Here is a 288,358-nt window from a genome sequence, read left to right as displayed (position 1 = left end):
AATCACTGAGAGCTGAAATCACTGAAAGCTGAAATCACTGAGCTGAAAAATCACTGCTCTGCCCGATGCTGAGAAGCCCCTCTACCCAGCTGAGGAGAGCCCTGACCCCCCCAAAGAGCTGTTTCTAGCGAGACATCCTTTGGGGTGGCTGTGGCTCTCTGGGTCCCAAGCGGCGGACCCCATCCACCAGCTGGCATAAGCAGCTGTTAAAATCTTCGCAGTAACAGGTTACTGACAGCACAACTATGAAATATTTATATGTATCTTATAAATGTCAAAATTCAAGCACATTAAATAAATCTCATGTTTTTAATAATGTTCCAAATTAGTGCAAAACATACAAGTGCAAAAAAAAAAAAAGAAAAAAAAATATTTTAAAGGTAGCAGTTATGCAAATATCACTGAAAAGAAGTGTTAGCAAAAGTTTCTAATCAGCTGGGTTTTCTAGGTATTCCCTGCAGAAAAATCTGAAAGTATTGATCTCCATCAGTTAATAGGAACATAATACTCATAGCACTATATCCAGTCATATTTGTCACTTTTTAATCATGTTGGCTCTTTTTTTTCCAGAAAATTTCTGGTTTGTGACTAAAAAAACTTAAAACAAATAAGACAAGGACAAAAATAACCTAAAAATTATGAACCACATCTTTCATATAATTTTAGAGCCAATTCCTGTAAAATTCCTCAAACTTATATTTAACTTTTGAGATTTTGATTTTCTCCGTGTAGCCTAATTTCAGAAGCAGTAATTTTGTTATTGGTGGAAGCTGATTCCCTAAAATACCGTGGAATAGAGTTGAAGACTGCATTGAAATAAAAACCACATATGAACTAAATAGGAACAGAATGCCGTTATCCCCCATACCCCTGAGTCTGGGCATCTTCAAGATTTCCAGATGAAGTTTCCTTCTGTCACCAGCACAAGGCAATAGGAAGAGAATGTCTTTGGAAAATTGAGCCTGAGTAACTTTAGTCAAAAATTTGAGCTTAAGATTCAAACTGCTTGATTTTGACTGAACTGCAACCCCAGAATTAGTTGTTGCTCATTTCATCATCAGCATTTCCAGCTTCTATGTCTATGAACAGCCAACAGTGAAATAAAAACAAAAGCAAAGCAAGAAAACAAATCCCAGCAATACAAAAAAACCCTGATAAAAAATTATGGAGAATTATTAAAGTGCTTGCTTCTATTTAGGAATGATGTATAGATAAAAAACAGTAAATACAGAGATAATAAATTTTAAATTCAGCCCTCTCAATATGCTTTAGCTGTTCTGAGTTCTTGGCAATGGAATAACAGCAGCTGCAAATCAAAAACCAGCAGAAAATGGGTCCTGTCTGCACTGATGCAGCCACAGACACCATCACCAGGAGCAGCCTTTCCTGCCACCACTTCAGAGCTAGGGCTGCAAGCAAAAATGCCAGGTGGGAGGATTACTGACACATTTGTCCAGAGTTTTAATAGCATCCCCTGGGAAGCATCCATCTACATAAATGAATATTTTTCATTTTTTTCCTTAGAATCAATAAAAAGCACAATTAATAAACTATCCTGACAATTGTTACAGTCAAAATATAAATTCCAAGGCAAAAAAACACTGGGATTCAAAAAACAATTCCATTAAAAGGAGTGTTGAAGAGCTCAGTCTATTTTTATAAACAGTTGGAGACAGAACTTAATAATTACAAAGAAATGGGCTGGACCAGACTAAAAGGTGTGAGATTCTGACCTTTGTTGTGGTACAATGATTTGGACAATCAATATTTTTAATTTTGTGATGTGTGGAAGCAAATCTCTGAATGCAGTGCCTGGAACGATTATTTAATTTTCTTCCTTGAACAAAGTATCTTAAAAGCATTCAATTATTTATAGGATTTATCCTGGTTTAGTCTAAGCCAATGCTGTGCAAGAAATCTCACATATGTTGTCATGTACAAGTATTCAAAGGAAAAGTTAATGTTTTGAAGCACCTTCTATGATGATTTTCTTTTCAAAACCCAGAATTCAATTATCTTTGCAGTATTAATGAGATTAGAAAGTATGGATTAAAAACCTGTGGCTCTGGGGATCTGTGGACACATCATGTATTGATGACATCTCTGGGAAATTAAATTTCAGATTCAGTAGCAAATAGGATGGTAAGCACCCTCTTTAATGAGTTGTGTTATGTATCACTCAGAGATAAACCAGCTCAGAAGGAATTATCATTTACAGATCCTGCATTTAGGACACCCATCAAAATTGTTTTGGTGCCTGGGGCACCAAACACACTTGAGAGACTTTTTGGAAAAGAAACCTCCCATCCATCCCACTGTACAAGGACAGTGGGGAAAAGCAAGACCAAAGCAGGAGGAAAGAACTTTCTGGCAAAGTTCCATCAGCAAATTAAGTGAGGCCTTAAGGAGAAAGATGAGCTACTTAAATCTGTTCCCATAAAGTGGAAAGCCAAAACTAATTGGCAGTACTCTACAGGTTTTATGTCTCTGTGAAAATGGCTCTCCTTATACAGTGGGTACATATATTACCTACTATAGCACATTGTGCCCTTGTTTCAAATCTTTCAATCACAAAACATGCAGGGGTTGTATATTCCCTTTGGAAGTGGGTGAAGGCTGATGTTTCAGGAAAGAGAAAATTTATCACCAAAATCTGTGGAGTTTTGGTTGGGGACTTTTTTTATTATTTTTAGTGCTGTATTCAAGCCTGAACTTTCATACTGATCTGAGGAAATAAAATAGGAAATAAAATTTGACTCAGGTTTTAAACTGCAGTGCACCTGATAAACTGGTGTCTTTTAAAGAATCAATATATTTCCATAATTTAATCACTGAAAGCATTAGAGATTGTCAGTCAAATAAGCAAAATAAGTTATTTAGAGTGCATTAAGATTTTAGACCTTTGCAGAAGACATATTTCAAGGTCTCAAGACTTATGCTGCTTTAGCCTGTGATATTTCTCAATTACAAGAAAATTTTTTGACACTTAACTTGAATTAACTTGAGCACTGTGCATGCTCTTGCTGTTAAAATACCCCAGTAACACACCATGACTTCCCCACCCTCACTCTCCTTGAGGAAGGCCAAAAACATTTTTTCCCAGGGGCCTCAAGAAATCCCAGCAAATCAAGCACCACACACAGAAAACTGAGGTAGAAATGGAAAAAACTTAATAAATTTTGTTATGTTATCAGTGGGAGTTTCCTGTAATAATTATATAATTTGGAGTCACTTGGTTTGCATTTTAAATATTCGATGTATTGAATATTGGGACAGACACCTTTAATGCATGAAAGGTGTAGCTAACTATTGGAATCCTCTACATCTGGTCTAATAAAATAGAAACTTTCAAAGCAACAAGGTGAAACTTTGTGTAATAAAAAATGAACTTTTAATTTTCAGACTTACACACCAAGTCTTCCCCCAAATCTACTGCTATTCTAGGTTGATAACACCTAGTTCTTAAGTGATATTCTAGAACTCTCTATCTGAAAGGAGAAAATACCACTGTATATCAAATAAGACCATAGATAGCATATGTCAAAATATCATATAAACACAAAAATTTCAAGCTTTATTCTAAAGTAATATAGAAGTAAGAAACTTCTCTATTCTTCCAGTTTACTGTTCTCTTTCACATTTGTAACTTATTAAAAGAGTTGTTTTGGGGCTAGATGAATGGAACAGAATATATTTATTTTACTAACATTAATAAACTCCATAATTAAGAATAAACATTGCACTAAGTTTTTTCCGAGTGTATCCCATACTGTGGTAGTTTGACCCTGGCTGTATCTCTCTCCTCTTCAATTTTTCAAGAGAAAACAAAATAAAAGGTTTGTGGGTTTATATAAAAGCAGGAAAAGGTCGCTCCCTTGAGCAATTATCACCACAGGGAAAAAAAAATCCACTTGGGGAAATTAATTTATTATCAATCTAATTATCAATCAGATATAAGCAGGGCAATGAGAAGTAACAATGTAAATCTTAAGATACCTTCCCTCCACCCCTCTCTTCTTCCAAGGCTCAAATTAGAATATGTTAAAATAATGACTTTTGCACCTCTAAAATTATGCAAATCTGATTAAATATTCCAGAGGATGTCATACACAATCAGGAAATTGGACCTGAGATTGGGTTATCTAACTTTTCAGTAGTCTTTGATTTTAGAGTAATCCTAAAAAGTTTAGGAAGATATAGAATATTACAAAGATTCTAAATTGTTTTCTTTTTAGCCTATATATTATCCTTAAAAAATGAGGAGGACACAGGGATTAAAATGTTCATCATTTTGAAATGGGACAACTTTCTGCTGAAATAATGAAAAACATAATAGGAAAATTATTGTGTATGCATCTACCTACCCTTATACTTTTCATAAGATTAGTATTATTGTTGAGACAAAAAAGATCAGTAGCTTTCAATGAATTCTGCCAACTCTCTTTCATAATTTTCATTTATTTTTTGTTCTTTTTACACACATATTTTTTGTCCGGCATAATTAGGAAGATACCCCTTTTGTTTACCTCTGGCAAATTACCTTGTCCCAGAAATTATATGGAAATACAAATAAGCAGTATAAATCTTCTTGAAAATCATTTAAGGTAGATTCATAAGGGTCCTCTTTATGTGAATATGAAACAAATGAGAAATATGACGAAGACTACGGAAAAAAAATTCATCAGGGTGAAGTGATATCTCTGTTATTTCATAAGCAATACAAAAATGCTCAGAGTCTTGAAAGTCAGAGATAAATTAATACCTGGGGAGCTTCTGAAGTCCTAAAATTATAAAACACATGACCTTTACACTTCAGCAGAGCCACTGAATCTTCTGACTGAGAGTAAAACAAATTTCGCAAAGGAAAGAAAGCAAAGAGTATAATCTTATGTTTTGATGATATCTGTGCTATCCAGAGACAAGGTTCTGATAAACAAAATCTGTTTTAAGACTGAGATTGTCTTCAATTGCATCAACTGACTTCAAACTGATGACACCAAGATGTATCAAATAAACAACCACTCTTGTTTATTTGTAAAAATGAGTTGCATCTCTTGCTTGCAGAGGAACTGTCATTACAGCCCTTAGTGCACATCCTTGTTTTTTTGGGTTTAATGTTAATTTACATAACACTAAAAGCAGACACTGTTAGCAGCAAGACACAGCTCCACCATCAAGATTATGAAATATCTGAATGGGCTCTAGTGAAAAAGTATTTCAGTTCAAGAAACTGCTGAAGGTTACTGAGTCAAAATACAGTGACAAAAGTGGGCAAGATCGAGGCACAGAAGAAAAGAGCTTTTTCTTTCAGTCCCTTCATTTCGAACTGTCACAATCAGGAAAATATTATTTTTAGAGTTGTGGGGTTTTTTTTATATTTATTAAATTACACAAGAAACAAACCTGTGAAATTTAACTTAGTTTGATTTCCCACTGGGCCAAATTATCACATTAAGTTCAAGACCAGGACGGACCTCCCCTCACAACAGTATGAAAAGTACATTATCCCTGTGTTTATAAGGCTGGATTTTAGGTGGGATCAGATGCCCCTGGGTGCCACAGGATGCCCCTGGGTTGCTGGGGCAACATTTCTGTTTTGTTTCTTACATATCACCTTATGGCTGTGAGGTATGAGCCTATCAATGAGGCACAATGTGAGCAGTGTGAGCATTTCTGCTTTGACCACTGAGAAGATGACATGTCAGGTCTCAAAATACTCAAAACTGCTCCTTGTATCATATCAGTGTGTAATTTTGCAATTGGTATTCACTGTGAAAAGACAAATGGCTTTGTCAAGTTAAGTGGCCTTTACTGCAACCTTGAGAGAGAATTTTCTTTCCTTCCAGAGCAGGAAGAACTAAAGTTTGCAGGTTACAAATCCACGTTACGGTAGGTCCTAGACTTCCTTAGATAGGAGAGGTTGGGTGAATTTAAAAAGTGAATGGAATTCACTAAGCAAAGTACAAAGCTCAGTTAGTCCTTAATGAATACCAGGTGACTACAGCTCTGACCTGCATCACTTTGTCACCTGTCACTTACTTGTCCGGAGGAGCCAAAAACAGGAGCACCTGAAGTGCGCAGGTGTAAGAAAAATTGAATGGATCTACCCTTAAAAAAAAAATCTGGGATATATGGAATGATCAGTATATTTAACAACTAGCTGGAGCTACAGAAGGATTTCTTAACGAGTATATGACTTCATAAAGTACTAAATGTTTAAACTTGAACTTTAAAATTTCTATTCTGGAGTATTCAGAGAAATTATTATAATATTTTTGGGAACAAATTAGTGAAAAGTTTAGTATTTATGCACAAGGCTACACATCCATATCTATACAAATGCACACACCTGTCTGTAGAAGAAGGATATGCCAGCTGCATGGGAATTGATTGAAACCTCACCATTGAAATCCATTTATTTGCATGGATTTTCTCAAGGGCAAGTCCTCATGTACAGAAGAGATACTCTTCCAAAATGACTAACCAGTATTTTGGACATCAGACAAAGAATCTAAAAGTGATGAGTTGAAGGCAGCAGAAAAGTAAAACATTAGAGACTAAGTAAGTAATCGTAGGGAAATATTTGTTTGAAATTAAAAGCATAAAAATGTCAAAGCAGCTTTATTCCTGTTCTTGAACAAAATATGTTTTCTTCTCCCTGATTCTTCTAGTGTTTTACAAGTATGGATTTTTGGGATTAAAATATAATGGAAGGATATTTTCAGAGAATGGCAACATAATTGTAGAAAGCTCTTTACTTACACCACAAGATCTATTTTTTATAAGATTACGAAATTCAGTATATGGTTATTTGTGAAAACAGAAAGCAAAGAGGTTTCCTAGGGATATAGAAGGATTTGGGGATAGAAACTGAAACTTAAGGTAAACCAAGAGTGTATCTTGCTAATGATCCTGCAGTATTTGAGTTCAGTTCTGGGCTCGACAGTTCAGAAGAGACCAGGAGCTGCTGAGGAGGAGAGACCAGGGGAGGCTACAGAGAGGATTTGGGCTTTGGAGCAACTCTGTGCTGGGCAGGGACTGCAGGAGCTGGGCCTGGTCAGGCTGGAGAAGGGAAGGCTGACAGGGGATCCCATCAATCCATACAAACATCTTCAAGAGGTGCCAGAGGAATGGGGCCAGGCTCTGTTCAGTGGTGCCAGTGCCAGGATGAGGAGCAAGGGCCATCAAATAAAGCACAGCAAATTCCACCCCAGCAGGAGGAAGAAGTTCTGTCCATGGAGGGGCAGAGCCCTGGAACAGCTGCCCAGGGAGGGCCTGGATTGACCTTCTCTGGAGACATCCCAGGCCCAGCTGGACACGTTCCTGTGCCTGGCCAGGGGATCCTGCCTGGGCAGGTGTTAAGACAGGGTTAATAATTTCCATGAGCACAAATCTAGGAATAGAACCTCAGCTTCACTGCAACCAGGATGTTCCTTCCATTGTTCCAACCAAATCAAGTATAACTCTGCCTGGGTAATCGGGATGGGGGGAGAAGGAAAAGATTGGGACGGCTTGTACTTGGAAATAAAGCTATCCTTTACTAGGTCGGGTGAAACTGTACCTAATCATCATAAGATAGATGATATAATTGTAACAATTGTTGGTAGCTGAATGTGATTATTATCTCAAACTTGAATCGTGAGAATCACAAGGGTTTGATATTTACCAAAATTCATGCTTGGATGTATACAATAGAACAATGTAGGTTTAATGATTAACATAGAGTTATGTAATTAAATGGTATAATACGGGGCCCCTTTTGGGCCCTTGTTGGAGTTGGATTTGGCTCTGTACCCCAGCTCCCAGAGCTCTCAATAAAGCCCCTCATGATGACCCGTGATTATGTGTTTTCCTTGCTAACACAGGGGCTTGGGCTGAGTGAGCTCCAGTGGAACCTTCCAATCCTAATGACTTTGTGAAAAGCTGTGTAAGACTGTCAAAATAGAGAAAAGAGTAAATAGAGTAAAATATTTCTCCCTTAAACATGCAGAGACATAGTGACCAGTGAAAGACCAGGCAAACTGTAGAAGCAGCATTAATCTCAAGAGAGCCGGGAAGAAAAATCTGTTTCTGAGGTAACTATGAAAATAATATCATAAATTTGCCTCACTTAATACAGATGATTGTTCTTCAGTAGGAAAATACATAAAGGGATTGCTCTAGGATCCATTTAACTCTTGTGAATGCTCTTCTAACTCAAAGACTTTGCAGTACTTGTGGTTTAAAAACAAACCGAGTGAGAGGCTCCAAGTCAGAAATACAATTTAATGAGAAGAAAAGGGGAAAAAAATAAAATAAAATAAATGCAATAATACAAAAAAGGCCACAAACAGAGTCAGAATACAACCTGAGCAGGGTGATGGAAGCAGTCCAGGCAAGATGGTCTTTCTGAAGCAGTGATCCCATAGAAAGGTCTGGTAGTTCCAGTCCTCTGGGAATACAGTGAGTGAGGGATGCCCGTACTGTCCCAAATCCCAGCTTATATCCAGGTGAGAATGCTTGGCTCCTCCCCCTGGGTGGAGCATCTCACAATGGGATGATGAGTCATACAGGAGATCTTTGATGGTCCATTAAAGAGAGATAGCTCCTGGAGAGAGTTATCTATGAGTCATGCATAAGGCATTGATGTGTCATTAACTGAAGATGGTGATAGAATACATCCTATACTACAACCCAGGACAGTACTTCAGAAAATGAAAAAGGTGGTCTGCTGCAGGGCAGTCAAAGAAGTGCATAAATATGCACTTTTACTTTTAAACTGTTAAATCACAGAATCACAGGGCAGTTTGGGATGGAAGATACCTTGAAACTCATCTTGTTCCACCCCCTGCCACTAGTTGGGACATGTTCCACTAGACCAGGCTACTCCATGGCCTATCCAACTTGCAAAAAATTCCTTATTATTGTCTAGCTTAAATTTACCCTTTTTCATTTTAAAATCATTATGCAATAAATTACGTTGTTAATTAACCAGCAGTAACAAATAATTGGAACTACAGAGGAGCTATGTTATAGCAGAGAAGACTTTCTTGGACATAAGGAACATAAAGATATTTTATTTCTGTTTTGTTTATGGGTCAGATTTTGTAGGTTTTCAGTTGCTTAGAAAGTGTCAGGAAGTTGACATTTTTCCTCTGTACCTAGAAGCAGAAAGGATGTAACTTTATGGGATTCATCCAAATCACTGATAAAATGATTCAAAAAGGCACTAGCGCAAATGAAAATACTTTAAAAAAACCCACAAATGACAGATACCGCATTAGTGTTGAAAGATAAGAGAAGTACAATAACAGCCCAAGAAAAGCAAGACATGAGAAGGTGGCTGAGGATATTGCTGGGAAGAGACTTAATATTACATTTTGTCAATTTTCTTTTTAGAGAAATGAGTATAAGATCCTTAGAAACTGAAGGAGAGAAAGAAATGAACTGTCTGAAGTTTGAAATTAATGATGCCACAGAATCTGTTGGGACTGAAGGTGAGGAATTAACCAAAATTTAAAAAGTTGTTCCTTACAAATAGGTGAAGAAGAACCCAAGGGTTGAAAGGACATTTTCTACTACTGAAAGTCAAGCTGGTTGCTGTATTTTTAAGTGAATAATAGCAGAGACCCTGCAGTCAGAGTAAATGGCCTTACAATCAATTAACCTGGTCTAATTAACCTTGAAGAAATGGTTAATTTATTACATTTACTATTCTTAGCTAATTAATGTATTATCTGGAAATTAATTTCTTTATCAATTTTCTTTTATTAGGTCTCAGGATTTGAATTCAAATTTTAATTTGGTGGTGTGGGTGAAAAATGTGGGCATGAAAATGTGAAATAATATGGTCTGATGTTTAAAACAATTTACTTAAGGGATTAGCACAGAAAACATATGTTTATTATTTCACCATTGTAACTGCAGAAAGCTTCTATGAAGAATCTGAAAAGCAACTGAGTATTTTAACATCAGGAAAACACTGCAGTCTCCAGACAATATTTTCTAGTTAAAGTGACGCATTTTTTGGTTTTGGCAAAAATAAATAGAAAAAAAAGAAGAAAAAATAAAAAGATAAAAGAAAAAACAGTATTATAAACTTTTACTCAAGAAATAATGCTGAAAACTTTGTCTTTAGCACTTATCCTTTATTACTCTCACCTCAGGCAGCACAATTAAAGTTGTCAGGCGGCTTTCTGCAGGTTGAAAACCAGGCTGAATTGCTCCCTTCAGCAAACAAAAATCTTTCTCTACATATGCTTAGATGATTGAGTGGCCTGGCCCCTTTGACTTCTTTTTTACCCCTTCCTGTGGTGTTAATGGATTGAGGATTTTTTCACAAAAATGTAGTCATTCAGAAGAAAGCATGGCAAATACCTGCTGTGACAGCCCCCAAATCTGCAGAAGAGGCAATGCCATTCCTTAACTCGCTCTGGGTGGAAGGGTTAAGGGGCCCAGACCTGGAGGGAGCTGGAGCTCCTGGAGCCAGGCCAGAGGAGGCTCCAGGATTGTTAGCGAGGAAAACGCATAATCATCGGAATGATTATGAGGTGCTTTATTGAAGAGCTCTGGGAGCCGGGGTACAAACCCAAATCCAACTCCGACGAGGGTCCAAAATGGGCCCCGTATTATACCATTTCATTACATAACTCTATGTTAATCATTAAACCTACGTTTTTCTATTGTATACATCCAAGCATGAATTTTGTAAATATCTTTCTTTACGATTCTAGTTTGAAATAATAATCATGTTCAGCTACCAACAATCATTACAATTTGATCATCTATTTTATGATGATTAGGTACTCGATGATACTTACGATGATTAGTTTCACTCGACCTACTTCATTTCCAAGTACAAGCCGTCCCAATCTTCTCCTTCACCCCCCATCCCGATTACCCAGACAGAGTTATACCTTGATTTGGTTGGAACAATGGAAGCAACATCCGGGTTGCAGTGAAGCTGAGAGTCTATTCCCAGCTTCTGTGGTAACAGAAATTATTAACCCTATCCTAACAGGATGAGCAGAGGGATGGAGCAGCTCTGCTGGGCGGAAACGCTGGCACAGATGGCATTGTTCAGTCTGGACAGGAGCACTCTTGGGATGACCTCTCTGTGGCCTTGCAGGGCCTGAAGGAGCTTCAGGAAAGATGGAGAGAGACAATTGACAAGGGCTGGAGGGACAGGACACAGAGAATGGCTTCCCAGTGCCAGAGGGCTGGGACGGATGGGATATTGGGAAGGAATTGTTCCCTGGGAGGGTGGGGAGGCCCTGGCACAGGGTATCCATAGAAGCTGTGGCTGCCCCTGGAGCCCTGGCAGTGTCCAAGACCAGGCTGGACATAGGCAGTTGGAGCAGCCTGGGATAGTGGACAGTGTCCCTGCCATGGCAGAGGTGGCGCTGGATGGGCATTGACGTCCCTTCCAACACAAACCATTCTGAGATTCCATGACTCTACAAAGAGGAGAAGTTGCCATCCTCTTATAACTGAAGTTCCATCTTTAGGGAGGCACCAAAGCACAATCCTTGGCTTCTTCATGAGGAAGCAAGAGGTGATGGGCATGGGGAAAACCAGCAGGACTGAAACACAGGCACCACATCTGTGCTGCTGCCATCAAACAAACAAAACACACTTTGCTTCCAGAAACCAGAAGCAAGTGGTTTCCATTGGTAAAAATGGAAACCTGGCATATCTGGCACCTCAAAAAGCACAGGCAGTGGTTTTCCATTGGTAAAAATTTGCCACAAAGAAGTATCCGAAGCTTTTTAAAAAAAAACTTGTTCAGCGCCATGATTAAAATCTACAGTAGGGAAAAAAAAAAAAAAAAAAAAAAAAAAAAAAAAAAAAGCTATGAATTCTTTCCCTGGAAAGGACTTGGAATTTCAAAACTGTTTGTCATGATGTGTGTTTTAGTATTTTTGAAATTAAAATTCGTATTCAAGAATGGCATTATTTTATTTTGAAATATGAATTTAACTGTATTTAAGAATTTTAGGCAAAATGCTAAAATAAATCTAGCTATTCTTATCCGCAAAACAAACCAACCTATCTTCTAGCTAGAAGATACAACACATGACATCAATTTTGATAATCTATAAGGATTATTGGCTAAACACAATTTTCTTTACAATTATCTCTACGCTACTGTCAAAAAACCTTTTCTCAGCTGTTTGTGGTAACAGACCTTACCTAATACAGAGAAAAATGTTTTTTTACAGCCAAATAGAGTTTCACTGTTTCATACATATACATTGCAGATGAATCAACTTTTTTTTCCACTGTTCTTTACACATTATCTTCATGCTCGGGTACTTAAATATATACCTTCTTTTAGAATAATATAGATATTCTTTTAGACAATTACTGTTTTATTTCTTCAGTTAAGAAATGTGTTTTTAGTGGCCCAACAGTACTTGCCTCTTATATTTCAGGTATTTTTAATTGTGCAACCATGACATACAGAGATCTGGAGTATGACCTCCTTTGGGCCATTACTTATGAACATATCTAACTAATTCTTGGCAACCATCACATTTTCAAAGGTCATAGTAAGTATTAAGATTACCTCTTCATACAGTATAATTAGTTAATTTTTAAAGCTATAAATGAAATACACATCTACATGGGCTGTTTTGCAGTAGGCATTAAAAGTCTAGTGATGAGAAACGGTCATAACTCTATGCTCTTACCCAAAGTTAATAATAATTTTCAGAGGGTCTGTCTCAAAGCCTACATACCTTGGATACAACTTTACAACAATATTTCTCCAGGGAAAATGAGTCCAGTTGAATAAAAAGGATTTGTTTGTTATTGTTTTGGTGTTTTTTGGGTTTTGTTTGTTTGTTTGTATGTATGCTTGCTTTCTCGTTTTAATGCAATTACTTAGAGTTATAAGAACTATTCTTCTGGGGAGATATAAATAAACAAACCCACTCTTTACTGGGAATTATTCTCAAGTGCAAATTTTACATACCAAGCAAAGAGCTAGATAAAATGATTTACTGATTTCTTTTCCAGTTTTTGTCTCCATATTCAAACAGATAAATCTGTTTTGCCCCTATTCTGAGTTCTTTTTTCACAGAACTTCTTGAGAAAGGGATGTGAAACTAAAAATGTGTCTTCTGCTTATTCAGTCATGGTATTTGTGCAATGCCTGTGTCACAATCTTCTGCTAATGTGCAATAATGTCTAGACCCAGACATCCTTACTTTTCTGTTTCAGAAGGGGCAGTGCTGCTGTGTTTTCAAATAGCAGAGAAAATTCTGTTTTCTGCAAGAAAACAATATTCTTGGGGAAAAAACCCCAAACCTATGTTCAGTCTTATTCTTTGAATTATATTGCACATTGATTTTCTAATATGGCAGAGGAAAATCTTCAACTTTTTTCTACAAACTTAAATTTCTCCAGATAGTTTTATTTTCAGAATGATTAAACCATAATTTTAGAGCATCATTTGTTTCAGTTTTCTGTTAGTAATTTTAATGATCTTTAAAGAATGCTGAAATTTCATTTTTTCCCCTAGAAAAAAAATTCTCTCATTTTGCTAAGATATTATCCTTTTTTTTTCATGATAGAAGAGTGAACAGTTTCATGGATGATACCCATTTGTGTCACTGTGTGCCACTGTCACATTTAGACTCAAAAATCAATGTTAGCTGGGGCAACAATATGCCTCTAGGCCTTATTTTAGTGGTCCTGTTCCAAAGGCATTTAAAACATTTATGTATCCATACAAACATGTATATCTAGGTTGGAAACAAAATAATTTCTTTTGTTACGAAAAACGATTTCAAGGTCTAGACAGCAATTTTTATTATTAATATTCCTTTCTTACCATTCCCAGGATGCAAGCTAAGGCCTTAGAGAGTTGGAATTTTAGAGTTTTGTCTGAAACATCTCAAACAATTTTTTCCACACAAACTTCTAAGAGGTTGATTTTAATGTCATAAACATGAAAAAAAGTGACAAGCAAAAAAAAATCTGAGTGAACAATTATCTTTCTCAAGTTTCTAATTTTTCAGCAAAGATAAGAAGACAATCAGCAGCTAAATGAGTCAGAGAGAAAAAAAAAATCACTCCTATGAGAAAATCCCAAAGGTCAAGGACAGCTAAGACGTAAGGGTGCATTCACAACCCTAAAACCCAAAACTTCTTCAGAAAAAGATGCATTGAGGACTCAACAGAAAACTGATTGCGGGGGTGCCTGCTGGGGGCGCCAGCCTCTGCAGGGGTGCCTGTGTCGCCTGTCCGGCCAGCCCTGGCACCACAGCAACACAGTGGCTCTTGGCTTGTCGGGAGTGCAGCGTGCCTATGGCAAAGGAAATGAAAGGAGGGACTCTTGAGGGGTAAATCCAACCGAGTTTATTGGAGGCTCCGGACATGGAGTCCTCGCCTTGGGACACCAGCCTCAGAAAGACCATGAGCCCCTTTGTGCTGTTACTTTTAACACGTAACACAGGGGAGGGTTCAGTCAGGAACCAATGGGGTACAGTGAGGGTGTGGCTCTTAACATAATAGACAGGTGCAACAACCATACAAAACACAATAGGAGGGGAAAGTCTGGATCCTGCCCAATCACTCGACGCCTTTCCTGGAACTTTCTGGACACAGGGAGAGGCCCCAGAGTGATAGACAGGACCAGAAGATTATATAACCAATGACTGACATAAAACCGAACATGGGGTAAACCACACAGGGGGAAACACAGGGGGTTACAGAACAAACCATTATGTAAAATCTTATCGAACAAATCATACAGAAACATGAGCAAAATACACCACCACAACTGATGACCAGTACTGGCCTACCATACCTTAAAAATGAGAATAATTTTATAATATAATAAACAAGGTGTAAAATGAGGTCATACTGGTATTCCCTGTAGCAATAAGTGACTCTTGGAAGGAATTTGGTGGCAAACAAGAAATTTCAAATTAGAATTTATCTCCTAAAGAAAACAGAAAAATGCTTTTATATCTGTCAGGAGAGTTAATAAGATATGTTCCCCATGACTATACATCTGTACATCTAACCTTTTATTTTTATCATGAAAACCAGAGGAACACTTTTTTTTTTTTTTTTTATCCAAAGAGTGAGATATTATATTTTGAGCATGAGATGATAATCCAAATCCATGGTCTTCAGAAGGCAATCAAAATTGATCCTCACATTTCCGATAAATTTTCAGATATCCATTTGGACATGAATCTCAATTAGTTTTCTCATTGTTCTTCATGTACGCTAGAAGAAAATCAGCAAAACCCCAAGAAGTGATCACACATGTATATAACAGTCACTCATTAAAAATGAAGTCTGTCTCTTATAGGATAAAACAGATCTCAGAGTAAATGGCCTGGAAATAATTTTTATTATCACTAGATCTCCAAAATCTGAAATATAATCACGTAGGTTTTGTCTTTAGTCAAATGCAAAATTAATGGACTAAAGATTCAGAAAACCGTATCCTTTTCCTATAATACATCTTTACTGAAGGGAAAGAAAAAAAAGAAAAAGAAAGGTGAAAGCCTTTTCTCTTGGAAAAATTTTTTCTCTTGGAAAAGTTTAAGGTATTCTATCTTCTAGTCAAATTTAGGAGCTACAATTTGAATGAGATATCAGTGGAGAATTTTTTCAACTCAGAAATAACATGAAATCCAAAGACTATTTTCTGAATAATGGGTTTATGTTGCTTTATTTAGTATATCATTGGCCAAGAAAATATTAAGTCACACCAGATCATCAGAAATGCTACTGCTAATGAGTCCATTAAAGTAATTCTTCAGTCATATCCTGCTATACAGACTTCAAGAATTAACCATATCTTTTTATAAATAGACTCATTTACAGTGAACCTGGACTCAGTTCAGAAATCCAATGGCACTCACATGAGCAAATTATAAATAGGGAGAAATCAAACCGAAATATGTACAACATATGTCAAATTTAAGACCAAGTAATGAGCAGTAGAGAGTTTAATGTTCTTCAAAAAACTCCTATGTCAAAAATAAAAGCTTTATAAACCAACCAGTCACAAAATCCTGAGGCTTTTCAGTTTTTGGTTTTTTTGGGGGTTTTTTTGTTTGTTTTTTTTTTTTATCACTGAGTCATAGGACTATGAAATTTTGAAGTTAGTTGCCTTCTTTAGGGTTGATAACAATGTAATACCTGATATATAATTTGGAGTTTGGGTTGTTTGTTTGCTTGTTTTCAGATAACTTTCTTGTTTCTCTCTTCATCAAAACCTTGAAAAATCTCTAATTTAATCTTTAAGTCATTGGAAATTAATCCATGCTTCAAAGTTATAATATTGGAAAAAAACTAAATTAGAAAAAAATCTATGATCTCTTTTTCCTTCATTTGAGTGGAAAATTATTAAAGTAGAATAAGAAAATAAAAAACAAATATTGATCTCAGAAATTAATTTTTGTTAAAACGAGAAAAAAACCCTAAAGCGAAACATGAAATATCCTGAGATTTTTTAATGGGACTTTTTAAATTAACCTGTATAATTTATGTACCAGAACACTACTTCTAAAGGTAAGGTGTGTCTAAAGGTACCTAAGTGTACTTCAGTTCTTAGATAATTAGTAGTGACAGTGATTAATTTACTTAAACTCACTAAATCTGGTTAAGAGGATGAAGGAGCAAAAAAATAAATTTGAGCTGTCCTAATAACATTTTTAACTGATGTATTTTTTTATTTTTTGCAACGAGGTTTTCTAAATGATTTAAAAAGTTCTATTCAACAGACATCCAAACAACTGCTATGTAGTGGTAGTAGTGGTAAGTCCCCACATTTCTACAAAACATAGGTCCACTACAAGCAATTTTATCTTCGTTATTAGCTCAATGTGTAATTAAGGGTTGATATTCTCAAGTGGGAGGTGTATTTGAAGAGGATAAAGACTGGGACTTCTCCAGTAAATAAAAATGCAAATCATCCACTTTTCCTGTAGTCATTCAGAAACTGCCTCATTAATGTTATAAATTAAATTGAATTAAACAGATAAATTAAATATGTCATATGGGTAAAAGCAGGAAATTTGCTATTGATTTTTTCATTTATCAGACCCAGTTCTGGGCTTTTTAAATGTCTGATACCAGATTGCAACAACAAACTGTGAATTCAAGTGAAAGTCAAGGATCTTAAAGGCACTGAGCTATTGCTTATCATATGCTTTTTTTTTTTTTTTTTCCTGGTATTATAACAAAGCAAGGTATTTGTTGGCTTAACTACATATTAAGTGTTATGGAAAAACTGTAGGGAAGAGACCTACACCATAGCTGGAAACTTTTGCTGTAGGGAGTCGGAAAAAAAAAATGTTTCTTTCACTGTACCCTTGGCAGAACTCAATAAAGGACTCCTGCTGAGAAAATGTGAGAACAGCACTTTTCCTGTCTAAATGGTTCTGTGATTCTGTAAACAAAAGGAAAAGAGAATCGTAGAATCCCAGAATCACTGAGGATGGAAAAGCCCTCCAAGGCCATCAGGTCCCATCTGTGACCAGTCCTCACCTTGCCCCCAGCCCAGGGCACTGAGTGCCACCTCCAGCCCTTCTTTGGACACCTCCAAGGATGGAGACTCCAAACCTCCCAAGGCAGCTCCTGACCACCCTTTCCATGGGAAAATTCCTTCTGATGTTCAACCTGACCCTCCCCTGGCCCAGCCTGAGGCCGTTCCTTCTCCTACTGTCCCTGTTCCCTGGGAGCAGAGCCCGACCCCCCTGGCTATCCCCTCCTGTCAAGGAGTTGTGCAGAGCCAGAAGGTCTCTCCTGAGAGTCTTTTCTCCAGGATGAGCCCCTTTTCCAGCTCCTTCAGCTGCTCCTGGGGCTCCAGACCCTTCCCCACCTCTGTTCCCTTCTCTGGACAAGCTCCAGTCCCTCAATGCCTTCCTGCAATGAGGGCCCAGAAGTAGACACTCAGGGTTCCTCAGCAGTGCCCAGGAGTGAGGGACAATCACTTCCCTGGTCCTGCTGACGAAGTAGGGATAAATAAGAACAAAGAAACTCTTTTTCCAACCTTTGGGAAAGAGCCAACCCTTCTAATCCTTGAAACTGAACTTGAACAGTCTGTCCTACCTGAACACACCCTGAACCATGACAGGTCTAGATCTTCATCCCACTGGAAGATTCACTGAGCAAGGAGGACCTGTCCTTTTGTTGTGCAGAGGAAATTTCCTTTCTCCAGGTGAACAGGAAAGCAGACAGGTTGTTGAGTCCTTGGAGGGCAAAATCTTTTCTAAATATTGCTTATGTGCTTGATCTAGCTCCACAATGATTCATCTCAAGTCCTTCTGAAGGAAAGTGATATTTTACCTACTTTGGAGATACACTTAAACATTTAGAATTGACTCTAAGTGGCTTTAATATATTTTCTCCTTGAAGGAGCAAAACAAAGTTAGGACTAAATGCATATGATCCATTAAGAGTTCACAAATTGATTCTCTTGTGCATATATATAACTTCTATTAATCATGATTTAAAATTAATCTAAGAGCTTATGATCTTATTAGCTTAAAATTTTGACCATTGACTCAATCAAGCAAGAAATATCAATCAGCAAATTTTGAGAACTGAAAATAGCAGCATACCCTTAAAGGTAGACTCATATAAAGAAATTAAATATTCATTATTCATTATCCATGCATTACTTGGTTGCGTGTATTTTTGATTCATTTGTGCTTTAGAATGTCAGTCTGATTTTGACATTTTTCAGTATCTCTGTTTTTATAATTGAAGAAAAATTCTCGATGAAATTTCAAAACTTCTAGTTCAGAAAAAATATTTTCTACTTCAGAAAAGAAATGATGACTTCTAAACGAGGGCCTACTTGATAAAAGGATTGAAAATCTAAACTAAAAATGGAAGAGCATATCAAACATATCACGATGTGATATGTTTTATGATTAATATGAATTTGATTTAAAAAATTGTCATACTATACTACTGCTAATGGAATAGGGTTAATGAGAAGCCATGCACACTCATGCTAGAAATGCAGCTGTTATTGCTGATGACTCCAGCTCCATCAAAAGTTAACAAGTCCATATATTTATATCTGCTTTCCTGAAAATCACATGTTTTGCCTGCCAAGTGGCATGATTTGTCATACTGTAGACATCCATGGGCTTTCATTTTCCATTTCACAAACTTGTTTTGTCCATCACTCATTGGCTGCTGGCAGTCCATCCTCGCCTCTCCTGATGCAGGCAGCTCTTCAAACCCTACTCATGGAGTTCCATGACTAAAACTTCCAGTAACAGCCACAGTCCAGAAGTATTTGTCAGATCAGAATGGCTGAATTTATGAACCAGTATAATTTAAGTGCAGAATGTTTAATCCCTTCAATGCATTCATCAAGGATCTTGGCTTGACTAATTTTCAGAACTCATTCTGGTTCTTGATTCTGTCCTTAGTCCTCTGACTTAAAATTTCACTTGCAGGTAGGAGGAGGATGGGATCTTCTGTCAGTGTTTTATTTGCTTAAAATATTGAAATCCACAATGGTAAGAAGATTTATTTCATGTTTCTTACATTGTGAAACACATTTTTGGGGATAGTATAATTTACACATGTATATATGAATTTAGTAGTGTACCTTTTTGAGGGGGATTTTGTTGGTTTGGTTTGGTTTGGTTTGGTTTGGTTTGGTTTGGTTTGGTTTGGTTTGGTTTGGTTTGGCTGGGTTGGGTTGGGTTGGGTTGGGTTGGGCTGGGTAGATTTGGGTGAGGTTTGGTTTGATTGGAGTTTTTTTGATCAGATCAAGATAAAAATATTCAAAGTTTAAGTTCTCAGTTTTTAATTCATCCAGGTTTCAATCCTTCTTATATTCAATCCCTTCTTGCCTCTGTTTTCCTGGAAAGCTCAATCATGTAATGTGGATGAACTTGTGCTCAGCTTATTAAGTACAAACCCATAAAACTTTACACAAACATGCTATCCAATTCTGTAGAACAAAAAGTCAAGCTCTTAACATTTCCTACCACCTCAGGGCAAGAAAAAGACCTTTAAAACTTTTTTATATAGCCTAGGTTGTTGAGGCAAAGTCAGACAGTTTAATGGGTTAGCCGGTTTCAAGTTGAGCTGATGTCAGACAGTGTTGGGCTCATTCAGTCAGGATTGGATATCATCCCTCTGCTTCTCCTGCCCTCTAACACTGCCATGCTTTCTTTCCAAATCATGTTTTCATGTATGCTGGTCATAGAAAGCAAGATTTGATGCATTTCTTCTTCTGATGCAGAGTCCAGACAGAGTCACATTTCAGAGTTGAAATGAACTTGTGGAAAACCATGAATTTTACGTACAGATTTAGACACCACTCTCATGATATCTAAAACCCTGAATGTCACCAAAATTAGGAGTTATGTGTATATGTAAATGAGGATATGAACCTAAGTAGAGCAGAGCTAACAAGCAGCAAATCCATTTAATAAGCACTGTGCTGTATGAATAATCCAGCTAAAGAAACCTGATCAACTTTTAAAATAAAGTATTATTCCATTTGAGTAACAGTATTGTAATCTGGACCATTTTAATTTCATCTTATTATCTACTGTAATAGAAACCTAAACAAAATCAGAATGGGAAACAAACAAGCAATTACAAAAGCAATTCCAATAATAAAATAATGCATTTTTCCTTTTTTATTTTGCATTTAATCTATTTTGTATTATTAGTAGCACGCTGTAGTTACAATGACAAAATTTCTTGGCTCAGTTCTGATTTATGTAGAGGTACTACTCAAATGAAAGAGTGAACAAAGTGTGAAATGTAAAAAGCCCTTCTCCCAACACAGGTGACAGCAACCTTAATGTCATTAATTTGCTTTTCATTTGGCTGCAATACTGTGTAGAAAGCATGTCATTAAACCTTAAAGGTAACCATCATCTTGCAGGATCATTTTATAGCCCTCTCTTTGTCTAGACAGTGTTTTCTTTTAAGGCCTTTGAAACTGATCCAATAGCTTAATCATTTTTATACAGCATGCACACCACATATGCAATACAACTTTTTGATAGAACTATAAAAATTAAAGTCAATTAGTAACCCAAATAATTGCTCAGTGACCTTTAGCATGCCGTAAACCTAGATCTCCTTGCCTTGAGATGTGGCCATCCTGTTTTAGAGTTGTAATGAATTATTGAATCACTGGAACTATGACATGGAAATAAAAAAGCCACTAAATTACTATGACGGAGTTACTTATTATAAGAATGAAAAGCATATGTGTGTGTGCAAATAGTTAAATGAAGCAACTAGGGTTTTCCAGTGCATTTTGGTCATAATTTGAGTTCAGAACCATTCATATTCAGAATTTTTTGAATAGTTATTGGTGTGAGAAAGCATAAGGGTTAAAATGCAAGGCACAGAGCTTGGTATCTCATATTTAAGATACTGTAGAGCTGTGATGAAACATGCAATCATCTTTTCAGCATCAAAGCTAGTATAACAACTAGCAGAGGTGGAATTGGAGTTACATTCTTTTCCTTTCAGTTGTTCAGTTTCCTTTCACATGTTGCCTGTCATGGGTGTTGCCTTCTGAGAATAGCTTTATTTTGAAGCACAATGGGCATAATGGAGGTAAAAAAGCTCTTCTGGCAGCTCTGGGAGATTCCAGAATTCACCCTGTGTGTGAGTGACAGTATGAATGCATCTCTGATGGATCTGGGAATGTAGGTGCTGTGTTGTAAATTTATACCCTTTCCCACTCATGTCACCATGAGATTTCTGTGACATTTTGCTGGTTTTCAGTTTGCCAGTTCCTTTCTTTTTAAGAGCTGTGTTTTCCATGAGTAGTCCCTTACATTTTCCCTGACAGAGACACAGAAATATAACTTTACCTGTAATGGCATTACATATTCCAACTCCACAGCCTATTTTCATGATATGAGGTCACATTTCCCTTCCCAGGACATATTTTGTTTCCCCCCACTCCACCAGGTCTCCAGTTCACTATATTAGAATGTCAAAAAAGCAGATTTCTTCCTAGCAAGGGCACAGAGGGGTTTGAAACAGTTACCTTTGCAAAAGGGCAACAGATTTGGGGAGAGGATCCCAGGGTGTTACCCGTGATGAAGAGAGAGCAGGGTTTTGCATCACTGGTGTTTTATGACTGCAGTGAAAGAGGAAAGTGGGAGCTCCTCTTGATGAAAAGAAATGTCATTACATACATGTTATCCTGTCAAATCTGTTTTGTCAGCTTCTTCAGACAGGCAAAGATCTTTTTGAAAACAGGGCTGCAACAAGGCTTTCTTTAAAGTTTGGACCCTTCTTGAAATAGACCTGTTTAATGTGGACAATCTCAAATAATTTCCTACTCCTTCTACCATGTTTAGATCTTCTGTCAACAGATTCCTAACCTGGAAAAAGATTTTCAGATGAATTTTTAGATAAGTTCACTAACACATACTGAAAACCAAATGTATCAAAATTCACCCCATAATGACAACTACTTTTTTGATTTTGAACAGAATTCCTTTGGCAGCTGTTTACCAGGTGCTAACACACAGCACTGTGTACTCTGATAATTTCAAAGCTGTGTTCTAATTCAGACTAATGGCTTTAAAAGTCTTTTGAGAATTCTCTGGTTTTCTTATTTTCCGCATGAATTCAGTGTCCAGAGATAATATTCTTGTCCTTGTTGTTGTCAGACAAGTATTTACAGGAGTTGATGAAATACAGACACAGTTTTGAACACATTTTCCTCTTCTAATCATTCTTCTACCCTTCTTTAGACCCAATAAATAATATATTCTATTATGTTGTTGGCAGATCAGAAAATGTGCACTGCTTTGGTTTTATTTTTCCCTCTTAAAATAAGGCATTCCAAACCAAGGTGACACTTAAATCCCATTAAAAAATGTTTGTAGATCTTTCCAAAATATAAAGTGAATAAACTCTGGCTTGTTTCCTAAACCCTGATTCATCAATATGAAATGGAAAAGTATGAGAATTTTTCTTCAATATTTTGTAGGTAGAGTTTTCAATATAAGTGTAATAATATAAAAAAAAGAATTTTCAGTTAGTGTCTGATCTTTGTGGTAGATGAACAGAAATTTTAGCATCTCAGACATGATAAAAGTATTTTTTTTAATATATTTTGACAAAATATATCTATGATAGTTATATTACTCTTTTATTTGGGACAGACTGAGAGGGAAATTCAGCACATTAACAAGGATAACTTTTGTTGTTGTTATATAACTCTTGAATTTTCATTTAATTGCTCACTTGGATAATTTATTTTGGCTTTTATTTCATATATCCTCTCAGATCAAATAAAGATGTAGAGTATCAAGTGAAACAAATAAATTCTCAACATGTAGGCTCTTCTTTGCCACAATCCTGATAATATGGAAACAATAAAAACTTTAATTGTAAGCTCCTAAGCCCAGCTCAAGAAGACACAGTATTCTCCATATTTCCTGTAACCTCCAGAACCTCTGAATATGACAATTTTACATCGAATGTTCTGATTATTTCAAACTCTTAATTCAACCAAAAGGAGTTGTCTTTAAATTACTATCAATTATTTCCACTATTTCTTGTCTTGCAAAAAGAATATTCAAACTATATTTATATGTTGTTTTTAATAGTTTTGCAACTGAATCAAAATAAAAATTGAAAGTATTTTAACTGAACAGTCAAAATAAATATTTTCAGGATTTGGAGGAGTTCAAGCAATACTGAGGGATGAACATAAAATGTTTCTTTGGTCAGTTGTTAACAAAACTGTATGAAAAATTGGAAATGAAAATATTAAAAACTTGGATTCTGTTCGGTCATTCTTCAATTACTAACAAAGCCAGAAACACTGGATATTTCTCACATTCTTTTATCAAAATGTGCAATACTTTTAAAAACAGCAAGACTGGTACTTGATGAAAATTTGAGTGACTTTCACACCAGGAAAAATCATGCATGGTGGACGGTCCCAGTAATTTAATGAATTCTACTGAAAAACAGGAAGAAATTGAAAACATTTTTCATCATATTTTGAGTCAAAGGTAAGCTTCTATCTACTTCAGAGTAGAATAAGATTGCATTTGTCACTCGAGGTTCTGACAAGTTCTCTTAGCAGGGAATTAAAGTGAATTTTTTCAAGTGTCGTTTATCTGATAAATCTGAAATTAGCTTAAATAATAGATGTACAATTCTTTCTCTAGATTTTTACCTTGATCTTGCCCATGTATGCACCGAATTACATAAAGGGGTAATGATGTTTCTTGACTGTTCTCAGAGAGAAAGTAAGTTTTGTGCACCTGACTCTTGGAAGGAATATATTGATACAGTATGCTCCTTTGATCATGGTGAAGGAAGCCAGGCATATCACAGTATTTGATGATCTTTTAAAGCCCATGGCAGCAGAATTTTTTTACCTTCTGCAGTGGATGAAAAGCAACATTGCCTAACTTTTAGACACTTTTATAAAGTTAAAGAGAAATAATAAAGAAAATCAGTTTTCGTGGTTTCCTGGAAATGCTTTTTTTTTTTTTTTTTTTTTTTTTTTTTTAACTTTCCCAAATGAAGGACCCAAGAGACTTCTGTGGCTTCAGTAGGTTGCAGTGGCCTTTTCCATCCACTGACAGGAAGGCTCAGAAAGTACTTAAGGATTAACATTTTCTGTCCTGTCATGGTTCCATGATCCCCAGCCTCTGTAAGCAATTACTGCTTGTGTCAGCTAAAGACTGAATTAGATTCAGTGCATTCGGGAGGCAAGGATCAGGAATTTGGCTTTTAATGAAAGGGACCAGCCACCTTATTTTTCAACTCAGCTTTGTTCAGAATTATGATGCTCAAACCCCCACAGGAGATGTGCTGGAGCTCAGCTGAGACATCAGCATAATTATGCTGTATAATGTTGTCTTTCATTTTTCACCCAGAAGTACAAATCAATGTTGCTGTGGTGCCATAGTGATCTAAAACATGATTTCAGACAGCCAGAATTTCTCTTTAAATAAAGAACAGGTTACAGATAGGGCCAACACAGTCCCTCGACTCTGAAAGCAATATTGAAACATGAGAGCAGAACTCTTTAATCTACCCAGTGGAAATGCTTTTTTATCACAAACTGAGAAACAGAATCTGCTACATTTACCTTAAACAGCAGTCTTACGTGAGATAGAAAGATAATATCATGAACAGTACGTAGTATTTGTCTTTTGGGAAAAGTAAAGCAGCCTATCTCACAATCCTTCTATTACAAGTAACAGTTCAACTTTGCCCATCACAGTTCTCTTATACAGAATCAGATAGAAATTGTCATTTTATGTATATTTCCCTTCCAAAATTTGTTCAGCTTCTTTTGGGATTAAGGCAGAATATTTGCTTCTTTCACTGCCTTGAGCACCTTTTCCAGTAATATTAATTCAACAACTTAAAGCATCACAAAGGATCAGAGACATCATTGATACAATAAGTTTTTATTTCTGCCTTGCTCCTGACTAGGTCTTTTTAAGGTGTCAAAAAATAAAGTAAAATTTTTTTTAAAAAAAGGGTCCTAATACCTCTCCTCATCCTATAGCCTGAAAGTTTCATATAGACAGTATTATGGCAGGTTTCTTAGACCATGAATAAAACTAATGGTCAAACACAAGATTAAAAAGTTAGATTGAATAATTAATTGAATTATTAATATCAGCATAAGAGTGGTAGAGTGGCAAAAGTTATCACCAAAATGAAATAAGTTTCTTTATTTGGGAATTTTTCTCTCTCTGGAGTATAAAATGGTGGGTTATCAGAATGCTACCCAAGAAGACAGCAAATTTTAAATGTGCTGCTGAAGAACAAGAATAAAGCAAGGACATTTCTTGGTAAGTTAGAAGATAGTGAGAGAAGGGATTATTTTTTGTTTGTTTGTTTGTTTATTTTGACATCAGAACTATTATTTTGAAAGCATGAAAAAATATGGATGCAATAGACCCTGTAAAAACAGATATTTCTAAATGCTAAATTAAGGTGTTCTGACCAATACAATGAAGACAGTGAAGTTATGTAGCTGGTGTTCATTCCTCATTTGGTTGTGAATTTCTTAAGTATTTTTTAAAGTGGTATCAAAGTTTTTAACTTCCTTTGGTTTGCTTCCAGCAATGGAGGATTTCAACACCATAAGTCACAACCACAATATCATAGTAAAGCATAGTCAATAACTTGGAAATTCCTCTGTGGAAAGCAGGTTCTTGTGGATGTTCTGTGTTACTGCAGACTTGAAAGACAGATATAGTCCTTCTTTTGTTTGGGTTTGGATTTTTTTGATTGCAAATGATATGATAAAATTTCTCATTTCCCGTTTCCCATTTATGTAGCAACTGAATTGTATTTAACAATTGCTCTCCTTGCAATCATTATTGTAAGAACTAGTATTAGCAGCAAATATAAAAATATGCATTTTCATTATCATAATCTCAGAGCCCATTACTTTTATCTTTTTAAGCTGTAAATGACAATTTGCATCTGTAGGAAGGCCAGATGCCAAAAACCTTAATGCTTTAAGAAGAGCTTAGAAACTTCACTTCTTTCTACAGGCAATCATCATTGATGCCGTTAGCAATAGATGAGAAATCAAAGCAACTGAATCAATTTAAGGTAATATTGTGAAATAAAAATCCTTCAGAGACATTTTGAAACATAATATAAAACAGAGTCAGTATCAATTTAAAACGAAATTATGTCCAGAAACTAAAATTCCAGAGCAGACTTCCAATGGTTGTTCAGTTATTAAGAAATTTTGATTTCCAGTGGAGACGAACATAATCAAAGAGACTGCATGACAAAAACAGATTACTATCTGGTTTGAATATTTTTATTTGTAAATCCCATGTATTTTGAATGATGTAATTCCTAAGCAGACTTAAGCGATACTAGCTCTCCTTTAAGACTATGTCATTTCAGCTAAAAATGTAAATATTTAAATATATATGAAATATTTTCTAGAAACCACTGAACATCACAAGAGGACTTTCATTTTTTGTTGATATTTTGCTGAAATTTCAGGGTAAAAATGACTTTTCATTTAAGATGAGACAAAACTGATGAAATATCTCAGCAAATACTGGGATTAGTAATAATTTTCACCTATTTGATTAATCTGTATTTCTTTCTTGTGTACCCAGGCCAGAAATACCTGGTGGATTTTTGTGTTACCATTCACATAATAATAGTAGTAGTAGTAATAATAACAATAATAATAATAATAATAATAATAATAATAATAATAATAATAATAGTAATAAACACCAAAGAAACAAAAGCACTTGTCTTAATTTTTCCAAATTTCCTCTCATTTTGCCAATTTGGAAGGTATAACATTTGGAAAAGGAAATAGCATTTAAGAGCAGACAAATAAAATTACAATTAGTCTCAGCACAATGAATTTTATGACATATAAATATGTTCGAGTATTGCGCTCAATGCTGACTTCAGACTTACATATTAGACCTTTAGTTTTACTCCCAGTGAAAAAGAAATATTCAGGATTGCTTATTGAAGAGTATGAAAAATAAAAGTTACTTGAGGAATAAGGCTTTATGATGATTTTCTTTAGATTAGAAAAGTCCCTTATATAAGGCAAACTAATGGAAGCCTTTTAAACAGAATTTTGATTTCTTTATTTTGATTTTTTATTCTTGTGAAACACACGAGCTCTTGACTATTTTTTTGGTGTCAAATATATGGAAAAAAAAAAAAAAAAAGATACTTGTGCAACTTATAATAACCATTGTAAAAAAGTATATTTCCTGTCATCTTAGAAACCAGAGTAATGGGAAATTTCCTAGAACTGAAAAGTCCTGAAATGCAATCAAACAGAGAGGCTCTCACATTAAACATGAAGCAGTCATGGGTAGGATTGCAGCCATACTCTCTGCAAAATCATCTTAACATATTTTCCAACTAATGCAATATTTTTCTTTGACAAGGCACATTACACTGTATTCTTATATTGTCCTTATCACAAGTCTGCTACAATCTAGAGACAAATCTAACTTTATTTGGTCAGGCAGAGAAAAAAATATCATAGGAGATTTAAATTTGTTCATTTTTTCCAACACAGGCTGCTATTTTAAAAAACTGAACGTAATGTCTTACAAAAATATTCCAAAATGTCTCATAATTACCTACATAATTAAGCATACATGACTATACCTTAATAAATTTACGTCTAAAACAAAGTTTTGAAAGTTGTTGTTGAAATAAAGATGTAGCTCATTACGGACCCACTCTAAATTGATATTAAATTATCTATGATTTCAGTTTTGAGAATCATAATAGAAAAAAAAAAAAATGAGATCATATCATACTTTCCCTTACATGTTACAGAATGACAGAATAGCTGGGGTTGAAAGGGGCCTCTAGAGGTCATCCAGCCCAAGCCCCTGCCCAGGCAGAGGAACGTGTCCAGCTGGGCCTGGGATGTCTCCAGAGAGGGACACTCCAGGCCCTCCCTGGGCAGCTGTTCCAGGGCTCTGCCCCTCCATGGACAGAACTTCTTCCTCCTGCTGGGGTGGAATTTGCTGAGCTTTATTTGATGGCCCTTGCTCCTCATCCCGGCACTGGCACCACTGAACAGAGCCTGGCCCCATCCTCTGGCACCCCTTGGAGATGTTTGTATGGATTGATGGGATCCCCTGTCAGCCTTCCCTTCTCCAGCCTGACCAGGCCCAGCTCCTGCAGTCCCTGCCCAGCACAGAGATGCTCCAAAGCCCAAATCCTCTCTGTGGCCTCCCCTGGACCCTCTCCAGCAGCTCCTGGTCTCTCCTGTTCTGAGGAGCCCAGGACTGGAGCCAGCACTGCAGAGGTGCCTCAGCTGGGCAGGGCAGAGGGGCAGGATCACCTCCCTGCCCTGCTGCTCACTCTCTTCCCTGTGCTCCCCAGGCTCCCCCTGGCCCTCCTGGCCCCAAGACACTCTGCCAGCTCATGGTCACTTTGTCCCGTATCAGCACCCCCACGTCCCCCCAGGCTGTGCTGGCCCTGGGGGCTGTTCCTGCCCTGGGACAGGACCTGCCCATGCAGTCTCATTGGTAGATGTAAATACCGTTAAACTCTGTTGTACTGAAACTCCCCACCATATGCAAATTTTAAAATTAAATTGTCTTTTATTAACATTTCCTCTTTTTAACTTCATACACAATGCAGTCTAATGCACAGAAGAGAGGAGTTTTAAATTAAGTCCAAAGGCCTAGTACCTCTGAGGCAGAGCAGATACAATTCTAGACTGGCTTTTTCTTCATATCCGTTCAATTAACCTCTCGGAGCTTTAGAACAAAAGTCAGTCTGATGGATGTCATTTGAATTGAACAAATGCCATCTCTCTGTCAAAGTATTGACTCACATCAGCCATTTTTAGCAAAGATCGGGACTTTAAATGAGATGGACAAACTGAGCTAATTGTTGATGTTTCAGAAACCTTACCTCACAGGCTACTCAAAGCTTGACATTTGACAAGCTCTTTCCGCTCATCTGAAGCTATAACTCTTAAAACAATCAATGTTGTGTGCAAAGTCAGTATTTTGACACTTGATGGGGTTAGATCTTGATGTAGGAGCTTCCCAGGTTGCCCATAGAAGCTGTGGCTGCTCCTGGATCCTTGGAATTGTCCAAGGCCAGCTTCTGTAGAACTTGAAGCAAATCAATTTTATTTCTGCCATGCACCATTTACTCCTGAAACTGAGAGCTCTTCAGCAAAAGTTGGGCAAAACCTTTTGCATTTTTTTCACTGACAGAATCTCATGTTTCTTACCTGCTTCTTAGAGGGTAGAACGTGATTGAATACGAACTGTTAGGATTGCCTTCTTCCAAAAAATCTGTGATAATCAGCAATGAATTTGGACATGCTGGAAATCCATGATAACATTTGGTCCAAGATGACCAGAATTTCAGGTTTTCTATTTTAACCCTTAAGTAATAGATCATTTTATGTGGTATTTCATTTTTTATTTTTTTTATGGCTCCTAGGATGCATGACAATTCTCAGGATTCACTAATTCTTAGGAACTTTTAAATAAGTTTTCTGGAATATTGAGGGTCTTTTCATTTTATTAGATTGGCCAACCAAGGTGAGGTGAATGGAATTATCTATTACTTTGATTTCTTTTAATCTGTGACCTGTAGTATTAAAGCTGTTATAAAAAACGAAAGTTTTAATTAAAATCTATCATTTGCTAACTCAGGTAGAAAATGTGCATAGTTCAAAATTTAACAACTCTTGCTGGGCTGGAGAGTTAGGTGGAGAGAAGCCCAATGAGGTTCTTCTCTCAAGGGCATGCTTATCTCTTAAAAAGAGATATTAACAGAAAAAGTGCTGAGATTAATTGAGGGTTAATGTCTTAAGTAATTTAGAAACTGACCTCAAAATCGATTTGTTTGACTTTATATTATTATCATCTAGGGATTTAAGTTGCATTTCTTTCCACAGGAATGAAAATTGATAATCCCCTTCATTGCCTCTAATTTTGAAAATACCAATGTTTTGTATATGTATTTTGAACAAGTATTTTTTGGTACAAATATTCATATGTACAAAATTCATATTTGTACAAATATGCATATGAGAACAGAATAGCACCAGAAATGCACTTTTGTTTCAAACTATAATTAATTAATCTGCTGGGTAAATGCACAGTCATTTATAAGCAGAGAGACGAATAAATTTTGTGCCCTGTCTTTACAGAGAAATCCCTGAAGAGATTACTTGTTAACACAGAGTGCTCCACCTGTGTAAACAGGCAAATAGAGCTCGAGAGTCTGACATTTAATTACAAAAAAACCCCAAACAAGCAGATCTATACCCAGGGAGTGAGAAATAAAAACGTATGTTTAAACTGTGAAATCTTGCTTCAAAGTGAGATACGAACCCCAGCATTAGGAACAGTTTGTTCACAGGCATTATAATCCCTAATATTGTTCATTTCCAGCCCGTTTAGAATTAAAGGACAGGTTCCAGGATTTTCAAGAGCAAGGATCACTGTCTGGATTTTGTCACAAGTCTCAGTCCTGGGCAAATGTGCCCAGCACGCTGAGAGAAGTGCAAACAGATTTGTGACAGCAAACTCTGTTTCCATGCCAACCTAGCTTTCTTTACACATGTCTAATAATTAAAATCCATATTGATAGAATCAAGCAAATCAGAACATATTTCAGTTTTATCCACATATTAGTTAATATGTCGTATTTTTCATTATCCCCTTCTATTGGGTGTTTTTTTTGTTTGTTTGTTTGTTTTTCCTCCATTTAAACCTCACTTTTTTGAAACTTGGCCTTCAAATAGGGATGAGATCCCACAAAGACCCACTGGGAGAATGACACGTTATAGATTAAGCAAGATTCCTGACTATAACCTGAGACAATAACTATGTTTGGGTTCTTGCAATCATGATTCTGAAGGAAAAACTGGCACTGAACCTGATTAGCAGATTACTGATAAAGAGAATGGATGACGGTGGTGCTCTCCACAGAGACAGATGGAGATTTGGACTCCAAAAAGCCTCGTGATGCTTATTGGGCTTTGTGCATGATGCTGATCCAACACAGATGCTTTTCAATGAAAGTAAAACCAAAACCAACAAAATATCTATGTCTGAAATTGGGTATTTCATGAAAACCTTTCCTATAACTCATTGAAGTTTCATCCTGTAGCTGAGATACAAGCCAGCATAGGAGGAGAGAAAATAACACTCTGGATAGAAATTAAAGATTGGACCTATATGTAAACATTTGTTTAATTTTATTTATTTTTTTTGTCAAAAAAAAGATGGGGAAGAAAATATTAGAACATGAGCAAAAAACCAAAGAAGCTTGAATTTTGAAAACTGACTGCTAATTTTATGCTTTCTGAAAGTTTTTTCTATTTGCTTCAGTATTTCTGTAGTTTCACAACTGAACTACTTTAGTTATTTGTTTGCTTGATGGATTCTTTTCCAAAGAGAAGCTATTGCAAAATCAATAGAAAATTTTTGGCTGCATGAAAGGTTTGCATAACTATAGAAATCTACAAAATGTAGGATAATGGAAAAAACCAAATAGCAGGTTTCTAACAGTAAAATTAGATTAATAGTTCCCATATCTGCGGTGCAGCATTTTACAATCAATAATCATAATTTTATTACAGAAGTAAAGAATAGTAAGGTTATAAAATTTCTAAGTAAGATTGAAATTAGCATCTTTGCATCAAGTGGGAAAGAGGATGAAAGTGTGTAGAAACTTTTGACGTCACTTTTGTTATTTATGACTCCAGTGATTTTTCAATGCAGTCTCTCTTTTCTTGTACCTCCTGTTCACTTGAAGGTAAAGAGATGTCTAAATTTTTTTTTTGCACTGGACTCTGGTGACTTTTAAAAAAGGGAGAAGACAGATCCTATAATAAGATAGCATATTTTACCTCTCTTTAAATTGTCTGCTGCAGTCCCCAAAATAAACCCCCTGTGTATACCAGAAAGGAGATCATCCAAAAAACACACTTCTCTATCTACTTAATATGAAATTTTTACAATCTCATAAATTCTTTATTAGGACAGTTGTGTCTGTTTAATGGTTCTTTAAGGGAGGCAGTTATGATTTTTAGTAATTTTTAGTTAGCTAGATGACTCCTGTTTAAGGACGGTGTGGTGGGGCCTTGTTGACAGGCTTGGTTGAACCTGAAAAGTCATCTCACACTTAGTATTTTATCTCCCAGACAGAATGAAAACTTCTAAGAAAAATATGAGGAAAAGCCTATGGAAAAAGGATATGCAACACTGTTACAGTGTTTTAGGAGAACATTTGGGGTTGTGTAGCATAGATGAGCAGTTTTGGAATATAACACTTTTTGTCTATTTGTTTGTTCGTGAAAAATATGAACACTTATTGACAATTTCTTAAATCCTTGGAAGGCAAGCCTTCAGCCTAGGTACCTCTCATGGAGTACAATCTGCTTGTGCAATTTCAGAATGCGTGTACTTATTCTATTGGATTCTTGTTTTACCTTTCCCTTGGATAATGACAATGATAGAAAAACTTGCATAACAAGGACTTGTAAAACTCAGCTTTTCTTCCCCCCAAAATAAGAGAAGGCAGAACACAAGGGTTGCCAAACATTCCCACAGCCTAAAAAACACCACATTTTCAGTCAATTCCAAATGAAGTGCCGATGCAAGTTAATTCCTGATTCATTTGTAAGACAGGGATGGAGTGGGGACTGTAGTTAAATTCTTCCTCCAGATGAGTGCAGCTCCATTTTAGAGCTGATTCTGCCGCACAGGAAATAATGTGTTCTGTGTAAACTGTCAGGGAGAAAAAGAAATCTGGAATTATAAATTATAAATTATAAAATAATAAAAGTGTACATGGAGTAAAAAAATAATATTTGAATATAATCACTTAATTTAATGGTATTTCTCATATTTTCTGGGTCCAGGAGGCTAAACCTGTTCATTTAAATCTAAGACACATATTTGTTGTAAACATCTGCATAATTACTGAAATATAATGTTGATGTATATTTACCCTTAAACTTTAATATCACATCCCCTATTATATAAGCTTTTAATCACTTTATTACTAGTTGTTTACAATATGACTATTGAAAATATAGGTGAGCATGTTATTATTCTTGCTCATTTTTCTGCACATTTTAACTCAGCCATTTCTACAGCACTTGGGAGATTCCAAGCAGGAAAATTTAGAGAAGCCCTGTTCCTTGGTTCACAATGTCACAGTAAAATGGCAAGATCTGGCTGCAAAATGACACTTTGTCAAAATCATGTTGTCTAACATGCTGTTAAATTATCCTATTTTTTTTAATGTTATCTTAAAGAGAATGCATTTAGTGATAATTATCTTTTATTAGACAAGATACATATATATCCATAAAAATAGTTACAATAACCTCCAGGCTGCTATTCATTTTTAGATATTAAACTGCAATTTATTACCAACATCGACTTGGAAACACTTTTTAGGCAACACCCACTATTCTAACCCCTGTAGTGTAATTATAGCTGAACAACTCTGCAACCATATCTATAATAAAAAAGCTTTTGTCCTTGTCTGGAAAAAGAGCTGGGAAAATGGAAAAATGTCTTGATCCCTTTGGTCAGCTTATTCTGTTAAATTCATTCAATAAAGGTACTCTCTGAGGTGGGACTGAAGGAGGATGAGATCTCATTTTAATGCTGAACATCCTTCAGGTTAACAGTCTTAGTCGTAACTTTAGAAACTGAAATTATGACTTAATGGAACACCTAATGAACTCTAAAAACATACTTTTTTTGCAACATCTTGAATGTTTCTTCTGGTTTACCTTCCCTTTCTGAATATATAGAAGTGTGATGTGGAGATAACTTTGTGACCTCAGCATGACTGGGTAAAAGACTCTTTGGTGGTGCCACATGTTTAGGATAGGTATGGGTCACAGAGCTTGAAGACACTTGCACGGACCATACTTCTATTATTCCTACAATACCTAAATGCTGCAACTTTTTAATAAGCCTCTATGTGATTATGCGAGAAACCAGGTACATATGATCTGAACATTTAAAACCTTGATTTGCTTGCACGTTGACCAATGTGCTTTATCTTCAAATTTATTCCCTCAAATCCCAACACATTTCAATTTCAGACAATTGAATATTTTTATTTCTGTGTTTTCAAATTTATCCCTGAAGACATGGCTGGTTAGAAACCTTTCTATTTTACTTGAATCTCCAATATTTTCCTGCTCTTTGCCCAGATGTGATGATAACTGCAGTGATGAATTGCATTGCAAAAGTTTTCCTGTTTTTAGCAGTTTCTGAAGCTGTTCTCACTCTTCATCTTTATCTAAGCAGCATTTCTTGAGCTCCGAAGTAATGTGTATCAAAGGTACACGGCAACTTCTGGAGTCATCATCTAGAAATGAAGCTGTGAAAGAAAAGGAAATTGTCTTTTCTAGTCTCTCTGATCTCAATCTGCCAAGACAAGTCTGGGATAAAGTATTTTATTTTACTGTGCTTCAATAAGACCTTTGTAAATAAAGAACATTTAATAGCATCCAAGCTGTATTTAGAACTAGACACAAGTAGCAAAGTCCTAGAAATATGATTTGCTTGCTATATGTTTTAAATACTTTCTTATTTTCCCAGAAATGTGCAGAAAACTCCATTTCCTTACCTGAAAATGCAGCTGAGTGTATTAAATTCTGCATCCATTCCTGGTCAAAAAGGGTTCTTCAGTCTTTGACGTTTGAGAGTTTTGGTTACAGATTAAGAAAAAGCAGCATTCTAATTGTCTGTAACTTAGCCAGGAGAATCTAACGCACCTCGATCCAGTTCTACATCCCTTAAACTTGACTTGAGCTTTGTGTCTTTTTGTGAATTCCATTGCCTGTATTAAGCATCTGAGTGTTTTTCAGCCACAGACACAAGCACATCTGGTGTCATCTCCAAATTTACACTAATTGAGTTTTTCTGCACCCAAAAAGCCTTGCATGAAAACAGAGACAAAGCTGAACAAAGTACCCCAGTGGAGTTTGTGATTATCAGCACATCACACATTATAATATTGCATGTTGTGGTGGTGATACCACATCTGGGATTTGCCTGCAGTAACTGCTAAATCTTATCCTCCAGGAAAAATCTTGGGTAATATCCGAAGATTTCATATTCGACTCGGAGACTTATGATGACAATGAGGACTTCTCTATCCACAAAAAAACCCCAAAAACCCCCCAAAACTCCCAAGCCAAACCAACCAAACAAAAAACTCCAACTGTGGTAAATATATACTATACAAAATTCGTGTATTAAATATTGTATCAAAAGTTTGGACTATTAAAAGCCACTCGAGGGTGTCTCCAGGATTCCAAAGCCTATTGTGCAAGTTGTGAGACCTCAAAAATTTGCAACATAATGGCAGGGCCAGACTGGAGATGGCCCATTCATCAAGGATGGGCTCGCCCCACTTCACGGCTGCTCAACATCTGATATCAATCTTGGTGGAGGATCCTGAGGATGATGAAATCAGCACCCCAAAGAAGAAATCCAGGAAAACTATTGAATCGTCTTTTCATGCTTACAGGAATTCTTTCAAAGCCTTGCTTGGAAATAAAGAAATACATAAATATCTGGACTTTCAATGGACTTAGCCTCAGAACAAATAATCTGTATAAAAATTGCAAGTTGAAACCCAGCATTTGTGGCAGGGTTGGAAGGCACCTTTGCTGCTATTACCCAGTCCACTCAGCATTCGATCAATGTTGTCCGATTTTATTGTGGTTCAATTCGATTTTGGAAAAATTGCTAAATAAATTATTTTTAGTTTGAATTGGCTTCTAATCATTTATAACACAACCAAACAAAAATCTTAAACAAACAAACAAACAAAACCCCAAACCAAAACAACCCCCCACCAAACCCCATCCCTCCCCCCAAAATGCAAAAAGCCCAAACTACCCTCCCCCCCCACAAAAAAAAGGCCCTGTAATAACTCTATGTGCACAGGAAATCAAACAATAAAACAAAATGGATATTTCATCTCATTTCCACCTGTGAATACACAGGTTTTTAGCAGAAATTGCTGACTCCACTTATACCATGGTGGTGATAGTGAGAAGAAAGAGAGGAGAATTTGTTTTCTCATTGTTCAAACCATCTAAGAAAGGTTAAAATCTTAGTCAATGTATTTTGAAATGAGAATAAGGATTAAAAACTTCAAAAAACAAGAAGAGTCAGTTCATACTAATTTTGAAGTTGTTTACCAACCTAGTCTTAATTCATAGTATCACACTAAAAAAGGAGATTGGGTCCTCAAAGGCTGAATGAAGGGAATAGAACAAAATGGCTGCTAAAATTTACATGTGAGTGACTAACAGTGACAAATGCAAATTCAAAGTTCCTTTTTATTTTTCTCAAAGGTCTGAAAATGTGTTAAGAACTTATAATGATTTCCTGAGTGAGCTAATGAGAAAATGCTTTTTAAACCTTTTCATTTGGTGTACTGACTTCAAATTTTCAATCATCTATGAGCTACTGACTTCAATAATTACAGCTGGAAGAAACTATGATCTGTGTTTGCCATGTAACAAGCAGACAAAAGTAGACTGTGGGTCACATTCCTTATTTTGTGAATGAGCCACCTTGGCTTTTACAGGAATTTTAATGTCCAATTTCTTGCACTTAAAAATCTTGTCTGCTGAGATTGTTTCCTGTTTGCACTCTGCACAGAACAAAATGTACCCATAATTCATTATCAGTTCTGTCAAAGCATCATCAGATCTGGGGTAAGGTGCAAGGTGCCCTGACCCGGAGCAACCCCAGGGATGGATCCCGGCTGGGGATGAGAAGCCCAAGAGCATCTCTGGACAAGAATTTGGGGCTGCTGATGGGTTAGATGAGATATTAAGAAAGGGTTGTCCTCTGGGAGGGTGGGGAGGCCCTGGCACAGGGCACCCAGAGCTGTGGCTGTCCCTGGATCCCTGGCAGTGCCCATAGTCAGGTTATGTGGCTTAAACTCTACTCTTTGGTAATACAAAATTGACTTTTCCTGTTTAATGCTTACTTATGTCAATACCCATAAAATTACTATTAGTAATATACCAATAATATGTTACTGAATTTTGAAATTTTAACTTCAGCCATAGTTTTAAGAGAAAATGCAACTATATAAGATGCAATTTTTATAAATAATTGTTTAGAAGTTATGGGTTATAGCTGGTAAGAAAAATTGGGAATCAGAAACTAATTAAGTTCCTTGAGGATACAACTGTGATACTTTTTTTCTCCAGGAAAGCTGTTTTCTAGTGCTACTACTCTATGTTTTTATTCCAATGCTGATATACAAAATTCTTGAAGTTCTACAGGGTTTCCCTTGCCTGAATTATTTTTAAATGGTTAAGCTGTTAAAGCAATACCATGGGATATATAATGCATGAGTTTCATCTTTCTTTATTGAAGTCCCAGAACAAAAAGTGTTGTAGTGTATGGCAAAGGAGAAAAGGAACTTGAGGAATATAGATGTTGAAAAAAAGGGGACAGGATGTTTTCTGTCATCACAAAATAAAGAACAATAATTCCCTACACCCTTAAAGTCTGGGTTAAGGTTTTTATCTATGCATTTTATTGAAGTAAAGATGCTTGTAAATTTCATTATGCTGCTACCCAGAATAATAGAGTAATATAACACTGCTGTTATTAAACATTATTATTCCCAAGAACTTTGTGAAATAAATTCCAGTTTATTTGAAAATTCACTATGTGTAAAACATTTCCCAAACCTTTTTAATATGAATTCCATCTGCATAGGCTTTAAGGTTTGTCAGCATTAAATTCTTCCAGCAGATCATCAAAGCACATGAAGCTTTTCTTCACAATGAGCTTTCCTTTCACTAGAATAATTTAGGCATTTTAAAAAAGTTTATCTCCTGTTAAAGTTTAAAATGTATGATCACTAGAAATATCTGAGAACCTCAGGAAACAATTCAGGGGAGGAAATATTTAATGGCTACTTTAATTTTTCAGATTTTCAGATTTTCAGATCAATAAATATCAAACTGGTCCGATTTATGTATTTATCCAAAGACAATTATTCATGGCATCAGCAAATTAGTCTTCAGAGTTCAGTAGTGGAGAGTTTGTGTTGATTTGGACACAAGGTCTGTGGATTTTTCCTTTGAATACAAGTTTCCTATTCAGATCTCTTTCTCAGAGTTTGAGCCTTTAGATTTATTAATGTCAATAGAGAAAAGACTTTTTACAAAATCAATAATTTGTGGTAAGCAAAGACATCCAGAAAGCAATGGATTCAAGAAACTTGTTTTGGTTTTTTGTGCTTTTTTGATTTTGTTTTCTTTTTCCACTTCTCAATCAATTCAAGATGAGAACGAGATAATAAAATTGCCAGCAACAATTTCAAAAATTCAGGCAATCAGTTTATGATTCCATGTAACACACATAAAGCATCTTCTAACTTCCATAAGAACACCATGAGGGTATTTATAATTCTACTAGCAGATGTTTCGGAAGAGAAGGGCTATCTCAAAACCACAAATTTTTGCAAGGCTTTGCACCAAGTTCTAAATTGAAGAGAAAATTATGGAGATAAGGACTTAAATATTGTGTTTAAGTTTTCTAAGCCTAAATTCATATTTTCTAATGTTACATCACCAGCTTTCAATAAAATAAGCAGTTTGTCAATAAGATTTTATCACTTTTCCAGTTTGCTACTTTTCTTAACACATCTTGCATGAGAGGTATTTGTCTCTGTGTTGTATATTTCTTCATTTCTGTTTGCTATATACTCACAGAAATGGGAAGAGTGCTTGGAAAATTTAAGATCAACACTAGGAAAGGAATAATCTTGTTATCATGTCCTCTCATATGCCTTATGAAAGGATTAAAACATTTGGCTTTGCTTGGCTGTTTTTTAAATTGCTTTTTCCTAACCTCTTATTCAAGTAATATCTCCATGAGTGGATGTTGCTAACATCTTTAAATCTCAAATATATTTCTTAATGTATATACAGATATTTCTAAATGTCCTTGCTAATGTTTCAAGAAACCATCACAGCTTTTTAGATATAACTTCCACTTCTTTTTCAAGCAATCTCCTGAAATTTTCCAGGCCTTCCATCTTCTCAGATGAACCTGGAGCTAAAATAAGTTTTGAATGAGTCCGAGAAAAGTTAATTCAATATTTAAACTGGTGTTATTTCTTTGGAATTGGCTGTTTGGATACTAAAGAGCTAACTCTTTATATAATTACCTTTTCCTGCTTCAAGCTGGTGCTGCACTGAGCAATACCAGGTGTGTGACTGAGGGGAACAGCAATGTTGAAACAATAATTTTGTACACCTCTTTAAACATTCCAGCCTGTGCTCTGCCTTTATGGCTCCATTTCACATATGTATAATGAAAAGGCTGTTATTCCTAGATGTGAGCAGAGCATATCTTAATTAATGGGTTTAATATGCTGCTTCTTTCCTTCAGGAAATCTGTTATTATCTAACTGCTCAGCCTGCTGAAGCAACTGGGTCCAGGCATCAGCATGTATAATGAAATAAAAGAGCAAATAAAGCTCTTGCTGTTTAAAAGCAGCCTCTCAAATAAACATGACTCCTCCCCTGCTTGCTTGGAGTGAGGTGACTATAATTTCAAACAATTTCAACATTTAGAATGCATTTAAGCCTTAGTTTTATGCTGAATACTTGGCTGAGTGCTGCAAGAGTTTTGTTCCAACTCAGAGTACAAAACAGATGCATCAATGCAATTAATCTTAAAGTAATTGAAAGGGCAGAGCAGAGCCACAAACATGAACAGAGCATTGCTTTCCTAACTGCATAATAATGAAACAAATCTGCGTGTGTACCATTTTGGGTCCTGATGAGACTGGTAATTCCTGATTTTCCATGGGCAGTGAGTGACTCTCTGCAAATGGAAGCCCATGCTGACAATGTCTACAGTTCAGGATTTTTATGTTACATTAAGCAGCACTATGCTCTTGTGCCTTATTAATTATGAGACCTCTCACTGATCCTGTGATAGTTTTTTCCTCTCACTTTGTCAAAACACAGCTTCTCTCGAAGGCGCTCGTCATGCTGAAGCAGCTCATTAACTCCAGTCTTCCTCTGTTTGAAATGACAGGCTTTGCTAACTAACTTTAGATGTAAGGTAATAAAGTTTTATCTCTTTTCACAATGATCCAAGATAGTTCATCATGGACTTCACTTGCAGACAGAAAGCTAAACAAATTTGAGCACATCAAGAATCTTCTGTAAATCACATGCCCTCAAAAATATAATTTGAATGAGGGAAATTGCTTAGATCAAAACTCACAAGACCTCATGTTCCACAAAGATAACAGAGCTTTTCTTCTTCATCTCTCCAATCTTCTCAATTTCGAAGCCATCTCATCTTCTAAATTCTTTTCTTGGATTATTTTTTACCTCACAGCACACTAATTTCATATGAGGCTGGACTTTTCTGTAGGAGTCATGTGAGGCAGACAGAAGGTCATGATGCATTCCCATAACTTGAAGGACACAGTCCCCAAGTGTGTAATGCAGTGAATAACAGATGAATGAAGTGAGGAAATAAATTTTGTATACCTCAACAGAAAAAAAAAATGCAGGTTGCAATAACATCAGTCTTTTTTGTTGGTTTCTACCACTGAGTTTTATTTCAGAGTGGAGTGCACCTTCAAACCAGTCACCTCACTGAGGTGTTTTTGACCTCAGTGTTTAATGCACAGTTCATTTTTGGAAAGCATTCAGTGTAGAGATCTGATTATTAGAGAGAGATGCCACTGCCTGTATTAAAGTGCAAATGAAACCATATGTTTAACTCAGTTGTACAGATTTTATTTAACTGCAAATGTGAGGTAGAGAGAGGGAATAGAAATAGAAAAGAGAGGGGAGGGAGAGTTGGAGAGGAAGAGAGAGACATACCACAGTTGAAAGGTGCTCATTACCTCTGTGATCCAGCAGCAGAATAAAGTTAAAATCTGAGCTATGGCCTCCACCCACTGGACCCAGCCTTCTTTATTCCTCCTTAGCTCTCATCTGGAAATGCTATCACCTTTAACTTGTTTCAAGTTCCTGTCAGCTGGCTGAACAGGAGGCACATTGGTTGGAGGGTAGGCTTTGGTGGTTGTAGCTTCTTTATACCAGAGTGGGCAAAATCCTTCAGTGACCTTTACAGGACAACTATCATCTTTTATGTTTTTTACTTTCAGTCTAGTCAGCTTTGCTACAGAAGCTCATCAAGTGCTTGGTGGAGATGCTGCTTGCAGCTTGTGTGACATGTTGGTCAAAAGCCAGCTCTGCCCTCCAGCCTGTACCACAGAGGTGGTACAGGCTGTCATACCCTGAAGTATTTCTCATGCAAAGTGAAGGGCCATGTGTTCTGTACATATCTCTTGTTTTTAGATACTGAGGGCACTTAAACTGCTCTTTCAGCTTTCTCCTGCTTCTTCATATTCCATTTAATCTTCTGCTCTTCCCTTCTTATTCTACCTCTATGGCTACCCTGCTTTTCAGAAGTCCTTACATCCCTTAGTGAAAGATAAGTGAGTTATTTTTTATTCTTTATTTTTCCTTTATGTCCCCCTAAACTTACTCTTGAGCCCTGACATTAGCTTTCCCCACATTAAGAAAAGCAAGATACAAAGATGTTGCTGTAAGGCCAAACAATTCAATCTCTGCTGATAGAACCAGAAGGTTTTAAGCAGAGGGCTTTGTCTTGAGAGCAGCATTTTAAGCCTTATATTTCATGTATAAAACCGGATGTGATGGAGGCAGTGACCCTGAGCCAGAGCAAATACAGTCTCAGCCATGCCATCTTTGGTGGAAGTAACCAAAGGAGGTGGAAATTCAGCTCCTGCTTCTAAGGGAGAGCTCAGGATCCTCAGGAACATACACAGCCCTAGCAGGCATCATCACCATCGATGTGGTAAAGCCCCAGGATTGCAGGAGTTGTGCCTAACACTTCATCTTGGTCTTTTCAGCCCAGATACTCCCAATGGAGCTCATTTAAAGTCTTTAAAGCCTTTCTGTTCATCTGTGTGGATCACTCCTAAGCCTCTTGTAAGATTTTGAGCACTGGTTCAGCTTAAGTTTTGGACTAAAGCTTAGAAACATCCCACTGCCAGATTTGTGCACAGTATTAGTTTCAGTTCAGATATCTGAGATTGCATGGACTACATTCCTTTGGCTGCAAATTGTTCAAGGCAAGGTGTCCATCTCAACATTTGTGTACATTTGGAAATGCCCTCAGACATTGGTTGGATATTCTGGGCTGGGCCAGGAGTCAGAGTAGATGATGTCTGTGACTCTCTTCTGACTCTGGATTTTCACTGGTGTGTTGACAGCAGTTTCATCAATTGCTCTACACCTTTCATAAAGACCACAGCTCCAAACAGAGGACTCTGTTGGTTTCACAAATTGATTTAGGGTCTAGAAGGGAACCATTCCTACCCCACACTTTTCACTCAGCACTTTGTAGAACATGGGCCCCACTGACCCTGTAAAGCCCCACAAATTTCTATTGTGACCCATTTTTGTTCTATTATTCTAGAACCCTTTCTGTTCCTGTTGGGCATTGCCTGAAAAGGAAAATTTCAAGAATCAGAAGAGAAGGAAATTAAAGAGTTCATAGGTTGTTACAGCCCTGCATAAGGCTCTGTTTATTTCCCAAATAACACTTTTTTTTAGGAAATAGATTAACAGCCAGAGCTCACCCTCTTGAGCTCTGCAGGTGTGGGAGAACAAAGGCAGTTTCTCTGGTGGTAGGAACCTTCTCTGGTGCCAAAGACATGTCTGTGATCAGGCTGCAGGTTCCTGCCAGCTCTAAAATAACCCACTTGACCTCAGGATGAGGACAAATGGGTGTCTTATCATGTCAATGGAAAAGCAGAAAGTTGCACATAAAGCCATCAATGATTTGGACAATGAATGCAGAGAGATTTCTTGCTATGATCAGGGGTGTACATGCAACCAAAAAAAAAAAAAAAAAAAAAAAAAAAGCTTTTCTGCAAAGAGAAAGAGGAAAAAAGAGGATAAGAGGCACTGACTAAAGATCAATATTATTAGCATGTGCTTGATGTGTCAGCTCTTTTCCCAATAACCAAAATACATCATGTCAAACAACTCACAGGACATAGAGAGTAGGCAGGTCTTTTTCATTTATAAAGAACATTTCTCTCTGAAGTTTTTTACATAGGCACAATGAAGTTATTTAGTTTATTTTCCTGAGGTGCTAAACCTTGTTCAGAAAAGAACTGAGGCATAGCTGGAATTATTTTTGTAAATAACACTTGGTGCAATTTTTTCTTTTTCCTACAAAATTGGCATCATTACAAACTGCTGTGAGCTTTCCAAATTATGTGACAACTTTTCTGGTGCTTGGAAACAAGAACCCTCTTTTCTCTGGAAATATAAAATTGTCTGTATTAAGGAGTAAATTTGAGAGTTTGTATACTGGATTAACACTCCCAGTACCTTGGTTACAGGTGTGTATGCCAGGTGATGAAATGTATGACATGCTATTTTCAAATTACTGTTTGTGATCCCATTTAGTTTGGAATAAGCTATACCTGTGTGAAATGATCTTTATTTTCAATCTGTTCCATTTAAAAAATTGGCACACTATAGGAATGGTAGTTTGATCATTCCTTACATGATCTTAATTTGCATAAATAGGAAACGTCCCTTTGTATGTCTTTTGAAGCGTGTTTGTTTTGTTATCTGTTCATTGCTAGAACATTGTCAAGGATAATGATAATAATAATGGATAATAATCCTGGTCCACATTATCTTTCTGGACTTTTATTGCCTTTCCTTTCTGTTTGGAGGATGTTTCCTTCTGCTATGAGGAAAGCAAGCCATAAAGTAATGAATGGTCTTAATAAAACTTGTGAGATTTTTCATTTTTTAAAGTGTATACAGCTGCCATAAACTGAATAGGAATTTAAGTATCTTGAAAACAAAACAACTGTTCTTACCAATAACACAAAATTTTTATCACTTCCCCAAAATTTTGCAGTCTGTAATCCTGCAACAATATGAGAATTCTTGCTCTTGAAGACTGAATTAATTCTGCTTCAATCTTGTCAAACTAAACTCAGATTGGGTAGCCTTTGAGCAGCAGTAAATACCGTCTCAGACACTGAGGGGAATTAAGTCTGGAAAAAATGAAAGCCAAATGTTTTTTCTATGACATAAGCTCTCTGAGAGAGAAGATATTCTGCAGAGAAATAAATTATTTGGAAATTGGGCAGTAGATTGAATACAACATTTAATTAGCTGATTGGGCAGACAACTACAAGAGGAAGAAATGGCCCAGGAGTCAGGTTCTGTGATACAGAAAATGGCTACAAATATGGATTCAGAAAAAATTTGGGTTTCTGACTCTGCATAAAAAGCCTTAGCAAGGTGGATATCTATAGTGGCATCTCCTAGTGATCATCTGCTGAAATCTAAGCAATTTTTATGTCTGTCTTGTAAAACTGGTGCCTACACATGCTAGACATCCTCTTAACTCACATAAAGTAGGTCTCAGTCCCAGTGTTACTGGCAACCGTATGCCATGGTGAAGTCTTTTATGTCCTTGCCTAAAATTAGGCAGGGAGAAACCCAACTTTCCACATGCTCTGCCATACTGTTTGACACCTCCTCAGGAGATTAAACCTGGAACACATTGATTGTGCCCAGTTTTCAGCAGAGCAGAAAGATGGGTGACATAGTCACATCTAGGATTTACAAGATCATGGAAATCTTGGGTAAGGAGGGATCTTAAAAATCCTCTATTGCCACCCCATTCCAGTTGCCACACCTTCCACTATCCTAGGTTGGTGATGCTCCAAAACCCATCCAACCTCCCCTTGGACACTTCCAGGGATACAGGGGCAGTCACAGCATCTCTGCGCAGCCTGTGCCAAGGCCTCCCCACCATCACAGCCAAAAATTTTTTCCTATATTTAATTGTCACTTAAGTAGTAAGAAGTAGATTCTTAGTAGTAGTTAGAAGTAGATTGTCCTTATTAATTCTGAAAATTTACAAAGAGTTCTATAGGGAGCTTAAAGAGGTGTACTACATCTTTTTCTTTCTTTTAAAGAATTGTACAGAAGATTTGTTCCACAGACTAATATGAGATCAGATTCTTTCAAGAAATAAAATGTCTGGTTTACCCATAATTTGGTGAATTAATTCTTTTCAGCTCAATTGGAAAAAAACTTTTTTAATTCTCAAGCATATCCTCTTCTCTTCCACAGGCACACCATCTTTACAGCAAATGAAATGATTCTGCAGTAGCTAGTTATGTGGCATATTTAGAAAATGTGGTGCTGTAGCATGTCTGTTGAGTTTAAATTTGAGTAGTTAGGTTTCCAGGTGTTTGTGTTCCAAATGATGAACAAAAGTTGTCCAAATATATCCACCTAATGTCCCTTTAATAAAAATAAAAAGTAATTTTCTTTGGTATTGTGCCTTCACTAAAAAAGTAGCATGGACTCTTGCACATATGCCCTACTATAGATTTATATGTCACAGCTTATATTTCATTTGTAGAACACAAAAATCTTGATGTCTGCTTCTTAGCCTTTTTTTCTCAGGACATTCCTGTTTGTCATTTCTGCCCTCTTATCTCTTACAGTAATTATTAGATCTTGAAAAGGCAAGCAGGTATGGCAAAAGGCCATGTATTAAACCTTAAATTAACTTCTAAATTATTATTATCAAGTAGGTCTTGACTAATTTAGAATTTTGAAGTATTAACAATTAAAAGTCAAGCTGTTATTAGGCTCATTAGCCAAAGTCACAAAAGACTGAAACACAAAAGGTTAAAAGAGAGAAAATAAAATTATAGGAAAAAAGATAAAAAAACCCCAAACCAAAACAAATAAAAAATTAGAATAAAAGAGTGAGAACAGAATTTTAAGTCATTCATATGATGATATTTAGGCTCCTGGACTTACTTCTGTCAGTTAACTTAAATTCCAGCTTGACCTGGAGCCATTGAGTAATGAAAATTTCCATAGCAGCTGCAATGTCCATGAAACAGGACTGGGAAGGTAGGATCCATGTGTCAACTTAAAAACGATAAATCTCTACAAGCTTCTTCAAAAATACATACTTTCTTATATGTAAAATTTTGACATTTGTTCATTAGTCCCATGAGCCTGGTTCTTCCAAGAAAAAAAAAATGAGGACCTGAGTATGAAATTCTTAATGCTAAATTTCAGCAGTTAAGTGAAAGGATGGGATAGCCCAGGACAACAAGAAAAAAAGAAAAACAAAACAGGGGAATGATGTGCAAGCACTAAGCAAATTGATTCAATCTAGAAGGTGATGTTAGCCACCTGTTTTTAACAATAATCAAAATTTCAATGTCTAATGTCTTGCTTGATTTTCATTATTATGCATGGCTTTTTATTTCAGTGAGAATCAAAATTGATGTAATTTTTGACAAAGTTTGTTCATATTTCTGATGATACAGAATTGAGGGAGTGTCTGATCCACCTGGGGGCTGAGCTGCCACTCAGAGAGACCTGGGCTGGCTGGAGAGTTGGCTGGAGAGAAGCCCAGTGAGATTCTTCCCACAAGGGCATGGGCAGGTCCTGTCCCAGAGCAGGAACAGCCCCCAGGGCCAGCACAGCCTGGGGGGACTTGGAGAGCTGGTGGGGCACAAAGTGACCATGAGCTGGCAGAGTGTCTTGGGGCCAGGAGGGCCAGGGGGAGCCTGGGGAGCACAGGGAAGAGAGTGGGCAGCAGGGCAGGGAGGTGATCCTGCCCCTCTGCCCTGCCCAGCTGAGGCACCTCTGCAGTGCTGGCTCCAGTCCTGGGCTCCTCAGAACAGGAGAAACCAGGAGCTGCTGGAGAGGGTCCAGGGGAGGCCACAGAGAGGATTTGGGCTTTGGAGCAACTCTGTGCTGGGCAAAAACTATGGGAGCTGGGCCTGGTCAGGCTGGAGAAGGGAAGGCTGACAGGGGATCCCATCAATCCATACAGGTATCTCCAAGGGCTGCCAGAGGATGGGGCAGGCTCTGTTCAGTGTCGCCTGCTCCAGGTCACTCTGCCTGGGACAAGGGTTGGACTGGATCACCTCCAAAGGTTTCTTCCAAACCAACAATTCTGTGATTCTGTGATTTAACTCAGAAGACAATGGTCTTCTTGTACTTCTACTCTCAGCTGCAATGGTCTGTCAATCCAAAAGGTGAAAGCAGCTATTCTGCTACAAAACATGCCTGTGTAAATCAAAGACATCTGAAAAATTCATTGCAGTTCTTCCAGTTTAATAGCCTATATAGCACATAGGCAAATCTTTCCCTCTAAGTTCATACACTCTGTACCCTTTCTTCTTTTTCAAAATTAAAAGTATAGATGCATTTGAAAACTGTGCCGCCATTATTAAGTTTTCCTTTTCTCCAGATGATAGATAAGTCTAAGACTTATAACAGCACAAGTTTCTTCATACTTGCTGTTTTCACATCATCAATCTTATTTCCAGTCGGTGTGATCATACCATACTGTTGTTTTTTAAAAAGCAATACCTATTCCATATTGCACATGACCTTGAGGTGTTTGACAGATTGAAGGATGCCAAGGAGGCTCCATATTGTTATACTGAAGAGAAAAAGGGAGTATTTAGCTGTTTTGATGTATCATAGTTTTTTCTTCCTGTTCAGACTCATTTTTTTTAAATTGAAGAGGCTGCTCCAATATTTTTAACTTGGATCCCTTTTTGCTGATCCCTTATGCCCATTAATACAAATTGATTTGGAACTCCAAAGTTCTATAGATGGATGATGTAACAGGAAGTTACAAATTTTGTCTGACTTCCTAGCATATTAACTTTTGGGGTTTTTTTTCCTTCCTTTGTAATTTTTTAGTCCATGATAATAGAATCTGCTGATTTCATGCATTCGCTTCAGGATACACAAAGGACTTTGGAAAAACCTTCACAGTTCATCAGAATTAGATCATTATCCATAACTGAAATTATTTCTTTAGAAATAGTATCTGAAAAACATCATGACCCTTGATAGGAATCTTCTTCCTTTTTACAAAGTGAAAACATTAAACTTCACTTTGCTCACTCTGCATATTAAACGTGTTCTGCCAACCTGCCGGAGGCACCATTTTCAAGAGGTGAGGTTGGTTGCTAACCCTGGCTGTAATTCAGGGCACTTTGGAGGATGAGAGGAAGTATTGCTACCCTTTACTGTACAGGAAAGGAAGTCTAGTTGTACCTGCAATTACACATAGAATGCATGTATTACTTTTTCACCCTCTTTATCAGGTTGTTAACTTGAATGGATGACATTAACACTCTTCCATCTCATTACTCAGTTGTGCCCAGCAGTACCGAAAATATTTTCTCTGGGGAAGCAGTTGTCTGAACATGGCTCCTCACCCCGCTTTCAGCTGCCAGCAATGTTGAGGTAATGCTGAACATGAGATAAGAAGTCCCAAAGAGCACAAAATACTCAGTCTGAAAGGAAAAATTATTTCTTAGTTCTAAATTCCTAATTTCTTCAAGGTCTTCTTTGCCTTGCTACTCCTATTTAGTTTTTTTCAGCTGTTGCAGGTGTATGAGATGGAAGGCTCTGCTATGCATAGTTTTAGCTTGATGTGCATACCCTTCCTATCCAAAATTAAAAAGACAAAAAATATGTTACTTAACTTCTCTTTCATTTAAAGTAAGTCAAGACTCAGTATTAGAATTTCATCACAGTTTTGGAAGTGATAGCATGACCTCTGACACTGAGCCTGTTGGTTAAACTAGGAAAAAAATAATCTCTGCCACAGCAGCTAAAAAAAATTGTTGAAGATAATCCATTCTCATTTAAATTTACCTTTACTTTTAAAGCTGTTAAGAAAAGATAATTAGATGTTTGGAAACAAATAAGTTTTTCCCAGATTAAATCATAAAACAGGACAGAGTTTTAGCCAATATTCCTCAGCATCATTTTCAGCTTCTTTATATTTGGACTTAGACAGTCCTGGGTTTAGATAGAATCCAAGAGTAATAAGATGCCAAAAAGAAAGGATTTGGTTATTCAGGGATTTGTGTTCCTTTCTGTAGCTTGAAGGAATGTTTTGCAGAGAGATAAAATGAGAATTTTTTCTTATTTCAGCTGGGTAAACTTTTCACCTTTCTCTGCACTCCAAGGGATGCTCGGTTACTGAACATGCCCTAAAGAGTCCTGCATTGTCCTATATCATAGCACCAAAACCTCTACAATAATCTGGGTGAAAAGTTCAGTTTTGTGGTAATTAATCTACTTGGATGAACTTTTCCTGCTGTCCAAAGGCATATCCTGCAGCAGCCTTTGAATTTCCTCAGGTGAATTCAATAACTATTTCTTCAGAGAGATGAACCTATAGCAGCCTTTGGATGAATGATTCATGTCCTCAAAGAATTCCCTAGGCCATTTTCTTCCTGTCTAGATGGGAAACCAATGAGTTGGAAATTATGTGAGCATACCTAATTTTCAAACATTTCAACCTTGTGCTTTTTATTGCTCCAGTAATAATTTGAAGGAATTCATCATTCTCTCCCAGATCAAGATTTCTGGGCACACTTCACAATCAAACTACTCTAATCTTTCAAGCTAACCTTTCAAGTTATGTATTAAAGTTGATTACATTTTGTGTTGAGTCAAGAAAATTAATTCAGTCAAGATAAGAACCTCTTGAATGTTTTTTCATTGCTTTCCTGGACCCAGAGCTGAAGTTTTGCAAAGGGAGGAGGGGAGATCAAGGCTGAGTGATACACTTGTTAAAGTGTCTGCTTCTTGTCACACAAATCTTTCGTAATGGCAGTTCACTCTTTCTTTCTGTTTACCAAGAAAGGCAGGTTATGCTAAAGCTACATTATACTGTGGGTGGCCAAGAGACAAGTCTGAGGAGAATGCTTAAAATATTTAGGCAGGAAAAATAATTTGTATTTAAGAATACCTTTTTTTTTTTTTTTTACTATTATTATTCACCTCAAAGTAAAGTTTTGTGATGTATCTCAACCAGCTGCCACTCCATAACAAATGTTTTTCATCTCTCATTTTCCAGCTTTCCCTCATAATTGTCCCAAAATAAAATTGACCAAAAATATAACAGGGTAATAACGTCCAAAACCTGTAAGTATTAGTAGGAATCGAAAAAACCTCCTTTTACTGAAAGAGGGAATGAAAGTGCACAAAGATAAGGAAAAAAATTAACACAGCAGCAAATAAAGTACTGTAAGAGCACTGAGATTTCTCTTTCAAATGCTCTGTGTGTGCATCAAGTTTTACAGCACAGAAGTATGTGATGTAATTAACATGCTATTCATTGAACATTTAACTAAGTTATTATTTAACTAAGTTACTGCATATTCCGAGTTCTCCTGCAAACACAAGCATTAATGTGGTCATCACAGTTGCCAGCTTCTTTAAAGCATTTGTTTCAGTAATTAACAACAGTAGAAGTTGAGGTCTCCAAACCACTTTAACCTGTCAGGTAAACAGATAAATATTGAATAGCTACAGTTACCTTCTAAAAAAATCATTAAGTGGGGATTATTTAAGGCACAAATGTGGAGGAACTGGCATAGTTTGAAAGCAAATTTTCCATGACTTTCAAGTTCCTATAAAAGAAAACATAAAACCATATTAATTTTTCCGTAGTATTAAATACTAAAAAACTGAGAAGGATCAGCTGTTTTCCAGCAAGACTGAGGACCAGAAAGATCCACCAAAATATAAACCTACTCAAATATTCTATGCATGGCCAAATATTAACATTTATATGCATTTATATAGCGATTACTTTTATCGCTCTTTAGCTTATGGGTTTACTGTATATTCATCACTCATAAATTTAGTTCACTATAAACATAAAGATTGGTTTGGTTGATTTTTTGCATCTCTGTAGTTGTACATACAGTGGGAAAATGTCGTATTCAGTCTTTTTTCTTCAGAGTCATTTTTATGTTGTGGAATGAGGGTCCCAACAGTTTTATTTTGTTTAGAAGTTCCTCCTTCATGGTTAAGAGCATAGGATCACAGACTCACAGAGCCATTTGAATTGGAAAAGCCGCTTAAGATTCTCAGCACTGCTGTTGTCACTTTTCTACACCACTGTTGTTAAAAAAAGCCAGGATCAGAATTGAAAGGAATTGAGAAATATCCTGAGTTGTAGTATAGGATGTATTCTATCACCATCTTCATGAACTGATGAATCCAATTGTTGGAGCAGTGCTCTTCCCAGGCCCCCCTTCCCTCTGGGGTGCCTTCTGTTAATGACCCATCAAATGCCTTGTGCATGACTCAGAGATAACTCTCTCCAGGAGCTACCTCTCTTTAATGGGCCATCAAAGATCTCCTCTATGACTCATCATCCCATTGTGAGATGCTCCACCCAGGAGGAGGAGCCAAGCATTCTCACCTGGATATAAGATTGGATTTGGGACAGTACAGGCAGCTCTCACCCACTGGATTCCCAGAGGACCAGAGCTACCAGACCTTTCTATGGGATCACTGCTTCAGGAAGACCATCTCACCTGGACTGCTTCCATCACCCTGCTCAAGTTATATTCTGACTCTGTCAGTGGTTTTTCTGTATTATTGTTTTTTTGTTTTTTTTTTTTTCCTCCTCTCCCGTTTCTCTCATTAAATTGTATTTCTGACTTGGAGCCTCTCACTCAGTTTACTTTCAAACCACAACAAGAAGTTTGCCACAAAACTAACCTGGGAAATGTTGGGAAGTAGATGAAGTACTAGAGCACAACTATTCATACTTCTTTTTAACATATTTTTTAAAAAGAGTCAGCTGAATATTCAGCTGCTCTAAACACCTGCCTATTTAAACATTGTATGTGCCACATATTTAGACTCTAAAACTAAATAAAAAACTAAAAAAGAAATATAACATCTAAAGCATAAGTTTTTCCAAAGATAAAAAAGTCTATGCCTATTTAAAGGGCATATTTTTTTACAGATAGTAACAATTGCATGTACTGCTTACAGTGACTTGTATAATAATCCATCAATCACCCCAAAAAATTCAAAATTGCTACTGTAATTTGTGCCATCTAGGTTACATCTCTAAGATGATGTCTTCTGTAAATACATCCTTGTCTAACTGAAAACATCAATAAGGTTACAAGAAAATTGCTGTCAGTTGTCATTAAGATAGGGGAAGGGGAAGAGAAGAGAAGAATAATTAACTCAGTTTAAGTTAAAAAAAATAGATGAGTAAAAATAAGAAAAAAATAAAAAAATTATAATAATAATAATTTAAAAGCCTATAAATCTCACTTATTCTCACTTATACTCCCAGTTCCCATCATACAACCGTGAACCAAAATACTTTGATTACTAATTTGAGTCAATCTATCTTGATGCATACCACGATTTTACACCCCTTTAATGGAATGATTGATTGCTATCCACAGGCCAACCTCACACACACAAAAAAAAATCTTGATTTGCTATTGGTTGTCAGTATTTGAGAATCAAGATGGTCACACCCCAGACAGTTCCTAAAAGAAAATGGTGTCACACTCAATGAGTCTGTGGTGGGCACTCTGAAATCCAGCACGAGATTGCAGCTTATTCTTCCCGGTTCAGTTAAAACATATGACATTCCAAAATATTAACATACAGACTGCCTTCTGAAATCCTGAACATTAGCATATTAGGCAATTATTTCTTGTTACAAAGTCTTGTTGTTTAACAGCACAAAAAGGTCTCCTGGAGGGAGGAATGCAAACAGAATATGAGAAACAGGTTTTAGGAAAAACCTTGGAAAATTAAGTGACTCTTTACCAAGTTTGCATATTAACCAGTATCAGATTATTTCAGACTATATAATAAATAAATGACAAAAAAGTCATGATACTGCAGCAGGAGCTTTTTGGTGTTTAATTTGAAGCCACAGCTTTCATCACATACCATGTGATTTCAGCTGTCACCATTTAGAATGGAAAACTTTCAACATTTGTATATATGTATATACTTACTATATTTTCTTTTAAGGTCTGATATTAGTGTGTTTTCATCAGTCCAGTATGGCTTCATGGCATAGTAAAGATAGAAAAAATATTTGACTGGAATGAATTTACATTCCTTTGGCACTTGTTCTTCAAGGCACTTTCATAATTTAAAGGAAATATCTGTGCTTCATGGGTTAACACAAGTAACAGGTAGAAGTAACAGGTTCTTATATTCCCAAATACCTCACACATATATATGAAAATTGCAGTAAAGAAATCATGCTGTGGAGAAGAGTTTTGTGGTGGTTTCAGGATTTTCTTTCTCCCCAGATTCATGCCAAAGAAAGCCACCAGAAAATACTAGCTTTCTGGATTGCTTAACCTTTTACAGTTAAAGAGTGCATTGAATCTCTTCCAAGTGCAAAATCTTTTTATATTTCATTGGAAACTGAAAATTCAATTAAAGAGTTATCTTTAACCTTTGATGTTGAATATTCTGGAGCCAAAGAAATTTAGAGCATTTATAAAAGCAAATTTATTCCCGTTATTATTTACAGAAGAACAAGTAATCTCATTACTCTATTGTATTACATTGTCACAGGAACAAGAAGGACAAACTTTAGACCTACATGTTACTTGAGACAAAATAATGCCAAACATTTTGTGACTGCTGATGATGGCTAGGTGATGACATTATTGTCATTTGAATTGTCTATATGTTTAAAATTTGGAGCCTCAGCTCCTTTTAAATTCCACTTAGCCTTGTTGTCTTTGCTGAGACTAAAAAGGTGACCATAATATTGGAGTAACAGGAGTACAAATCTTTAGGTTTTCCCTTCATATCCAGAGGTGAACAGAGGCATTCAAAGAACAGAACTCGTGAGGAAATGTGACTAAAACCTGGGGGGTAGAGGAGATGGGAAGAGGTATTGAGCTTTGTAGGCATTTAGGTAAAAAAGAGTAATAAAATTGTTACCGTTGTCACATTTAGCCATAGAAATAAAGGCTTGAATCCACTTTATAGAGAAAACTTAGACCACAACTTCAGATGTTCCTATATCCTATGATTGCCTACTGATTTCATGAAGTAAAATGTCCTGGGGGTAAATTAGACTTTGAGATTTTAAGGTGCAGAAAACATTCCACTCTAATTAAAGACAATGGGATGATAACTGCCTTTAACAGATGAATAATCAGGGGTTTACAGCTTTAATAACCACAGCAGATTTTTTTTAAAATTTAATTTGATGAATGAGCACTTAAATTTTTTGGTTGCAAACAACCAAATGCTTAACATCTTAAGAAAAAGCCAGACCACTCAAGTAAATACTTTTAAAAAGAAAGATCTATGTCCTAACATTAGGGTCTCACTTAGAGAGGAAATCTTACATAATGAAATCAGCGTTATATTAATTATATTACTAAACTACAACTTGACGACACACTTGCAGAATATATAGTCTCAAATATTAACAATTGGATTGTTAAACAGCTGAAATAAGCCACACTTCAAAGAAAGAGCTTGTTACTTAATTGTTAAATTGTATAGAGAGCTCTTAGCAGCAAGGCAGACTTGTGGAAAAGGGCAGAAAGGGCACGATCATTTACTGGCCCAGATTGATGGGAAGAGACAAAGAAAGAAACCCAAGTGGGAAATTTAATGCCACCAAAATAGCAAAATAATTAGATTCACATATTTTCAAGTCTTAAGTAATACCTTTCTTTGTATTAAAAGAAGCCTCACTGAATAAAACAGTGAACTTAGTTTTAAAGTTGTGTGGAAGAGTAGATTTTTCAATGATTTTTCAAGGCTAGTGTAACAAACAATTCTTATGTTCTTTCTCCTAAAGGCAGGAGAAAGAACATAAGAATTCTCATTGGAAAAACCTTACTCTCCATCTCGCTGCAATAACTCAGCACACTCTACTAAATTCTCTGGGCACAGTTCACAAAATTACATTAGAAGAGCAGGTTAAATAGGCTAGGACCTTCATTTGCATAATGCTCGACATTCAGAAAGCTCCTCTAATTAGTCAATCACTTATGACTTCTTGCATTGTGAAATGGGCCCCTATAAAATAGAATCCTAGTTGTCAAGTTTTTAGCAAAGTATAATTCAATTTAAAAGTAATGAAGAAACATTATCATATTAAATGAAATATGAGCATTTTTGCCAAGGCTGCAAATTTTCATTCTTGAAAAACTCACTAGGGTATGACTAAATTCTTGTTTTGGTTTGGTTTTGGTTTTGTTCTTTAATCCAGGCAGCATTTTAGTAATTTGTGTCATCTAACAGGAAATATTCTGCCCACTGCCTGATCAGCTGGACAAAGCCTAGCTGTCTACTTAAAACTTCATTTCTTAATGGCCAATTATGACATGGAGAGCCAGCAGAAAAGCTTTTCATGGCTGCCACTCTCAGATACCACCAAAAAAGCAGCACTTCTTGTGGGAAGGAGCTTGTTTTCCATTCTGCTGCCAAAACAGCACATCAGAACTCAGGTGCCAGTGAGTCAATTAACACTGCTTGAAAGCTGGCTGGTTTCATGCTGGGAATGGGACCAGCTCTTTCACATTTTCAGGTTCTAGATCTGCCTCTCTCTCTCTAATTTTGCGCTACCTCTAATTTAGGATGTCCAAATAATTTGCCTGTATTGGGTAGATATTTATGACTCTTACACCCACTGACTATTTAAATAAAACAAAAAAAACCCTATTTAAATAAAATTTAAAAAATAAAGTACACTCCTTTTCAACAGAGTAACAGAACCTATCTCTGCAGACATTTTCATTAGAAATTCAAATTACTTGCTTTTTTTCTATAGGTTTTTCCTGTACTATGGAAAAACTGTTGTTGATGATCCTCTAGATTTTAAATAGTGTCACATGACAATGTAAAATATTCAAATAATTGCAGCAACAGAATGTTCTGGGTGGTGCAGGCTCTAAATTAACATTTTTGTCTCAGAAAGTTCTATCAGAACAATATTTAGAAGATAGAAATAATTTCTTCTTCTGCCTTGTTGCACACAACCTTTTAAAGTACAGGCAGCCTGAACATAGGTCTATGTATGAATTACAAATGACCTTTTAAGACTTTAAGCTGCAGCTTATCAGTGGAGCACCTGCTGAAACATTTCTGCAAACTTTATTACTGTTGAGCATGTTTCATCCACTTTACCTATTTGGTTTTTTTCTTTAACACAAAAGACCTAAAAATCTCTACATTTTAGAATGCATCTCCTGTTCTAGGAAAAAGCTTATTTGAAAAAAACTATGGTGGCTTTATTGATTCCTTTTAAATTTAATTTTGCTATTTTTTATTCAAAAATAAACACTGTTAAAATAAATGGTGCAAGACATAAAATTTAGAGGGAGATTTGTGTAGTGAGAGATTATACAACTGTCATTCCAGATTCACTAGAACCAACAAAGCCAAACAACATAATCCTGAAGAGTTAGTTCTGCTTTTTTAAAAACACTGCTTGTAAAGAACTGACCCTCTGTATTGCTCTTTGTGACTTTGGCTGGTAGCAGTGTTGACCACTTAAGCATTTTTTAAAAACACCAATTTTTCTTCTTAAAATGCAAGTGGAAGTGCTTTAAAGATGGTCACTTGACCATGTAAATAAGGAAATAAATTCTTTCTCTATGGCATGACAAAAAGTCAGGAAAAAGTTGGGGGCAGGAAGTGAAAACCTTGAGGGTTTCAGCTGCTGAGGTTTTGTGGCCTTTGTGTCTCTCCTTCAGGAGTTAAAATTGCACTAAATACACAGCCTAACTCTATCTGTCAACTATTTGTTATAAAATTACCTGCATTTTTTCAGCTCCGTATTTTTAAATAAGTAGCTCCCAACAGAAGCTATTCCTTTTGTGGTGGGCTCCATATAAAGGACCTTACAGACCATCACAAGTGGGAAACGGCTGGCTCTTGGTCATAAATTTCAAGTTGCTTTCATCCCTCTGAAAATGAGAGGCTCTTCAGGGTTAGCACACTTTTGACAACAGCAACAACAACAATAATTGTAATAATAATTGTAATCATAATTGTAACAATAATAATAATAATAATAATTACTCTATTATTTTTAATAAAGACATATCCCAGAGCAGCTCTGTCACTTGCTTTAGACTTTCCCTGGAATGACAAGTATTCATGAGTGCACTTTAATCTTCCTTTCAAAGTATTCTTGAAAATATTTTGGAAATAATGAAGGGAAAGCACCTAGTTACAGAGAAGCTCTGTAATCTTTACAACTAAATAAAATTAAAAGTTTCACCCTCTTTTTTGTTAATGTGGGTACACCTTATAAATCTATAGTGAGACTTTCAATACAGAAGAAACATTCTAAAATGCATAGATTTTTAGGTTTGTTATTGTAAAGAAAAAACAATTATTTTTTAAAAAGTGGATAAAACATGCTAAAAAGCAATACAGTTTGCAGAGATTCTGCAGGTCCAGAAAATATGGATGCAGAAAATATTCTAAGGGAAAAAAATAGAAAATAAAAAGGAGGGAAAGAAATAAATTTGTTTCCTCTTCCATTCTTTAGTTTGTGAAAAATTGTTTTTATCAACTATAGCAAGAAGAAATCAAGGATCTTGAAAGCACAATGTGGATAATCTGCATATAATCTGCATACTGATGAGATTATTTTGAGAGTTGAGGTTGAGAGTGATCCCACAGTGTGGGAGAAAATGTATTTTATCCCTTCAAATATTGAGCTACAACTACTCAATGAAATGACTTAATGAAATTACTCCCCTGCTCACCTTGCTTAGTAAGTGATGTAACAGTCACGTCAGAGATGTTCATCTTAGATTACACAAAGCACCATCTTTTTGTCAGGAAGATACAAAACCAAAATACCTGTGGAATAAAAAGTAAATCACTTATTCAATGAGGAGCCAAACAATTTAGTAGGGCAGACAAAAGAGAATTTGAGTCCAAATTTCTATATATGTAATCCAGTCCATGATAACATTTTCTAGCCAAATATAAAACATTAGAATTCAAATCACCACTAGTGAAAATAAAGATGGGACCTGTAATCATCTTATGGGATGCAGGAAGAATGGTAAAATGGTAATATCCTAGGATTTTGCCAATGAAGTATCATATTCTAGTTAAATTGTCTACCCTAAGAGCCTGAATATCAAGTAGCTCACTAAAGCAAGAATTTTCCTACATTTTCTTTTGTATTTCCAAAAGACAAAATTAATGTCTTTATGATAATTCCTTGTCTTCAGGATATTTAAGTGGAGTGAATTTGTTGCAATATTTGAAGGAAATTACATAATCTGGTTCAAGATGACAGAAAGGCAGACAGGTATTTCTGGTTTTTGATTCCAGAAAGAGCATCAGGTCCTCAGATACTGCATGGGCTATAAACACAGGAGGTAATGATTAGGACAAATATGGCCACATGTTGAATAATTAATGTTAGTAGTGTTTACAAGCACTTGCCCCTGCTTTTTTCTGATACACAGTCAGAGGTATTCTCCTTCAGCTGCTTGGAAAAAGTAATAGAAAAGAGTAAAAACAATGTAAAATAATAAAAGCAAAATGAAAAATAAATCCAGAACTTACACCTTTAAGCATTTTTGTTCATATTTAATAAAAAAAAAATCTCATTTATTTTTCTTCCTTTTCTTTAGTGTTCTAGCTTATTATTCTTAAGGAATTCTTAATTTGTTTTTACCTTCAAATAGAAATGTTTTGGCTTCTATCACAAAATCTACACAACAATCATGTTCATTTGTCTTATATTCTGAATCAACATTTCCCTGTTAAATTCTTTGTTCTCCTTTGAACTTCTTAGACTCTTTTGTCATAATCTCTTGGTGTGTTTCCCAGTGTTTACTAATTCCGTGCCTTTAGGGAATCCCTCTTTCTTTCTTGGCACATGGCACTCAGTTTTAATATAAATATAAAATTTGGGTTATCTGGAGTATGATTTACTTTATTTCAGAACTGAAAAATAAGAGCTGTGAAGAGGAAGAGAATGGAACCGATCACAGAAAAATAAACCTTTTTTCACATTTTAGTGTGTGAAATAAATTTGGAGTTTGTCTTGGGAGTAGAGCAACAGCCATCAGGTATTGCAGTCAACCATATTTTTCTATTCTTGAGTTGAAAAAAGAGGGATAAATTTGTCCAAAGGAAAATTAATAGGATTTAAAAATTCAAATATGATGAGAACAGCAGGGAAGAAGTGTGTATTGTGCAATGGAAAGGTTTTGAGAAAATCAAGGAAACAATATGAAGTAGGCCAATGGCCTAGAAGTAATCCTTTATGAGCAACTTAACAAAAAGCACTTTGTTTCTTCATGGTAGTCTGGTTTATATAAACAGATTTTATGCAAGATTCATTATACCAAGGACTATAAAATTAAATTTTAATTGAAATCTGGCAATATCATTAGAAACATGAAAAAAAGAAGAAAAAAGTTTTATACAAACAAAAGAATACTCATAATCTTCAAAGTGTACATTAAAACAAACTGTGTCTTCAAAATTGATAATATGGAACATTCTCTTTTGAGGATAAATTTGGTTTTAATGATAGTTCTTGTCTTTCAACACAGCAATATGTTGTGACATTTTTAATGAATTGTAAACTGAAAACGTCTCAGATAAGAGAAGGTGGAGAATAAGAATTGGTATCTGGATGTGAGAAATCTTATCTTTCATTACATTAATGGATCATATGTGCATTACTGAGAACAATGGAGGATCTCTCTTGGGTTATACATAATTCAGTTTTTTGAAGTCTGTGAATATTGACTATTTCAGGGAGGTTTCCTCTAAAAACAAGCTCCACCTCCTAAAACTTCAGAAATCAGATAAAACTGTATACATTTTCCCACATTTTCTTTGTTTACATGAACACTAATAGGATAATAGCACGTCTCAGTTTTGTGCACTACTTCTGTTCAAATTTTACGAATAATGAAAGCCTCAAAAGAGACTCATTGGAGGGATTTTTCAGAAATTGCAGCACAGATAGCTTGTGTAAAATAGCTTCTAAGTTTACACCTGAAGGACTGCAGGGGTTGGATGCTGCCTTCAAGAAGCTCGTGCCCCATTTTCCGGCTAGCTCTTACACTGAGCTCACATTAAAAGGTACATTTCACTATGCTGAGATACCTTCCTGATCCAGTGGGTCTTTGCCTCTGGCAGAAGCATGGCCATGGCAAGGGATGAAGAGAGGATCCTTGTGAGCTTCAATAGGTGTTTATTCAGCCCCTGCAGGACCAATGCACACCCAGAAGGACCCATGAAAATGAAAAATTCTGGTACCAAACCTTAAGTATTGGGGGTGGAAAAACAGGATGGGGCATCATGGAGCCAACCTCAGAGAGGGGGGGCGTCACCCAGGACAAAGGGACAATCAGTAAAACAATCTTATATATAAAAAGGGGATGGGAAAATTGAGAACCTGCCAAGTCACATGACATCCCCACTAGAATCTTCCAGGCTTCAGGGCAGTGTTGCAGAGTGATGGACAGGACTCATAATAAGGGAAAGACCAAAAGGAGTTTAACATAAGGTGCATAGGACAAACCACTGTAAAACAAAGAACAAAAGCATGCAGAAACTTGGTAAAACCCAAAATGCACCACAACAAAGAATTAAATCAAAAATCAGGACAGAGTTGAAAATACTGTAGTAGTTCTCTTGTGCATAATAACAGCAAAATTAATAGCAAAATTAAAACCAGTGATCACATAATTTGTTTGTTATTCATAATTTTTTGATTCATCCTGGTACTTCTGTTTGCACCTGGTAGTACTCCTGTGTGCCAATAGAAATTTTGCTTGGATGATTTGGAAAAAACTGCGCATTATTTTAGAGTAGTTCGTGCCTTTTTTCCCCCTCTAAGGCTTTATCACATATGTCCAAAGGCTACCTTTACACTTTCGTATGAAAAAGTATCTTCCAGACAAAATACCAAAAATCGTTGTTCTTTAATGTAAGATTTTTCTTTAAATAAAAATAGTATGACCTGAGTATTGCATCAGCTTTCAGTGATGCTATTTCTCTGAAATGGAAAACTGAAAAAGTAGTGACAACTAGGGTAATTCTGTTTGATCTTGTGACCTGTACTTCTTATGAAAAGTACTGTAATAAACTTTTATTGTATCTCTTGTTGTGTGGTTTTTTTTTGTTTGTTTGGTTGGTTTTTTTGTTTGGTTTTTTTTGTTTTGTTTTGTTTTTTTTTTAATAAACCAGCCATGAGTTCTCAATCTCTCTTCAGAGGTGAGTTTGGGCATTAAGTCACTCTAATCACCTTCCCTTGGAAGGCTCACACTCTTCTGCCGTGTATTTTCAGACCTGGAATATACAAAATGTTATCCCAGATGCTGGAAAGTCACTGGTTTATAATGTGTCATTATGTTTTCTGCTGTTTTCCCCACCTGTTTCTTACACATCATTACATTTTGCTAATTTTCTTTTATTCTTGCTGTGCATTGCTGAGAGGAAGGTGCCACCCCAGGGACATTGGATAGCTCCTTTCACAACATCTATTTATTTCTTTTTGGCATTCCTTCAGGGTGATTTTGGTGGTTTTTCATGGTGATTGTGGTGGTTTTGTCCCTTCCTGTATCTAAAAAATACAGGGTAAATAATATAACTTTATGTAATTATTTGCTTTGTTTACTATATAATTATATAATTACTATATGTAATTAGTTGTAAAACTAGTGCCTCTTTATACTTATTTTTAATTAGTTGTATACAAACAAATAACAAAGCAACGCCTTCAGTTGTTTGGGTTTTTTTCCTTCTGAATTCTTTTTTTTTATGGATATGCTTTACATTTAATTTTCTGTCCCATTGTGCTTAGACCACTAATAATTACAAACTGTACTTTGTCTAAAAAAAATTTATTTTCAAAATAATATATCCTAGAAGTTTATTTTCTATTTGTGTGACCAGCATAAACCTTTTACAGAGCAGCCAAAAAAGAAAAGCTGCAGAGCTTTGTCACCACTTCTCAACAGGGTTAATATATCGACTCCTGACTAATGACCTGCACTTCAAAAATAAAAGATATTTGATCTTTAGCCCATGTCTTATAGCAGAGAAGTCCATCTGGGCCATGCAGTGCAATCAAGACATTGAAATGATTGTTCTGTTATGAAACAATCAGATTAGATTGTCCCTTCCATTTCAGCAGAGAACAAGGCAAAGGCAATTCCTTCTAAAATGAAGTCTGCAAATAGAGTGAGTTGCGTGCAATTTACTGAAAAATTATTACTCCCATTAAGGACAATGGCAAAACTTAGGTGTCATGATTTTGCAAGAAACTTCTTTTATGAAAGTTGCACCAGTATAAATTTAGAAAGAAGGGGGAAACAACCCAACTCTCCAAAAAAAACCCCAATCCTTGATTATAGAGTGGCACATTTCCAAATGGCAACTTATTTTATACAGGAACAGCTGTGCAAACCTCAGATATTTTCTTTTCCTCTCCTCTTTTCCTAAATCTGTCTTCTGAGTGTCTCTTCCTGGACCTCAGAACTTGCTGCTGAAATGTGTCTCTTTCTTGCCATCTGACTGTGAAATTTTGGTTGCTCCATATTGGTTTGACTGTGGAACTAAATTAAATTAGAGAACAACCCAACCACCGAGGCATGGTGGTGCCTGCCTTGTCTCTGCCATCCCTTGGCAGCACCTCAGAATAAGCAAAATAAAAGAAATTGCCTCTTTCTCCTTGGCTGCAGAGGTGGCTGACACTGCTGTCACTGCCACCATCCAGTTTTCCAGTGAAGAGGTGCCAGAACCACTGAGGATTTTGGCCAACCAAAGTGGTTTTGTGCTGCACTCTGCTCATCCCAATGACAGATGCTCAGGCAGTTTTCTGAATCTTTTTCTCCGTGTATTTCCGTCCTTGGCAATCCTTTCAAGAGGAGGAAATCCCAGCTGTTACTCCTGGACAACAGAGCAGCAGCAAGAGCCTTCTCTTCTCGTCATCTCTTAATAAATGACTGAGTCAGGCAACTAAATCTAGGCTTAGAAATGAGTTCCAGGTCTAAATCAGACTTATGAAATTATATTAATTTGACAGAGATCCTGTTGAAAGCAGCAGTAAAAACAAAAAGGATGAAAATGGAAACCAAAAAGGATTAAAATGGTTGCAATTGGGGGGGTTGTCTTTTGTATTTTTTCTCAAAATACTTTTAGCAGATAGCCAATATAGGAGTTTTTGTCCTTCCAACTGTGTATGCTTTATATATTTTTATATCTGCTATATACTTCACACACTCATATAAATTGCTGATGCAATGATACCCCATATCTGTAGAAGAGATAAAAATATATATTTATTCAGGGTCATCCAGAAAGTTCATTGCGCATTCTAAACGTTGCAGTTTCAAAAATCTGAAAATATCTGTGTCCTCTCTGTTTGATGCATCAGCAGAACATGCTTTTTCACCCTCAATCTTCAGTTCTCAGGTTACACATTTTGGCTACATCTCTGCACATCATCATCTGCACATTAATTCTACAAACTGAATTTTAATTAAATGAAAAAGACACCTTACAAAGTCAGCCACAGCCATAAATGGAGGCAAAAGAGTTAGTTTCCCTTAGATAGCTGATAGAGAAAATTGAATGGACATAGCCAAACATTCATAATCTAACTCCTCCTTGAAGTGAATGCTTATTTTTACACTGATGTCTTTCACAGAAGCCACTTTCCAGTCAACTGCAATACTAGTTCCAGTTTCTGTACATATATCTCTGGTTCCATAATACTGGTTCCATATTTTTGTACAGATATCCAGATATAGAAAAATATATATTTTTTCTATATCATCTTATAGAAGATATTAATCCTACTGAGATGTTAAAAAGATTGAGGAGATAGTAGGCAAAATTAGTAAGAGTGCATTTTGTTCAGTTAAGCTACCTGCCAGCAGCAGTTTTAAAGTAACAGAACAGGAATCAGCAGAACCCTACCTACGCTGCACTGGTACAAGTGTGTCTTCTAAAGACCCTAAGGGACAAAGGGACAATTTCTTAATTTTAGACCTATCTGCTATCCTTGTAGCTCACTAAAAAAATCAACAACAACAAAACAAACAAACAAAAACAACAAACAACCCCCCCAAAAAACCCATAAAAAACACCACCCCCCCCAAAAAACAACCCACAAAAAACCCCCATACCAAACACCCAGAAAAAACATCATTGAACACACCAGCTGGGCAGCAGGTCTTCTTCAGCTTGCAGTTCTGCAGCTCTTCTGGGATTAGAAACTGGCCCTGAAAATAGAGCGTGTCGGAAGGCTGAACCACCACGCATGAATTAACAGTTCTCCACTTTATTCATCTCCTTTCTGCACAGCCCTGTGCTGTTCAGATCTTGGTGATACCTCCTGGCACTACACCCTTTATGGGTTGCAGTGTTAATGTATTGAATGTTCAAATTGCGGCTGTTTGCTTAGTCTGGACTTTTTCTTCTGTGTTACTTGTCCTCCAGAAAATGCTAATTCTCTCAGAATTTTTTGGGTTGCAGCAGGTGATTTTACATACTGCTGCTGCTGACAATAGAAAATGGAGTATAGTTACCACAATACACTGTAGGAACACATTCACAACATTTCCTTCAGTGCTATCAGTTTGTGTGAGCATCCTATCATGTCCCTGTATGTCTGATAATTCAGCTCTGCTTCCGTCAAAGAACTGAGACATTGCTAAATGTCTTTACTTGTTATCTGCCACACAATGCATATTTCTATACTGTGGGATTAAGCAAACTACAAAAATGAGCCATTTTTCTCATTATTGCAGACTAAGGATGGCTTTATATAATTTACAGATGCAGAGAGGTTTAAAACTACTAATATTTTCGTTTAATCTGAAGAAATAAATTCTGGTTTAAACTATGTGCAACATTTCTGCTTTAGCAAATGCACAATGTTACAGCCAGGGGAAAACAGACATGGAAAAAAAGTAATTTTAGAAAGAGACACAATACATTTTCGTCTATTTTAAGTGGCTTCTTCTAGCATTGCTTGGAAATACATATTCCTGTGTTTCAATTTCATTTCTTTGTAAGACTTTATCTTAAAGCAAGGCTATCTATAAAACCTTGGAGCATAAATAAAGAACATAAATTCACAATCCAGCTCCCAGTTTGTCTGCTATGAATCCTACTACATACATGGTCTTTTCCCTCAGGAGGTGAGCTCCTCTTGCACAGGTATTAATAAGAAACTTCAACAACTTTCAGGGTTTCATTATGCCTATCTGTCTCTTGATGTACAAGCTAGGTGCAATTTGGAGTTAAACCATGAAAAATGCCAGTTGGGTAAAATGCTCTGTCAGTTCAGCCAGGAGCAGGAGGCTGAATTTGAGAGAGAAGCAGCAGCAAATCTTGCAGATAATGTCCTTTCCCAGCTGAGAGGATGATACAGTCAGTATTCAACACACCCAAGCAATGAAAGGATGAAGAAGGATAACCAGCCCTTGCACTATGGAATTGAATGGTTTATACAGAGTAAAACACAGAATTGAGAGCAAGGAAGGTCTGGTGGGCACCTGAAGGTTACTGAGAAATTTGATTCTTGATTTCCATGTGACCACCACAGTTGTTCCAAAGGATGTGGCAAACACTTTGACATATCTAATGTGTCAAAAAGAAAAAAAAAAAAAAAAAAAAGAAAAAAAAAAAAAAAAAAAGAAAAGAAAAAAAGAAAATCCATAATGCTCTTCATTTGTCACTCTATTATGTTTTTGGCCTGTCAGTGAATTCAGTCGGATTGGGGAAGAATTGTTACTGAATTGATGCAACCCTGGGAGATGTCTTCACCTTGGTTGTTGGGTTTCATCTTAGGAAGAAATACAGATATAGGTCTAATAGAGACAAATTTGGCCCACTGTAACTAGAGGGTAACCATAAAGGCTAAAAACCACTCCTGCCAGGATGTATTTATTTGTAGATGTCTATGATACCACAGAACACAGGGGCTGATTCCTGGAAGTAAACTGGAGGCTTTGTAGGGGGATTTTAATACTCCACAAAGAATTAAAAGTATTCAAGTTGTACCAGAGCATGGGTAAGAAGAACAGCTCGTATTTACTACTAAGTTTAACACTTTTAGGCTAGTCAATTAAATCTTCATCTGAGCTTGATTTAACTTCTCTAATCAGGACTCCCAGGTTGCCTCAAGTACAGGGGCAGGAATTTGCACCGACTCCTGCAGTTGCTGTAATGACACAGATTTTGAAACGTGACAATGAAGTTAAGTTTAGAAATGCAGAGTCAAATTGAAGCTAAACTGTAAGCTTAATCAAAAATGGTTGCTCCAGAAAAATGAAGAAAAAGAATCTGACAATAGGGAAAAAAAGAACTGTGGTAATGTATATGTGAATTGGAATATTTTTCTTTCTTACATTTACCAAGTCCATATTATTGTTTTCAAAACTTTGTGATTACACAGCATTTTCACATCTTTAATGCATTTTGGGTGATCTTTGAGTACTGAACTGTAATTTTGAAAACAAAAAAATCAGAACACCTCGTTTTGTTGGATCATCTTTTGAAATAACATCTCAGATCATGAAACATCTCTGAAGTTTCTCTAGTTGGTAGTATTGCTGAAACACTAGGCATTGGATAATTTAGTGTTCTGAAACTACAGATCTTTAAAATATTTGAGTCATTAACTGAATATATTTGGTATATATGGGGCAAAAAATCCCCATATAGGAGATATTTGAATAGAAAGTCCTCCCTCTACTTTTTCTCTTAAAACTGTGATCCAAAAAACGCAAAAAAAAAACAAACGCAAAAAAAAAAAAAAAAAAAAAAAAAAAAAAAAAAAAAAAAAAAAAAAAAAAAAAAAAAAAGCCAGCTATTTGACAATGTTTAGCTCAGCTCATGAAATATTAAAAAAATCTTTCCTTTATTATTAATCACTTTGACTGTGGACACTAGTCCTGAAAGTGTTTTTATTTCTTCTTTCTTTTTGTTTCTCTTTTTCTTTCATAATCAGCTGTAAACACATTTAAGATGACTTCAAAAACTAAAACTATGAGGTTTATAGAAGTCTTAGCTGGTGAGCTCTCACATCTTGAGAAAGAAAATGAAAAGTTGGCAAGGAACAATTAAGCTTAGGGGAGGAGGCTGAATTAGTTGGTGTAATACCTGTGATGTTAGAAAGAAAAAAAGGAATAAAAAACATGAAGCTATTTTATTCCTTTTTTTATTTTTTCACACAAAAATTCAGTATTTTTCTATTTCGCACACTTCAGTATTTCACTTTTCAGTTCTCCTTGCCACTCTGCATTGTTTAGGATGAAATGGACAACTTTTGAGTCTTATCTGTGCAAGAGCAGAGGTGTTTTGTGGTGTTCTGAATTTGGTTTAAGCTGCAACAAGCTTCTCGGCAGTCCTGGACTGGGCAAGAGAAACATATTCCCAAACTTTGGCACTTCTCTTTGCTATTTCTCATGCTGATCCTTGCAGAAAAACACGAATCTATCCAGAGAGAATCTATCTATCTAAAACTTTATTGACTCCTAAATGCTGTGCTGAGCCAGAAGGTCCCTCCTGAGCCCCTTTTCTTCAGGCTGAGCTCCTTTCCCAGCTCCCTCAGCCACTCCTGGGCTCCAGCCCCTTTGCCAGCTCCATTTCCTTCTTTGGACCTGCTTCACAAATATCAGTTACTATTGAGAAGCACAGAAAAGAAACTTTTTTTTTTTTAGTTCATATAAAGGTACTAAAATGTATTTCCTCACTCCTAAATAATGTCTAGTATTTGATGTCCTGTGCCATGAGCCTCTGATGTGAGAAAACATTAACTTAATGTGGATGAAATTTGGTAAAATTTTACTATGAGTTGTGCTTCTGCCTCTAGATAACACAAACAGTGACTGCTCTATAGAAAATTAATGGCTATTACAGAAACAAATTGTTGCTTAACAAATATCAGAGGGCAAAAACCCAAAGCAAACCAAACGCACTAACAGAAACCAAAAAAATCCCCCAGCCAAACAAACAAGGAAACCTCCCAAAAAAACCTGACAAACAAAACCTAAACTAAACACGCTTCCTAAAAAAAAAAAAAACCCAAACATGACAGAGTTCGAGTGCCTCTTTTTATTAAAAAAGTCATAGATCATTTTCTGCCATGTGATTATGTTGCTACAGACTTCTGCTCACCTCAGTCTTAGAACTTCAGGGACATCCCTGACAAATTTATTGCCTCAGTGGTTATATTAGGTTCTATATTTAAATTTATAATTTGAAGTTATTAATATAAATATATCATTATATATTGCACATATGTGTAATATATTGCATTAATACATAATGTACAACACTATATATAATTTAAATAAATATGAATATACTTTGGGGCAGTTTAGATCAATGCAAAGTGACAATAAAAACTGCAAAGGAGCTACATATAATTTAAATAAATATGTTTATATTTTAAAATATAAATAAACATATATTACATACAACCTATGATATATAATAATGTATACATTTACATATTTGGATATAAATGTATATTTAATTATAAGTAAATAAATATATAGTTATTTACTTTATATATAATGTACATGTGTATGTGTATATACATATGTATGTATACATACATGTATTATTTATATATACCTAAGTAGCGATAAATTCATAGTAATGGCATAGTAATTCCACATTCCTAGCTTTTCACATAGGATAATATTTAAGGGGCTTTGGAAAGAGGGAGACTGTTTTGCTGCTAAGCCCTCAGAGTTAAACCCACATCTGATCGATGACGCGTTGGCTGACAGGAAGTCACTTGTTTGGATTTTTTTCAGCTAATTCACTGCCAATGAACACGAGGTTTTGTGGTGTTTGTACAGAAATTACAGGGTATCTTTGCAGAACATCTGGCAGCAACAGACCAGCAGATTACAGCAGCTAATGGTGGAGAGGTACATCTATATTAATCAGTGTGTGCTCTGGACAAAATGTTATCTATATTTCCCAGACCAGGAGTGTGTATTCCTCAGCGGGGCTGTGATTGAGTGCAAGAAGTTTGATAAAAAACTGGGTTTGGCATCCATTCCTCTTATCAGAGAAGGCCTCAAGGATGGGGGAGGTAAAGGAGAAATCTGGCAAAAGTGATCCTCCTGTGTCCTCAGTTAAAGAAAAAAAAAGAGTTATTCAATGTATTTTGTACCTCAGAATCAGGCAAAACTCAAGAAAAACAATTTCTTAATCATCCATTTGATAGGAGGAAAGAAGTAACATGAATCTGAATCTGAAAATTTATAACATGTGTTGTCTTACTTGTAAGAGACACTCCCTTTCTTTATATACAGACAGTTTAGGGCTTTCTGGGGGAAAAAAGGGATCCAGAACTTCTGAGTGTGAATGAGGTTCTCCACTTGGAAAGCTTCCTTATCTCCTCTGAGAACACCGAACAAATTTTAAAAAATTGAATTACATGTTTTGTACAAGACATGATTTCTCAAGGCTTTAGAAAATCTCAGCTGAAGTTATTCATGACAACACTAGAAAGGCTTGTGAGAGCAGAATCAGAACAAAATTTCTTTAACAATTGCTAATTAATATTGTCACTTATTTGCATTATAACTCAGCACTGTCCAGACACAGAATGAAAAGATAATTGTGATTTTATTTACTTATCTCTCTTTGAGTAGGTAGTCTAATTAATTAATGTCTTCTTCTTCCAGGGTGTGCACTCAACAGAATTACTTTTTAATCAGTGTTTTCGCATCCATTTCACCCAGGCCTGCTGTTATGCCTAAAACTGCTGCATTTCTGTTAATCTTAGAGAAGAAAGGGAAAGAAAGAGAGCCACAGGCGTTTATTACCATGGCAAAATAAATATGAGAAAAAACCCTTGTAGATGTATGCTTAGCATTTACTGCATTTACTGCCACAGAATGCCAGAATCTCAGAATCCCCAAATCCCAGAATCACAGAATGTTTGGAGTTGGAAGGGATGTCTGGAGCTCACCCAGCCCAGGCAGGGTCCACTGGAGTAGTGACATGTCTCCAGAGAGGGACACTCCAGGCCCTCCCTGGGCAGCTGTTCCAGGGCTCTGCCCCTCCATGGACAGAACTTCTTCCTCCTGCTGGGGTGGAATTTGCTGTGCTTTATTTGATGGCCCTTGCTCCTCATCCTGGCACTGGCACCACTGAACACAGCCTGGCCCCATCCTCTGGCACCCCTTGGAGATGTTTATATGGATTGATGGAATCCTCTCTCAGCCTTGTCTTCTCTAGATGATTTCAGAATACTTTGGTTGCAATAAAAAGAAAGCATTTAGATTTTTTGGTCATTATTATCTATAGAAGTGAAACGATATGAAAGTGAAAATATCAGTTAAGAATATATATAAGGAAAAGAAAGAAAGAGAAAGAAAAGAAAAAAGCAGATAGTGGAGAGGAAACATCTCAACACCTTGGATACAGAAATGAGACTTGAATTTTTGCAATTTTTAATATTTGTGGTAGAAGTAATTGCCTCAGTTCTGATCCGTCAAAGGTGGGGGCAGCCCATGAGACCACGAGTTCCATGGATACTGTTTCAGGTTTGAGTGGGAATGACCATGCACCTACCCTGAAAGGAGAATTTTTAACATGGGCAGTCCTCTGGTGGATGATCCCAGGAATGAGTCTGGGGATGCTTCAGTCCTCGTTGTGGTGGCCACAGAAGCCATTCCCATAACTCGGGGTGATATGTGTATGAGCAGTGCCTCCCTTTCCCACAGTTTGCCTCAGTGGGAATTCTTGTCTGGATGCATTAACCAGAATGTGCTGAATAAACCTCACCTCCACCAGGAATCAGCACTCTCCAGTCACAAATTCCTCCCTTCTGTGCTTTTCTCAAGTTGCCACTCTGGTGACTTTTCTTATGGGAAGCACTTCCGATGGCTTTGACAGGAAACTCTGCTCTTTATAGTCTTCCAAAGAACAAGATCACCTCCTTCAGCCTGCTGGCTACAATTCCTGATGCACCCCAGGATTCCATTAGATACCACGCTGCAGAAAACACAGCAGCTGAACTGGTGTTTAGGTATTAAAGACGTGAATAACTTTAATTTTGTTGTGAGCTTGGAGGACAAAGAGTTTCATGCTGTGACAGCAACATCATCTGAAGATCTTAGGTCTTCAACTCTTGTTTGGCAGGGCTTGGATGTCTGACAAAAATCTTGACACTGCTGCAAGGAAAAAAATAAACAAAAAGCAAGTGTCTGATAACACAATAATAGGAACTGGGCCACAAGGGCTGGAGATGATGGATGAGCTGAACCTGCAGATGGAAGCACAGGGTTGTGATGTGAAGTGAACCATTTGTCCTCACAACTTACCTGCACCACTCCAAGTGCTGGAATAGTGAAAACTGGTTGTAGCAGCTCTGTTCTGTCATTTCACTTAAGTACAGTCCCAAGTTCAAGCCACCATGGCTTCTCGTCAGTAACAACCTTTTAAGTACTCTATTGTAAAGAAAATTAATGTAATTGATGATGAAAGTTATGTATATCAGGCTCTTTTCTTTCAGGTATTATATTCCCTAATGTTTAGGCACAGTCTTACTCAGAATATTTATCCAGTGATCTATATTTTTATTTTCCTATAAAAATATTTTCTGCCAACAGGTATAGATTCACTTCACTCTGCTCCTTGGGGAATCTCCTTTAGGAGGAAAATTCTGCTTCCAACTCCTTTTGACCTAGATGATGACCCAGCTTTTCAGAAAATGACTTTTTAATTCCTGCAAAGAGTTTAAAGCATCAAATGATGAAAACCATTCATCGCAAAATCACATACACCTATAAGTATAAATAAATACAACATTTTGGACTCTTGCAGCCATTTTTAGTGTTGTGTGTCCTTTTCATCTTATTTTTGAAAAGCATTTTGCTGAAGGAACTTCATGGGCTGAGTACCAAAGGTTATGGCTTTTGATTCAAATAAAGACTTTTCAAAATCCTAAACAGCAGAAAATATCTGCACAGTTTCACAATGCTACGAAAAAAGGTGAAAAAAAGTGAAGTGTGTCAGTGTGAATGAGGACTTCGCAGAGGTGTTTTTGTTTGGTTTGTATGTTTGTTTGGGTTTTTTTTGTTCGGATTTTTTGCGTTTGTTTGTTTGGGGGTTTTTTATGTTTTGTTTTATGTTTTGGTTTTTTGGTTTGGTTTTGTGGTTTGGTTTGTTTTTTGGTTTGGTTTGTTTGTTTGGGTTTTTTTAATATGTAATTATATTGGAGTTACTGCAAAAATATCTGCTGGAAACACAAGTTTGATCTGAATTTGACCCTCATGTATTGATTGATGCTTATGTAATTTGGGAAGCCAAAATTAACTGGGTCTTTTTTAGAGGCACCATGTGTACTTTTTGACAGATAAGAAAACTGTTAAAATATGCAAAATCACGTATCAAGTAGTAATTCTAGACATCACATGAATGCAACAGCAAAAAATAAGAATTAATACCCTGAAAATATTTTTTGATCTGGTAAGAAATCTACCTTTTATATATTGAATGTACTTATTGATAAAGGCCTAGTCTTTGCTAACATGTGAACATAAATGGAAGTAAAATGAAATTAAAAGTTTTAGGAAAAAAATGCAAGAATTAAACATTTTTAGAACTCTGTCCAGGTTGATAGAACTGCAGGGCAATGATCCATCCTGCTGTGGTCACTGTTTAACGTGTTGGTGTCTCAAAGACAGCTCACTTATCATGGAGTATGAACACTGAGACAAATGAAAAGATCATCTATGATTTTGTTGTGTCAGGCAGGAAATGTCTTTACTTGGTCAAATTAATATCAAGGGCTGCAGTTGCTCCAAGAAATTTCTCAAACCAAATCACCTTCCTTGAGGTCATGGAAACATCATGACAAATTCAGGCTTCTGGCTTACAAGCAGAAATTCCTGCTGCCCTCAAGCGCTTTAATGACACGAGGCCTCAGTGACAGAAGAGATATTGGAAGAGAGATTTGGCCAAGAAATTGTATAAATATAAGCAGCAAAACTGTTCATTACGGGTGTCCCGTGTGTGGGGTTAGGCAAGACAGGTACAATCATCTCAGAAAGAAAGTTTTCAAGGGAGGTGTTCTTTGCATTAGAATTCTTAGGATGAATTCTCTGCTTGACAGATCAAGGGGTTCAGTGTTTTTATACAGCATATGCTCAAGAAGGTTTTACTGTCCATGCAAGTGAAGGGCAGAGAGAACAAGGCCCAGCTGAAACCAGCTGAGGGAAATGAAATTCACAGTAGATGACATGCATAATTCCCCACACATTTATGCTGGTGGCAGGGAATCTCAGGTGTGAAAACATTCAACAACACTCCATCTGTTCTGAATGAAGTCCTTTCCTGCCAGGAGGGGAGCAGGAAAGTAAACAGGCCTTTAGCTTCCAGCCCAGCTATACAGTGTCACTTTTGTCTTAAGGTATCTTCTTTTCATTTGTTGGAAATAAGTAAATGTTTGATTTAGAGCAGGAGAAAATTACAATGAGACTCACAGCAGCTTAGGATCCTAATTGTCTCTGAGATAGCATCCTGTACATTTAATTACTTGCAATTTCCAACTCTCCCTGTCATGGGCAGGAGCACCACCCCAAAATGCTCCAAGCCCCAGTGTCCAACCTGGCCTTGGACACTGCCAGGGATCGAGAGGCAGCCACAGCTTCTCGGGGCACCCTGTGCCAGGACCTCCCTACCCTCGCAGGGAGGAATTAAAGCAGAATATACTGATTTTCTAAAAAAACCCTCATAAAATATGGCAACATTGTTTTTGTCCTTTTGCCCAGTAAGATTATATTCAAACTGCAAGTTTTCCATTATTGTGCCATGCTCTGTAATGGATATATATTATATATAATCTACTTTTGGGCAGTTAAGTATATTTGTTTTGATCTGTTTTTCCTCTTTTGGACAAAGACTTGACTACAAACCTTTCTTGGAGGGAGTATTGATGAGGCTTGGAGCAACATGGTCTTGGGGAAGGTGTCCCTGCCCATGGAGGAGGACTGGGACCAGATGAGCTCTGAGGCCCCAGAAAGTTAAGCTGTAATTGAAGATGATATTCTATGAGTGTTTTTTTTGTTTCCAAGATTAATTGAACAGCAATGGATAGGTTTTAGCAACAAACTCAGGGTTGAGAATCTGAAGCTTTAATGATGTTTTTTGTTGGGAATTTGTCCTGATCACAGCTAAATTTCTAGTGACAGCAGTCATAGTCTGCAGCCTAAACATTGCCCTGCTTTCAGTAAATTTGCTTCTTTCAGGTCTTTGAAAAATTCTGGATATTTAAAATGAAAATATGCTACATAGGAAATCCATCATTTCAAACACACACCTACTCTAATTAGTGTTATCTCTCTGCCAAATGTCAGGCTAGAAGAATAGAGAAGAAAATGCATATTAAAAGCCATGAGAGGAATTAGCTTGCTATTTTAAAACGCATTAAGAAGATTCTGTCTGCATCTCCCATTTCAAACATTCACAGAGATCTTATTTCATCTCCTCTTAAAGATGTGTTTCTACAATTCAGCTTTGCAGTTTTCTCAAAGGTGTTTCAGGGGTTATGTGAGAGGATAATAGGATATCATCTCAAATTTGTATTTTTATGGAAAGAAGCACTAACAGGAAATAATTTTTTTATAAACACCCATGGGAAAACTATTCACAATCAGAATTAAAAGTGTCATAAGTTAAATTTGGAAGATCAGAGGAAACATTTTTTAAGTAAATGAGATACAATTGTATTATAATTTCGAGCTTGCTGGAATTGTATTATATCTGGGAAAAAGCCTATCTTTCATCCCCTGAAACCCAGACTATAAACATAAACATTCATTTATCTCCCATTTGTCTCATGCTCCTCTTACACACATACAAAGCAAGAGTCCTCGGAAACAAAAATGTGTCACCAAGTAAGAGAAGGCTGTCTGCCAAGCTGGATGAAAAATGACAAATGTTTTTCAGCAGGACCTCAGAGACATTTTAGTCTCTGAGGTCCTGCTGAAAAACAGGAATCATGAACTGTGGGAAATTAACACCAATGTCTAATGTATTCCTTGTCCCTGACTGTGCAATCTTTCATTTGGACATAAGCACATTTTTAGCAGATTTTACTTTACCTGAAAATCACTCATGATCATCCATGAAACTGCACTCTCCAGAGGCCATTGTAGGTATGAATGTATAGAAATGAAACAGTGCAATTACATATTACATTTTCTGACAGAAAAAACAAAAACAAAACTGTTGATGCTTATGACATAACCAATCTCTGTGAATCTGATCTTAAACACCTAAAATGTCCTTTAAAACTTTATGAACATATCCTGAAACAAATTTAAATGTTAAGTGGTTTGAATCAGATTGTCACAGAGTTTTTCTGCTGGATTGATTTTTGGCTATTTGTATTTTTTCAGAAACATCTAAATGATATCTTTCTAAGGAAAATGAAATAAAATAAAATATCACATGACATCACTTATGTGGTGGTTTAGCATGAATGTGGAAGGTTTTTTTCCTAAGGAAGTTCTAGCATGGATTGACAGATTGGCTGACAAATAAGAGTGCTGTATACACCTTTGGAGACTCAGCCTTAAATCAAAAATCCCAGGTGATCTGGCTCTCTTTCCTTTTCCAGCTGCCAAAGAGCTAACATCGCTTTGTAAGTCAGAAGTTTGGGCTGGGCCCCCCAGGACCAGGCTCCATCTGGCAGTGTCCCCTCCCTTCCCTGGCTCCTCCAATGGGGAGAGGAGGATTGCAGATGGGCAGCACTGGCCCCGCGCCAGGGGCCACAGTGGCCAGGCTCTTAGCTTGGCTGCTGGAGCCTCTGGTCCGAAGGATGAGAGACTTTTGAGAACTTTTCTCCAGAGCTCCAGGGAGCTGATCCAAGTTTGAGTTGCTTTAGATCTGACCAGGGGTGGAGGAGGTTTCATCCATCAGCATTCCTGAGCATGATCCTTCTCCCCCTTCCTCCCTCCCATCACCTGCAGCCTTGAAGTTGCGGGAGTCAGCTGGAGAGGAGGAAAAAAAGACTCTGGGCAAAGACATTAGCCCTTTTTCCCTCCTCCATGGAAGACAGAGTGATTTGAAATGTAGAGAGATAGCATTGAGACCAAGTCAGTGAAAGAACTGAGAAAGACTATTGGAAGATGGGATGGAGGAAATGGACATTTCTGACCAGACTTCTCTGGATGTGAATTATGGGGAAACGGACTCTTTTTGTAATATCCTAATGCTGCTTGGGGAATGCAAGTTCTAGCCAAAGAACATGAGATTTATATATACATGAGATTTAGTTGAGAATTTTGCACAGGATATGTCCCTTACTCCTGGGAAAGAATAAGAAGATCTCTATTTCTTTTGAGATAGAGATGACTTTAGAGATAGAAGAAGAAAATCCATGTTTTGTACTAGAAAAGTGTTATAAATTATTAGAAGCCAATTCAAATTAAAATAATTTATTTACCAATTTTTCCAAAATTAAATTGAAAGGTCACAATAAAGTCGGACAACATTGATCGAATGCTGGGTGGACCGAGTAACAGCAGCAAAGATACCATCCAACCTCGACCACGAATGCTGGGTCTTGGTGTACAAGTTTTATACAGTTTATTTGCCCCCAGGCTAAGTCTATTGAATGTCTGAGTATTCATGTATTACTTTATTCTCGAGTAAGATTTTAAAAGGGTTCTCGTAAGTATGAAAAGATGATTCAGGTGTCTTCCTGGATTCTTTCTTTGGGGTGCTGGTTTGATCATCCTTCAGATCCTTCACCACCAAGATCGATATCAGATGTCGAGCAGCCATGAAGTGGAAGCCTATTCTTGATGAATGGACCATCTGCAGTCCAACCATGTCGTTTCAGTTGCAGATTTTGTGGTTTCACAGCTGCACAATAGGCCTTGGAATCTTGGAGATGCCCTCAAGTAGCCTTTTAATAGTCCAAACTTTTGATACAATATTTTATACATGAATTTATACATCCTATTTATCACAAAAAGCATTCTTAAAATGACACCCCAAACATGGGAGGCCCATAAGCAGCTCGGGAAACTGTTATATGGATGGGACTGCACAGAATCTGCAAAACTTTCCGGCAGTTGCAGATCTGTGGTGTTGAAAGCCACCAGACCTTTTCTTGCCGCATGTTCTCCGTAACTCCAGAGAGACTACTCTCCCCAAGGTGATGTAGGATCATGTTTAAATGGTGGCAACTGACTGAAAAATCATAGTTTTCTCTCTGTTGAGTGGAAAGTGAACAGTTTGAGGTGGGAGAGGGAAGTGTGAATGTCTCATTTTTTTTCTTTCTCTCTTTTTCTTTAGTGTATGTTAATAAAAATCTGTTTTTCCTTTTAAGTTTTGCATGATTAGCCTTTTCTCCCAAAATCCTATCTCCGAGTTGGTAAACAAAATTTGGCAAACGTAAAACCACAACATAAATGGTGCATTGGCTGGGAAACTCAAATTGAAACCACAACAACATGACATCACATGACATCACATGGCAAGTAAATAAAAATCAAAGTTCTGGAATAGACTATACATTTGTTAAGACTAGCAAAAAAACCCCAGAGCAAAAACAGACATAGATTTCCAGGAAACCCCAGCAAAATTTGTATTAAAAAACATCCTTTTTTTGCTCTTGGATAGTGGAGGAAATACTTGAACCTTTTATATTTCATTGATTATTTGCCTGACAATGGTTGACTAATGCATACTGAGCAGGTACAGTCTGCCAAAGTTAATGTGATAAATGGGGTGAAATTAGGTGCACCCTCTACACCTGTCTGCCACCTCTGTGTCTTCACTGATCTGTCTGTGACTTCAGACTATGAGGTGAAATTTTGTTGCAAACAGTTCCTATAAACAGGGATTCATCAATAGGCCTTAAATGCTGATTTAATCATTGCAAATCAGAACCTATGAACATTACTCATGAGTATGTCTATTTAATGCAAAATCACACATGTTTTCGCTTTTTTTTTTTTTCCCCCCACTCCTAATTCTATGAGTATCCTACAAAAATCTTAATAATTTGGGTTTTTGTTCCTTTTATGGAAAATAGTTAATATTCCTAACTTTATATTTTATTAGCAGCCTATTTTAAAAGATCTTATTTACTTACTTTTTATGTGTGTGTGGGTGTGGTTTGTTTTTGGGGTGGTGTTGTTGATTTTTTGGGGTGCTTGGTGTTTTTTGGACAGATTTATGTTTTTTTAACTCTCCTCAAGAAGTAGTTTTTTTCTCAGAGTGCCAGTTCCTTCTGAATACAGGGTGAGTGGACAATTCATGGTTTGTAACTATTACTTGGCAGGAGGCACTACTTTAACAGACATGCTGCTTTACACTAAGGTTTCACCATCTGTTCTGCCCTCTAATTACAAGCACAGATACAACATAATCTTGGAATCCATCACAGATCCATCTTGGAATACAAGTGATTTATATCCACATTTTTTTTCTTACAAAGTAAATAAAATGAGCATCTTGTAACTTTTTTGTTTCTTTATTTCTCTTTCAAAATCAACAGAGAGTTGATTTCTAATGAAATAGACAATACTTTAGGGTCACAAGAACACAGGTTTTGAGCATTTATCCATTATATTTGAAAATCTGTGCTAAAAGTACAAATACCCCAAACTTGAGTTCTATTTTTTATTGAAAAATAAAAATTCCAATGGTCCTTTAAGGGCCTGGAAGAATTAGAGGATGGACTGATAAAATCTGCTTGTTGTGAATTAAAATCTTCAAAATACAAAGAAAGGGAAGGGAAGGGAAGGGAAGGGAAGGGAAGGGAAGGGAAGGGAAGGGAAGGGAAGGGAAGGGAAGGGCAGGGAAGGGAAGGGAAGGTAAGGGAAGGGAAGGGAAGGGAAGGGAAGGGAAGGGAAGGGAAGGGAAGGGAAGGGAAGGGAAGGGAAGGGAAGGGAAGGGAAGGGAAGGGAAGGGAAGGGAAGGGAAGGGAAGGGAAGGGAAGGGAAGGGAAGGGAAGGGAAGGGAAGGGAAGGGAAGGGAAGGGAAGGGAAGGGAAGGGAAGGGAAGGGAAGGGAAGGGAAGGGAAGGGAAGGGAAGGGAAGGGAAGGGAAGGGAAGGGAAGGGAAGGGAAGGGAAGAAATCATAACAAACAGTCGACTACAATCTGGCTGAGTTGAAACTATTTTGGGGTCATCTTCAACCTCCCTCAGCCTCTTCGTACTTTGCTTATCTTCTCTAAATCAAGACAATTACTGAAATGATCAATTTTTGTTGTTCTTCTTCTGTTTGTGCCGTTTATGTTTATTTCATTAACTTTAAAATTCACAGGTTTTATTCACATCCATGCATTTAATCTTATTCATATTGCAACTCTGCAATAACCAGGAATGCACTTTCATTAACCTTCTACAAAATTCAAGCTCCCAAATCATTTATGCCACACAATCCATTTATCTTCTATGCAAATATCAGTTATCTTTGACTTAAGTACTTCCCAGCCTTTGCTTTTTTTTGGTGCATTGAATTAAAATTTACCTTGCTCATAAATGGTTTTGTAGGCATGCATACCAAATCTTTTTTAAAAAACTTAGAGTGATATTTTTCATGACTAGAACTGTCAAATGTTAATTACAAAGCGAAGATCTGCTGTGAAATAGGAAAATGGGTGCGATTATGTACTGGCTGAGGTTGTATTCATAAAATATGTCCATATATATAAGTACATCTAGAAGTTACTGCATAGAATTCAGTACCTACTTATGGGCTCAAGAATATATGTAAACACCAAATAATACATACAAATAAATTAACTTCTAGAGCATTTAAACCAGACTTTCTCTGAGGTTAATGGAAATCAAAATGGCAACACCAGATAATGTACGGTAAATCTTTATTAACTCTTTCAGTTACAGTCAGAGAAATTTTTACTAGAAAAAATACTGCCCTGAGTGCTTCCACATCTTTGTGTCCTGCTCAAGATGATCACTGTGGTGATACAAAATGACAGAGCTTAAAAATGCAAGGTTTTCATGGTTCTGCACAAATTAATTACACCATAAAGGTGAGTTTTGTGGGTAGGAGCAGTATTTATGTACAGCTCATTCAAAATTTGAGTACTACCTCTCTCCGGTATTGTGCAGCCTGTCAAGCTGATTAGGGATGAGGAGGTGTCTCCACTGAAACAAATCCTTTGCAAGCATAACTAGCCTCATAAATAAATCTATACTAATTTCTGTCAGTTAACAGAGCTTTCTAACAATGGAGATCTCAATGAAGCATGATTTTGTAAGGGTTTAAAATATGTCCTTTTTTCAAGAATCAGGCTCTGGGCATTGGAAAAAAGAAAAGATTGAGAAATCAGTGGCCACTTCTGCTAGGCTTAGAACTAAAAAGACTGGAATTGTTCACAGAGGGATAATTACGCTAAGCTGAAATAGAGTAATTCTGAAATTTTTGGCCCGATATTATTTTATTAATGTTCAGCTATCTGTGAAAAGTGCAGCAATTCATTGTGCAGCTGGAAGATCAGCAGTTTCCTCATGGTCTGGGTTATTATATTCATCCTCCCCTATTCCAGCAGAGAGGAATATCCAAACCTGTACAAAAGGGAAAAGAAACTTGGTCTTTTTAAAATAGTGGCATTTTTGCCTAAAATATTCAAAACTTCCTGCCATTGAGTTCTTTGAAAGATCAGTGTCTTTGCTCAGATATTTTAACAGGGAACTGGATCAGTCAAGGTGTAATATGAACACCTGAATCTCAAGTAGAATAGACGGAGAAAAACTGCCTGAAGGAAAACAAAACAAAACAAAAAACCAAACCGAAATTAAAAACCAAACAAAAAACAACAGAAACAAAACCCTAAATAAAAACACAAACAAACAAGCAAACAAACAAAAAACAACCAATAAAACCCAAACATTAAGAAAAGACAATAGATGAAGAAAATACATAAATACAGACAGACATCAAATCAGCAGAAGAGCTTTGCAAAATCTCTTTTTCTTTGATACAGTTTTACTTTTTCAAATGTGACAAACCTAAATTGCTGTAAGTCAATTTTATCAGAATGCAAAAAATACCCCATTGGGTAGAAACAATTTTCTGTATTTACCTAATAGATAAGCAGAGATAGTACAGATAAAGGGAATATTGCATATGCACTTTCCTCTTTTCTGTATTAATTTCATATTAACATAGAACTTTTTATTAATGGTTTTATTAATATTAATAAATTCATATTAACATAGAAAATTTTTCTTTTCAGCTAATATAAAGAAAAATGTTACGCTATTAATATACTTTTTTGCACTTAAATAATATTTCTGATATTTTCTCCTACCAAAAAACCCATTATGTTTCAAAAGAAGCTGATAAAATAGAATTAAAATGCATTTAACAGATTAGGAATTTAAATTACTATATATAGGGCACATATATGAAGCAGACTCAGTGTGTTTCTTCAGATCCCTTATTTAGTTGTTGAGGATTAATAGCAAAGTGGTATCTTTATAAACATCCTTCAGAAAAAGTGCTTCTGCTAAGACAGAAGTTATTATAAAAGTCAAGCTAATTTTCTCATAATAAAATCAAAATTAGTGTAGAATCCTTGGATTGTTTATCCACTCTCTTCAGAAAAAAAAAAAAAAAAAAAAAAAAGCAGATTATTTCCTTTGTAAACAAACAGAAAATAGGATGGAGTATATGGTAAAATGGCAGCAGCAATCTAGTGAAGAGATGGATGGACGGACAGACGGACGGATGGATGGATGGATGGACGGATGGATGGATGGATGGATGGATGGATGGATGGATGGATGGATGGATGTTGAAAGGGGCAGATGCCTGATTTTGCAAAACTAATTTTCCCCCTCCTTGTTCCTCTGTAGTTGTCACAAGTTACCACATTAAAAGAACATTTAAGCATTTTATAACTAAATATTATACCTAAGTGAATATGTGATCACCCTGATACCCACCCTGCCTCTCTACACTTAATTTTAAGAGTTCATCTTGTTGGACGTTGGGCGAATTTTGCTGCAACTTGCTGAGATGTAGCTAACTGAATGAGGCTCTTAAAAAGTTGAATGCTTGTGCCAGAATGCAGATTGCTGCTCATCTTGCAGCAGATGCGACAAAAGCTGCTGCCAGGTGCAGATCAAGCAGTGTGAGAAAGGCACTGTCTGCATGTGCATTGATTCTGTACAAGGAACCCTCCCAAATTTAATTTCCTCAGCCCAAACATCTTCACACTTGCCTCTCAAAAGTGACAGAAAATTAAGCAAACTAACAAACTTGCTCTGCTCAGACCTAAAACACTTTCCCAAATAGGATGCTGTCAAAATGCAGAGTGATGCTGCACACCAGACCTTTCAGCAGAGACTGTTTCATCCCCAAAACTCCAAACTGATGGTCGTAGACAACCCCGTAATTGTTCCCAGCATGTCAATGAGAAAAGCTTTTGATAATTTTATTTTGGCAGCAAAAAATTAGTAAGGAATTAAGTTCATAAAACTTGACTTAATTGTGGATAAACCACTGGCATGATATTTTGTTGCATTTCAGAAGCCAAATAAAGTGTTTACAGATTAGTCAACATCTATCCATCCAACCCGTATCATCAGCATGCACCGAGCAGTGGAAATGCTAAATAGAAATAAACAAATGGCTGTAATTTATAGTAGTGGAAAGTTGTCATCTCCTTTCCTCAGCTTTGTGGTCTGCCAGGATAGCCTTCCCAAACTACCATACTCAGGAAAGTTTGTCTTAAAAATTTGTCCAGTCAAATGTTACTGTAGACATTATGTCCAAGCAGTTTCAAACGTTTTTGTGCAAAACAAAGACCTTCTCACTCATGGCCCATATTTACAATTCAAAGTAGGCATTTTTAAAATCTTTTTTTTTTTTTTTTTTTTTTTTTGAGATTCTCATACAAACCCATTCTGCCCTGATCAGTAATGAGCAATGTTCAAAACGTCAGGTAGGCCTTCCTCTTTGTACCAACACAGCAACAACTCTTTCAGTGAACTTTAAAATACAGGAATACAAAAAGTTTAATAGGAAACAATATCTCTAGGGAAAAAAAAAACCCAAACCACTTACTCTTCCATTAAACGGTAACATTTTCCAGCAACAGTTAAATTCCTGAGACCAGAAATAAAATACATAATACAAATTTTAATTAATTGTTAGTGAAATTATAGATTACAAATTCTAAATAACTTTTTACGTGGTAGTAAAGCAGCTGTCTTGAAGAGTGATTACTTTATCCTTTTAAGAGGAATTAAATTCTTTCATTTCAGTGCACAAATCAACCACTAATGGAAAAATTCTCCCATGGTCATGCCATGAAGTTCAATTTTCAATTTAGGAGACAGAAGACACCATTGTATGATTTGGTCTGGGGTATCCTATAATGGTCCTAAGGCAATAAAATTATGGGAAAATTAAAACAGCAGAGCAGTTTCTCTCATTTGGGGGTGTAGCAAAATATTTTTTACTACATAACACAGTAATAAAAACATTGGGTTTATGTTTTTGGCCTACAATTTAGCTTCTAGAACTATACTAAGACACACAGAAAATCTCAATCTTCACAGCACCAGATTTGGAATTTATGAAGAGAAAAGTGGTTCTGTCTTATGTACATAGTCAAAGCAGCATGAGGATTCATAAGAAGGTGTAACTTCTATTTTCACTTTGCACTGAACTAAAACCCCACACTCATTTACCATATGCTGCTGTTACTGCACAGATAGGCAAAACATCATCTATCAAGGCTTTTCTGCATGGAAAACTGAATGTTCCATGGACCAGCTTCTGAAGGGAACAGAGAGGGCAAGCCCCTCTTTCAGTGAGTATGAATTTCACCCAGAGATGTGGCATGGAAACAGCAACTTCGTCTTTCTGCAAACCTAATGTGAATGTGAGAAAAGACACTTGGGCGTCCTGTGTGCTCCCTCTCCCACACCAGCCAAGCCTCTGGTCCAGTGCCAGGAACAAACAGCACAAGATTTTAACTTTTTATAACCATATTTCAGGTTTTTTGCTGTGTTTACTACAGAAACATCACACTCATGCCTTTTTGGGCTTACCTAAAACAGAGTCCAGACAAAGTTAAGAGAATAAAATACAGTTATATTTATTGAAGGGCCATCAGGTACATTTAGGGCAGAAACCAAAGTTTGGTTCACTTGCATATTGGGGGTTAATGTTCCAATTACAGCTTCAGGTAATGAAGTAATTTACCCCAAGTTTGCTTCCCACAACTCACTTTTCCTTACATTTCTCAGGGCGTGGGACAGTGAGGTGTCCTTAATTCCCAGGCCTAGAGAGGAATTATTCTGTCTGACCAAAATGAGAAAGCAACAGCTGACACTGTATATGGAGTTTAGAGTTATATACCAAAGAATTGCAGGATTACAAATACATGAAAAGTATAAAAGCCAAAATCCTAAAGTATCAACGCTTCCCTGGAACTGAAAAGAGGATTTTTACCAGGATAGCCTGAGCCAAACCTCAGCTGGAGGGTTCAAGGGGAAGGTAAGAGCTGAGGTTTTGACTGCCCTACAACAGAAACTCAGCCCTTTCCCTGCAAGGAGTGGTTCTTAATAATCTGTTGGTTTGCCCCACTCCAGAATTAAGGAGGGTATTCTTTGGGTGCAGTGAAAACTGGGTCCAGCTCAAAAATAAAAATGATAAATCAAATGGAGAGTCAAACCTGACAAGAGTCAATTTCTAGATGGTCTTCCTGAACATCTCAGGGGTTTTATCTGGCCTCACCCATAATTCAGTTCTCTAATATTTAGAAAAAAATATATATATTTCCTGTATTTGCATTCTAAGCACAGAGGTTGATTTATGCTGAGGTTGCACAGCATCCTACACACCGATGCTCTGTTGGTCTGGTGGTGTCATCATTAGGAGAAAAGTAGCAGAGAACAGATGGCTTTTTGGTGGGACTTAATAGATTTGGGCGTTTTCATCTGTCTGGATTGAACTTCTTTTGGCATTCCTGGGAACTTTGTGGGGGTCCTGTAATTGTTTCTGCTGACTAACAGATAGCAGAGTAGCTTTTTTAACTTCACCCTGGGTATTAAGAAGATAAGTGGGGTTGTTTCAGTGGAAAGAAGTAATAGAGTGAGAAACAAGAAATAAAATGCTGGCGGCTTACAATGTATAATAATTTAAAGGGGTCAATATATGGATTTGTTCACATAAATAAGGCTGTAGCCATCCCTGGAATTGACCCCTGGAAGAAATAACACAAAGAAATAACACAATGCCCACAGAGCATTTGTCTTCTGTTTGGCTATAATATATAATTTGGGGAAAAAAAAGAAAGGGTCCTAAAGTGCAAAATATGAGAAAATGTTTCTGGACATGAATAATAATTGGAAAAAGAAGGATCCAAAGAAAACCTCTGAACTGTCAAGGACAAAGTTTTGCTGAACCAAACACAAGTATTTAAAAATGGGAGAGATAAGATGGCTAACTCCAGAGTTCCATACGCAGTGAAAAGTAACCTTTGAATCTAATCAATCTGTTGAAGCCTTTTTTCTGTTCATCCAGCTTTTGAACACATTCTCAGGCTTTTTTATACCAAACAAAGAAATAACCAATGCCACAAAAATATGTAAATATTTTGAAGCTATTTATCAGGAGCACAACATAGTGTCCATCTCTGCAAGAGCAGTGGAGAAAACCCACTATAAAGTGTGATATCTAAGGCAAAAAGAGACCCCAGATAAGCTTGTAATTATAGTTGTGGCTCTTCTGAAATTACCGAAATTTTTAGAGCTGAACTGACCTGGATACATCCGCATGTCTTATTTTTTTTGATGCAAGTATTAAAAAATAAAAACAACCCAAGTGATAACTAAATCATATATATATATATGTACACAGATATAAACATGGAAGAACAAGGGAATTCCTTAATGCCTTATAGGTGAAAAGAAAATATGTTATCATAAAGGTGATTTAATTTCCAAGGCAATTTTTTATCCACCCCAGTCATTTAAAATATTTATCAGAATCATCTCTAAAAATTACTCTGCATTTGAAGATAATTTGCAAATTACTGACTATTACCATGGAAAAAAGCATAGTTTTCCCCTTCAGTCCTTAGAGGATTTAACTCTCTCCTGTGCCAGACTTCTCTGGTTTTTTTTTCCTTAAAATTCTAAATTCAGAATTATTTTCCTGTGAGTTTTCTAATCCTTCCACTAAGAACATTATTCTAAAATAGCTTCTATTCAAAAGATGCCCTTAAAACAACTCTGATAAAAAAAATAAATAAAAAAAAAAAGATACCAGAAACCACACAAAAGAGAATTCCCATGTAAATGTTAAAGGAAAAAATTGTTCTGGTAGGTATATGATTACATACACTATGGTTTTCCTGTTACCATGAAATAGTTGTGAATCAAAGCAAAATGCCACCATTTAAAATTGCTGAAAATCACAGAGTCATAACTGTTACTGCCCTGAATATTTAAATTTCACTAGAAACACTCAGAAGCAGTTCATTGAGCACATTATTTTTGTTTGTACCTTTGGGTCATGATTAGATCAGTTGTCTACAAGAAAAAAAATAAAAGTGAAAATATAGCCCGTTTCTTAAGTTATTATAAAATGCAAAGATGCATTTTATAAGCAGTGCTATGCTTGTATATTCAAAATGAAAATAACAGAGATATTGTGTAGGAAAATGTCACTATTACCCAGATTTGTGTTTTATTGTCACTTAGAAGGCTGTGTTACCATGGCGGTGTGCCTGGCTAAATCACCAGCAAACAGAAATGATGCTTTAAGTTTTTCTGAAGGGTGAGAGAAAAGAGCTGCCTGTAAACTTTTAGGATGAGGAAAAAGGAAAAATAGATTTCATATTAATGCATCATAGCTCATTTTTGGAAGACATCAAAACACTCTGTGCTGTGGTTTATTGGTTGCGATAAGCTGTAAAACATTATTTATAAGGCAGCTTTTATTTATAATTGACTACAAAACAATATATTTCAAGCAAAACTGAGGGATGATAAAGTAAAATAGCAGCTGGAGGCAGGGAGGGTTAAGCTATTCTGCCTAAAATGGGACTTGGTACAGAGATTTTATTCATAAATGATGGTGCAATGTCCTCATGGCAACTTTTTGATGTAGTAGTTCTGTCAACTGGTAGTAGAAGGAAGGGTAAAATGCATAAGGGTAAAATGAGAATGAGTTTATATCCTCCAGCTGAAGGCAGCCACAAGATCCAGCTCCTCTGAGGTGTTTCTTTCGTGTTAAGGGTGCACAAGGCTCTTAAGGGGAGGAGTCTGAAGACACAGGGGTCCTAAAAAGCTGATAAATCTATCATTAACTTGTAAGACTCTATTAGACAATGCTCAGCCCCTCCCCAGCCAGTGCCTCTCCTGATCATTCTCTGTCTGCTCCAAGTGCAGACCCAAAAAAGAGTTTTTCATTTTACACCACCAAGAAGGTTTAAAATGAAAATATCTGTTGTTGATGCCTTTTGGGACTACCTAAAAACAGAGGCCAGACAAGGTTAAGATGATAAAAAGCAGTTATATTTAATGAAAGGCCTTCAGGTACATTTAACATAGACAAAACCCCCCAGGGGCTGCACTCAAAATGGACAATAGGTCACAGGTTTTTATAGTTTTTTAAGTTTGAGCCATTTGCTTATTGGGGGTTAATGTTCCCATTATAGCTTTAGGTAATAAAGTCATTTACCCCAAATTTGCTCCCCCCACCTCACTTTTGTTTACATTTCTCAGGGCCTGGGACAGTGAGGTGCCTCTGATTCCCAGGCCTAGAGAGGAACTGTTCTGTCTGACCAAAATGGGAGAACAGTAGCTGACACGGTATATGGAGTTGAGTTATACGCCAAAGAATTGCAGGATTACAAATGTACGAAAACTGTACAAGCTATAGTCCTGAAGCATCATTACAGCTTGTGATTTTATCACAGGAAAGCAACATTAGGTTTCTTTCATTTGCTTCCTGAACATCTTGGTGCCATGCCTGCTCATTACTTGGCAGATCTTCACGCATGTTTGTGAATACATTAGCATATCATTAAACACAGGTAGAAAGAAGTACTTGACAGATGTCTGTTCTGCCTCATCAGATAAAGCACAAATTTCAGATCACTTTCTATTAAAAGTGTTTTTCTTTCTATTGATATTAATTTATTATTGATATTAATTTATTGATATTAATTAATTGATATCAAGATTACCTTGCACCTGTGGAGGTTTATGTCAGCAGATTCTACCCTCCAATCAGTTAAAATTAAGATTAATTTATTGAATTTGCCAAAATTTTTATTGGTACAAAAGTGAGACATGATACTTATTAATGGTTCCCTCATGTGAAGAAAAAATAAAAAATCATAGTACCAATATTGTATTTCTTCAGACACTTGGTGGAAAACTCTTTTGATGAGGTATGATACGATTATTCAGCCAAAGAAATGAGGTTTTCATCCCAACTAAAAAAAAAAAACAGATCAACGACTATCTACCTACAACTACATGTAGTTGCTATATGAACACAACAGTCACATGACTGAGTCTTGTTAAAAAAAAAAAAATTACAAAAAGGGAAACTCCAAGAAACTGAACAACTTCAAACTAACAGGAAAAACACAACTGGCATTCTTCAAAGATTTAGCAAGAGCACAGAAAATCTTGAGGAAAAAAGAACAGTGGGAAACTTCTGAGGCACATGGCTATTAAAAATCACTAGGCATGAGAACATGGATGAAATTTTGTTTAAACGTAATTCAGCCTGCTCCCAGGAAGAGAACAGTATCCACTGTTTGTCAGATTTGATGAGTAGAAATTGTTAAGATTATCAGTATTTTCTAGAAATTGTCTGCCTCTATTCTTAATGCCTGTCCTAAATCCCCTTTAAATGTACAATAAATACAATCCTGAATTGTGCCATATTTAGAAATAAAGGCTGAACTGCAGAGGTTTGGGCTATTTCATTTTGTAGCTGTCAGTGCAAACGAATCAGCATTTTTTGCATATTTTTGGCATGTAATCCCTCCAGCTATTTTATCTCACAGCTGCAATATTTAATTTGCACCTGTTTGCAAGGATGCAAAATGCAACACACTGGGCATTTGATGCTAGTACTGAGAAAGCACAGAAAAAAAATTCCCTGCATCAAAAAGCTTGCACTCAAAATGTGTGGCAGCAGACTGGATTGAATAAACAACAGAGAATATGAAAAGAAGGATAAAAATGGCATTTAAGAAGCTATGATGAAATAAGTGTTGTGAAAGGACCTGGAACACAACACATGGATTGTGTTGATTTTGTCAGAATCACAGATGTAATTTCAATACATCAGTGTTAAAATATATGTTTTGTCCATGATGGTGTTTGACAACGATTTGGCCATCATCGGGGTAGGAGAAAAGTAATCTCATTGTGTAATAAAACAATCCAGGATATAATATATACATTATAATGGACTAACTGGCATCCAATGCAAAGAAATACTCTGATTGATCTTCTGCCCTGAAGCAAAATAATTTCAGTGCTTCATTTCTTTTCCTTTTTGCATTAACTCTGACACAGTGACTGTTTCTTACTCCTGCAAATGCATGTTTTCCATCATAAACAATTTTCCTTTCCAAGTGGTGTAATTAAGAGGGAAGAAAAAATATTTCGAAGAAGAGGAAAGCAATGTTGAGAAGATAATCTAAATTTTGAGGTAATGTAATATACCTAAACCAGTGGTTATGGTGAAGACCAGGATGAGACTGATCTTAAAGGCGAAGTTAGGCTGAGATGAAGTTGTTTTTTTCATGGCTCTTGTGAAAATAGATGCCAGAAAATGTGTCCTTCATGATTTTAGGGGTTGATTTTCTTGTTTCAAATGAGAATTGTCTTTGTATGTAACATCATGAAGTTACAGGTCCACAATGAGTTCTGTGGCTTCATCCCCTAATCTGTTTGCATCAAAAGATGTCCTGAGAGGGCAGCCTTGAAAATATGCGGTGAAAAAGTTTTAAAAATAGAATTTTTAAAAAAAGGAGTACTTGCTCTAGCCAGAAAACTAGAACACTTCTCCATTCTTGCATACTCAGGAGTTATGGAATCACCATAAATCTACTTACATATTTTTATTACAAACTTCATTATTTATGGAGAGACTGCTATTATCATTGACTTGCATTTCATGTAGTTTTTGCTTTATTCTGTTTACCTCCTGCAAGTGTCTGCAGTCACCCACACTGAGTATCTTTGCAAAGGAGAAATTTTGACAATGGCTTCTTTCCAATCAAGGGTTGTTTTCTAAATGTAACTGAGCATTAAATTTTAAAGTAACATTTCCTTGAATGGTAAAATCATTTGAAGGCCAAAATCCAAAAAGCATTGACTACAGAACAGACACAAATGAAAGTGCTGCTGTGCTTAAGTTAAGCATATGTGTAAATATTTTACAGATTGTGTTCTGATCAAGAAAACAGTGGAAACCACCATCTGTTCAGTGACATTTCACAAGACAGTGACAAAGTTCTGAAGTCAAATCTTCAGTGCAGATGAAGAAGAGATCTGTCTGGAGCAATAAGCTATAATAACATTGATTTACCAACAGAAGCAGGCAATTCCTCCACAGACCCAAACTCTTCTGCTTCCTCACATTCATTTTGCAGATTGTAAGAAAAATAAAATGTAATGCATCCTTGCTGGAGGCTCAGTAAGGGTAAGAAAGAAGTGTCGTTTTGGTTTCTGAGGTAACAGGGATTAAGAAAATCATGTCTGATAAAATTACTGATTCAAAAGAGTCAGCTCCAATCATTATTACTCTGTAGTGAGACTGGTATCACTGAAAGTTACTACTTTTTCTGCTTAGTAACCTTGTTTCTGAAAAACATCCATCCCACAAGTAATCAGGTTTTCCTTAGGAAAAATCTTCTGTAAAATATAAATGATTGAGAGTTGAAAATATCTAGGTATACATACACATGCTGTCAGACAGTTTTCCGGAGCATAATTAGATAAATAAAACAACCAGATACACTGATGAGGCTATTTTTTTTTAAAACACCAATGCTTGAAATTGATAACAATAATATGTGACCTGCGCCTACTCTCATCATGCACAAAAAAATAGGAAAAAGAGTGAACCATAAATCCATTGTGGTGGTCAGATGAAAAATATGCCATGCCAATAAGGATTGATTGGCACACTCAGGTTCAAATCCCTATTTTTTTGGTTAGCCTCTGACCCAAAGACTTAATCTTTTAGCAAAAGTGAGAAGTTTCAGTGGCCACAGAACCATAAATGTACCGTTGAGACTTGGCAGAGAGTTAATTCCTGTGACTCGCTCCATGGCAGCAGGTGAGAAATGTAGAGTGAAAAAAAAAGATGAAAGAGTGTTTTTTTCTGACATTTCTAACCAACCAGACACACTCACAAGCCTTGTGTCATCCAAGGGGAAGCATAATTATCATGAATACAGTGAGCACTGAAGTCTACCGCAGTTTATGACCATTCCTTCCCTAAATGCTCTGAATTCCATTCTCTGAGCTGGGGTGATTCTTCTTTTTCCATACATGCTTGGTCATCAAAGAGAGAGAGCTGCATTTAATAGATCAGCTGAAGTAATTGAGATCCAAAGCTAATGACATTCATAAAAGGAGTGGGATTTTTCACTCCTTGCAGTGATTCTAATCTCTTGCTCAGGCAACACCAATGAACCCTTCTCTTCTTCCATTTTTGATGCATGACATCATGACTGTGATATTGTGACTTCAGTCGCTGTGCTGAGACACCCTTGCTGAAACAGGTGATGGCAAGATTTACTACACTAAGAAATTTGTTTTTCAGTTTTAAACCAGGAATTAGAGTTTAAAATGCAGGTTGTCACAAATCACAGAAGCAAGACTTAATCTTCTCCTGCTCCACTCCAAAATTTAAGGCAGCCCTGGTGAACCCCATCTGACGATCTTCTCAAACAATTAGTGTGCCCTTGTTTCATTGCATTTCCCACCTTATTGTGCCTACATTTGGGCACAGTTAATCTGGAGTGATATGAAAGTAATCCACATCTTCATTCTTTGGCTTATCAGCAGTACCTCACAAATTGTACAGCAGCAGCTAACTCACCCAAAAGCAGGAAAAAAGAAGGATAAATATGATTAAAACATCTCTGCAAGATGAGGTACCTCACTTGTAATTACGACAGCACATCTTTGGCATTTATAAGCTGGGAGAATGCCCGTGTTCAGTGAAGCTCTGTCCCTACTGACTCTGTTATTAAAGATTTGTAACACTTGGCTGATAGAACAAAGTGTCAAGATTGTACCACTTATGACCAATTATTTTGCAGCAGCGCTGATTTGGTGTCTCCCAAATTCCCATGTATTTCATGTTCTGTTGCTGAGGCTGGATTTCAGGAAGTTGGAGCAGGGATGTTCACAGCAGGCTCGTTCATTAAACACAGGCAGATTCTCTTTAATTGAACTGCACACCCCGGAACTACAGCCTCATGTTCTTGTCTCACCCACTTCAGCTACTGAAGTCAAATAGTTTCCTCATCATTGCTCAGAGAACTGCCACCAGATTTTATAACAAGCTAAAAGTCAAGGGTATTTGAATAGAGTGCCCAGATCATCATATACCTGTCAGTAACAAAAGTGTGACTAAATCGAATCCAATTGAAATTAAAAAGCTTTTTAAATAGCCTGACCACCATCATTATGTCTCATCAGCTGTAAGTCTCAGCTGCTTCAAAAATGCTGCAATGTCTATCTCTACTAAAAATATTAAAAAGAATATTAGTATTCTCTCCCCATCTGTATATCTCTAAACCAATGGAGAAGGGGAGAACTTAGAATATCACCTTTTGGTATTTCTGGTTTTCTAAATCACAAACTTAATACAAAGTCTCCTAAGATTTTAGCTGATATTGTAAAAGTTCATATTGGTATTTAGAAAAAGATTTATGGCTATCTCTTCATTTTATAAAGTACCTGTGTTTTTACTGTACACCCCTGACCCAAATATCTCAAATATACAACCCCAGAGATTGTATTATAATGACAGATGGTTTTTTTACACTGAGAGCAACAGTGACAATTTTATCTTCCCCATAACAAACTAAATTTTCCATACGCATGTACTTTCTTGCTATAGCATCCTAAAAGTAGCAAGATTTTTACACAAATTTAGTGACCTCATGCAGAATGATAGTATCTTCTTATATAAAGATATACTGTCAGCAAGTCAGTAAAGAGTTGGAAACAATTATCCATAAGAATTCAGTCATTTAAAATTTTATGGAGAGGATAAAGACTGCATATGTGAGGATGGGAGTGAAATATCTTAATCTTTGTACCAAGTCAGGTAGAAAATTAAGATGATTAATTATTTTGTAACTCTTGAGTCATATTAGTGCTAAAGGTGATGTATCTAATAAATGTGCTATATCATCAGTCAAATCAGAAAAAATGCAAGGGTTTTGGTACTGGCTCCTATATAAAGAGGATATAATAACAATTATGTTAGGGATGTGCATTAAAGCCTCCCTAATTACTGACAAAGTTATATATCAGCAAGTAGCATGTACAAGGATGCACAGACCTTTTCCTTCCTCTGCAGCTGCCCTTATGGAATATAAGGTACCACCTCAGCATGTAGATTTTTAACAATTTGCTGTATTATCTTTCTCCCCCTCAAACTTTTTTCCAGTAGCTTTTCTCTATTTACCAAGATGTCAAAGGTAGAGAAGAGTTCATATCCTCTTCCCAGGCAGCATGGACTCTCATTAAGGGGTGAAAAGAGTGATAGAGTTGTCAGAATATTTTTAATATTATGAAAATATGTGAAGCATGTCTTGCTTTGTATGTATACATTTTAGTTTGCCTTGGGCTGTTTATGGAAATACTCTCAAGTCCTTCAGGCCTTACAAATTATTTCATAAATAATTATCTGTCCAACAGCTTGCACTAAAAGTACAATATTCATTATTTACCATTCACCTCTAGGTTAAAATGTTATAATCTAGTCCTGGGGTGAAGAAAGTGTCAACACAAGGTATAAAATCTGCAGTTTACAGCTCCAGATAACATATGCTTCTAGTGAGCATTTTAAGGACAACATATAATGCAGTGTATTCTTAACAGTGCTAAATAAATGCAGTTTAAATAGACCCAAGACAGTTATTAATTACTTTTCATATTTAATAGCATCATCAAAAGTGTTATTTTAAGATCATTAATAATATTATGGGTATTTCATGCTAGTATCTTATCAAGCAACCTGGAGAGATGTGGGTTTGGAGGGAGAGTATCTTTCAGGTGCTCAATAATAAATAAAAATAAGTCAGCTGTTGAAGAAATCCCTGCATTTACGACCTAACACTGTTGCAGTATTTCAGAGTTTACTTATCCATGTTATCTGCTCAGAGAGGAAGTTGCTGTGATGTTCTCACCAAATGGAAGTGGCTAGCAGGAATTCACTAATTAGCTCTGGCTTCTCTGTTGACATTGTCACATGAAAATTACAGGCACAGATCTTAATCATCATGCTCATTTCAGTCTTTTTGAATTTTTCAATTCAGATATATGGGAAATATGTCACCTACAGATTCAATGAAGAATCTTTCTCACTTCAAAATCTATTATATCCCATTTTTCCCCATAAATTCAGATTGAACTGTGAGGGGAAAAAAAATAAACTCTTTTTACACATGAAACTCTACAACTTTATTAATTAGTAGATATACTTCTATTAAATTTGAATAGTTTATTTTATTTTAATAGTTCTACTGTGTCTGACTGAGATGGAGTTAATTTTACCCAAATAAGACTAAAAAATATATTAGAAATGTGCTTATGAGGTTAGTTTGTTGTTCCTAAATGTAAGAAAGAAAGATGAGAAAAGTACTAGAAGTTACAGCCATGCATTTGCAATCTACGCAACTACAAATATATGAAAAATATATAAAGCTAAGAATCTTAGGCCATTGTAGCATTGCAAAAAAGAAACCATCATGAGGTTAAACATCTTCACTGGACATCTGAAAATTAATTTTGTATGAATATGTTTATAAGAAATATGGTATATAAGGCGTGTATTAAAAAAAAAAGGAAGAAGTTATATTTCCTGATGCTCTCACATGCCATTTTTGACCTTTTTTCTTTAGCTAGAGCACAGGCCTGAATCATGTTGATTAATTGTCTTAATCCTCAAACTTGCCTCAAAAAAATCAATGTTTTTTAATTAACACTATGTACTAACCTGTTGAATCCGTATTAGTTGTGTAGAGGAAAAGGATTTTAACAAAAAAAAGGGCTTTCGTAGGTATATATAGATATTTATATAAGTCAATTCATATGAATATATATATGCATATTTACAGGTGCTTGTGGGTGTAAAATAAAACACAAAACCAAAGAAATTTTCTGAAACATACACATTCAATATTAATATTATAAATATTCACCCCTTTTAAGAACTAATCTGCTATCTGATTTTCTTAACAAGATATAAAATGAGTGATACAATTCTTCTAGAATTCTTCTGGAACTACCACTTTTACATGAGTCTCCAGATGTATTACTGAGATAAGAGAACAATTCCAGAATGTTTTTTAAATACACCTACCTCATTTTCATCAATTCTCCAAGGTTCCATCTTAAAAACAACAACTTTTTCTGATAATTATGTAAATTAAGATAAAGAATTAATTTCTATACTTAGAGAGAGAGAGAACACACATATGCAAAATTTCTCTTAAAATACTCAAGAAGGTAGGGACACTTTCACTACCCCAGGCTGCTCCAAGCCCCAGTGTCCAGCCTGGCCTTGGACACTGTCAGGGATCCAGGGGCAGCAGCAGCTTCTCTGGGCACCCTGTGCCAGGGCCTCCCCACTGTCCCAGGGAATAATTCCTTCCCAAAATCCCAGCCCTGACCCCCAAAGATGCCCCCTCAAATGCCCCCTCAACTCTGGTCCCACAATCTTCCCTTGTAGTTTTTATAGATCAATGCTTAGTGCTGGAATTATTGGTTAATTTCAAATCCCCTCAGATAAAAGCACTTCACAGAGAAAATTTTATTGAAGGTAACTGAGGGTGTTTCACACAATAAAAAGTCGTTAGAAAAAAAATTGCCCAGGTGGCCTAAGGTATTCCACCCTGTCCTTTCTGTGAGTTAGGCATGGTTCCACAGGTCATGACTCTTTTTTACCAAATGGAGTAAAAATAAATTAAGAGCTGGATTTTACCAAATATGAGAAGGATGAAGGTGCAAAATGTTGTGGAAGACTGGGGAAAAGCTGCTTGCTGAAGCAGCCAGCAAGGCCAGCATGGCTTCAAGGGGACAGGTGCCTTTTTGTACTTGGAGAATGCTTCTGGATGAGATTGAGGAGGTTGAATGAGGATTTTTCCTTTAAGTTATCAGTCTATTTTTTAATTAGCAGTCTTTGAATCACTAGTCTTACTGACTTATTTTAAAATATATTTTAATATTTATATTAATTTATGTTATTTATGTTATTTTTAGGTCTACTGTATTTATTTTATTTTGATATAACATGTGTGTTTTGCATAGATACATACACTGTATGCAATATTATTTTCCCAGGAGGAGGAGGCAGGTCTACCAGGAGCCTCTCACCACTTCTCTCCCTCAAAAGCCCTGTGTGCCTGCCCTTGTCCCTTGAATAAGTCAGGTCTATTAAAAAGTCTTTCTAACTACAGAAACAGTCTTCAAATGTAAGTTCAAAGAACCTGGTGCACAAGAGAACTTAAAAAATGCCTTTGAGTGCATAGTAGCATGGCACTAGGTCAGCTACTTTTAAATTGACTGACTTATGGACTGGTAGGAGTACCTGGTGGTCTAGTGAAAGGTGTCCCTGCCCCCTACAGGGGTTGGAATTGGATGATTTTTAAGGTCACTTCAAACCCAAACCATTCTCTGATTCTGTAATTCAATGGTGCCACAGAGTTCAGCACTGCCCTACAGTAATTATCTGTAATAAAAAGTATATACATATGTTATCACACATCAGAATACTATCCTAATATTTCCAGTATATTTATATATATATATAAAAATGAATGTTGGGGGGGGAGGGTGTTGTTCTTTGGGGGTTTTTTGTTGCTTTTGTTGTTGCTGTTGCTGTTGTGGTTTGTTTTGTTTGGGGTTTTTTTGGGGGGGGGGTATTTGTGGGTTTTTGTTTGTTTGTTTGTTTGTTTTATTTTTGTAAAAATAAATACCACTACGTGAATTTATGGAAGCAGTTGAACTCGGCTTGCTGCCATTTCTCCCCTACTAACCCACCCCAAAATTCTTAGAATGAGATTCAGGAATTCATATTTCACTGCTATAAAACAAAAAAAGTTGAGTGAAAAGAAATTAAATTCCTGCTCAACATACTTGTAAATAAGACTGGGTAGGAAATACAAAAGGCTTGCAAATTATAGTAAATTATATGTCAGAAAAAACAGTCTTGATGCTCAGTGCTCTGGAATAACAGCTACTTCTGTCTTTCCAGTTTTTCTCTCCCATCTCTATTTCACAAGGTATAAAGTTTTCATTCTTTTTCTTTTAGTATATGATGAGTGACAAGGTGAATGCCAGTCTCCCAGAAATTTGGCCCACAGAAATTTTTTCCTAGATAAATGTCAATATCTGACTGATTTAAACTCCAGTAAGGCAACATGAAGTGTGTTAAAAATTAATATATAGCTTCATCTGAAATTACACAGGAAATGTAGATCATAGTATTTTTCAAGTGATACAATTAGAAATTACCGTGCTTACCTATCAGAGGTAAGCTTCTCATGTACATGTGGGTGTGTTTTGTTGGCCTGTAGGAGTTTGAAGGCTTTTTTTTCTCAAGATGCTCAAACACCACAAATGCTTTCACTTACTCATTCTGCAGCTCCTCCCAAGGAGCAGCTGTGATCTCTGCTCCTTATGACAGAGGTAGGACCCTAGGTAATGGCTGGAGCTGGGCCAGGGATTTGGGATGAAGATCAGGTGAAGGTTCTTCCTCCAGAAAGTGCTGGGCACTGCTCAGGCTCCCCAGGGAATGGGCACAGCCCCGAGACTGCCAGAGCTCCAGGAGTGTTTGGACACTGCTCCCAGGGGTGCACAGGGGGGATTGTTGGGGTGTCTGCTCAGGGAAAGGGGTGGGACTGCATGGACCTTGTGGGTCCCTTCCAGCTCTGTGATTCTGTATTGATTCTGTCACTTTCGACCTGTCCCACCATCACCTCCATCACTTGGCCTCACTATAGGTGAATGTGGAACCTCAAGAGCATTTCCCTGCTGTAGATGCGCAGCTCAGCCTCTCCCCTTTCATGGTGGGATTTAGATGTTCACTTGTTCCAAGCAGGAAACCTCTGTAGGAGCAAGAAATTTATGGGTCCACTACTTCAGACAATGTGGACCCCAGGAGGAATTTTATTTGGAATTTAATTGTGCAATTTTATAGGCTATTAATAAAAATAAAAAACAAAACCAAGAAAAACCCATCCAAAGAAACCAAATAAAACCTAAACAAACAAACAAAATATAACCTTAATAAAAACATCCACAAAAAAACCCAAATGAAAAAACCAAATCAAAATTCCAATGTAACCAAATCCAAAACCAAACCAAACAAAAAAACCCAACTAAACAAACCAACAAATAAAAAATAAACAAAACAAAAAACCCTCAAAACCTCAAACCAATAATCAAAACCTAAACAAACAAAAAAACAAAAACAAAAGCAGACCAAAACCACCTAAAAACTTATGGCACAGTGAAATTTCAAGGGGCTGTAACCAATATATTTGAAAGGGCACAAAACAGGTTCAGTCTGAGCCCAATACAAGCTTTAATCATTAACTTCTATGCAAATAGCATTAGAGCCTCTTTTACTGTTGATTTTGACAATGATGTCACAGTGAGAAATGCGAAAATCCACTTTCTTGCTGGGGAGGCAACAAAAATAAAATGACTCTCTGAACATGAACATGTCTGAAGAATTACTGTGTTTGTAGAAGTATAAACAGTATGAATGGAACATCTATGCAAGCATATCTCCATAAATTCTTAAAGTATATGGATATAGGATATAAACCTACATGTTTATATAACACCCTTGATGATGGCAACTGAAAATTTAAGAATGGGACTGTAACAAACATGGTAAAGTGTTGTTTCGGGGTTTTTTTTTGGTTTTTTGTTTAACAAGTTTTTTTATTCAGTATAAAAGGTGCTGCACTGTTCAGTAGACCTAAAGTTAGAGTCTCCAAAGCCTCCAAGTTTTGTTAAGCCATTTGTACATCCCAGGTAAATTTGGATCACACTTTCCTATTCATTAAACAAATATAGAAGTCAGAACACATTCACAATCTAAACAGGAAGCACAAAATGTGAAGCATATCCGGGCTTATAGTTTCTTTTCACATACTTGACTCTATATTTTCGACAGGAGAATTAAAGACATTAATTTTATACATTGACTGCTTTTTAGGCCCACTTGCCTCTCTTTAGGCATTCCAGCATGGCCCAGGATATCCAGAGCCCATTGTAGCTTTTGTTTGAGCTGAAATACTGCTCTTTCCAGGGTCTATACCTGCCTCAAATTCAGGACCATTTATTGCCATCATCACCTGGCTGATAATATCCAGACTGGAAGGTTTTGGGGTTGAGACCAACTTGCATTTTTTTGGCATTCTAGGCCTGATTTAAATACTAGCCCAGTTCTGAGCAGAGAAGCACCTACTGATATTTAGGTCTTGTTGGGATTTGTACTAAAGACATCCTTGACTTGTCATAGCTCACACAGTTCACCTTTGTTTCCTTCATATACTTTAATAAAGGTGTAAATTTAAGATTTTGACACTTGTTTAGAGCTGTAATAGAGAATAATTATAATGTTACATTCTAAAGGGAACTGTAGGCATTTTAATCCTTGCTTTATAGCACTATAATTTATAGTAATGGAGAAAAACTAAACAATATATATGACAACACTACAAAGAACGTTTTAATTACAAGTCAGAAATGTACTATTGGATTTTAATAAACTCACAACTAACGTACTGTCTTTTTCAAGGTGAAAGTCTCTTCTCCAACGATATTTTTATAAGTATAGTTATAAACTGAGAGTTCTTCATCAAGCAACTTTCTTAGACATTATATTTTATACACATAGTGTATAAAGTCAGTACATTAGCCAGCAAAATTATCTTGTCAGTTGCTGACTCATTAGTTGAAAATTATATTTCATTGCATTACGTAGGTGAATTAGGTATCATACCTCTACTTAAAAGTACTAAAAGTAGTAAAAGCAGACGTATTGCACTTAGAGCAGACAGTCTGCTTCTGAATAGGCAGTATTCTCACCCAAAAATATTTGGAGCCTTGATGATGATGAAATTCTTTTAGCTTTTGGGCTTTTTGGGGTGTTTTTTTGTATTTTTTTTTTAGTTTGTTTGGTTGGTTGGTTGGTTGTTTTTTCCCCAGAGATCTCTTGTAATTGTTATTTGTGCTTCTAGAGACTTGATGCAAAAAGAAATATTCTCAGACACTAACTGACCTTTTCATAGTCATCTTCCTATGTATCGTATAAAACAAGATGTTTTACAAGAAATTTATTTTTTAAAAAATAGTCACCTTGGGAGTCAATGAAATATAATTGATGGCAGCTGTAAGATAAAAGCACTGTATTTCACAGGACAAAATTCTTGGAAAGAATAATTTAAGAAAATATGTTCATAATGGTTAAAGTTTTAGGGTTTTTCCAAGCAGTGCCACTGTCATTGAAGAAAACAACCTGAAATAACATTCAGTAGTAGTTTTTGCAAAGCTAGGTCAACTAGAAATTGCACACTTTTTTGTTTTACTGTTCCTAATAGTCCTTGATTCTGTGGGAAGACACCTCTTGTTGACATCCAAGTACCTGCTAAATACAGTCATTTTACTTCCTATTACTAAATATCATCCCATTTTATTTCCCCTGTCCCAAAATCATTAAACTCTGCCTGTTTAACTTTGTTATCCTTCCTGCATGGATAGTTCCTCCCAGTTCTGCGCCACTACACAGTTTAGTTATAAAAACTCTAGTTTGTGTGCGAAGCTCTAAATGAGAAAGGAAAATCATGTCCTTTGCAGTTAGAGTTCTTGGGAAATTTTGTATGGTATCCTCAGACATGCTCTCTTTTCAACACACCCAGTTGCCAGCCCTGCTTCAGTTTCTTCTTTAGCCTGCAATTCTTGTAGTAACAGTTTGCTCATCTTCTCTGCTTCAACAAGTAATTGCCCAAGTGGTTTGTAAATGTCGTAGAAGTTTAAATTTCTCGTAAGGCATAACTGACTTCATTGTCTGCTATCACTGAAGGTACTAGATCAAAACTCAGGGAATTAGAATTGGATCCATACATCCCCAAGGAGAAACTCTCCCACAATTCTGCTTGAAGAGTTTGACCAGAAACTTTAAGGTTTTTATTATATTTACTGAACTCATTCATGTATAAGGTATATCACCATTTTTACCTAGATTTGTCCTACATATATTTCAAACCTTACTGATATTTCAATACTTCTCTACTATTTTTTCTCATGCCTTCTACCAGGAACAAAAATATATAAATTTAGCTTATCAGCCTCACACAAATATCAGGGGACAGAGGTAGGAAACTGGTCTTAGTCCAGCCAATAAATCCTCTCCACATTTATAGGTATTGCTTTTATTAGTGTTGCAGAAAAGAAAGGGAAGATGAGGAAATGGGCTGCACTTCTTTCTGCTCTGACGAGTGCAGAGAGTGAACGCTTCTGTAAAATAAAAATTAGATAAATACATATATATCATTTCAAAAGAAAAAAAATGTGTGAAGTCTATTGAAATGTCTCTTTTAACAAATATGTATAACTAGACACATGTTTGAGAAAATTTGCTGAGAAATTCTCCTGATGTATGTGCTGAAAACAGGTCTGCATCTGTTTTTGTTGGCTTTGAGTTTTTTTCTTTAAAATTTTAACAAAATTCCTGGTTGACCAGAGAGTCAGTCTTCATTCCAGCATCAGGCAGGCACTACCATGTGGAAACACTCCTGATGCCAAAGTGGATTTCTAAAACTGGAGCTTAAAATTAAAAATAATACCCAGGTTGAGTCTGTAAGCAACAAACTTATTTTAGGACCAGAAGTTGCCCTTAAAGTTTTGCAAATATAAGATTCATGCTAAATTCTTCATGTCAGCAAGTGGCTATTGTATATAAACAAGTCCTTTATTTCTAAAAAAGAGAATTACTGACATTTGGATTGGGCTAGACAACCTCTAGATTCTAACATTCAATTTCAGTTAAAAAAGTACAACTTTTCAAATTTTGAGTTCTTCACTGCACTGGATAAGATTAAAAACTCTTAGGGAAAAAAAAAAAAAGATAGAAGCAAATTTCATTTTCTTAAAGTCACATGGTGTAAGGAATAATGATTTTAATGGAAAGATATTTTCCTCACATTAAAAAATTAAATTGATTATCAAATATGCAATTTAAATCATGTTGATTAAAGTTCTTTGGTGTTTGGTTTTACTTTCTTTTTTACATTGCTGGCTTAAAGTTTAGGTTTGGCAAGGCAACTTAGGGCTACACACAGGACCTGTGATACTCTTCTAGCATGATTTCCCTCAGCCAGAAAAACACATATAATCTCCAGTCTCCTCTGCTCCAGCAGGGTTGTCTATTGACTGATACCTTTTTAATATCAGATGGAATAAAGCCTGAAGACTCTGCTCTCTGCAAGAGGCTGTAACCTTCCTCAAAATCTTGGACATTGGGAAATAAGGTACAGAATGATGTTTTCCTTCATCAGTTTCATCCACTGAGGTTTTTTTGTTCAGAAGTAGTCACATCCTACAACTCTTACACAAAATTGCTCATCTCAAGTTATCAATCAAGTTGCAGAAACTTCCCCTTTCCTGAGGAAAACTTCTAAGTTATAGGAAAGGATGGCAAACTCTCCAAATGGATTATTAGGAATTATGTAGTGGAAAAAATAAGTCTCTGAAGGCATACTATTCATTAAAAAAGAGGTTTGGCAAAAATTGCAATCTGGAAAGTTGATTTGAGTTCAGAAAGCAGCCATTTCCACATAGGCTTCTCTGATTTCTTTGTCACGTCGCCTGAGAACCACTCATACATGATAGCTCTGGGAGGAACATTCAGTTCTGGGAGGCCAAGGAGAGCCTGCTCTGGCTGCCTTCCACCATGACTCCCTTGGCAATTTGAGCTACAGTGACAGAAAATCCTGTCCTTTCTCTTAATTCTTTCCATTTCTCTAACGTAGATCAGCATCTGATGCGTTACATATGGTCTGGGATATGTGGGGTTTGAACATTTCACCTAGAAAACAGGATGTGTCTGACCCAGGGGGTGGCAGGCTGCTCTCACCTCTCCACTGCTCAGCAGAAAGATGCTGATTTTTTTTGCCAATGTTTGGGACAGGGGAGGATCTTCTCTGTTATGAAATAAAAGAACATTTAAGAAAAGTTTCAAGCTCACCCATCTCAAACAGGCAGAATAACTCAAACTTTGGAGGCAACTGGGGGTTTAAATTATTAATTTCCTTTGCAATTTTTTTTTAACTGTCTAGGACAGTCCTATGTTGCAATGTTGCAGCCTGTTTTTTATGATATCCACTTTGAAGCATCTAACTGTATTTTGTGGAGAAAAAACTCCTAAACCTTTACCCGGAAATTCCCCTGAGGACCTGATTATTGATCAGTTTGCTCAATATCACAAGTTGTGACAGGATCACGGACCTCAGGCAGCACCTCCAAATCCTGTGCTGGCACTTGACCCACTGGCCCTTTATCTGGCTCATGCTCAGCAGAAGTTTTATTCACCCCAACCGCAACCACAGCAATGACACAGTGCAGAACACGAACTGACGTGCACCTGTGGGATGATCAGTGGCTCTCCCTTGACTTCTGTGAGGTACAGAGCACCAGCAGAGGACCAAAGTCATTAGGACATATTTCATGGAGCACCACCAAGAGTCTCACTGTGAATAGCCTCGCTGTAGCTCCCCGTTTGTGTTATGGATGAATTAGGTGGAGGAGCACGGCTGAGTGAGCGGATCCATCACCAAATCCATGCTTCCCCATCAGAGCAGCTTTTACAATTCATCAGCTCTTCCAGCACTTCCTTTCATCTCCATACATCTCTCTTAAACATGCAGAAGGGATGTGATAACCAGCTCCTCTGTGCACAGGCAGGTATTTAATTCTGAAGTCTTGCGGATGTATCTTGTGTGTACAAAGCTTAGTCTCTGCCATCACCTGATGCGTAATTTTTATAGAGTGGAGGAGGAGGAGGAAGTATCCTCACCTTCCTCTGCTACTTTCTACTGCATAACCTCATTCTTTCTTGAGGTGACTTTTTTCCCTCACACTCGGAAAAAGACACAAATCCTGTAATCTTTCAGAACAGCACAGCAAAAATATTTACTGTAATGGAATGAAACTTTCATTTATCGCAGGGTTCTAACTGCAAATTTTTCTGTGGTATGCAGTGTGTTGGGTCTGTACAATGGCACGGGTAACTGAGCCCAGGTGGATCCTGACTTCTCACCTGAGGATCTGGGTTTGCGGCTTTAAAAAAAAATGAGAATTAGTGTAGGTTGAAGAATATTGCCTGATATCATAAAATACTGAATATTTAACGTTCGAAGAGTCCTTTAAAATTATAAAGTTGAACCATTCCCACAGCACTGTCAAATCCGTCACTAAACTACATCTCCAAGAACCATGTCTAGAGAACTCCTAAATATATCCAGAGATATGACTCAGCCACTTTCTCAGAAGCACGTGCCAACACCTGACCCACCCTTTCAGTGAAAAAATTTTCCTTGATATCCAACCCAGACCTCGCCTGGCACATCTTGAGGTAATTTCTTGTTGTCCTGTCCCTTTTTCCTTGGGAACAGAGCATGACATCCTGTCAGGGAGTTGTGCAGAGCTAGAAGGCCCCCCCGAACCTCTTTTTCTTCTGGCTGAGCCCTCCTAGCTCCCTCAGCTGATCCTTTTTAGATTTGTGCTCCAGTGTGGGTTTGTGTCCAGATTGTGTGCCTTTCCTTCCCAAATCAAGTGAACTCTCTCCTCTTCAGTTTCAGTCCTCTAAATTATAAAGAATGACCTTCTTATAGGTGCTTTTTGGAGAGTTGGAACTCTAAAACTGAATTGAAATGTCTTTTTTTTTTTCCAAAACTGCAGTTCTTGTCTCTTTTATGTTTCAGTGCTGATATATAAAATCATAATTTTATCTCTTATTTATAGGAGATATGTAAGTAGTTACAACAGATGGGGGTTTTTTTCCCATCAGAATGTTGCCTCTTTTTTTTTCTAAAAAATTTAATGTTTTTTAGAACATTAAATTAAACTTAGAATTAAATTTTGCTCCATATAAAAAAGGAAAATCTTATTTTACATATACACTTCCAGGTGATAAAAGAGCAGAAAGGCATGTACCATAACACACTGTGATTACTAAAGCAAGCTATAAAATAACTTGATAGTAAGCCCCAGATACCATGTGAAGTGGCACAGCTCGACTTTGTCTTTTTCCTGATAACAAAATGGATACTTTCATACACACAGATCTGAAAGGCTGGGAGCCAGCGCCTTTTTCCAAAATGGCATTTGCACCACAACTCTGTGTCTCAACTGAAATTTAATCTTCCTGTCTCAATAAACCAAGAACCAGAATTTATAGGGAAAGGCATTTCAGATTATTACTTTAAAATCTGTGTATGACTTGAAATTGGTTATAGAAAAGGTATATTTTCTTCAATCTTCACTTGAAGATAAAAAGAATGCGGCTGTGCTCATATGAAGAGAAACAGCACCACAGAAAGAAGTGGCTCTAAAATGACTCAGGTCATGGCAAGCAACATAAAAAGGTTATTCCATTTTACTGCTGGTATTAATTCATATTTTCTCTAAAAGTTGCTTTTTTTTTCCTGGTTCTAGATATCTGATAACTGTCCCAAGCCTCTCAGACTGGACCTAAAATCAGTGCAAGAAACACTGATTTTTGAGGCTATGATAATTTAGTGACAATCTTCATTAGCCCAAAAATTACCTTTACATTTTCTTACCAAAATTATTATAGGTATGGATATTCTAAGATTTGTGCTCAGAGTTTGCATAAAATGGCTGTTGTTCTTCTCAGTGTTCAAGAAGATAAATCCTGCATGACCCATTCGTGGAAGTGTCTGAGGCCAGGTTGGATACTGGGGCTTGGATCAGGCTGGGGTAGTGGAAGGTGTCCCTGCCCATAGCAGGGGTGGCACTGGGGGATCTTTAAGGCCCATTCCATTCCAAACAATTCTGGGATTTTGTGATTCTATGATTATGTGAATCTGTGATTATGGAATTCCATTATATTTGGGGGTTTTGTAGCTTATGTGAAGCTCAGCTTCAAGATGACAATATGCCTGTTTTGTTATCCACTTTCCAAAATCACTTCTAATACTCTGAATGCTGACAGCAACCAAATGCAAAATTCATTATATTTTTAATCTCCTTTATACGGAAGGAAGCCTCTGTATACCTCTGATAGAAAATCAAGATGTAGTTTAACATCATTTTTGCCTCAATTCTAGGCATTCCCTGTGTATAAATTTGTATTTACCAAATTACATAATTTTTTTAGCGCAATACTCATAGTCAGACATCTAGAATTCCATTTGCAAGAGGACTTTATTATTTTCCCATTTGGTTATACTTGGAATTAAATTATCTTCAGAATTCCTCATAAATAGCAGTCTAAAATTTTAGCTTGATATATTTAATAGTAGAATCTTTCAATGCTTGAAATGCCTAATGGTGTGATCAGGTAAAAAAGCAGACAGAGTCAATAGTATCAAGGACAAGAGGCAATGGGCACAAACAGAAAGATAAGAATTTCTACTTAAGTATAAGAAATTTATTTTGAGGCTATTCAAATACCAAAGTTTGGAGACTCTTTGTTCTTGGGGACCAGAGTCCTGGGCAATTCTCTACCTGACGCTTTTTTAATGGGAAGTTGAACTCAACATCTGAAGATATCTCTTCTAACACCAATAACGCTGTGATTCGAAGAATTAACCCTTTGACTCTAGCAAATAATTTGAATTATGCAGGTTTTATTCAGTGAGGAAGATATCTATTCCTGTTTTAAAAAATGTGAGATCTCATTTCACCCTTGGAAAATTCACATTTAATTAGTCTTTCTCTTCTTCATAAAATTATATTTTAGTTTCAACCTACATTTTTGTAGGTTTTAAAAAAGGTACTTGGTATCACAACATCTTTCAAGACATTAAGTTACGCTGTCACTGCGCTTATTGTAGGTTTCATGCAGAGAGAATGCTCTCATATTTTAAAAAATCCTGGATCCACCCATTTCTCCAATTAGAAGACATAAAAAGCCTCCTCTCTCTTAGTACACACAAAATATGAGCATACATGCATCATAAAGTCATACATGACAAAATACTCTGCAGGAAAATGGAGCCAGTTGTTGCCCCAGTCTCCACTAGATTTTGAATTTTCCTCCTTTTCAAGGTACTCTGCTTTGTATGTCAATCCCTCTTCCCTGAAATGCTTTAATATCTGGAATGACAAGAAATTTTACCAGTAAAATGTAAGTTACAGCTTTTTTTCCAGACCTAACATATATCACAATCATTAATTAAAGGCTTTTATTTTCTTAACAATGTAAAGTTGGCTAGACAATACTCCTACATCCAAGCATGTCATTGACTATTTTAATCTCTTTGCGCAGATATTATATAATGCTTTTTGAGGATGTTAACTTACTTTTTCCTATAGTATATTTCTACTTTATTTTTAAAGCTCATTATAAACTTAGAAACGTAATTATCCAAATTCTATTACTATACAAAAATGAGATACAAATTAAAGTTTGCTCTTTTTAGGTCACCACTATGTTTTAACCTCTGGAGAGATTCTAATGGTGCTTATAAAACTCTTCAGGTTTTTTTAAATTACTGTAGAAATAGCAATCAGCTAGCAGAGAAAGAATTTAGAAAGCAACTCCAGGTGGGGCTTTCTTTTAAGGAAAAAAGCCACCCTTCATTCCATAAACAACATTTTAAAAAATCTAGGATGGTTCAGAAATTATTTTAATGAGAAGAATGAAGGACTACAAAATGCAGGGAAAAAAAAAAAAAAACCACAAACAAATAAACAAACAAAAACCACCACTAAAGGAAGCAAACTAAAACACCAAACAAACAAACAAAAAAATCCAAGAAAGCAAGGCACCCAGCCAACCAACCAAAAGACCCCAGAGGCTGTAGTTTTCACTGATACAAATTCTCCTCAGTTTAGTTTAGTTCAGAAATTCTCACCACCATAATTTAGTTCAGCTCAGCTTCAGGAGAACTACACTTCTCTACACAGCAGCTGATAAACTGGGACTGCTTACCATATTATTTTATTTCCTTGTCTCATGTGACTTCTCATTAAATATTATTGTCCTCTTCTGGCACTGAGCTGTGATAACATGAAAGCAATACAGATAAGAAATTCATTTGTTTAGGATGAAAGATTCTCCTAATTGGAAAGGAGTATTCCAAGGAACAATGTTTCTTTGACATGGGTTTAATACCTGACTGGTTTAATAGGGTAAATAAGACTTAGAACAATTTAGACTGCCAAAATGTGGGCTTCAAAAATAATGTAGTTGAATTCAGCAAAGTTAATGAAACTAGTTTTAATTTAAGGAAAAAAAAAACCTTTACTCTTTAGCACATCAGATGTAATTGGCTGTAAACCATTCAGATGAGTAAGTATATTTATGTATACAGTATATTTACCATATGCATAATTCTCCTGGCCTGCAAAATTTTCAGTGTTCTTAAAATACGCTGTTCTACTAACAGCCAAATGGAACATGTCAAATTAAAGAAGCAGGATTTTTATTTTTAATTAAATATTTCCTTAGTTTTGAGTGTAAAATTAAAAAAAAACTGTAAAAAAACTTCATCAAAAGTAAAATTATCTGAGCTATGAGCTACATATTTCTCCTTGTTTCCCCATCATCTCCCTACCATAGCTTTAATGAATGAAAGAAAAAAAAGATGCATTAACTGATTAAGAAAAAGAATTTCTGATGCTCCAAAAAAAGAATTTATTTTTACCAAATGATTGACTGAAATACTTTTTTCTCAAGCTGCCTCCTCTTAATTTTTTTTAATGTGTTTCGGTAAATTAAATTCTTCACACAGCTTATTGCAGTGTGAAGAATACCTGTGGAACTGAAATTTGATAACATAGTATTTTAATTTTCTACCAACATGAAATTATCACGTATTCTTAGCCCTTAAATAGCTTTATATGTGAAATGACAGTTATTGATGGTTCAGATACATAATTTTAAAGTTTAGCTCTATGTTTCTTTTCAAGCCTGACTTATTCACTAGAAAAAAATTACAACTTTGCAATGTTAAGTGATTAAAAATTAAATTATTTTCAAGCTCTTTTTTCTAAAAGTCATTAAGTTAAAAAATCACAGTATTCTAAGTATACTTTTTCTTCTAGCAGTGGAAGGAATTAAGAAAATGAGCTAGAAAATCTAGAAAATGTATTTGTAATAATATTTCTTTTTAAAAAGATCAAGGCTTGCTAAAACAAGAAAGCAGAAGACATAGATCTCCATGCATAAAGACATGATTTTAGATGAGCATTATTACCTGATAAATGCAGAATTATAAAAGCAAATATTTCCATCAGAATATACAGAATCTTCTGACTGTTGGTGAAAATGAGAACTGAGAGAGAAAAACCCCAAACTACTGAATCCAGCAGTGAACAAGAGTATTCCATGAATAAAGAACAAGAAAAATTAGTTTAACCTGTGCTGCTAATTAAGGTGAATGAGCAGGCAGGAGTGTGAGATACACGGCCTGGAGCAATAAAACAATTGCACCTGGGAAGGCTTTCCATGCAAGCAGCAAAGCATTGCCTTGCAAGACAGCAGTCCTCTCCACAGCATGGTTGTTTATCAATATGCTACAGTTCCTGATTCATAAGAAAATTCCTGGTTTAATTCACTGGAGTCATTGTGGAGACCTGTGAAAATGACAAAATAAACACTTATTCATCAGCACACAGAACAGAAACCATCTTTTGATAGGCTGTAAGATTCAGAATTGGTTGCTATGAAGGTTTAACCCTGTGTAAATGGAAAAAGTCTTCTCAAGTAGACTGAAGGGACTTTTTTGTCATAAACCCAGACCTTAAAATAATCAAGGAGTTGATTTTTTTTTTTCAAGAAACAATTTTCCTGTTGGCCTCATGCTTCATTCTATTTTACACAATTTGAGGCAATATTTGAGACAGTGGCAGCATCCTAGACCTTACATATTGAAAAAGGTAAGTCTCTTTGCAGAGGCGTAACAAAACACCTTTTCATGACCTTCAAGAAAATAATATTTTCCCTGGAATATCATTGTGTATAAGTAAACCAATATTTTTAAAAATTCCCTTCACATGTATGACTGAACAAGAAAAAAAAAATAAAAGAAAGGTTGTGTTTGTTTTGAGCTTTTCTATTTTTAACCTAGCTTATACTTATGTCTAGGCCTGTGGTGGGTTGACCCTGCCTGGATGGTGAGTGTCCACTAAAGCTGAAAAATGTGCTTGAAAGCTGCTTCAGGCTGAGGCTATACACAAAAAGTGATTAAAAAGTCATACTAATCCACTGCCAAAATTCAGAACCTTTTTCCCCTCTCGGTTGTTCTCTTTTACACCTGGTGACAGATACCCAGAAGCCTATCTTTTTAAAAATTTAGCAATGAAAACAGAATGTTGCTCCCTGTCTCCAAGACCTGAGGCATCACAGACTGCTGCATGTTTCTTTTGGGCTCAGAGTGATGACTTGGAGTAGGTAGCTGTGCAAATGCTAGAAGAAAGATGAGTGGTTTGGGAAGCTTTAGGTCTATCGAATTACTGGTTTGGGCAAGGAGAGGAGTTATGCTGCTTAACAATGAGAAGAACTCCACTAAATTGTTGCAGGCAAAACTTCCACAAATTTATGAGTGGTGATAAGACCACTGGTTTGAAAATACTTGATATCCTGAAACTCAAAGAAATAGCTACAAAAGTGGTGGGGGGTTTTTTGGTTTTGTTTTTTGGGTGTTTTCCTGCATACTTTAATTCTACATGGCTTCCCAGAGCTGTTCTGTCTGCACCAGTTGTTGATGATTAGCAGGGGTTTTCCCATCTTTTTCAAGAGATTCAACAGTGTTCTCAAAAGAGCTCTGAAATGGAAATACTTTTTATAGGACCAGGAATGTGAAGCAGGCTACTCTTCTCTTTGTGGGAAGAGCAATCCATGACCACGGCTATGGTTCAGCTGTTTTATATCGCAATATGCCCCTAGCAGAGGGAAAAACTTACAACCTATACAGTTTATTAGCTCAATTCTCTTTGTTTCCTATTAGATTAGTGAACAAGGCTTGGAGGAATAATGAAAATTATAAAGATGATTATTAACATGTGAAGAACCACTTGCACATTTATTTTTAAATGAAAAGCCTTTTTCATTCTATACTTGTCTGGATGCAGGTTGTGTTACTGGATTAAAGGAAGTGTGCCTGTTCTGCTGGCTTGTAGTAGTAGTATCAAGATTTTCATTCTACTGGTGCCCACTGGTACTGGTAAAGCTCAATGACCTTCATTTTCCTGCCTTGACTCTAATGTGAGGTTCCTGCTTTTTGCAGCAACACAACACTTACCTGTGAGAGGCTAGTGATAGCAGCAGAGTTCAAGCTAGTCCCCTGAGGTCCACAAGTGTTCAGTGAGGGCAAAGCACCAGAAAATGAACAAGCTGATGTACTTTTAGAGGTCTCTGATGCATAATTATTTCAAATTATGTCATTCTCACAGTTAATACTGGAAGAAGTTAACCAAAGTTAATTAACATGTGCTTTGTCAGTCTGCTCAGTTTAATTATTCTGCTGCATTCTGTTAGGGCAAACTATCCAGATAGCAATGCTGATAAAAATTCCTTATGAAATTGCTATCTTGGCTGAGGGCTCTACACCATGACTGACTGACTGCTCTTATGCCCTGGCTCTTTAGTGGTGGATTTTTTTATGAGTTACCAGCAGACTCTGTTTCTAGAGATAAATCTGCCAAAGAAATGGAAAAAGTGATGCTTTAATGACACAATACTCTGTCTAGAGTTTTAGGAAGTCCTTTGGAACAGCATGCTACTCAGTTAGCATTTTTGCATCACTCAGAAGAGTCTCATTTTTTGAGGGAAAAAAGAAGAGACTACATCTGATGCACTATATGTACACAGGTTAGAGCAAGAGGTGTAACTTTGAGTTGTAAAATGTTGTAACATGGTTGTAAAAGTATGCCAAGCAAATCCCAGTTGGTTTGGTTTGTTTGTTTGTTTTCTTTCATTGTGTTTTGGGATTTTTTTTTTTTTTTGGTTGTTTTTTATTTGGTGTGGCGTTTTTCTTTTCCTAGTTATTTGGTTTGGTTTGGGGTTTTTTTTAATATATAAGCTGAAATATATCCTTTGGGTATGGTTTCTCCATGAAGGTGGAAATTAACAACAATTCAGGCTTTTGCCAGCCTTAGGGGAAAAAAAAATTGCATTTTGTTTTCCCCTGTAAACAGCCCACAAAGAATGCTTTTCAACAGTTAAAAATATGCAAGTATGATTCTTGCAGAAAAAGATCCACAAAATAAAATACAGTTTTTATCTGTTTCTTTTGGGTCTTGAACTGAGTTTCCGGTTTTACTTTCACTGATGTGAATGAAAACCCTTGACATCTTAGCTTTGTTCCTGAAAACTCCTCAGGAAAGTCGTTTCTATACTACATCCCTCCTCAGGGCAGACAATGGGCCTCTGTGACACAATCAAAGACATGCTATCACAAAACCTGCTCTATTTATATCCAAAAATACTACAAGATTTCTGAGAAAATAAAAGTAAACCGTATAATAATAAACTTCACCTGGTTGAATAAACACTTCCAAGCTCTGTGTCTCAGCAATTGGAGATTTTGAAGGTTGGTAAGTCTTGGCTGAGGTCTTCAGCATTGAGCAGTTTTCTGTTTTCCAGTGGGAAATATAGATTTTTTAAAATGAAAAGATGGTATGGCCATGTATGTCAGAATTTTCTTAGTTGCTCCTGACATCCAAGACGAAGTGACAAATTATTTGACTTGCTGATCCTCTCCACACTGCACCACTCCCCATCCAAAAAAAAATGGAAAAAAAAAAAAAAAAAAAAAAAAAAAGAAGATATCTAGGCAGCATGCCTGCATCAGCCAGTGAATTTGCATGCAGAGTTGGGGACAGAATGCCGCATGGTGCTAAGGAAAAGCTGTTCTCTGTTTTACAACAGAATAATGCCAGGGAGAAAATGAACCTTCTACAGTTGTCATGTGACAAACCTTCACAGCTGAAGATCTTGCAAGTTTCAATTGATTTAGGTCAGGACATAGATGGAAGTGGAAGGATATTCACCACTCCATGGATGTGGCTTTGGGAGACAATTTATGGTCTGCAGCCTTGAAGTCTAACAGAGCTTTCATGTCCAAAGTCAGGGAAGTGGTCTCACACCTGGTCAGTTGCTTGTGTCAGTGCTGAGGCAGGGCAGTGGGGGAGCAGAGTTTGCAGCTGCACACAGAACAGATTACAGGAATCTCATGGGTTAAACCCAGCCCTTCTTTCTCCAGTAAAAAATATTCTTTCAAGGCCCTTCTACAAGTGAAAATACATCTTCCTGCTTTATAAATCTCCTTGAAATTCCCTACCAACACAATCTGTCTGCAAAGGACTTCTTCTGGAGCATTTCAGCTCTCTTTCTCACCCACAATGTCCTCAACAACTAAGGTTGTACCTCAAAAACTGAAATGAATTTTCCTTTTCTTCACATTCAGATACCTTTTTCCATCTAGCATCCACTGCAATCTTGTTTTCCGTTTTCTTGTTGCCTGTTAACAGAACACATTAGGAAAACCGCTGGGTACCTTTAGGGAAAAAGTATTGATTTACAAACTTCTGTGAAAGAAAAAAATCGTTTCTTTCTGAGAAAATTATCTCCTCTGAGATATCAGACTGTTTTGACACTGAATTGATGGATAACCTTGTTCTGCTCTAACAATTACATTCTAAAAAGCCTCACTGATTAAAACATGATTCTTCTAATTTGGATTTGAGACTGCCACATGTCTCTTACTCAGTCTTTGAAACAGAGCCATTGAAAGTCAACATAAATACCCTTGTAAGCATGAGAAGAACATAGTTGTAAATTTCCTTTGGGTCAAAAAGATTAATTTGTTCTATTAATTAGCATTCAGGCCACTGAAATTTAAATACAACTTGTGGAATGCTAAGCAAAATAGTCTACAAGGATCTAATATCTACTTTGTTCTACTTGATTAAACACAACACAAGTACCACTGGACCTCTTGGAACTGCATAATATACTTTTATACCCAGATGTCCCAGTTTCTCCTTCATTTGCATTTACTCAGACTTCTAAACAGCAGCACTTGCTATCAAATCTCCAATGCAGAGAGAAAGTCTGAAAGAAATTAGCTTTCTTCAGTCCAGTGCTTTTTTTTCCTTTTTGTTTCCCTTTTTTGTCCTTTTTCTTTCTTTTTCTTTTTCTTCCTTCCTTTCCAACTTTTTCTGTATGCCCTAAACCACAAATTAACATCAGGAAGAACTGATAAGCTATAGACTGGTTTTATTTGTATGAAAATATATCTATATCTAATATATCTATATCTATATATACAAAACATGTATATATATTTATACTTGATTGAATAAGTAGATTGTGTCTGCTAATTCACATCAAGAATCACCCAGTCACTAGCTCTTCTTGCCACGCTCTAAGCATTCTAGCCTCTGGAAAAGTATCACTGAATTACTTATTTTTAAAACTTCTTATTAAACATTAAATAAAGTATTTTTTAGCACTTTTTTCTTGTTTAAAACAAAATGTTTCCTAATATGACAGTCTTTTATTGCTTTCCCTTTCTTCTTGAAAAAAAGAAAAGTAAACATTACACTTTCAGATTCACCATCTTTCCTTAGCATAGAATATCGTCAATCACCTTAATTGTTTTTTAGTTGCAAGCCATAATTAAGATCAGGTAGATCAGCTAAATCCTTCCTGGGGTTTTAGGGGGGGGGGTTGTCTCTCATGTTTCCAGCTGTTCTATCTACATTGCAGCAATATCTGCCCTACTTTATTCAGACTCATAAATCCAATATCATACCTTATTAACAGCTTGTGAATGGATTCCAGGGAACACGCAAAATAGGACAAAGGTGTGGGGTGAGCCTCGGGGTAAGTAACTGAAATAAAAAAGGTCTGAGCTAGGAAGAAAAATCCTCAAACAGAAAGAACCATGCTATGACAAAATAAGTGTAAAGTGTCCAAAATTATTGAATTGTTTGGAGAGTGAAAAAAGATTGTGTGCCTATGAATCCTTGTGAGCTTCTACTGTCAATGCTGTATTTATGTGTTTTCATGGTCATGTGCATCAATCTCCTTTGCAGAAAAAACCCACCTTCTTTCATTAAGAATGTATTTTTAGTTCAGTTTTGTTAATCATAATCTATAACTTTGGAAAGTGTAACTTGAAATTTTACAGAAACAAAACAAAATGAAATTAATGGTTAAATGAAACTGAAGGTGAGCACCTCTTCTACTGAAAACTGCATTTGTCAGTGAAGGGTGTAATCACTTGTAGGTAATCCAGGTTTCACATGGGTTGGAACATTAAAAAAATATTCCCATTTAACTACCAAATCCTTCATTTTAACCTGAGTAGGAAGCAATTCAGAGAAAATTATAATGTGTTTTTTACATAGTTTAGTTTTTAATCTTAAGCAAAAATGTCTTTGAAGATGTACTAAAAAAACCTCAATATCCATGTTTTACTAGTTTCTAGAGCTGAAAGCTAATATGGGCAAGGTATCAGCTGGTCAAAATAGGTACAGCTCTACACTGTCCAGCTTGGAACAAAATATTTATGAAGATCTGAGAGACCAATATGTTGCTATCCATAGACCAGTGCCTAATAATCTGTGTGATCAGGCATGAAAATCTTCTTATTCTCACCAAAAATGATGAATATCCCTTTGGTCTTTTAAAGTCACAGGCGTTGCACAACTGCATTTGTTAGGTGTATGTTCTTCTTTCAAATGAAAAAAAAAAAAAAAAAAAGCACTTAAAGAAGACTTTAATTTTTTTTCAGCTGTACATATTTTGTGAATTTTCATTCCCCTGACAGCAGTGTGATTAGTCTAGTGATCTTTTCATTTCACTTAGAAGAGACAGCAAAACCAGGGAAATGTTGTTTATTGATGTATTGCTATCATTGCTGCAGTGACAGCTTTAGTCATATTCTGTGTGAGAGAGTCATTAGCCAAATGGAAATCTGAGGCCAGAGAGCATTCCTGATGTTAGATGAGATAGCTCAGATATTTGAAAAACAGTGTGTATTTCATCATGAAAGCCTCATTTTCTTTACCAGGATATTTTATTTTTCAGGCTTTAGAATCCAAATTAGTGCCACCAAATCCCTTCCAATTGTTTCTCAAAATTTAAATGGATTGTGGTGGTCTGTTATCTCCATCTAGATCTCTACCACTACAGGAAAACCATTTTGCATCAACACTTTCATATCCGTAGGGGTCCAGTTCCATGTTCTTACATTGGTTTTGTACATGTGCAAAAGCAGGGAACCAAACTGTAAATTTTGCAGCCTGCTGCAAGTGAAGAGTTTGAGTGTTGATCTACAGCAGCCTAAAATTAGTCTGAAACAGAAATAAGCTCTCGATATTCTGTGCTGATACAACCAACACAGAGTACCTCTTCTGAGTGGTACTGATATTAAATTAATTGTATTATTCTATTTTCTAAATATCTGAAAAAGCCTTTTCTATGCCAGTGACCTCATCAGTTCTATCTTCCTTTGCAAAACTGCAGGTTTATATGTCATAAAATCTAATGTGAAAATCCTTGCTTCCTTTTATTCTGGCATTTTAGTGCAAATTATCTTGAACAAAATTGCTTGGCAATGGATTGTATTTAAATAAAAATGAAAAACATTTGTTTAAAAAAACACAAAATATCCCTCATGAACAAACAAAACTTTTATCAAAACAACTCTTTGAAACTCGCCAACTTTTTGATCCAAATGTAATACAGAAATAGTTTTTGATTTTCATTCCCATTTAAAGTTTAATTACTCCTCAACCAATTTCTCCTTTTTTTGTTCCCATATTTTCTGTCAATTTTAGTATCTTTACCAGAAGTTCTCTGCACACGTTCCCTTCTTACTCTAAACATTCACATATGACTTATACATTTGTACTAAAGTGTTGAATACCTTTCCAGCCATCCAATCATTAGAATTTTTGCATTTTCCATCAAGGTTAAAAATAGCAATGTAGAAGAACTGTTACAGACTTTGCATTCTTCTGCATTAGAAATTTATCAAGTTCACTGAACTCATTGCAGATATTAATTAAAACCTGGATTATAAAACTTTCAAGACTTCTGATAGCAGAATGGAAATGGTAATCTATTACAATGCAAAGATTGTGCATGGGAAAATTCCTGTGAATTTTTGAAAATGTTGAAAACAGCATTCTACCTTGTTCAGAAAAATTCAGTAACTTCATTTCAGACATGCTCCTGGGTCTTTTCTCTATTGGGAAGGAATATCATGCTGTAAAATATTACTGTTTGTATTAGAGGTCCTTAGCAAAACAGATTAAACATTAAAGCATCAGCCAGCATAAGGAGCTTAGGGTCTTATCCCACAGAAAGCAGATGTTCTTCTGCAAAACTCAGACTCTCACACTCCCAGGGCCTACTGCTCTTCCAGGCAGAATTAGTGGCTTTGGTATCAACCATAAAACATTGCACTGCTAGAGGCTGGAAAACGTTTTTCCCCCAGGCGGTTCATCCCCATTTCACTCGTGAGGTGCAAAAATTTATTCTTGGTTGTGAATAGGTGTGTACAGGTTAAACACTGGTAGATGGCTGGGCCCAGAGAGAGGCAGGAACTGGTGCTGCAGCCGACTCATGGATGGTTACTTCTGGTGCTGCCCAGGGCTCAGAATTGAGTCCAGTTCTGTTCAATATCTTTATTGATGGTCTGGATGAGGAGATCAAGTCCTCCCTCAGTGAGTTGGTGGATGACGCCAAGCAGGGTGGAAGTATTGATCAGCTGCATGGCAAGAAGGGTCTACAGAGTGACCTGGGCAGTCTGGACCAGGGGCTGAGACCAGTAGTGTGAGGGTCAACAAAGCCCAGTGCCAGGTCCTACCCTTGGGTCACACCAACCTCACGGAACACTCCAAGCTGGGGCAGAGGGGCTGGAAATCTGGAAAAGACCCTGGGGGTGCTGGTAACAGCAGCTAGACATGAGCCCAGGGGTGCACAAATGGCCAAGAAGGCCAATGGCTCCTGGACAGTCCCAGCCATGGTGTGGCAGTAGGAGCAGGGCAGTGACCATGCCTGTGCTGGCACTGCTAAGGCCACACCTTGAGGGCTGTGTCCAGTTCTGGGCCCCTCAGGATGGGGAACTGAGGGGCTGGAGCTTGTCCAGTAAAGGGAATGGAGCTGGGGAAGGGTCTGGAGCCCAAGGACCAGCTGTGGAAGCTGGGAAAGGGGCTCAGCCTGGAGAAAAGGAGGATGAGGAGAGACCTTCGGGCTCTGCAAAGCTCCCTGACAGGAGGAGACAGCCAGGGGGATCGGGCTCTGCTCCCAGGGAACAGGGACAGCAGGAGAGGGAACAGCCTGGGCCAGTGGAGGGTCAGATTGGACACCAGCAAGGATTTCCCCATGGACAGGGTGGTCAGGTCTTGGAACTGCCCAGGGAGGTTTGGAGTCCGCAAGGTTTGACGACACCCCTGGAGGTGCCCAAGGAAGGCCTGAATGTGGTACTCAGTGCTCTGGGCTGGGGACAAGGTGGGGATTGGGCACAGCTTGGACTTGATGTTCTAAACAGGCCTTTCCAACCAGTGTGATTCTGGGATTCTGAGGTAAATAATGTATCGTAACACACCAAGCTGCAGATATATGTTGGACATGTTTCTGTGCTGGTATCACCCATAAGAGTAAAGTATGACTACTGCAGGTTTGCAGACAGAGCTGAGGATAATGAGAATGTGCTACCACCAAACCAGGAGCCTTCTACTACATGTGGACGCAAGTCAGAATCTCTCAAACCAGCCTTAACCAGTCATCCATCAATGCAAATTGCTTTAAGCAGATTTCAAAGATCAGTATCCTAATGGCACACTTCTACACCTTCTATTTTCTTCTTTTTGACCTCAAAATGATTTGTAAGAACCTTCTGGAAAAGCTGACACGGCAGACAGATATCTACCCAATGTGGTAGGGTCCGTCTGCTGTCATACATTATCGATGATTTATTCTTCAGATAAATTTGGCTTGGAACCTAAATTCTATATTAACATATTGATCAATGTTTATATAACCCCATTTCTTAGGTTATTTTTTCTCCGAACTATTTGCCACAAGATAAAAGCTCTCTAGAGTGAGTATTCAAATTTTACTGCTGTCATCCATTTTCAATACTGTCACTTTCAGAAATAATTGAGGGAAAATACTAAAAAGATGTACAGGATATCTTATTTACTGCTTCTGTGTATAAATTTTAATAATTTCACAGGAAAAGACACTTTGCAGGCTACATTTCCAAAACCTAATTTTATTATAGTACATTAAGAACTGGTTATTTTTTTGAAATTCTTACAAATTGTTAATTCATTGCTTTTTGTCAACCTATAAAATTATTATAGAATTATTATTATATTATATATTTGGGGAAAGAAAAATATTGCTCTGAAATTAAAATAATGTCAGGGTAAAATTTTGCTGGCACTTTCTTTGTCCATTAGTGAATTTCCTTTTAACATTCCTTGTAATTGCCTTATTACATTATTTATATTTTCTTATAGTTTCTTATATTTTCTTAATAGTCAATATCCTTTCATTCCCCACAATAACAGAAGACCCATGTATGGTTTATAAAGAGCCAAAATCACCTCCAAAGAGAAGCGTGCAATCCTGTTGATTTCAGAAGTAGCTGGTTATTATGAACATGATTTAACTTTGACATAATAAAAGAAAGAAAATTCCTAGAACCTTGGCAGGAGGGTGCATGAAGTAGTTTCAAAGAAAAACATCAAGACTGTCAAAAGTATGGGCTTCAGCTCATTTTTATTGTAATCTTACAGTGAAGACAAACAAGAGTTTTGTTTCAGACCTAGAAGAGGTTCAGTTGGGGACAGTGGCACATGTAATATCAAATTTATTAGCTTACAGCACTGGTATTTGCCCAAATCTACTTTTTATTGCAGTTTAGGTGACCTATAAGGTTGAAAAGTCTTTATGTGATTAACATATTTGCCTGGGATTCCACAGGAAACCTTGGATTTATGAAAATAAAAATTAATGAGAAAAACCTAATCAAAATATCCCAATCCCTGATGAAGGCTTGACCTAATGAAGAAATGAATATTTTGATTTGGCCAATCAATTTTTTCTCAGCTCTGTAGCACAGTGCTACTGCTTAATCAGTCATCCCCTGACAAAGAGGATTTTGAAATTTCTTTTTAGGACAAAGATACAGAGGCTGTCAAATTAACATGGATCAAAATTTCCTAAAGCAGCAGCACAACACAAAAAGAATTCAGTTTGCGAGTGTGCACACAATGATGGGATGGCATCCAGAGGGACCTGGACATCCCCAGGAGTGGCCCATGGAGCTCTCAGGAGATTTAACCAGGCCAGGGGCTGGTGCTGGCCCTGGGTCAGGGCAGCCCCGGGCTGGATCCAGGCTGGGGCTGAGCAGATGGAGCAGCCCTGGAGGAGCCCTGGGAGTGCTGTGGGGCAGAGCTGAGACCCCAAACCCCTGTGCTGGGCTGAGCCCCAGTGTGGGCAGCAGGGGAGGGGGATTCTGCCCCTCTGCCGCCTCAGCTCTGAGCCCACTGCAGAGCTGCCCCAGCCCTGGGCCCAGCACAGCAAGGAGCTGGAGCTGCTGGAGCCAGAGGAGGCTCCAGGATGAGCAGAGGGATGGAGCAGCTCTGCTGGGAGGAAAGGCTGGCACAGCTGCCATTGTTCAGCCTGGACAGGAGCAGCTTTGGGGTGACCTCACTGTGGCCTCGCAGGGCCTGAAGGAGCTGCAGGAAAGATGGAGAGAGACAATTGACAAGGGCTGGAGGGACAGGACACAGGGAACAGGACACTGGCTTCCCAGTGCCAGAGGGCAGGGATGGATGGGATATTGGGAAGGAATTGTTCCCTGGGAGGGTGGGGACAGGGTGGAAGGATGCCCTGGCACAGGGTGCCCAGAAGAAGCTGTGGCTGCCCCTGGATCCCTAGAATTGTCAAATGCTAGGCCTTGGAGCTTGGAGCATCCTGAGACAATGGAAGATGTCCCTGCCATGACAAGGGGTGGCCCTGGATGGGCTTTGAGGTCCCTTCCAACCTAAACAATTCTGTAATACTGAAGTTAAAAACTGTATTAACTGAACTGCAACACAGCACAGTGGACTCATTTATCCCAATCTTGTTCAGAAAAGCAGATTCCAGCAATTTTCAGTGTTCATCTACACCTCAGTTCTGAGGTCCCAAACTCCTGCTTCCCTCAAGCCATGATACAGTACTGACTCCCTCCCCAGAGGTATATCGAGATGGTAAAATATGATCAGCTACCGGCTTTGCAATGCAAATGACAGAAACAATCTATGGATAATTTACTATATACAATAATACTGATCAATAAAATATTAATAATCTACTAAAGTATTCTGACATTTTTTGTTGTTCAGGTTGGATATCCTAAAGAAATATGAGAGGAAGTCAGAGATTCAAGAGTTACTTTTTAAGAGAAGTGGAAGAATATTCCTGTTAAAGGATGCAATGCAAAATTGTGACACCTCCTGTGCTATCAGCACTTGAGAAAGGTATTACCCTAAAATAACACAGCTGGTTGGTTCTTCTCGAATTTCTCTATCTCCAAATACTTAAAAGAGGCTCCATGGATTTATTGTAAAGCAAAAAATTACAGGAGCAGAAAGGAACCTCTGCCATCCATGTTTCACTTATCCCCTGTCCATAGCCCTTATAATCATTATGAATGAAAATGACATATGAGAGCATCTGTGACAGTATTGCATATTTAAGGACTTGCTACATAGAAGATACTCTTAGGTGCTGGTGTTATAAATCTTCTCTTGGGTGATTATTTCAATATAATTTACAATAATATTGTTGAGTTTTGGCAGATTATTGGGAAGTTCCTTAAGAGAGAAAGAACTAAACCTTTATACCCAGCTAAAAAATGTTTAGCATGGCAGATCCACTTCCCATTTAGTACTCAGTAAAATAATAGCATTTTGAAATATATGAGGAAGAAAGGTTTCAAGGCCATACAGATACTCAGGGGAAGAAATTTATTAAAACATAACTTGAATTAAAATATTTATTTACAATTATATAATTTTGTTATTTATATTTATAAATTCTAGCATTCATTATATATATTTTAGGTAACAGGAACATTAGGTATAAATGTAACGGTACAGAAACTATTTTCATGTTGCATTTGCTGTTAACAGCTCATGATTGCCTGACTGCTTAAACAATTTCAAGGTAATCCAATAAGCACAGATATTTTTTTCTTCAGGAACAGAAAAAAGAGTGAATTGGACTGTGTTCAACAGTTAATTAAAAGCAGTATTTTCATAGGTCTGAGCTCAAACTAGCCAAATCTTCAAAATGGAAATATGCCTTTACCTTGCTATGTGATTTGGGGGAAAAAAAAAATTACTTCCAAAAAAATATAATTTATAGTAGTCACTATCTTAACAGTAAGAAAATTGTCAAAGATTTTTACATAGGAGGTAAAAAAAAACCAAAAACCAAAAACAAAACAAAACAAAAACAAACAAACAAACAAACAAAAACAAACAAAAAAAAAACAAACCACCAAAAAAAAACCACTTTTCTTTTTTTTTTGTTTCTTATCCTAGGTTTGACTTCTTCCCTCTTCTTTCAAGCTGTGTTTTGCAAGGCCCTTTAAAAGGTGCCCCAGAATCCTGAATTCAGTGGGAAGTTCATTACTCTCTTCAGCAGCAAATGCTCAGTAGCTGAATCATTGTGAAAATGTCACTACACTTTAATTATATACAACAAACTGAAAGCTTTTTTTTTTCTTTTTTTGGCCTATGTATCTTTTTAACTTGCATGTGGGAATCATGCACTTGGATTCCACAGGTGGTTGGTTCTCTTGGTGAAACAGAAATAGAAATAAATTCTGCTACAAGACTATGAGAAACATGATAAGAGATTTTTATGTTTTCAGAAAAAAACAAAAACAAAACCAAAAACTTTTCAGATTCATTCTCTTCCTTTTTTTCCTTATCAGTTTTTGCTGTTTAGAACGGCAAGGAGGGCATAAACTCAAATTATCTGAAGTTGAGGAGTAAACTGTTCTTTAAACACAAGTAACGAAAGGAAAAAATATCCAAACCACATCACCATCTAGCCTGAAATCCTTTTTGCAGAATTCAAAATGCTTAGCAAAGAAAGACATTGTTATGTGAGCACTGAATTCTGATTCCTTATTCATGCTTTGAATCTTGATGTCCTTTTGAATGCTCATTTTTACAAAAATGTAAAAAAAATTTAAAGCACATTTCAGATTATTTAATTTAAATGTGTAAATTTTACCTATAGCATATAGTACAAGATTATTCCAAAGCACATCGTACTTTTTAAAATCAAGAAATAAGCCAATTAAGAATTATCACTGTGTGGTTTATTCTGCCAGAATAAAAGCCACTAACCAGTCAAATAACTGATAGATATTTATTTTCTTTAAGATTAACATACTGTAAAGAAACTTAGTGAGATTTGAATCTTGGAATAAAATCTGAAACTGGATCTATAAAGCTTCATGCACATATTTATGTAATTAGTCATGGTTAAAATTTAAAATATTTTTATCTTGCCTTGTTTTCTTAACAGCATGAAGGAAACTGGCACTTTTTCCTACTTTCAAGAATTTTAACAACTTGCAAAAAAGTTTGAAGCCAAATTTCAAAATTATCATACCAGATATGGCAAAGAACCTTTATGCTGGGCATTCAAACTATAGAAACACAGAACAAAAAATTTCTTCTCAATATATATTTCTCAATATTTTCCAAAAGAATAATAGAGAATGAAAATAAAAGTATCCAGCAATGAGTGGATCTTGGTCAAAATTAGCACATTTTTCACTAGGAAATGCTATTACGCATTGGGATTGTGTCGCCTGAGGGGAAGGGATGGGGCAGTTGAGCAAAGACAATGGGAATAGACATCCACAAGGAAAACAGAGGCAGGTGAAATGAAGAAAAAGATGATGCAAAACTGATTCGACTTGACCGAACAAGATATCCCAGAGAACACATTTAAAATTATATGTACAAAAACTAGGTTTTGATTACCTGAGTCTCATCAATATATGACCTACTTATGAAATCTTTCTCTTTTTAAATTATTGGAGGAAAAGTTGTTATTCATATATTTATATGTGAGTGGAGAACAGACGGAGGATTTCTGAGGGTGGGATGATAATGCCTGGAGCACATTAGAAACTTAATTTTTAATTTCATTTCAAGCTATCCAACATTCATTTAAAAGAAGCTATTTTCCATGAAAGAATACTCTGCAAAAGGAAAAATAAAATGTTAGAAAGGTTTCTAAAGCCAAAGAGTTTTAATCCAACACAGAAAAAAAAAAGAATAATGCAAAACTTTTGAGTAAAAGTGATAGATGTTAAATATAGAAAGCATTGTTCTGACAACAAATAATTTCCAAACTTCAGGTTTGATATTCTAACACAATTAGAAAACTAAACCATGAAATCTGATGTGGCCATTAATTCCATTGCAGAGACAAAGAAAAGACTGTGCGAACTATAGATGAGCCTAAAAAAGGTTAATCTAAGAGGGATTTTTAGACTTTATCTTCAAGGTTTTGATTTCTGATTAATTATAAAATCAGGAAGAATTTTGCAATGATGACATGACTTAAACTTAAAAAACTTACACCATTAAGATTTTCTTTCCATCTCCAGAATGGTTGGTTTTGTGGGGCTTTTTTGCTTGCTCATTTTTCCTTTCTCATTTTCTTCTGCTTCTACAGGTATAAATTTTCATATGCATATAAATTTAAAGGGATGGAGGTATTACTTTGAGATTATGACCAAAGATTTCAAAGGAAGATGCATTAAATAACAGTTGAGTCGTATCAGTTCAGAATGACTGGTATTTGTGTTTCAGGGGATATATAAGCAAGAAAGAACATTTTGACTCAAATGGTTGGGGATTTTTTTTTTTTTTTGAGGGGAAGAGGGGTTGTTTGTTTTGGGGTTTTTTGGTTTTTTTAATTGATTGATTTGGTTTCTTTGAGATACTGAATATCTTGGGGGAAGTAATAAATTTTAATGACTCTCAGTGACTGCAGAGCTAGGCCCTGGTTTGTTTTATCCCTTACTATATAGGGCTTGATACCATGAAAGATTTGATATTTGTCTTTTATTCAAATTTTATGATAACCATAAATAATGTTTTCAAAAATTGTTTATATCATTGCACTATTTAAATCCCTGTCACAGTCTGTCATGATCTTTGAAATCACATACTGAGTCCTGTCATTATACAAGTAAGCTTTATCTTGAGAAACAGTATTTCCAAGATGATGTAGATAATGCTAAAATTATATATTTTTGAACTTCTGTTTCATTTCATAATAGCAAAATCAAGGGACTAACTTCAATTATTGGGATAGTTTTATTTATGTGGGTTATTCTTGCAGTTCCCCTGAGCAAACAGAAACTACACAAAAGAAGAGTAATAAAAAGTAAAAGAACTTTTTTTTTTTTGCCCCAGTGATATAATTTCATGAAATAAAAAAAAAAACAAACCTCCAAGTATGGAACATAATAAGTAGGCACAAATATTATGTGTTAGGATTTTCAGGTTGCTAAAATAACAATATTCCACTGCATGTCATAAGGGAAAAAACTTAGAAGTACGATTTTCCTGATGGCATATATTAATTTCAGACTACCTTAAAAAATACAGTATTACATGCCAGTAATTGATTCTGAGTTTACTTATTAAAAAATTGGCTTCTTGTCCAAGAAATTGAATTAAAATTAAGACAGGAGGAAGGTATGTTTAGGTTGACTTAAATTTTAAACCATATGCATCTTCAAGTACCTGCCTGTGCTTAAGTTTTCCAGACATGACACTGACTTTGAGATTTTTCACCTCTTCACTGAAAAGGGGATGCATATGTGCAAAAATCAGTTTCATTCAACATGTGCTCAAACATTTTTCTTCAAGTAGCATCCAATTTTTACAACAAATTAAAGAATTTACTTTAAATATACAATCTGCAATCAATAGCTATTCCTCCAGGAATATCAGCACAATCTGTTTTGCCCCTCTAATACTGTAATTTGATTGAGAAAACATGACAGAGTACACACTACAAAAGTAGCTAAATTTGTTCTAAATTTACTCTATAAACAACTTTCCTTTAAAAAGTCATGTTTAAGAAAAAAATCCCAGCAACTGAGACTGACAGTAGCAGAATAAAGCATCTGTAGGAAAGGCTTAATAGATTTATTTAATATTCTCCTGCAGCTTGGTCGATGAACATCAACTGACAACTGGTTCTTTTGGGTCTTTGAGTATTTTCTGTGGACATGTGTTGCCCCCCCATTCAACAAAAGTTTACAAAATGAACTTATTACATTAATAGGTACAGACAGAATATTGCAATTTGGTTTGCACAGCCAGCAAAGGGCAGATCTGGCTTGCTCATTTCACAGAAAATGATCAATTACATAATTAGTAACGAGGAAGGAAGGAAGGAAGGAAGGAAGGAAGGAAGGAAGGAAGGAAGGAAGGAAGGAAGGAAGGAAGGAAGGAAGGAAGGAAGGAAGGAAGGAAGGAAGGAAGGAAGGAAGGAAGGAAGGAAGGATAAAACTTTGCTCACAACTTGCTCTTAGTCTTTTTAATGGGTTTTAGAATGCTATGAACTTACTCTGTTGGCTAATTAACATTTCCCAGGAAAAGTAATTAGTATCTATTTGTTACCCTTTATTTCTGCAGGCATAGGATGGGCTGGAATGGAAAGGAAGAAAAAAATCCTTTAACAATATATTCACTTTTCTCCAAAGCAATTCACTGGATATTGGAGGGTTCACAATTTCTGCAGCCATAAAAATGATAAAAAAGATACCTGTCTCACACCAGATTTTCCACTTCAAAAAAAAAAAAAAAAAATCTTAAATTACAGCTTTTATGGCTTTTACTACTTAATTCTATCCCTTGATCTGAAGATACCCTTTGATCCCAGGATCAGTGTAAGAACATCTGTGTGTAATCAGTTTGAACAAATTCATCCCTCTCAAGTGTTCATTAGCCCAAAATCATGGTAATAATTTTATTGTCTTGGACGTGTACAACCCATACCCAGGTAGGGTGCAGGGCTGCTTTCAGCTAGGGAACTTCAGTGGCCTCCTCCTGGTTGGGGCAGAGTGGAAAGTTCTGTGTAAAACCCAAAATACAATTGTACCTTCCAATAGAATTTGCATAGTTCCGCCATTAAAAGCCATAAAATGACCATTACGTGGCATAAAATTTAATTGTTGCACATCATTAAAATCCTTCTTGCAAGCTGAATGCAGGACATTCAAGCAGGGATACCTGGAGAGCAGCATCCTTACACTTGAAATTTCTGCAAGACATGAGGTGACAAAATCTTAGGAATCATCTATACCAGAAGCTGTGTGATGAAATACAAAAGAACCTAAATATTGTCTAAATATATAAATATATTCTAAATATTATCTGAGAGGGAAAAAAGAGGGAGGCTTTTTTTTTCTTTTTTCATTTTCTTTTTTTAATTAAAAAGAACTTGCTGCAATAATTTACTTCTAATTATCCAAATATTATTATCCAACTTGGAACAAATGGCAAGCTAAAGCTGGAAGAGACTGCTTATCTTCTGTCTGTTCAATAAGAAGCAGAAAACCAACTTACAGTGCTTCTGTAAAGCATTTAAAGTAAGTAATAACTGTGTTTTGTCACTAATATTATTTTCTATTGTAGCCTGCATCACTGAAAATACAGATATAAATCTTTTACAATGTCTGTCCCAGTGACTCAATTAAGTGTTCTTTAGCTATTGGAGTGGAGAAAACACCTTAAACAGTAAATACTTGTAAAACTGCTCTGTGGAGACTACTTCAGCCTCAAAGAACAAGGAGCTTCTGTTGTTCCTAAGTTCTCCTCCACAGACTAACAAGAGGAAGAAAACATTCTGTTTTACCTCTAGAAACACTACTGCACGCAGTGCTCTTCTCCCAAATATCAGGAACAATGCCAAATTGCCTTTTGAATTATCAAAGTAATGAGTGACTCCTTCACAGGCTTGGATAGGAGCAGAATTTAACATCTTTGATTCATAATATTAGGCATTTACAGCTAACCTGGGACTAAATTAATTGATAACAAGTCCTTCACATACAGAGTGCATCCTTTAACAAGCCTCACCCTCAAATTTTTATTCCCTTTAAAGTTAGCTTAGCAGTATTTCTATGGCCACAGATAGAAATCAGTCTCTTTTCCTGCATGTATAAATACCAGTTTTTGTCTGTATTTGCCTATATAGCAAAAGTAATGCTTCATTAGACACTGATGTCAGAGAAGACAAGATATTTCCTTATCTAAGCTCACTGAATTTTTAGAGGCCTGAGAATTGTTTCCTAGCTTGGGTGATGCAACCATTTTGTTTGGGTTTTTTTTTAAGGTTTTATAAAATATGTGTTGTTCTCAATGAATTATTCAACAATAGGAAAGAGTAGATAAATTTTTCTTCAGATCAGTTTAAGAAAAGTTGGTCGTTTTTTTTTTGTTTCCTTATCAATGGGTCTCAGGTTGCATTAATTAATTTGTATTAAAAGCTTCCATAATCTTTCAATTTCTCCTGAAAAGCCATTATTTCTCCTCTTATTGAAAGGACTTAGAGGTCTGTCTATACTGAGCTGTGGGGGCTGGGGGAAGAGGTGTTTTTATGTCCATTTTGAGACTTTTTGGGGATGCAGGATTACAAAGGCTGAATCTGTCATATGATGTTGAGAGTCATACCTTTCCTAGACTCACATTTTTGGTTAAACCATATCCTTTATAAAAAGTTATAAAAAGTTACAATATAAAAATTTATCTTTCTCTTCCCTTGCTTTTATGGCAAGTATAGGCCCAGTATAAAATCAAGTTAAAAGCTTTAACGTTCCTTCAAGGAATCCATTTTTTTTGTCATCCAGAGGAAACCTGCAAAATAGGACCAAAATTGTACAATAAAATTAATGAAAATCAATGGTGTGAAACAGATCTCTGTACTAAAAATCTGCACATCATCTATTCCAGCGGTTTATATGGTCCATGGGAGCATGGGAGGTCAAAATGTGCATCTCAGGACAGAAGGAGAAAAGGAAGGAGAAGGAGCAACTCCAAATATAAATCCAAAGATTTGAAGTGTCCACTGCTTTTTGTACTAAAACATTGTCAATCTTTGCTGAATCATTTGTCTAAAAGATGAAGAGACAAAGCTTTATGGACTACTTCCATATCCCTAACTGCACATACCCAAAATCTACTATTTATATTTCAGTTTGGTAAATTTTAATAGTTTATAAGAAGTCCAAGAAGCTCTGCTTCAGCCCACAGGAAAAAAAAATTAAAATTTCCTTTATCTGTTAAATTGTTTTCTGTTCGGTTTGGTCTGCATTATGTTTTTCTCCCATGGGAAAGAAAAAAAAATGTTTAACAGGAGAAACACAGAAGGAAAGTCGGAGGATGGAATTCATCACTTGTGTTCACAGGGAAGATTAACAAATGACAATTACTGAATGTCTGAAAGAAAAATGTACAGGCAGTAACTTGTCTTATCTACAATAATAAGGTGTTTATATGAAGCTCTGTGATTTGACTTTATGATTGATGGCAAATTTTAATAATCACAGCCCAGAATAATTTGTCAAATTAAAGAAATATGTAAGGGTTTATCTTTTATCTTTATGTTCATTTATTTGTCTCAGAAGTAGCAAAACTCAGGCAAAACAAGTAAAAAAAACCCCAACCTTCAGAATAAGAAAACCTAGTGAAGAGCTACCTGTCCAAATTTAATGTAATGTCATGATGAATGACCTGTTTATCTAACTCTTTTCTTTCCTTCCATGGTGAATACCAGGATCTAAACAAAAGCCTGAGTACTATCCCCAGATAAACAGCCCACACCTGACACAGAAACAATTTTAGCTCCAGCAGTGCCATCCACTTTAGAACTCAGTATAAAATTTTTGATCTTTATTATTCTTTAATCTTGAAGGAGTTTTGTCCAAAATAAAAAGCAAAAATAATAAAAAAAATCCCCTAAGGCCCCAAGTAAACAAAAAACTCCCGCCAAAACTAACAAGCAAAACTCAAAAAAAACAAACAAAAAGAAAACATTGAAACTTATGCTTGAAAGCACTTTTCTGTGAAAACCATTTTATAACTTCCATCCTCTATTTTTAAAAGTAATGAAAATTTTGTAGATTTTATACTTTACAATATGTTATAAACAAAATTTAGCTAGTGAAGAATTTTTGCACTCTTTTATGCTTTGTGTTCAGTAAATAAAGCACAAAATCCTTAATTACTTGTTTATACATTTCTGCAGATATGTTGGCACTCTGTGTTTGTTCTATTTGGCAAAACATAGCAGAAAATCTTAGAAATCATTCACTGAAAATCCATTAATCAAACATATGGGCAGAGAAAATTACTTTTAAACTGATACATGAAACTGTCACCATTTCTTCTTTGTAGAGAAAAGTTTCTCAAAGAACACAAGATTTAGCAACAAATTTCCTTCATACTTCCAAGCTTCATTTTAAGTAGTGCTAGCACCTAGGTGCTAGAAGTAGCAAAAGATTTTGAGTTTCATTCTAAATTCAGCCTAATAAGTTAATGGTATTTCAAAGAAACCACTGGCTGAAGTTTCACATTATTTAATTTCTCACTGAACAGAAACATAAGTCCTTTTAATGTGGCTTGCTAGATGATGGTTTCAGTTCGGTATTTGACAGTATTTACAAGGTTGTTCCTCTTTTTCCATTGTTCCAGTCCTCCTAATATTTTTGTATAAAAATTACATTCCAGTCGTAATAAATTACCTTCTTTGTAGAAGAAAGTGCTTCTGCATTTCATTTAATGTTACTTCTGAGAGTCTCCCATGTATCTATTACACTACAAAGCTGTTTGCCTGGTCAGGAATCAATAACACCCCGATTTAAAAAAAAAAAATCCATTTATTTTGCCCAGAGCAGGGTGATTTGAGAACATACTGGTAGTTATGACCTTTATTGTGTAATTCTGCAGTTAACAGAGCAGACAAATCTGTGGAAGGTGTCACCTTGGGCTGCACTGTCAGGACATCAAGAGCTAAAAGTAGAACAGGTGAATCAGGTGAGAACTATCACTAGGAATCTATTACAATATATTGCAAGACAAAAATATTAATTTTTTTTAAGATTAATTAAAAGGGAATGGAAAATTATGTAATGTTTTCTTCAAAGATAGGTCTGTCAATAATGGAGGAAATTGTGTGACGGGACTCTGGAAACATAACAGAGAAATTCTGGGACAGGAAGCTAAGTTGCCAAGACCTTTACTTCTCTGACGCGTCTGTGGAGAGGGAATTGTGCCTTAAAAACAATCAATCAATCCCAAGGCCCCAAAATACCCAATGAAAACCTAATTAGTAAATTAAAAAAAAATAACAGTAGTATTAACTTATTTACACTGTCTAAATGATTTCTGTTTAAGAGACATTTAAATTAAGTTAAATGGTAAAACTGTGAGAAAACCTATCTAGAATTTTCCTTCCTGCTTGTTTGAATTCAGAAATGTGCCTGAACACCTGAAAAGGGGTCCTGCAGGCTGAAATTCCTCTATTATCCCTCCTGCAGCAGCTTCCAGCATAGGAACTTCCGTGCCTCAGTATTTCAGGTGTTTCGGGTGCTGTGGAAGTTTACTACAGTTCAGTATAACAATTCCCAAAACACAATATTTGTTTTAGCTACAAGGAAAAAATATTACTCAGTATGTGGAGATCTCTCACAATTTCCAGGCATTTCTCAGCTGCTTATATTCTTCCTATTCTCGACAACTTTTCACACACCTCAAAGCTAAAATATAGGAATGGTAATAATTAAACAATTAGCACTTTTTAATGGGAACAATACAGCTTAAAATTTACAACCTTACAAAAATCACAGTGTGCTTTCTACTTCTGAGAGGGATAACCTGCATTCTTCACTTATGTTTTCACTCTCGGGCAGAGCACCACAACAAATGGGGAACAACTAGGCTTTTATTTGCTCCAGGAGATGGCAAGATGGCATTGTGAATTCTCTCTTTATATGGAACAAACAGAGAGAATCTAAAGATAATCAATGCAGGCTGCCCATAGTTAATCAAACCAACGTACATAAAAAAAAAAAAAAAAAAAAAAAAAAAAAAAAAAAAAAAAAAAAAAAAAAAAAGTAGAAAAATTGCAGTGTAGACCAAGTAGTTCTAAATAAACATTGCCAAGAATGGCTGCTGAGCTAAAGAAACAAAATATTGTGGCATCATTAATTAGGTTTGATTCGATTTTGGAGAAATTCCTGGTGGAGCACTGTTGGATCTTTCAACGTTGCTGGGGAATGAACTCTTCTGTATAATTATTGTTGAAGACAGAGTGTATAAAAGGATAAATAATCTTTGTTTAGGGATTGAGAATTGATGATGCATTGGAATGCAACTGAACTGAATGTAACAAGTTACAGTTTCAGGAAGCATATATCTGATGGTGAAAGATTTATCTGTTCCTCAGTGTATCACACAGTGCCCCTCCCTATTCTGAATAATTCAGAGGTTTTTAAACAATTTTTCTTAATCTTGTTTTGTATAAACTCATTTTCTGTAAATCATTGTTTCGGGGAGAAAGGGAGATAGTGACCATGCAAAACAAATGAGAATAACTGTGAACCTATGGGCATTGTTTTGCAAGTGTAAATCAGGTTTTAAAACAAAGGATAAGATTTCACAATGCTCCGTGAGTTTAGAGTAGGTGGAGAAAAATATGTTTATCCTTTATTAATTAATTAAAAATAAAATCACATATGAACAATATAAACTAATTAAATATTTGATGTATATTATTTATAGTAATATAATTATTATAATGCATAAAATATAAAACCCAATTAATTTATATTGTGTATATGTCATAAGAATACTCAACTTTGTCCGGTGGAAACATACAATGGTTTCCTACATTGTGTGCTTGCAATTTTGGTTAGAATTTGATTAAGTGCTCAGCACCCATAGTTCAACACAATGGGTTAGGGTCATTTGCGAATGAAGAGATGACAAGATATAGGCATGCTAAGGGAACCTATCAGCCAATTATCAGTCAATCAATCGTGATGCCTTTCCAAGAACAGCAGAGACAAACGGCTGAAAAAATATCACAGGTGTTAGTAAATACACATTTTCTAATCAGTGTATTTCTTAGATTTCTGCCTTTAAAATAGTGTATGTAACTAACGTATAATGAGGCTTTTCTTCTTCATTATTCCATCTAACTTTCATTGTGTTAAATGAAAATAAAATTCCTGTGCTTACATTTCAAGAAAGTGTTTTGACATTTTGTTTCTTGAATATTTCTTAATTGAGGTTTGATTTTCTTGACTGTTTGCAATAAAAGTATCTATTTATTACAATCAAATGTAAAAGTATTTTAAAATTTCTGTGCTGAGGAAGAAATTATTAGAGATGTTTTAAATATCCCTTCAATTTAGGAAAAAAACCCAAACACATCACTATGATTCCTCAATTGAACAGGGTATCAAAGACATCAAAGATGGGGGGAAACTGTTTTCTCAGACAGCAAACAGACATATTATTTACCATTGTATATCATTATGAATGTTTTAAAAGAGGAGGTTTTTCAAGATCATTGTCGTGAACATACAAATTGCTCCAGCTCACAAAAACAGTGTTGTTAAAGTTAATTCTTGCCTTGGATTGTTTACTCCAACTGCTGCCATTTAACACTGGAAAGCGTTACAATTGCACTGCAAATCACGCTGTTTTTTGCACAGATGTTTTTGTTATAATAATGATCATTGTAGGAGGATTTCCTGAAGAATGACAGCCTCATGTTCATGTTTATAAAGTTTCTGATTTTGTGGATTAATCTCGTTGGGACAGCAAGAACAAGCTACAGGAGAAGTTCCTTGTGGAAAGTCAAGCAGTTTACACTCCAACCTTCCTATTCTTCTTTTCCTTGAACCAAAAGTATCAAGGGAGGGGGGAATTCTGTCGCTCTGTCCTGCTCAGTTGAGACTCCACTCACAGAGATGCCTCCAGCTCAGGGTGCCCAGAGGAGCTCTGGCTGCCTTGGATTTACGGAAGTGTCCAAGGCCATGTTGGACACTGGGGTTGGAGCAGCCTGGAATAGTAGAAGGTGTCCCTGCCCATGGCAAGGGTGGGACAAAATGAGATTAAAAGGTTCCTCCCAACCCAAAATACACACAGATCCATGAAGCAGAATTATAGAAAGTGAAAATACTGTCCTAAGAAGATGAGTTCAATTGGTAACTTTTTTAAGTGTATGGGAATGAGAGGCAATAAACCAGATTGAATATATAAAGCATTTGAAGTTCAGCCAGAACACTAATTAAGGGCTCCAGCAAAAGCTGGTTGTCTGTACTGTTAAATAGTATCTATTATTTTTATTAGAGATGATATCACCAACTTTACGTGTAATACTTTGTTTTTTAAAATAGCTGGCTAAATGTGTATTTCTTGCAATTCATCAAAGCATTAATGCTAACATTTGTTCATGGATGCATCTCTTTTGCTATTGTAGATAAAGACAGAGAAATGTTTATTTTGCCTTTTCTACAGCAGTAAGTCCATTTACAAAATGTGTTACATTTTCCTTTCCAAAGCATCTGTATTAAAAAGCAATTTAAAAAAATCACTGTAATCAACAGAACTAATTATGCCTAGATTTCTACATGTGCTGTGGGTTGTTTCGTTTTGTTTTGTTTTGCCAAAATTAACTGCAATGTCTCCATGACACTCCAGCCATGAAAATATCTGCCCTCCACTATAAAGTCAGACTGCAGCACCATCAGGTGACCAGCTTCTCACAATTTATCCTATTTTCTCCTCTGTACAATAAGGTTTCAGTCTCCTTTAAATGAGTTTATGTCTTCCCTTTACATTCCTCCATCTTGGATGATGTTTCTAGTTATTTTCTGTTGCCCTGCAAGTAAAAGGAACCTCTGATCATTCTGCTTCCCATTTAAGCACTTCCATTTTTATTTTTAGTTCTAGTTATTTTTTTAATTTATTTTAATTCAATTTTTTTTATTAAGAAAGACCTCTTCACTGCCACACTTTGATTATTCTGCATCTTCTCACCAGTGTGAGCAACTGCTGACTAAATTGTGTGCTTTTTCTTCCATGCTTTTCTGTCCATGAGAGACAAAGCTGTCTTACTTGGCAACAAACCTTCCCAATGTTTTAGGGCATCTAAACACCTAGACTCTAGAAGTTATTTCAAATATTTGAAAAGAAAAATCCTTAAGTTACTGTGGGACTATGGCCTTCCAAAACTCTCACATCAAAGCAGTAAAATGGGGTAAAAAATGTGCATCAAAGGAATATCAAACAAGTCATCTTGCTAAAAAAAACCCCCAGTAAACAAAAAAAACAAAGCAAAAATAAATTTAAAACAACAAAACAAAACAAAACCAAAAACAACAACAAAAAAAGAAAACCATGGAATAACTAAACCAAACCCAAAACCACAAAAAAACCCAAAATCAAAACCAAAACCAAACCAAACCAAACAAAAAAACCCCACCAAAACCAAAACAAATTCCCCCAAAGCTCTAAAAGACTGAAGAATTTTGGAGGAATAGGAGTCAAACTTTGGATGACTTCCAGGTAGGACTTGCTGCCATTCAACTAAAGAATATCTAGAATTTAACAAAGAAATTGTGTGTTTGCAATCAAAATTGAATATATTAAATCAAGTTATTATTTCTTTCTAAAAAATGTAAAGAATATTTTATTCAGATCATCACTGATGTGCAATTCATATCGAAGTATTTACAGTATTATGTGAACTAGGCAGACGCAGCAAATTTTCTGAGTGCAGTTCATAGAGGGGCAGTTCAGCTTTGAGAGTCTAAGATGGAGCAGATACAGCTGGAGTGGAAATTTGCTGAGCTTTATTTGTTCCTTATCCTGGCACTGGCACCACTGAACAGAGCCTGACCCCATCCTCTGGCACCCCTTGGAGATGTCTGTATGGATTGATGGGATCCCCTGTCAGCCTTCCCTTCTCCAGCCTGACCAGGCCCAGCTCCCGCAGTCTATGCCCAGCACAGATACTCCAAAGCCCAAATCCTCTCTGTGGCCTCCCCTGGACCCTCTCCAGCAGCTCCTGGTTTCTCCTGTTCTGAGGAGCCCAGGACTGGAGCCAGCACTGCAGAGGTGCCTCAGCTGGGCAGGGCAGAGGGGCAGGATCACCTCCCTGCCCTGCTGCCCACTCTCTTCCCTGCGCTCCCCAGGCTCCCCCTGGCCCCAAGACACTCTGCCAGCTCATGGTCACTTTGTGCCCCACCAGCTCTCCAAGTCCCCCCAGGCTGTGCTGGCCCTGGGGGCTGTTCCTGCTCTGGGACAGGACCTGCCCATGCCCTTGTGGGAAAAATCTCACTGGGCTTCTCTCCACCCAACTCTCCAGCCAGCCCAGGTCTCTCTGAGTGGCAGCTCAGCCCCCAGGTGGATCAGACACTCCCCCAGTTATGTATCACCAGACACAATCAGATAAACAGGGAAAAAATAAAAGCTCTCTAAAGGAGTAGTGGGTTGGGGGCAGTTGTTTTATCTTCAGGGTCTGTAGTTGCCAAAAGTAGGAATGATATGTGAGTCAACAAATAAGGTTTGGCATTGAAATACAACTCTTCTCTATCCAACAGATAGAACATGACTTTTCTTCAGGCTCAAAGGCCATAATTTCTTCTTCTTCTTTTTTGTTTTGGGTTTTTTGGTTCTTTTTTGTATTTCAGACACAATATTTTTGCATTACTCTGAAGGCTGTAAAAGTGAATTTAAACCTTGTCAGTACTGATGAAGCAGAGAAAAATTTGCACATAAATGGGTCATTCTTAGTTGCATGCATATGTATGGTTGGAAAGCTGAATTTCAGTTACCAACTTTTCAAAGTTTGATGATCAAAATTTTGTTGTAAAAAGTTTCTTTGGCTGCTCTTATCAGCTTCTGCCTTTTTTCCTCCACTTCTATCCCCATCATGAAAAGAAGGATTTTGAGAATTAATTTTTTTTTCTCCAGCTGTAGTGCTCTGATATTGTCAATTTGGTTACCAAAGCTACAAATCCTTACTACTTAATAGATTTTATACAACATTAAAATTCTGGTGAATGAATTTGCCAGATTTGCCTAATCTGCAAGATATTGAAATTTTTGACTGCTTATTAAAAAAAAAATCAAAAAAACCCAACAACAACAAGAACAACAACAACAACAACAAAAAAAAAACACACAGCAAAACCCTAAATAAAAAAAGATAAAAAAAACTTGACAAGTAATAAAATTTCATATTATATCCATACATAATTTATAACTGAATTCTATAGCAGTAATTAATCTTTCATGTTTAGCTGACAAGAACCAAAAAAGTTGAAAAATCCCCACCCTAGTGAAAATTATAGCTCTTGAGCACATTTAAGAATTAAGCATATACAGCAACATCCTTTATCATAAAGAAAATATTTAAATGGGAAGTTTTTTCAGACCGAGAGAAATGTCCAATAAAAATGGCCCTTTAAAATGTTCCTGTTTAAAAGACAAAAGTCCCAATTTTAAACAACGAACTTTTTTATGTGACAGAACCACAAATCTGGCAGCAATTTAGGATATGTGAAAGTAATAAATGGACAGGAAAATGTACAAACTTAACAGAAAAGGAAACCATTTATGTGTATACTTATATATTTCAGTGCTGTTAGGATTTGTCTACATTATTGAAAACATGTAGTCATAATGCATTGTAAATTCTATTGAGTTATATGCCAGTGTACCCCATGACAATGGTGTCATAAACATTGCTTGTCCTAAATTTCTTTATTTAAAAACATGTTGAGTCTCTGAGTTTCTCTATTTCCATTAGAGGAATATTATTATCAGTAATAGTAGTAGCAGTAGTAGTAGTAGTAGTAGTAGTAGTAATATTAGTTGGTTTTATTCTTGTTGGTGGTGGCTTTCATGGTGGTGTTTGTCATTACTGTTGTACTAACAAAATAGATTGCTAAAGCAGTGCTGCAACAACCTCCTCCTTCTCCAGGGAGAGACGTCATAATTTTGACCACCCCCAAAAAAAGATTATATTGCTGGTTCTCTGGGGCCGCACAATCTTTCTGTGAGAATACAAATGTCAATTTGAAGGCTGAAAGAGACTTTAACTCAGACAATCCAAGTCATCATAAAACTTTTTATTTCCCCAGACCCATATCCTACACAATTAACAACACAAAGAGAGCTGTGTGCACAGACCTGACTTTGTCACAAAAAGTCATGCTTACTTTTACTTTTGCCCATTCACTTTGTTCCTCCACAGAACTTTGTGGTTTTGGCTCTGGTTTTAAGCTGTAAATTCCCTAGGGAATGGGCTGATGCTGCTGCACCCAGCCTGTTCAGCAGCTGCCTGGAAAATCTGTTCTGACTGTCAATCGAGATGAAATCAAAAGAGATAAAATGAAAAAAAATTATAATGAGAACCAGAGCACTAATTGGAAAAGGGGAGTCCCTGAGGGGAAGGAAATAGTCAAGGTATTTAATTGATATACCAGAGACCCGGATGAAGCAGCTGTATTCTTTGAGTCAGAGTGCAGGTCGAAATTCCAGCATCTTGTGTCAAGCAAGTTTTCTGGCTGCTGTACCACTAACAATCTGAAAAGAAAAGAAGATTCTTGTGTCTTCTTTAGATGAATATGCCCTTTTTCATCTTGGGGAAAAGTGTTCTGCCAGTCATGAAAAATATTACCTATCAGAAATGTAACTGAAACTAGCACATCTTCTTCCCTCAGCCTTTTTTTTTTTTCTCTTTTATTTTTTTGTGGATATGTGATGAATATCAATTTAGAACACACATTTATAGCTCTTAACCTGAAGAAGGTAACAACAAGAACAACAAAACTAACCAACCAACTAAAAAAAAACCCCAACCAACCCAAGAACACTTAAGAATAACTTTCTATGGCAAAATTTTTTTGTTGTACACTGAGACAGGATGGCTCCATCAGCTCACTGCAGTGGTATAAAATTATTTCTAGACTGTCTCACATTGTGAAATTCTGAAATTAATTATCTGCAAACTTGTCCTGGGTGGTAGTTTAGGGTGTATTCTATCACCATCTTCAGTTAATGGCCCATCAATGCCTTTTGCATGACTCAGAGATAACTCCCTCCGGGCGTTATCTCTCTCTTTAATGGGCCATTAAAGCTCTCTTCCATGACTCATCATCCCATTGTGAGATGCTCCGCCCATGGGGAAGAGCCAAGCATTCTCACCTGGATATAAGCTGGGATTTGGGACAGTAGAAGCAGCCCTCTCCCACTGGATTCCCAGAGGACCAGAGCTACCAGACCTTTCTACAAGATTTCTGTTTCAAGAAGACCACCTCGTCTGGACTGTTTCCATCACCCTGATCAGGTTGTATTCTGACTCTGTCACTGGTTTTTCTTTTTGTATTTATTTTATTTTATTCTATTTTATTTTCCTTTTCTTCTCATTAAATTTTATTTCTGACTTAAAACCTCTTACTTAGTTTGTTTTTAAACCACAACATATTTTTGGCGCCCAACGTGCGGCAGAGGCAATAAGAAAAGTCAGAAATTACAATTTTATTGAAGACACCTGTCTGTTATGATGCCCAACATGCTTACATGTGTCTTATACCTATCTCTCTATATTTTTCCAAACGTGGGGCACTATCTGCCGGCCTTAATACTCCTGCATAGACCAGGATATGGTACTAAAATTGCTTTACTGGTCTATTATGTCCATTGCTTGATAAAATCTGAGGCAATGAACATTATTCAGAATATATACCCAGTTTTGTATTCTTGTTCTAGTCTAGGATGCTACGTCTGGAGCCTCAACAATCTCACCCAGCCCTTGTGGGGAGGAGTAAAGAATGATTTTTTTCCAGCTTTTCAGGAAGGACACAGCAGTTTTTGAAAATATTGAGTACCCTCTGGATGCCAAGGACAGCATAATGTTCTTGTTAGTCCTGCTTTGTTTTCTCTGCACCATGCTTAGAATCAAAACACTACATGGTGTGTTGGAGCATGTTCTTAAAGAAGTAGAAGAGGTAAAAAGAAGCAAAGCAATAACATCGACGACTACACAGACTCTCACAGAGGAAAAAGGAACCAAAAGTGCTGTCAGCATCTCCACACAAACCGTCACTGAACCGGAACAGCCTAAACCAGTAGCAGGTGCCACCACTCAGAAGAAGAAATCAAGGAGCAAATCAGTCCGCATAGCGACTGACGAGGATGGAGCAGAACCTTCGCACTCAGCTGAAGAGACAGAGACAGAGATCATCACCCGCTCTCTATCTCTGGGTGAGCTGCGTGACCTGCGAAGGGAATTCACCCGTCAGACCAACGAGTCCATCCTCACCTGGCTGCTCCGCATCTGGGATGCTGCAGCCGATGACACCATTCTGGATGAAACTGAGGCCAGGCAACTGGGATCACTGTCCCGCGATGTGGTCATTGACCAGGGAATTGGAAAAACCCAAGAAACTCTCAGCCTCTGGCAGCGACTGCTAACAAGTGTGAAAGACAGATACCTTTGTAAAGAAGACCTCCTAGTGCACCAAGGAAAATGGAACACAATAGAACAAGGTATCCGATGCCTAAGGGAATTGGCTGTGCTGGAGATCATTTTTGCAGAAGATGAGAGATTTCCTAAGAGCCCAGATGATGTCCAGTGCACATCACGGATGTGGTTGAGATTTGCACGGCTTGGACCAGAAATGTACTCGTGTTACCTGGCAACACTGCAATGGAGAGAAGGTGAGGACAAGGTGGGTGTCCTGGCTAATAAACTAAGGATTTACGAGGACACTGTCACCGCCCCAGTTCGTGCCCATGTCTCATCTGTGGAAACAAGACTGGCTGAGCAAGTCAGGAACTTAATTGAAGAAGGACATCAGAACCTGAAAAAAGAACTTAAGGAAAAAATTTACGATATTTCACCAGAGCCGACGAGAGTCTCTGCGATTAGGAGCAGGCGTCCCCCAGCCAGGGAGAGAGGATACACACCCCGAGGTAACCTTTGGTCTTTTCTTCGGGAGCATGGAAAAGATATGAAGAAGTGGGATGGAAAACCTACCTCCTCCTTAGCAGCCCGGGTACGTGAACTGAAAAGAGAAATGCCTACAACAAAAAGCTCATCTAGAATCAGTGTTGCTCCGGTCTCTCGTGCACAGAACTCCAGACGTTACAGGAATGATGATATGACTGATCCTCTTGAAAGAACCTCAGCAACTCATTTACAGGAAGAGAACAACGTATGCGATGACCAGGAATAGGGGGGCCCTGCCTCTAGCCAGGAAGAGGAAAGGGACAATCGGATGTACTGGACTGTGTGGATCCGATGGCCTGGCACATCTGACCCACAAAGATATATGGCATTGGTTGACACTGGGGCCCAATGTACCATGATGCCATCAAGGTATGTAGGAACAGAACCCATTTCTATTACAGAAGTAACAGGAGAATCCCAGGAACTGACTGTATTAGAGGCCGAAGTGAGTTTAACTGGAAAGGAGTGGCAGAAACACCCTATCGCAACTGGCCCAGAGGCCCCATGCATCCTCGGCATAGACTATCTCAAGAATGGATATTTCAAAGATCCAGAAGGATATCGTTGGGCTTTTGAGATAGCCGCAGTGATGAAAGAAGGCATCAGACAATTGAATACCTTGCCTGGTCTCTCAGATGACCCCTCTGCTGTGGGACTGCTGAAAGTAGAAGAACAACAAGTACCAATTGCCACAGCAACAGTACACCGTCGGCAATACCGCACAGACAGAGACTCTGTGATTCCCATACATGAGATGATCCGCAAACTGGAAAGCCAAGGGGTGGTCAGTAAGGCCCGTTCACCTTTCAACAGCCCGATTTGGCCGGTGCGTAAGTCCAGTGGAGAATGGAGACTGACGGTGGATTACCGTGGTCTGAATGAAGTCACGCCACCACTGAGCGCTGCTGTGCCAGACATGTTAGAGCTTCAGTACGAGCTGGAGTCCAAAGCAGCAAAGTGGTATGCAACCATTGATATCACCAACGCCTTCTTCTCCATTCCTTTGGCAGCGGAGTGCAGACCTCAGTTTGCCTTCACCTGGAGGGGCGTGCAGTACACCTGGAACCGACTGCCCCAGGGGTGGAAACACAGCCCCACCATCTGCCATGGACTGATCCAGGCTGCACTGGAAAAGGGTGAGGCTCCAAAGCATCTGCAGTACATTGACGACATCATCATATGGGGGAATACACCAGAGGAGGTCTTCAAGAAAGGAGAAGAAATTATCCAAATTCTGCTGAAAGCTGGTTTTGCCATTAAAAGAAACAAGGTTAAGGGACCAGCTCAAGAAATCCAGTTCTTGAGAGTCAAATAGCAGGATGGTCGTCGCCAAATCCCCACAGAGATAATCAACAAGATCACAGCCATGTCCGCACCTACCAACAAAAAGGAAACACAAGCTTTTCTAGGCACCATAAGCTTTTGGAGGATGCACATTCCTGAGTACAGTCAGATCGTGAGCCCTCTCTACTTGGTGACCCGCAAGAAGAATGATTTCCACTGGGGGCCTGAACAGCAACAAGCTTTTGTTCAAATCAAGCAAGAGATTGCTCATGCAGTAGCCCTGGGCCCAGTCAGGACGGGACCAGATGTGAGGAATGTGCTTTACTCCGCAGCTGGAAACAATGGTTTGTCTTGGAGCCTTTGGCAGAAAGTGCCTGGGGAGACTCAAGGCCGACCATTGGGATTCTGGAGCAGAAGTTACAGAGGCTCCGAGGCCAACTACACTCCCACAGAGAAGGAGATCTTGGCTGCCTATGAAGGAGTTCAAGCCGCCTCAGAAGTGATTGGCACTGAAACACAGCTGCTTTTGGCACCCCGACTGCCAGTGCTGGGGTGGATGTTTAAGGGAAAGGTTCCTTCCACACATCATGCCACCGATACCACATGGAGCAAATGGATTACCCTCATTACACAGCGCGCCCGCATTGGAAACCCAAATTGCCCTGGGATTCTGGAAGTTATAACGAACTGGCCAGAAGGTGAAACTTTTGGATTATCGTCTGAAAAAGAAGAAGAAGAAGAAAAGCAAGTAACACGCGCTGAAGAAGCCCCACCATATAATGAACTACCGGAGACTGAAAGACGATATGCTCTGTTCACTGATGGCTCCTGCCAAATTGTAGAAGCTAACCGGAAATGGAAAGCTGCAGCATGGAGCCCCACACGACAAGTTGCACAAGCTACCGAGGAACAAGGTGGATCGAGTCAAGTTGCAGAGCTTAAAGCTGTCCAGCTGGCTTTGAAAATTGCTGACCGAGAAAAGTGGCCGAGGCTTTATCTCTACACTGACTCATGGATGGTAGCTAATGCTCTGTGGGGATGGCTGAATTGCTAGAAAAAGGCCAATTGGCAGCGCAGAGGAAAACCCATCTGGGCCGCTGACATTTGGCAAGACATCGCCGCCCAAGTAGAGAGGCTAACCGTGAAAGTTCGACATGTGGATGCGCATATACCCAAAAGCCGGGCTAATGAGGAGCATCGCAACAACGAGCAGGTAGACAAAGCTGCCAAGGTGAAAATATCACAAGTAGATCTAGATTGGCAGCACAAGGGAGAATTATTCCTAGCTCGTTGGGCCCATGATGCCTCTGGTCATCAGAGAAGAGATGCAACATATCGATGGGCCTGTGACCGAGGGGTGGACCTTACTATAGACAGCATCTCACAGGTCATCCACAGCTGTGAAACCTGCGCTGCAATCAAACAGGCCAAGCGAATGAAGCCTCTGTAGTATGGTGGACGATGGCTGAAGTACAGGTACGGGGAAGCCTGGCAAATTGACTATATCATCCTTCCCCAAACACGCCAAGGAAAGCAGTACGTGCTGACCATGGTGGAAGTCACCACTGGATGGCTGGAAACCCACCCTATGCCTCATGCCACTGCCCGGAACACCATCCTGGGCCTTGAAAAACAAATCCTGTGGAGACACGGCACCCCTGAGAGAATTGAGTCGGACAATGGAACCCATTTCAAGAACAACCTTATAAACACCTGGGCTAGAGAACATGGTATTGAATGGATATACCACATTCCTTATCATGCACCAGCTGCCGAGAAAGTTGAACGGTGCAACGGACTATTAAAGACTGCCCTGAAGGCACTTGGTGGGGGAACCTTCAAAAATTGGGAACTAAACTTAGCCAAAGCCACATGGATAGTTAACACCCAAGGGTCTGTCAATCGAGGTGATCCTGCCCAGTCTGAACCCTTACACACAGTGGTTGGAGACAAAGTACCTGTGGTACACATGTAAGACATTTTAGGAAAGAGTGTTTGGATTAATCCCACTTCAAGCAAAGGCAGACCCGTCCATGGAATTGTCTTTGCTCAAGGACCTGGCTACACTTAGTGAGTAATGCAAAAAAATGGAGAAACCCGTTGTGTACCACAGGGAGACTTAATTTTAAGTGAGAGCAGTGTGTAAGGTTTCATTCTGTATGTATATATGCATTCATCTGTAAGAATGTATTGATTTAGGCATGTTGTAGATGGTAATAGAATAAGGGGTAGATTGTCCTGGGTTGTAGTTTAGGGTGTATTCTATCACCATCTTCAGTTAATGGCCCATCAATGCCTTTTGCATGACTCAGAGATAACTCCCTCCGGGCGTTATCTCTCTCTTTAATGGGCCATTAAAGCTCTCTTCCATGACTCATCATCCCATTGTGAAATGCTCCGCCCATGGGGAAGAGCCAAGCATTCTCACCTGGATATAAGCTGGGATTTGGGACAGTAGAAGCAGCCCTCTTCCACTGGATTCCCAGAGGACCAGAGCTACCAGACCTTTCTACAAGATTTCTGTTTCAAGAAGACCACCTCGTCTGGACTGTTTCCATCACCCTGATCAGGTTGTATTCTGACTCTGTCACTGGTTTTTCTTTTTGTATTTATTTTATTTTATTCTATTTTATTTTCCTTTTCTTCTCATTAAATTTTATTTCTGACTTAGAGCCTCTTACTTGGTTTGTTTTTAAACCACAACAAAACTGTCACTCTGGACTGCCAGATATCAGAAGAAACCATGTTGATTAGTTATCTTCACAATTGATACAGAACTAATAACTGATTTTTTTCATGCAGATGTGATGTTGATTTGAAATGCATCCCACCACATGAGACAAAAGTCTCTTGGCTCTAATAATATTCTCTGATTTTGAAATCACAAGATCTTTGGCAAAGTCTGCAGTTAAATACCTGAAATGCAGGAGGCACCATGCCCTTAAATGCTTTATAGTGATTTAATGGTTCCTCCCCTGAGTTCTGAAATTCTGTGTGAATGAGCTGTTAAAAGTAACTGTGCAATATGAGCACTGAAAGTAAGAAAAAAGTAATTTCTAAAATTATGTTTAAATTTTGTCTTCTCCATCAGAGTAAAAAAATTAACACACACAAAACCCCCCACAAACTAAACAAAAAACTTTCCAGTATTTATTGCAAAGATCTGCAAAAGCACACAACCTGTGACACTGTAAAAACTCCTTAGAGTTTAAATGGTTGAAGCATATTCTTGCTAAGATGAAAATATGTTTTGTAGGTGTCTGAAATGAACTCTTTCTCCAAGTTCATTCATGGTGTTCTCCTTGAAATTCTGGTATAAATAACAGTAGGAAAAAGACCTTGGTGCAACACATTTAACATTGCGAAACAGCAGCTTCAGCACTAAAACCAAAACAGCCTCTTGGTTGTTACAAATTTAATGTAGTCTCCAAAGAGCTGTGCTTGGAATTTTAGCAGCTTTCTTCTAGCACAGCCCTTGTGTGGTTTGTAGAAATTCAGCTTGATTTGGTTGAGTGTTGGCCAAACCAGGGAACTCAGATTTCTGAGGCTACAATACATACTACATAAGGCTGCAATACATGACAGGGAATCCTTCCACTTTCAGCACACCTGGATCACTGGGCTGCACTTCAGAGATGTTCCTTCAAGGATTCAGGGTGTTCCTGATATTGAGGCGTGAGAAGCAAGGCCAGCTTTGCTGAAGAACTCAAAGACCTGTTGGACTCCTTTCCCTAAGCAGCTGTGTAGAAGAGTATAAATATTCCCATTAATGATGGTGATTTGGTTTTCTTGTAAAAGGGAGCAGAAACAATCCAGAAAGGGGGGCAGAATGAGTTGTCCTAGTGCAAAGCAAACACTGCAAGTGGAAAATTAGGAACTGCCAACCAGAGGAGAGAGACAAACTTGAGAAAGAGAGGTGTGTATTAGCTTGGTTTTGTAAGGAACTGAGGGCTGTTCAGTCAGATAGTCTCTCTTCCACTGACTGCTTTCTTTTAAATACACGTATTTGAAGCTGGAATAGGTGTACAGGCCACTAAGGGCAATGGCAATGTGATATCCAAGGAGGTGCCAGTCAGAGTACTCCTCATTATGGAATGGGATGTCATTTTAAAAAATGTTTAGAAAACAAAGCAAGGGGTGAGCACCCCTCACATGGATGCTCTGGGTACCCATCAGGCTCTCAGAAATGCAGGTAACCAACAGTCCTCTGAGTTTTCCTGGGAACAGCCATCTCACAGTATCACCCACAGTATCACCACTAGCTGGGGCAGGATCCTCAGCAGAAATCTGCTCCCATGTCAGTAGACATTCCCAAACTAACAGAGAGTAGGTTTAGACAGGATATTGGGAAGGAATTGTTCTCTGTGAGGGTGGGGAAGCCCTGGCACAAGATGCCCAGAAAAACTGTAGCTGCCCCTGGATCCCTGGCATTGTCCAATGCCAGGTTGGACAGGGCAGCAGCAGCCTGGGATAGTGGAAAGTGTCCCTGCCCATGGCATTGGGTGGCACTGGGTGACATTAAAGATCCTTACCAACACAAATTTTCATGCTTCCGTGATTCTATAACCTACTGTCTACAGCTTGCTGCAAATGTCACTTCATTGGGGTAGAACTTTGCCTTTTTTACCTTAACTGTGACTCCTCAGTCAAAGGAGTGACACTGATTTCTAACTCAGGACTTTCTGATATCTGTAGAGAGTGGGAGAACCACACGGCACTTGTGCTGAACTGTCTATAGAGGCATTGAACAGGCACACATCCACCAGCACTCAGCTCCCACACATCTTAGTCCTGCTGAAAGAACCACCATGAATTCAAATTTCTTTCACAAGCAGGCAAGGAATAATCCCAACTGAAATTAATCAGTTTCTCAGTTTCAAGGGTGTGCAGAAGACATTACAGAATGAAATGTAGGAGTGCCTCATGTCAGGGGTTGTGCTTACATCTCAGCCTGTGCACTCCTCTCTTCTCCCGTGCTCTTGTGCCCTCCATATGTTCACTTCTTTGGGAGGCAAAGGATTAATTTTAAAACATACTGAGGCATTTAGATAGGATTCTTTAACACTATCCTCTGTAGGCAGTAAAATCAGAATTTGTTTCCAAATTAAACTAGAAGTAATCAAACTCAACTATTACATTGGGGGTTTTTTTTGGTTCCTTCCTATAAATAGCCAAAAAGAAAAAAGAAATCTGTGCTGCAAAAGATTAAAAGAAAAAAGTACTTTTTTTTTTTTTTAAAAAAAAAAAAAAAAAAAAGGGGAGTTTGAAGGTTTTCCTTTTTGCTCAGCTACTTTTCCCCCTTTCCTGTGAAGGAGCACTACATGACAATGCTTTTGAACCAGAAAGGTTTCAAGGAAACAGGATCTTCCACAAAACACACTTTGACTTAATGGGAAACCTCACATGTTCAAGAAGTGGGAAATCAGGCTGTGCTTGGGAAGAGATAAAAGAACCAACTGTTCCCTTTTTTAGAGGCAGTGTCAACTCCAGGAATAATTCTGGTGGCGTTGCTGTGGTGGTGACAGATAGATGTATTATCTCTTCTTTTCTTGAGTCAAACACAGAGATGACTTGCAGAATCAGAGCAGCCAGATATGGTAAATGGTGTCTGACAAATCCCTGAAGAACAAAGTACATATATTAGGGAGAAAAAAAAAAAAAAAAAAAAAAAAAAAAAAAAAAAAAAAAAAGGAAAGTTCTGCTTCTTGCAGCAGAAGCTTTTTATAGCCCTAATTATAACAGAGGTGGCAATGTAATCTGTGCCTGTGCAGTCTGAGACTGTCCTGATCTCTGGCTCTAAGGAGGTTCTGATCTGGCGAGTGCTGTGATGGGATCTGGTGATAAAACTAATCGCCTCCACAAAGCCGGTATCCAAGATACCAGATAGGTGTTATAGGGTAATTGGCAGGTTATATTCATGTTGTCTGGATGACATCTAAAATTGGCAAGAGGCTGGCAAACAGGAAGGATCAGCTCTTGCTCTCCTACTGCTGCAGCACGGGTGGGAGTAACTTGGTTCACCTTTCCTGCCACAAATCTTAGACCTGATGTCATTGCTAAACATTAGTATTATTCTTCTCTTTTACCCAAAATCATCTTCGTGTTGTACATTAAGACTTGCTTCCACTGTTCCTTTACTGATGGGTCTTAATCTAAGGACAGTGTAACTGCCTACATTCTTACAGGCTATAATTTTACTTTTTTTTTCTGTTCAATGTACTGCAGGACTTCAAAGGATTAATTGGAACATTTGTGGCAAGACAGGAAATAGTTCAGGAAAGGTAAGCTACTAATGAAAGTAAGATGGAGGTAAACAGTGGAGGCATTACCAGGCATGAATTAGCTCTTTTCCAGTTGAAAATGTTGAGGTGTTTTGTTTTGTTTTCCGTAGGAAAGGCCGCAGTTGATTTGTGTCTCCACTCTACCCCTTCTGCTCCAGAAGGTCAACAGGAATACATGGCCTAAGGGTGGGATGTTGCAGATTTAGGCAGTCCCCACGGCCCCTGTCTGACAATCCTATTAGGCAGAAAATTATTACAGATCTGATAATTTATATGGAAGAACATAAAAAAAAAAAATGGATGCAGAAGAGTTCTTGATCCTGTGTGATTGGTAAACAAATAAAATAAGTATTTGGTTATTAGAAAGCAGAAAAGTAAAATTAAGCAGGAATTATCCTGAAGTGCAGGAAAAGCCTGGAAAGTTAAAAGTAGTCTTTGAATTCTATGGATGGTAGAAAAAGGAAGATAGAAATATTAAGGATTAATATCTGGCAGTTCTTGAGCCCATTTCTCTCTTAAATTCCAAACCACAAAGCATATAGTGAATCCTCATGACAGGAGAAAGAATTTTTTGCCTTAGGGGTAAATATCAAAATACAAATATAAAAATGTGATTTTATATACTGTGTATATAAAATTGATGTTGATATAAAAGGTAGAATGTCAGCTTGAGCTGCAATGGCTTGTGACATCCCAATCCCACCCTGCCCATATTTCAGCAAAGTGTCTTCACCATTGGGAAGACAGTAAGGATTTGCAAATATGTAACCCAAAAAAGGAAAAGAGAATCTTTAGGATGTCCTCAAGGTTCTAGGGTTTCCCACATAAAATAGGTGCTTGCATACCTATAGTACTTATAGAGTCAGAAGGCAGGTTTTCCTGCTGTCAACAAGGCATCTGCTTAAAAATAAAAACCAACCAAACAAAAAAATGGCAAAAAATTTAATATTTCTGAAACTTGAAGGACATTGAAGGACATCAGGTTAGAATCTTCATTGAGAAGGTGAGGTCAGGGACAGGTCACTGTAGGATGGGAGCACTATGAGATGCTGCAACCACAACAACCCCAGTGACAATAGTGTTGTTCACGCACAACAGCAAAAGAGCACTTGGGTTCAGTAAACAGCAGTAAATAGCACAGCCTGGCTTCAGAAAATCCATATTAAGAACACCTAGATGCTATCTTTGGGTTGGAAGGAACAGTCTGCACCTCAGAGCCAACCTCACAACACTGAGCTGGAGTTGTGTTGCCCTGTGCTAAGGGGAGAAACTGGGATAGAAGGAAGGTTCTGTATGAAGAGATTTCCTACATCATCCCCCAGTCCTGGGTCATCCCCAAAACATAGGGGAGCAAGCAGGAGGAAGCTGCATGGGAAGAGGAGCCCAGCAGAGCGGGGCAGCAAAAATTACTCTGAGGTGGGAAGATAGGTTTTATTGAATAAAACTTATTTAGAACCTGAAAACAAAAGAGGCATTGCATTTTAGGTAAGAAACAGGGTGAGAAGCCTTTTGTTGTTTCATCCGTTTTGGCTGAATAAACAATGCCTGGCTTTGAAGAAGTTATTTCTGTGTCACTCTAATCACCTTCTAGTCACAGGCTCTCAGTGGAAAAAGGCCTCTCATTACTGAGTGTAGTTAGTCCCTTTAGATTTACCCTAACTGGGGAAATAAAGGGGCTGCATTACGAGATTATTCCCTGAAGAAAAAACAAAAACAAAAACAACCAACCAAACCAAACCAAACCCAAAAAACCAAAACCCAAAAAACCCAAAAAATAAAAACAGGAAAGGCTGCCACTTGGGGGTGCAGGCATGCTGGGCTGCCACAGTGCAGCCTGCCTTGCAATTGTGACAGCTGGATTCTTGGTTGTGAAACAGATAAGTAGAGTAAAATTAGCACCATTGTAGAGGAATGATGCATTAATACCAGAAATTTTGTTAAGGCTTCCTAAATTTCCACTATCTCTTTATTGACAGCAAAGCAACACTTGGGAAGAAAGAGAAGTATTTTCTTTCCAGGCAGTAGTTCTTCAGGGAGATCTCTTGCATGGAGACTGATATACAAAATCCAAGTTGCTGTAGAAGTGGTGATGCAATCGCAGGGATACCTGCGCAGCCTAATGAAAGCGTGGCTGTAGCACACCTGAGTGCTGCCAGGTGGATTGTGCCAGTGCACTTCATAGTGAGGAGGACAGGGAAGGGTTTTGGTGGATGCTACCAAGCTCCCATATGTCCAGAGCATTACGCTAGACTATAGCTCATGATAACACATCTTTTCTGCTAGTGTGAGCTAAATTAATGTTGGGAAATGTTTGTTTCTTTATCTGTCCTAATCTGCTGGTTAACTCTGTGCCTCCCCACCACTGCTGGCTGAGTGCCATCAGGAAGCCTTGCCCTGCTGTGACGCGTGAAGTGCACACTTGGTGCGGCACCACTGAGCTGTATGCAAGCAGAAAATGCCATAGGATTATGAGTGTCAAATGCTTTTTATCCAGGTGCATAATTTCTGTTAATTTTGTAGTTTAACCACCTCAAAAAAGCCTTTTCCTTTCAAATCTTTGCTGACAATGTAAGGTGTTGAAACCAAAACACTCCCAGCGTCAAAGAAAAGCGTGATTGATGCAAGATGTAAACCCAGAGCTTTAGGCAAGGGCTATCACCCTGTCAACTGGAAGGAATTTAATGGCAGACAAAGGGCTTGCAAAATGAAATGCTGCAACTACTGCGAGGTGCCAGCCAAAGTAATCAAGAGATCAGACGCCTTAACGGGTCGCTTCGGCTCCTAATTTCACGATGTCTCTTCTTGTTTTCATGCAAGCGCCCAGACTTTCAGGTTGTATCTGCAGAAATGCTTCTCAACAGTGTAGTGCTGTTCAGTGCATCGTTCTCACTCGGCAAGTACATTAAAGCTTAGTATAATATTTATATGTGGTGTTTCACCATGAAGGCATGTAGAGGGGATGCAAATTACAGATATAAAGTATCTGGAGAGCGTTTTGACGCTCACTAGGCGATTAGTACTTTTTTCATTCCCGTGGCTCTATATACCCAGGTACGGAAAAGAGATGGGGGCGGGAGGGGGGGGAAACCCAAAAAAGTCTGACCGTGAGACCTTCCTATCCTCTACCTTGGGCTGCTTCTGAAATATCGCGGCATCTTTCATTCTTGTTTTGAGTCCCTTCCAGTTTCGGACAGAATAACATCCTACGTGAGGAGGGAAGGAAGTGGAAGAACGGATCTCCTGGTCCGGTGGAAGGTATCCCTGCCCATGGCATGGGGCTTGGGATATAGTGAGCTCTGAGGTCCGTTCCAACCCAAGCCGTGCCATAATCCTGTAATTCCGTGCGAGTTCCCTATGTGGATGTCCAGTAGGGATTTTAAGCTCGGCAGAGAGCAGGGTTTGGACAGCACCTACAAGACAGAAGTTTGAGAAGGGCAAAATTCCTCCGCGGAGGGTAAAACACTTTCATGAACAGCGTCTGGTCCCTGATAGACGAGAGCAGTCACCCACCCAAAACTAAATTAGCTCAGGACATGCGATTTGCCGCGGGAGAGGAGCCCCGGCCCGCAGAACAGCGCCCGCCTTCCACGCACACCGGAGCGCTGCGGGAGCATCCCGGGACCATCCGAGGACCGCGGGGTCCCAGCCCTGTGCGGGAGCTCCAGCCCGCACTCTCCGCATCGCGGGGGCGCGGCCGCAGGCGGGGCGAGGCAGGGGTGTGTCCAGCGTCACCGCCCCCGGGGATTCGCGCGGGGCGGGCGGGCAGCGGCGGCAGGAGGAGGAGGTGGAGGAGGAGGAAGAAGAAGGCAGAGAGGAGAAAGAGGGGGAGGAGAGGAGGAGGCGACGGGACACGGCTCGCAGGCGGCGGCCGGGCCATGCTGGAAGCGCGGCGGCACCTGGCGGGCGCGTAGAGCGGGCGGGCGGCGGGACGGGCTCCGCGCCGCGCGTAGGGCGGTGGCAGCGGAGCGGCGGGGGCTGCGCTCGGCCGGGGGACGCTCCACGCCGCGCAGCGCCGGGAGGGACCTGCGCATCCTCACCGCGCCGCGCTTCGCCTCGCCGGCCGGAGGCACCGCCGGCGCCCGCCACTCGCATTCCTCGGCTGAGGCGGAGGAGAGCAGGAGCGGCAGGATCAGGAGAAGGAGGAGGATGAGCCGCGCAGTGCTGGCCTGGCTGGCGATCTGCGGGAGCCTGGCGGCGCCGCTCCCCGTCCGAGGTGAGGGGATGGAGGACGGCGGGGACGGACGGGGGACTTGGGGTTGGGGTCGGGCCGGAGCTCCCGCAAAGTCGGAGTCCAGGTGCGCGGGGAACCGGGGAGGTGGCTCTCAGCAGAGTGCTGCTGTGTGGGCTCTCCTTTTCTATTTATGCATAAGGAAAGGAAAAAAGAAAATTATACTTATCTCTGCATTTGAAATAGACGTCGGCGGACTATCCATCTTCAGACACATTCTGTTTTGAAACCGTGCTTAATTAGAGGAGAAAGAAATGCCGTGAGGGCTTAAATGTAATCCAGATGAGCTGCTAGGAAGATTTAATATCCGCAGAGCTGTCCCCGTCGCTTTTCCCTTCCTCCTCCTTCCCCTCCCCAGCCACCGGTCTTCATTGTAATTTGGAGGCTGCTAGCTCCGAGCTGGAGACCCCGCAAACCGCGAAACAGTTTGCAACACGTTCGGGAGCTTGAACATCTCGGCAGCAGCGGGCAGCTCCTGCCAGGCGACCCTTTCGCTGCCTCTCTAATTAGATCTTTTCCATCCTAAAACACCCGCGGCTCCTTCACATTCTATCACCCCCTTCCAAAACAAAACAAAAAAACCTCTACCTAAACCAAAAACCCTCCCGAAAAAGAAAACGCCTACCCTACCCCAGAGAGACAACTTTAGATCTCTTGAGAGTTCTCTTTATTATTTATTTTAATCAGTTTTTGCAGGCTACGGGCCTTTACTCTCCTCGCATTGAAAAGTTGTATGAGCTCGTCGTGCGAGGAGCTGGTGGTGGGAGTGTGGGCACAGTCCCCCCTTGCAGAAGGCTCGGCGGGCTGCCCGGGGCGGTGGGTGATTGCTCCCGTCGATTCATGCCCCTCTCGGCTGTCCCGCCCGGGAACCCTCCGCGCCCCCGGGGAAGACTCTGGGCTCGGCTCGGGGACCCCCGTGGACTCTTGCCCGCAGTCCCCCGAGGACTGTCCTTGTCCTCTCCGAGCTGTGCCGCGGATGTTATGTGTCTCTGTGTGATCCCACCCGGTGTGGAGATCCCTCTATCCTCTGCATGTAGAACAACTGTTGTCCTAATGAGTGCCGGAATATTCCCGCTGACTTTTTGACTTTTAGAGCTGTTCTCCTCATCATTAACTTTTTTGTTTTTGTTTTTGTTTGTTTGTTTCAAAATGAAACCAGCGTATCAGTAAAAACTGAATTTTTTATTACCCCTTAAATTATTCAGCACAGTGGCTTCTCAAAATCCGGTAGCATTCACACAGTTGCAGTGAGCATGACAAAGCTTATGCAATATGTCCTTGTACCTGCAGCTTATTCCCTAAAGTCTCTGTTTTAAGCAGAAGATAACTGCATCTGTCGCTAAGTCTGGACTTGTCGTAAGTGCTTTGCTCTGGGCTTCTTTGGAGCTTCTGATAGCTCACATCTGTGATACTTTTCATTAAAGTTGACAATTCTGCCATGTTTCTGAGTAACTTCAGAATAGAGAGGACTTAATAGGTTCTCTAGCACAAGTGAAATAGGAAGGAAAAAAATCCATTTGCTCTGTGATTGCATAAGCTGTGATGGTTCAGTTAAAGGTTTGTCCTTGGCTCTCAAAAAGAAACAGAAGAAAAATTTACTGATTTTTTTTTTTGTGCTGAAATGGAGCAAAATGCTCCTTGACAAGTCTGAAATAGTGGGTTAATTTTGGTTGTTGTCATAACATTTACTTTTAATAGATCCTCTCAAAGTTGCAATGACTCTAAGCACTGTAAGTAACTAAAACTCTTTCAAAAGCAGGTTTTGAACAGCTTGTCTCAACACTTCTCACTATGAGTCCATTCCCATAATGGTGTAGAATGAAAACTAGTGGAAGTGTTGTGTGTTCTGTGTCTGGTTCCCACCTGCCTCTTGGGGTAAATTCCAAGTGCAGATGAAAGTTAAGTCATATACTTTGTTACTGATCTGCATTTCAAGCCTACTGTTAAAGAAAAAGACCAACTGCTTTTTTTGTTGGAGCTCTGCAAAGTAATGGTGGAGGTCGAAATCTTGTCTATTCATGATATCTTAAGAACACCATTTGTTTTTTTGTTTGGAACAAATACATAGTATGTCAGCAAGTTTGGGGTGGGGTTCTTTTTGTCTTTTTGCTGTTTTTGGTTTTAAGGCAGAGAGAAGGGTGAAAAAGATTGAAAGATAATAATGGATGAAAAAGTCATCTCAATGGGAGACTGTAATTTTCTTCTTCCTGGCCAGTCTGATATATTTGCAATCTCATGCACTGTAACAGGAGCCTGATCTTCAGAAATGTGTTTATATGCAAGTAAATGATGAAACCAGCCTTCAAGGGTGCAGTGACTTCCAGCCCTTAGTCTGCAAGAAAGATGCAGGTGCATTGTTAATAAGCAATGTCCGTTTATACATGTTTAAAAACAGCTGTAGGCATTTACATTTGCTGCTGTTGCTGTTTCTTGGTCGAATTTGAATGCCAGACACTCTGGTGCTTTACTGTGTGTGGACAGACAGTAACTACCAGCGTGACAACAGAGACTACAAGAGATTATTTCAGGGGGAAGAGGGACAGTTCATCCCACCTGCAGTAATAAAGGTTCATGAGTATCACTGTGTGTTTTTTTCTTAGAGGTAAATAAGCCAACAGCATTAAGAACAGTCAGTAAATACTTGAATCAGATTAAAGGAAAGCATGATTTACAAGTGGTGGCTGTTTTGGTTCTGAGATACACCTCTGGCCATGGTGTAAGCTGATCAAAAGCAGTAATAGGACTGCAGATGTACAGCAGATCAGTGCATCCCACATCTTCTTGATAAACATTTTTGCAACAGGACCTACTGAAAAATTGCTATTTCAGTTGTCTTTATAGTGAAGCTGCTCCCTGGGTTGTATCATGCTTCTCCGCTTAGCTGCGTGCTGAGTTTTTACGTGTTTTGCCTAAAAATGATATTGACATTGCTGAAAATGGCAAGTCAGGCAAGTCTAATTCTTTATTTTATGACCATGTCCTGTCAGCCTGAGAGAAAAGTTCTGGAACTTTGAAGGAAGTGTTTCAAAGACGTGGCTTTTTCTTCATTACAGTGGGAACCTTCACTCTCTCTGAGGCTTAGAAGTTTCTATAAAGCCCATTTCTGCAGCTGAAATCAGCTGCAAGGAGAAAAAGTGCTGAAAAACAAGAGGTAAACTGTAGCTTTGTTCTCATGTATCTATACTGAAAGGCTGAAAAGATCACAGAGGCCTTTAAAGACCAAGACTCTTCTGTTTTACTGAAGCCTTTGCATCTTTGGACAGCATCTGCTTCTGTACAAAGTGCTGACAGTGTGACCCTGCATAATGATTTTCATTATTCTTTTAACAAATTACATTTGTATTCAAATTGATTTTCCATGACTGCTCGTATAGCCTCCAGAAAGCATATAGTGGATATACTGTTGTATTCTGTCTGAGTCTGGTCAGCCTAGGACAAAATTTGATGTCAAGCCATGCATTATTACAACTGGAATTAATCATTCTGGTAGTATTAGTTGGTTTTTTTCATGTGCCCAGCCTCCTATTTCACTGCTCTTTATGTCCTTATCCTGTATGTCTCTTTTCAAAGTGTATACTTCATACAAGGTTTTGTATCAATGGCACTGTAGAGGAAAGGGTCACAGTCTTATCTTCTCTCCTCCACATTTTTTCAATTACCATCCGGTTGAAAATCAAGGAAATGATCCATTCTGGAAGTTATTTCAAAAGACAGTAACTTTTAATTAAGATTTTTATGCCTTAAATAGCTGTTTATGCAGTACATGTCCCTATAACAGCAGTAACAAACTCACAGCCTGATACCCCTTCAGCCTAAGTGAAGATATCTGGGAACACTGTGTTAAAAAACAGCAAGAATCAGAGATAAATCTCTGTTATTCTCAAATTTATTGTGATTCATATAGGAGTTGGCATGTTACTGTTTTCATTTTAGTCTGTTAAACATCTCTAACTTAGGTAAGCCACAGAGCCAGGATTTCTGAAATCCTAAAGGATTGTTGGTGCTGTATTACACGTGAGATTAGATGTGATGAAAAAATTTTTCCCTGTGAGAGTGGGGAGGCCCTGGCACAGGATGCCTAGAGAAGCTGTGGCTGCCTCTGAATCCCTGTGAGTGTCCATGGCCAGGCTGGACAGGGTTTGGGGCAGCCTGGGATGGTGGTAGTTGTCCCTGCCCATGGCATGGGGTGTCACTGTGTGACCTTTAAGGTCCCTCCCAACCCAGGCCACTTACGTAATTCTGTGATATTGGGCATCATTGTTGCATACCTGAAGCCCAGCTTGAGTTTGAATAAATATGGGTTGAAGAACAAACGGGTATTAATTTAAGATTGAGAACAGATTCACAGTCAAAATACAATGAAATCTTAGTCAGAGAATGTGTTAGAAAATAAAAGATGAGTCAAAAGATTCAAGTCCAGAGAAAGGTTGTAAGAACATTAAAATCTGCAAAATTAAAACCTCTGGAAAATACTATTATTTTGGAGGACTAAAACACATTTTGGATTTAAAATGCAGGAGACAACCTAGGGGAAAGACAGATTCAGCCTAAATTCAGTGTGTTATGTCTGTCTGAGGAATAATGGGTCTAAGTTTCCCTTTTTAGAGGAAACTTGGATCTTTTGTTCGATGAGGAACAGCTCACCATGTGTAGTGGCAGCAGGGTATGGCTGATTTTCATGGCTGATCTAACAATCTATGTAGAAGGTAGAACAGCTCTTTTGCCATTCATACTGTGGGAACAGAGCAAGGCTCTGTCCAAACTCTGTCCAGTACCTGCAGCTGTGGGTTTGTGTGCTCCAAAGGCAGAGATTGTCTTTTGACATCTGTGTCCAAATGGGCAAATGTCCAAATCGGCAGCTGTGTCCCAGGAATCTGGAAGCACAGAACCTGCACCACACCTTCGTGCTTTAAGGTTTTATCAAATCTCAGTCTTGCTGGTGAGGGAATATGCTTAACGTACTTGTAGGTTTTTTTATTCATTTGTTTGTGTGGGTTTTTCTTTCCTCTAATCAGCAAGCTGTGTTACCTTTCATCACAGCAGGGATGTTCTTCTATTTTAAGTTCCAAAAGCTGAGAAATGAAGCAGACCATGACTGTCTATATAAAGTCTCTAGCTAATCCAGCTAATAACTATATGTGGGGGATGTGTGTGAATGTATTATCATATGAAAGAAACATAAAAGCATCTTAATATTTCATAATGTATAGCAGCTATATGCGAACATAGTGTACTTTGGGTATAATTTGGGTATATGTACACTCCAGAGACCATACGGAGAAATTGCAGACACTTATATGCCTCACATCTGGTCTGATACTTAGAAGTTTAGGAAATGTTAGATAAGACCTAATCATCCTGTGAATTCTTGATGCACAGCTCTGTATTTGAAGTAAGAATTTGTTACATGAAACAAAAGCACAGGGCCAAGGAGCCCTGCATAACCTCATGAGTGATGAGTTCCCAGTCTGATGTCACCCCAGTCACTGTCACTCTTTGTGCCTGACCCATGACCCAGCTGCTCACCCATCTCATGATGTGTTTATCCAGTTCTGGGATGGACAGTTTGTCCAGAACAATCGGATAAAAGACAGTGTGGGAAGTTTCCTTAAATCCAGAAAGATACAACTGACTTCCCTTGATCTACTGATTGAGTCACCTTGTCATGAAAGGAAATCAGGTTTGACAAGCTGGAATTTGCCCTCATGAAGACATGCTGGCTGTGACCAGTGACTGCCTTGTCCTCCAGGTGCTTTCAATACCTTGCAAAATAATCCATACCTTTACCAGGCCCTGAAGTAAAACTGACAACCTGTTGATTTCTAGGGTTCTCCTTCTTTCTCTCTTTGAAAACTGGGACAATGTTTTCCAGCTTCCAGTCATCTGGGACTTCTCTGGACTCCCAAGACCAATCAAAAACCAAGAGAGGTTTCGTCATGATAGCAGGAGCTGTTTGAGGATTCTTGGATGAATCCCATCAGGCCCCATAGATTTGTAGGGATGCAGCTGGAGCAACAGACTGGGGTTAACTGGGGGTCGATCATTCTCACAGTCATGGTCCTCCAGCTCAGGGCACTGGCACCTCCTTGGTCCATCCGTATCAAAGGAAGAGGCAAAGGAAGTGTTGAACACCTCAGCCTTGTCTCTGTCCCTGTTTGTGAGGTGACCATCCTCATCCTGGAATGGGCCAATGGTATTTTTTGTGCTGCTTACTGCCATTATTTTATTCAGAAAATCTTTTTTTGTGTCCCTCACAGTTCTAGCAGTGCCAGCTCCATCTGAGATTTGACCACACAAATTTTCTCCCTCCACTGGCAGCAGCGTCTTTGTGTTCCTACCATGCCACCTGGCCCTGATTTTACTAAGCACACACCTTCCTTTATTGCCTTATTTCCAAGAGAATATTCCTGTTCAGCCAAGCCATTCTTCTGCCTATTCTGTTTAAGTGGAGAATCGTGGATTATCTCAGCTCTCCCAACTGCAGAATGACAAGTTCTGGGTTTTAGGAGTTAGGATTTCAGGCACAGTATTTAAAGCAGCAAGCTGAAGTGCGCAGATGACAGCAGAGAGAAGCAGCAGATGGATAAGGAGGCTCAAGAAGATAAGCGCTCCTTCAGCAGAGCCAAGGCAGGAGCTTGGCACATCCCAGCAGGAATCTTACGATGTGAGAGAAAGATGTGCCTCAGATTTATGGGTTGTTCATGACCCTAGAGGCTGCAGGGGACTGGGAAGGGAGTGAAACCTTCCCCAGAGGAGGTGGGATTGAGTGTGGGATTACTCTGCTGCCTTCTCTCCCAGGTGGTGTGTGGGCAAGTGGGGTCAGATACAGAAGCATAACCCGCCCAGGGTGCAGTTTCTGTATCAAGTGGTGGCTCTTCATTAAAGCTGTTGGAGAAATTTTCTAACCCCAAATACTCTGTCTAAGTACTGAAATTCTGTACACACAGTAGTTTAACCAGTAAACAGTCTCACTCTGGAGTGTAGCTTGCACACCTGGGACAGCATGAGCTCAGGTGACTGTTAAATGCTTCAACTACAGATTTGAACCCCGCAGTTTCAAATTTTTAATTTTAATACAAAGTAGGGTGTTTTCTCAGCATTTTGAAAATAATATTCTCTCCTTCCTGCCCCTCAGCCCGTGTGGCTATTTTTTTCCTTAATGGTTTTCAATTCTAAACAACACAAAGCATTTATTTATGCATAGTCAGATTATGGTCCTGCTGTAGGATAAAGCTACCATTAAACATATGAGAGAGCTTTTTATTCATGTCTTTGAGTACTCTCACAACGGTAACTTTTTGACAGGCCAAAATAACCCCAAACCAAATGTGAAAGCATTGCTAATTTTTAACTGCAGCAATTTTATTTGCCGAGCTTCTGTTTAGGGAGGCTGAAAAAATCTCTGCAAAAACTGCTTTTTTCCCTATCATTGTTAAGATGCTGTGTCAACCTGCGTAATTATGGAGAGCTGTGACAGCAGAGCATAAATAACAGTAATTTCTGGCATCTGATTACCCATGTCTTAGGTTTCTGCAACAGTGAAGCTACAACAGATCACACAAGAAACATGGATAAGACTTGCATGCGCCAAGCAGAAGCACGAAAAATATATATAAAAAAATAAATTAGATTTATTTTATGTTTAGCATTTGTTTACATCTTTCATTCTGTCTCTCCCTCATGTAGGAGAGCTTCTATTACTGCTGGGTATGATTGCACACAACCAGCCCCTGAAATCTAGGTTTCCTTCCTGATTACTGTATTTTACTCTCATGTTCTTTAGACCATCCTCCTTTAATTTGTTTGCCAGTGTTGTGGTTTATTTATTTTTTTTTTTTTTTTTTTTTTTTTTTTTTTTTTGTTTTGTTTTGTTTTTATTTACTCCTTTTCCAGTTAAGGCTTTTGAAGTAGAGATGGAGAAATTATTACAGGCAATGTAACTTGTCAGATTCCTTGCTTGTGTGAGGAATTGCATGGGATTGCTTTGCAAGGTCTTTTCTAGGCTAAAAACTAAGACCCGCTAGCTGATTGCTTTCAGATACCATTCCAATACTACTTTAAAACCATGCAGTGCTATTTATTTGAACAATTTTAAGGGAAGATTAGCTTCATACTGTGAATAATATGCAGTATGGATGGGGAAATGTTGTGCTGTTGTCATGGGAAGTGGCTGAAATGACCTAGCAGCTCCCTTCTATGGTGCATGCTATACATGTTCCTTTAATGATGCTTTTGTGCAATTTCTTTGATGTCTTTTTTTATGCTTTACCTTCAGACCTTGTACAAAATGATGCACTCCTTACAGATAGCCCTTCAGGATAAAGATCAACCTTTTTGATAATGACTTTCATTTGCTGGAGTATGAGCAAGGCCATGCTATTGTAACACCTTGGCTTTCTTCACCAGGCTTCTATTCAGCCTGGTATCCTTATTCAGGATAAGATGGAGATGAATTCTTTCAGAAATTTCTCTTTAGAAATGCTTCAGTTTTGTAATGTATTACAGGAATGCTCTGGTTACTTCCTAGGGTGGTTTTACTTAACCTTAAATTCTACTCCAAACGTGGATCTTGTGGTTCAGCCTGTCACTAAACTCACCAAAAAAAAAAAAAAGTAATTGAAGCACCATCAGACATAGCTGGGAATGTAGTGTCAGATGTATTCTTTTTTTCATGAAATTCTTCAGGAAAGAAAAAAATCAAAAAAGCTTTCTGAACATGAGTTTGAAAATCAGTTGGAATAAAGTGTGATTGACTATATATATAGACTTAATGTTAATACCACATCTATCTATATTGTTTCACACAGAAGGAGCAGTGATTGCTCTAGTATGCCTCCGTATCTTTCAATAGAGATGAACAATTACATAAAAATGTGCATTTAAAATCAGAGAATTATGTAGTAATAGAATGGGTTGGGTTGGGGAGGGATCTTAAATCTCATCAAGTTCCACCCCTTGCCATGGGCAGGGACACCTTCCACTGTCCCGGCTGCTCCAAACCCCAGTGTCCAACCTGGTCTTGGACACTTCCATAAATCAAGGGCAGCCACAGCTTCTCTGAGCATCCTGTGCCAGGACCTCCCCACCCTCACAGGGAAGATTTTCCTCATAATAATTCATCTAAATCTATTCTGTATCAGCTTGAAGACAAAATGCTGAGTGTGAGTAAAAGTGGAGCGCTAAAAAGTGCAGCTCTGACTTGTGGGTCAGCACAGTTAAGTCAGAGAGGGATGAAACAAGTTTCTGGTCTGCAGGAAACTTCCTTAGTCTCCAAAGTTTTTTTACTACCGGATAAAGCTGAGATGAGCAACTCTGTGAGATTTGATAGTTTTGCCAAAGCCCATCTAATTTCTCTGCCACTGGCTTTTCCCTTATTCCAGCACTGTTGATGGTCTTACGCAGAACCTGGAGGGCAGGATCAGGCCAGTACCAGTGATGGTGCAAGGAAGATGTCCCCAGTAATGGGGAAAAGGAGGGAGGAGCAAGTGTCATGGACAGGGATGTTGAACACTGGATGTGTCCTTAGCTCGTTCCTTCAGGAATGTGTTTTCTCCTGAAACAGTGAGAGAGTTTTCTCAGTGCCAGTTTTACACATTTTTTTGCCAAGAAAAACATTTCTGCCCCAATCCTAAGACACAGGGTACCAGATTTCCTCCTGCCTCGAGTATACCTGTGTTTTCCCCCCTGTGGAGATGTGCAGAAGTCAGGTCCATGAGCATCCCTTGAGTTCCTGTCTACTTTGCCTTGGCATTGATGAAGGTAGAGGAGCAAAATCCACATTTCTCTGGCCATCTTTCAGTCCAGACTGGCTGTCTCACCCTCCTGGGGAAATCTAGTGTTGATTAACTAGTCTTTCCCAGTAGATTATTTTGTTAAGTACAAATTATAGTGTTTTTTTCCTTCCCGTATTATTTTGTTGCAAATATTTATCTTGTGGATAAAGACCACTCCTTGGCCACTCAGAGCAGGCCGGGCTTAGAAGCTCCCCATGTGCTCTCAGTGGAAACAGGAGAAGCTACCTGCCTTAGAAGTTTTGGCTCTGACTTAATTCCAAGCAAGAAATCTGTTTTAAAACAAGCAGGGAGTCATTGTGATTCTGACTCCTTCATTCATTTTGGCTCCTTCAGCTGTAGGCTGAGCAGGAAGAAAGAAAGAAGACAAAATGGGTAAAATCATTGTATACTTCATTTACTTCAGGAGGAAAAGAAAGAAAACTCCAAATGTCTCAGACTAGTGGCTGATTAATTTTGCTAATTAGTATGCTGCTTGATTGTTTGGGGGTTTTGATAAACAAATTCTTGAGGTTTTGTGGGTTTTTTTTTTAGATTTCCCATAGAGAGTAATAAACAACTGAAAATTGGTACATTGGTTTGTTTTCCAATTGAATTCTGGTTAAAATATTATACTTGTAGAAAAATTTGAACAGAATTTTAAATTCTAGCTAAACATTTCCTTTTGGGGCAGAGGAGAGAAGGAGAAATATCCCAAAACTGTACCCCAACTTCAGTGGAATAAAAATTGCTTGTATGTAATTATATATATATATATACAAATTTTTTTTAATAAAGAAAAGCACCATGTGCAGAGCTGAAGGATTGTAGCAAAAATCTGTGCTTTTAATGGTTTCTGAGTTTCAGGAAGCCACCCTTTACCTCTGTTAATGCTCTAATAATAATCGTGGAGTCTTGTGCTGGCGTCTTTCATAGCAATCTTTTGTCCCTTGTGTCACATCAAGTTTTTACCTGTCATTGCCACCCATCTCTTATCTTTGAAGTGTCTGTACCTTCTATCTCTGAAGTCTGGAAACAAAAGTCGATACATCAAGTAGAAAAAGGCATCTACTTTTAAGAGAAGTGATGAGTTTTGATGACTTATGCCTGATAAAAGCTATGTTTTGGATCTCCTGTAATGCCAGCTACAGTATTGCAGCAACAGGAGCTGCTTGAATATCGATCTCATTTTTTGTGTGTGTGAGAGAAGTGTTAGTAAACTTACCCAAAGAATTTCAAGGATCTCACAAACAGGGAATCATTTGGAAATGCTGTTTCAGGAGATCTCTCAGTTAATGTCATTCAGTGTTATTCTCACTTTATTACCATGCATCCAGGAGAGTCTCATTTCTTTTTCGTTATTAAAATGAAGTGCAAGAAGCTTTTACAATTGAAATTAAAAATGCCTGACCTGTTTACAACATGGTATATGTATCTTGTAACAGACTAATTTTTAAATGCCTTTTATGTAGGGTCTCAGAAGAAATTTTCTATAGGAAAAGCAGCTGTGGAAAGAACCTGGCTTTGCTCTGCCTCATTTTTCTGTTAAGATACAGAAGTAAGTTTACTGAAGGTCTTACATATCTTACAGGTATTACGTATCTTACAGAGATATTACATATGTTCTTTTAAAAAGAGCGACATAAAAGACACAAAAATTCTGTTCTAGTGGATTACAGGCTAGAGTGTGTGTGTGCTGAAACTGACTTTAGGGGAGGTGCTTCTTCGAAGTTGATGTAATTTAAAAAATAAAATACCACCTTCTTTTGCCTCTTATGCTCCTCAAAACACCCCTGCTTTTTGGCTTAATCCAGGGTTTGTGCTTTGGTGATGCTTGAGGAGCGGGTATCGTTCCACCAGTGATTGGTGAATTCCCGTTTCTTCAGTCTGGGTGAAAAAGGAGAGTATTTTGTCTTGATGCTCTTTAAGGCATAACAGGCCCCATATTCTGCTGCTGGAAATTAGGAATTTGAAGGAATTGCGTCTCTCTGGAGTTTGTGGTGTGGTGCCAGTGTTGTACTTGGGGCAACAGAGCTGTGTCCCCACATGGTCCTATTAGATCTCATGGGGGGCTGGTTGAAAATGGCAACGTCAGAAATTGTACAATAATGTATTAGCTGGGAAAAAGGGGTGGTTGCTGTACTACCATGTGATTTCTTTTATGGCTTTTGCCTTTTCCTAATGTATCTGTAACACAAGAAAGATCTTTATCCAGTATTTACATTCAACAAAAAGTGAAGAGTGGTGGTGCTATTTGTAGACAAAACAGGTTTCTGCATTCAATACAGCTATCTCAGGCTGTCAAAAAATTGAATGGGAATGTTCGCCTACATTAAAAATAACTATACTTATCCTTGGTATCTGTGTAGTGACCTAGTTTGTTTATCACTAACTACCTTGAATTTTTTGACTGCATGTGCTCATTTGTAGCTGAATAAAAAGGAAATATATTTCTATATTTACTTATTTATTAATGTATTTTTGTGGAAAGAGGTGTAATTATCTTCTGTTTGGTTGGATATTTTTGTTCCTTCAAACCTGAGGTTTTAATGAAATCCTGTTTTCTTCCTTTGCATAAAGACTTTACATGGGCTTTTTCACTTTTCGTGGAACTCTTCATGTGATTGAAAGCTATCTAATAGTTCGGATAGTTAGCCATGTTACAAGTTCTAATGGCCAAGAACCGTAGCCAGGGGTAGCTGCAATATATTTAGGGCAGGAAATGTAAGCAAGAAGCTTCACTTTGTCAAACATGATGTTGTTTGAAAGTGTTTACAGGGTTTGAATTTATATTATACCCTAAACCACTGGTTTTCTCTGGTTTATTATTTTTTTCATTTTTCTTTTTCTTTCTTGATTTTTTTTTCCATTTCTCAATTTGAACTCTCTTGAACATCAGGATTTTTGGTTTTTCTGTTGGTGGTTCAAAGACCAATGGCCCTGATATTGAAAGTAGGTTGCTTTTCAGGTTTAACTTCTGGAGGAATATGGATTTTTTGTCGCTTCTCTTGATTTTAATAATGCAATGGCACTTCTTCTGAATACAGCCAGAATAGCTTTACACTGAAGCTGCCTCTAGATTAATGTCTGCAGCTTTGCCAAAACTATTATCTATATTGCAAGCTGTCACTTTATGTCCAAACTAAATAATTAAATCTTCAGATCGGATGTACAGTTTTTTATTATTATAGACATAGTTTCAGATTTTATGCTTTCAAAGAACCTTTGGGAAAAAAAGAACTGTATTACAGCTACTGGAGAAGGGGCTAAAAACCTCTCTGAAATTTTTGATTGTTAAATTACATTCCTTAGTTTGGATTCCTAGTTTCCAGGCAGAAGCAGAGATAAAAACAGCTGGCGCTGAATTAGGTGTGTCATGCCTTAGCCACTGGGACTCTTTTTATGATCTGGTTTGGTGCTCTTACTCTGAGTTGCTTGCCAGCAATTATGTAAAACATTTATATATATATATTGTTTTAATACAAAAATGGCGAGGTCCCCCTTTTACAGTGTTCCAGTTGGGTAAATGTGCAGTTTCTACCCAAAATGAACACCTCTTTCTTTCAAGTGTAGGTGTTGCAGGTGGCTGTTTACTTTTGTCAACAGCTCCAGTCCTGTGTTGTGAGACAGGAGGGAAATCTAAGGGAAATGTCCATGATGTAGAAAGCTGGAAATTCATAATTTCTGATGTCACATCTCAGGCCTCTTCCCCACCTCTGCTTTTGCAGCTGCAGGGGAATAAGCAAAGGGGGGGAAAAGGGAAAATAATACAACTTTCCCCTGGGCCAGTAGGACAGGATGGACACAATGGATTTCATCAATGAGTGCTGGGACCTGGCCAGTTTCTTTGCAGGACAAGACATCTGTCATGTCTGGGACATCCAGTGATGACCCTTTTGGCCAAACAAAGGCAAATGTTGCACCTCTATTCCAAGAAGTCCAAAAAGTCAGCTGAACGGGGAGCTCCAGACTGGTCAGCCTTGCTTGGTGCCTGGAAAACCATGGAGCACGTTCCTGGGTATGGGATGGAGAAGGTGCCTTGGGGCTGTCAGCATGGGTTTAAATCACACCTGACCCACCTGATATCCTGGGGAGAAATGATTGGAGGTGTCTGGGGGAGAGCAGAGAGTCCTGTGCCTGGGCTGGAGCAGGAGCCTGGACATTGTCACTGTTCCCACATCCAGGCTGGATGGTGATATTTCAGGGGATGGACAGTGAGACAGATACAAATCCTGGTTGTATGATGGGACTCAGAGGGCAGTAGATGATCAGTTACATCACTCTGGAGTTTTGTATCAAGTGGGTTCTGTCTGGGGGTTCTTTCGTTTCACATTTCCATGGGTGTCCTGAACGAGGTGCCCCTGATATGTGACCATGGATGCCCTCAAGGGCATCCACCAGCATGGGCCAGGCTGGAGAAATAAATCAAGAAGACCCATATGCAACAACAAATGCCAGGTCCTGCCCTGTGGAGGGAGAGCCCCTCTGAGTGCATGGATGTTTAGTTTTTCAATTCTTTAATTTGAAGAGGAGAGGACTCTTTAAATGAGTCTGAGATCAGGGAGAGCATGGTGTTATTGGGGGCTCGATCTCCTGTCCTGCAAACAGAGGGACCTGTGGGGCCAGGGCTGTGTCATTGCTGGTGCAGACTGAGGAGCAGTCCTCAATCCTGAGTTCCTGCAGACGGGTGAGACCGAGGAGACAGAGACAGCAGTGCATGGCAGGAGAATCAGAGTCAATTTCTCTACAAATATGATCCTCACTGGGGGTGAAGATGAGGTCTTGTGGCCCTCATAACCCCCATTTTGAGTATCGGTGTGAGATGAAGTATTGTTCAATTCTGTACTGCAGAACAGTCTCTCCTTTCAATGGAAAGAGTAGGGTTGTATTTTATGTAGATGCCAGCAAAATCTAAGATATGTAGAATGCATCTGGTGGTTTTTTTCGTTTTGTTTGCGTATTTACTTTGTTTCTTATCATTAATAAAGTAGACTAAGCAACATTAAACAAGCTGTGATTTTCAGTATTCTTTTTTGTTTTGCAGTTTTCACTTTATAGTCTTGCTGTTGTGTGGGCTCTCACAAAGAATTCCAAACCAAAGATTTACTTGCATTATTAACTTTCTTCTATTTTTGTTTATGAAATCCAAGTGGAAAAAGAAATGAGTAGCAATACATAGAGATTCCTCTTGCACATTTTCTTCCTAGAGAAGGTAATAAAAATGTCCACTTTCCAGATTTTGACAGAAAACCATAGCTTTTTCAAACACATTGAAATGAAGTTATGAGCCTGAATTTTAAAATGAATTCTGGATTTTGCTCAAGAGATCTCAGATGAAAACCTCCTGCTGAGATGATGAGGTTTATAGATTTAAGATTCAGTGATCATGTGAGGAGTTTAACAACTTTGCTGAGTGTTGAGGGAAGAAGTTAAAATGAACTGAGTTGTGTTCAAATGTGATTTATTTTCGTTGCACTCTAGGGGAAGAGCAGACATTTTCTAATAATTAATTATCTAATTTAAAACCTCCCTATTTCTTGACTGAGGTAAAAAATGAGGTATTTTATATAATAAAGCAGCTGATCTTTAAAACTAATGGAAAGTGGTTTTATATTTTTCACAGAACTATAGGCGCTCCAGTTCACTGGCTCTGCCTCAGGAAATCAGTTTTAAGCAAATTAGCTAGTAAAATGAATGTACCCTATGCTGGTTTATTAATGAAAGCAGTTTGTAAATACAGCTGATCAGTATATGCCAACCTGCATAAGCAGAGAAATAAAAATTGGATGAATTAAATGGGCTTGATTACTGACCGTTGATCATGAGCTGTGTGTTGGTAAACGTTTCTTTTGCTTGAAAAGTGAAAGCATGTCGGTCCAATAAGCCAGGCAGTTTTCATTGCCTTTGATTGCCTTCATTAGAGATGAGAGCAGTCAGTAGAACTTCAGAAGTAGGAAAAGGCACAACCTTCCAGCACTGTGCTTCTGGAAGGTGCACCCTGAGATGTAAACATTGCATCCTTTATCACAAAAATCCTCAGCTGAGGATTGTGTTCAGGATTAATGTTCAGATTTCTGAACATGCTTACATACCAGGATACCATCCCAGACAGAGGGAGAGAGTCCAAAATATTTTGACCCATTTGATAGAGGATGAGATGTTAATTATAAATTCTCATCAGGCTGAAAAGAAACACCAGTCCACATGTCAAGGGAATTCTTATGCTTTATTATCTAGTTGGCTAAACTCCAGCAATTAGCCACTATTAACTCTTAAAAGCTTTGGTTAACAAGCCCTTAAATTTTACAGCCTCCAGCAACAAACTTCAGGTGCCAAGATCTCAACTTTTACAATTACAATTATAGTTGACAAGCTCCCAGTCCTCATAATAAACTTTGGTGTGGAGGAAAGGGTAGAATAGGATAACTATGCTCAGACAAAGAAGGAGAGGAGAGAGATAAAGGTGGCAAAGAGAGAAAGAGAACAAGGATCACCAGTCTTTAGATCCCACATTGGTCCTGATATGTGGATGGTCCAGGTCTGGGCTCAACAAAGAGAATGAAAGAAAGAGAGAAGAACTGATACACTTCCTTTCATGAGGTTTCCTTCCTTTATGTGGTGCACATGTCAGTTGTAAAACAGATTTTTCATGCCACTGTGTTCCTGCATGTGCAGTTTTGCAGGAAGTGAGGAGCTGCTAGAGGTGCAAGAACAAGCGTGTGTTTTATTTTTATCTATTGGCTTGAAGACTTGTTGTGCAAACATTTCTGCTCACACAATTTCTGATCTTGAGCATGAAACTCTTAAACATATTAAGAGCATTAATAAGGGTCTCTTTTTTTATAAAAATATGTATTGAATTCTTGTGCCAGTGGTATGGCAAGAGCTTTCATGGCACTTCTTTGAAGACCATGGTTAAGTAAATCTCATCTAGGGACAAACTGGCTGACACCATGGATCATATTAACCAACCATACAAAAAAAAAAAAAAAAAAAAACAACAAAAAACAAACAAACAAACAAAAAAACCCCAAATATATTTATATATACATATATATATATGTATATATACACACACACACACACATATATGCCTAACCCTTGCAGCCTCTAGATAAGAGAAAAAGCTGCCTGAGCACAGATGAAACCTGATGAAATGCAACTGTGATGGTCAAAGCTGCTACAGATATCCCCTGGTAGAACTAAAGGTCGGGGTATGGTGTTACACGGAGAGCTTTAAGGATGGGTTCAGAGAAGATGAAAGGCAGCTTTGTTGGACCTCTTAAAAACATCTTTCCAAAGCTAAAAGGCCATGTGGGAGAGAATGAAACACAGGGTGCTTTAGTGACAAATTTTTAAATACATGGAAGGTTCTGCTGGACTTTTTGTTACTGAGTAATTGATGATTCATTAAGAGATGCTTCAAAGAACTTTGAAAGCACAGAGGGGTGGCATATGTGGGATGTGGTACAATATAGTGAGAAAATGGAGTCACAAAAGGACGTTAATGATCAAAATGAAGCAAGAGCCCTGTGAAGTGTTCTGCAACAGCATTTAGAAAGCTGCTGTCACATTTCTGAAAGCCTGAGTGAGAGAAGGCAAACTAGTACAAGCCCGAGAAGATGAGAACTTGGGGTGATTAGCTGTGCCAGTGGCTAGGAAAAGAGGTGTCCCAGGGGAATAATTAGGGAAAAAAACTGTGAGAATGTCAGCCACATTCTCACTCATCCCTTGTAGAATCAAGTGGCAAGCAAAGTAATACTGATCAGTATTTTGACAGTATTTTGTTCCATATAAGCTGTTATAATTCAGCATAATTCATCTAATGGCAGAATTCAATGTCCCTGAAGACTTGGAGGGAGTAGTCGCTTTTTAATGTGCTTCTTGGGCCAGTGAAGGTCTCGACTCTTTGTTCTTCTTTATCCATATCTCTTTATCTAGAACTAACAGTGTGCGTCAGGAAGAGCTCTTCTGTCCACCCTTTGAAGGATGTAGGAAAAAGGGATAATTTTTCCCTGATGAAGTTTCTAAACCAACTAGTTGAACATGTCCAGCTGGTTCTAGTTGTCACTGTGTGTGAGAAAAATCTGCATTGTAACCACACTGCTTGAGCTGAAGGAGAGTGAAAAATGGTAATTTGAACAAGAGGCAATGAATCTTTTATAAAGATCTTGGAGAAACATCCAAATTATTGTAGTCCAAATTCCAGTGCGTATATTTCTTCAAAAGAAAAGGGTAGCAGGAGAGACTCTGCACTAAAATGAGAGATGAGGGGAAACTGGGGAAATTCCACACTCTCAGACCCAGGAATGTGTACAGGTTTTGCACTATGCTGGGCTGAGGTCTGAAAATCCGTTACCCTTTGTGCTGGCATGGCTTCCTCCTTTCCAGTAATTGCAGATGCCTTGGTCTGCTCCGCTCCATATTTACTCCACTCTTGTGTGGATAATTAGGGGACTATATGTCTTGGAACCAGTCATGTAGTCAACTGAAAGGTCACTTAAGATTTAGCTCATTAAAGTCGAAGTGTAAGTTATTGGGGGGAAAAAAAGTGAAGGAAAAAATTATTTTTTAACATCGTTTTCAAGTGAATTAATATGTTATATGCTATAACATTACACAGAATGTGGGATGAGTACTGCATGCCGATCTCACCTGTCTCAGCCTTCAGAAAGCAGTATGGTGGATGATTTAATTTGAACTTAGAAAATTATTTACTTCAGGCAGTACGCACAAAAGTTTTAGACAGCCATGTGTAAAGATTCAATGAGCTCACTGGGCACTAGAGCATGTTTCATGCCAGAAAGAGAGGAGGGAATGTGATTTCACATTAGGCAACATTAGTCAGGTTCCAATTTATCCTGCCGGAGGAGAAGCACATCTCTGGAATGGGTTGTGATGAACAGCACATCTTGGTAGTTTGAGGCACTGGTCTGCTAAGCTAGGCCACAGGGAGAGGTCGTTGGTCTCCATTAGTGAAACTTATTTGTTTTCTCTGCTTTTCCATCCTTAGGAACTTCAAAACAAACAAACAAAAATAAAGAAAAAAACTAAAGGAAAACGCACACACAAAAAACCAAAAAAACCAAAAACAAACAAACAGAGCACAGGTCCTTTGGAACATGAAAGAATCAAAGTATATACTGGCATTGGAGATCATAAAGGAGAATTTTTGTGAAAATAGATCTCTAATCAATTTTGTTCTTGTCAGAGTCAGAATTGTCCAGTGGGATGCAAGGCTTGTGAGTTAATTTGATGTGGGACCCTGACTTCCATTTGTATTCTATTTGCAGAGTCCGTGTTGCCAGAGGAAGATGAGGAGCTGTCCTTTTTTTCTCTAGGTCCCATTTTTAGGATATTTGAGAGTCTTGTCCTTAAATAGTATTTGAAAAGCTGGATCTATTAAGACTTGTAAATAATTGAACTTTGAGAGAGTGTCTCCTTATATTGTATCCCCTGTCTGCACAAACTCAGGAAGGGTAGTGTTCAAAAAACTACACATTAATTTGCTCAATTCTTGAAATAGTTGAAATTAATTTCTGTTTCCTCTTTCAGATAAAAGACTTGTCTTAAACTCTAGCTAAAAATAAACTGTATTTAAATATCTGTAATTTTGTACCTGGCTATTTAGGAAAAGGTGATTATATCAGTCTTTTTGTCCTCCTTAACTTTTTACATCTCAGATTGTAAAAAGAACTTAGGCAGACACTATTTGCTCTCAGAGCAAACACAGAATGGAAGAGAGATCTTGCACAGGTTAACTTTTCAGTTCAGTCCTGCAAGAAAAAATGAATGGCAGAACATCTTTGTGGAAGTAGAGATAGCAGAGTCTCAGAGCAAATGAGCCAGAGAGGTAAAAGTAACTTAAGGTTACTTAATTTCTGCTTTTGTTTCTATACCTTCCTGTCAGCAGTTGCTGTTTTTAAAAGGAGCTCTGCTTGCTTCTGGTTGGTAGCCAGAATTTTGGAGTATCTCTGTCCTCCACCAGCTAAGAGTCTTGCCCCAAGTTTTTTGACAGAGAGCAGCACCTTAAAACACCTGCTGCTCCTTTCCTCTACTTTCTTTTACAGACCTGACCTGTGTGGAGTTTGGGTACATGCAGGAAGGTAATTTTTTCCAGTGTTTGCTTCCTCTGTACATTTGTGCAGTATAATTCATGAACATTTGTCTACCTTGGTAACAAAACAACCAGCCAACCAAAAAACCCCAACAAACAAATAAATAAACAAAAAATAACCCCCCAAACCAAACAGAGAGACACAAAAAAGCCCCCCCAACAAACAAGCAAACAAAATCTAAAAACCAAAAATACGAAAAAAACCCAAAAAACACCCAAAACCAACAAATCACACCACCCACAAAAACCCAGAACCAAAACCAAAAACCCAAAACAAAACAAAAAACCCCAATAAAACTCAAAAACCCCCTACTTTGTTCAAATAATTCCATGTAACCTTAAAAGAAGAGTCTGGAAATAGGTTAAATTGCTGTAGAGCATCAAGAAATTGTATAATAAAGCCAAGATGCTTTTGACTACATTGATACTGTAAAGTTTTACTGTATGAGCTATGTTTCAGGTATCCAAAAATGATATTTACTAATATCAGCCTTCCTGGGGAGTTTCCTGCTGGGGCTGCATTCCTTGTATTTTTCATATAGATCTCTGTATATTTGCTTCTCACTCTTCCCATAAGGTTAAAACTGAAGGTGCTGTAATTCAAGAGCTAGAATAAATTTTTCTGTGTCATTCCAGCAAGTGTGAATTTTGATTTAGCATTAAATGAAAGCAGAGATATGGCTTGTTGTTAAACTCCTGTAATTTTTAAATCACAGTATACTTATTTTTGATAGTAAATTACAAAAAAAAAAAAAACCAAAAACAAACAAACAAACAAAATACCATAAACTTGTTTTCATTTGTTAAGTCATGTTTCAGAGAAATTGTGTAGCTACTCTGTGGAGAAAGATGGAGCAAATTCTCTTTGAGGTCATCTGTATTTTTGAGTTCCTTAATGCTGTCATGATAAAGATTCCATGCTTTCTCCTATTTCTTTTTGATGTTCTGGTGGTATTTCTCCCTGCCCAAGTCACCAAACTCAGTAAACCCAAGTAAAACCCATTAAACTCATACAGACACATGGGACAGTTCCAAGATTAATACCTGAAGGGATTGTTTCTTGATCACCAAGACCTACAGCTTTCAAATATTTGTCCTTCAAAATCAGAGCTTTTAAATACACTCCATTGATTTCAGCTGTGTTAGAGTTATTTTTAAGCCATTTTCCATTTCTTTTATTCACTTCATAACTACCGAAGTTTTTAGCAGTAAGAAAGTAAATCATACTGATTACAGGCTTCCATTAAACAGAAATAGTAATTTTCTGCACTAGAATTACAAGCATTTTTCATTTAAAGATAATTAGATGTATATAGTGGATCAGCTTAAAATTTGCAATTTAGATGACTGAGTAATATAATAGAAGAATTTCTTGAAGCAAATGAATTTTCAGACTTTCATAACTATCTCTAGAAGGAAATGAATATATATATATTAAGTGTTTTCTTGCAAAGGGTGAAACTGCTGCTCTTCATAAAAGGCAGAGAGAAAAGAAAAATTGGGAATTTATATTGGATGTGCCATAAAAATTGGACTATCTCCTGAATATAGTGCCTAATCAAAAATGTCGTTGTATTTCACTAAGGTCTTAATGGTTATCAAGGTTTCAAATTCAAATATTCATGAAGTAGTACAGACCTATTGAAAATTATTAATGTCTGAGTGTATTTAATCCTAAAGGCAAACAGATAAATTCCCTCTCAGATTAATGAACAAACATCTAGTCATTCCAGTATTTCCTCTGTTGATTTTTGGATGGAAGCTGAATTTTTGGCTGCGCTTCACGACCAGCTTATTTGACCTGACAGTCCTCCGTATTCAGCAGTGATGTGGTTATCTGAAATGGGAATAATGTGTTTTTCTTTCACTAGTGTTGCCACAAGAGGATTTAAATCATCTGGCAGTATTTCAGTCGAGGGCTATTCCAGCAGGAAAACGTAAGAATAGCAGAATCATCAGAATGATAGACTAGGACAGAGAAGTCAAAGGGATAAAAGGACTTAATGGTACAGACAATAATGATATCATTTGAGGCATTTAAAGAATAAGTAAAATGCTTTCTAAGTAAATGCAGTTCTCAAAATATGCAAGCTGGGTTTGAGGTTATTCTTCACCTTAAGTTAAAAAAATAGCAACTGTGTATTACAAACATATATTTGAGGGTGAAACTGAATCTTTTAAAAATAAAACCTGACACCAGCAAATGAGCCTATAAATAAATTTGATAGATCTTTCATAAGACCTTCTGCAGCCCTTCTCTGTACTGCAGTGGACACCTTCTCCCTCTTTGTTAGCAGCAGAAGGTCGGGCTCTAGGTTGTGCAGCTTTTAGAGATCTTAGAAAGACTGAGGACATTTCAGTTGTGAAGTGTGACTCCTTATAAAAAGCAGGACTCTAATGAAATACTGATTATCTTGCTAGGACATTCCACATTCAGACCAAAGCATTCAAACCTGGGTAATTGATGAAAATGTCCTTTTTCTGGATGAGAACCTTATTCAGGAATAATAGATGCATTTGAGAATACTTCCTGTTTTGTGCTCCTGAAGCATTTGTCATGATGAAGACCTACTTTACGACTAGTAAACCATTTGGATAAGTCATTATACTCAGGACAATAGTGTACAAACCATGCTTGTGGCTCCCTGGGGTCTTTTTGGGGACTGCCAGTGCATGCACTTTGCAGGTCTTTTGTGGACTGGTAAGTTGGGGTCTTATTTTTAAAGCCATAAAACTCTTGGGTCTCCTTATGCAAGTTGTATCCTTTGCTCCTGGTAATTCAGCTGCATCATACTTCTTCTCAGCTGCCAGACTTACCTGAGAAACCTAGGCAGCACAGACCAGCTTTAAATCTGCTCTAGTAAAATCGCCTGATGATAACAGGAAGATAGGCTGGGAAGTATAAATAACATTTTCTATCTCGTAACTGAACATAATTACTAGCATTAACTAATAACACCTGAAGAAATATTTGATTATGTTGAGCCTGCTCTTTGATTTACATGCAACATGCTTATTAATAACCTGTGGTATGGAAGTCTGCTGTAGGGTGGTCACATCTGCAAACGGTCTGTGTTGAGCAGGCCCTTTCTTAAAATGAAGAGCTGATGTGTCATAGGAGGCTTTGAGGCAGTCAGATTTCAAATAAACAAAGTGATGTGTGCAGATATACACACACAAGAATAGATAAGAATGTGCATTACAAAAGTTGAGTAGGAAAACCCAATTTTGTCCCAGCCCAGCACTTTCTTTGAGCCCAGCACGAAGAGGGTGGACACAATTATCCCCTCTGTGTTACCTGGTCCAGCAATGGGTTGATGGTGCTCAGCACTGCAGTGCCAAAGGCCAACTGCACATCTCTGTGAGGGATTCAGAGAGAAAAAAAACCTCACACAGGGCTATGTCATCTGCAAAAGACATCTTACTTTTACTCTTAGCTTGGGGCTGTGCCAGGAGGCACAGACCACTGCCAGGATTTTGTACTTTCTGCTTTCTTGTCCCTTTTCTCCCTTTTTTCTTCCCTTCTTCTTTGCATCACACAAAAACACACATCCTTACTTAGTAATGAAATGTGAAGGGTGTTTACTGGGACTGAGGGAGCTGAAATAGTATCCTGAGAGGAAATTTGAAGGCTACCCCTTGCCAAGTGCTTATAAGCCATGAATCAGCAGACAGGAGGGACTGTCATGGAAAAGATCACCAGACTGTTTTATCTGTGTAAAATCAGAGATGCTTGTCATAGTATCAGACAGCTGAATGTCTGCTGTTAATTCCTAGAGTGTCTTGCTAGGTACTGGGTACGTAGAAACCATACCACAGTATAAAATACCTAAATGGAACCATCTATTTCTGTGTGAAATTATCTTTTTTTCTTGCCTATTTTAATTGCACAGTTAGAAATGAGTATTTTTTTCCGTGTTTACAACAAAAAATTTAAACTTCGCACTTAATGGAGATTGTTTTTTTTTTTTTATTTAGAAAAAATAAAAAATTACTTAATCTGATAAATTCTGTTTTGAATTACACGTTTCTTTGTAGTGAAGCAGTGATTTGTGTCCTTCTGAATTGTCTTGTTCATGTCCTTTCTGATAGTCTTGGTCACCTGGGGATTGAGATGTCAAAAAAATGTTGTAGCTGGTTGTACTTCTCACACAGTTCTTTAGTTTCATGTGGAGAATTTGAAGTGAATAAAGTAAATTCTCAGTAAAATGTTCCACTTTCAATCAGGTGGAGTTTCTTGGGATTTTTTTTTTTTTTAATGATTGAAATCACTAAGTGGGTTTTAGTTACTCCTGTTAGTCATGTCTGAAGGAGAAACAGTATTTTAGAAGTGCTAAGTAACCCAAATTGCAAGTTAAAGTTATTTTTGAAAGTGCAAACTCTCTAAGCATTATAGTATAAATTATGTACATTATTCCAGGTAGTGGAAACTGCTTGGCAGGGCAGTTCTATCTGCTTTAGGCATTTTTTATGTGCATATGGAGGGAAGTCATGGAAATGTCTGTATTTGACCACAGCATCCAGTGATAGCCTTCTGACAAATTTCTATTGAAGATCCTTTCTGTGCATTCTGTCATTCTGTTTGGACAGAGTGGAATCACTCTGAGAGCTGTAATTTCAGCAAAAGTACAAAATGCCTTGATTCGAGTTTTCTTTGCCATCAGTCCTAAATTGACAGCTCCATGAAAGCCACATTTACAAGTTTAACACATGCCCCTTTCCTCTACTCCTTTGCAGCTGGAGAAGTAGCAATCAGGTTTGCTGTCCTTACCCACATGGATTGCTTATGAGCTAAAAAAAAAAAAAAAAAAAAAAAAAAAAAAAAAAAAAAAGTGTGCTCTTGATCAAAATCAACTGGCTCAGAGAAGACTGACAAGGTGTAATAGGCACATGTATTTAATTAAGTTGAATATGACATAGATGTTGATATATGGCATGATGATAGGTGTTGCAGACACCTTGAACAGAGTAACTCGAGAGTTGTCTATGATGTCAAATAGGAACTGTAGGACTTGCAATGGATATATTTTTCATTACATGGCTTTTTTTTTTTTTTTTCCTTATTGTTATTACTCTTTGGTGGTTTGCTGGGGTTTGGGGGTGGGTTGTTTTGCAAAGTCAACATCATTAAGACTGCTTAGCAGCAGAAGTTTTGAAGGCTTTTGCTCATATAACTCCAGGTGTCAGGCTGTATTTAGCTAAATCACCATAACATAATTTTGGATGCATAACAAATGCAAGTCTAGAGGATTTTGTTCCAGATCAGACCTTCCCAGCTCTGAATCAAATAATTCCCTGTAGACCTGCCCCTTTTGTCAGTGTGTTTCACATAAGCATGAGAGAAATATATTCTTGTCTTCACCTGACTTGTTTAAAGTGTGTACTGAGCAATAATCCAGTAGTTCCTGAGTGGATATTAGTAATCATTGAAAGAATATGCAAAAACCACTTCCAATTTTCAGGCTGTTAAGCATGAATAATTTACATGCAGGGGTGCTCATATCAGTACTGATGCTATAAACATGAAGGGAAAAGCATCAGGAAAGAATAGTGACTGAAATTCATCAGAATGTGTTGTTGGTTTATCTGTTTATTCAGGATTCAGTTTTGGTGGTAAACTGTCTAGCCGTCTGTGTATGCCTAAATTCACTTTTAATCAGTGACCATGACTGTGTATAATCTAGGAACTCACTGAGATCTTCCAGAATCAGATTTTTGGCATTTCTATCAGAATGGCTCATCTAATACATTCTTAGCATGCCCCCTGAATTTTCCATGAGGTAAAACCAATATGGATCCTATGATCAATTAGATCTTTGAGTCCACAGTGCAGAGATATATATAAATATGTCCATGTCTGTGCTAAGACCTGGCTCATTGTTCTTCTAAATGCTGTCCCACCTGTATTACTGTGCTCTCTCTGACCATCCAATTATTTCTCTTCTGTATCTATGTATTGACAATATTCCCCGGCTTTGTTTCGGCAACAAGGTTGATAATGGAAATGCTAAAACTATTTAGTGGCGTGGATGAGACGCTAGTGGGTTTTTGCTGAAACCATTCTTTCCAGCATGCTCATTTATCCATGTGAAGTCCGGATTCACTTTGCATTTCCTGTGCTAATGATGCTGACAGGAGGCCCTGCTAACACAGAGCTGGTGAATACAAGTCCTCCAGCATCTTGCACAAAAAGGAGCAGCTGCAATTAAATCATATGGAGAACAAGGATGGAGCTGACCTGTTATAGTAATGATGTGTTTTGGGGTCTGCTGTAAAAGATGATGGTTTCAGACATGCATTAGACTCATTAGAATTTCACTGCAGAGTGTCTGAGACCAGAAAAGTGACACTTCTAATTAGTCTGGGAGGCACAGGCAGGATGTCTGTTGTCATGGGTGTTGGCATGCCTGTGATAGCTGGGATGTGAGGGGCAAAGCTGGCGGTTCTGATGATTCTGGGAGGGAAAACATCCATGACATATGGCTGTCCCTCCAGGTGTCCACTGCAATTATAGACACAGCCTGAGAGCTGGTAGGAAGAAAAACCAACCTAAAAGAGCAGTGCAGATGTGTTCATAAATTCTATTGTCATCTGCATTTCAGTGGGGAATGGTGTCAACATAAAATGTGTTACCACAGTGAAAGAGTTCCTTGGAGGTGTTTTCGAAGGGATGTTCAGACACTGATATACAGTAAGATGTCTCTCTGGTCTTTAGGTTGATTTTACTTTTAGCTCTGTCTATTAATTTGGTTTTTTTTTTTAGTGAAGGAAAGTGATGGGTGGGGAGAAGGAAGTAGAACAATGGTGTTCCTTCTCAAAGTGAAAGAGTAAAGAAATCTAGGTGGAAGGTGGTTGTGAGCACAACAAAAGACTTCAGCTTAAAAAAGCACACGGGGAAGTGACAGGTACTCACCCATCCTCAGTTAGATTATTTTGAGTCTCATTTTGGGGCAGTGATAAATTCTAAGATTTAACTATATTTTATCAACAGCTCTGTCCTCTTAAAAGTCACTTACTTATCTTAGGTATTATCTCAACTGGATTCTGCATAGCATTATCTGTCACTCATAAGAAATATTTCTCTCAGTTGATTCATCTCCTTTTTCTTCCATGCTTACTCCTTCATGACATTTTTGCAAAACATTATGAGGCTGATTCTTTTTTCCTCCTTTTTGATAACATTCTTCTACTCTTTGTCTTCCTGATCCAGTCATGGGTTATGTCAGCAAGCAACATTAGACAATTCAGATGCCCATGGAGTATGGCTGACAAAACAGCCACAGTGTTAAAGAGAGAGCTCTGTGGGAGGAATTCCCACTTTCAGCCTAATCCTGAGCATACTTCTTGCACTGTAAAAGGTCTTGCTGAGTTCAGTGATGTTTTAGGAAGGCTTTCAGATGTCAGAAAATATTTACTGCTTTCAGTGCTTGCCATAATGTATTGGGGGGAAAAAAATCTCATGCACCTTTTATTTCTTCATGGCTACAAAAAGTCCACAACAAACCAATAGTGGTAATAGTGTTTCATAACATATGTAGAAATAATATTTAAATGAGAATCTAACAGCTTTTTATTAGAACACTATTTTTTAACAGCTGAGGGAAGATTAATAAAAAACAGAAAAATAACCATAAAATAACCGGTATAGCACGTTCTTTCTAAAAGTCCCACATTTGTATTAACATTTATGTAGATTCTTGAACTTCACCAAATTGTTTTGTTTTTTTTCCTTGAATTACAGTGGGCTGCTATTTGACAGCTTCTGGAGCACAGTCATGAGGTTTATACTTGTGGAAGAAAAATGTAATGTTCTGCGTGGTTTAATACACTCCAACTGCATAAACAGTGTGAAGAATAGACAGATGGCCAGACATTTTTCAGAATGTACCATATACTTACATTTAAAGAATGCACAGTAACAGATATAACAGAGATCACAGAATTTCTTATTAATACCTTATATTTACCTTATATATAGGTACGGGAAAAACAGGTAGGGGGGAGATTTGGACCCAAGGAGCCTATGGGTGCAAAACATATTTTTATATGTGGGGTTTTTTTATGTGTATTTGGTTTGCATGTGAATTTTGATATTTCCAAAGCCAGAGTTTTTGAAAGGTAAAAGTATTTCCAAGATACTCTGGGCTCTTTATTAAAATACTACAGATTCTGCCTCCCTTTTATGAACTACATCCCTTTTATGAACTGCAGAAAGAAACAATTTACCTTAGAAAATGTAGGACAGCAGTGAAGCTGTGTCTATGGCTTTCACTTTTGATGTAAATTTTCAGCATTTTTGTTTCCTTCAACTGTTTGAGCATGTAGTCAGGACAGATTCAGGAAGTCAAGTACATGAAAACAGACTTCCATCTTCCATCTTCTGCACTCAATATTTTCTGGACTATGCTTGAGCTTTTTTTTTTTTTTTTTTTTTTTTTTTTAAATTTCTGGATGACAGGCTTTTTTGTTCGGTTCCTGACTTTCTAGTGTGGGGTTTTGGATTTTTTTTTCTTTTTTCATAACAGCTGTGTTGCAGAACCCCACTCACATAACAAACATTGAGTTGCTACTGTGATTGATGTGAGGTTGCTGAGTATAAAGGATCCCAGAATGGTTTGAGCTAGGAGGAACCTCAAAGCTCATCCAGTCCTGCCTGTGCCATGGCAGGGACACCTTCCACTGTCCCAGGCTGCTCCAAGCCCCAAGCTCCAGTCTCCCTTTGGACACTGCCAGGGATCCAGGGGCAGCCACAGCTTCTCTGGGCACCCTGTGCCAGGGCCTCCCCGCCCTCCCAGGGAACAATTCCTTTCCAATATCCCATCCATCCCTTCCCTCTTTCAGTTTGAACCATTTCCTCTTGTCCTGTCTCTCCATCTCTTGTCCAAAGTCTTTCTCCAGCTCTCTTGGGGCTTGCATCTGTGGGCTCCTAATGTTAACTACAGAGTAGATGGTAGAAAGTGTTATTTCCCATTTCCACATGCAAGTTGCTGTTTCCTTCTCTTTCCCTGCACATTCAGCTTCTTCAGAAGTTGTAATGTTACTTAATCCTCTCACCTATGCACTGGATCCTTCTCTGACCTCACTTGGCCTGTTATGTAGTAATTTGTCAGTGAAAACTGCAATTTAAAAGCAAGAGAACAATTAAGTTGGAAACTTTAGCTTGGGAATTCTACCCTCTAGAATGGAACACATTTATTCTGCTGGCTGTTCAGCTTAATCTTCTGCCCCATATAATTTCTCACTGTGTAGGATTGTCTTCCTGCTGAACACACATTAGGTCTTAATGAGGAAACTAATTTTTAAAATTTAAATCATGTGGCAGGCACCATTCTCCATCAGAGACAGTTCCAAGGCTTGATGTCAGAAAGGAGCCTTTTGATATAGCTCTGAAGAGACAGGCAGGTTAAGAAAGTCTGCTTCTGGTCATTTTAATAAAAATGAAGAGAGAGTATTAAGAATTCTTGTACAACCCTTGACTGGCACCTCACAAGCCTTTGACAGAGAGGTGGTAACTAGCTATAGTATTTGTTTGGAGCTTGCATGGGGCTCATTTCCATAATTTAGATATCAGGTGCATATCTTCTTCCATTTAAATAACTGTATCATTTCAGATGTCATTTTGTGAGTAACAAATGTGAATATATTTTCTTTCCTCCCTATTTTTAACTAGCTCATAATGTGTGTGTTCTTCTGTGTCCCGTATTTGGCTTGTCAAGAAAGTGTTCTTAAAATATTTAAATACTTCATTGAAAACTTTTCTAGTTATGTTTTTTGATTGCAAGAACAGATTTTAAACTGTTACTAGTATTTAGCATATTTATAGAGTGGGATGACTGATAACTGATGATGGATAATTGGGCTGTATATTTTGGCATGGAATGGGACACGATGTGGAATAAATTTTCTAGAGCCAGCTATTTTTACCTCCTAAGGAGGTAACTATTCTGAATTTCTTAATATTCTGCTCAGTGAACTGGTGCACATTTGAAAAATAAATTCAATTAAAATGCATACATATTCTTGTTTAGGAAAGCAGATGAAAACAGTTCTTGGAAATCAGAGAGGTATGGGGGTGCCTGACCAACCATACCAAGGAAAGGTTCTATTTATGCCTGGGAGGGAAAATACCCGAAAGGAGCTGAAGATCCAAGGTCTAGAGATTTGTGGGCAGGGGACACTGCACAAAAAATGGAACCAATTCTGTAGATATTCCCCTCTCCTTTTGACTTAGAAGCTTTCCTGGAAGAGGCAGCTTTAGTCTGTATAATGATGAAAATCTGTCCAATTTCCTCCATCCATCTTTCATCCTTCAGGAGAGAGGGCTACACCCAGAAAAAATATAAAGCTAATGTACAAGTTTATTGGCAGGTCAGCTCTGGGGGAAGAGGGGGTGGAAGGTGGAGATGAACTATGTGGGAAGAGAAAGGAAAGGCTCTTTGTGGTGTACTCTGAAACAAAATGAAAGGGAAATCAAAATTCTCTTTTTCCCCGGCTCGTGTTTGATGCAGGAGAACCAAGGGAGAATCCTCCTTATGAGCAGGGAGATGTGACACATCTGTGTCTGAAATTTCTGCCTTTGAAACTTGCAGAGAAATTGTGCAATGAGGTGAAAACCCCCTTAAAGAGGAGGAGCTGGGAGAGCTGAGCCTAAGCTACTTCTCACATTTGAGTGGAATGTGATGGAATATTTCAGTTGTGAGGAAGCCACAACCATCATTTACTGCTATTGCCTTCTTCTCAGTCTTCCTCTTCTTCTTCCTCTTCCCCTTGCTCCTGATCATTTGTCCCTTCTATTGTCTTCTACCTTGCTTCTAGTGGCAATGGTGCTTCTTTAGTCTTTGTCATAAATATGGTTAATAACATAAAACATTAAAAACAAAGCATAAAATGCTCTTTCTTGTGAAGAGAGTAAAGAGGAGTGTGCCCACACTGGGGATACTTTCCTACACAGGTCTCAGGATTAATCGTATTTCCAATAATATTGGAATGGAAACTAAAAAAGAACAGTATTTGGATGTCTGAGAATAGTTTTAACTATTCTTCTTTTAACTTTAAATTTTCTTTCTGATAACGAATGCAATTACTTCATATCTGTGGCTGCAGTGGGAATCAGAGTCTAAAAATTCACATTATTATTTTAAAAAGCTTTGAGTAATAGACAAAGATTGTTTTATTTTCTTTTCCTGAACTGCTGAAGTTAATAACAAATGCCTTTATACAATTAGCAGATTAATAATCAAGGTTTTTAAGACTACTCAAGATTAGCAATTTATCTCTAGACTTCTGAAGTTCTCAAATGTAATCAATTTAATTAGTTAGATGATGCCACTTTGAAGGATGTTAAAAATCACTGAGCATTGGGCTAATTCTGCTCTCTACTTCAATTTGCTTCCCTTCAGAAATATGTTCTTAGTTGAGTGCTTCATTCCCAGTGGGCCACTCAATAATAGTAAATTTTAGAGGTTATTTTAGTGGTTTTTAAATATTAATCTAAAGATAAGGCCTACCAAAATAACCGAAATTAGTAACTGAGAAAAATTTTTAACTTGTTCTATCCCTGGAAGAAAGTTTTTTCTGCTTGCCATTGTTCTTCCATTTTTATAACTTTTGGTAAAGTCTGAGTTGATGCCTTTTTTTCTGGTCAGCTGCAAAGTATCTAAAAAAAATGCTAAAGGAATGTTAATTTTTCAGAGTTAGACAAGCACTGCAGAGGAAGGAAACAGTGTTGTCTGAATGGCCTTTACTTAGCTTATCTTTGGCTTATGATATAATAAATGATTCCACCCTGTTGTCTTAAAAGTGGATATTTTTCGTTATGCCACAAAGCAGCGGTGGACGTTTTTTCCATCCACCGAATCAGCAGAGCATCTCCTAATTCAGTAACAAGTGACTCCTCAGCAGCTCCTTGCATTTATTATTCCACTCATCATGCAGTGATCTCAGTAGCAGTGTAGAATTCTTCTGAGTATAAAAATAGAAGATAGCAGTTGTATACAGTGCTTACAGATACAACCAGATTTTTTTTTGTCCTCTCTTTCTCTCAAATATGTGAGCATATCTACCTGTTGCTCAGCTAAAGTGAAGATTTTTTTGTCAGTTTGGTGATTAAAAAAAAAAAAAGAAAATATCAAACTTACTCAAAATTCTTCCTGGATGGAAGTTGATTAGAAGTTTTGCCAGAACATAAAAGGCTTGAAAATAGAGACAGGTATGTGATAAAATATCAGAGTAGATTCAATCACTGTGTTGTGGGCACACATCTAGTTCGCCATGCCCTTGGACAAGATGGTCTCACTTTAAAGCAGATAGAATTACTTCTTAATCCAGTGTTTTGGTAAAAAATGTGGTCTTTTGTCATGTTATTATGCCTTAGGTTTTGCTTAGGTTCAAAAAGCAGTGCAGACAAGAAAAGTCTCTAACTGTAAATTGGTGGAAACTTAGTGTACAAGTACTGGATTACTTTTCACTGATTTTGTAAACTTCTGCCCAAACCACTGTTGATTCTGCTGTGAGCTCCTCTCTGCCCAATACTTAATCCTGTTCCACCTTAACAGTGAATTTTCAGCTCCGCCAAGAAACGTTTCTCAGACTGCCCTTCAGACCACTCTGTGCAATTCTGGTTGGCAGACTGGGACAATACCTGTCTGAGCCCAAACCTGAATGAAGCAGGGCTTCTTTTCCTTTTTATTTATCTCAGAGCTGTGGCTTCAAACCTGTATGCCTTGTAATCACAGCAGGGTTGGGCATTATTTATTGCACACTATTCAAAACCTGCTCCTGGAACAGAACGATTAATTTCCTTGCAGGCCTCATCAACGTTCATCTTTGCAAAAGTCTCTTTGCAAGCTTCCTGAATGCATCTGAAAATATTTACATAACAACCCCCTGGAAGGAGACCAGGTAATTTCATCTGCTGGAATAGGAAACTGAGGCAGGGCACCCTGGCTTCCTGATATTGTCACAGTATTCCACTTCTTTAAGGAGAGCTTTAAAAGTTCAGCTAACAGAGCTAACATTTATTGCAGGAGATTCAAATTCTCATCAGTTTTGTCTATAAAGTCTGGAGTTCACAAAATAAGCATCACAGGTATCAAACCTTAAAGAGAAGTCTAGGTGAAAGGCAAGGTAACTCTGAGGTTTCATTCCAGTGTTTTAACCATGAGAATTTTTTTTCCCTTTTCCTTTAATTACCTGTGCCAATCATTTTGTATCATCTGGCACTTCCAGTAAATATAAACCCTGAGGTATCTCCAATATCTTTCACCACTGATTCATGATGTTGGCTTTGTGAATAATTGTTTTGCTGATCAAAATGGAGGAAAAAAGTTCTCCCTCCAAACTGAAAATGTTGGTCTTTGTTTCCTGTAGTAATACATTCTGTGGTTTTGGAGTGCTTTTTACTTTGCTAAGGAAACCATAGCAATCACATTTCAAAATGAAATCTTTTTTCAGGATACAGATTGAAAATACTTATACCATCTTGAAAACATTAAGGCTTTTCCTCTGGGAGTCCAAATTCTTATTGAAGTTCAATTGTAATTGACAATTTTTCAGCCCATTCTGTTTTTCTGTGAGTAGCTAATCTTCTGTTTCAGTATAACTCAGTTTGCTCAGCCATGATGCACAGGAGCTCCATTTTGTGTTTCTACCATGAATTAACAAAACATATTTTCACTCTCCTCATTGGCATAGATGATTGCAATGTTTTCCTTCATTTAAATACTGTGTAAAGTAGAAAACCTACAAGACTTCAGTCCAACAGAAAGAAAAATTCTGTGGTTGTGAATGAGTGGTTGACCTGGCTGAAGACAACAAGAAGGAAGTTATAAACTCATTTATCATGAATCTTTGCAGAGCTGTTGTTGATACAGGCCCGGGGGGTCGTTTCCTCTACTCATTTTGACATTTAAATGATTTTAAGATGGAGAATATTCAGCACAACTTACTAGAAAGTGCTTCTGCATTTTAGAATTTGCAAACAAGAACCTGTTCTTGTCAGGGCACTGCGTTAAAGCCACAGCACCTGACTCCTAATGCATATTCTGCTTCCTTGCATGTGCATTTTGCACTTTTCCTATTAAAAATTTGGACTGACTGACTTTTAAAATATTAATTATAAGTACTTTCTTGGCAAAACCCTATAGTTTTTCCAAGTGTTTCCAAAGACAGCTAGAATCAGCCTTTGGGTTAATGTTGGTGTTCACAATTTTTAAATCCATTATTATTATTATTATTATTATTATTATTAATAATAATAATAATATTATTATTACTTATTGTATTGCTGTCTACCCCATCTTTTATAGGGTGTTTCCTTGTGTTTCCCTGAGATATCAGGGATATCTCTGTGGATATCTCTGTCAAGAACTCCACACCTAAGGTGAGAATTGTCTGTCTTGATTATTGAAACTCAGGTTGTGGTGAGTATTTTTTTGGAGATGTTGAAACACCTTGGATGTCCACTAGCTTCCAAATTCACTGTGTTCCAGCACACAGGCAACAGCTCTAGAAGGGCAGTATGAAAACTCCTGACTTTTCAGGCTATTCATAATAGCAAGCAATGACAAAACCCCACAAAATCCTGCTGCAAATGGCAGAGCTCTATCCAAGTCGTATACGCGGAAGGCAGTTTGTGTTGATTCATCCAAGTGAGTGAGTGAGAGAGAAATTTTTGGTTTGCCTTTCCACTTGCCCAGAACTGCTGGTGTTTTGGCTTCATAGAGGCTGTGATTCTCACAGTCATCTGATACCAGAAAACAGGTAATACACGTTTGGATTATTTGATGGTGAGTTAGCAGGAAGTGTAAAAGGGTATTAAAATCTTATACTCTTTTATGTGACAAATCTTTAGAGCAGGATTTTGGAAATCCCTGTCAGAATGTTTCTCCCATATCAAGCAGTTCTAGTATCTAAATCCAGAAATAAGAATTTATATCCTGCAGTATGCTTGCTTTCATACAGATACGCACACTCATTGCTTCTACTCAAGTAGTTCCAGAAAGTAATAAACTCCTGAGAGTTTCAAGAGAGAGAAAATAACCTATGTTTTCCATCCAGTGATGAGAAGGGGAGATATTGGAAGAATCAAGCTGGTCAAAAGGTGCTGAGAGACTGGAATCTCGGGGCTCAGGTTCTTTACAGACAAGGACTTCCCATGTTATTTTATTGTAGACATCAGCAAGCAAGGCTACTAGAAACACCAGTAAAATCCAGTAAAATTACTTTGAAATTTCTATCTCCAGCTTAACCTGGTGTATTCTACTGCATATTTTGCAATTACTTTATGGTAATAAATTTCAAATGTTACAATACAATCAACAAAACCAAGGAGTAACCAAACCCTATTTTTCTTTATTCACATGCTACTACTACACATCTACTTCTGCTTCATCTGCTAAAAAATCCCTGTTCTCTCAGAGACTCATGACAGACAAATATTTATCTTAGCATCAAGATGAGCATGAGAGGAAGAGCTCAGAGAATAGGGAAAGGCTGTTTTGTGTCTCATCATGCTGAGAAGTTCTCTGCACCTGAACTTGTATAGCAGTACGTCTTATAGATTAATCTAAAAAATTTCCCATGCATGGAGTTATCTGTTACAATTAAACTCATGATGGATGTACAAGTGTGGACAAACTGCAAGATGCAGGAGTGAGTATGATAAGTTATCTTTTAAAAGTGAGTGCAGTTAAAATTTCAGGGAGGTGATGCACTGTGAAAAAGGAAAATGATATTTAGATAAAGTAATCATGGGAGAGTCTGGCTGGTTCATAAGTAAGTGCCAATCAATCCCCTGTTCTGCTCTCAGGTGGCAATTCAGAGTGTTGCTATGGCTGTCAGCCACTCAGGTGTAGCATGTACTCCTCTGTCTTACTAATTTCCAAGGGATGCAGGGAGGTTCTGAAATGATATTTGAAATAAGTATGACAATCCAAGAAGGACCTCTTCTGAGGATGTGTCACTTCTGGAGTGAAACCAGGATTAATTTGTTCTCTTTGACTGGTGCAAAAGTCAGGATTGAAAAGATTTCCTATATATTCAAGGACTACCACCACTACCACCAAAAAACCCCAAATTGCTGCTCTCAAAAAAGAAAAGGTGTGCAGAAGATAGGGGAAAAATTGTCATTTGCTAAAAAGATAAGAAAGAGGAAAAAACAGTAAATATCTGGAAGGTCCAGGTGTAGTGTCCAATATAGATTTTTTGATTACCTCTAAGGCAGAGGACGGGTCTTCCTTTACAAATGTACTCCTTTCTAAAAAAAAAAAAAAAAAACCAGCAGGGAAGAGCAGAGCAAGTAATCGGAGGGAAAAAGCTATGAAAGCATTTTTCTTTCCTCCAAGGCTTTTACCAGTGTCTGTCTCTCTGTAAAGATTCACTCATGGGGATGGAGAGATCTTACTCTGCACTCAATATTCTTTTCTTTAACCTGTGCTTCTTGGATTTTTTTTTCTTTTCCTCATCACTTTGTCTCTGGTGACAGGAATTGCCCAGACAGAAACATGACAATGACCACAGTGGCTTGTTGTCTTTATTTGAAATCAGGTTACCTTGAACACACCCTGCCTTATTCCATACTTTATGTATTTTCTCCCTGTACGTTTTCTTGTTGAAGCAACAGTTCTGCCAGTCCCACCCAGCAATCCATGAGGAGGCAGAGGAAGAAGGGTGGAACCAATCTGCTTGGGGATATCAACAGAAATGGGTTTGAACACTTACTTACTCTCCTTAATGGGAGGTCTGCATGGTTTAGTGCCTAATCTACTGTGTGAACAACTGTGTAGAGATTTCAGAGTTTGTTAGGGAATGTGGCAGAATAAGTGGGAATGAGGACAGGCAGTCTTGCAAGGCACTACTGACTGCTATTTCCATTTCACATCTTCATTTCACAGACTAAAAAAACAAGCTTCCAGGGATCTGAGTATTGATCAGAAAAATTCTTTTTAAGGCTTCTTTTTTTTTTTTTTTTTTTTCTGTCATAATGAGATTTTTCATCACACAGAACCAAGGATAAGAATTAAATGCAGAAAATTTTTCTAACAATATCAACATTCAATTCAGACATTTTTAAAAGGCAGATGTTTCAGAGTAAGTTTGCACTCTTGAATAGCCTGCAGTGATTAAACTCTCACAGTAAGTTATAGGAGGAAATAATCATACAACACATAGTGAGTTATCCACTATAGGTTCAAGTACACAGTTTTGACCACCACAAGACAGAACCTAAATTTCTGAAAGAGGTATCTTAATACTAAAATCAAGGCTTGATTGTCCTGGAAAACACATTTTGGGAGACAATAAAGTTATTGCCAGTGCTGGAAAGTGATGTGATAACAGTGTGTAAGACTCCAGAAGCTATCACAAGATTAGGTTATTAATAGCAAGACTATTTTTATGGTTTGGACATTTCCGTTTTCTTAAACACTGTCTTACTTTCATCTACTAACAAATGAGAAAATGATAATTAATAGTCCTATGCCCCACAATAAATATTTGTTACCAGGAGTAGCTAAAACCCGCAAAGATCAGCTCCTGAGCCCAAAATTGTGTAATCCTTGCCTTGTAGTATTTGTATTTAGTTTACATCCCAAGGACAAAAGATTTATATCCCACAATCCTGTTCAGCATTGTGTAGCCCCTTTTTTTCCTCAGTCTGGTGGAAATGTCTTACTGGTTTGCTGTGAGCATCTGTTGGTACGCAGTGATACTCTTTAAGCTGTTTGCTAGACAGCTCTTAAAATGGAAACTGGATCTCCCAGATGGCACAATCAGCCTAGATTCAAAATATGATCTACTGAAGTATGTAATCAAATTTTTACCTTAAATAGACTGCAGCTTCTTGGAAAACTGGTATTATTCTCCTTCAAATTTTTTATTACCATAGAAATGAATCCACATGGCTGATATTTTTGCGACTTCATATCTGAAAAAAAAAAAAAAAAAGAAATTAGGAGAACTTAAATATCCTGCCTGTTTGGATTATCTATCTTGAATTTAAGATGATTGTCAGGAGTTTTGAAGTTTCAAAGCAAAGTAGGCAACACAGGTTGGCTGTGTATGGAAATTAAAAAAAAAAAAAAAAAAAAAAAGCCTTTTATTGATCTTCCAGTTGAGGAAGATTTTTAGACTGGAATAAAGAGAACAACCTGGGGAGCACAGGGAAGAGAGTGAGCAGCAGGGCAGGGAGGTGATCCTGCCCCTCTGCCCTGCCCAGCTGAGGCACCTCTGCAGTGCTGGCTCCAGTCCTGAGCTCCTCAGAGCAGGAGAGACCAGGAGCTGCTGGAGAGGGTCCAGGGGAGGCCACAGAGAGGATTTGGGCTTTGGAGTATCTCTCTGCTGGTCAGGGACTGTGGGAGCTGGGCCTGGTCAGGGTGGAGAAGGGAAGGCTGACAGGGGATCCCATCAATCCATACAGACATCTCCAAGGGATGCTAGGATAGGCCAGTGCCAGGATGAGGAGCAAGGGCCGTCAAATAAAGCTCAGCAAATTCCACCCCAGCAGGAGGAAGAAGTTCTGTCCATGGAGGGGCAGAGCCCTGGAACAGCTGCCCAGGGAGGGCCTGGAGTGTCCCTCTCTGGAGACATCCCAAGCCCAGCTAGCCTGGGCAGAGGAATTGGACCAGAGGTTCTCTGGATGTATTCTGAAAAAATCTTGTTCTCCTTGCATGTCTCCACACCCTTAAGAATATTCTTTGCTGTGGTTTACAGCCGTTACACCCTGTTTGGTCCAATCATGTCTTGCACTTACTGCAGTGTTTTAAGTAATTACTCATTTTTTCTTACTACCCATCCTGTTGTCCTATTGGGTTTTCCGGGGGAATGTTTGTGGATATTTTTTTCTCTTTTTCACATGAGACTCGTATTGCTGGCATAAAGGAGTGTAATACCAAGGAAGAGGATATGATTCCATGTTGAAATATTGGACTTCTGCCCCTTGTTCACTGGGAGTGATGTGGACTACCCTCTTCTCTCTAAAATCTTCTCTTCTAAAAGGAATGTGGAGTGCACTCTGGACGGCTGCTTTTTCTCCTGGAGACAGAAATTCTATAAAATTGGCTTACTTTCATGTCAAGAGAAACATTTCTTTCAAATATGTTCTTAATGGTAGTGAAACAAGATGGTTAGGATGAAATGGGTGAGGGAAAGGTGAATCCGTTATCAGGGTAATCCAAAAGAAAGGGCCATGGCAGAGAAACTTTTTGATTGTAGAAATTACATATCTCTGCAAATATTATCATGTTCCTACTACAGTTTTGCATCTTTATTCCCTGACCACTGACTGTGGTCTCTATTATATGTGTTATTTGTCTGTCTTTGAATGTTGCACATCTGTTGAACTCAGGGCATATTAAATTTGAATTAATGCCACCAATGCAGCAATAATTTTTTCTGAGTTCAGTTTTATACTGTTTTCTGCTTATTCATGTTTGCATGCTTCCTTGGAAATGACAGATGGAAGGAGTGAAGTTAAATAACAAGCTGCTTGGTTTGTGTTCATCAATGCTTGACCAATCACCTGAAGATTATTTTATAAAGTAGAAACACTGAAAAATATTTAATTGACAACACTGACAAAAATAACATTTCGGTGGGGAAAGTATAATTTATTTCTTGGTTTTATACTAAATAGTTCCTCAGCAAGTCTTGCCACCTCAGTGCTGTTCCTGAATGTATGGCTTGAGGTTTTTGTGCACTGACTCAGACGTTTGTATCCTGTTGTTGTTGATGTTACAAGGTAGAAAATGTTAGACACACAATATAATCATCAAATAAATGGATTTTTGTAGCAATTTTTCAGATTGCAGCACCTGAAGGCTTATTTTGACTGGTAAGAATATCCCTGAAAAGTCAAAGCAATGTTGCCAATGCAGAGTGACACAGTTCTAAATCTACTCTCTTGAGAAGGTCAGACATCTCAGAAATCCATCAAGTAGAAATTTTTTTTTGAGAAAATACAGGCATTTATTTTGAATCTAAGAGTTTTACTCATATTGCAACGACCTTTGTGAGCTTCTGTTAGTAAAAGGATTTTGGCATTACTTTCACAGTCACACTCTTCTGTAGAAGCTATTTTAAAAATAACTGAAATCTAGGCAAACCAATGTGAGATTTAAATGGGAAATAATTAATTTTAGAAACTTTTCAATGTGACAGTGATAACAGTAATTAAAACTGTACTGATGAGCCAGTTCTCACCTGATCTTCTAACCTGCAATTTTTGGCTATGAAAGAGGAGGAGCATGTTGATTGTCTGAGGTAGGATTGTGATTTATTTCTCTGGTGTAACTGAAGGCAGGATATCCCAAGGCTCAATCCTTTCTGAATTAGAGTTGTTACCACCATCTAAATCTTGATATACCCCTGAAAAATTAGAAGTTGAAATAAGGACTCGCATTTTAGAAAATATGGGTTTTAATCCTAATCCACCTATGTAAAATGACGTGTACATTTTACAAATCCTCGTCTGTTTTTAAAGGTGAAAAGTGCACACAGAATACAATTCAGCTGAGTATCTGCTAGTTAAGCTGATTTATGCAAGCCTGGAAAGCTCCTAGAGACTAGCTGGCTAGAAGTTGTAGAAAACTAAAAATAGAGGAGTCCAATCTCATATGTTTAACATATTTGGGTGAGAAGAGTCATTGGTTCTGTGAAACTTGTGAATTTTGATTAAAAAACATAACTACTGCATCTCTACTTGAAATTTCCAAGCTTTTACAAATTTACCAGGTTTGTTATTTCAAATGCAATACAACATTTTAAAGCATGTAACATCAGTTCATTTTATATGCTAACATATATATGTTAGCTGGGAATCAGTGCTGTATGTATTTTTAAAATAATTTGTCTACAACCATTTCTTCTAATGGCTGAATTCTATTTAAAATACAGGTTTTCACATTAAAGTAACAAGAAAACTGCTTAGTATCAAGTCAAGACTAAATGCTCTTTTCATCTGCTGTTGCAAGCACCCACAAAATTGTGCCCAAGATTTTATGATGGATTGGGTTGCAATTTTCATTATTTCTTTCTCACTATTTCCCAGTATATTCTCAGTGGAATCTAGTTACCTACCAAAATAAAAAAAAAAATCCCAAATTTAGTTTATTTATAGGTAATATATTTTATTCCACTTAATGACTACCAAATAACAAGAAATGCTTTATTTGCCATTAAAGAAGGTGGATAACTTCAGGTATTTCTGTATTTTTTTTCCTCTGTTTCAATGCTGTTAGATATCTGAATCCTTTTTAAAGGGAGGTAATAAATATTTATATAATTAATATGCATCTCAAATTTAATATTTAGATCTTCAGTTACTTAACCTTTTACATATTTTTATTTCTTACACAGCATATTCAAACTCTAAAAAGTAGCAATTAAGCTCTGGTACGAAACAACTTCTACAGCTTAAAAATTCAGTATTCACTGAGCACCTGGGACCTAATTTCACATTGTGCTTTTCCACATGTATGAAATCACCTTAAGTGAGTTGCACAAATGAATTTGGCGCAGGTACTTCAATAAACATTAGTTTTCTATTTATGGAAAAAAAACCCAAAACAACAAACAGAATCAAATCGAGGCAATGTTTGTGTAATCTTTCACTGTGGATATGACAATGTAGTTATTCCGGGATTTAGTGCAATTCATAGAATCAAAGAATTAGAGAATGGTTTGGACTGGAAGAGATCTTAAAGCTCATCCAGTGCCTCTCCTGCCTCGGGGAGGGACACCTTCTGCTGTCCCAGGTTGCTCCAAGTCCCCTCCAACCTGGCCTTGGACAATCAATTTTTATATATTCAGAACTAAGTAATTCTTAAAGGCTCACAAAACCTCATGGCCCATACCTCCTTAAAGTAAATGATGAGTTTTTTCAGTATTTTTGGATTTTTTCTGAGCCAGACTATCACAGGTGGGATGGTGGACGCAGCACTCTGCAACATGGGGTTTTTATCTAGGGGTTTTGTGCAAATTGTCAGATTTAGTCTCAGTTCTGAAAACAATGTTTTGTTAAATCAAGAAATTTCCAACTCAAAAAAGAAAAAAATGAAATAAATCTAAGTAGAAAAATCAATTGAATTTTGCAGGTGATCTTGGTTGCAAAATTTATTTAAGGGCAGAACACAGACAAGCAATTAGCTGTAAACATTACAGCAAAGACTGTGGAGGTCAGGTGAGATGGATGACACCTCAGTGTCATGTGGAGGGAAGTGCCTGAAATCCAGGCTGCTTTGAACTAAAATCTTGTAGCTCAAAGAGTCATTATTGCAGGTGGGACCCTTGATACCATTTCATATTTGTTTTCCTACATGACTTCCTAATTCCACTGAGTGATAATTGTTCTCAGCCAGAAAGCAGCTTTTAAATGGATGTAATATTTCAGGCTGAGCTAAGAGAATTTGAAACAGTGCCAGATTCTAGAATTTAGGAGTCTCTTATTTGTGGAGAATTCCTGACAAACAATAATACATATGTAAAGTTTTGTTGGATGAGTACTCACTTCTGTGGCAATCCCATTAAAATTATGTCATGAGCCACCTGAAGAGGAGTGTCAGAAAGTTAGTCATGATCCTTGAGCATCCAGATCTGTCTTAAACATTGTTCTTTTAGATATTGTAGTAGCATAAGAATTTTGTATCACTTCTTAATTTTCCACAAATATGTTTCATGTCTTGAAAGAATTATAGAAGTTTTCAGATTAATTTGAGTAAATGCAATTCTCCCTTCACTGAATTTGAGAACAATGATCCTCAGCAACTATTTTCTGAGTTTCTTTGAACTGCTTAAATCCATGCTTTGGTGACAGTTTCAAAGCCATGATGAGATATTTTATGAGAAAATCTGCATACCTGTATAGTTTTTTTGGTGGCTTTGTGGTGTTTTTTGGTGTGTTTTTTTTTGTTTTTTTGTTTTTTTTTTGGTTTTTTGGTTTGGGTGTGGTGTGGTTTTTTGTTTGTTTGTTTGCTTGTTTGTTTGTGGGTGGTTGTTGTTGTTGTTTGTTGTTTGGTGGGTTTTTTTAGTTCGCCAGATGAAAATAGCAAAAAAATCAATGGATGACATTTGGGGGTTCTCCTGCGTTGTGACATGCAAAGTTCTGATGTTCTGACAATGGCAAATCTTTTCATTCCCTTGAGGAGTAGTACTGGCACACAGATGTAGCTGTGTATTCTGTATTTTGAATGTCTTTTTTTCTTATTGTTCTTGATTTTTGTTTGTTTTGGTTTATTTTGTTAGGTTTGTGGGGTTTTTTTCCATTTACTTGGGTAGAAGAAACTTTAATATTGAATTAATATTAATTGCCAATTAGTAAGGGGAATTCTTTAGAAGGTACTTTGTCCAGCACACTTGCATGCTCCATTTACATTCCTGTCAGCCTGTGGAGGTCTTCATCTTGCATAAATAACCCAAGAAGCTGTATTTACAGCAGGCATTTCAAAACAAATGTTGTATCATAGCATGAATATACAGTACCTGTACCTGTGATTAAGATAACTTCATAATTGAAGACACAGATCCCTGAAATTCACCAAAATAAAATAGTTTTGTGGGAAGGAAGATGCAAACCCCAAAACAAGCAAAATTAGAATGCATTAAACCAGTCTGATTGAAATGTCAGGTGCACAATCATAAAATCCAGTCAAAGCTTGAAGCCTCGTCAAAACTTCATTAGCTTTAATGAGACTTATAATACACATTCTAGGAGACAGATTATAGGGCTGAGGCTCAAATTAATACAGAGTTGTTGGATGACAACTTACTAATAACATTAATCTTTCCACAACCTATTCTGACAGGGTATTTTGTGAAGAAGACAGGACTTCACTTTCCCCACCCCCCCGCCTCAATTGGAGGTATTTTTTGCCGTGCACCTAGCTGCCTAGGGGTCAGATTAACTGCTGGAGGTTTGTGTCTTATCTGTGTCTGTCTGTCCAAATTACATTCCGTGGGCTTCTAAATAGATTCAAATAGCATGGTATTATTGTAATACTGTAATTTTTCCCTCAGAAGCTCTTGTAATATTTGCTTGATAATTATGAACTATGCATAATCAATCCCAAGAGGTACTATGTAGATTGAGAGTGAAATCAAATATAGGCCCTAAAAGATCATCATTATAAGACTTAGAAGTCAGGAAGTCATCAACTTAAATCTCCCAGTTTTTCCTTAGAGTTTTGTTTTGGCCAGTTTTAGAACCTCTGGTTCAAAATGAGAAGTGATAACTTGAGTAAGCAACAGGTACTGCTGTGAATTATTAAATTTTAGTTAAACTCCTTTTTTTTCTTTTTTATTGTCACTATGATTTTTTTCTGATTGTTAACTGCAATGTTGAGGCATTCTTGGATCTGAAGAGAGAAATTGCATTCTCTAAATATGTTTTGCCTCGCTCTGCCTTTCTCACTGCAGTTTCAGTAGCATATTTGTATTGCATATTTCATGTGACCTCTAAATTTAAATAAATAAAGAAATATTTAAAAATTAATTGCTTTCTTTTTGCAAAGTAGAGGGCACCTAGGTAGGGGTCTCTGTTGTGCCTGTCACTTTTTCTGGTTACTACAACTGATTCTGTATAACTTTCCCTAAATCTGTTGTTTAATGGGGGTGGATGAACTGTTAGATTAATTATATTTGTGAACTCAATTGTTTGACTCCATAGGCTTCAGCAAGTATTAAAAGGAAGTTTCAGAAGTATTTTTGTCTCTTAAAAAAAAGAAAAGTAATACTTTTAATCTTGAGTGTCTGAGTTGGGGTTTTTCCTGGCCCTTTAGTATGTGGCTGCTGTCTCACTGCTGCTTCTTTCTGTGTTTAATTAGCACGAGAAAAGTTCAGTCCCCACTTAATATGTTGTGCATCATCAGTGTTTTTGGCAAATCCTGGAATTGAAATTGAATGGTGCTGTCTACTTCAAAGCTTTTGAAAAATCATAAAATGTTTCACGTCATGACTCAAGCTTAAGTCATTATGTGCTCTTCTCATTTTGAAAAGCAGAGTGCTCTTGGTTTTCTTTAATGTCTTGGTTCTGTTTAGGATCATCTCTATTTTCCAAATTCACATGTGAGCTTTGAATTTAATGTTGTAAAGATGACTTCCAGACCTGAGAGGTACACTCAATTCCCTGCTTGTATTGAGGTATTTAAAGAAAACATTGAAACCTCTACAATTTGGGACAAACATTTCAGTCAATGCTGTGTGGGAGGACAGTCAATAGCCACAGCAGACTTTCATTGTCTGCCTGACAAAGAACTGAGTCATTTCTGTATTTTAGTTTTGGCAAAGTTTGGAAATTGCTTTGCTTGTTTGTTTGATAATTGCATTTTCTTTTGCTGTGGCTTGAGTGCAATGGGATTTTGGTTTAGTTCATCCAATTGCACCAATTTCCAGTGCTTTGAAAAAAGACTGTCTTAAGGAGTTTGCCTAAAAGGCCCAGTTGAGAAAGAATCACCCAAAAACTTATGTTAAATTTGTGTTAATGCAAATGCTTCTAGTGGCAGGATGATGTGGGGGGAAAACAAACAACAAATCAACCAACCACCAAAGAAACCCAGAACAAAACAACGGTGTACATATATGATAATTTTGTTGCCAAGAAATGTATCTTGAGTAAGTGGACTGATAAGAAAAGGACGCAATGCTTTATTCCAAGGTCTTTCAGGCTGGGTGTTACTGAGTTAACATTGAAAGAGCTGGGATTTTAGCATTAGTAGTCCACATGCTTTGTCTGTGATGAATTATCAGCAAGAATTATCCACATGCAGTGGGTAACACATTAGATTGTTTCTTTGTGTGTCCCAGCTTGTCTCTTCAAAAAAAAAAGAAAAAGTAAAACCAAAGCCTGTAAAAACACTAAATAGTTTGAGTTCTACACCTGTATCCACAAAACACAGGTGGGTGTGCTGTGCAGAGTTTCAAGGATTAAGAGCTCATAAGCAGCATTTTGAATAACTTAAAAATGTAGTTAATGCTATGCTTTCATCTGACACATTGGGCTCTTAAGGCAGCCCTAGAGAGTAGGAATTTCATCATAAATGACTGTGATTCATCATACTAATAGTATTTCATCATAAATTACTCTGATTGTTCATTATTTCAGCTGTAGCTTATATGATTTTTGGACTTCAGTGAAGATGCAATTACTTACAGAAAGTCACTTGTCACCTCTTATTGTATTAACGATAAATTAAATTTTGGACTCATTGCAATGATTTGGTTTTGCACAGGCTATTCTTTGCAGAATTAAAATTTGGAGAAAACTAAGAACTTGAAAGTTTCCATAGCCTGAATCAAAGCCAGATGCTGGCATCCTAAAGGACCTTGTTTGAGCAGATTTAACATAAGGCCAACATTTCTACATTCTCTGGAGCCACATAAATAGATACTATTAAAGTATTTAATTATGTCTTGCAATGATGCAGTTTCTTGTGAAATACAGACATTTTATTAATTAAAATGGAAAGTCAGCTAGGTTCCCTGAAAATTAAACTAGCAATGTATTTATTTTTTCAACCTAATATATACAATTTTATATTGTATAGGTGTAGTCTATTTAGAATGCAATTAAATTTTGCTAGCTATGAAAATTCATATTCTTTACATACCAATTGTGCTTTTCATTTAATTAATTTCTTAGCAAGGTCATCTAACTAAATTTCTAACTAAAATTTTTTGTCATGGTAACACTTAACTAATAACAACATCAACACAAGTTTTAGAGTGAGACGTGGGAGGTTTTTTGTTTGGTTTTTTCCAACCTCAGAATGAAGTAATGGTAATTTAATATCAGCTTTAAGGGAGAAACCCTCTTCTCCAAATCATCTCCATGTGCGACTTTATGCTGACTGTTCATGAGGTATATTGAGCAATACTGAGTTTAAAAACTTAATTAATATTATATTTATATTGTGTTGTAGCAACATTCATACCCATGCCAGTACAAGATCCCAAAACAAGCTGCCATTCACTCATAATGAATTCTCCCACCTCCTTCTTTATAATACACAGCTACCTTGATTTTTTTTTTTTTTTTAATAATCCTCATTGACCTTTTAAAGGAACAGAACAACAAGATCTGATTGCAAAGAGCAAATAATTGTGGAATTTATCACTGATTATGGCCTACATAATCCCTTTTGATTTTTGCTATGGAGAGGGTGATAATGACAACAAACCTGTCGAGGGCCTGAAAATCCATTGGTATTCAGAACTTGGCTGATCCGATGTTATCTTTTACTGCCTTCTGTTTCTTTTTCTCTCTTCCTTTTTTAATTTCTATGTGCTTGAAGAAAAATTGAGATAGGACTAAAGATGAAAGAGACATAAGTAAGTTATGGGTGGAAATGATGCTGTTGGCTCATGACTTGAGATATATGGAGGGATTATTCAAATAACAGTTTTCCTACTTTAACGTTCTGCCTGGCAAGTGTTCTTGGATGGACTGAAAAGAGACCAGGTGTGAGTATGGTCTTATTTGCAATAAATATGTGCTTAGTTACACTGCTGAACATCCCATTTTCTTTGTAAGTCTGAAGAGAATGAGTTCAGTTGTTTTCCTAACATTTCCTGTGTAAATATCTTCTGATTATTTTGATGGGCTTTTAAACTTTTTATTTTAATATAGAACTAGCAAAAATCAAGATGTGAGTGAGTGTAGACAATGCATGTGACTTTATGCATTCTGAAACAAACAAAAGTAAGGATTTGTATTTGGCACACAAAAGGAGTTCTTGAGTTTTTCATATTAGAATAAACTTTGTCTTTATAACTTAATTCAATCAACCTTTTGGCTTGTCGGTGTGCAACTAAAGAGCCACTAACCTGTCAGTAGTGCATCCCCATATTTTCGTTATTTTTTAATGCCTTTGGCCCTGAAGTAGAAAGTAACAACAGACTTTAAAATCTATTATGTATAATTGTCAATTCCTGAATCTGGTGACAACAGTGATAATTTTTTTGCCATTTTAACATAAAAATGTGTCCCATGGGATTACATTACATTATATTACTGACAGAAAGTCTCACAAGTGCATCCTTATCGAAAAACAAGTTTCATGAGAGCCTTGCAAACTGTAGTCAGTTTTTAGTCTCATGAATAAGTAATAAAAACACAGGCATTGGCTTCTCAGTGCATTTAATATTTAGAAACTAAAATTATTTATGACATCTTCTTTTTTTTTTATCATGCTAATCACAAAATTCCAGGAAAGCCCTGGAGGAGGAGATGTTATTTCACACCTACTACCTTCTGTTGTGACAATGAGAAATGGCACCATTTCTTGCACTGTGAGGTGTTCCTCTGATTGCTGGTGGCTTGGCAGTGTGATTTTTTCCTTCTTTTCATCTGATCCAGAAATTCTGCCTGTGGAAGGCCAGGCAGCAGCAGACACAGGGTCAGGCACTGTTTTCCACAGGACAGTTTTTTGGTGTGATTTATCATGTAATTATATGGAATATATTGCTGCCTATTTACTGCGTGGGGACAGAGCACTGTAGATTAAGATGGACTAGAATTCTCTGTGAAAAGGGAGAATTAGATGGGAAAAAGTCCAGGAATTCAGAGCAGAAAGTCTCTGTAAAAGTGTCAGCATTGTGACAGAGGATGAGCAGGGTTGCTGCTTGATTCAAGCTGGAATTTTGCGTCAGGTTAGACATGTAATGAACATTCCGAATCCACTTCACAATATTACAGGGAAAGAGTGAGGTGTGTTGTTTCGAGAAGGCACAGTGCTGCCTGTGCTTGTGGGTGCCAGCTGGACTGCAGGGTGCTAAGAGAACAAGGAGAAGAGCAGGATACAGGGGAAAAGATGAGAAAATGGATGTTCTCCCTTTGAGCAGCTCCAGAGAGAAGCAGAAAGAGAGATGCTCTAAATTCAGTAATACCATAAATTACCAATCTGTAATATTGCTCACCAATTTGTTACTCACTATTTTTGGCTTTGTAAGCTGGATTTCAGAATACAGTTCAACTTTAAATAAGCAAAACATTTCAGGTAGATGACCTGCTGTCTACCTGACAGGAGAGTGCTGCCAAATAGGTGTCACAAGCAACCAGTGACAGGACAAGAGGAATCTGCCTCAAGCTGTGCTAGGGAAGGTTTAGTTTGGCCATCAGGAGGGATTTCTTCACTGAAGACCTTGTCAGGCATTGGAAGGAGCTGCCCAGGGAGGTTTGGAGTCCCCATCCCTGGAGATGTCAAAGGAATTCCTGGATACTTAGTGCTCTGGGCTGGGGACAAGGTGAGGATCAGGTACAGCTTGGTCTGGAATATCTTGGATGTTTTTTCCAGCCTTAATGATTCTGTGAAACATGTTAGCTACATGGACATCTAAAGGAGATCTTGACACATCCTGACAGTTTTGTTTGTTTAAAAATAAGAAGTGAGGGGAAGGAGGGAAGTGAGAGGAGCAGTGTGATACAATACCTGTGCCCAAACAGCTGGGGAACACATGACATTAGCTAAACATCTTGAATGCCAAAATGATACTATGCACCACATTTCTGAAGGATTATGAATTTCAGAACTAAAATCAGCTTTGTGTACATAGAAATTATTTGATGTGGGAGGAGCTGTAAGCCTGGTTTCTGTTTAATTGATGCTCAAGACTGGGGATGCAAAACCTGCAAGATGCTCAGTGCAAGGAGGCTGCTTTGTCTTTCAAGAACCCCTTTGATGTCCATGGAATAGATTGCACTTCAAGTCAGGTAAATGGCTGAAATGTTAAGATTGTTGTGAGGCTTCTCATTCAGCAGATCTAGAATTGGAAATGTCACATTCAGGAATCATTTGTGTGGCCCCTCTGCAGCCAATTGTCAAAGCGTCTAAACTTTAATTAGAGTGGCCTTGCTCAAATGCTGAAATCTAGACACTCTACGAGCAGTATCTCAAACAGGATTCTTTAAATAACCACCTAAAATAATACATGTTTGGATGTTGATGGAGTATTTAATTGGGATTTTTAATCTTTTTCTATGAATCCTTAGCAATTGATATATCTTCTTTTGCTTGGATTCTGGCACGACACTAATCCATATCAAAGTGCCCTGGTATGCAGGAGAATGGAAATGGTTGACTGGCTTTTAGATCTTAATTCTGACAGGGATTGTATTTTCCCCTTAGCAGAGAAACTGAACCCAAAACAAACAGAAAAACAAACAAACAAAAGAAACAAACAGAAAACTACTAAACCAACCAATCAAAAAAAAAAAAACAAACCCCAAAACAAAAAAAACCCACCCAACTAAAACAAACCAAACCAAAAAGGCAAAAAAAAAAAAAACCCAAAGCAAATGAACAAATAGAACAAATCTCAACAAAAAACCAAATGAACAAAAAACCCAAACAACAAACAAATAAACAAAACCCCCAAAACATACAAAAAAAAGGAAAATAAAAAATCCACCCACCAAATATGCCAAAAGCATCCCCAAAAATCATCAAAAAGCGCCCCCCCCCCAAACCCATTAAGCAACCAAACCAAACAACACAAAACAACAAAGTAAAATTTAAATAAATCCGCTGAAGTTTCTAATATTGCCACAGAACTATAGCAAAATTTGTCATCATCAGTTTAACCAAAAAATTTCATTGTCCCAGGAGGAAATGAGATCACACAGTAAGGGGTGATGTCCTTTCTTTATGGCTGCTGAGATCTTTTAGGTTTGTTCTGCGCTGAGAAATGCCCTGCTCGGATTCTCTGCTGTAGTCTGTCACTGAAAAGATGAATGTTTGATACTTCTGCTTCTGTTTTATGCTCACCTGAAACTTTGACCTACATGGCAACAGTGAGCTTCAGGCAGAAAACAAAACAAAACAAACACATGCACAAAAAACCACCCTAAATTCTCAAGCTAACAGAAAACATCCAGGCTCTTGCCAAATTTGTTCAGAGAAAAAAATTATAGCTAAATCTCTAAAATCTAGAGGTTTCATTAACAAAAGTGCTTAATACACTGTTAGGAGAGGAAAGTAGGGAGTGTCAGTCACTTCTCCCTTTATTATAAATGCAGCAAGAACTGGAGGTAGAATGTCATGCAGTCATTGACAGTGGTAGCACTGAAGGGGGATTTTTTATGTCTGGAGAATCTGTGTTACTCACAATAAAATGGGTTCATTACATAGAGCCAGACATAATCCAGTCAACATTTACTGCTTAATTCTTGATTTTCCTCTAGTCTGGGCTGGGTGATAGCAGTCGTCTTTGGTATATCAGAAACATACCAACTCTTGGGCAATATTTGATACAGACTGGTGGGCAGTGGAGTTTAAAGACTTGGCAGTAGAATGATTAGATGAATCTCCTATGGGGATTCACTAATGGACCTTATCTAGTTTTTGTGGGATTTTTTGGTAGTTTTGTGGGGGTTTTATGTTGTTTTTTTTGGGGGGGGGGGTTTTGTTTTGTTTTTAACATGGCCATAAGCAGAGGTGTGTTTGCTCATTCCACACACCTTTTTTTAATGGTCTGTGTTTGTTTGGTTCTCTTTTCTCCCGTTGGAGTTGGAGCAGGAGCAGGGCATTGTAACAAAACCAAACCAAAGCACAAAACCACACCAAAACAAATAAAAACCAAACAAAAACCCCCAATGCCTCCCCAAAAAATCCAAATATGCCCCCAAACTACCCCAAACCCCGAAACAGCAACAACAAAAAGAGCAAAACCCAAAACCAAACAAAAAACCCCACAACATACAAACAAATGAATAAACCCACACCAAAATCAATAATCTTTGTACCTTCCTTATTAGAAATTATTTAATTTCTTTAGGACCAGGTATCAGATGGATTGATGAGGAAGGGGATGATTGTGGAGAGGTACTGACAATTTTGCTGTTAAAAATAGAAGCAATTCAAGACCCCAGTAAATAAGAGTTCATGGAACTTACATCTCATGGTGCCGAACAGATAAGCGTTTCCAGAAGTATTTACAGCTGCAATCTCCAGCCAGTGATTTTGAAGATAAATACAGAGGTCTCTAGATAAATACAATGTTTTTCATGGTTTTGTTTATTTTAAAGTACTTTGATCCTGGTTTTTAATCTATTTTCATGCTAATATGTTTCATCCACAGGGAAGACCTGTTGTCTTCATTTCACTCCTGATGATGAAACTTACCAAATTTACTTTGTGCTTAACTTTTATTTATTCATTTATAGCATGTTTCAGTAGATCTGTAGTGCAGGGCAATAGTGCCTGGCTTTGATCTATAATGACTGAAGATGATTTCTATTGTCATGCCTTGTAGATTGCTTTCAATTGTTGAGCTTTCCAGACAGTGTTGTCAGCCTTCCGTGGCAGCTGTAGAAGGGAAAATATTCATAGCACATTGTCTTCCTTTCAGCCACCTACGAGAGTAGGTGAATAAAGAAGAAACAGGTTGCAAAATACTGAAATTGTTGTTTGAGTTGACTTTTCTTGAACTTTACAAAATATCCTGGTGCTTCAAACACAGCTTTCATAACCCAAATCATTTTATTTCTGAATAACATAGGAGGAGAATCCAGCAAATACCTTTGTCCAGTGTAATAAATGTCTGCTTCCTTTTAGGCTTTTCTTTGTACAACACAAGCAGGGGATAAATGTTATTTTTATTGATTTCTCCAAATTGTCTTGCATACCTCTTGCATGTTTGGTTTAGAGCAAGACTAGAAGGAGCCATTTACAGCAGTTTCTGGGTTGGTACCCTGGCATTCTGAAACACCACTGAGACACAATTGATATGCCACTAGAATACACTAAAGGACTCGAGAGTTTCTAGATGCTTCTTAAGAATAATAGTTTTAAACTGCATAGCAAGAAAGCTGTAGCAGATAAGTAGCAAGGGAGAAATCATAAAAGGGTGCACACAAACTGAAAGATAAACACTACCAACCAAGGCTGAAATTAAAAAAAAAAGGTCTGGCTAAAAAGTAAAGAACTAATCAGAAACATATAAGAAATAGAAAATGTGGTTTAAACGTTGCTGGATTGAAAAATGAGACAGGAAATTGGAGGAAAGGACAGAAGTAATATTATGATGGAATTAAAGCCTAAGAAATTGTCTTAAAAGTCTGTGGTTCAATTAATGGAGGAAAACAATTCAAATACTGCTGCTGTTGACAGTATCGAGCTGGAGCAACACCACTGAGTTAATGGATTTAATTTAGGCTGGCACCAGCTTGGGGCAGGTACCCTTTGGATTTAAATGGATTCTGCTGATCTCGTTAGAAGCTGTTGTGTAACAGCTCATGGCCCAGCACCAGTGCTCTGATCCAGCTCCCTGGAAGAGATTTTTTTGCTTCCAACTTTGCTGGGAGATTTATTGGTCCTTAAAGCTTCAGAGCTGCCAAGTGTTATGCAAACCATGCTTTTATCATCTAGGATGTTCAGTGTTGTGCACTCCTTGTCTTTGAGGCAGCTCCATCTGGGACAGCAGTGACTGTCCTGGCTGCAGGGCTGGTGCCAAACAGAACATCTTTTGGGGCAAAAAAAGCTCAGTTTAGGGCAAGGGTGATGTTCTAGCCCCACCATGGTGACTAATTGTGGGTGTAACTGCCTCATGGTCTGGGACAGCTCACTGGAAAATGAATTTTCAGAGTTAGTTTGAGGTCAAGATACCAAAGCAAGGAAGTGGCAGAAGTTAAAATGTTTGTAGGTCCCAGCAATACAGAGGAGTGCACAGAAAATAATTTGACTTTGGGAAAGGAAGGGATCAGCACCTATTAAAAAAAAAAATATAAATTATAAGAAGCCAATTCAAAATAACAGAATTTATGTAGCAAATTTCCAAAACCAAATTTAAAAGCCACAATAAATTCGGACATCGATTGAATGCTGGGTGGGCAGAGTGACAGTAACAAAGGTACCATCCAACCTCTACCACACACACTGGGTCTTGGCATATGGTTTTTATACAGTTTATTTGTCCTGAGGCTATATCCATTGAAAGTCCAAATATTCATGTATTCCTTTATTTCCAAGTGAGGTCTTGAATGGGGTTCCCATAGGTATGGCAAGATGATGCAGGAATCTTCCCGGATCTCATCTTTGGGGTGCTGATTTGATCATCTGGATCCCCTATCAAGATTGATATCAAATGTCAAGCAGTTGTGAAGTGAAGGCCCATCCTTTATGAATGGACCATCTTCAGTCTGGCTGTGTTATTTCTGTTGCAAATGTTGTGGTTTCGCAGCTTACATCATAGGTCATGGAATCTCGGAGATGCCCTGGAGTAGCTTTTTAATAGACCAAATCTTTGATACACAAATTTATCCATTACATTTACCACATATATATATATATAAAACACTGTACTGCATTACTCCAATAAATAAAAAGTTCCAGTGGCAAACACATAACTACAACACATGCAAAATAATAAGTTATTCTTTAATGAGGCTTATAAATAGAGGGGGAAAAAGGAATTCCCTAATAGGCCTCTGGGTTGCTTTTAATATCTTAATTTGAGAAGAAATACACTGATTTTCAGATAGGAATTTTATAATCTATTTATCAGTCATTTTAATTGTGGTCTCTTTGTCAAGATCAGGCTGCAGCAACATCATTGTGCACTCACAACAACTCTTTTATATGTTCTGCTGGTGAATAATAAGGCTTCTCTAATCACCTGGTTGTGCTCTAACTATTGTGTTGTTTGTTGCTGGCATAAACTGCTGTGCAGCAATGGCAAAATATAAAAAATTACACTCGTAAGTGTAGAGTCAGGGCTGAACTTGTGTGCATTTTGTGTTTTGAGTGAAGAGGGAAAGAAAACTGAATCAAGTTAATTCTGTTAAGACATTTGAAAATAAGCTGAAGTACAAGGACAAGATATAGTAGAAGGCTGGTGTAATCACAGAAGTGATATATACATAACATAAATATATTTTACTGCTCTGGTGCTAATCCCATACAAATCCATATAAAAACTTTATTCTTAATCTGAAAAAGCCACGCAGTCTTTTGTTGTGGCATTCCATGTCCACAGATGTGAAAAGTGGAAAATGATCAGTAGGTATTGATGTACATTTATAAATTTATCTGTACTGTATAAACTGTAATCATCTTCCTCCCTTTGTTCCTGTACACTGGATGAAGGTAGGAATTAATTAGGGCTATTTATTTATTTATTTATTTATTTATTTATTTATTTAAATAGCTCTAGTTTATTTGTGAATATATATTCATTATTCTCACCTCCTTCTTTGTATTTTTCCCTCCCTTTGGGATTTACTCTATCCTTAGTCATGTGTTTTAAAAATATATACTCTACATGCAGATACAGGGCTGTGTTAAGTGTCAAAGAACAGCAATTGCATTTCAAATATGAAATTATGTGGACATCCTGTTCTAATTAACAGGGTTTTACATTGCATTGCACTGCTTTACAACCACACCACATTGATATAGTTAATAAAGCAAAGTGGCAGGGGAAAAATAAAAACAAACCACAAAACAAGCAAACAAAAAAACAGAGACCAGTTAGATAACCCTCCTTGTGCTTCTTCCCCACTATTAAGTCAGAGTGGGAGACCAGGTTTGTTTCCAGGTCCACTGTGGCCTCTTGGATGTATCTGGGATGTTGAAGGGCAGGTTAATGACTTGGCCTTGTGAGTAGAAGTAGTTATCATACACTTCATTCCTCCACATAGATGTTTTGGTCATTTTATGATGCCAGACAACAAGCTGATTGCTTTAGGAACATTTGTGTTCGGAAGCTGAAAGAGAGCAGTTGTCTGAGTCAGTAGTTGAGGATCTATATGTACTATTACTAAAATAATGTTTAAAGTCCGTGTTACAATAGAGTATAGAAAAAGCACTACATTCTTGGCCACTCCAATTGTGAACATCTATAATTTATTCTCTTTTCTGTCTGACTTCTTCATTTTTTATCCTTTTTCAATGACTATTCCCAGCTCTTCATTTTCATTGCTCCATAGAAGCAGCAAGGATTTCCAAGCTGCTACCCACCTTTTTTTAGGCTTGGTTTACAATGTACAGCAGATAATAAAAATAAATTAAAAACCACTGCCAAGAATACAGTTTGTTTGTGAAGTGTGGCCATACTGAGATGAAGTTTTGGCACACATAAACTGTTTCCTTACTTAGTATTCTCGTAAACTGTTGTGTACTGAAGTGTCTGTAACAGTGCGAGGCAGCACCTACAACATAGGATCCGCAAATTAATTTATCATAGTCTAGTTTATACTTCGGCTAAATCTCTGTTTAATTGTCTTCATGTCTGATGCTGCTGCATGGATTGTGTGCCCTCAGAGGTTTCCACTCAGTTCTTGGCATGCTGTGTCCAGCACAGGACACAAAGGACATGGAGCTCCCGTAGCAGGTCCAGTAGAGAGGGACAAAGGGGATTCAGGCCCTGGAGCACCTCCCTGTCCAGAAATGCTAAGGGAGCTGGGGCTGTTCAGCCTGGAGAGGATTCCCAGCTGAGAGGAGCCTCAGCCCTGGGTGTCCATGAGTGTCCCTGGTGTCCCTGGGTGTCTGTGTGCAAGGAGGGGCAGAGCAGGGCCCAGGGCTCCGGGGCTCAGCAATGACACCAGAGCCATGGGCAGGGCCTGAGGCCAGCAATTCCCCCTGCACAGGAGGCACAATTCTGACCTGGGCAGTGCCCAGCCCTGAACAGACACCAGAGAGATTGGTCTCCTCCCTGGGGATATTACAGAATTACCTGGACACAATCCTATGTGCTCTGGGGTGGCCCTGCTGGAGCAGGGAGGTGGCACCAGAAGAGCCACTGCAGATCCATCCTGGGGTTCTTGCTTGATGGCTTTAGTTACAATGAACCTGGTAGATTCATTATTTAATCCAGTTTTATATTGTATTTGAGGAAAGTCCAGGAAGAAACCTCATTTACAAGTATTCTGTGGAATCTATACATGGGTCTTTTTAAGTGTAAAAGTTTCAGATTTCATTCTGTTTGTGAATAAGTTGGGACAAATAAGGTAGAAATTACATCTGTCCTTTCCAGAGGCTCTTAGTAAAAATAACCTAAAGGATTTTCATCACTCACCAACAGAGCTTATATGGTACTGCCAGCTGCATTGTCCAAAACAAACAGAATCCGCTCCTTATTGCAGGTGATAGCTATAATGCCCTTACTTTTTCATGTCCCTCACATGACAAGCACCTATCTACAGTGCCCAACTGACATTCTGAATGTGATCAGAAACACATTTTTTTCCTGTAAAGTCAGAAAACTGGCACTTCTGTTGCATCTCTTTAGGTGATGTATCTTTTTTCACAGTGGCAGGACTTCCATGATGAAAAAGCTAAAAATCCATGTGACCAAGAAATGTGTGAAATGAATGCAGTAAGACTGGTTAACTTTAATGATGAAAAGTTACAGAATATTTTGCTTTATTATCTTTATGCATAGGGTTTAATGTAATAGAGGAGGTCATTGTGGAGGGCATCCATGTAGGAAAGCATGGTCAGTGCTGGCATGTTGGTTAAAATGGTTGTCGGGAGTGCTGGTGGCCTTTGCAAGGGAATCTCTTGGTTGTCTCCACATCCTACAGTTCTTTCACACCTGCCTGTGGAGGGATTTTGGTGGGGATGAGTTGGATTCGTTCCCAAAAATGCTGAATTCAAGTGGATGTTCTCAATCTGAACCAATGCCCAGTCACTGAGGCATCGAGATCACACAGAGGGAAATCATTAAACCTGAAGCAAAATCCAGTCTTCATATAGTGTAAATATGAAAAACATCATCACTTCAATAGTGTCTGCATCTCTTGTAAGAACATGTTGCCAAATAAGGTGTTTAAGAGTTTAATTTTGGATATCCAAAAAATAGAAGTAACTAGAAATCAATCAATACTTTTCAAAGTGTAATTAGAATACGTTTAGAATTTATATTCTACAGTTTTTCATTTTGGTGAAGATAGAAGGGTATAATGAAGCATAATCAGAATTTTAAAAACCGTTAATGGTGACTTTTTAATTGCTCAACTTTCAAATTTGGATTTGCTTGAGATGGGAAAAGATAAATTCTTCAGTGTTGAAATAAAGATTGCCTATTAACTAGGGAATGAATACATCTAACGTAGAGAAAACAAAGGAACAACACTCCACTTTCATTTCTATATACATAAAGCATGTATAAATATAAAAGTGTGGAGATAAATATATGTGTGTATGCACAAATATAGACACACACCCTTCAAATTGCTGGCTTGAAGGGAAAAAAGAAATGGAAATGCACAAACAAGATCTAAGCTGTGTATAAAAATTGGGAATTTTCATTTAAAAGTGATAAATCCGCAGTAAATGTTTGTGTTTTGTTTAAAATTGTCTTGCTTCACTGATGAAAGGACAGTAGAAAGTGGAAAGAAACCAGTCAAGACCAGTAGAAATATGTGCATCTGAAAGCTCTTAAGTCTGTAAGGACAAGAAGGAAAGGAGATGTCACCTATCTTGAGAAGATCATAATCACTTAGAACTGTTAATTTTGAAGGACTGTACTAATGATTAAATTATGTGCATTCATTGTTCTTCTGTGGAAAATGGGTTGGACATGAAATGCAAATATTTCACTAACTGAGACATTTCAAGTGAACACAATGCTAAAAATCTCCTGATCAGCTTTAAAAGTAAAGGACGAGTGATGGGAAATGATAAGATATTTCTGTCATGACTTGGAATATCTTCTGAAAATTTTAATTGGACAAAACAAATAAATAGGGAGATAGTTTAGCCTAACTGCCTTGTGCAGAAAGTCTTAAGGTCTTATTCACTCTCTTTTCATAAACGTTTTTCATCCCATAGGCATGAACAGGTGCAGAAAAGCAGGTTTATTCACCTGAGTCTTAACAAGTGGCAAAAAAACTGTATGAACTCAACTGAGGTGAGCAACAACCAGAACCAAATGAAAGGGTGCGGGGACTGCCTAGTTAATTTTTGCCAGCCTTGTTGAGCATGTAGAGAGAAGACATGTGGGAGGCTGTGTTGATGGGGACTAGGGTATCTTCATTAAAGGCATTTTTCTTCCCACTCCCTGGTTCTGCAGGAGGCATCACTGCTGCTGGCTGGGTTGGGTGCTGGGGGTGTTGTCACTGGTGCTGTTGGCTGAGAAGGCTGGGGAATATCTCTCTTTTTCATTTTAATGAAACACTGTCTCGACTGATGGCAGCTTTCCTCAAATCCGCACAGCAGCCTGTGCATGAAAGATTTCCCACAAGTTATAAAAATATTCAGAACCATGTTATATAACCACATTTCCCCTTTAATCGTTTTTGATCCATTTTTTACTAATGAAGACGTGAAGTGACAGGAATAGTTCATATTCTTTTTTCCCTGCAGAGGCTGTTGGCATAGAAATGAACTCTTTGTAACCTATGGAAGAGAGAAGAGTTTACTTTTTAAGCTGTTTTCTGTTTCTACTTGTGTTTCAAATTGTCAAACATCAGATACTTAAAAGGTATAACACAGCAGGCTGAAGTGCAGTGACCTGTTGCTCTTTCACATTGAAATTAATAAAGTAGCTCATATGTAGACCTTTAGAAAGGCAAAAGATTATACTTTTTTAGGGCAGGAAGGGATTTATTATGATAGAAATTAATCTCTGCAGACATTACTTTAGGGCTTTATTCTAACTCTTGAATAGGGACACACTTTTACAGTATTGTACCATTAGATTAAATCCAAATCTTTAGTCAGCACTTTATCTCCACCCGGGATTAATGTTTCAGACCAGTCCCAGAGTAGGATTCAAATGGCAATTCTCTGCTTAGAATAATCTGATTTTCTTCTTGTAATGCCATCTCAAGTTTAGTGAAATCAACTGGTGCATCTCCTCAGATTACAAGACCAGAAAAAAGTTAAAATTATAAAAATTTTGTACACCTGGTTTTACACAAGTTCACTGCAGTTCTTGGCCACAACTAAAAGCTACAGCTTAAGTGCAGTCTCTTGGTCACAGAAGCTTTCAGAAGTAACCACCTTGATTTTCATAAAAACTGTGATAAAATCATGATTTTTTTACTCTGAGATTTACATTCGCTTGTAGTTTTCTTATCCAGTAAGTGGACATTCAAAGTTGATATTATCACTTTATTCATTTTCTAAAACCATTTAGACACTCTGCCAGGAGTGTTCTAGCTAGAAATTTAGCTGAATTTTCTACCTGCATGGTAAGCAAATCAGCCTAGAAAAGAGGCAGAAGGAGGTAGATTAGCTATTGGTATATAGAAACCTTATTTTTCAATTAATAAGTGAGACAATTTAATTATTCCAACTGTCTCTTTTACCTTAGGAGAAATTAATTAGCTGCCTCACCATTAAATCTGAAGAAACAGCTTACAAATTTCTTAAAAAGAACTGCAGAGCTCATCTGTTTCTATGTTCACACTTTGCATCTCTTCACAGGTGTGTCTTCTACATGATTTATGGTTCTGCTTCTCTGTAGTGCTTTAGCTGTGGGGAAATAGGTGTGAACTTGGGTGCAGTGCAGATGATTCTCTAAAAATCAGGAAAATATTAAAGTGCTTTTTCTGAAAATTGATTTTAACATGAAAATGCTACTGGTGGCAAGTGCTTTTTCAGTTGTCTTTTGAAGTTTAGGTGCTCTTAGCTGCAGAACTGGTGCTTATTTTTACTATGTCTATACCAGATTTCTACTGACTGACTGTTTCCTGGGCTGTTTATTGTTTTTGGTGCTGCCTGGAGATTTCTCCTTTGGAAAAAGTTTTGTTCTCGTGAAAGTGAATGGCCATTATTTTTATTTCTTTTGAAAGAGCTTTAAAATAAGCTGCATTTCTTGTAGCCACGTTGGAAATTGAATACAATTACGGCTGCTGTTTTAGACAGAAGTGATGGCCCTCCTTTCCCATCAGTGGTGGAACCAAAAGCTTGAATTTTAAAAAACATACTGTATAGAATATCAATAAAAAGCAAAGTTTCTCCCTAAAAAATCTGGGTGTCTAACATCATAAACTCATATGTCATTTCTTTACAGCTACAGCATCAGCACATTTACCTCAGTATCGGCTGCTATGAATTTCACTTCCTCATAGTATAATGTATACTCAATGTGTTCATATTTATATAAAATTCCCACTACATGAAAGAATAAAGAGGGTTGAATTTTCCATGCAAACTTGCTGTTTCACAGAATATGCTCTATTTTTAAATTATAGAAGGAAATGTGGCCCAAACACCTGAATGGTCTTTATTCAAACACTTCTGTTATTACAGTTTTGAAATATGAATGTACATGAGTTTTAAAGGCAGGTTTCTTTCTTCATCATCATATCGTTGTCTCAAGCAGATGTCACTCAGAGCAGCAGTTCTGCCAGAAACCCTAATAGTTATCATTCTAGGTGTTATCGTTGAGGGGAATTGTCTCCATTTCAGGCTAATGATGGGGACTAAAATCCTTCTCTCAGGCCTAATTCAGGATACTGAGCCATAGGTTTTGGCAGGTATTTCTGTCCCAGAAACTGTAGCATTAAATAGTGAATATCTGTAAGTTGGAGTAAGGAATTCTTTTTCATATTTTTCATTTTTCCATTGCAAATTAATTAGTGTATAATAAGGGCAGGTGGCTGGTCTATCTGCTTTTAGAAAGAGTGCTTCATGAAAGTGTAAGTGGTTGTGGGATGGAACTTCTCCCTCTGTACATCTTTTTCAGCCTTCACAAAAGTTGTTTTCATAAACTGTGAATTTCTGTTCTTGACAAAGATTGATGAGCTAACTCTTAACATCACAGAGTGCTGCATTATTTATACACACAAGGGGTTGGGCTCCTTCTTTTAGACTGTCCTTTGCTGTCAAGCGGAGAATTGAACTCCTCAGTCAGAAATCACGCAATGTTTCATTTTTATGGGGTTTTATGGGATCAAAAAGTATGTTATATAAATGTTTAAAGTTCAGCAGAGAGTGGATGTGCAACTTCTACCCAACTCCCCACCACTATGTGCTTATGGAAAGGAGAAATAATTGTACATTGAGTATTTTATTGAAAAGCATGTGGCTTAAAAGTAGTTATGTGAACACACGTAAAGAAGCATGATTGATTTGGCAGAACAGTTTTTCTCTGGGTGCTTTTAATGAAAGAGATCCAAGTTCATTCATTGAGTTATTCATTATGGACAAAAAATCATATTCCTTAAAAAAAATCCTAACTTTTTATTAGACAGTATATACATCAGCTTATTTTTTTTGTTTTGTTTTGTTTTGTTTTTGTTTTTGTTTTTGTTTTTCCTCCTTTTTGAGATTTGCTGTATGATTTTTCCTGAGTTTGGAGGATTAGGGAGGGTTCTTCATTACAATTCTCATTTTGAGTTTGCATGGATCTCTTTGATTTTATTGGTTTTGTCACGTTTTTTTTTAAATTCTTAACCAACCATGGCTTCCAAAGCAGGGATAGATGGTTTGCTCAAGAGCTAATTTGGCTTCAAAATGTTCTGAAGAAATTAAAGATATTCAGAAAAAGAATAATTATAATAATAATAAAAATCCCACAAATGTAGGACCCCTAGACACTAAATCAAGCATCAAAAGTTTAGGTACTGTCTTCAGACACACTTTTACACTTCAGATATACTTTTACACTTGAGTGGCCACGTAAAGAGAAGTGGAAGGTTAGTCAGATGCAGGAAAGACAAACATGACTTACTCTTTTTATTGAACATTGAATCTTACTTGAATTGTTTCAGAATGTCTTAATAAAAGTACAGTGATAATTTCTCTTTTGATTTCCTTTTTTTTTACTAGAAGTATAGTGATAATTTGTCTTTTGATTTTCTTTTCTTTTTTTTTTTTTTTCAATAATTTAATTTCTCCTGGAGTATTTGTTTAATTTGAAGAAATTTGTCACATTACACAGTCTGTTACACAAACATGATACTGCCAATCGCCATGGAAAGCCATCAGAACTGAGCAGACTCCTGCAAGATTTATTGTAAATTATATATTTCCAGTTTTGAGTTTATTTTACTCATCCATTCACAAAATATCTCAGGTTAAATTGTAAAACCATTGTTATGTTAAAAATTGTGTTTCATTTTAATGGTAACAAATCCTTTCATCAGTTGTGTTAAGATAAAATGCACCCATATCAGCTTTTCTTACTGATAACAGAGCCTTCAAAATCAAATTGTTTTCATCAAACTCAGTGGAATGTACAACTAATTAGATTTCAGTATTTTAGCATGAATGTCCTCTCAAGAGACAAAGGAAGATATTGTTGATTCAAAGGTGATATTTATTTTGTTTAGCATAATTTCACAGACAATAAGCTATAAATAAAGGAGATAGCATTTTACATGATTTTTGATGATTTAAGTTTTAACATTTTTATAGCCTGGTACCTCCTCTTAAATAGAATTGTGCAGCATCTCATTTTTCTGACTGCATCATATTTGATTTTATATTAAGATATAATTTAACCATTGTTTACAGTATAGGCTTTTCCTCTTATCCCCATTAGCATTATGCGAATGAGACAGGATAGGCTATATCTTGCTTGGCTGTTTGTTTGTTTGCTGTTTTGTTTGGGGGTTTGGTTTTGTTTCTGGCTTTGTTTTGGTTTCAGGGTTTTTTTTTTGTTTGTTTGGTTGGTTTTTGGGAGGTTTAGTTGGACCTTTGTGTTCCCTGTGTTTTCTTCTTTTTTTTTTTAATAACCCATTTTCTTTGGACATGCTCTTTATTCATTTCATTTTTGTGATGTAGTATAATGACATTGCAAAAATCACACCAGTGACTAACAGGCCAAGGTGGTGGGTCAAAAGAGCAATTAGTAGAGTTATTTCCTGGACATGGAAATAAATGGCTGTTGACAGAGGAGAACATCTGCATTATTAGTCCCAAACTGCAGGTCGGGTCACTTTATTTCAGGCTGAAAAAGCCAACATGTAATTTAAAGTAAATTAAAACCAGAGAGTTGACTGTCCACACTTTGGTCATCTCAGGAGATTTCTGGATGTATAATGAAAAATTGTGTGTGAAATCTGCTTGTCATTCAATATAAAATTTACAAATTCAAACAGTATTTTTTCTTTTCTGCCTTTTGCGCCAATGACATAATTGAAATCAGAAAGACACCAATCAGGAAATATGTAACAAAAGTATCCTCTCTCATTTTAATCAGAATATCCGTGCAGATTTGCATAATAAGCGTTCCTGCTCCTGATGCTATTCAGTTTATCAATTTAATTGGAGGTATAGGAATATAATTGTCAGAGCATTTATTTAATAGTGGCTGTTCTTTCACTATCAATTGCCTAATCCCCATAAAGTAATAAACAAAGCATCCTTTGCTACCCCAATAATGCAACAAAAGCAGAAAATGAGAAACCTTGGCTTATTTAAATTGAGTTAGAAAATGTCATCTACTGCTTTTAATAGCTTTATTTCTTCATCAGCTGGACCGTCTTTAATACAAAACTTAATATTAAGTACATGACAGCTCTTTGTGTCATGAAGGCACCCTAAAGCTGACAAAAAATTAAATATAGCTACAAATAACCCAGAAAACTACTCCACAACTCCAGTTTTTCTTTGCGACTGATGCACAGAATTGATAAATGCATTTTCATGCATCAGTTATATTTCTTAACCAATGTTTAGATGGAAATTTTCACACCAAGGATTAATCTGAAATTCATATGCAAGAAAAGTTTAGAAATCTTGAGCTGAGTTTACCGCCAAAATTATCCAAAACATTCTCCAATGTCAGTACTGCTGACATAAAACAAATTACTTTCCCTTAATCTTTTCAATTACATGGAAAACCCCTGACAATTCCCAATATTTCTGAATATTGTACTTGTTTTCTAGTATTTATCTATTTGTTGATCATTCTTTCAGATGCATTTACTGCACAAAATGCTGTTATTTTTATTATTATAATCAGCTATGCTGAGTAGTAGAGAGCAAAAATTTGCCTTTAAAGATGAAGACTTAGATAAATAAAAATGTATGGAAATATAAGAAAAACTATCTGAGAAAAATTATTAAATTAAAGTTGACCAAATCCCCTAGCTCACCACACTTACAGGGTTTTGTTTTGGATTGCTTCTAGTTATCCCATTGTTGACAGAATGCAATCTGTCCATGTCCTGAGTGTCTTCAGGTTAGAAAATGTAAAAAATTATCACTTTTATTGTCTTCTGCAAATGGATTGAATTTAAGACAACCACATTTTATGGGGTAGAAGATTAGAGAAACATGATTCTGTGGAGTTGTGAGTTTGACATTTTTTCTGTACTTAGTTACCAAAAATCTGGCATGTTTAGAGCCTGTGGGTAACTTCTGGTGACCTTTCTACGAAAACTTTGTTTTCCTTTCCCTGTGCCCTGCAGCGGACGTGTGCGACTCCAACCCCTGCCAGAACGGTGGCATCTGCCTGTCAGGGCTCAATGACAACTTCTACTCCTGTGAGTGTCCTGCGGGCTTCACAGATCCCAACTGCTCCAGCCTTGTGGAGGTTGGTAAGTGCAAATTAAATTAAATTGCTGAAATAGCTCCAGCACACCGTCAGCCTGTGGCTGGCCAAGCCTTGATCCTTTCTGTGGCGCTTTGTATGGTGGTCGTGATGCCTTGTTAGGATTGCCTAAAAACAGAGCTCAGGTAAAATAAGGATAATAAAAAGCAGATATATTAATGAACAGTCTTCAGGTACATTTTGGGCAGAAAAAGTCCATCCAGTAGCTACACCAAAAAATGGACGATAGTCAAAGGTTTTCACACTTTTATAAGTTTGGGCTATTTGCATATCTGGGCTAATCTTCCAGTTACAACTTCAGGTAATGTAATTTACCCCAAGTTTGCTTCCTTCAACTCACTTTTGTTTACATTTCTCAGGGCCTGAGAAAGTAAGGTGTCCTTGATTCCCAGGCCTAGAGAGGAATTGTTCTGTCTGACCAAAATGGGAAAGCAGCAACTAACACTGTATATGGAGTTGAGAGTTATACACTGAAGTACTGCAGGATATATGAAAAGTATAAAAGTTGAAATCCTAAGGCATCAATGGGGTCATTACTTTGGTCATTATTGGGGTTTTTAACCTTATATCTGTTCCATAGGCATCTCTACAGTAATTAACAGTTGAAATGGCATCTGCAGAATGTAATTACCAAAAAAAAGTTCACAAAACCGTCCATAGCAGTGACTTAAAAGTTGACAATGTTTTTCAAAGTTCAATTCTAGATAATTTTAGATCATTCTAGATAATTCTATGATAGTTCTATGTATCCTTCTTCAACCAGTGCCCTTCACATCTTCATTTCTGATGGTTTCATGCCAATGTCCAAAGTAAAGACTAATTTCTTATGCAAATGAAGAGACAGGAACAACATAGGAGAAAACCAGAATAACACATAGGGGTCACTTGTTTGAATTTCAATATAATTCCCCACTTGCAGTCTCTAATTAATCGTTAGATGAGTGCATAGAACACAATTCAAATGTACTGAAATTTCGTGATATGCACTTGATTCAAAGTAAACCTAAATTTGAGTGGTAGATCCAAAACATGCAGCAGGTCAGGCCTCCATATTAAGAAAACTTAATCGAGAAAATCATAATTGAAGGAAAAGATAGATATATACAGCTCACTGAAAGGTAACTGAGCTCTTGTATTATCCCAAAGAAGGCACAAAAGTAGGCTTACAGAGAAAAATGATAGAACTGTGACAGCTGGGCTCAACACTGCAACTGTCCTAAATATGTGGTTATTTTTAATAATTAATTAATTAATTGATGCATTTTTAAAAACTTTACAGGGAGAAACAGGATTCACTATTCTGCAGACTAAGTATATCTCTGCCATGGGGTAAGGGGAGCAGAATTTAGTCAAGAAACAAAGGGCTGTTCTGGTATTTTGTCCATTTCCTTTCCCGCAAATGATGCTACTGCTGTTTTGAGAGTGAATTCTAAGTGTCCACAATGCAATTTTAAGGGAATTTGGATTTAGTTTCATTCCTCTTAAGTTAAACTTTCTGCAAAGTAATAGAACTAGCTCCTGTGGGAGAATGATCAACTTCAGAAACCACCTGCATTTTTTTCTGACTCTAAAATGTTGTTGAAGCTGACATCAACACCTAAAATTTGAGTTGCACAAGGAAGTGCTTGTTGTTTTGGTATAGCCACACTAGAAGCCAGAAGACACTGCCTCAAATTCTATTTTCCATCCCTTTCCCGATAATTTTTGTCAGTGCTTGAATTTATCCTACAGATATAGGTCATGCTACCCTAAAATGACCTAGACATGGCTTCACTTCAGGAATATTTTTGATTTATTGTGAAGGAATTTACATGGCACATAACTGGGAGGATGCCAGACATGACTGAATCTGGAGAAAAAATAATATTGTGATAATTGTCACTGTAATTAGCAGGTGAGCATGAATAGGGCTTTAAAAATACACATATACTTAACTGAAATATTCAAATACTTCAACAAAAACTCAGTTTGGTAAACAGACTAAAGCATAAATAAATAACTTGAGAGTATGTGACAATCACAGCATTTACAGAAGCAGGATGTGACATATCTAGTTTGCAATGCATGGAGAATATCTGCTGGACAACATTGGTTAAGTAAAGAATTTATTAATATTCCTATAGTAACTAAAATCCAGAATATTAATCTAGTTTGTGTTTGTCTTTATTACACAAGGCTAGACATTCAGTCTAGCCTTGCTGAAAACTTTAAAAATGGATTTGAATATAATATTTTATTGTTTAGTAAAAGATTAATCTGTTATCTAACCCTGAACACAGTCATAGAAACCACTGGATAAAAAAAAAGATATTTCAAGAAAATTTTTTGAAATTTTTTTCCTATGAAAATGATGATGATTAATGTAACCTGTTAGTCAGATCCATTAATTTAAATACTTTAAAGTATTTGAGGTAAAAATGCTACAAGTGAAATAATGTTTTAAGATGTATCTAGAGGAGCTAGGAGTGAAAACCCTGAGTGATCCCTTTTAGTAAGAATGTTTATTTGATGCAAGATTTAAAAATGAATGCTAGGAAAGGTTGCTTCTCTTTGGCTTTTTAATGAGTTTTTGCCCCAAACCTAATCTCTTAATCCCTCATATCTCAAAAAAGGTTTTTTGACAATTTTCTGTGTAGTTGAAAACACTAAACTAAAAATTGGTATTTAAGATGTCAGGATGTATCATGTAGGAAGAAAAGAGAAAGGTGAGGAAAAAAACCCCAAAACAACATGAAGAAAAGCCTGTGTCACTCTGTCTCCCTCAAAAAGACTGCACAGAAAATTTTAAAAGCAGCTGGGTGTTATCTGCATCTCCTTCATTAGAGACTCCACTATCAGATTTTGTGCAGTGATAGGATGCACTGCTGAACTCTGGGCACCAGCTGGGAAGTCATAAATTTTTCAAGGGACATACCTTAAACAGGAGGATTTTCACAGTAAAAGACAACAGGGATTTTACTTAATCATGCATTAAAGTGGGTAAATAAAAGGCAATCCCATTCAGACAGCAAGCCATGAACTACACAAAACCAAAAAAAATAAGTGCATACGAGTACCCAGGAAGATCAAATATTTAGGTAGAAGTCCGCTCTAAATAGATCATCGAATACTCGAGACAATTTGGGAGCTGCATGGATACTCAAGAATGCAACTCCCTTTATTAGCTTAATAGAAGTAAGATTTTAAATAACCTGAAATTGATAATAAGACCAATTTCAAGCTAAGAATTTTAATGAATAATGTGTTTTATAAATTTACCCATGGAAAAATACTGCTTTTCTGCCATACTTCATTTTTTCCTGACCCTATTACTTTGAGTGTATCTAAACCAAAATTTATGAAAAATATTTCTGACAGTAATTTGTATATTTTAAGTTGCTATTCCAATTCTGACTCTACTCTTCCATTAATGGCAATCTCATTTTGTTTCCTGTGTGTACTTCTATACCTAACTTAGTCATGCTAAAAGACTTGAGATGAGGTGATAAATGTATAATATCACCCTATTTGTACAGCCAGGTTTTTCAGTGCTCTAACACATTTTAAGTATCTGATAAACTGGCAGAGGATGAGCTAGAGACAAACAGGAAAATGTGTGTTTTAGTTGTTTTTTAGTTTAGCACATTCTCTGGAGAGGTGGAAAAGGATTTAGCTAAAGAGATAAAGGTGATTATACCAAACATTCCAAATAGCATGACGATTACTAAAGATAATAAGAATACTATGGTCCAAGTTAACTTTTCAGCACTCTTGCCTACATATATGGAAACATAAATTTTAACATAAATTGAAACCAAATAATTTTTGATTAACTAATATTAACATTGAAATGCGTAACAGAGAAGCTGACAAACTTTACGTTATTTAAAAATAACTCACATGTAATTCTCAGAAATCATGTAAATTATCAAAATACAATAAGCAACAATTGTTAAAGACAGTTATAGGAGTCTTTAATGAATTCTACTCAGGAAAACTCTTAATGTGCTTCCTGTCAACTTGAGTGTCTAATTAGCTATGGACAGTGCAAAAGGGATCTATAAAATGACACTGGGGGAAGTTTTCTTTGAAATAAAAATTACTCCTGTTTTGTTTAGTGTGTGCATAGTGGAAACCAGGGGGAGAAACATGGCCTTAGTGACAAGAAAAAGAGTAGTTAACCTTCTTATGCCATAAGGCAATGAGAGTGTGTTCCATGAGTTGACCATGTTCACGTTTGAAATCTGAGCACCTTAAAACTACTTGGTATTGATCTTCCAAATCTGAAATTCAATAACTGTCTGAGAGGATAAACTGGTGAACATGTTTAGTTTACTTAAGTGAAAAAAAAAATAACAAATGTCAAATGGGCTGCCAGCATCCTTTTGGAAAGTGTCTCTGTCTTTTATGTCAGCTCTCAATACTCATTGAGAGGATCTCATTATCGAAAAACATGGTGAAAAATGCCTGTGTGCATTTTGGAAGGGTGGAAAGGCAAGTTAATGATCTTATGGTTAACGATCAAGGGAAGCTGGGTCTCAGTGCAGCATGGAGGCTGAGTGAAGGGAGAAAAGTTTAAAGGTGAACCAGAGACGCCAGTTTCCCATGACATCTTTACTCTACCTGCTCTGATTACGAAATGATTGTGGGGTTCCTTACTTAGCACATTACAGTTTTCCATATCAGTTCAGTCTTCCCAGTATCCAAAGCAAACTATTTCTTTGACAGCTGCTGTCTCTCAGCCAGAAATGCAGGAATCAAAGGGGTTCTTCCCTTTTCATGCTGTTAAATAAAAATTCACTGTGATGGATTAGGCCCAGAGTGCTCTGATCTGTTTGTTTTGTGGCTTTATTTGCACAACCTAAGTCTCCACTTTTGCTTTCCTGACCTCTGCACTGACAGGAGTAGGGCTTCTGGAAAGCCTAGTACAGATAAAAGTCTTGTCACTCACTTTCGGCGAGTGTTGCAGATGCTTTTCAGTGCTATGATTAGAAATGACTGAAGGATTTCAAAGATGCTTTTATAGTCTTACAAGATGTGATTTGGATTTTTCTCTAAAGGGTGGTTGTTTGCCCCATATATTGAACATATGTACTATTGGATTTTCCAAGGTAGAAATAGTGAAATGAATTCACTCTTACAAAAGAATTCCAATTACTTACTGTCATGTGCATCTAGTATGCAATTGATATGAAAGTATTCACCTTAACTGTAAATAAGATAACCTGGAATAATGCAAATTAAAGCACTGGCACTCACAAAATATGAATAGTTAAAGATGTGAGGCACTTGTGGATATCTGTAGCATAGCCCCACCTCTGAATGGATTATCCAGGGGTGCAGGCTTCTCAGGAACATTTCCAGTTGAATTTTGACTATTTCCAGAGATGGAGACTTCACAACTTCTCATGGCAATCTGTTCCAGTGCTCCATCACCTTCACAGGTAAAAAAAACCAAAAAAACCAAAAAAAACCCAAAAAAACCCAAGGAAACAAATGGACAAACCCCAAAACCCTAAATATATTTAAGTGTAATTTTTTGAAGTTTAGGGGTTTTCTCATTGTGCTGTCATTAGGTACCCCTGAGTAGTCCCTGTCTCTGGTGTCTTTATTTGTATTTTCTTCTCCAGGATTGATTGTTTGATTTTAGGGAATAATCACATCCCTTGGCCTGGTGGTGCTCCTCTCCCTAGTACAAAACAGTCCTAAGTGTGCATTGCCCAGGATATTGGGCCAGGATAATAGGTCCTCATTAAATAGAGTGTGGACTCCAGATTTCAGCATCTATGGTCATTACTTTGGGTGTAATGTCATCCAAATTGACTATATTTATTCCTGTATCAGCAAAATCTATGTAAAGTGATGTATTCTTATAGGTCTGTGTTTCTTATTGTCATCAGGAAGACTTTATTATATGACTTTTGACTTCTTCTTTAGTGAACTGCCATGCTTTACTCTTGATACTAAGTGATTATTTGAAAAAAATGCGAAGGAAATTATGCTCTTTTTGCTGGTATTCTCACTCTTGAAAACCATTTAAATGGTTCTGTAGATAAAAGATTAACATCAGAGATGAGGTGGGCCTGTGTTTATTTGAATTCAGGAAGAATAATCAGGTTGCATGGTTAAAGGGTAGTTTCTTCTGGGAAAAGTGTGAGACAGAGTGGGAAGGATTGAAAACAAATTCTTCCCTGAAGGGCTTCAGCATGTTGAGGGCATTTCTCGGTGCTCTATTCTGAAGCCTAAGTGTTCTCACAGGTTATGGAGCTCTGCTAAAAGCAATCTGTACATATTAATAAAAATAATTTGACAAATTAGGCCCTAATGTTTAGTTCCTGGTAGCCTGAAACGCACATAATGCACTGAAATCTAAATTGAGTAGCCTGAATTCATGAATGCAGAATAGCTTGATAAATGGCACTGATTGCAGGGCAGCCATAATTTACAATATTTCTGCCAAAACAATTGCCTTTGGTGTTGATTACCAGTAAATCTGTTGTGATAATAAGGTTCCAAGTCACAGCTGATGAGGAGGGTGCAATAATGGGAGTTCACAGAGTTGTAGACTCACAGGTTGGAATGGACCTCAAGGATCATCTGAGTCAAACTTTCTTCGCAAAATCATGGTCCAGGCAAAATGGGCCAGAGCCCTGTCCAGCTGAATCTTAAAAGTGTCTAATGTTGGGGAATCCATCACTTGCCTTGGGAGATTATTCCACTGGTTGATTGTTACAGTGAAAATTTTTCTTATTATGTCCAACCAGGGCCTCCTCAGGAGTTCCTTGGACCCCTCATTCTTTGTCTTTTCTGTGTGGCTCCACGTACAAAGGCATTCTCTACATTCTCTGTGGACACCCTTTAAACAGTGGAACATGTGGTGAAATGTCCTCTCAGCCTTCTCTCCTCAAGGCTGAGCAAATCCAGGTGTCTCAGCCTTTCCTCACAAGTCAGACTTCCCAGCCCTTGGATCCTCTTTGTGGTCCTTCTCTGTGCCCTCTCCAGCCTGTCCACCTCTGTTTGGCATAACAGGGACCAAACCTGGACACAGTGCTCCATGTATGACCCAAAACATGCTGACCAAAGTGGGGTAATGACTTCTTTACCTCTGATTTGCCTTTTTTGGTGTGTCTTTGTGTGAATGATCCTGCAGTTAATTCCTTCTCCATCTTCGTGTCGCTTTGCTCCACAATGTTTTTGTGTTTCTTTTCCCATGGAGCCACAGAGCTCTGCAGATATGTCCCATTGTTAAGCAGAGGGAAAAATCACCCACACTGACCTGCTGGCAGTGCTTCTCCTAATACATACCAGAATACTGCTGACAATTGTAAAAGAGGTGATTAATACTCTGTTAGGTTTCATCAGAATATTTATTTTATAAAGCATTTCAAAATACTTGAACAGACCTTAAAAGTGTATATGGTACCACTGGTCAATGTGACCATGCACAATGTTTGTAGGTAGTGAAAATTTTAACACCTAAATAAGAAATGCCCTGTCGAATGAACCCCATGCTAGAATTCATATCACATTTTCTTATTTTTGTGTTGCAAATTTGTTACTTGGAAGTACAAATTGGCAAGGGATAGGCAGGTCTGGTCACACACTAGAGAGTGAGCAGGGGTACGCTCTGAAGGAGATTTTATGCATTTTATGCATCTAATTAAAAGGGCAAATGGAAAATATCCAGCCTCTTGTCGGCAGACCTGCTGCTCACAATGAGACCTTGCAAAGAAAAACAAGGCTTGTGAGCATAGGCTTATTTGCAAAAACACATTCCCAGGCCCTGCTTTCAGTTGGGGGGATGAAGGACTCAGTAATGCATCATATTTTGATTAAAAACTCCAACACTGATGATGAGCCTTGCATGCAAAAATATTCAGAAGAGCATGAATACAGGGTGTGGAAAGCTGTCACAAACTGTGAGTTGTGGGCTTTCTATCCAGGTGTTATTTAACTGGAAATTTGTGCTAAAGGCAGGGTGCTCAAGAAACAAGAGTTGGCACCTGCCTAGGCTTGTGTGTACTGGAAGGAAGAGATCACTGGTGAGCCAGGTCCATTTCCATGAGGTTTTGCCCTGTTTTATTGGGTGAAGAAGAGAGAGAAAAAAGAACAGAGGAAAAAAAAATAAAAGTTTCCCCAGAAATGTGTTGTGTCTGTGGCCCTATATATTTTTTAAACCAGCTTCAAAAGAAGTAGGTAGAATAAACCAGTTATATTTTGTCAGATCTGCCAGCAAAAGAGGCAGCACATAAAAGTCTGTAGATCTCAGGCTGACAGGCAAGGGAAATTGCTCTTTGGATAGGTGCTCTTAGCACTGTCTGGAAAGAGAAGTGTTCAAATCATTCAACCATTACGAAGAAAAGAGGTCTTGGTGGGCAGAAGCTGCATCAGATTAAACCAGCAGAGCACGTGACACATCAAGATCTAATGAAATAATATACTGGCACACAATATCTTGCACATTTTCACATCCATGAGTACCTCTGGAGTGATCCAGGTGACTGTGAGAAGCACTGACCTAGCTGCTGGGCTGTTTGTGGTGATGTTCCATGTCGGATCACTTTGTTCCTCATCATCCTTGTCCCGGTGTTTAAAGTGGGTCTCTCACCACTTTTGAAATATTATTATTATTATTATTATTGTAACAGTGTATCTATTTTATTGTTTCTAATAAATTGTTACTGCATTTAAGACAGTTTCTATTATTAGGTCATTTTTTATGTTAGCCATTATCATTGACAAATACTAGAGGTCCTCATGTTCCTGTCCAGTTCTAAAGAAATTAATCATTGCAGAACTTTTTATACTTTCAAAATACACTACTCATTAAGCATTATTAATTCTTACAGATTAGGGGTCACTAAGCATCATCATGTTCACGATTAATTACTATTTGGTTATGCTAGCAATGGGGTAGTAGCCTAATTTTCCTGCTCCTTTAGCTTCTTGGCTAATGCAAAGTAAATAGTTTTGGTGGTTTTAAAGAGACCAGACAACATAATTTCTCACAAAATTTTGACTCAAGAAATGTTTTTGAAGCACTGCCTCTGTTTATTTTCCCATTTTATATAATATAGTTTTCTCCTTGATTTTTATGTGGAAGGATGTGACTCAACAGTATGGAAGCAACTTGCTAAAAATAATGCCAGAAGGAAGCTGATTCTTTAGCTGAAAAAGCAAATTGGTCTTTAATGAGGTGTTAATTCTGGCATCCTAGGAGATTCGGATTAAAAGGTTTATACTTCTTAGGAAAAAACAATCAGATGGAAAACCTGGTGGTGTTGAACGTAATGCAAGTCCTAAATGCAGTTTGGTACTAGAGTAAAAGAAACACAATTTAAAAGCTGAATATTTGATCCAGAGACATATGGAGATTACTGTTATTTTTTTTCTTTTCCCCTTTAAGTTTTTTACCAGATTTTTTTCCAAAACTATTTATGTAAAGGCCTCATTAAGCAGAGCAAAATAAATCATGCTTTGGCACCACTTTTTCTTACTTTTTTCTTTCCGTGTATATTTACTTGTTTTTAACTAATGAATTAACGAAATATTTCTTTGCTACTAAAAAAAAAAAAATAGATGCAACAATTCAGGAACTCTTTTGCTTTTCTTCAGTAATAAAGATACTTCTGTTCAGAAGAGTAAGAGAACCCAGATTTTTCTCCTAATAAATTTAATATTTCTAGCTGGGAAAAGTTGCTATTTAGTAGCTCAGAAATTTCTTTTCACTGCATAACTCTCTGTCATCTGGTTAATTTCTATGTTTTTTTAATTTAAAATCTCTGTTAAGTCACTTGCTTAAGAGTTGTTTATGTTCATCATCCAGATGCAAAATTTCCTTAAGCATTTAAAATACTGTAAAATGATGTATCTACTCTCTTACAATATTTTTTTCAGTTCCAGAATAGCAAATGAACTTATTGAAGATTTTAAACTGGAATATATAAAACTAGTATTGTCTTAAGCAAATAAACCTTGTTCTTTAGTATGTTGAGGACATTGAATACTGTTAGTAGAGATTTTAGTAGGATGTAGAAGAATTATGCTGATATAGATTAGATGAGGCCTTTTAACTTTTTTATTTATTCCAAAAATCACATTTTTCCTAATAGGAATAGCTAAATGCTTTAGCTCTTGATTGGTTTGTTGATGTTTCTTTTTTCTTTACTTTTTTGCCAAAATATAAGTGTAATTACAGGAACTCCATAATAATTCTAGGGCTGAATTTTTTTCCTATAGGTTACAAAATTAATGCATATTTTATTGCAAGGAATCCAGAAAACAGGGGAATTATAAATGATATAATACAATAAAATATAATTAAAATATAGTTAGCTATGAAATTTTTCAGTCAAAATAACAGGAAGAAAAATACCAGAAGGAAGTCTCACCTTTTCTACCCCATTTCAGGATTTTATTTTTTGTCTTTTTATTATTTTGTTTTGTCTTCTATTTAGCCAGACATGCCTGTCCTGTACCAGTTCTTGTCAGGTGTTAATAAAAAAAGCTACTTTTCCTCCTTCTTTTACTCAATAAATTATCTGGGATGGTTCCTTTGAGGTGAAAAGACACTATGTGCCACGTGTGCATCTTTTTGGGCATTCATGGGTAATGAGGATAATGAGGACTTGAGTGAAATGCTGAGTGTATGAAGCATATGAATAATTCAACCTAGAGATACTGGTTTTGAGGTTTTTCTTTTCAGGTTGTATCAGAAGTATACAGCTTGCTCCGACTTGATGATGCTGTAAAATAATGATTAATAATTAATTTATATTTATGCTATATTAATGACCACAATTATTAAAGAATGAGGTTTTATGCTGTATTATGGTTGCAGAGCTAGTATTTCATGTGCATTTCTTGAGCTGAGCACCTGCTTGAGAACTGATATTGCACCATGAGTTAGGAGAGTCAATATGTTATTTCTTTTGTTAGAAGAAATTAATCAATGAGATTGAAATTAATATTTCAGTTGCTCCCCCATGGCTATATCTTTAATATTAGAATACTAATGTGAGGTACAAACTCTCAAGTTATCAATACCATCTTTCCTTTGAAACATGCACTGGAATGGCTCCATTTTAAATCAGGGAATTATGAAGTCTGGAAAATTCAAAAATTGACTTGGACATGACCTTCAGTTTTTGTCTCTGAAATTAGGAAAATAGTGAGGTAGAATTCAAGAACTTCACTATTTAGTGAAATTGCACTTTGGCTTCCTTGGTATTTATAATTCTGTTTGGTTTATGTGTCACTTTATGCATAATAGGTGCAAATATGTGTGGTTTCACTTTTCTCATCCATGCTTTTGACAGATACCTAATTCTAATATGCATGAATGTATGCATGATTTCATTTTTTTCAAATTAATGGGAATGAGACATGCATGTACAATCTGCTTTGTTTGCCAGTCCATATCCATAGTACTCTGATTATAGGATCACAGAATGGTTTGGGTTGGGAGAGACCTCAAAGCCCATCCAATGCCACGGGCAGGGACACCTTCCACTGTGCCAGGCTGCTCCAAGCCCCAGTGTCCAGCCTGGCCTTGGACACTGCCAGGGATCCAGGAGCAGCCACAGCTTCTCTGGGCACCCTGTGTCAGGCCTCCCCACCCTTCCGGGGGAGAAATTCTTCCAAATATCTGGTCCAAACATACTCTTTGTCACTTTGAAGCCATTCACTGTATCCTGTCCTTCCATCCCTTGTCAATTGTCTCTCTCCATCTTTCCTGCAGCTCTTTCAGGCCCTGCAAGGCCACAGTGAGGTCACCCCAAAGCTTGTCCAGGCTGAACAATCCAAATTCTCCCAGCCTTAATCATGTCCTACTCTCACCTCTTAACAAACTAATAGAAGTGGTCAAAATATCCTGGAATATTTTGTTTTGTCATACAAACATTTTCTGCATAAAGAGTGGGATACAAAAGCTCAGATTTCAAATCCTCATGGAGATGCTTCACATATTGCATTTTCATTCATAGACAGCTCTTCCTGGCCCTTTCCCTTTGTATTAGTGCATCCACACAAACATAGGTTATTTCAGAAATACATGTCTTCTGGGTAATACAATTTTTTCTCATTTTATCCAGCAAAAAAAAATCAAAGAAAGAAGTTCCAGAGCTTGCAGATACTTATCCTGTTAAGGATCCCACAGTCTGGAAGACAGGGTTAAGAGTGATGTGCCTGTGGATTCAGAGTTTCAAAGGGGAAATCCAAGATATCGGTAAATTCCAGAGTCTTTTCTCTAAATCCCGGGCAGTATTTTTTGTAGCTCCTCATGGCTTTGAACAGCAATTATTATTTGGCTTCTGTTGACTCTGTTTGCTCAACTGGTCTTCCTAAAGCTGTAGAGAAAACTAGAAAGGAAAGAACAACTGCTGCTGTAGCAACTCCCTTAGAGTTTCTTTTTCTTGTAAACTTAGTGAGGAGTTTTCATGGAGTCTGATATGTTTCATGATGCAGACAGAACCATGGCACAAGAAATATGTTGATGATGTCTTTTTTCTCATTTCCAACATAGACGGGAAGCAACTTCAGCTTCAAATGCACATTTAAAGTTAAATGAATTGGCTATGAATGAACATGTAATACCCATTATAAACCCAAAAAAAAAAAAAAAATTAAAAAAAACTCCACACCAAAACAAAAACAGAACAAAAAGACCCCCAAAAAACCAAACAACAAACAACAAAAAGCAAGAACAAAAAAAATAATATTAGTCCCCAGACTGTCAGATGTGTCGTTGCAACAGCCATCAATGGGGACGTGACAAGAAAAGAGGTACCTGAAGAAAAGGTAGTATGTTATTAGAAATGTGCTGAAGATCTGAGATATTTTATGTCCATTTCTTCTCCAACATGATACTAAGATATCTTTTATTATGTTATCCATATTATAATTTTTAAAAAATCTTGTTTCCTAATTTATTCAGCAGTTGCAGTAAATAGAGCTTTAGAAAGGGCGAAAAGCTCAATTCCAGCAGCTTGCATTTAATAAAGATGAAAATTATATTCCCAGTAAGAACCTACAAGTGAGTATCATGGGACTCAGCAGAATATACTTCTCTAAGTACTAATGTCAATTAAAAGACATGGCAAAACACTGCCACACCATTTTCATATTTTCCAAACCATGTTTTTTGAGTTTAGTTCTGCACACAAAAACCATGTTCTTATGGCAGATGTGTCTCTCCCCTACATAAACCAGCTTTCTCCTGCTGACAGAGTACAAACTGAAAACATTCCTGCTGTGGCAAAGAGGAGTTTTCATCAATAGTAAAGATTCTTAACTACTTAGATACACCTGAGAAAAGATTCTGAGAAGTTTTTTGCAGGCCTGTGTTAGCACAAGATCTGCATTTCCACAGGCAGTAATGACATTAAGGTTTGCAACAGAACCGTGGTTGTGGATCAAGACTTATAATCCTGAAAGCCCAGTAAGAAAAATATTTTTAAGAGCTAAATCTCAGTGTATTGCATTACCATTATCTAGAAATATAAAGCATCTAGTTTGTATTAAGTATCCAGTTCTGTCAAGCTCAATTTGAATTGACATTAAATCAGACAAAAATAATTTTTTTTTGAAGTTGTCTTGGTTTCCTCCATGTGTTAACTAAGATGAGGGCAGTAAGGGTGTGAATTAACATGAAGACAGATGTATGCCAACATATTCAAGTACAAATGTAATCTTGCTGGAATTGAGACAGAGAAGCATGTCTTGATTAAAAATTCCTATTACTTTCCTCTCCTTCTTTGGCAGGTCAACTTTTTAATCATCAGTTATATTATTCATTATGAACAATCTAATGAGGCCAGAATTGGTCCTTTAAGATTAATTTTTGCAGATAGGAAAACTACGTTGTCAGTGTCATTTGATTTATTCAAAAATATGACTGAATGGGCTGTAATTTATAAGGGGAATGATGACAGTCATAAAAAGAAAATATTGAATTTCAGCTTCTGCTTTTCCTGGCATGAAATAAGAAGCATCTGCAGTAGTCATTAGCTTGTAGCTGCACAATACATTAGCCTAAGTCAGCAACAAAAGTGAGCAGTGGATTAACTTTGTCCTCACTGGTGGTGACTTTGGGATCAGTTTTACTTATATTAAACCAACAGATCCTGACCAATGTAGCATAAATAAAGTAAATAAATATATCAATCTGAATGCAAAGTGGTGAATGCTTCTGAAACATCAGCATCTTCATCATTTGCTTTCTCAGGGTGGAAGAAGGGACTTGAGCAGTTTAAAAGAATTGGTAACTCCAAATAAAATAGAATAATTGTCTTTCAAGCATTGCAGCTGAATAAATGAATACCCAAAGACCATGAAATAAAAAGTTTACTAAAATAAGGAATGTAAACATTAAACTAGTTGACTGTGAATCTTGATACTGATTAGAGCTGGAATGTGTCAAACATTTATTTCATACATCTTACAATTAAATACAAAAAGAATTAAATTACACAGATTTTGTCTGGCCTTTCTGAAATCAAATTGGTGGCAATACTTTAAGAGAAACACCTGACTCTTGTTTAGGAAAAGAAAATATTAAAATAATAATCATCTAGTTAATCAACATTGAAATAAATGGTACCTTTTTTTTTATGATTTCATTTGCAGCTGAAGTTAATTTCATACTCTGTAGCAGGCAGTGTTGTATCTGCATTTCTCATGAACTGTGTTCATTCAAAAATGGTCCGTAGTAGCTGTGCTGTTCTGCTTTGACTTGGCAGCCCTAAAATCTACATTTTCTCTGCTGCAGGCACTTGGCTTGGTGTGACAGTTCTGCCTGGAGTCTGAGAACTCTACAGGTTGAGTAGGAGGGGAGACAGAACTTGTGGGTGACACTATAAATCTAGTTTATTTGCATTTTTACAGCCTTCATAACCATATTTGGATTGGAAGGATACAATTTAGCATCATGAACAGAGAAATATTTTTTTTCATGTCGTTAGCCAGTGTGTGGTACCTGAATTACAGCAGCAGCACCCTGTCTGGTGAGAACTGGAGCAGCAAAGAGGATGTGATTAATAGAAAATCAGAGTGCAGTACAGTGAAATGTACCAGTGATGGCCTGCCTGGTAAGAACAAAGTGATGAAGGGAGTCTGATTAAAAGGAATCAAAACAGCCTGGCAAAGCAGCTGAACAACATCTCAAGAGAGAGAGGGAAGTGACTGCACAGTTCAAGAGAAACTTCAGTGAAATCAAGGGGTTTTGGCAGTTTAGTGGGATCTGTAGGACTATGTCAGCTGCAGGACCTACATTTCTACTGTTTGGGAGCAGAGAAAGTATCTTCTCAGACTGGAGAAGGGTTCCCAAACCATTTGGCAGAGGAGTTCAGAACACAGGTGCCATGCATTCACAGAGACTTCAACAAATATAAAATGTAAGAAATAGTCTATGTGCACTTCAACATTTTTAACAGGTGTTCAGAGCACATAATTAACCAGCTTGTAGCTTGAATACAGTTAGATTTGTGACTGTCTGTGAGGATTCATTAATATTAGGAGCAGAACAGGCTATCATTAGGACATGTAGGGTGACCTCTGTGAATCACAGCATGCCATCACACCAAAACATTGCTGCCTACAGTCCATAGAGCCACCCCCAAGCTTTGCCTTCTCCAGGAAACTTACAAATAGGATAAATCCAGGAAAAAGAGGAGGCTTTGATAAGGTAAGAGAAGTCTATCTGATCTAGTTGGCAGTCTCTGCTCTACAAGTAGTTGGAAAATGGCTTTGTTTAAATTATGCATATTTAAAGGATTTTTTTCCTCTGTTTCTTTACTGAGTGCCACTGTGGTGCAACCTGCAGTTACAACTTCATCTAGAAGTATCCCTTCTTGTTTTGAGATAGACAGCAACAATTAAACAAATGAACAAACAAAAATGGCTTTTCAGCAATGGATTAATTTTCTATATATAAACAGTGCTCAGGTGCTTTTATATTTGTGTTTTCATCAACCAATTAACAGAACACTCTAACCCTTACTTCTGATTATTTCTACTGTTTCTTGTTCTGGTAACATTTCTGTTAATATTTTCTTTCTTTGGTATTTTCAAGCCTTTGCTGAAATGTAGACACAAGAACCAGAAAACTTAACCCAAATCATTATAGGAGGTACCAAACTAATTTAATGTATTTACTTTTTTTTTTTTTTTTTTTTTTTTTTTAGCACGTTTTATATCTCAATACTCAGGAATGTCATTGACTGCAATATTTGTTCTTATTGAAAAAGAGTGGGTGAGATGATGGAAAATAGATGGTATATAAAGCAGCAGCAGGATTTGTATCAAAAATAGTGTGGCCAGAAAGACCAGGACAGCGACAAGTCACAGATTGGTCTCTATGACCTTGGAAGTCTTTTCTAACCTAAATGATTTTACGATTCCGCAATTGTTTGATTAGTGGATAATTAGGAAATATTTACAATACAGAAGACTATATTTACAATATATTTGCTGATGGAAAAGCCATTAAACAAAAAAATATGTTAATCTGGCCCACAGACATTCTGCAGAACCACTGTCATGTATACAACTGGATATTGCAGATATAATTGAAACCCTATTCAAACTAACATTGAAATTTTGGCAATGGCTGTAATTCAATATAAAACTGGATGAGAAATTGTAATTTTTCAGTATTATTGAGAATTTTCAATGCATTTTAGAAGATAATGTTAAATATGAACTTGCTGTGGGTCCAGGTGAATCCTTGAGTTATAACACCAGGTACAACTACCACTGTGGTGATATTCTTACCGAAAAGAAAAAGAGAAAAACAACCTGTGAAAACGAAGTATAAGGTAATAGCAACTTGTAAGTATAATTTTATTGCAGAAGTAAGAAATTCTAACAGATTTTCAAGATTTTGATCACAAGGATTTTTTTTATCAATAATTTGGATAGTTTTAAGAAAAAACAGCATCCTGTCATGCCACTATGCAAGAAAATTGATCAGAAGTATCCTTTAAAGGCTTCAGAGTGTCTAAGAAAGGCCAGAGGACATTGGAACCTGAAGAAGAAGGGATATGGACAGAAAATACTTTCTTTCCGTTACATTTACTGGTTCAGTTTTTATGGATAACATAGGTATACCATTAACATCTTTCCTCCCTAATGTTCTTTGGAAACAAAGAGCATCTGCTGTTTCTTACTTTTTACCAAATTACTCAATTTGCTGTCACTGTTTAAGTAGCTTGGTAAATCAGGTATAAGAATAAAGAAAAAAAGAAAAATTATCAAATTGAGCTGTCCAGTCTCCCAAGGGGAACAGAGGCTTCTGGAAGAATAAAAGAATAATAAAATAAAATAAAACTAAATAAAATAAAGTTAAAAAAAAAAAAAGGCAAGAATCAAAACAAACAAATTAACCCCCCCCAAAAACCCAAAGAAGAAAACCAAAACCAAACCAAAAAGAAAACAAAAAAACCTACAAACAAACAAACCCCCAAAACCAAACAAAAAAATCAACCAACCAACCAAAACCCCAACCAACAACCAAAAAAAACCCCACCCAAGAACAAAAACTATGACCAAACAACACAATAAACACCAAAACAAAAACCAAGCAAAAAAAAAAAAATTCCAAAAAACAATGAAACAAACAAACAGAAAATCAAAGAGAAGGGAAAATCTCTTCCCTCAACAGCTGATTGATGACCTTTATGCTGAGATGCCAGCAACAACTTGCCTCCCCCAGATTTCTGTATGTGGAGAGAAGATCAAAAATGTTTTGTGAAACTGCTAGAAAAAGTTTCACTAAGCCTTTCACTCATTGAGGTTGGCATTAGTGATGGCAAAATGGTAGCAAAATTCACATGATCACTTTCTACTGGGAAAGATTGACCTAATTGCAGAGGAATTAATTATCCTGGAGTTGTAAGCTGGAATTTGGTCCTGGCTAGGCTTAACTCTAGTGATTTCAGTTGATATCTATATTATAAAGTAGATATTGTAAAGTGTGAGGGGCCATTGGAATAATTCTCAAGCTGCAAGGTAGTGCAGTAAAAGAAGCAGAGCTTGTGGATGATAATGTAAATGCGTATTTGGTTTATTCCAGGTCAGAAGACAATAAATTCAGTCAGTCACTTTTGCACTTACAAAATGGATCTCACCAGAAGTCCTTTGTGTGTTACAGAGAATCAGGAAGAAGATAGATAAGTGAAAAAAATCCAGCCAAATATTGGCTGTCTAGTTTTAGCAGACACTTTTCTCTCTAGCTTACATAGAGTAGGGCATGTATGTTTGTATATATGTTTTTTGTGGAGGTTTTTTTAAATCTATAGCCTATAATTGTGTCTTTTTAATGCAGAGTCATGGATAAAATTCACTAGGTTAAAACATGGAATATTTATGAAGTGGAACGATTTGCTCACCGTATGAATATTTCATGACTACTATTTTTTTATGTCTGATTTCTTCAACGTACCTTCTACTTAGTCACAACAATCTTTGATGCAGAAAGAACTTGCAGGGTGCTGTATACAGTAATTAACATAGACTTTAAAATAAATGGTTTAAGGTAAATTTTAATATTCCAGTGGATTTCATTAAGAGGAATATTTTCTGTTTGGTGAAATCATCATAAAATTCCTGGTTAAAAAGGTTTTGGTGGGGAAAATTAGTGTTTGAGATTAATTTCTGTCTTTTGCATTTTGTCCTTGTCTTTAAGTCCTTGTTAGATTTCAGCAACTCCACTGACTTAGTTAAGTCAGTATTTCATGTTAACATTAATAATGCTGTATAAAGTTGAGCAGTTGACAATGCAGTAAAACTGCATCTGTTAGCATTTGGATCACCTAAATCTGAACCTGAACTTCTCCTTGCATGAATATTAACTGGGAAGTGCCACGGGGGCCATGCAAATTATTCATGAGCACATGTTAAATTCAGAAAGAATTTTTAACTTTAAAAACAAACACATATCTTTGACCTAAAAACTAACAGAAAGAAGCGTAACCTAAAAAAATAGGAAAATATTTATGAAAATGTATTACTTTAATTTTTTATACAGTGTTTATTGATGCCTAATTCTAAATTTTAAGAAGAACATTCCAAATGTTCTAAAATGAGTGAGGTTTTGTTTTTTTTTTTTTTTCTTTTGAAAGGATTGAAATTAAAAAGAGTTGATTTACTGTAAGAATGGAACATTTTGTGGTTGACCCAGATAAAAAGTTTTCCACTTGTACTTAATATATACTTGTTTTACTATATAGGTATTGGAAGCAAACAAACAAACAAACAAAACCTACAAAAATCAATCAAACAAACTAACAAAAACTCCTTAAAAAAAACAGGAAAACAAACAACAAAAAATTATTTTTTCAGGTTTTGTCCTGAACTAAGCAGTTGATGGAGGAGACAAGCTAGTAATTTCTATTTTGTTACTGTACTTAACTGTAATGAAAATCAATCAAATTCCAGCCCATGTTTTCTTGACTATGTATCTGCTGGTTATTTTCCCAGATCTCCAGGACCACACACTCTTAATGTATTTACCCTGAATGCTCAAGGTGAAGACTGTGGAAGCAGAAAGGAAATGAGCCCTTTAAATTTAGCGTATTTCAATAACCATAAAATCACTGAATGGTTTGGGTTGAAAGGGATCTTAAAGATTTTGTTCCACCAGCTGCTCAAAACCGCAATGTCCAGCCTGGCCTTGGACACTGCCAGGGATCCAGGGGCAGCCACAGCTTCTCTGGGCACCCTGTGTCAGGGCCTCCCCACCCTTCGAGGGAACAATTCCTTCCCAATATCCCATCCATCCCTGCCCTCTGGCACTGGGAAGCCATTCCCTCTTGCCCTGGTACTCCAGCCCAGCTGCATCTCTGCATGCCCCATTTCTTTACACCTCTTTTTGATAAGCTCAAAGTATTACTGAACCCAGGAGCAAGGACAAAAGTATTGATTTTCACTGTTCTGACCTGAAACGATCCAAGTTAAAAGCATTTCCAAAATCTCCAATGTCAAAGAGAGCAGATTATAGTAGTACTCATTGGTTTTGTGCCAGGCTGCAACGGAGTGTGGTGGGACTGTAATGTGTGGAAGTGTTCTAGACACCATCCAACACGAGCTGGAAGGAGGTAGTACAAGAAGAGGTTTTGCCATCTGTTTGCAGAACAGAGGAGGGGAAAATTTAAAAAGAAGGGCAGAATTTTAGCACAGCACTCCACAGCCTGGCAGCTCTTTTTTCTCAGAGTGGGAGGTGCTGGTTGGGAATGGTTTTGAATTGCAGCCACAAGAGAGGGTATTAAGCACACCTTGGAAGCCCAAAGCTGTGCACTGAAAATGAATAAATCTGTTCTGAGAGATATATGGGAAAGTAGGTGAGACACAGAAAAAATCCATACATTCAGGATGAAATAAAAACATCTTTAAAAAAAAAGAAAGAGAGAGAAAACTCAAAATCAATAAGCCCAACTCCTACACTAATGAAAACTGAAGGGTATGGAGGAGCACGAGAGTGCTCACCATGTGAAAATTTTTCTTTCAGGGATGAATTCAGAAAGGCCAATAAAGTGCTGGCTCCCAGTCAACAGCTTTATTCACCAAGATAAGAGAAAAATCAGTGTAAATGATCGTCTCTTGTTCATGAGAAAAGGCCTCAGTTTCTAGTTATTTTCTGAAAGATTAAGAATTACACAGACAAAAAATTAAGAGGAAAAATGCAGCATTTCTAAGAATAAAGGAACCTCACACCAGATATATTTTTTGTATTTTCTATCACAGTCCTTTTGCCTAGTTTGCACCTTTCAAAGCCATGCTTGTGTGAGCAAGAGAGAAAAAAATCACCTTCTTTTACACTTGGGCATGTTTCTTGTTTTGCATTCCTGTTTGTTGAAATGCAGGTGTTCGTAAAGAAGTTTGTACGCTCAGTAAAACCACTACAGGACACAGAAATTTGTTCAAATTAGCCAAAGTTTAAAGTAAGCTTTCTTGCCAGTCGTATTTTAGGGCAGAACCCTGTATTATTTTTGAAGAGCTCTGGCTTCAGCATGGCCTCTGCAGATACCCTCTGAAAAATTGATATATAGCTTATCATTGTTTTTAACCTCAGATCTGTGGTAATAAATTTTTGAGATCTAGATTAGGGCAGTGTTTTATTGAGACTGGTTTTACCGACACTGCTTTGCCACAGTCTACATAAAACATATTTTTCAACATAAATTTTTCAATGCTAAACAATAATGGATTCAGATTGGTTGTGCTGAAGTTGAATACAAGCACAATACTGGCTCTGAAGTTCATACGATCTTCTTTTGTTTCAGCCCAATCAGAAAAGTTAGAAGAGAATATTTGTGTGTCTGTTATTCCTTTAGTAGTAGGTTCCAGTCTCCAAACTCCGCCTGAACAACAAAAATAGTGTTTTATTCATTTAAAACCATCTTTTTTGCCTTTCTTGCACCAGGACTTGGTTCTTCTCCCATACTTGTGTTCATGCTGTGTAGCTTTATGGTGGGGCATTTTCTTTGTTCCTGTATTTACTGGAAAATGATTAAAAACCACATTGAACCAAAGCTACATGTCTCCCAGCATGGGACCCCTCCAACATCACATCTCTCATTTTATCTGCCATCTGCTCCTTTGAATTCTTGTCCTGGCACATTATGCGATTTACAGTTCAGGTTTCCTGTAATGGAGATCATGTTGTGTGAAAGTTATTATTAAAGCAGCATACTGGCCCCCAGTCATGCTGAACAGGGTACTGTGGACTTATATGTGAATAAATACAAGAAAAAAAGCAGTTAATTCTTTTGTAGGGCCTGTAATGAAGTCAGTTATTTGCACCAAGTATGACCCTGGTCCTTTGCAGTTTTGTTCATTATGATGTATTTTATATGAAACTGTGGCTATCAAATCGTTTTTGTCTAATTTCAAACTAAAGACTTCTAATATTGGTGTCTCAGTGTTTTAAGAGGTGTTGCCCAATCTTAATGATTTTATGATAAAGTTGTTGTCTGCCTGCTGGTTTATACAGCTTCATTGCCCAGAAAGGATGACAGCACAATCTTTGCAGCTGGCATATTAAACAATTTGCCAAAACTTACAAAAATTTGGGAAAGCACTGAAAATTGTAGTATTCATATTTATTCTGAAATTTTAGGGTTTGAAAATCTCTAGGGTTTCCTGTGCATTTACTTAACTTTCCAGTATATGTTTCTAGAAGGAAAAGTGGATGAGTGCAATTGCCTGGCAGCAGGCAAGCTGGTTGAACTTATTCCAGGGTTAAAAATGGCAAATACTGTCACAGAAAACTCATGCATTAAGGTTAGCATCTGATATTACAGGACTGAATAGAGTTGGTGTTTATTTGTCTAAACTACTATTTTCTCATGTGTTTGGAGCATTTTTTATTGCCTTTTGAATACTTTTAGATATTGTTGGATGCTGCATATTCAATATTTTCAAGTGGCGTGGTACAGAGAACACCGAATGGGGAGACCTAGTCCAGCCTCCTGCACCAGTGCAGAGCCAACAAACACTCTGCGAACATCTGGGCTTTTGTTGTGTTTTTTGTTCTGCCCTAGGTGGTAGAATAGCAAAAAAAAAAAAAAAAAAAAAAAAAAAAAAAAAAAAAAATTCCACCATTATTCCTTTGCAGTGTGGTATGTGATGTTATTTTAAAATTTTGCATTCACAAAAGAACAGGTAGAACAGCCCTTAAAACACACAAAACAACCAAGTGAAACAGCTTCAGGCAAGTGACTGAAATATGAAAAGATGAAATTGTTTGGCTTGAAAGGCAAAGCTTTCTATTTGCAACTATAGGCATTTCCCAGGTAGATGGGAACAGATGCTAGCAGGTACCTATTTCTATAACTGCATTTTACAGCCTTTTTTTAGCATTTTATTTTAAGATTATTAATTTTGTTGCCAGAGACTGGTGTTTGACACTTCAGGAAGAAAAGACTTTTGCATGCTGATTTGCAGCCTTGTCCACTTTCACCTTTTTGAGTACACTTATTTTTTGGACACCAAAGTGCCAGGAGCACCTTCTCGTTACATTTTCTGCTCTTTTAGAACATTCATATATTCTCAAAACTGAATATAGCATTGTGTGTGTGAGTAAAACTGTGCCATATTTCAAGCCATAGCAGATGACTCCTTGTTTCAACATTACAGCTTTCAGTTGTGTCGTTCCTTTAGCAGCACTGGAATCCTTGGCAAGAACTGGAGCTGACTAAGAACTCAAGAATTGCTTTAAAACTAAATTTCTTTACACTGCTTTCCATAAGAAAGGTTCTTCTGCCAAATACCGGGGCATTCCTGCCCTGTTCTATAGAGGTGGAAATGTGAAGGCACTTACAAAAAAAAAAAACAAAACAAAACCAAACACAAACAATAAAAATCAAACCAAAAAACCCAAATCTAATCTTGTCTTCTACAAAAATGTAGTTCTTAGTCTAAATATTTTATTAGTTTGACATTTAAACATATTCAGCACTGATAGCCCTGGTGATAGGTAAAAAAAGACCAGTGAATTAGATGACTTTATTGGCATTTCTAAGGCTGTCATTTTAAGACACTAGTATTCTAGATTTTAATAATATGTGGCATTTTACTCAGATACCTCCTTTTTAATTAGAATTTCTTTTTCTTGAAGTAAAGCACTGGAAAAAGAACAAGTTTTTCATAGGTTTTAAGTGCTTAAATCAATGTAAACCTGTGAAAAGTGATACATCTTCTGTATCAAACTCCAAGGGCCATTTTTAGGGTTTCTTAATTAATATATTTGTTTTCTGTCAAACATCTGTCACCCAAGCAGAGTTTCATCAGTTCATGGAGAGTTATCTCTTCCATGCACTGGTGAGGGGCCTGTTGTGCTCCTTCTGGCTTTGATTTTGTTCATCTCTGTTCTAATGTGCCTTTTTTATCTGTTTCTTTGGGATTTTTGTTGCATTTTTCAGGGTTTGGTGGGGGGTTGTTTTGTTTTGTTTTGCTCAGGGATGGCTGTGAAAATAGCTTGGCCGTCTGAAGCAGGAGAGAAGCAAATGCTGCTGTTCCAAGGGCCTGTGGATGCTGAATTCTGTCAGATGTGGAGAGAGGGAAGACAGCATTTTTAGGCACATATTTTTGGTGAAACATCTGTAGCATTAAAATCACATTCTTAATTACAACAGCTGAGATTTTGGGAAGTCAGTCGGTCTTCCTTGCATGCAAGTCCTCTGAGACCCCTGAGATTTGTTGCTGAGCAGAATATAATTTGGTTTCGAGGCTGCATTCAGAAAATTGTTATTTGCTCTTGGAGCTTACTGTTCATTCGTATAATTTTGTGGACCTCTTGCACAGATTTTTCATAGGGATAATGCCACATATATCTAAGTTTTTTATTTTTATATAAGTCTTACATTTTTTTCGAATGCTAGAAAGAAATATTTCATATTAATATAAACTTAATACCAGCTTTACAACAATGGAAAGCTAGTGTAATGTGTCATAAGACATAACATAGCATAGCAGGCTGTTACACTGGATCTACCTAAACTGAGATATTTATGCTTCAAAATTCAGATTTTTTTTTTTCCTTTTAAGGTTTCTGTCATTGTAACAGAAAGAATCAGGAGTCTGGCATAGATATTCAGATACTATCCAGCCATTGCCTTTCTGCATTATCTCTCTTAAGCTAATGTTGGATGACATGTATCCTGGTATAGGCTTTCCAAACCTGCCCATGTCTTCTTGGGTTTTTTTAATCCCACTTATGTCATGCAGCATTATTCACCCCTAAGAAAAACAAAATTAAGTTTTCCCAAGTGAATATCAGATTTTTTTTCCAAAGAAGATAAAATCCAACATTTCTCCTGCCATATATCTTATATTTTGCCAGTAATGCATTAAAAAGGGAAGAAATATGTTATGGAAAATGCTTTAAAGCTGTAGAGTAATTTACAGCTTAAGTTATGCAGTGCTGTTATCCAGCCATGGCTTGGGGATGTCTGTGGCTTTTTGGGGGGCCATTTTTTAATTAAATTACTGGCTTGCCTGTGGGAGTCAGAAGGAGGATGCAAGGCTGATGGGGACCCACCACCCACAGCAATAAGTCACCAACTTCTGCCAGCCCAGCTGAGCAAGGCAACTCCATCTTACTCCCTCTCCACTCCTGTGAAACAAGGAAAAAGTAAATTACAGATAATTACCCTGGGGATGAGTCACTATATAAATAACTTTTTAAAATAGCTAAATGTTTTAAATCACTGCTAATGGGGAAAAAAAAAAAAAAAAAAAAAAAAAAAAAAAAAAAAAAAAAAAAAAAAAAAAAAAAAAAAAGTGGTTTTGTGTAGGAAATTTTTGGTGTAGTAATTTAGTGCGTTTCCTTAAGAAGTGGAAAGCAGAGTGCTGATACTGCATTTGAGCTGCTATGATAAAGCAAAAGTAGATATATTCTTTGAGTACTCAAGATCTTACTGAGGGCTGTTTTTTAAAACATGGTTTTTTATCTAAAGGGGGGTAAAAATGTCACAAAAAGCAAGAGTTTAAGTTAATTTAATTTTTTCTAGAACTCTGCATGAATTGCAAACAAGCTCATAACTGCATTTTCATCTCCATTTTTAATGCTCATCTTTAATTTCTGTCTAGGATTAAGAAATACAGAGAAGTAGAATAATGTCTTTTTGTAAAAGCAATTCTCACTAAGTCTGACTGAGAAAAGAAAAGAGCATAGTTTATTCCTAGATGATCTTAAACCAGCAATCAAATAGCCAAAATTAATTAAATCAACAGAAAAGTGTCATTATTGGCATTGCCGCTTTGGCGTTCTGAGTGATATATTCTGTTGGGATTCAGCTATCCTGTTTTATTTAGATGTGTACCTAAGTGCGGAGTGGTCCCTCTGAAACAACCATCAGAGCAATAACAGAATCCAGCTTTGAATTGCTAATGCTGCTATTCATCCTGATAATTAAGTCTCAGAATATTATTCAAATAGCAGTCTGAAGGAAATGGTTACTGGTTACTGTCCTTGTATAATTGGACAATTTTGTTTAACCAGTTTTAAAGCAGAGTCTCCAGTACTTTGAATTATTTTTCATTCAAGCAGCAGTAGAGCTGGAAGCTAATATTGATTTGGGGCATTTGTAAAATTTCAACTTCCAGCTTTCATGTTCTGTCTGTGAAGTTGTCTCTTCCCCTGGTACCTTGAGAAATTGCAACCTACTTTATTGACTTAATTTGCAGTTTATTTACTTCAGATTCTGTTTTTCTAGGATTTAAATATTCCAAATATTCTGGTCTGGGGACTCGTTGTTTTTGTTGAGTTCGGGGTTCTTTGACCTTTTTTTTATTTTTCTGATTAGTCAGTTGGTTTCTTTGGTTTGGGGTTTTTTTGGGGGGTTGTTTGTTTGTTTGTTTGTTTTGATGTGTGTTTATAATCAGCTGTCAAGTTGTTAAATTAATGATTTAGTTGATTAGTTCAAGTTAAAAACAGTGGGGATGGTATTTTCCCTCCTTTCATTACCTTGAAATCCTTTACTACCACAAACACATTTTACTTTAAGTAGTGAAGGAACATGTTAAAAGCTTGATGTGATATACACTGCATCATGGATTAATCTAGTTTTGAAACACACTTTCAAACAGTAAATAAGGAGTTACAGAAGGGCTCTTCTAAGAGCCTATGTTTTGGCCATTTTAAATGATGTCTGACATAATGTTATGTTGTTTCTGTAGAGCATTCTTCAGGGTTTATCTGAATGCCAAAATTCAGGAATAAAAATCACCTGTTTATTTCCAATGACTGTGGTTAGAGAGAAGATGGTTGGCTGGTGTTTGAGAGAGTAATTCATTATTTCCTCTCGATTGGATTTGACAGTCCCCAAAAGGACACCATACTACTCTGCAATTAGGAATAAGTGATGTGTTCAGCGCTAGTTGTCACATGTAGCTGCATTAGAGTGTTGTGCAGAATTAACCAAGGTTTATGGCCTCTCTCAGTTGTGCTTGGTGTCTGTTGACAATTTTTTGCCAAAAAACGGGGAGGTCTCCCTGCTCCTCTTGTAGTTTCTCCCTGCATAAAACATGGAGTAATAGCAAAAGAAAAAAAAAAAAAAAAAAGAAAAAGGAAGAAGAAGATACATGTCATCCAATTTACCAAGTATGGTGGTGGTCTTTGAGGAAGTGTTTGAAAGTTTTATCCATGCCATGTGCAAACTCTGTCAGGGTGAATCAATGACTGCCATGGGTGAGGGAGGGTTGTTTGAACTGGTTCTGCAAGAAATCAAAACAGGAGGAGCTCTTATTTCAACTGGCAGCAGACAGTCATTAAAAAATAAAAAGGGAAAATAGGAATATGTGTGTTTAATGCCTCAAGAAGGCGTCTATATCACATTTATGGAGAGTTCTCTCACTTCTAGGTTCTTTTACAGTATCCAAGTGAGAAACACTTGAATTCAGCTTTTGCTGTCATCCAGAAGTTTTTCAAGGCTGTGAAGAGACCGTTTTTGTGATGCATGTGTATATAAACAACAGTGACCAAAAGAGGAGAAAGAACCAGGGCACTGATGTACTTTTAAAATGCACTTTTGCTGGGAATATGTGTGTTTCCTTCTTTTGAATGTGAGGGTAATAGATACTCCAGAGCCATCAGTGCTTTTTGATGGTAGCTTAAGGCAATTTAATGGTTATCTGTCAACAAAAGGGAGAGGTGAAGACAGGATTTCTATTGCTTTTCCCAGAAAAATAAACATCTGGAATGGAGAGCCCAGCGGGTAACTGTGACGGACACACACGCACACACAACCCATCCCAAAACTGTCACTTTGGCTCCCTAACTGCTCAGTTTCAGAATCTGCCATTCCCACCATCCAGGAAGAAACTGAATGGAACAGAAGGGGTGGAGGATTATGAGAATGCTTTTCTTTATATCTGTTTGCTTTTATATAAAGAAAATGTAAATAATACAACCATTAGCTTTACATGGCTTTCTTCATTTTATTTTTTCTTTTTCTCTTTCTCTTTCCCTTCCTTCCTCTTCTTATTCCCTGTGCCTGCCTCCCTCCCCACTCCTGACTCCTTTTTGCACAGCCTCCATTGAAGAGGACCCAACTTCAGCAGGTATGAATTATTTACATTACATTTGCACTGTGGTAACAATTTCTTGAGAGCTACCTTTACTAAAATAATTTTAGCCTGTTTAGTTTTGTGTATAACTTGTGTATAACAGACATATCACAGTTGGGGCCTATCCTCTTCTGTCTGTTCCCTCTTTTTTTTTCTTCTTTCTCCTCAACTTGGAGTCAGTAGAAAACATAATCTTCCTGTAACGTTTAAAAATATCAGTGGCATATTCTTCCCTTCTTCCATGCCTAAACTGGCACTTCAAGTGTCAGATAGCAAAATTAGTCAATCATGAGTTGGAAAAAAAGAAAAAAATCTGTAATTTTTTTTTAATGTTGCATTTTTCTCTGTCTTTATGCTGGCAAAACTCAGTCACGTGAATGATGTCCCAAAACTGACATCCTTTAAAGACCTGAAAACAAGCAGTGAAGGAAGAGAAAAAAAAGGCAGCAGATGCGGAAGCATCCTGCTCAAAGAAAACATTCTCCAAACTATGGCTTGGGTATCTGCTCAGCGAACTTTTATGTCCATTGACAAGCTGCCAAGCAGTGAAAATGGTTACCATCGCAGTCATAAAAATTAGTTTAGGAGCTCCCAGAGAGACACAAACATGTTTATGTTATTGTGAAGATTAACTATTTCTAATTAATTGGCAATCCATTAGCTGGGGAGTATTTAAAGAAAAAAGAAGACAGTGTACCAGAGAAGAATGCCACTGAGCAGCCTAACATATTTGAAATGGCACTAAGTTGTACAAACTCAGTGAGCTAAAACATCAAATAAATGGGGAATCACTTTATAGTGGCTTGTTAAAAGAAAGAAAGATCTCCAGAGTAGCCGAAGAGAAAAGGTGAGGAAAGTGAATGAAGAGAGGAAGATTGTGAGGAAGGATTGAACACTATTTACAATGCTAACCTACAACTTGGGAGCAATATAAATAATTAGGATACAGCAGAGAATAATAAATGAAAGGACAGAGAACAAAGCCAAGAGTAGAATGTGAGAGAGGGAGAGTAGTTAAGACTAGAACTGAATACAGAAAGAAGCAAAAGGGAGCTTTAAACATGAATGTAGCAGCCAAATTAGCAGGAAGCAGGACTGAGACAAGAAATAACACTGCAAAAGGGAGACAAAAAGAGGAATTTTGGGAAAAACTGTGGAGTACTCACACATCCTATGCACTGCAATTACTAAACATCAACTTTCAACTCTACATTTCTTGAGACATCTGTCAGTCTTGAAATTTTCATGGAAAGTGTTTTAGCAGAAACCTACTGCAGCCATTCAGTAGAAACATTAGTTAGAAAAGGATGGGTTTTTTTACATAAGAAAGAACAAACCCCCCAGCCCTTATCCCTTTAGGGAAATAGTTTAGAGACACACACATTTTTTAGACCATCTCCTGAGGACGTGGCTTGAACACCACTGCTGTTTTTGTGAGGGCCCCTAACTGTGATCTGGCCAAGCCACCCAGATATATCAGCTGAAAGTGATCAAGTGGAGACAAGTGGAATGTATAACACAGGCACATGACATGGGCTGCACTACAGATTTGATTTACAGTAAGAGAAAAATCCATGTATAAAGTGCAACCTAACATTAATTTCTTAAAACTTTGGAAGCAATGCTAGCTCTTCAGATGCTCCATAATTTATAGTTTCTATTGATTTTGCTGTAAGATATGACCACATGTTGCTGTTTTGAAAATAACAGAGTAGTTCTGCACTCTTACAGGATTATTTTAATGTAACTTATTTCTCAGATTGTATTGGCATTTGTAAAACAGTAGGTTCTGCTTAAAGCAGATTCCACTCCCTCAAGGTAGGAATGCAGTTATGCCACTTGGAAGTTGCATGGTGCAGAAAAAGAAATAGAAACTGCATTTAAAACCTCATGCACTCACCTAGAGCCTTTAAGTGGCATGTGCCTCGTAGAGACAGTTTTATCCAATACTAGATTTTGTACTTTTCCACAAAAAAGCGCATCAAGCTTCCGCCAGTTTATGAAGTTTATGTAATCATTATTCATACACATAGTATTTTTCCAACAAATGCCTTCATTTATGAGAGAACATGAGGTAGGATAAATTGCATCTAATACTTTTATGAAGACTGTAAACATTATTTCAACATTTTATGAAAATTGAAAACTGTTAATTGAGCTGTGATCAGGACCAAAACTAACATTTTCTTTCCTTTTTAATCAAAGGGATGAAACACTGCTATTTCCCATACTCAGTTTTTTGGGGTAGGGTCTAGCTGCTCTGACAATGCCACTTGTGAGGAATCATATAGAAGCAGAGTTACTAAAATTTTGAGTGCTGTAACCAGTAAGTTAAAGATTAATAATCCTGTAATAGTAAGTGCCCTGTAGTTTTCTCTCTATAGAAATTATATTTCATTGGAGTTCCTTCAGCTTCAGAATGCTTCAGACTAATGAACAGTGTAACCCGTTGTTCTCACCCAAGTTGCTTCATAAGCAAGCAAAGAGTTTCTCCAGATACTCCTCTCAGTTTCAGCAAAGTTTTCCTTAGGAGTGCCTCTGGATAAGCATTGTTCTAGGTCTCTTTTTTTTCCAGTTAAACACTGATGATTATATGTCATTGTGGACATCTAAACTCCATTTTGAATCACTTTGCCATCATTTTGCGTTTTTTTTTACTTATTTAAAATCAAATCTAATAAAATTATTTAATTTAATTATTTATTTAATTGTCTATCAGTCAATCAGTTTTACCAGAAGCTTACGTGCCAAACCTAGGAAAATCTCAGGAAAATTCTCTCTTATCCCATCCATATGTGACATGACTCTTTGAAAATTTTTGTTGAGCCAGGAGAAGACTCCTTTGTTGACAACTGTTTTTAAAAGCCTGATGTAGGAAGCAACTCCTGTTGCATGTCCTGCTGTTTGAAGCTTTGCATTCTAAGAATGTTTCCCCATGGTTTTATGTATTTATCCCCACGTCTCCTCTAGGAGCCTGGAGTACTTTCTACAATTATTAAAGATTAATTCTTCCAAGGCCTAATGAGACAGAGCTCAGCATAGCATGCAGCAGTTTGTTCACTTGTCTCCACACAGTGATTTTGACTGAGTTAATAAATATATCTCCTTTGAGATCATCACTTAACTAGAGCTATTCCTTGCCTCTGCCATTGGTGGGGTTTTTTTTTGTTTGTTTATTTGGGTGGGGGGGGGTTGTTTGTTTGTTTGTTTATGTTTTTTAAAATCATAATGCTTTAGGAAACAGGCATTTTCCTCTTTGCATTCCATCTATATAACATATGCAAACACATTTAGAGATTCATGGTAATAAATGCTCTTTTTCAGTGTGAGTTTTGCTATTGTCTTAATTAAGTTTAGGTGTTGTAGGGATAAAAGATTCACTACATGACAGTGCCTCCTTCTTCAATGACATTACTAAGAATAATCCCTTCAAAAACTTTGTGGCAGAGTATGTAAGCTGCATTGAATACCTGTGCATCTATTTTTCCCCCAGGAAATTATATTACCTTTCCAAAATTCTGTGTGATATCTAACTCTTCCCTCTTTATTTAGAATTTTAACTTATATAAAAGTTATTTTAGCATGTTTTTCCTGAAGAAGTAAATAATTTGGGGGGAAAAATCACTTTTGGGAAAGAAAAAAAGTTGAAAATGCCATATCAAATGGAAGAGACTTCTGCTGTAAAAATCTATAGAATTAAGTTTATTTCATTAAAGGAAATTAATGGAATTTTAGAAAATAATTAGAAGGGAAGAGCACAAGTTCCAGGATGCAAGTTGCAATAGGCATAATGGTTCATAGGCATAATACTTACAGTTATCAAAAAGTCATGAGAAATAGAGATCTAAAACTATTAAGAGTTGCCCGTTACCCTTAATTTAGGAGCATGGCATTAGGTAATATATGAAATCTTAATTTCAGAATAAAAATCAAAACACAAGTTACATGCATTGTTTTGTTTCTGCTAAGAGAACTCCGGGTTTCTCTGCTTGTTTTCTTCCCTGCATCTCCTGTGTTTAAGAAACTTTTTAAAAAGGGTGACCAAAACATATTGCCTTGATGTTTGTCTTTTTATTCACAGAATAAATAAATCTGGTTTAGAAAGAGAAAATAAATTTTAAAAGATGAAAAAATAAAGGTAGTATAAATTATTTTGGTAAATAGATATGTCAAAGCTGACTTTCTAGGCATAGCCTTGATGACTCTTAGGATCTGATGTAATTATTGGATCCTCAGAAATAAAATTGTTCATGAGACATGTAGAGTTTAAAAAAAACCCCAAACAACAGAATGGAACTTGTACTATTAAAATATTGTACAAGAATTTGTTTTCTCAATCTAAATAGTTTTGCATTTTAAAAAATTACTGGATTGTAACTTTTTATAGATTTAAAACACTAGACGTATTATTATTAATATAGCAGGTTTTCACATGGACCATTTAATGTTACTTAAATATTCAGAATATCAATTTTTTTGTTTGTTTTGATTTTTCATGACGATGTAAAGTGGAAGGTAGGAGGGTTTAGTTTGGCACCAATTTTAGACAGATTTATATTAGATAGTTTAAAATAATTTTAATTTAGGCAGCTTAAAAACAGGTAGATTTAGATGGGATACTGGGATTCGGATGGGATACTGTGAGAGTGGGGAGGCCCTGGCACAGGGTGCCCAGAGAAGCTGTGGCTGCCCCTGGATCCCTGGCAGTGTCCAAGGCCAGGCTGGACACTGGGGCTTGGAGCAGCCTGGGACAGTAGAAAGTGTCCCTGCCATGGCAGGGGTTGGCACTGGAGGGGATTTAAAGTCCCTTCAAACCCAAATCAGCCTATGATTCTATAGTTCAAATATTAGATATTTCTTTTCTTGAACAGATGAATATTTAAGTCAATTTTTCCTTGTCTTTCCTTACTTTATGTTAGAAAATCCTTTTGCCATTTGGTGCTGCCTTGTTAATCAAAGAGCAGGTGAGATCTATTTGGTTAAAGTGCTGAGCACATGTCCTTGGTTCTCAAAGAATGAGTCTAAGACTAAAGATGAAAAACATTTGAGATATACTGGTATTAATATTTGCATGAAATTTATCTTTACACCCTTATATAATAATTGTACCCTGTGTTTGTCGTTAAAATATTTAACTGATGTGGATTTGAAATTGCATTTCACAAAGAGTCTCTCCTCCCCGTGAAAATAATACCCTAGAGACTTTTATTGATTGGAGGGAAAGAAAAAAAAAATTACCTTCTTCAATGGTACCTATGATGTATTTTCGACCTGGATGATCTTCCAACGCAAACCATTTTCTGATTCCATGATGATCAGAAAAGAGAAACCAAAGCAGATTTTTCTCTCTCTCTCTCTTTTTTTTTTTTTTTTAAGTTATTGAAATTAAACTTTCAAAATAAAAGCATGACATGTTTAATCTGCTTTCTGTGTCATCCCCAAAGCATCAAAGATGTGTCTGGTCAAGTCTCAAAGACTTCAGTTTCCTGCCCACTACACAGCAGGCTCTGAAGTTATGGTTTTGTAACAGCTCCTAAGGCTGTCTTTGGGGCCACAGTGATTTTGCTGTGATGTGCAAAGTTCTTCCATTCCACACATTTAAAAGAGGAAAATCATCTTTCAAAATTTTTCCAAGGGAAAGGATTTGCCATTCCCCGAGGGACTGTATCACAAATTTACTGTCTTGCTGCACTTGGTTTACGCATTTGTAGCAATTCCTTTTCTTTTTTCATCGAACTGCATATTTTATTTTTTCCGGTGCCTGGAGCTAGCTTGCTAATTACTTTTCCATCTATTTCAAGCAAAATATAGACTAAACCAGAAAATTATATAAAGGTCATATTGAACCCCATTCTGATGGAAATGAGGCTTATGCAGTAAAAATAGTTCTAGATGCCAGGTGGCACTGAAGGCTATTAGAGTAGCCTGTCGTATTTAAAAGCTGGAAATCTTGCTTAGATCAGGAATGAAAATTAATTAGTATTTTTAGCCTATCCCTTAGTGACTGTCCATCCATATATCATAAAAATAACACAGTTTGGCAAAATTGCTCACTTCCTTTCAAGATTGACAAAAAGGAGAGTTAGGAGTTTGAAATTAGGCTGTAGGGCTGCCAGCTGCCTGAGGAACTCATACATGGGCATTTTCCATAATCTGCATAATTTCAGAGAGTGGTATTTGCGGTGGCTATACAATATTCATTCCAGTGTACAAATAAAGTGAGAGATCATAGTGTATTCCCTAAAACAGATACTGACTTATGTCAGGAACTTTTCCTTCTGTCTGTTTTTCCTTTCTTACCTGAATTTTGAGGCAGAAGTTTTCCAAGATGAAGCTTTTCATGCCAGTCATCTGCCTCAGACTGAACTCAGCTCAGATCAAGGCTAGGTTGGATGGGAAGGTGGTTTAAGTGGAAGGTGTTTGTGCCCATGGGGTGGGACTGGATGATATTTAAAGCACCCTCCAACCCCATTTCTATTATTATGTGAAACTAGGTGAATACACAATCATTTGGTACCAGGTCTGTATCAACAGGGTAGTGTAACACAGGTGCAGCTGTTCCCATCTGGGAAGCAATGTTCCCCAAAAAGAGGTTTTGCAGGTGCCTAGTCCTTGCCAGAACAGATAAAAAGAGCAGGACTGGCTCTAGCTCTGGCCAGCGAAGAGAAGTGAATAAAAAAAGCTGAAGATTATTATTTGGTATTTATGTCTTCATCCTCTGAATGCGGACAAGGAATGAAAAGATGAACGAGCTACTGTTCTTGTTGCTGCAGGGATCTCAGTGGACCCTGTTTCTCCTTGAGTCCTCTGTACTCCGGAAAAGTAGATTTAAAACACAGGAGAATTGTGCAAAAAGAGCACCTTTTTTGGAAACGAGCCACTTCAAGGAACCACTGTATGTGGCACTGAATGCTCTGGTCGGTTTGCCAAGTTGGGGATTGGTCACAGGTTGGATTCCTGCTCTTGAAGGTTTTTTCCAACCCCAGTGATTATGGGATTCTATGAAAAGGCTAAACATGACAGAGAAGGGTTGACAAAATCCTCTACTTCTAGAAAGGAGATTTTCATCTGAGAAGTGCTGAAAACCAAGATGAGAAATTTTTGGGGAAAGAAGCTGACAGAGAAGAAAAACGGGATTAATCAGTTGAGGATGAGCATGGAGGGTGTGAGTATGAAGGCAAGGATGCAGAGAGAAAGGCAGCAGTGGGCTGATCTGCATGGGGTTGGCTGCTGTTGCAAGGGTTGTTTTTCTCACACATTGCTGACTCCCTGTTCCAGCACACCTGTGCTCTCCTGCTCTTCTTTGTGCTTGTGCTAGCACTGCACAGCTCTGTGTGGAAAGACATCAGGAGGCTGTTCCAGCTGAAAGGACCTCATCCATAATGCAATTTTCCTAATAGTGTAAGTGTTCACTTGGTTCAGCTCCTTGATCTCTCTTGCAATGAAGTGGCATGTGTGCTCCCAGGTAGGAAGGGGAATTCTGTGGGATGTGCATTGAAATTTGGAGTGAAGATGAAGAAATTGTATTCTCTGGTAAAATACTGGGATTATGTTTCACTGAAGCTTCCCATCCTGTCATTAGACATACAGAAAGTGAAATAAAAAGAAGCAAACACTAATGAAAGCAAACCAAGCAGTATAAGTGGTTGGCTGAGGATTTAGAAGCAGATTAGCAAGACAAATGAAAAGAGCTCTAATCAAAAAATAGCACCACAAGGAGGCTTACTTTATGCTTACTTTGGATTTAAACAGTTTTATGACCATCTTTAAAGCACTGTATTGACTGTGAAAACATAAAGAATACTAAGGAAGGAATTTCACTCCTTTACACTGCAAATTTAAGTGATTTTAGTTGCTTTGTATTGTACATCAGTCAGTAGGCAAAAGCATATTGAATAAGGACCAATTTGTAGAAAATCTATTCCTGTTCAAAGAGGGTACAAGATAGCAAAGTTAAAGAGCATAAAATAAACATGCATTTAAAGATGCTAAGTAGATTTTTCATGGATAACAATCCACACCCTTCCATGCAGACATTTTAGCCAAAATACTACTCATTATCATAAAGTTTGAGTGGTGGAATATATGTTGTCAGTGCCTGTTTTGGCAGTTGTGCATTTGACACCAAATTGTGCCAACATTCTTTGTTCTGTAGCCTTAAGTTTGGCAGCAGCTCAGCAACAGAATGGGTAAATGTCACCACATCCTGATTCCCTCTTCAAGAGGGAAGAGTCTAGTTTAACTCAGTCTTCGTAGTCAAAGGAAACAAACAAAAACTTGTAGATGTTGAGTCTTCCCATTAATCTAGAAACTTAAAATAAAGACAGCAGCTATTGCTGATTTTTCTCTACATATAGACATAATGTACCTTTATAGGAGTGTGTTTGGTTAATGTCGGCTGGGAATAAACTCTTAATTTAATAAATCTCTTTTTTTGGTTTCCACAAGAAGGACCACAAGTGAAACTTGAATTTGGGGTCTATACACATATGAGTATGCACACATTTATGACTTGTCACCTGAGGTTTCCAGAACCTCATTTTCTGTAAAGCTGTTGATTTCTTATTTTTATAATTTTTCTTCATTTTATTATTCTATGGTATCTCTTTCCACAATACGTATTTAAAATATTAAATGTTCTGTGCTTCAAATTTTTTCAGGCTAAAAAATGTAGATCCATTTATAACTGTACTGATGCAAGATGCTGAAGGTCAGGGTGCACATAATTCTAGTTGTATAAAACAATAGTATCTGTGAGGAGGCTTCCTGAAATCCAGTGATTTTCAGGTGGAAGTTGTACACTCTTTTTCCCAATTATTTCTGTGTAAGATTTGTAGATTCTCAGTAAATTTAACCAGTATGAGTCCTGAAAATACCTTTGCATGACTGTAGTGCTCCACTCTCATGTCTGAAAAGGTACCAGGAATGTCTTAAATTGGAAATATAATAAAATCAATAAATAAAGAAACAATAGGAAAAAAAATCAAGTTAGAAGGAAATTGAAAGGTTTAAGTATTGGAAGGTCTCTAGTTGTTGGGTGCAAATAAACAAGAGAAGAAAAATAAGCAAACCTCAATATTTTAATATTAAAACCAATGACAAATTGCCACTGTAGGTTACTATTATTAATAAAATCCCTATGCTATGCTATTAATCAGCAAGATGAATGGAAAATATTATTTTCTAATAACTCTCTTGGGAATGCCTATATCTCATAATCTCTACAAATTTTTAAGTGGATTTATATGTTGAACTATGAAAGGAAAACCTTCTTTGAAATATTCCATAATGTACCTTGTATGTTTTTTGTCCTAGGATCTTTTTCTATCATTTCATACCTCTTGTCATTATAATAATTTTTTTTTTTAATCAATAGCTCTTGTTTATTAAAAACCAAGAAAATGAACAAAAATCTACCCTGACATTTTGGAAAAATTATTATTAATTCTTACAGCCACATCTTTTCAGTAATTAATATTTTATTATATCAGAGTGTTTAAAAACCTAAGCTTGAGCAGGTTAGATGGCTGCTAAAGAAAGTGTGGAGGAAGTGTCAAGGGGAAGCTCTCTGGCAGGTGGCAAAGTAGAGAGAGCATGGCTGAACTGAAAGAATTTATCATTTTTATTAAATTCAGCCTTCTTTGAGGCTGAATGTATAATCAAGGAAAGATGTGTCTCTTTTATTTTGAGATCTTTTAAGTCTGTCATAGCTTGAACAGAGAAAAAAATGTTGAAGGAGTATTTGGCCTTATTATTTTATAAACAGTGAAAGCTGTTTGTCATTAATATTGGTCAAGATTAAACAGCCCTCTTTAATTGTATCACTCAACATAACAACATAATAGATTAAATTCAGATGTATTTCTTATCATAAAGAGAATATAAATTGCTTTAGGGACATGGAAATATCAAGCAAAGGCTTGAATGAGTTCACTCAGACAGGACCATGGGGATTTCTGCACACATAAGCAACTTCTTAGATGATTTCGTGCGGTAACAAATATGTACGACTTCATTCACATATTTTTTGCTTATAAATTGAATTTCCATATGGTAATGTTTGCAAGAGCCAAGGACTTGTTTTCTTTTGTCTTAGGAATGGAATAGTTTCTTTTTTTATTGTATATTATTTTGAAGTTTTGTTTATACAATAAAAATACTTTTTTGCTTTTATCTACTGGAAATCTTTTAGATAAACTCTGCTTTACCTGAGAGCATGAACGTTCTTTATTAGGCTTGACAAAAGAATGATATGTGGTATTCAGCTGCCTATGTATTGAGAATTGATATGTATACATTGGTAGTAGTTAAAAGAATTATTTTGGAAACAATTTTTTGTATTTTTTGTATTTTTTCTTCTTTCTTTTTTATATTTCTTTTATATAAAACTGTTGTCTCCAGTAGTCTTCCTTGCAAATAAATGCCATATGACTTCAAAGCAAAATTGTGGCAAAAACATTTGCAGAAGATCCACAGTACTGTAAAGCAATAAAATGCTAAATGGAAATTATCAGTGACTGAAGAAAAGTAAAACGCCAAAAGATTTCCCAGTCCAGTTCTTATTCAAGACACAACTTCTGCTGGCTGCCATGGGTGTTGTGGTTGTATGGCAACTCTTGGGATAAAAATAACAGTTATGAAACTGTGATACGCTCCGATTAAGAACACAATTGCAATTTTAATTGTAACATACTCACATTAATGTCCAGTTGTCTATTACTAAAATTGTTAATGTGAAGTCTACCTTGGTATACTTTGAAAGTCATTTGTGTCAAATAACCCGAGAAATGCCTTGGAATTCCTGAAGTTTTATTGGAATGGCTACAATAGCTACAATGAAGAAGGCACAGTCCAAGAACAAAAAGGTCTGGGTAGAGATTTATGTATTCAATTTGTTTGCAGCACTGTATTTTAACAAAGCATGAATTAACAGTCTACAGTAATATTACAAGTCAGTGTTACAGCTATTCATGAATTTCATCCTGTTTAAACATCAGAACAGTTTATTTATTAATATCCACTAAGGGAAAAAGTGAGAGTATTTCAATTTCTTTCCATGCTGACCAAAAGTGTATCAATTTTAATCTTTTAATCCAGCCTCCTAAAAGACAAAATATTTCTACTATTTTTTTTCCTGCAAAACAGTAATGCTGGGCTTTTATTTTTAAACAAAATACAAATCAAACATCCTGCCAGGAGTGTGTTCTCCTCTAACCTCCCATGAGCAGGGACAGGGAGGGCAGGTGTAAAGCAATGTATTTCTCAGCAGGTCATGTTTCCATCTCAGGTTTTTCTAGCACAATACAGGCAAGATAATATAATGTCCTAAGAAATTCAAAATAAGTTTTTGCCTCAAACTGTTCAAGTCATGCAGTTGGATGTGTCTGGTGAGCTACCCATGATGCAGCTGAGGATGTGCACCAGGAAAGGCTCAGTGCTTCTGATGCCAGAAGAATTTGCTTTTTATATGCTTATATATACACACATATATTTGTAGCACTATAAAGTATAATTGTATAATTCTACAGTTTCTTCACTGGGAGGCCAAAACAAGGGGGGGGATTACCTCATTGAATGTCCTTCTAATTGGGGATTCTCATAAATTACGCTAATTTGATAAACTGATAAAATTGTCAAAGCCCTGTATCATATGTGCTTTCAGCCATAAATGCACCTGGAGGACCTTCAATAAGCAGTAATTTTTTCACTTTAGTCTTGTTTGGCTCTTTTAGGGGCTATAAGGTAAGATCTCCAGTGGAAGTCTGCCACACCATTCCCTAAAAGAATAAATTTCCCTGGGGAGCGCTGCAGCTCAAGCCCCAGCCCTTGAAGGAATAATTTACCTATGCTGAAAGCTGCACTTGAATTCTTTGTTACAAACTATTACAATTGTGTGTAATGACACAAGCAGGAATTTTAAGTTAAAGCATTGCTTATCAGAAAAGACCAACCTGTAGTATTGCTGTGCAGGGCTTGCTACCATTAGCCACCAAAATAAGTCAGTACTTCCATCCAGGTGCAACTGACTTCATGTAAATCGCGTCAATCACAAGAAATGAATTTCTATTTAAGTGCTGTGGGAGTAGCTGGTACAAAGGAAGCAGATCTCAAGTGATCTCTTCCAAACTGAAGGCTCATGACTGCAAACATGGGTAGTAATTTTAAACTGGAATTCTCAATCAGTGTAGGTTTCTGGATTGACAAAAAAGAAAATATGAAGCAGGAATGGGAGATGAAGAGAAAAGAGAGAAGAATAGTCTAGCTAGGAAAGAAGAAAGAATTGGAAAATAGTGACAGGATCTGGAATTCAATAGGATTTAAGGTTGGGTTTTTTACATGGAAACAGCAAGGTTTGATGGCAGCTTGGGAAAAAAAGTGGAAGAGGAAAGGATATATTTTCTCTGTCCTACATCCTCAGGGACATAAATGACTGGTGTCTAATTTGTCTATTTCCCCTGATTTCTGCTGTGGACAACTCTATGCCTGTTTGGACTATATATATTTCACATTTAGTGATTCTCTTTCATCACTTTTTAATAATATTTCATGTCCTGAGGATAACCACCCTCTGAGGATCTCTTCTGCTGCTTGTGTGTCATTAATGCAACACTAGTAATTAGGACTTGACTCATACAAATATGAATAGCCTAGGTTTAGGCTGTGACATTTTTTAGTACCCACTGAAATCCTCAGCAAAAGGACTAATTGGATTTATTCTATTTGCTGTTATAATTAAGGTTCACATAGTCTTTACAGTTCTTTTTCCATTTGCCAGTTATAGAGGCAAAATAGGATAAGAAGTCCTGATCATTGGCAATCTAAAGTGCAGCGAAAGAATGAAAAATGACATCTTCACAGATGATGACAATAATTACAATGATAAAAATAACACTATTGCACAGAAATCCCAATTGCAAGTGAGGTTTTGTTTTAGGTACCAAACAATATATAGTTTCTTTATTCCTGGGTCTGTTTTATTTAAACCATTACCATTGTGGTAAACACAGATATGGTTTTGTTCCAACTATGTAGGAAATGGATTTGGAGAGTTTATTTTAATGCAAAATCTGTAGGCATTAGCATTGTCAGACTGCAGTTTTGAACTAAATCTTCCAGACATCCCAGCTGAAATCTAATCTTTCTCCAAATATTTTAACATTAAAAATTCAAGTCTCTAGTCCGTCAGCAAAGTTTTTACAAAATTATTCTCTCTGTTTGCAGAAGGTGGGTTTTTTTTTTTTTTCTGTTTGCTGTAAACCAGAATCAACCAAAAAATAATTTGGAGAAGATTTCTAATGTAAGCTGGAAAATTAACCTGGTTTTAACAAGACACAGTAAATCACAAGAGGAGTGTAGCAAACAAGATGCCTCAGCTGGGTCAGAAAGAGTGGGAGAAGTCAGTGACAGAAAAAGTATCATCTATGAGAAAAATATAATGATGCTACCTGAGTGGTAGCATACTGATCATATGTTCTCTGGGTAGGTAAATTCCTCCTGTGAAAGGTGATGCAGAGATGCAGAACAGGTCTCACATTAACACTTGTTAAGGAGGTTTATGGGAGAGCTGCTGGGGAAAGAATACTGTGGGCACTATTCAGAAACACATATTTAGGTGGCAAAGGGTACAAAGAGCTCACAAACAGCATTGGAAGTCTGCAAAGAAAGTTCTTAGCCTTGGAAGCTGAGGAATATGAAGAGAAATAATGGAGGAGGACTTGGAGAAAATGTCTTGCAGTGCATTGAACACTTTCCCCAGCTTTTAGAGTATTTTTATGTGTCACCATCTGTAAAATCACTACAGTGCCTGCTACACTCACCATGCCTCAAATTTGGGTAAAATATTATTAAAATAATATTAAAATATTATTAAAAATAATATTAAAAGGCTTGGGTGAGAAGTTTAAGATTTTTGAAGAAAGGCATTATATATTCATCAAGTGTAAATCACATCTTTTAAAAAAATATTCTAGCTATTCAGCTCAAAAAAGGTTGAGAGATGGCTGGACAATTAGGTTAAATTTCTTCTCTGTAGAAGAATTCTATGGAATAGAATTGGAGGGAAATGTGCAGCAATGACCTAAAAGCATTTTGCACTTGGGGTGAACTTTATCTTTTGCTGCAATCTAGATGGAAACACCTTGATCATCATAATCAGCATGCTCTATTTACTGCATTGAAAACAAGATAAATATTTAATCACAGTGCAATTAAGTCTGGATCTCTGCCATTAGTTTATTATGAATATATAGGCAGATAGAATGCAATACACTGCTAATTCACTTATGAGCCAGACTGAACAGATGTGGGGTTTTTTTCCCCAAAACTGGCATTTTGGGATTGTTCATGAGATGACAGTGTGTGTCATCTAATTACTTTTTCTGCTTTCGTGCATTAACTGGAATAATATGCAGCAACCAGTTATTTTTATCAATATTCCGCATAAACTGTGAATGATGTTCTGCAATGCCTGTTCTCTTCAGGTTGAAATAACCTAACAAAAAGTAAGGTGTAGGTCAATACGTATTTATTGACATAAAGTTGTCCTGGTTTAGGGCAAATTTGGGAGGAAACCTGTGGATGGGGTTCTTCTGGAGAGCAAACCCAAATGGCCCCTCCCCCCAGCCGGTCCAGGAAAAAGAATTTCATCAGAGAAGAGTAGAAAAAACTATTTATTTAACAAACAAAATGTCCACAAGCATGAGAAATGAAAAAATATGAAACAATAAAACCTCTCACTGCTCCGAAGAGAGATGGCAAAACTGAGGAAGTCCTTGCCAGGAGTTAGCTCTCTCAGTCTCTTATCAGTCCCAGTCCCTTTGGCACTGGAAAATGCTGAGGTCCAGGCCTTGGTGGGCCGTGGGTACCAGATCCCAGTCCTTCTCTGGGTTTTCAGTCCAGAGCAAATTTAAACAATCCCAAGAAAAGGAAAAATCCAGCCCAGGACGCTTCTTTACCTCAACTAGCTAAACTAACTAGAAGGGAAAAAAAATATCTCTCTGGCCGCTGTCCCTGTATCCGATGAACACACAGCCCCCAGGCAGAGAAGAAGAATGTGGAGGAGTGAACACTGTTTTCAAAACAAACTGTGCGCTTCTTCTTTCCCTGCTTCACTCTCAGAACCACTCTTAAAGTACAGAACACAACATACAGCACACAAAGAACAGACGATTGGTGATACAGGCATCATAGTCACCCCAGGACAAAAGTACATTTGGATCCTAACAGTGAAATAGAAGCAACAGTAGAAAATTCAAAAAGAAATTTTTTGAGGGAGAGGAAGGAGCTGTTGTAGTTTGGTTTATTTCCTTTTCTCTGTACTTTACAAATATTTGAGTGTGTTGGGCAAGCAAGAATTACTTGTTAAACTTCAGAAACTTTGAAGGATAAGTTAGCTCAAAATACATCTTTATATGATCCTTATAATTAATTGATGATGATCAGTTTGTACTGATGCACCACATAACTTATGTTGGGCCGTAAAATATTTAGATGTTTATGTATATTTTTAACACAGAATTACTTTTTTAATGAAAAAAAAAATTTTTGAGTAATGAGCAAATACTGGACTACAAAGCACTAGTTCATTACTGCTGCTGTTTCATACTTTGGTGGAAGAATGAGCAAGTTGTCTAGAAGATATTTCATGATTGCAGTACCTTCAGAAGGTCAATAGCACATCTGCTGGGAATGTGCTTCTCAAATGTGCCCAAAATCTGCGTTGCACCGCAGGCACCTGGGGGCATTCAAAAGCAGCCTCTGTGCTGGGTAAAGTCTTCACAATAATATTAAATTAACAACCAGAGTAGTGAATGTGAGGAAGATCAGAGACCCTCAAAAGCTTTTGTTATATTCCTGATGTTTTTGTGCAATAAAGCAGTTTTCTATCAGAACCTGTAGGGACATTCCTGATGAATTTGAATGCTTGTCTGCATGTCTGTGGAAGATGGTCCATTTTGAATAGGATTAGGTTATACTTTGGATTTGTGTCTGCTGAAGTGTGGATTTTGCAATCTCACATTTAAAGGGGCAGACTTTTCAAAAATCCATTTTAAGCTTTTAAAAGGGTGGTAAAGAAAGAAAAATGTCAATGTACATCTGAAAAAAAAAGGCAATCTATCATCTGTGTGTATAATGGTGGTAAAAATTTTAACCATGTAAAGAAAATATATATGTTATTTAGAAAATTATGTCAAATATAAAGGCTTGGAAATTAGGGTCATCACAAGTATTCATAAAATATCTAGTGCAGATTTTTGCAGATTTCTGAGACAGGATGGTTCATCTGTCCTCAGGTTGCAGGAACTACTGAGCAAAGGCAGTGGAGTGTTGGATTACCTGGATACTGAGCCTAATTTAGTGTTATGATCCTTAACTCCCTCACCATGGGCAGCTTCTGCCTCTCTGCTAGCTCCTTCAGCAAAGAGGCTGATTCTTGCCTCCCCATAAAGGTGAAATAAGTTGTTTGTGGCACTGCATTCCTTTGCACTCGCTAATTTCAAAGTACAGGAACTCCTGTTGAGTGAGCTCTGTCACAGCTTATTTTGAAGATTTTGCTTTGGCAGAGGAAGCACCTAAAGTATCATGTATTATCCAAACATGGAGGAAAACTTACAGCTACTGATGTTAAGACTGTGTGAAAGATCTCTGATGAAGATCTCAGTTTATCAGATGGGGAAAAACCCTATTTGACATTCATGCAAAGTCAAGAGGAACTCATGAAAAGCTGATGCCGCAAAGGCACAGAGCTGGAGAGTACTTTTCTTTAAAATGAAAAGTAAAATTATTTGATGCCTTTTATTAGTTTGATGATAACTCCCAATATTTGTTTTGATGGGATTTGCAGCCTCTTATACCATCAGAATAACATTATCTATTAATTCTACTTCAGTAATACTCCACAAAATAAATGAAGCAATTAGCTTTGTATCTTTGCCTTGATGTATATTAAGGTCAATATCGAATTTAGTATTTTTCATTAAAGTCATATTATTTCTACATGGAGGGAAAATTGATTGATATCATTAAAAGTGTTAGCATTTTTTATTTCATTTTCCTTAATTTTACTTGTAAAAATTGTAGGGTTTTTGTGTATTTTACTCTAATGGAGTACACATTTCTTTCTTTATTTTCTCCTAATATTCTTTCATTTTTGTCACTTAAGCTTGACTCAGTAAGAAAATGTGGGCTATGATTTTTGATCATCTGTTTTAGCAGACTTTTGAATTTGGGGAATCTAGCTGTATGATGAAGATGGCCTGTTGATTTCTTGTTTAATGACATCCGCTGTAATTTTTTAATGTCTTTCCTACTATAGCATCAGCAGATTTTATATTTGGCAAAACTAATGCTTATGCTGTTTTTTTAGCAGTAGGTGGCTGTCACTAAACTGGTTTCCTTTTTTTCCTGGCTTTGTCTTCTATAGACAAACTCATGGTTTCTCTCAAGTATGCAGTTTCCACTGCAGTATGGCATGATACAAGATTTTATTACGAAATTCTTGTTGACTCTACTTGTCAAAGGAGGAAACAGATAACAAGGTTCTGCCTTGAGCCCCTTTGCAGCTCTGCTGAGGATGCATTTATTTGATTCATACATCTGTGAAGTCTCAGAGGTTTTAGTAAGAACATCTAAAATTTAAAACCAGCTATGCTTTAAGTTAACTTCCAATATTTTTTTCAAAAACAACATGGGATTTCAATTGAATAACAGAATGATGTATTTTGGACTATACTTATTATGTTGGCTGATACCCCTGGAACTGAATAAAGAAGGACTCCGAAGAACAGCAAAGTGAACAGATCTATTACTTTGAGTGCACAATTAATCTTGCTGACATTATTTTATATGAACATGGATAAAAATGCCTGGAAACCATACCATTGAATTCCTCTGCTCATTAATATTGATCAAATGTTGTTGTTCTCTTTGTGTTGGAAGCCACTTAAAGATTACCTGTAAAAGCATTACAGCACTATTGATTTAAAAAACCCAATCCCTGAAGTCCACTGGTTTTGAAAATCAGTTGGCATATTTGGTTAATTCCTTCATTTGTTTATTTGGGGGGCGGGAGGTTTGTTTTGTTTGTTCAGGGTTTTTTGTTGCTGTTGTTCTTAGTTTGTGGGGGTTTTTTGGCTTGTATTTTTGTTTTTTGATTTCGCGCTCTTTTTTTTGTAAAAAAAGGGTATTTATGGACTTGCTGCTGTAGATCTGAGTAACAGACCATATTAATGAGGCTATCACAGATTTAATTATCCAGAATTGAATACCATGTTATTTAAAAGCCTAGACATCCCCAGGGAAGTTGGCCAGGACTTCTCAAATGTCTTCTGTGCCCAGGTCTTACACATGACATTTTTGGTGGTCCAGTGGAGCGATGGCAAGATTAGGCCTCAGATCCTTCAAGACAGTTAAATCTGCAGAAATGGCATCAGGGGTCCTGTAGACTCAGTTAAAACTATTTAATTAACTAATTAATTAATTTTAAAGAATCATATGTTAGGGTGTTCATGCAATTTAAATAAGCTCAAGATGTGTAAACTTAAACTTTGGTCTTTTGAAGAATTGGAAGCATTGGTAGGGTGGCACAGGCTTTTTAATTTTCAATCATTCATTCATTTAGAACACAGAGTTAGTCTAACCCATGTCTTTATCAATTAATAATGTTCAGTTGTCAAAACTAGGTGACTCTCATTTTTCAATTTGGGCACAATTAATGATAATGTTGTTCATTAAAATATCCTTTATTGCTCTAAAAATAATTTTGAACTACCAGTTTCTATGAACAACAACAACAAAAGTAAACAAATATACCCAAAGGAAAATGCTCAACATTTATATTGAAAATAGTGATATTTTTTGTCCATAACAACCATAATGAAGAAAAAAATGTTCATATTTTTGGTGTGTTTCTTTTATTTCCAGATTAAACGCTTCATAGAAGAAAAACATTAGTTAGAAATGCTGTCATGAATCAGTATATATTTGTCACTATGTGCCTCAGATGACTTTTTAAGCCTTTGCAGTTTGGACTGATCTGAGAAAATACAAAATATAAAGAAAAGTGATGACAGCAGGCTGAACATGTGCTTAACAAGCCATACAGAGAAAGCAGAGAGCAAAATGAGAAAGCAATTATTAAAAGATTTATGGTTCTTGGAAGATTAGAGATCTCGCTTGCATAGAAACAATTAACGTATGAGGCTGCCTGCAGGTATTCCCCAAACTGCAGCACTGTGATAGATGCTTGGAAAAAAAATACATAGTTCATATTTATTGGGAGGCTAAAACTGCAGATTATTATTAGACAGGTTTCTCCCCAAATTATTACGAAGGAAAAAGTAGCATGAAGTAGTAAAACTTGAAGGAATAGTAGCAATAATACTTGAAAGACACGAGTCATCCTAGAATTAAGAATGTAGTGTGCCAATACTTTTAAATTGTAATACAGAGTGTGTGTGGCAAAAGGTAAAACAGGCAGTAGCCATTCTTGTTTTCATCTTCATGATTTTTTTGCCCCTTTTTTACTCCTAATTCCATTTGGAATTATCTGCAGTATGTTCATGTCTATTATGCTTTTGGTTCAGTGGGACATATCCCATGTTTAATGATGTACACAAGCAAAACCTCTGCAGGGCTGTGTCTTGGAACAGTCTGATGACAAAAGTTGTAATAGAAATGTGCACCTGCGTGGCTTATCAAATTGCAATAGCTACATGGGCAATAATAACTGGGGAATATGTTTTGACATCCTCATAATTCAGTTATTTTTTATGCTTTGCAAATTAGTATTTGCTTGGAGAGCATTGTTTTCACTGATGTGACATCTGGATGAATGGTGCTGCTGTGACAGTCTTCCAAACCTGGGCTTTTAATGAACAAGCAGACACTCAGAAACACTGAACTCACACACCTTTCAAGTCTAAATGATTCCATTTGTTCATTTGTTGGTGACTTGTCAGGTCACACCAACCTCATGGAGCACTCCAGGCTGGGGCACAGGGGCTGGAAAGCTGGAAAAGGCCCTGGGGGTGCTGGTGACAGCCGCTGAAAGCGAGCTCAGGGGAGCCCAAGGGGCTAAGAAGGCCCCTGGGCTGTTCTAGCCGTGGTGTGGCAGCGGGAGCAGGGCAGTGACCGCCCCTGTGCTGGCACTGGTGAGGGACCACTCGAGGGACCACCTCCAGCTCTGGGCCCCTCAGGACGGGGAATTGAGGGGCTGGAGCGTGTCCAGAGAAGGGAATGGAGCCAGGAAAGGGTCTGGAGCCCCGGGAGCAGCTGAGGGAGCTGGGAAAGGGGCTCACCCTGGAGAAAAGGAGGCTCAAGGGGGACCCTGTGGCTCTGCACAACCCCCTGACAGGAGCGGATAGCCAGGAGGATCGGGCTCTGCTCCCAGGGAACAGGGACAGGAGGAGAGGGAATCAAACTGTGCCAGGGGAGGCTCAGGTTGGACATCAGCAGGAATTTCTCCATGGAAAGGGTGCTCAGGTTTTGGCAGGGGCTGACCAGGGAAGTTTGAAATCCCCATCTCTGAAGATGTCCAAGGAAGGCCTGAATGTGGCACTCAGTGCTCTGTGCTGGGGACAAGGTGGGGATCAGGTACAGCTTGGACTCAATGGCTTTGGTGGTCTTTTCCAACCTCTGTGATTCTGGGATTCTGAAATTCCCAACTCTGATTGAGTGTAAATTATTCTGTAGATTTTTTTTTCTTTCTTTTTTTTCTTTTTTTTTCTTTTTTTTTTTTTCCCCCAATACAACCAAAAGTGACTGAATGATTATGACATTCTGTTTCAGCAAGCAGCGGTTATTGCCTTTCAGGGTACGTGGCATATGTTGCTAATAACATACATTATGTTGAATTTACAAATCATAGACAAAATTGTACATGGGGCTTTCTAAACAATGACACTCCTTTAAAATGAGAATAGAAAAAAATATCATCAAAATAATGTTTTCTTCTGGTTGGAGTCATGTTGTGGGTATATTACTAAGATAATAAAATGTAAGTAGCTCTTTTACAGTGCTGTTAAATGAGTAAACTCTAGACCTCAGGTCAAATTATTCCATTTTTCAAAGGTATTTAAAGTTATAGTAATTGCAATCCTAACAGATCTCCATGCTGATATTTTATGCATCCTAGCATGTGGCATATTGGGGAAAAGGAAAATTTAGTCAGAAGAGCTTTTTTCAAATCGTCTTAAAGTGACTATGCTACAGAGGCACTGAGTAGAAAAGAATAGTTGATTTGGTAGCTGTTAACTGCTGGCCCAGATACTCACATTTGAGAAAGTCACCCGGAGCCATAGCAAAGATCTCCTCAGACTGCTAACTTGACATGTAGTGATCATTCAGGGACATTGTACATGTCACTCTGTGCATGATATGCATGCTTGATTAATACCTATTTCGTCAGTGGCGCAAAAGCTAGAATGCCTGTTATCTTTAACAGAAGAGCAAGATTTAGTCTCACTGCCTCCTGTCTTCTCTCACATTAAAAACTAATGCCATGATTAATGAGTAGTGACATGCCTCATATTTTTTTCTTGTTCATAAAAATACATGCTGGCAAGTTATCTAAAGTAACTGAAGGGTGTATTTTACTGAGTTAGTGGAATATAAAGGCCTACGTAAGGCATTTTATCTCTTTAATGAATGCTTATAAATGACTGAAATTATTACGGTTGTTATTGTTGATGTGTACATACTTCTCTCTTTTTTTTTTTTTCCCTTCTCTCAGGACCCTGCCTTCCTAATCCATGCCATAATGGTGGGATGTGTGAAATTAGTGAAGCATACCGAGGCGACACATTCATAGGCTATGTTTGTAAATGTCCGCAGGGATTTAATGGGATTCACTGTCAGCACAGTAAGTTCCACATGGTAAATTTTATTGTATTTATAGATAGGAGCCTTTTTATTGCCTGCACTGTTGAGGATTAATATCGGATCTGGTTTTCTGGAGTATATCAGACTTTGGCCTTTATATTATGAGCAAGCTAATACCACAGGATGCTGCTGCTGTCTGCAGAAAATTACCTGACTAAGTAACCCACTGGACACAGCAATACATGATCTGCTATGCATGTTTTAGACCATGGCAAGGACAAGGTAAACATGTTTTGCGGGGCTTTAATTCAGAAGTGTATTTGAAATAGAAGGTCTATCTTCTTATCTCAATAGTGTTTGTGGGTTTGCTTTGATTAATGCCGAAAAAAAAAGGGAAAAAATAAATGAAATTTCTGAATAAATATGTCTTCTACATCTTTCTTTACCTATGTCCTTATAAATAATGAAGAAATGTTTTGAATCATGGTATCTAAGTTCAAGGACAGAACCTCCAGACCTATATCAGAAGTAAATTTAATCTGTTTAAAATACAGTTTCTGGATCTCTTTCTGATCCTTATAATTAATTTGGAGGGTATTTCCTATTTTCAGGTCAGATTTAGAACAGCAGGTCAGTATCCTCATGTTAGAGTTTGGCAAATTATTATGAAACACATGGGGAAAGAAGTTTTGGATGTGCTGGATTTGGCTGGAGCAGATTTAAATGTCTTCAGAGTAGCTGGTGTGGGCCTGTGTTTTGAATTTGTGCTGGAGCTATCACTGATAATTCAGGGATGTTTTAGTTACTGCTGGCTAGTGCTAAAAGAGTCAGGAGCTTTGCTTCTTCTCGCTCCACCCCACCAGCAATCAAAACCATTTACTGAGGGATGTTCATCTGCTAGTGAATGAGCTGGTTACATGCTAACCTCTAAAGGTAGTCTGCATTGTCTGTTACTAGAACTTTGTCTGTTACTAAATAGAAACAGGGGTTTTTCCAACACAAAGTTTGTTTAAAACGAGGAGGAGAAGCTCACGAGAGATATTTTGGGGTTTCTGTTTTGTGCATGAATGATTCTTAAACCAAGAGCAGCGTGGTTCTTAAAATCTTGTGCTATTGATGCGTTTGGAAGCCAGCTGTTACTCAGAAGGTAAAAAGCTCAAAGAAATAGTCAAGAATCCAGTTCCACTCACAGGTAAAATTAGTTCAGTCGTTCAGATCAGAGTGAATAAGCACTGAATCTAGCCTACCTGAATAAATAGCTCCATTTAGATACTTGTCTCTAATTTGAAGTGTCAAGGACCAATACAGTCAAGCTCAGCTAACATCTTCATGTTTGTAATGTCTCTTAAATATCCAGAGGAAAGTGTCTCCAAAGACTGGAATATGGATACTCAATTTCATTAACTTTGGGCACACTCTCTGTTAATTGCATGGGTAATGTGGGCAATGCCACTGACTTAATCTAGTGAAATATGCACCCATCTCTTCCACTGGGAGCACGGAAATGAGTGTATGAAAACACATGGATTCGTGCTCAGGGATGCACCATCACAGGACCTGTCATGTGACACACAACACTTCTTCCATCAAATATCAAGGAGCTGACCTTTGTTAATTAAGTAAATAATACCACAAGTTCTCATCGAGCAAAAAGTGTTGCTAAGTATGAGCTGTCTGTGGAATGTTATCTTTTGTCACCTAATTAATAAGCAATGAACATACAGCTGGTGCATCACAGAGTGATTCATCAGAGTTGTTTGCTGGGTCCACAGCGTCCTTTTAGGAATATTGAGGTCTATAGTGTTAGCAAATGATCCTGATAATCAGCAAAGTGTGTTTGTGTAAACTTCAGGACAAAGTAACATTCTCACACAGCTGTCCCAGGCTTGCCACCACCCCAGAAGGCAGCTGAAGTGATTTGAGAAAAGACAAGTTGATGTGAACAGTTATTCTTTGGGGGAGTATGAAATTTAATCCTTTTCAGATAATCTGATTTAAAATGGGATGATAAATTAGATATACTGTCCAGGTGTTCAGAGGGTCTCTGGGGATGGGAGTTGTAAGAGGCAGCCACGGACCTTTCTGCAGTCAGGGAGAATTGTGGGATTTTCAGTGGTGGACTTAATTTAACATTTATATACAATATCACCTTAGCTCAATTCACAGCGTTTTTTGATACAAATTCCTCTGCTTCATGAAGTTTAGCAATTCAATTCTGAACTCACTGTACATCAAGTAAGAAGTCTGTCAAATTTATCATAAAGAAATAAATTAAAATTACCTCATCGCAAGACACATCTCTTCTACACTGTCAAGAATTCCAAGAACCATATTGTGGTTCTCTTGTACAAACCTTCTTTTCTTGGATTTCTTTCATGTCTAATATTCTGTTGCCAAGTCAATTAAGCCAGGTGATTGATTCTGCAGTCAAGATACATTCTCAAAGCTGGTATTTTATTATTCAAATCAACAAACATCCTGTCAATATTTCTGAGATTTATTGTTGACCTTTTAACCATGTAAATAATTATTATGTAAAGTATAAAAGAGATCATTAGCAATTTTACTGACTGTATATTCTCGATTTATTGGAAAACTGATATTAGTTGGCTGTGGTTGCCTGAAAAGATTCTGATTACCCATTGGCAAAAAAAAAAGAGAAAGGATTTCCCATTTCAAAGCTCATAAAGTAACTGAAAACAGGAAAGTCTGCCTCAGGTAAAGGTCTGGACAGGATTTTTTGCTGATACTCATAGCAAATATATTCTTTAAATATTCTTCTATTATTTAAGAGGCATTTCCTTATCTCATTGGAATGAAGATTCATCTCAAGGTCTCTCCTGGAACCAGGCTGGGACAGCTGGAGGTGCTCACCTGGAAAAGAGAAGGCCTCAGGGAGACCTCAGAGCCCCTTTTAGTGACTGAAGGGGCTCCAGGCCACAGCTGGGAAGGTCAATGGGCACGTATTTCTGGCCAGCTGACCTGATGCCCTGTCTCTACCAGTAAATTCCAGTATACAACCAAGAAATCTCCTGAGCTGGAAGGGGCACATAATAATTATGAAGTCCAAACCTTGTCCTTGTACAGACACCCCAGCATCCCCCCTGTGCATCCCTGGGAGCAGTGTCCAAACACTCCTGGAGCTCTGGCGGCCTCACGGCTGTGCCCATTCCCTGGGGAGCCTGGGCAGTGCCCAGCACCTTCTGGGGGAAGAACCTTTCCCTGACCTCCATCTCAGCCCTCTGGCCCAGCTCCAGCCATTCCTTGGATCCTGTCCCTGTCACAGGGAGTAGAGATCAAAGCTGCCCTTCCTCTTCCTCTCATGAGGAAGCTGTAACTGTGCTGAGTCTGTCCTCAGTCTCCTCTTCAGCTGAATACACCGAGTGCCCTCAGCTGCTCCTCACACGGCCCCTCCAGACCCTTCACCACCCTTGTAGCTCTCCTTTGCACACTCTCAAATAGTTTAGCATCTTTTTTATGTTGTGGTGCCCAGAACTGCACACAGTGTTCCAGGTGAGGCCGCCCCAGCCCAGAGCAGCACAGTCCCTCCCTGGCCAGGCTGGCCATGCTGCGCCTGGTGCCCCCAGGACAGGGATGTCCCTCCTGGCTCCAGGGCACTGCCACTGACCAGGACCCTCAGTCCCTTTCCCTGGCACTGCTTTCCAGCCTCTCATTCCCCAGTCTGTCCATACATCTAGGGTTGCACCATCCCACACACAGAATCACAGTGACTTTTCCAGCCACCAGGAAGAAATTACTGTGAGGAGGGATCAGAATGTGATACGGGTTTTTGTGTTACAGTGGATGAGTGCTCTTGTTAAACCACTACTAGCTGCAGCTGGGTGGCAGGGCACTCCAGAAACCATTTCCTACAGATGGTATTCATGCAGCTGCCCTGTTTTGATGGCTAAAACCCATTGTTTTCTTGCACAGATGGAGGTTGTTCCAAGCCAGCCATCCCAAGAGCTTAGTATGCAAATTTAATGTACCAATGTGCATGTACTTCCACCACACCGGATTTTTATCCCATGCTCTTGATACACACAAACTGTGGCTCCTCCTTTAGAGAAAAATACGTATTTGGGATGTTCTAAACTTAAATGAGGTGTTCATTTTTATTCGGGGGGGGGGGGGGGGGCGGCAGGGACTGTTAATTTTTGTCAAAATTAGCTCTGTGAATAGTTTTACCAAATTATACTGTCAACAAGATACTTAACGGTATAGTAATAAACTCTATAGTATAGTAGTCAGTTACATGTGTAAGTTTGTTCTTGTGCCTCTTAGCATTGTAGAGCTGAAATTTGAAAACTATTCCTATGTTTATCAGTAGCATGGACAAGAAAGGAAGGAGGAAGGATGCATCACTGCTAGTTTGTGCAACTTCTAGACTTTAAGTCAACTAACGTGAAAGAAAAAGGACAATTTGAAAGACATTTAAGAGAGATCATGAGTAAAGAGTATAGAAACAAATAGCCACTGAAGGCCATTGGAAGAAAAGTCAGTAAAATGTTCCCAAAAATGAACTGTGTCCGGGGCTGGAGGAAATGGCAGAACCAGCAGGTGTGGGAGCTCCTGGTAGTTTTGCTCCATTCACAGAAGTCTGGGGAATTTTTTGTGGGAACTGCCTGGGAAAAGGAAGTTCACTAATAAGGTGAAAATTTACAGGTTTGTCAGCTGAAAATGGAGGATGTTTTGCTGATGGATGAGATTTGTAGTGAGGTTGGACAACAGTGACACTAATTTTGGGGAAATTGGTAGGATGTGTTTGTTTTTCTTGAAGTCCAAATAAATTTTGTGGTCAAAGCAGTAGGTGACTAAGCTGAGGCTTGTCCCTTACTTGAAGATTTTATTTGATTCCATAAGAGCCAGAGGTTGCCTTAAAACCCCAGGTAGAAGTATAATATCCTTACGAATTTTGTTTCAGTCTTAGAATTTGCTTGTGTAGGATTCTCATTCTTTTTATTCATATACACTTCAAACAGCTTTTTTATTCTTTTTGAATTACTGATCTTAACAATTTCCTCACACAATGAGTTTCAAAGTCTAATTTTGCTATGTATTGAAAAAAAAATCCCTTTTCAATTTCAAACCTGCTGTCTTTCAGCATCTTTAAATATTTTATCCTTTTCTATTATAAATCTGGAAGAAAAGCAGATTTTGAATGCCTTGTGTACACCACTTGTTATTTTGCAGACAATTGTTATGCGCCCTCTTTTTTTCCTCTGCAGCCAGTTAAAATCATTGCCTTTTCTCTGCAGTGTGTTGGTGTTGCACTTTTAAATCATTTCTCAATGGCCTTCTCAAAACCTTCTTTGTTCAGTGGCATTTTACAGCAACAGTGACCTATAGGAAAGAGAAAGCTGTAAGGTTTATTTGTCAGAAGATCCTTACTGCACTTTCTATATTCTTTATGCAGCATTTTGTTGTTAAATTTCCTTCTGATTTTTATTTCTTTTTTCCTTTTTTAACCAGAACTGGATACGGAGCTGAGGCTTTTCTTAAGTAGCCCTTGGTGATGCTTAAGTTTCATTAAGGTGTCACAGTGGGAGGAAATAGATCTTCCTGATTGCTTTAGGATTTTATGGCAATATTAAACAGAGGGGTTAGGTTCCTTCCAACCTAGGCACTGGCTGAATTACATAATAAATAGTGCTTTTAAGAAGATGTGTGTTTCTATGGCGTAAAAATCATTTAAGTTGTCAATAGCCATTATAAACTTTTTTTGTAGGCAGGTAAATCTGTCTTCCCCTAGTTAGTGTCTTTCCTAAGAACTAATTTGTTTTGGTTTTTTTATGGTAGAAAGAAATTAATATTCAAAAAATGCAGGAATTGCTGTTTGATTGCCAAAGAGATTATTTTTTTCGTACTCTGCATTAAAAACATAGTGTACGGAGATGTTTTATACATACGGGTTTATCTTTATACTAGAATTAAAAATAAAAATACTGCATAAAAGGAGTTTCCTCTAAATTTGAGAGTAGTTATCCAATTGTAATGTCTACATCATGTGTTCCTCTTTTTATAATGAAAGTATTCTAATAAGCTATCTGAGGGTGCGCTGAGTCCCGCGGAAGAGAAAAGTTGATGAACCACAGTAGAGAGGTGTATGGTTAGAGGAAGAACTCATGAAAACTTTGGCTGGACTAAGCATATATTTTCCTTTTTTTCCCACTTTGTGTCTTCATTTAGGTAGACAGAGCAACCCATAAGTCAATTTCAGCCACTGTGATGGTTCAGGGTGAAACAAAGCCACCTGAAGTTTTAAAAGAACTCCTTTTAGTCTTTATTGCACTAGCAGTTTTCTTATAGATATATCAGCACATTCCTCTGAGGAAGATAAAGAAATATATGAAATCTTGTGAAATCTGATTGTTTAATAAGACAGCATTTATCAGTTAGAATTTTGTTACACGGGGATGTGGTCTGATCCATTTGTGTAGGAAGCAGCTCTTACAAAAAAAAGAAATTACTTCCATAATTCAGATATTTTTCTGGTTTTATTGTTCTACTCCTGTAAGAGTTACTGTGCTTAGCTGTCCATATGTGTAGATGTGCCAGGCATGCAGAATTAAAATATTGTATTTTTGTTAGGAATTCCTGCTGGCACATGGCTATACAGTTCCCTATTACTATATAAAATATTGGTACTGCTCATCAAACTAGCTGAAAATTTTATGAGTGGCTTTATTGTTTGGAAAATGAACAATTTGCATGGCAATTTATCCTGAAAAATGAAATAAGGAAAATAAATTCAGTTATCGGGGCTTGTTTTTATACTACAGACCCAGTGAGAAGTTTGAAGTCAAGGAGCTTAGAAGGAAGATCCAGGAGTACATTCAGCTGTCTAGCTATATTTTTGAAATTATAAGTATCTTTTCATGTGGATACACTTTCAAGAACCCACGATGTAATAAGGGAGAGAAGCTTATTGCGTCAGACTTATTGCCTGTGTAAGCAAAACTTGAAAAATCAGTACTTGCACTGGAAGCTCAGTATAATAATAAAATGACCTAATGGCAGAAACCAGTCTGCATCATGAATTATACTCATGAAATATCTCAAGCAAAACCCACAGTGCTGTCACATTTTCATATGAATACCCAAGATATTCACGTAGTTTGCATTTATCCTGCATTTATTCTTAAATAACATACAATTATTTCTGTAGCTCATCTGGCTGAGAGTTTTAGTTTGAATCATGAGTGTATTTTTAAAGCAAATCTCTTGATCATCTCTACTTATCATGCTTTGCTTCATGTGACAGCAGGCTGAGAGCACAAGAACTGGATCCCTGTGAGATTAAAATAATCTAAAAGAAAATAGCACAGCAGTCTGAAATTCTTGGGATTTGACGTATTGGGAATTGACTTAAAGCATTACAGTTGGTAAATGGAAATTTAGTTCACCAAGACATTCTAGGATTTGTACAGAGAAAACATGCCTGAGACCTGTGCAATGATGTGCCAGAATTGTGTCGTCAGCTCCAAGGATTTCACTCTGCGCATTTAATTCTGTATGGCCATGCTTCTTACAAATGTATGCGTAACCTTTGCATTTCTCAAAACACACTGAAAACTATTAATAAATCTTGTTTATATTCCTTTTCTTATCATGTGCTAAGTGTCTGATGTCATGAGACACAAGTGACTTTCTGTCAGTCATTCTTTGGCTTGAGATTTTTTCAGTCCTATGGTGTGATTGTCCGATTCTGCCAAAAATAATGATGCCCACCTTCACTGAAAATTTATCCCCATCAGACTTCTGTTTGAATCAGCTCACCAGGACTGTCTGGAAGTGCACAAACTAACTGCACTATGGGACCTTCAGTGGGATCAGGTAACAGAATGTGGCCGATGCTGGGTCCTATAGAAATGAGGAGATAGGAACATGCAGAGGGACATGAATGGCATTAACTGTGGCTGCCCCATCCCTAGAGGTGTCCAAGGCCAGGTTGGACAGGGCTCGGAGCAACCTGGAATAGTGGAAGATTTCTCGGCCCATGGCAGGTGGTTGGAATTAGATATCTTCAAGATTCCTTCCAACCCAAATCATTCTGGTGGGTTTTATTTAACTATGGAAAGTGAAAATGCCAGCTCTACATTTCCAATAAATTCAATTGAGGAATTATGTTCAGGAATTGCCTTGTTACAACAAAACATTAGTGAGTCAGTATTCCCTGGTGCAGATCTGTAGGCACTGCACCATAAAAGAATATCTAAATTGTTATTTACCTCCAAATAATAGGCAAGCTTTGTAATCTTGTTAGATCTTATTTTGCCTTCCTCACATTTCAGTAAGGTGGCATCTGACTCTGAAAATTATTCCGTGTGATCCTTTCACATACCTAGCAGAGCTGTTTATGCATACATTAATTACTCTCTTTGGTTTTTACAGTTTACTTAAAAGCAACATTCTTTTCCATACCAGCAGTTGCCACTCTTAGAGAGAAATCTGCTTCCTTCTCATCCATTCCATTTTCTTTGTCACTAAATACTTAAGTGGGCTTCAGAATAATGCTAAAGAAGACATACACCAAAGTTAGGAAAAGAGTGGAAAGTGAAGAGAGGCTTTGCCCAAATGTAAAATTAGGAGTTTAAAATGCTTATTTCTGACTTCGTTATGTCAATGCTCATAACAGAGAGAACGTCCTCCCATTTCTCAGCAAGAGTAAGGATTTTTACCAGAATTGTAGCATGCACATAATTACGTTGTGGTACAGATTTTATGTACAAACTGGAAGACAATATTTTTTCTTTCTGAACCACACAGTCATTGCTGATGTGGTGGAACAGCTGCTTCCTTTGTGGGAAGAGAGATTGGGTCTTCCTTGTAACCTTTGCAGAGGAGGCAAGGGAATCACCGCAGTCCAAAAGGCAGAATTGGTGATGAGTGTTAAATTCCTTGGTGACATTCATCAACTTGCAGTTGTAGATTAAATATAAGATCTATTAATATAAAACATACATGATTTATTAGCAACTAAGAGTCTGAATTTGAAAATTATTGTCAAAGAGTAGAAATTACCACTATGTACACATACATGTGCAGTCATGTAAGTGCCTCAGACAATTTTTCTTCATTGTTTAAATAAGATTTATACAGATTGGCCATAAATGAGTATTCACCCTGAGTATATCAAATAAGACGTTAAAAAAACCTAATCATCTGATTTGTCATTTTAGGATGTCCATCTTTGTATCTTCCAGGACTTATTTGTCTGATGACATTTTTAAAAACCTGTGCCATAGCCAAATTCACTTAAAAACAATGTAACCCTATCCTCACTCTATTCTGAAATGCATAAACAACTGCATTTTGAAGTGATGTAATTATTTTGGGGTGTGTGACAGGAAGTAATGCTGATTTACTGATTGGTGTTCAAACTCATTGGGAAAATAATTTGACTTATTGCCAAAGGCCCACCTACACTTTCTTAGCAAATCATCCTATTGCTCCAATGCTGCATAATTTAACTTACTTCTGAAGCTGAGATTTTTGGAGCATTGCTTATAATGAAAAATGATTCACCAGTTGATTCACTTCTTAATAAGATTTTTTTTTTCTTTTCCTCAACTATGGTTTAAATAATTTGTCAAATGCCTGTTATATAAATAGCCAGTTATTTTAATAAGGCTCATTGGAAACCCCAGGAATAGTTGCCCCGAAGATGTACTTCTACAGTGTAAAATTAAATGGTAAGTTACTTAATGGGACGAAGGTTTTCTTGCCAGTATTATTTAAAGGTAATTAAAAATGAAAAATCTGCTTCAATACATACTAAAACTTTTAAAGTACCAACTCCTTTAAAAGTAATAAGGAATGTCCTGGCTAGGTTATTGCAAAATTCCATTAGATTAAAATTACCTCAGATGAAAAGCTATTAAATAAGCATTTAAACAGGTAAATAGAAGATCAGGAAATACTGACTAGTCCAGTGTTGGAAGTATGACTCCACAGAGAACATTGTAATAACTTTGCAGTGGCTATAAGGAAAAGGTAAGTGTTTTGCAAAATACCTATGCAGAGTATAATTTCACAGAATGGTCGATTTTATGAGAGTTCTCAAAAATGAAATTGGGATGAAAAAATATATAAAAATACCAGAAAAAGAAATCTTGTTAGCAGCACAAGAGATATAACTGTTGTGGCAGTGATTCTTTTAGAGTCCTGTCTTATTTTAAATCCTTTCAAGTAGACAAGTTAAAGTGAAAATGTATTCTGGAATACACTTAATTATGTGTTTTCCTTGATTTTTTTTTAAATAATATTTTACTAGCAGTTTTATATTTACTCCTAGAATTCTGAAACCTGTGATTATAGTTACTATTGTATGGAAATGAAGTAATTTCAAAACTTTAAATTTATTTTCAAATTTTTCTTTAAGTGAGGGTATCATAGGGGAAGTGCCACTATGGAATGCCATGAAAAGTAGGAAAATGCTATAGATAATAAATTTATTTTAAACTGGATTTCTGAATACATGCTGCTATTAGTTTCACTGATGCTATAACAGAGTATCTGTAACTGTAATATTGAACAGAAGTGTAAATTATGGGTGGAAAAGATGACAAATTAACTGGTGAAGAAAGAAATTAGTAATCATAAAAAATGTTGGTTTGTCTAAATTAAAGATTATACTTACCACACCAAATAACAAAAGGTATTAATTAAAATAAAACTTAAAAATAGTCTTTACTTTTCATTTTCTCAGAGCTTGGATTTTTTTACAAGAAGTGAAGAAGATCATACTATATATTCCAATTTTCTCAAAACAAGGTCACCTAGAGGTATTTTAGAACCAATAGGATGGGAAAGAACCCTGGATTGTTGCCAGGTAGCATGAAATATTTTCTTTTATTTTTTAAGAAGTCAAGTTACAAAAGTATATTTAAAAATGTGTAAATTAATTTTTTTAAAGAAGCCTAAGAAGAGATAAAGTTGCTCTGGAAAAAAAATATAAGAATGTTTGAGGAGCAGTTTCTGAAGGCATTCTAGACAGGAGCAATTGAATTTTGCCCAAAATTGTTTTTGTTTTGTCTTTAAAGTAAAGTATATTAGTGGTGCAATGGTGTCTCAAATACTTATGCATCATCAAGCAAAAAACCCTGACTTATGTCCAGATGTTATTTTTATTTCCATGGCTTGCTTATTTAGAAGGCTTTTGAGTTTAGAACACAACTTTAGTAACTCTCTTACCTGAGTTCCTGTCTTCCAAAAGAGTCATAGAATGTTTGGGTTGGAAGGGACCTTAAATAATCACCCAGTCCCACTCCTGTCATTGGCAGGGACACTTTCCACTATCCCAGGCTGCTCCAAGCCCCAGTCTCCAGCCTGGCCTTGGACACTGCCAGGGATCCAGGGGCAGCCACAGCTTCTCTGGGCACCCTGTGCCAGGGCCTCCCCACCCTCCCAGAGAACAATTCCTTCCCAATATCCCATCCATCCCTGCCCTCTGGCACTGGGAAGCCAGTGTCCTGTTCCCTGTGTCCTGTCCCTCCAGCCCTTGTCAATTGTCTCTCTCCATCTTTCCTGCAGCTCCTTCAGGCCCTGCGAGGCCACAGTGAGGTCACCCCAAAGCTGCTCCTGTCCAGGCTGAACAATGGCAGCTGTGCCAGCCTTTCCTCCCAGCAGAGCTGCTCCATCCCTCTGCTCATCCTGGAGCCTCCTCTGGCCTGGCTCCAGCAGCTCCAGCTCCTTGCTGTGCTGGGCCCAGGGCTGGAGGGGATAATGTAATGTAAAATATTTATACTGAATGTTTCAGGAATTATCCTAAAAGAGAGCCCCATGGTGGATTATTCTGGATGACATTTACTACAGTGTCTTGTACCAAATACTCACAGGAGGAGGAAAATTTTTATGGAATTATGAGAGCAGAGGTAATACAGCGTTTAACCTCTAAAGGTGGAGGAGCAAGAGGTTTGTAGTTTTTTTGTCTCAAGTGTAAAGCTGTTCTCTTTCTGAAGATCAGATAGTAAGGATATCTGTGCAGTGAATCCCTTCAGCCTGACACATAACACTTGAAGTTTCCTGAAGGCTCTTTTGTGTTTTTAGAGTCTTCTGTGGTCAGGAAACTGGCTTTGAAAAATCATTGAAACCTCTGAGTTCTAACAGATGCCTGTTGTGTGTTGAATGTTAATACATCCAATTCAGATTTAACAATATATACTAAATTCCTGAATTTCAAGGGAATATGCCACTTTTTTTTAGATACTTCTTATGTGTTGAACCAAACACATGCTAGTGCTTGTTTCTGCATAATCCTAATTAAATCAGGGATCGGTTATAGCTGAAGTCACAATTTATCTGTTTACATAAATTTCAAACAAACATTCATTTGGAAACATATTACAGACTTTCTTAAATCTCTAATTGAAATCAGTAAAATAAATTCTTATCATGACATGTATCTTTTAGCTTATCTACCTGTGCTTTTTTTTCATTCTGTTTAAACACATTTATTTACTTATTTATTTTTAGCTTTCTGGGGGAAATCCGAACTAACAAGCTAACCTAATTTAGGACATCTTTATAGTTTAGGCTTGTTTTTATAAACTGTATGACTATGAGGAAGAATGCTTTGATTTGGGGTTTTTTTTTGTAAATATTCTAACAAAAAGGTACTACTCTTAAAAAAGATCTGTCTTTCTATATGTGAATTGCAGTAATCCTTCAAACTGTATCTTATCACTGAGTATCTCACTGTTAAGATAATTTTATTAAATTTTGGTTTCTCATGAGTGAGATTATTTATTAAATAAAACCAGTATAATTTCATTCTTTTCAATGGAGCTTTGTAATTTTGTATTTCATAAAAATATTTGATGCCTGAGCAACTCAATGCAAATAAAAATAAGAGTATGTAATTGTTAATGAAAATTGATAATGAAAATAGATAATGAAAACTTTGACCACCTGAAAACTCAAGCTTAATCAATAGCAAGATACTACAGAATTCTGCAAGCAAGATCATACATTTTGTGTGATCTTACTGATATAGTATTGACTATTGTAATTAAATTATTCAGGATCAATACACAGTAAAGGAAAGATACTTAGAATCTATTTTTAAAATTAATAAAGAACCATCAAGCAACTACAGGAATAGTTTAGCCTAAACCCTAACCTAAAGATAATTATTCCATATGACCCTTTTTTTCCATAATATGCCATTTAATTTCCAAAAGTAAAGATATTTGAACAACTTTCAGCTACATAAAAGTTTCATTTTGAAGTAGAAGTGGGTAGGGAAGTATTTTGGGTGTTCTTTAAAAATATTGAAATCTGAGGCTCAGGAGGGAGTGTGAAATTACTCTTAATTGGGAGTCAATCTTATACAGTGTATGGCTGTGAGTCTTCATATAAGCCAATTATGAAACAGATACAGCTAGATTATTTTTTGTTCCTAAATTGTATCCTAAATTGACTTTATTATGGGAAAGAAAAATATTAAAAATATTAGTAAAGGATAACTGGATTATGTTGGATCAATTCTTCTAATAAAGGCCATGTTGGCTTCCGGTAAAGACCCTTGAACATAAATGTTGTTTCTGTGATGGGCCAACCACTTTATCATAATAGAAGACTGATCTTAAAGCATGACTTAGGGCTGAGTTGAGCAGTCTGAGTGTGATCCAGAAACCAAAATGCACACAAAACCAAAGTATAAGGAAAGAATGTTCTGGTAGGCGGGAGAGAGCTTCAGGAAGCCTGCATGGCAAAAGGCAATTCTGGACCAGAAACAAGGGTTCAGGTGGCAGGAACTAGGAAATTCTGAAAAAAACAAACAGGCAGGGGACAAGAACAAGACACTGGTGTGAACTCACAGGCAAAACACAAGATATGTTGGCAAAAAAATGCAGTTAAATTGAGCTTATTGATCCCTTTTTCAGAAAATGTCAGGTTAATACCAAGTAGTGTGCTGAAGGACTCAAGTGGCTTTATGCAAGAGTTAAAAGTTTAATTATGACAGCTACATAATTTAAATATCTATTTCATGAGGGGTGATTTTTCAGGAAAATACCTGTGACTATAGTTAACAGGTAAAACCCAAAATGAAGGCTAGGTATTTTTAATTATATTATATTTGCAAGTACTAGCTTTTATTAATATTTTATTAAATACTTAGAGGATTAAATAAGTATGTGTGTGTATATATATATATAAGTGTGTATATATATATATATGTATCTATGTATGTACCTATGTATGTATGTATATGTATATGTATATGTACATGTATATGTATATAAAATCAATCAAAGGAAGACAGAAGCACAGAAATCTGCCCCTTGATGGTTTTCCAAGTCAGTATGTGTTATAGTCAAGTTCTCTTTTACTTTCCCACTTTCTTCCAGTGTAGTTTCCTTCTAGGGTACACCATGACTGCGATTCAAACAAAGGTGTTCTTAATAACTTTGTGATTATGGACTGATTTAGGACATAGGAAATTTAAATTTAATCATCTGCAGCATAAAGAGAAACCTCAGCATAGCCTTTACTTCCCAATCAACTATCTAAGTCCATCAAGATATTTCATTCAAGGAACAATCTCTTTTCAGAAAATGGTCAGTTTCCCTGTTCCTCCATCACCTTCAATAAACAAATCCCTCTTCAGCAGAGAAATCTTGGGAGGTTGGCCATTCAGGTTTTTTTGAGCTAGGGGTTTTGGGATGGTTTTGTTTGGGGTTTTTGGTTTGGTAGCATTTTTGCTCTTATTTGCTTTTTTGTTTGTTTGTTTTGTTTTGTTTTGTTGGATATTGTAGTTCCTCTTGGTTTTCTTTATTGTTGTTTGTCTGTTTGTTGGTTCTTTATCTAACCTGGATGCTATCAAGAAATCCACACTTTCCCTCTTCCTTTTCATGAGTCTTTTTCACTCGTTTATCAGTCCTATCACCTCCCTCTGTGAAGAATTCTGATTTCTCTGGCAGCACCCAGCTCTCTGTATTTTATTTGGTGCAAAGCACCAAAAGAACCAGCCTTGAAGCTAAGATCTAACCTTACCTGAAACATCATGAGCAACCTGAAGTGATTTTACTGTATATTATCAATTTACATCAAAAGAAATCCTCTATCCTTCTTGTGTAGACAGGTTATGTGGTCAGTGAAGAACTGAAGTCTGATAACTGAGTTTTCTCTTTGGGTCTCTATTGCCTGTAGAAGCAACTACTCTAGAAACTCTGGAATTTTAAAGTTTCTAGTGAAATTTACTTCTTGTCATGATAATATAAAAAATTATGTCTTTCAGAAGCTGGTGTATAGCTGGTGTAAAGTGTGGTATCAGAAGTGGTACATCTAGGAATTTGAACATAATCTCACCACGATTTGTAGGAAAGGAACTACTCTTAAATAAATATTTTTTCATCTACATGTTCAGTTAAATTAAATAATAACAGGAAAATACACAATTCTGTAGAAATTATTAAGTAACACAAGTTTAAGAATGTCTGTTATTGTTTAACGCAGTTTAGTTAATTTTCTTTTCAACTAAACACATCAGACATGATGCAATGAACAATCTTTCCTCATTCATTCATCAAATATGACATGTTTGTTTGAACTGATGGGACTCAAAGTTCTGAAATGACAGGAAAAAATCATTGTAGAAACCCAAGTGCACAAAGATAATAGTTAACAACTTCCATCTTTCTGCTCTGATCATTGCTGATTACTCCATGGGGATGGAATATGAAGATTACTTTAAAAGGATGTGGTGTTTCAAGCTCAGTTTATTTTCTCTATCACCACACAGACAACATGAAAAATTCTGGAAAGCTGTGCATTTTCTCGTACATATTTCAACAGGAATGGCAAATTAGAAAAAAAAAATCTTGAGAAGATATTGTCTTTACAAAGAAAAGCTTTTAAGAGGATATATTACCACCTGCATGTCACCAAGTGAAAGATAGTTCATATGTTCACTTAGTGTATTTTAGTTCACAGTGACCTTGATAATTTTTTCCCTCACAAATGTGTTAGGCTGTATTAAAATGATGAATAACCTGATAAAATTGTAAGGTTAATGGGCTTTGCTTTAAAAGGCAAATAGGGAGCTGAAGAATCTTGTTAAATTTTATAAATACATAAAAGAGTTTAATTTAGAAGAACTGAGCAGGCCTGTTCTTTGGTCATTTCCCTTGGCAGGTTTTATTTCTTGCACTCTAAGCTGTTACTCCTCTTGTTCATCTTTAATAGAAAAAATTCAGCTAACGCTAAAGTTTTATTATGCCAGTATGTAATATCTTTATAAGCGAGAAATAGTAAAACATCAGGGGTTAAATAGAAGCCCAAAGATCCATTGCCATCATTAGTTTTAGCATAAAAATCTGGAATTTTTCTGGTTTGAACAATTGAAACTGGCTTTCATATTTTGCTGAAGACCTGTCTCTTCATTTCTGTTCACAGCAATGGGAAAATTACCCTATTCAATGTATAAAACACTGAGTTTTTGAATACAAATTCCCAGAAAATGAAAAAAAAATCAAGTTGAAAGTCACATACTCATGCTGCCAAATGTGAAGCAACTTTGTTGACAGAACTGAATTCTGCTTCTCCTGAGCAAAGCCATGTTGCATAACATTCCGACATTTTTGTAACATTTTCTTTAGTTTGTGTATGCCAGCAGAAAAAATAATTTGCATTTTTGGGACAGAAGCAAATTCAACTCAACAGCAAGGAGCGTGACTTCAATTCCCACTGATATCTCATATTATCTACCATGTCACCTACCATATTTATCACATCCTCCACCTTTTTAAAATTTTGACTGCAGAGGTGCAGCCCTTTTGGACAATGGCATATAAAATCTATGCAATATTTCTACCTCAGGCAGAATAAATATAAATGTAAATACCGAGAAATTTAATTATGATGCATTAGTATCCTCCCTCTGCCTATTTAATGGTGACTGAAAAATTCCATGTCACATTTGAAAGAAAGAATCTGATATTACACTTTAAAGTTGCTACATTGAAAAACACAAGGTATTTTTATTCTTGCAGCATTTGACAAAGTATACTGGAAAAGACGAACTCAAGTGAGATTACCCACCTTTTCTGTCTGCTGAGTTTAATGAAACTTGCTGGCTTCTAGATTGAGTTATTAGTTTCAATTTGCCCACTAACTCATTCACAGGAAGGGAATTTTTTAGATGGTTAAACAACCTTGTCAATTAAATGTTTAATGAATTAAGATGAACTGAGACACATCCTTAAATGACGTCTGTTGATAAAGAAGCAGCTACATTCCTTGAAGTCGCAAGAATCACTACTGATTACTCCTTGAGAATGACAACTATTTGTTTTGGTTTTTTTTTTAAGTCCAAGCTTAACTTTTGGCCATGATATCCACTGGAAATTACAATGGAGATCCTTGAGCAAAACTTTAAATTATATTGTAAAACAGGACATAATAAAACTGTTCTTTTACTTTTCTTTCATTTCTTTTTTTTTAAAGTTCTTTTAAACATGTGCTTTTTCCTTTTACCATTTCTTTGCTAATTCTAGCATCCTCTTGTGTGCTTCTGCAGATGTGAATGAATGTGAAGCTGAACCCTGCAGGAATGGTGGAATCTGTACAGATCTTGTTGCCAACTATTCCTGTGAATGTCCAGGTGAATTTATGGGAAGGAACTGCCAACAGAGTAAGTGCAGTATGGTTTTAAAACATTACTTCTTAATAATATTAAATAGAATAATTTATTTTTTACAGAAAAAGAAAAATGAACACTTTAGTGTACTGTGGAAATACTTCTTTACAAATAAACCTCAAAATAGCCATCTTATTCCCTTCAAAACTGAGTAAATTGTGAAGACTATATCTGTCACACATTCAAGTAAAGCATCTGATATGATGGAAATATTTACATAGTGTATAATAAATATATTGTTAAACAAGAAGTAAAATAGAGTAAAGTAGAAAAATACAAAAAGTTATTTTGGCTGGGGTTTCATGTCGTCAAATATCCTGTCTTCAGCAGTGTTATTAGCAGAAATCAACAAGTGTAGGAACAGGGCAGAAGTATCTGTTATTTGCTCTGAGATGTCTCTAGCCTCTGAAATTTGGATCACTGCTTTGTGGCTAAGTCATTAATAGAATTAATATCATTAATTGATCTGTCCTGGGAAAAATCTCACATGATTTTTACAATAACATTGACTATGGATGTACCATAAAGGTTTGATTCCTAAAACTCTTCATGTATGATAGACTAGGTAACCCTGAAGACCAAAAATAACAAAAATAGAATGAACTGCTTTGGCGCAAAATGTAATATACCTTAACATTTAGATATTAGAGACTGCTGGGTGTTATATATATTTGGTAAAGGTGAAAGCCTGTGTGTTTTAGTCAAACAAAAGATGTTAAAATTATAATATTGTGAGTAAAGCTAATATAGTGCCAAAAATGCCTTTGGCACATTTTTTTCATAAAAAGAAACAGGAAAATGTTTGACAACTGGCATTTTTAGTGTTCAGTATTACATTCAAAATATCTGAATAGTTCACATTCAAGAAAGGGAGTTTCCAATGCAAGGAAAATCCTACTTTGTGTAAAAAACAAACAAACAAACAAAACAGAACAGAACAAACAAACAAGCAAACAAACAAACAAACAAAAGGTGCCACAAGCTGAATAATAAATAAATGAAACCATAACAAAGGTGTAGAATATTATTCTTTTTCCTGCATTCACATTGTGGATGTATGAGGGAAAATAAAGAGGAAAACAGGATGGATCAATAACAACAAATATTTTTTTTGTTAAGTAGCTTCAATTAATTCCCAGATTTATACATCACAGAAAAAAAAAAAAAAAAAAAAAGGCACCCAATATAATGTGCATGTAGTCCTAGAGAGGAATAAAAAGTGAAGATTTACTTCCTGAAAGAATTAATTATTTATTGCTACCTGAAAGTATTTGTTAAAAAAAAAAAAAAATTCTATTAAAGTGTTTTTCAGAATTTCTGGTGAAGCAATTAATGCATTTCCTTATTAGATGCAGTTGGATTGCCATTTGGAATTCTGCCAAGAATCTCATCCATCTCTTCAGAGTTTATCCCTTCTCTATTTTGGCTGCACCATGAACACTGCTCAGATAATAGATCACATAAACTCAATCTCCTGTTTTGCTGGAAATGGGGTGGTCAGACCTATTAATTAAGTGATCATCACATTTTCTGGACCATAATCTGTTATTTTATATTCCTTTTTTGTTGTTGTTGTTGTAGAGGTATTATGTAGCAATATACAATAACTTCATGAAGTCACATATCTTATATATTAAAATGAATTAAATTTTTTATATGTGCATATATAGGCACAGGCACATATATTTCTTGTTTTGAGTGCATATAAATGAAACTATCTATAT

At 37.2% G+C, this 288,358-nt stretch overlaps 1 protein-coding gene across 1 annotated transcript; it reads left to right on the top strand.

Moving 5' to 3' along the window:
- The first annotated feature begins 153,704 nt into the window (after positions 1–153,704).
- LOC136374127 (EGF-like repeat and discoidin I-like domain-containing protein 3) lies at positions 153,705–287,264 on the top strand. The gene is made up of 5 exons (XM_066339315.1): positions 153,705–153,793; positions 218,985–219,113; positions 247,136–247,165; positions 268,902–269,030; positions 286,515–287,264. The coding sequence occupies exons 1-5, from the start codon at positions 153,727–153,729 to the stop codon at positions 286,787–286,789; spliced, it is 630 nt and encodes a 209-aa protein (XP_066195412.1). The 5' UTR covers positions 153,705–153,726; the 3' UTR covers positions 286,790–287,264.
- The last annotated feature ends 1,094 nt before the right edge of the window (positions 287,265–288,358 follow it).

The sequence above is a fragment of the Sylvia atricapilla genome, chromosome Z, assembly GCF_009819655.1.
Source record: "Sylvia atricapilla isolate bSylAtr1 chromosome Z, bSylAtr1.pri, whole genome shotgun sequence".
NCBI lineage: Eukaryota > Metazoa > Chordata > Aves > Passeriformes > Sylviidae > Sylvia > Sylvia atricapilla.
This window is presented reverse-complemented; position numbering and strand designations above follow the sequence as displayed.

Excerpts from the sequence above, each read along its gene's own strand:
- LOC136374127 (XM_066339315.1), top strand. The coding sequence starts at position 153,727 with ATGAGCCGCGCAGTGCTGGCCTGGCTGGCGATCTGCGGGAGCCTGGCG. Across the intron at positions 247,166-268,901 it reads AGAGGACCCAACTTCAGCAG|GACCCTGCCTTCCTAATCCA; the intron begins GTATGAATTATT and ends CCCTTCTCTCAG. Across the intron at positions 269,031-286,514 it reads TGGGATTCACTGTCAGCACA|ATGTGAATGAATGTGAAGCT; the intron begins GTAAGTTCCACA and ends GTGCTTCTGCAG.